Source organism: Polyodon spathula, unplaced genomic scaffold (assembly GCF_017654505.1).
Source record: "Polyodon spathula isolate WHYD16114869_AA unplaced genomic scaffold, ASM1765450v1 scaffolds_825, whole genome shotgun sequence".
Classification (NCBI taxonomy): Eukaryota; Metazoa; Chordata; class Actinopteri; order Acipenseriformes; family Polyodontidae; genus Polyodon; species Polyodon spathula.
The window spans coordinates 139,650-390,723 of NW_024472312.1; the positions used below are offsets into that span (position 1 = coordinate 139,650).

Below are 251,074 nucleotides of genomic sequence, written 5' to 3' on the forward strand. Positions count from 1 at the left end.
GTTTAAAAACCCCATGCCAAACCACTAAGAAAACAAAATTATAGCGCCCCAAGTGGCTTACTTGGTAAAGGCACGGCCACATCGTTTGAAGGGTAAGCCCCTGGAGCCCACGTTCAGGTACTGTTCTGGAGATGGCCACTGAATATAATTGTGTAAAAGGGTTTCACAGCAGGGGCGGACAAACCTGGCCTCTCCAGTCTTGGTATTTGTTTCAACGCTGATCGGAATGGTTTAATTGAAGCAGTTAAACCCAAAAGGAGTTAATGATCTAATTTTTATCTGTTAAGCCTGGAATGGAACGGCCCTCCAGTATGGTGATTGGACAGCCCTGGTTCAAGGTGACATGTAGCATGGGCACTTGTGCCTGTGTTGTGGTGAGAAAGAATTCCCTTGATGTGCAATGATTTTAAAGACCGGTATATGGTAGTCTCATTGGAATACCCACCAGAGGTCTTGTGCAATCCAAGAGGCTTAAGGTTACAGTAATGAAATCTTTCTGGACAGGTTGGTATAAGATATGCAGGAAATGTCATCCGATATCCTTGTGACTAACAGAGGCTTACGTTGCCTATTTGTTGCAACAGCAACACCAATATCAATGCACTTCCTCCTCTTGGGCTCAGTGTAGCTTGTTTTAAAGCCTTTAGTTCAACGTTTCATTCATTCAACTTACACTGCCTGGCCACTTTATTAGGACCCTTCTACCGATGACTGAAGCATGTTTTCCTTGGATAGCCCGGGTCCCTTGATAACTCTCCAGGGCCGGATCAATAGTTTCCTCTAGCATGATTGCGGATCAGCCAATAATGCTGCACCCTGATTGCTTAATTTCAGAAATTGTCAGCACAACCCTCTGCCTGCACCAATTGCGTGAAATATTAACAATACCTCCCCCAACACCTTGTAGAGTCTATGCCATGTGCTTTTATATTGATATTAGGTAGAGGTCCTAATACATTTAAAATAGCAGAAGCATAGCAAAGAGAACATAGTGACAGCATGGCAAAGCATAATTAGCTTTATATAGCACCTTTCATAGTGGACCACCATCACAAGAGCTTTTCAAGACACGAGACTAGGGTGTGTGAACTGTGCATCAGCTGCAGAGTCTCACCCAAAAGACGGAGCACAAGGAGGTAAAGTGATTTGCCTGGGGATGCACAGTGGCTGAGCTGGGATTTGAAACAGGAACCTCTTGGTTACAAGCCCGTTTCTTTAACCACTAGACCACACCTGTCAAACCATGGCCAACACACTGGGGGAAATGGCAAAACGGGCATGCAGATTGACCGCGGTAATCTTTGACAAGGGTAGGTTAAGAATATTTCCCTTTCTTGGGAAACAACAAATACGCAATTGCATTGTGTGCTGAAGGAGCCATCCTCAGTCCTGCCAGGTTCAGAAACCATCTCGTTTATGCGGGATGCAAAACGGTACAACAGAAATTGCGCAAGCTGGATTACTGCTATGCACACCTCCGCATGAATTCGTACAGCATGTTAGCCCACATTAGCAGCTCGGTGATCGGATGTCTGTGTTGGGGGCTGCCGTGTGCTAACAGACAGTAGAAGAGGCCAAGGGGTAACAATAAGCTCTCTGGGGCAGTACTAACCCCCCATCATAACACATGAGAAATAGCGGGGCTTAGAAACCCGGAGGTGAATATGTAAAAAGAGCATCGCACTGAATCTGAGCTCTGCTTCGCCACTTCTACATATATACAGCTTTTTTTTTTTTATGGTCCAGTCTCTTTGTTCAAATACAAATACGCACCTTTTCATAAGTTTACATGTCATTTATTGTTTTAAGGCATCCCTGTGTTAGCTAACGAGTCAAAAAACTTGTGTTAACGCACTATCAGCCCCTAACTTAAAATAGCATGCTGGCTATGTGCCTTAGGCTGGTCTGCTGTGCAATGTACCAAACTGGCATCCCTAGACAGCATATGCACTGCACCCTGTGGCATAATAATGCAATTCCAGAGGGGTACTCGTAAAATAAAAAAATAAAAACAAATACACAGCACAAGCAATGACACAGAAGAGAAATGGGACTATTGATAGTATTCCTATTGCTTGTAAGGGATGTGAAAATGCATTTTAAAAGCCTTGGTTAGCGTTCCTTTTAAAGCACTGGCAATTAGGTGTTTCCGGTACTGAAGCAGACTGCACTGGGCATGTCAGTATATCACATCTGCTGGTTATTTCACTCAGCATGCATTCCATTCGTTTGTCGCTTCCTTTTGCCATTAGAATTTAAAAAGGCCTATTTCACAAGAAGCATACAAAAAAAGGTATGGATTGTTCTGCATTCTGTTTAGGTCATCCACAATTTTTTTTTTTTTTTTTTTTTTTTGAAATAATTGTATTTCTGCGTAATTTACTAGACTGGTAGGTGTTTTGAATGCCCAAATTATTGTTTTGACTTGGTACTGTTATGGCTAGGTGTTACAATAATTTGTATTGCATGCATGTAACTGCAAAAATGTAAACGGTCTCCCTTTTTCGTCTGTGATGTTAAAATGTTGTCATATGCTTTTCAGCAGCTTAAATTAAGAATTGGTTCTGATGTACTTACAAAAACAACAACAAAAAAGCCTCGGGAAAAGGACTACGCAATATTTACCAGAAATGTGCCATTAAATTGAACACATTCCTCTACATCCGCCGCACATTGTGCAATGCTCTCCCCGCAAGCAGCTGGCTGTGGTTCAAAGAGGCGAGCTCTGCGTTGCCAGGCAACGCGAAACTGGGTGCCGAGCTGCCCTCGTTTTTAGCTTTAATTAGAGCGCGTTCAGAGCGCCCTGTTTTGTCTGCAAGGAGCGGACAGAAAAAGTAGGCGAACAGTTTTCTGGGGAGAAGTAAAGAGTATTTCTTTTATCCTTATATTTTGTTTAACTACCTGTGGCAACGAAGCAGAAAGTCCTGTTTTGTTTTTTTTTTTTTTTTTTTTTTTTTCCCCCCAGCATACCACTAGTACTGCGCTAACCAAAATGCATTTGAAGTATAATGTATCGTTAATTAACATTTCTGAAAGCACGGCGTTTAAGATATCAAAATTAATTATCTTAAAATGCATTTGTGATGTCTTTGAATTATTTAGGATACGTCTACTTAAATATTTGTAATATCTAGCGGTAAATTAATGTAACATTGTAAATAAAATGTACCCTAAATCAGTTTTAAGGTGTTTCAATGTAGACCGTTTTATAATAAATCAACGTTAATATGGGATAGCTTAAATGAGTCTCATTAGCAGTGTGGGCCCTATGGCAAGCGAAATAATTTAGAGATATCTCAAATCAATTGAGAGATATCTAAATATTTGAAGATGTCTAAATTTTGAGATGTCAAAAATAGAGATATCTTGAAATGTTTTTTCCTCCCCGAGATCTTAAAATAGATGGATAAATACGATCTCAAATTAAATTTTAAGATGTCTGTAAATCAATTAGAGATATTTAACAATTAAATGAAGATATTGAATGGATTCGCAGATGTCATTAAACATGTAGCCATGGGTAAACCCTGTCAATTTAGCCATAGCCTACAATGATATAGATCTCAAAGCTACACAATGCAAATACAGCAACATGTTTTAAAGATGTCTGTAATGCAATGTAATATATATCTCAAAATGTTTTAAAAGATATATTTACATATCTTACAGTATCAGACTGCATTTTAAAATTTCTCTAAATGATAGTTCGCCTTGCCCTCAGTCAGTGTAGTCCATAGAGTAGTATTGTACTCTACTACCGTTGTAGAGAGTATTTCTATCCAAGGGATTTAAAGCCTGCAAATTCAGTCAGCCTCTGTTGCTAAGGCAACAGCAGACTTTTTTTTTTAAAAGGGAGGCAGGGTGCTAAAGATGATTAGCTGCAGCACTATGGGCAATATAACAAGAATGCCCAATGTAGATCCGCATGTTCGAGCTGGATGGAGATAATATAACCAGGTGTTTGGCCATCTTCCACATATATAGCTTGCTTCGGTGGTGGAGGGTGTGCGAGTGTGATGAGGCTTTTTAATCCACTATGGTACTTCCTAGGCTCTATGCTGATGCATTACCCTGTAAAAACCCAACCGTATCTATTCTGAAGAGCACAGCATCCAGATGTGGTATGCAATTGATGACCAGCAATGTGTATTCTTGGTTCCTATCGCTGCGATTCCTTTGGTTTGTCAAAATAGTCTGTTGCTGCAATATTTCTTTAAATCAGCCTTTACCTGGCTTTCATCTGCTTGGAGCTTGTTTGGGAGTGAACAGCCTCCCAAATTCAGGTAGAGTCAGATTTATAGAAAAATAGCAATAACTCAGTATTTAAAACAGCCCCAAACCGCTCAGATTAATTGCAAACACTAAACTGGTAAGGGAAAAATCAATTGAAATTGGAAGCTTTTTTTTTTTTTTTTTTGCAGCCACTGAAGTGCAGTCTTCATGAAAAAGCTTGGCTTGAGAACAGGTAGAATGATCTGGGTTTTTTTTACGCTTTGCAGTTTTTCCTGACCAGATGCCATAGCAGGGTCTGGTTTACGGCACAGAGGAGGCAGTAACAGTGGTTAAATAAGTCCTCAACCCATGACTGAGTCCCAGGGCTCCCAGCTCTCTCCAATCGTCAGCGACGGCCTCAGTGCTCAGCCCTGCTTTGCCCTCCCTCTGAATTACATTCCCTTCCATTAAACACTCAATACATTTGAAGTACTAAAATAAATGTAATAAACCCGACAACAAACGTTTAAAAATGAGCAAAATCACACACATACCCCTTAAAGAGATTCTTCACACAGGGGTGGTGTTGACATTGCCCAGCGATATAATTACTGGAACCAAAAATCATTTCAACATTCAAGACCTTGAGAAAGACTTCCGGTTGGAACGTTATTTAATCAGGTATCTCAAGCACCATTGCTATTAAGGTGGTCTACCAGAAAAAGTTTTCAAAAAGTGGTAATGGTTTATTTGAATGGGATATTAAATCCTTTACAATGAAGCTCTGGAACCAAAAACAAATCAGTTACATAGACAACACTGAGCACAGAGACGCATCAAATGCATGGGTGAAATACAAATGCGAAGCATTGAAAAACAATTCTAAAAAAGCGTGCAGCAGGTGTTGTGCAAACATTTAAATAGCAATCCTTTTAAATGTCTTCCTCCTGCTGGCACTGGATCCTTGGCACATGCAAGTTTTGTCCCCCCCCCTTTTCCAATCCATGGAAGCAATGCTTTTGTTTCGTTATTTATTTATTTATTTATTGCAGGAACTGTGCAGTAGGCAAGATTCCTTTCATGCGTGGCTGCACATTGCATTTGCAATCGCCGCTGTCCTATCATCTTTCAGCCCCCTCACCCCTGTCTACTCCACTGCTTTGCTATTGCAGATTAGAAATGGATGCGACACTTCGCGCTCGACCCTGCCTCGCTGTCTTGGCTGTGGTGCAAACGATGTTCAGAGATGTTTAATTAGAAGAATGCAATCAATCTGGGATTTAAAAAAAATTGCCTGCCATCCAGGAAAAATGCAGAAACACAGACACACCGCTGCTTGTGTAACTATCAAAGTGGAACGTATTTCTTTCTGTATGAGGTGATGCTTATTTAATTCAGTGCGTTTATTTAACTAGACTGGTAGGTGTTTTGCGATCTCACATAAGACTCAAGCAATTGCTTGAAGTATTTTTCAATATTGGAGCAACCCAGAACCATTGAGTAATTACAAACACCACGAAAAAAACATGGGATACAATTGTGTAAAAACAGCAGCTATAGTCTTCAGCACTCTTGAAAATTGAGACCTTGTTGATGTTTTCATTCTTTCCCATCAATGTGAGATAACAAGTCCCCCCTCCCCAACACACACACTTATGACAAGGATCCATTGTCCACTGAGAGCTCTAGGGATCAGCAGGTTAATTGAAGAAATAGTTATGTTTGGTCAGCGGGACAACAGGACCAGAATCTCTTATCTGCTTGTTATTTTTTTTAAGATTGCACCTTTCTAAGAAAGCCCCTAGGTACAGAAACCAAGTTGCCATAGCAACAGCAAAGTGCTCAGTCTGGAAGTGTCTGTGTGATTCTTAACCCGTCTCCTATAGTTTTTTTTTTTCTTCTTTTTTTGCTGCCGTTACCAGAACCTTGGTGGAAATGTACTCCTGAGCTGTCTCTAATGCAGACACATGCCGTGATGCGTTACAATACCCAAGAATCACGGCACCAGAATTCAAGCAATCGTTTATTACTGCACTGGATTAATGCTAACCTCAACTTCAGCATTGAGTATATAACTAATGGGAAGCCGAGTCATTTAAAGGCGATGACCTTTTGAATTACTCCATTCTTGTTAACAGAAGGTCTCCAATCTGTGCAGGCTGCGGATCTTCGTTGGCAATGCAGCTGCACTGCAATGGCTCTGGTTTCATGGTAGCTACAGTGGCATCATTACTTGGTAAATTTATGTATGCAGTTATTTGGTTTATTATTATTGAATTATTTAGCAGACAGTTTGATCCAAAGCGACTTACAGAAATGAAACAAAATGCACTAAAAGGACCCAAAGAGTAGCCTAGTGAAAGCATGGTAAAGCTTTCTGTAGGTAAGCATTGCAAAGAAGAGCAAGCTATGGTGAGGCATAGTAATAAACATTGCAAAAAAGGGTAAGCTATTGTAAATCCATACTATATACCATGCAAAAATACCTTTTAGAAGGGGGCGTCTTCAACTTCACAAATATATACTGTACGTATTGTTTGAAATGCCTATTGCATTTTATCAGCCTTTATAAGTGAGTTTGGGCAAGGTTCGGGCTGCTCAAACGTTTAGAAATTATGTCCCTTATATGAGACCCCACCCCCCCCATAATATATTAACATGTTATATCACAAATTAAGATGATACTAAGGAATTGCTGTTAAACAGAAAAAAAATAAGTTAATAATTATGCTGTCTGTTCCATGCAGCGGGCGACGTCGATACACTTATGAGCAGTCCGTAGCAGCATCAGTGGTTTATTTCTTATACGTGATTAATACAGGAAACTCAAATAAAGCTGCTATTTCAAAACTGACAGTTAACATTAACAACAAACCAAGCAAACCCTGGACTTTAAGGTTATAACATTAAAAACAAGTCTGAAGGACACTGGTGAGGAGAAGGTCACTATCACAAAGACAAAAGCCTTGAGAGAAAATAAATGACCAGAATTAGCAGAAACCTCTCTGGCACTAATTGAATTTTAGGGGGTAGCGCTAGGTGACATCTGATTCCAGTCTCTTGGTATAAAAAGAACAGGTCCTGCCATGATCTGTATTGCAACCTGTCCCGTCACTTATTAATCAGCTGATGTTAACCCTTTAACCTCCAACCGTTTGACATGCAGACGAGCAAAGAAATAAACAAAGCTAGTGCCACTCCATCTGCCTTCTGTGTAGAGCAGTGGCAGAGTTTGCTGTGTAAAAAGTAAAGTGACATGCTTTTAAAAGTGGGTGTCATAGTGAAGGGTTTCTGCTTCATTGAGGTTCGCTCTCCCGGGACGGTTATTGAGGGAAGGTATTAAGGTTTTATTGATCCTTCTTCCATGGTCTAGCAGGCCTCTCATGTTTGACTGCAACAATAAAAATGTCATCAATCTTGTTAAGTTTTCTGCCATGTTCTGGGTCAGGTTTTGTACGGCATAACAAAGGCATTGCATTAGTTATAGCAGCGTGTTGCGGTGTCCACCTTCTTAGAGAAAATACCTTCACAAGCCATTTTTTTTTTCATCTTTCCTATGCCTTCCTTTGCAGTCATTCAGATTGGTTTGGGGTTTTTTTTTTTTTTTTTTTTTTTTTTTAACTCCAATAATGAGTTGTTAGCATTTGTTCTCTGGCTGTGCATGTATGAAAAACGTGGACTTCTATTCAAATCATGTGACGAAATGGCCATTCAATTGGCTCCGCCCACTCACCTTCTATTGGTTGAGTTAGCAGATTTGAAAGGCTGCATTGTCACACTTGACTGCATTAAGGTTAGAATTCAAACTCAAAAGGCAGGTAAAGACACAAAAGCTTTTTATAAAACATTTTTAAAAAGCTGCGAAATACAAAGTCATAAAATAGTTAATAGTAAACCACAACAAAAAAACTGCCATATTCTTGATGACCACTGATGACGTTTAGCAAATCTGACATTATTTACTTGACAACATTTTGATTTGAATGAAACAAAACAAGAAGACGATGCGTCTCGACACATAGCGTGCCTTCGTCGGGTTTAGCTGTACAACAAGTCCTATCTGATGGTAATAATAACTCTGCATTGGAGCGTCGGTCTCAATGTCTGCACATGGCATACAAAGACTAGGGAAAACGTGGAACAAATATGAAACATTTGAAGCTTTACGCTTTCATGCTTCCAGAAAGAGTTCTCGTTGCAGTTCCGGAGTGTTTCACCAAACAAAAGGGATGTTATTTGCAGATTAAAGATACAAAGACATTAATTAACAGACAAACCTATATTGCAATAAAAATAAATCCTGTTACTACAGCAACACGGCCTCTCAGAGTCTGTTTGTTGTTGTCAGCTTTGAAGCGAGCTCGTCAGGAACAGCAGGGGATATTTTTGCATTTCTGTTTTGGTAAATTTAGTGCTTCTGCACTAGTCTTTCACCTTTGAAAGGCATGGGTTCAAATCCAGCTGTGGTGGTGTATGACACTAGCGCTTCATAAACATTAAAATTCACCTACATTTAGATAAAAAGACAAGACTTCTTCCTGAAAAATAGTTGTTTACATAAGGTTTCTGTAACCATTAAAAACATTTGAGGAGTAAATGACATCTAGACGCATTGGTTTCCATGACAGCGGTAATCAAATATGGCACACCATTAGTGACAGACAACCAAGAGCTACAGACCTAATGGAGCAGAAAGGCAAGTGACATTTAACAATTATTTTTGTCGACAGTGATGAAAAACATTATGCATGCAATATAATAGACATGCTATAAATATATATTATATATACTTTTAATCTTTAAGGGGCAAATCACACACACCAAAACAAACATGTTGAAACACTACTGTACAAATAAATGTCAGATCTATCCTATTCAGCCCATGTATTGTGAGGTATATAAGATCTGTCAATTAAAATACTTTTCAATACATGCTTCATATTGCATTAGCAAGGGTATGGTCTTTAAATACCGAATTGTGTTTTAGAACCCCCCCCCAAAAAAAAGAGATTATACATTCTACACCTGCATTAAGTCATTAATCATGGACCATTCCATTGTGTCACATAGGGGAGTTTTCAGGATGAAGATACCCTCTTCTCATCCAATGCAATATTTCTGTTTGATTTACTGTGCTGCAGCCTGAAAATACCACCAGAGCAGCCAGGCACTAACTCCCAGTCCGCACAGCGACTCAAACATTCTACTAGTGGTTGCCCAGGAAATTAGACAAGAGACAGCGAGATAATTAATTAGGCTGGTAACAAGGTAATGGAGCGCGACGGAATTAAAGCTGACAAACGACATGTTTTGCAGCCTCTCGCTGCGCAAAGGAAACGGCTCGGGGGTCTGGATGCGTTTCGTTTTTGTTAAACCTTTATTAATTTTAAAGTTTTGACACAGATAAAAGAACGCTTAATAAAAGAAGAAATTCAATGTTACTGTTGCCAAACGACAGTGTAAGAACAGAAACAGAGTAATTATGGAAAGTAAGGAAACAGAGTTCAATTTTACGTTAACTAGACTGATAAAACGGTTGGGATATTGACAAAACTACACTTGTTCTGATCTGAAATACGGAAAATGTCTAGTGTTTGTTTTAGGTTTTCGATACCCAGTTAAAACTAAATGGGGGATTAGATAAAGGGGCTTTTTTTTTTTTTTTTTTTTTTTAAAAACAGAACTGGGGGTCTGGAACCAACTCCCCCTGTAATGTTGTTGAAGTCGACACTCTGGGATCCTTCAAGAAGCTGCTTGATGAGATTCTGGGATCAATAAGCTACTAACAACCAAAGGAGCAAGATGGGCCGAATGGCCTTCTCGTTTGTAAACTCATGTTCTTAAATCACTAACACCACACAGCTATGGCCAAACATTTTGCATCACATGGAATTTTAGGATTGAGAAAAAAAAAACGATCCGAACATAATTTAGAAACTTTAACAATGTAATCAAAGAAACTACAAAATTATCATAAAAGTCTACCGGGAGTCAATAGTAGCACAACATTTGAAATGTCACATTTTTCAATTTTTTTGGCAGTTTTATGCAAGTATGTGGAAAACTACAAAGCAGTGTGCACTTCAATATGTTAACGTAACATTATTCAGCAGGTTTCATTCGACTTTATGAAGCAAAATGAGTTCATTCTACAGGATGATGCAGAACTTTTGGCCACAGCTGTATGAATAAAAAGTAGAAAGACAACTGTGCTTTGTGATGGTGGTCCACTATGAAAGGCGCTATATAAAATAACGATTGCTTGATTGATTGAAACAGTTTGCACTTTACATCAGATATTGAAGTTTCTACAGCTGCTATCAGCATGCTTCTCATTACCATAGCATAGTTCAGAATGTTAAATTCAGATTAGCAAAGTGTAAAACAATAACCCAGTTGAAATACCACATTATAAATGTGTAGAGGGGGAGAGCGAGACCAGAGGAGTACAGGAAAGAGAAGCTTGCTGACTGACCACCCAAGAGCAGTGTAGAGTCAAGGGAAGGAAGAGGTTTGAGCTGATTGAGATAGGGTAAGATGGGTTGCCAGGCTGTGTAGAGTTTTCTCAGTGGATCCACACTGGCAGACTGCCTTGCTACAGCTAAAAATGCAGACAGGCTTAATACAGAGTCAGTGACCGCAAACCAGAGACAGGAAGCGGCAGACAAATGAAACAGGAAGCGGGATGGCTCTAAGCAGTGAGGACATTAAAAAGGAGATGCATTGTAACAAACCCAATCCTTAAGCAACATCCAATAACTAGTATTGGACAAAAATACAAAAACTACCCTGAACAATACAAGTCTCTAAAGCAGTAGGATTGCATGACAGAACCAAGAAATTGCAGGGTAAGTTAGGATTGTTACAACAAATAGAACATAGGAAGACAATTAAACCAGAAGACAGAGTTCAAATAACAGATGTTATTGGATATGTGTGGAATATTATACTCAAGACAGATGTATCAAACTGTGGCAGGCTGGCGAGTGGATAGAGGCCCAGAGACAGACTGCAGTTCAAAAAAATAACTATTTTATTATAAATAAACAAAAATAAAGTGCACAAGGGCAAAATAACAGATACTCAAACACAAATAAAGCAAAAACAAAACTCACAAAAATAAAGTTTCCAGGCTGGGCAATGCCTTCACTGGATTTAGAAAATTCAAAAAACCACAAAACACCAACCTGCTTCCTCAGCTCCCTTCTCCCCAAATGAGAAGCAGAGGCCTCCTTTTATATCAGGTGGCTGGGCGCTGATTGATCGTTAATCAACCTAATCAACTAATCAACCCCAGCCACCTGAACATAATAAACCCAGGCAGGTAGGGGAAGTTAACCCCATCCCTGCCAATTTAAAGGGCAGAGCTTTGCTCTGCCACACAAACATTTGGAGTACATGAGTTTTCAACAGACAGCATTTGAAGCATTCACAATGTTTACCACAGTCCATCAGGCAGTCCTTAAAAAAAGTCTATGAAACCACAAATACTTAAAGTTCCAAGATGTCATCCAATCCATATTGCGAATGTAGTTGAAACAGAAAAGTTTAAACAAAACAAAAATGAAACTTCTGTGCTGGGTGCTCATTAATCCCCAATAAATAAAAAGGATAATACTCCAGAAACAGTCAGAACAGCCCAGATAATCCAGCAGAAAAAAAATAAGATTCCTTCCCATTAGGGGATCTCACCCACTTCTTCCTTGGTCCTGTACAGCTTGGAGTTTCCAACCAGGTAAGACGACAAAAAGTGATGATGATAACTGGATTAGTCACTGTTGTTGCTCTTAGGAGCCATATAAACAATTTGAATGATGTGGATAGTTTCAGTGTGGCAGGAGATTAGATAACTGGTTAATTTAAACTGGCAAAATGGCAGATTAGAGAAAATACTGTTTCTAACAACCAACAGATTATTGCTTCCTGATTTCTCCTTTACAGACCAGCAAACTCCCTCTTCAAACACTCTCCATCCAAAAAAGAACCACCCCAGCAGAAGCAACAACAACAACAAAAAAAAAAAAAAAAGGACCCAACCTCCCCACCAGGCAGTAATAGTCCTATTTAAAGAGCCACCAATTAAGATATTTAGACTCAATGATACATCAAGCCCAATAAGACCTTTGCCAAGGCAATTAAGCAAAACACCTGACTCTAAATAGAATGTCCATGAGGCAATTAAAGAAAAGATCCTCAGTTAAAACAAGAGAGAAAGTCCAGTGCAGAGATAAACCCCTACCAAAAGTTAACAGTAAATTGAAATAGCTTCACCTAATCTTACCTTATTGAACCTGAAAGGCCCCCTTTAAAAATGAGAACAAAATTACTTATTTAGCAATTGAACAGAGAATTAAATTAACCTGGCCAGGAATTCTGATACTCATTTAAGAGCAGCAGGCAGCAAATTACTTATGGTGCGTTCATGGAGCTAGTGCTACAGCATTTGCTTTCTCCACAAGGCAATTACGGGATTTTCTATGTGTAGATACTCTTGGAGAAGCGAGTCTTCCCAGAGCCTTCGTCAGACACTTGTAAAGTGCAGAACTTTTAGTCAACTTGTAAAGTGCAAAACTTTTAGGCAAGGCTTTGTCAAACTCGCTCTTAAATGTAATTATTTACTGTATTCTTTATTTTGCTTTTGTTTGATTTTGAGCTTATTTTCCAGTGATGTTAGTGTACCTTATAACTGCTCTTATCTGTAATGTGATGTTTTGTAATGTGATACTTTGAACTGTGGTATTTTGTAACAATTGCAAGACGGCAGCAACAAAATTCATTATGTACAGTAATACATCTTTGTTATCGTGTGAACAGTTTGTTCGGGTCAAATCGACCCAAGTCAGCTCACACTAAAGACAAAATGTGCCAAAGTCACATCGGGTCAGAGTTCATGGTCCTAAATCATACCTTGCTCACTAAATGAGAAGCGCTGTTAAATTGCAGTTAATGAAGGGTGTTTTGGTTTTCATTGCATGAGCTGTGACTGGCAAAGTCAGTATAAGCTCTGCTTACGTTCGATAGTATAATCACATGACGTCATTTACAGTCTGGTTCCTGTTGCCACTGAATTGCATCAACATCTAGAATGGCACACCCAAATGGTTCAGATACACACAACCCATTGATTCTTTTGGCTAAAGGGCGATTGGTAATTACAGGAAATGAAATACCCCTTTTTTTCTTGGCAGACTTCTATATGTGATATGGAATGGAGATAAAATAAATCATCACCATGCTGGCTCTGTTTACAATCTGATAAATCCACTGGATCCTTGAAGTCTCATCTGCCAGAATATACAGCAGTGTGCACATTTAATAGAACACCCCATTGCTTCTGTATTAGAACACCCCATTGCTTCTGTATCAGAGCACCCCATTGCTTCTGTATCAGAACACCCCATTGCTTCTGTATCAGAACACCCCATTGCTTCTGTATCAGAACACCCCATTGCTTCTGTATCAGAACACCCCATTGCTTCTGTATCAGAACACCCCATTGCTTCTGTATCAGAACACCCCATTGCTTCTGTATCAGAACACCCCATTGCTTCTGTATCAGAGCACCCCATTGCTTCTGTATCAGAACACCCCATTGCTTCTGTATCAGAACACCCCATTGCTTCTGTATCAGAACACCCCATTGCTTCTGTATCAGAACACCCCATTGCTTCTGTATCAGAACACCCCATTGCTTCTGTATTGTTGTATTTATTGCTTCATATGATATCAAACCACTGGAACTGAAAATCTTGAAAAATTGTCAAAATAGGCAAATCAGTGATTGTCTAATTTAATGGATGACTTTAATTGGCCACACATGCTATATATATATATATATATGTGTGTGTGTATATATATATATATATATATATATATATATATATATATATATAGCCACAAATGGTAAGAGAAAATGAGCACATAGCCACCAATGGTAAAATGCCAGACTTTTTAGAAGTTGTTTAAGATGCCTAATTAAAGCACAAAGTAGAATAACATTTTCACACACAAGTGCCTGTTGTTTCTCTATCACTGATTACTGAGCGGAAGTTGAATTCTCACACCCAGAGGTTTTCTACAGATAGGTGTATAAAGGATGTAAATGACAAGTCTTGAGGTGTTTTAAACATTTGCACAGTACCGTATAGGCAGAGATCTTCTGATAATTGAGAACAGTGTTGCTTACCAGGTGCTAAACTGTCAATAACTCCCTCTCCACACTCTTTAATGATGCCTCATCAATATGCCATATATAACCACGCGTTGTCCACCCAGTTCATTCCCAGCCCCTTTTCAACACTGTGCATTATTTAGATAGAGTGTGAATAGGGTGTAAGGCAGTAAACCGTGGAACAGTGTGTGAAATGTTTTATGAATCGGGTAACAGATGCTGCTTGTTAAAGCAAGACATGCTCAAGTTTTCTGGACCTGTATACATGGCTGTGCAGTAGCACTGGAGTCAGCACTGTTGCTAATCTTAACCAGTTTTGATAGGGCCCTGTTCAGGTTAGTGGTTTGTTTAAAGGTACTGAAAACTGTACCAAACTAAAAATAGTATTGATTTATTTATTTTACATTGATTTCAGTAACATCCATTCCCTGTCCCGGCTGGCAATTCAAAATGAGTATTATCAGAACGACGAAAAAGTATGAAAAGTGTTATTTAAGATCTAGACGTAATTAGACAAGCAAATGAGCTGTTAATATCACAGTGAAGATTTATAATGACCGATTAACACTATGTGGAAAGACTTGTGTTCTCAGGATAGACCTAAAGAATGTGTGGCATAGCAGCAGATGTAAAGACAGAGAGACGCCTCCATAAATCCTCACAATGTAATACTCATAATAACTTAAATAATATCCCTGGATTGTAACTCTCAGCATACTAAGTGTGGTTTCTACAGCTGCTGCTGTAGCAGCCTGCATGTGATTGCCATAGCCTGGTTCGGATTCTGGGTCAGCTCGGTCCACCGGCGTTTGGATCAATGGCAGTGCAATGCTTGTTGCTTGCAGCACCTTCCATAGAAGCACAGCAGGTGGCACTTCTTTGGCAGGTCCACTGCTTCCCAAAACAGCTGGTCAAAACCAATTGTCGCCCGGTCTTTTATTTTTTCCTGTTTAATAAATACAAGGAAAACGGAAGCTGAGATACGGTTGCCGGCGTAAAGCAAAGCTCTGTTTAGAGGGTTTCCACTTTAAACCTTAAAACCTGTTTGTGCAAACACACTGAAGGCGCCATTTAGACAGATTTGTCTTTACATTGTAAATGCATGTGTTGCATCCTTTTCACAAAAAAAAAAAAAAAAAAAAAAAAAAAAACATTAGCACAGGGTTTACTAAACTTTATTGGCACTCAGTGAATAGAAACTTGAAATGTACTCCCTGCATTTTCAGTCACATCCTTTTGTGGTACAGGGGTGTCCCATACGCCAGGTATCACTGGGGTAATTGCTAATATTGATCGTCTCTCTGTTTTTTTTTTTCAGGAGCGAACTGTCTTTAAACAAAGAGGATTGAATTCAGATCACTTAGCAACAGCACTAAACTAAAACAGAAATCCTGGTATGTAACGGGTTAAACAGAGACAGTCATTATTTTTTAAAAAAATGTTTTAAACCATGCAGGATTACTTGAGTTGACGTGCTGTGTGAGCACAAAACAGACATAGTGCTCTGGGACCCACCGCTGATCAAAGCCAAGCGTACTCGATACAGCCGCGGCGCACATACAGAACAGCTAGCGAGATAGGAAATCTATTTCTGGCAACAGAAAATAAAAAAAAATAATAATAAAATGAGTGATAGTGGCTCGGTCCTTAAAATGAAAGTGACGGGCAGTGTTGATCCGCAGATCCCTCCCACGAATACAGCCTCACCGGGAACTCTAGCATTATACTGCTAGCAAGTCTGATTGTGCCAGAGATTATTAAAAATAAAATAAATAGTATACAGTACGTACTGCGCTAAGAACAAATCCTTTATTGCATGTTGCTGTCTTCAACCACTCCTGGGGGTTGTCTTGTCTTCATTGCTACCCCCCCTGTTGTTCTCGGTACAGGAACATTCTCTGGCGTTTTTGCTTTGCTTAATTTGCGGTACATTGCTTTTTACGTTTTCACAAAACCCAACAGCTACCAAGCCAGAAACACAGCAAAGGGAATAATGACCTTTTAATGATCCAAACAGCCCGAGATCTTCATACTTTCACTGCATTTTTTGTTTTTCAAACACAGGAATGTTAATAAGTGGGTCAGTGAATGGCCAGCAGGATTAATACAAAGTTGATACAGAGCTGCAATTTTAAACCACTCGGGAGATCGTTACAATGAAAATACAGCCTTATTCAATATTTCTTTTAATGTTTTATTTAACAGGGACAATGTACAATTTTTAACATTCATGACAAGTCTCAAGATGCATTGTACCCAGACTTAGCTATAAGCAAATTTACATCAGGAATCCCTGAGCTCATAAGAAACCATATATATATATATATATATATATATATATATATATATATATATATATATATATATATATATATATACACACACACACACTACCAACACATACAAACAGCACTTTAAATTAATCAAGATTGATAGATTAGTTCATGTAAACCAAAATCCCATATACTGTATTATAATTATAGCTATAGCAGCTACCAAATACCAGTACTGTTGTCAGCATAATAAATACAACTAAAATTAATTCCCTTAATAAATACCCACATATATTCAAATTGTTATCTTAGAGATACTAAAACTAATAATTTTCATTACGATGCATAATATATTACAGAGCTGTAAACATTCGACAAGCACCAGCTCTCAAGGCCTTTCACGTGAGCTAACAAGTCTTTCATTGAAAGCCTTGCAGTCCTGTTTTAAATTTAGAAGAGGATTGAGTCATGGTTGTTTACAAGCAATGATCCTACAATTGCGGTGCCTTGAAATGGCTATTGGCTTATGGTGTAACAAAAAGAGTGAGAAGAAAGAATATCAACACAGCCACAGAATAATGCTCTGTCCTAGTTTTCAAACCTTCAATTTACGAACATAAATTGTCATTTGAAATCCATTTAGGATTAAAAATGCATTGGTCTGTGCTCAAGGAGGGGGTGTTTGCATCTAAAATATTTTACTTGGGAACGTTCACCAGCAGAGAGAGAATTCCTCTCATCCTGTACGGTATTCACACTACCTAAACTAATGCCCAATCATCATGTTTTGAAAACGTGACACTGAAAACGAAGTGAATGGCAATCACGCGGTCGCAAGGTGTGTTGATTGCGCGTTATTTTGAAAGTGTGGATGGGGTAAAAGTGTATCCAGATCATACTGCAACAATGCTGATGCTCATAATTGAAATCCTCTTTCTCAACACTTTAATAACAATGTATGCCTGTACAGTATATCCAGCTGCGATAGGGACAGCAGGAGAGAGAGCAAAGTAAAGCGGACCCAAGCATTCAAAAGTTTTGGCCAGTCCGTGATATTTCTGAAGCTATGGAGGCTCTCAGAGCGTTCTCTCTAAGATCCAGCATGACTTAAATAAAAGTGTTACTGTATTTATATTCAGTGTACTGTAGTGAACACGAAAAGGCCAGTTCATAAGAAACCTTTCTTTGTCATCAGGAGCATTAAAAACAGCGCCTGCAGATTCACAGGGTGTCTCTTTAGTGGAGTAGAGTATGAGAGGGTACTAATTGAATACTTGAGATTTGCCACCATTTGCACATGTAGTTTGTTGCATTAGAGTAACAGTTATTAGCAATTCTATTAAAGGTGTTAAGCACCCCTGCGCTATAGGCTGAACACTTCTGACAACCGCAGATGTAATTGAATGACACCATTTTAATGTGCGAGCTGTGAGCCTTCGCTGAAGGACTGGAAGAGAAAGAACAGGCTCTAATTAGTATTTGAACCTGTTTATATCAGCAACGGTTTATTTGTAAGCAAAAAGGTGCCCGGATCTTATAATTAAGGAAGAGGGATAGCATTTTTGTTTCCAGACCTTAATGTGCTGGCATTCAGAGAACCTCATATGCATCCTTCAAGTTTGTGTTTGTGAATAGGGGTTTTGTGTCTTATTGTTGGTGTCCACCTGTGCCTTAGTCAATGGCACACTTAGAATATAACACTATTGTCAAACATGTGCATATTTAATGGAGAATTCAGCGGTGGTGTCTCTGCAGCACAGGGTAGGGTTGTTTAGTCATTACAGTCTTTTTTCATTCATGTATAAACGCTGTGTGCATGTGGTCTCGTCCACACTAGTGTTTAAAGGTATAATAGCGCTCTCTCTAATGGATGGCTTCTTGTCATGGCTTTTGTGATTGTTTGCAAAAATGCACAAATACGTTACTAACTTCTAACCTTAAAGTTTAAAGGTTAAGGAAGTGAAGCATCCCAAAAATCCCTTCTAAAGTATAGTGTAACAGGGTGGAAGCTGCAACCCGGAACACTGCAAGCGAGCGTCTTAACCGCACAAGAGCTGGGCTCGTCTGCATTCGTGGTTCTGGAGCTTTTAACCTCGTCTCATCTCACTGCCGAGGGGGGACAGAATCCGTAACGGCAGAGCAACACTGCCCGCTACAACAGCATAGCTAACATACACAGGCAACTTAACATAATAAAATGATAAACTCAGCGACAGAAGCGGGTGCTATTGAAAGCATAGCTCCACGGCTGCCATGTCTACAGCTAGTTTGTTTGCACCCCCATCTCCTTCCATTGAGACCTCGTAGCCTCTGAGAGTCAAACGGGCGTTCTCCTTACTTGCAGCAGGAGGTTATAAAAGACACTGTAAAGATTAAGCGTTCTGCACAGACAGTCGAGATGGATTCTGATCCCTCCTCTCCTCTGTGTGTTCCTGCAGATCGTCTGAGGACACGGGCTTTCATGCGATGAAGGATTATCCAGCCGCACCGCAGAGCGCATGAGCGATAAGTGAAATCCTCCTCCAGCTGTTTAAATCCTTTCTTCCTAATTATCCTGTGCAAAAAACGTTATGCTCCGAGGAGAGCTTGGCTTTCAAAGGCAGGCCAGAAAGGATTTGAAAGCGTGCAGCTGGATGAAGTGTGATAAGCGCGCTGTTCCAGGTTCGTTTGGAGAAAGTGCAAACATCAGTTTCATTTTAATTAAAATAATGAAATGAATGAATAAATGAATACTTAAATAGTAAGCAAGTAGTGTTAAAGATCAATGACTGTACAAGCTCTTATATATAATATATATGGGCTTCAGAGAGTAATAATTTCATCCAGGGTTTCTGTGATGGCATTAAAAAAAAAGTGTCCTTTGAATTTATTTAATAATGTTATGCTGTATAAATTATTATTATACATGCAGTGCTTTGGTGGAATTATGGATTATGAAGAACAATAAAGCTAGGAGAATGCATTTCAGTAACTCCTTTAAATATATAGTAACCCTTATGGTTTAAAATAATCTATCTATCTATCTATCTATCTATCTATCTATCTATCTATCTATCTATCTATATATATATATATATATATATATATATATATATATATATATATATATATATATATATATATATATATGTGTGTGTGTGTGTGTGTGTGTGTGTGTGTGTGTGTGTGTGTGTGTGTGTGTAGTGTAGATAGATAGATAGATAGATAGATAGATAGATAGATAGATAGATAGATAGATAAAAAAAAACTATATTCTGTGTATTATTCCAATTCAATAAACTGCTTTCTATACTGGAGAATCACAGGGGATGCTATGAACAAAACGTCTGGATATTTCTGGATACCAGTCACAGCTGTGGGCTGTTAACTCTAAATTGTCCCCGTCTCCAAGGACAACGTATTCAAATGGCAGAGAGGCTGGTGGATCGAACCCTAGCCAGAAAGGAAGGCTGTTTGGAGCTCACAATGAGCACGCCATCGCGTCCCTTCCCTTTCCTGGAAGCGGGTACAGCGTCAGAATGGACAAACCCTGCTCTGAAACACACTGTCTAGACAGCCATGCCCAAAAACACATGCATATTGTTCTGGAAAAATAATGGCGTTATTTTTGGTGTTTGACACACAGTAAGCTGGATAACCCCATCTCAAAATAAGTTAAATTACATGGAAACAGCAGAGAATTCAGATACAGGCTGTACATTTTAAATCACAGTGCTGCACCAAAATGTGATGTACACTGTTAGAGATTTCATAATGTCCCTATTTTATGCCATATTTCCATCTCCACCATGAAACCAGTCTGTAAAACTCAGTCTCGTTCCAATATCAAACGTGAAACCAGTCTGTAAAACTCAATCTCGTTCCAATATCAAACATGAAACCACTCTGTAACTCTCGTGCCAATATCAAACATGAAACCAGTCTGTAAAACTCAGTCTCGTTCCAATATCAAACATGAAACCAGTCTAGAAAATGCAATCTCCTTCCAATATCAAACATGAAACCAGTCTGGAAAACGAAAAAGAAAAAGAAAAAGAAACCCTATCCACACAGTACTGATTTTCACGTTTAACATTGTGAAACCTTTCTGATATATTTATGGTGGAGACAGGGAGGCAAAGGATACTGAAGTTAATCAGAAGTAATCTTACTGGTGCAGGACAAAGCCTTTCCTTTCCTAATAAGCTTACTTCCTTGCTGATCTGTCTGATCGAGATCAGTCCCTTCTGATAGCGTTAGGCAGTTACTGTGTTAAGCGGCTGAGAAAGTCAGTCCAGTTACAAGATAATCTTTTGCTATATTCATTATATTGCGCAAATGTTGCAGTTTGAGGATTCCTTAACACTTTTTAAAGCCGAACCCGAGGAAGAAAACGACAGGTTGCAACGTTCCAAATATAAACGAGTTCCGTTCCATTTTACAGAAATAGAACAGCACAGACATTTCGAGGCCAGTTTTATCAAAATCTTTGCACCGAAATGCAACCTGCAGCCTTTTTTTTTTCTCTCTGAAACAAATGTACTGATAGAAAACTAGTAAAATGCAACTTTAAAACTTTACAGTTGCGCAAAGTTGTTTGTTACAAATATGAACAGTTTGATGGTGCAAATTGCATGAGTGTGGAAAAAGCCCTTGATAAACCTGGATCTTCATGCCTGTTAACTACCGTCTTGTACCCAGGACTGTTGCGTTTCAGTACAGTCTGATGGGCAGCTGCTGTCTTTCCAACATAGTGGAGCTTGCTTGCCTCACAGAGGGAGAGTGAGCCTCACAGGGATGACCAGATGGCCCTGGCTTGCCTCAAGGTCACAGCAGATGGCCCGGGTCCAATACAATGTCGTGGGCCAAGGGAGCGCTCCCCGACCCATCCCGTCACTATACAGCATGAAATTCTTCAATTGACATTGTAACTGTTTTCTGTTTTCATATTGCTTACTGTTTATTGATGTTTATGGTGTTGACGTTCGAATATATAAATTATAGAGTGAAGGTATTTAGATTAGCTTAGATAATGTTTTTCATTGAATTGTTTAAAAAGGTTAATAACATCAAATCCTTGAAATTGTCAGCTCTTCCCATGTCAGGTATTAACACATTTTGAGTTACAAGAGGAAAAAAAAGGCAAGCATTCCTGTTCAGCTTGAAGGTGCCAGTGTTATTGAGGCTGACACCCTTAATGGAGTTTATGGGCAAAAGACTGAAATGAAATTTAAAATCATCCTGGTCACTGAAAAAATATATGAAAATAAACATAAAGAGCTTTTTTACTGCATACTACAGGTAGCGAAATAATGGATTTGACTTTGATCTTCCCTTAACTTTCCATTAAGATGTGTGGACGGGAAAGGTCTCCTGAATCCCAGAGGAGGGGAGTTGAGAGTCTGATTGCAGTCGGAAGGCTGCTCCAGCCCTACTGATTCCTCCCTTTATCTGTCAGGGATCGATATCTCTGACGGCTTCTTCTGGATGAGCGGACTGAGCGACAGTCCTAAGAGTTACACTCAAGAAACTGAAGGGAGGCCAAACTGCTGGAGGTACTGCACGGAGGAAACTGGCAACTAATATTCGTTCACGTGGATATTTTAGACATTGAAGCAGCCTGTAAGACACAGGTTAATGTTTTTTTCCAATTTTTTCTTTTTATATAGTTTTTTTGATTTCCATTTATTTCGTTCCCAACAGGGCTATACTGGCAGTACTGGCAATTGAGAATAATTCCTCGGGACTGGAGGAAGCACTCTTTCTCTTAGGGGGTGAGGGAGCAGTTCAGTCTCCATGCCTCAAACCTGCCCTGGACTGGAGGGAGCACCCTTTCTCTTAGGGGGTGAGGGAGCAGTTCAGTCTCCATGCCTCAAACCTGCCCTGGTCTGGAGGGAGCACCCTTTCTCTTAGGGGGTGAGGGAGCAGTTCAGTCGCTATGCCTCAAGCCTGCCCTGGTCTGGAAGGAGCACCCTTTCTCTTAGGGGGTGAGGGAGCAGTTAAGTCTCAGTGCCTCAAGCCTGCCCTGGTCTGGAGGGAGCACCCTTTCTCTTAGGGGGTGAGGGAGCAGTTCAGTCTCAGTGCCTCAAGCCTGCCCTGGACTGGAGGGAGCATCCTTTCTCAGGGAGCAGTTCAGTCTCCATGCCAGTGCCAGTGCCAGTAATACCATATTGTCTTGTGTTCATTCTGTACACTACAGTCCATTGATGGCAAACCTATTTCACCTGTGACCTATAAGCCAGATTCATACCCAGAATTCCAAAGCTGGTGCATTAATCCACTGCAGCACCTGGCCCACTTTCTTTAGTTATTAATAGAAAAAGCTGCACTGAATGCTGGAGTGCTGAAAGCAGCAACTCGTTTTAATTAACATCCCGTAAGGAAGGGGCGGAAGAATGAGGCTGTATTCAATTACATTTTGGAAGATGGGACGCTTATCCCATTATGGCCTCTCTTTCAGAAAATGAAAACCTGCCACTGCCTCAGACTTGATGGCTTCATCTGGGGAACGGACGCGGGTTGCTCTTGCAGGATCAGCGAGAACTAAGATCCTTGAAGCTAATTATCTCTTTAACCTAATTATCATGGCAAAATGTGCTGACTGTGACAGCAGGTTGTGTTCCACAGTGGTTGCTGTAAATGCTTTATAATACCTTGTTCGACTTGGTCCTCAACACTATTCAGATAGATACACTGCCTGGCCACTTTATTAGGAACAACTGGTTTTGCCCCAGCCCTGGTAAAACCAACTTGTTCTCCTGGTAAACCCTGGGTGCCTTGCTTACTCTAGAAGACCAAACAAATGATGTAGTTTAAGCATGGCTGTAGATCGAGTCCACCCAACAATGATGCACTAGTACCTTCAGTATCAAGACAATAATGCACCCGTCTACCTTACCAGATCTTACCAACTCAAACAATGCATTTTTGCTATGACAATGTAAAACTATGGCCAGAACCTTTGCATCACCCTACAGAAGGAACTCATTTTACATCATAAAGTCAACTGAAACCTGCTGAATAATGTTACCTTAACATACTGAATTGCATCCCGCTTTGTAGTTTTCCATATACTTAACATAAAACTGCCAAAAATTGAAAAACGTGACATGAAATAACGTACTACAATCATGGCTTCCGGTAGATTTTTTGCAGTATAATTTTTGTAGTTTCTTTGATTACATGCTGTTAAATAAAATATCTAAATTATGTTAATATAGTTTGGATTTTGTCTCCATCCTAGAATTGTAGGTGATGCAAAACGTTTGTCCAGAGCTGTATACTGGTACATGGATTAATGGAGTAATCTCTGGGGTAGTTTTCCTCATGAATATGAGGGGTACAGGTACCTCTGATGCAGGCTGACAGAACTGCTATACAGGACAATGTGTTCCAACAGGGTCTAGGAGAGGATCGTAGCTAATTTGACAGATTTGCAAAAGCCATGCGGAGTAACTGGGGGCAGCTCTTTCCTGGGGATATTGGCTGGCTTGTCCTAAGTAAGAAACAGCATCCTGTGATCAGAATCTAGAGGAGTCAGCTATCATTAAGGAGGGAGAGCCTCGCATTTTGACTGCAATGATTTGACAGGGGAGGAGCAGGGCTGCCCCTTGTTTGTTTGTTTCTCTTTGAATGCCTTGACAGCTTTGAAAATCCCAGACAAAAGAAACCAGTCGGAACTGGTGTTCCAAACATCTCATTTATTATTGAACTGTATCTGAGGTGTGTGCAATATTACCCCACCCATCAACACTTGGCAATAATTGTTTAATTCTGTCAAGGTCGATCAATCTTTCTTTTTTTTAATTGCAATTCGGATCCCAAGATACATATTTTAAAGTCCATAGAGATACCAATATAATGCCAGTAAATCTTCGCTTATATGTATTGCCGTAAAATCCTAGGTCTCTAATAGAGATCGCTTCTGATCGCTTTTTTTTTAACTGTGTTTTTTTTCAAAGGCGGTTTATCGATTGCTCCTTGCCGATTTCACGGGGTTGTGTGAAGGAAGGCTGCTGTGCTTTTGCATTTTGTTTGGCTGTTTTCCCTTGTCTCTGGGTGCACTGTGGACGAGTAGACAGATTTAACAGTCAACAGAAAAAAAGCCTTTTTTTTTTTGCCTCAGGCTGACCCTTGTATGTCTTCTTGACTGCTTGAAAAAAAACAAAAAAAAACAGCTATTTCCAGTGTTTCCAGTCAATGGATTCAATCAGGGCAAATCAAGCCATGTCTTCTTTTTGTTGTTGTTTTTAAACCATCTCTGATTATCTCCTGTAACTCCCCCCCCCCCCCCCCCCCTTTTTTTTTTCAATTTCACGTTTGCTGCCGAATTTTGTGGTTTACAAAGGTGAAGGGCCAGCAAGACTGATTACGATCAAGCAAGATGGTAAATGCAAGTTTAAAACAATGCAATGTTGATACAAGGGTAAGGAAGGATTTCATGCATGCTTTGCATTAAAAAAAAATGCTACAATAAATGATGCAAGGGATGAATGGATTGCACAAGGAATTTTGGAGGAAGATTAGAGGAACAAAAATGACTGCAATGATTATGCAGGCCTTACAGACTTTTTTGGAAATGCTGTCACTTTAAGATATACTGTTTTATATATATATGTATATAAGTTTACATTTGGAAAAAGGTTGGTTGATCAGATCACCAAGTTCCAATGTACACAATTTATAAGCACCCACTTCTATGGTCTCAGTCTCATTCAATATAACACCCTCTTAAAACCAAAACATAGTTTCAAAAACTTATAGCAATACAACCAATGCATGTAAGATATAACAGTGTTAGTAATATGCTTGCCTCCTATTATAAGGAAAAGCAGCGTGAACAAAGGAATCAGTCTGGTGGAGATCTGCAAGTGATGGACCACTTCAAAGGTCCATCAAAGGTCTTGAATGTGGTACCCCTTTGCGAAAAGTGTGAGTTTTTATAGGATTCGTCTCCATAGGAATACGTGGAGAATCTTTATCAAGTCAAATTCTTATCTCTTTGGCACACAACAGCCTAAAAATTTAGAGCCTTGTGCCAACAATTAATTCAAATATAACACCTGGTCCACACATCCGATCACGATCTCACCAGCTCATCTCTCGACCCCTCCTCTATCTAAAAAGAAAGAAAATAATATTATTGTTGAATATATGAGTGTTGTTTGAAGTATATACAACACTAATGTTATTGTTGAATATATAAGTGTTGTTTGAAATATATACAACACTATTAGTTATGACTATATTTATTATATGTATTAATGTCTAAGTATATATTCCCTCATGCCATTCTATTCTTCAAATTAGTTTTCCTTCTGTCTTTACAGGTGTGTGCTTAACAGATATTATAGGGAACTTATATTTTATGTTTTTCCAATATGGAGTCTCTCTTCATGGATAATGTATTTGTTTTTTATTTAAGTGTAAGATTGTAATGTCTCTGTCCTATGAGTTTCCTAACAGCACGAACTCAGCTGAATTGCGGACAACCTGCTATTTTTTTTTCAGCGGCACACAAACCAGCTAAAACCGGTTTGCTAGCTGAGCACTTAGCTTTCCAATTTCCAGCGATAATTTTTCAAATTTTTCTATGGTGAGAAGACACTCTATAACCTTGACGCTGTTTGATAAGAGAGCTCCGCTCTTCATGTCAACTATCCCTTCACTTTCTGGCACGACTTTAAGACAGGCTCACAGCAAGTTATAAAGTTTTTACTTTCTTAAAACCCATCTTCTATTCTTTTTACTAAAATTACTTTTTATATTTCAAACAACATCTCTTTATTTTGCTTCATCTTTTAACTCAGAGTCAAACTAGACAGTTTATTCACTATGGCACACGATTACTAACTATTTTAAATGAAAACTTATCTTGATGAGAAACGATTTAATATATATTATCATGCATGCGCAGTGAGACGTCCTGATAAATGTAGTCTTTAGCTCTGCGAAATGTAGTCCGAAAAGGACGAGCAAGCACAGTCAGGCGTCCTGGGAAATGTAGTCTTTAACGCTACGAAATGTAGTCCAAAAATGACGAGCAAGCCCAGGGAGACGTCCTGATAAATGCAGTCTTTAACGCTAGAGAATGTAGTTCATAAAATGACGAGCATGCGCAGTGAGTCGTCCTGATAAATGTAGTTTTTAGCGCTAGAGAATGTAGTTCATAAAATGACGAGCATGCGCAGTGAGTCGTCCTGATAAATGTAGTTTTTAGCGCTAGAGAATGTAGTTCGAGCATGCGCAGTAGAGAATGTAGTTTTTAGCATAATAAAATGACGAGCATGCGCAGTGAGTCGTCCTGATAAATGTAGTTTTTAACGCTAGAGAATGTAGTTCATAAAATGACGAGCATGCGCAGTGAGTCGTCCTGATTAATGTAGTTTTTAGCGCTAGAGAATGTAGTCCGTAAAATAACGAGCATGTGTTTGAGTTTACTTTTCAAACTTGACAGAAAACACGTTTGCACAGCGGCGCGTTGAGAGAGAAATTAATGCCGCAAACACTTCTGGGAAACGTAGTCCGATGTAATTCAAACTCAAGAGGACCTCCTCCGTCAAAAAAAAAACTACAGCTCCCAGATCACCCTGACGAGGCACGTCTGCTTCCTGTTTCCTCACAAGATGGTGGCTTTCTAGAAACGCAGCTGCTACGCTAGCTACACGGTTTTGATAGTGTTTAAAAGGTGAGCGGTTTTGTTATTGCGATTGCCTTGATAATTGTTATTGTAATAGACAAGAAAAACGGCATATTGCTGCAATGCATGAGTGTATGTTTAGAATGTATTCAATGTGTATATGGTAACCCTGTAAACACATAACCTCTTCGTACAAGCCTAACATAACCCATGTGTTATTCTCTGCAGTTTATTAGAAAGACACGCGTTTCAAAAACTACAGTACTACTGTCTGTTGAAATGACTGGCATTAGTGAGGAAATACAACGAAACAAGCCCAGCGTTAAAGTGTGCACGCATGTGCCCTGTGTTATTATCAGCTTGATTTTGGTTTGCTTCAATTAAACAAGCCTCTGTTGTTTTGTAAGCATTTTCAAAGCGGGGGTTTGTTTATTGACCGTCCCGTTTGTATTTGGGATTCGCAGTCGCAGTTTGTGTTATTGGTGTTTCTCCTCCTGCAGTTAGGGATTGCATGCTTGTTTGTGTAGTAAAGTTTAATCACTATTTCAGTTCTATTGAAACTGAGTGGGAGGAAGTGGGCTCACAAACTCATACAAAAGTATCTGCTTTTTTTAAAGCTCAAGGCAATGTTTGTCCTCTTATTTGCCTCTCAATTCAGTGGAAATAAGACCTGCTGCATAGCTGTTTGATCCATGTCTGGTTTTACAATAAGTTAATTAAGACACACTTGTGCTGGTTACCTGTACACTGTGGCTTATCAATCTCATGGTAAAACCTGGAATCTGTGAAACTAATAAGCAGTAGGAGTCTTATTTCCACCCCTGTAGTTGTTCAAAATAATGCTAGGATTCCTCGCCGTTGAACTGCACAAACATATTATTTGATTATTCAGCTCAAGCTGTCCACAGGAGAGGGTTATTGGTGTTTACTGGGTTAATTTACCTTTCCAAGTGAAACAACTGAGTTGGAATTGTGGTGATTGCTGTTCCCCATTAAGGAAAGCAGCGATCATCACAAATCCAGGCAGCGGTTTCTTCCCTTGTTTCACTTTGAGTGGTGAATTAGCCCAGTGGACACCAGCGACCCTCACCTGATTGGCAGCACCTGATTTCAGTGGTGAGCTCAAACCTAATCAAATAATCGTTTCGTGCTACACTACCTTTCATCGTGTAGTAATATATTGCTGTTTTATTATTTATTGTTTTAGATGGCCGGGGTTGTTGCAGATAAAAAGGAACGCTCATCCTCCAAAGAGCGTGACAAGGACAAAGAGAAGGAGAAGGACAAGGATAGGAAGAGGTCAAGAACTCGTTCCAGAGAGAGGGAGCGCAAAGCATCACCGTCCAAAGACAGGAAGCACCAACGATCCCGGGAAAGGAAGAGGTCAAAGAGCAAGTCAAAGTCACCTGACAGGTAGGACCTCCTTAACCTGCTTACTTCTGGAAGCACCTGTTTCATGAGCTTCAAGTGAAGTGCCCTTTAAAAAAACGACTGTAAAAGAAGACATGACAACTACTGGGAAACTGAGACTGCTTTAGCATTATAAACTTTAAAGAACTTTTGCATAACTAGTTGAAGGTGATTCTGCACTTGATTTACAATAAAGGAATGTATTGGTTGATGCATATTTTAAGCTTTGTATATTATGATCACCACGGCAGTGAGCCAAAAACTATGCAGAGAGAAAAATGGTAATCAATTATATTTTTGCATTACAGAGTGTATACATATTTTAAATGCAGTTTTTGAAGACTGGGTGGGGGAATTGGATATGATAACTTAAGCATAAGGAAGGTTAAACTCCCCCCCCCCCCCCCCCCGCAGAGATCGTCGACAAAAGGATAAAGAACGAGAGAAGGATGTTAACAAGGAGAGAGAGCGGGACCGGGAAAGAGACAGGGACAGGAGCCGGAGAGATCGTGACAAGGATGGTCATCGCCGTGACAGATGGAAGTCCAGGTTGGTAAAGGGTTATATAATAAAGTAACAGGGTGAGTCAATGACTCTCCAAATCAAAAGCAATATGCATCAAGCGCAGTCAATCCTTCCTACAATGATCACTCAAGAGAAAGGAGACAGCTGCTCTTTGTAAACGTGCCCTTTTTCATTTCCTTTTTAGAACAGTCCGTGTTTAAACGGTGTAGTCGTTGGAGTATGTTTGTTTGTTTTTATTTATATTGTGTTGGAGAGTTGCACAGCCCAACAGCCTGTCTCAATCGTTCTCTTAGAAGCTTGTCTCCAAAAGCCAAGGAAGCCCGGTTAAAAAAAGAGAAGGATGTGAAAAAAGAGGAAGAAAAGAAGATAAAAGAAAAGGTGAGTGTTGAGCAGGTCACTGTTTCAAGGAAGAAACAGCACAGTTCTGAGTGCATTGGCCCCTGTCTTACTACACTTTTACAAATTATCCTAGTAATTAAAGTCATGATATGAGCTTACTGGTTTGTGAAGATATGAAAAATGGTCCAAAACGATCACTATTAGACCACAGCAGTTACAGTTAAGCTTCCTGTCTAACTCTTTTGTTCCTCTGTAAAAAACAACAACAACAAAAAAAAAGACTTGTTAATAAATTCTGCTTTCATCTGGTTTTCGTACAGGTTCAGCCTCTGTCATTGGAGGAGCTGCTGGCTAATAAGAAGGCAGAAGAGGAGGCAGAAGCAAAGGTAAGGAGGCTGTGTCACTGAATCCTTTAATACACAACACACATTCCAGAGATGCTGGACCAGGTGTATCTGTAATGAACTGTATCAGACAAATCCTGTGGCAGGCTGATCTTGGTAAATGCTAATGTGTAACATATTGTTAATGACACCTTCAACAAAGGTATCGCGTGCAGATAAAGGGAGTGATTCAGGACTGATTTCAACTTTCGGACATCAAAGCATCTTGATTTATATTGGCTGTGTGATACGAGGTTAGCCCGTTTTCACTCGCATGTTGAGATTCAGGAGCTGTGGAGATCTGAGGTGCCCGTTTGTGACAGGAGGTGCTTGGATTGAAATGTGTTGACTCGTAGCGCGGGAGGTCCTGTACTTGCCATACTAAAAGTTCCTTCCTCTCTCTGTGTCACACTCAGCCCAAGTTCCTCTCGAAGGCGGAGCGCGAGGCCGAGGCGATGAAAAGGAGAGAGCAGGAGGTGGAGGAGCGGCGGAAGCAGATGGACGAGGAGAGGAAGAGGAGGAGGGCATTCCAGGACATCGGCAGAAAGATGCTTGGTAACAAATACAGGTTTTAGATCAGCGATCCAAGCGGGGGAAAAGAATAGCGATACAAATATTTTATGTGAAGTTATGCAACAGTAATTTGCAGTCCTTCCTCTGCTTCGTAACTCACTAATTTACTAACTTGGCTCATTCATAGTTAGGCTGTGTTGACAGTAAATTGTACAAGTGCTATATTTTACCATACAAGCGACTCTCACTTAACTTTACTAGTTATTTTTGTTATTTAGCAAAGTAAAGCAGGGCCCTTGTCCGTTCTGTTTTTCTTCTTGATTTGCGTAGAGGACCCGCAGGAGAGGGAGAGGCGTGAACGGAGGGAGAGAATGGAGCGAGAGAACAACGGCAACGAGGAGGACGACGGCAGGCAGAAAATCAGGGAAGAGAAAGACAAGGGGAAAGAGCTGCAAGCGATCAAGGTGAAGCACTTCGCTTCTAGAAGCAAAATGAATTCCCTCTGCAGGGTGGTGGAAAGCTTTTGGCCGTAGCTTTAGACCTGTAATTGCTACAGTATTGGACCTGCCATTAGTCTGATATTGTTGACTTCGGACCAGTTTTGTGGAATGGCCCAGCAGCCCTACTTGATGATTGTAACTGCTCTTAGATCTGTTTTGGATCATTGAGACGAGGTAGTTTTGTCCTGACTTCCGCTTTTTCTTTTTTCCAGGAGCGGTACCTCGGGGGCGTCAAGAAGCGAAGGCGGACCCGCCATCTCAACGACAGGAAGTTTGTGTTCGAGTGGGACGCGTCTGAAGACACTTCCATCGATTACAACCCTCTGTAAGCTACCTGAGAGCTCTTCCTTTAAATGACCTTAACAAAGCTATCTTACATTTACCAGACTGGTAGCTGCTTGGGGGGGGGGAGCCATCTCAGATAGACTCCTATTGCATAGCAATTTCGATCATTAAATGGGTAATGCTTATGTTCTGTCAGGTACAAGGAGCGGCACCACGTCCAGCTGTACGGCCGCGGGTTCATCGCAGGGATTGACCTGAAGCAGCAGAAGAGGGAGCAGTCCCAGTTCTACGGGGACCTCATGGAGACCAGGAGGACCCTGGAGGAGAAGGAACAGGAGGAGTGAGTGGATATTTGGAACTGCAGTTTAACTGGGGTTGTGTTGTCCCTGGTGGGTTTTCTGTCAGTAAAACGTTTGCTTTGCCATTTTAAAATGAAACAGTGCAAAATGTGTTTGTACATCTGTGCTGTGCATGATTTATTGAAAAAGAAAATGACAGAAGAAAACAGTTGTGCACAGGTGATTAAAGCCAGGTCTTTACCTTGATCAGTAGTTTGTTAAACCTGCAGCTATGACCAAAAGCTTTGCATTGCCTAGAATTTTAGGATTGAGAGTTAATTTAAATCTATCTATCTATCTCTATTTATCTATCTCTATCGATCTAAAGATATGTATTTTAGATATTTTATTTAATATCATCTAATCAAAGAAACTATAAAATGGTATTGAAAGTGTCTATAGGAAGCCATAGTAGTAGAACAGTATTTAATGTTAGATTTCGAAATGTCAGTTTTTTCATGGTGTGAAAACTACAAAATGGTATGTAATTCAATGTGTTAACATTATCCATCAGGTTTCATTCAGCGTTATGAAGCAAAATTAGTTTGATTTTCATTCCATTTTCCCATTGTGGTGTTCTGTTTAAAATAAGTAATCGGTAAACTAGACTGAGATGTTAGAATAAATAAAGGAAGGAACAGGAAGGCTAATTCTCCTTCGGTTTCAGAGTGAGGCTGAAGAAGGTGCGGAAGAAGGAGGCGAAGCAGAGGTGGGACGACCGTCACTGGTCCCAGAAGAAGCTGGAGGAGATGATTGACAGGGACTGGCGTATCTTCAGGGAGGACTACAGCATCACCACCAAGGGGGGCAAGATCCCCAACCCCATCCGCAACTGGAAGGAGTACCCCCTGCCCCCGCACATCCTGGAGGTCATCGACAAGTGTGGCTACAAGGTGGGTTCCCTCCTAACCCTAACCCCACTGCAGACCCCGAGCCGTGCAGCTGACGTCAGGCGCAGCGAGCGTGTCGAGTCCCACGTAGGCGATGAGAGCCGCTGGATTTGAGTTGAATGTTTGATCAAGAGGTTATGATTGTTTTCTTCATTTCCATTCATTACGGCATTTTGTGGCTGCATTTTTTGTCTGAAAATCGACATAAATTCTGGCACAAACGTTCTCGTTTCTGACCAACAATGTTTCCAGCTCTGCCGGAACGCTTCTGTCTGCCCACAGAGGAGCCCGTGCTTCCCAAGGCTTTTCTGCTCTTCTGACTCACTGCACGCCCTGTTGTTTCTCTTCCTCGGCTGTGCCAGCGGGAAAGTGCTGGCATGCGACAAGAGCTTCAGCTTAATCCTGACTGGAGCACACACACCCCTCTGCGCGTCATTACAGGGCCTCTGAAGCAGGGTGTGTGGGATTGAGTGGTGGTTTTGTAATGAATATACACTGCAGGGCACTAAACTTTAAACAGCCCTGTTGTGGGGCTTAATTGACGTGACACGAGCTATTCGTTGGAAAGCCCTGTTGTAATGTATTGCTGTGTTTTTGGTTCCAATTCTCTTCCATCTCTTACATTTTAGGAACCGACAGCTATCCAGCGACAAGCCATTCCCATCGGCTTACAGAACAGAGACATCATCGGTGTGGCTGAGACTGGTAGCGGGAAAACTGCAGCCTTCCTTATTCCTCTGCTGGTGTGGATTACAACTCTACCCAAAATCGACAGGTAAGGAAAGGCGTAACTGAGATTGGCGTGCAAGCGCATGCTTCATTTTAACCACTGAGCGTTCTGCAATCCAAAAGGCAACCAAGATTTTTTATTAAATTGAACTGCATGAGGAACAGCAGCGGTATAAAGTCAAACAGAAACAGCTACTGCAAAAGAAATACGTTTCTCAACAAGGTATTGCTACTGTGTTCCTACGCTTGATTCTCAGACATGCAGGAATGCAATTTAGTGCAGCTAGTCCTAAAGTTTTTCACTCGGATTAACCCTAATATTGGGTTTTAGTAAAGTAGTCCAAGATTGGTGTTAATCCAGGTCTGTGACACCACCCTATAGACTTTTGCATTAAGCAGCACAATAAAGAGTGTAACACAACAGTTGGGAATGTTACCCCTTCATTATTAAAAGGCTTGTGTATTTGGTTGCGCTGTAGAATCGAGGACTCGGACCAGGGTCCCTATGCTGTCATCCTGGCTCCGACCCGTGAGCTGGCTCAACAGATCGAGGAGGAGACCATCAAGTTTGGGAAGCCGCTGGGAATGCGAACGGTGGCTGTGATCGGAGGAATCTCCCGTGAGGACCAGGGCTTCAAGCTGCGGATGGGCTGTGAGGTGAAGTACCACAGTGATTTGGTGCAGCTTTTCAGTTGTATCTCTGTGCAGAACGTGGCCCTTCTACAGCTGTGGCCAAAACATTTTTGCATCACCTAGAATTTTAGGATTCATTTTAAAACTACATGAACATAATCTAGCTCTTTTATTTAACATCGTGTAGTCGGGGAAACTACAATATGATATCGCAAGTGTCTACCAGAATAGTACTACAGTGTTTTCATGTTGTTTTTCGAAATTTTTCAATTGTCAGTTTTTCCTTGGGTATGCGAAACTACAAAGCCGCATGTAATTCAATACGTTAACGTTTTTCAGCAGGTCTTATTCGACTTTATGCAAAATGATTATGATGCAAAACTTTTGGCTGTAGATCTGTTCTGAAACATAAAACTTGATCACTGACTCTTAACAATTACAAACGTGTTGTTCAGAGCGTCCGATAAGTTCAGATGGTACAGCGGAAGGTGGTGAAATGATGCAACCCCAGCATCCGAGAAAATGAAACCCAACCCCTCTGTGTGTGTGTTTGTTGCTGCCCTGCAGATTGTCATTGCCACTCCGGGTCGTATGATTGACGTGCTGGAGAATCGCTACCTGGTGCTGAGTCGCTGTACCTACGTGGTGCTGGATGAGGCCGACAGGATGATTGACATGGGTTTCGAGCCAGACGTGCAGAAGATCCTGGAGTACATCCCCGTGACCAATCAGAAGCCAGACACGGACGAGGCAGAAGACCCCGAGAAGATGATGATGAACTTTGGCTCTGGGAAACACAAGTACAGACAGGTAGGAAACAGTGTGGGGGTGGTAGGGCTGTCTAGCCTTCAAACAGCAATAGAATTAATTGGGAACAAAAATACAGACCAGATAATCTCTCTCTCTCTCTCAGACGGTCATGTTCACGGCTACGATGCCCCCAGCGGTGGAGAGGCTGGCCAGGAGTTACCTGCGCAGACCGGCTGTGGTCTACATTGGATCTGCAGGCAAGCCCCACGAGAAGGTGGAACAGAGGGTCTTCCTGATGTCCGAAGGAGAGAAGAGGTGAGCCGGCTGCTGCAGTTTTAACTTTTTGTAATTATTGATAAGGGTTAGTAATTAGGTTGTGTGTCAGAACAGACCTGATTTATTCCAGCGCAAGTCCACCGAATTACATATATGGGTTTCCTTCATTTGTGGGTCCTACATAAAACGCAATTTCAAGGCAGTTGAGATGCAGGTGTTTAAAGCCAAGCCTTTAGCCTTGGTCAGTAGTTTGTTAAACCTACAGCTATGGCCAAAAGTTTAGGTTTACAAAATGATATAAGTTTACCGGAAACCCTAATAGTAGTACAGCATTTTATGTTAGATTTTTTTAATGCCCCATGTTTCAATGTGTCCGTTTTTCCTTCTGTGTAATCGTGGTTATACATGCACACACTGTATGGGAGAGCTGAGTTTCTTGTCACTCGTTTTACAGGAAGAAGCTGCTGGATGTCCTGGCGAAGGGCTTCGACCCTCCCATCATCATCTTCGTCAACCAGAAGAAGGGCTGCGACGTGCTGGCGAAATCTCTGGAAAAGATGGGGGTGAGGAGAATCGCAGGGCTGCTCGTCTTGATTAGTGAAGGATGCTGTTCGATAGCAAGAGACCCTACAGACCCTTCAGCGTTGTGAGCCTGAACTCAGTGTTGCTGAGGGAGAGAGACTTCATAACTTTCATAGTCTAGAGAAATTGACGGTATAGAGCAGGTTTCCCAGACCCGAATTGACTCTTTTCAGGAGTACCAATGTTAGCTTGGGTAAGGCAGCTGGAGATCAGTGCTAACCGGGTCTGTGGAACGAGCTGAATCAAGAGTTGGTAGTAGTCTGTGTGAGCTGGTTTTGTGGTTGATGGTGCCCAGCAGCTACAGCCAAAAGTTTAGCATCACCTGGAAGTTTAGGATTGAGACGTGAACAGTATTTCATGTTGGATTTCGAAATCACTTTAATTTGCCAGTTTTTTTCGTGAAGTATATGGAAAACTACAAAGCAGTGTGTAATCCAGTATGTTAACGTAATATTTTTCAGCAGCTTTTATTGGGCTTTATGAAGCAAAATCATCCTGTAGGGTGATGCAAACCTTTTGGCCAGAGCTGTACATGATAAATGGTTTTCCAGAGCTGTTGAGCAAAGCCCAACGTTTTGTGTTTTGCGTTTGTCTCCCCTGCAGTACAACGCTTGTACTTTGCACGGTGGCAAGGGCCAGGAACAGAGAGAGTTTGCCCTGTCGAATCTCAAGGCCGGCGCAAAGGATATCCTGGTAGCCACAGACGTGGCTGGGAGAGGTATCGACATCCACGACGTGTCTATGGTGATCAACTACGACATGGCCAAGAATATTGAAGGTACGTTTGCAGCCTGCCACCTGCTCTCTTTGTTTTCCTTTCTTTATTTTGAAGCAGAATTGGTTCAAGCTCAAATTTAACAGCACCATAATAAATTGCATCAAAGACCAGTAAATGATTAAGATCAGCCACTGTTGTACATCATCTTCATCATCAGAGCCAAATTAGCACTAACCCTGGTTACCTTAAGTGCCATTAGGCAGTCCAAGATTAGTGCTGTGAAACTAGTCTTGTGCATCAAAAAGCTTTTTAATACTGTTTAATTGATGCTGGCAAATGACTTTTGCATGTAGGTATCAAGAACCAAATAATACGGAAAAGGGCTGAACATTTTTCTGTTTCTTCCTTTTCAGACTATATCCATCGCATTGGCCGTACCGGCAGAGCTGGTAAGAGCGGCATTGCTGTCACCTTCCTCACGAAGGAGGACTCCAGCGTGTTCTACGACCTGAAGCAGGCTATCCTGGAGAGCCCAGTGTCGGCCTGCCCTCCGGAGCTGGCAAATCACCCGGAAGCCCAGCACAAACCGGGCACCATCCTGACCAAGAAGAGGCGAGAGGAGACCATCTTCGCTTGAGCACCGCGCCGCCTGCTTTTAAAAAGGACCGCGGTACAGTGTGGTTCTCTGGTGCCAGACCTCTGGATGTGTTTGGGGTGGGTGATAGATTCCAAAGTAGCTGTCAACAGAAACCTTTCACTATTAAAATCAGATTGTTCTTTTCTTGCCACCTTATGAATGTGTTGCAGGATGAAGTACTTTGTAGAAACCAGGCAGAGCACTGGTTAAGGGATTGTAAAAACTGAAGCTACCTGGGTTTTTACAAGCCGCTGCTGTAGAAGGGTGTTGGGCTGTGAGAGACAAACTCGGTGGCACTGATATGCTACGGCCCTCCCCACTGTGCGCTCAGCTACTGCAACAAACCTTTGAAGGCAGGGGTCTGTCATCCCAGTTGAAATTGTTGAAACAACTATATAGTGTTGTGTAGTCCAGAATTAGTGTTTTATTTTTAGCAGTCTTTTTTTCGTGAAGGATTAGCTTTTATTTTGGTATCTGCTCATGTATTATTTTTTATTTCTTTTGAGGTGGTGTAGTAAAAAGGCAGTGAAATGCGGTATTTCTTATGAAGTCAACACAATTTAGTAAATCTGGACCACTCGCTATCTTCACCAATCCAACTCCTGTTGAAGAGCTCTTTTAAAGTCAGCAGGACGCTCATGGGATTTCAATTGTTTTCAGCAGCTTGATTTTTTATTTTTTTTTTTTGATTTTTTTTTTTTTAGATTGATATTTCTATTGTAAATAAATTCAAATTTTGTTTTGGTGAAACGTCATGTTCTGCTTCACCCCCCCCCCTAAAATAAATAAATAAGACAGTATAAACTCCTCTTGAATCTGTGGGAGGTTTATTTTTGGAATCAGATTATAACAGGAATTCACATTTAATCATCTGTATGTCGATTCCTTGTTTTTACCTTCAGCCCAGTGACGTTTGTTGTCGCAAGGCTTTGATAGTAGGTGTCTGGCCAGGTACTTACAGGTGAACATAATCATTGACCTGCAATATTCAGGGGCTACGTCATGTGCAGTAAGAAAGATAGCAAACTTTATAGCAAAATACCAATACTGGAGAGGAAAAAACAGTAAACTTTATTTTAAGTATGGACCTTGAGTTAAGCATTATTATTCTAGTTCTCTGTAGTCCATGTCAATCAGAATTGCCCGGTACGCTGTAATACAGGACAAGTGTTGTCGAACCCTGATCCAGAGACAGGATCCTTGTTCACAAGACCAAGTAAACAGAGCTGGTTCTGTTGGCTGCCACTAGACAGAGACTGTTGCAGGCAGTTGTGCACTGTTGAGGCCCTCGGTGCATCGCTGCTCCAGTACAAAGCATGGCAAAGGGTGGAGGAGGTACTGTACTGTGCTTGAGAAGCTTCCTGGCATGGTTAAGGATTTGTTTTGCTGTGTAATAAGTTTCCCTGGGAAAGGAAAATTAAACCTTTTTGCTATAAAAGTAGCAGCACAAATTTGAGTACTTTAATTGTATCCCACTAACAAATGCTTTCATTTCAGTTTTCTTATTGGCCTTTGTTAACATTGTTACTGGTCCCTATAATTGTGCTGAGAATATTGAAGTGTTTGAGTTCATACAGTATATTCACACAGCCCATAAACTGCAAGAGCCAGTTTAGATCAGGAGTGGCCAATCGCAGTCCTGGAGGGCCATGCCACTCCAGGTTTAACAGGTAAAAGTACATAACTACTAAGATGGAGGTTTAATTGATACAATGAAACAATTTAGAACAAAGTTAGAATCAAGACCTGGAGTGGAATTACCCTGCAGGATTGTGATTGGCCAACCCTGCTTTAGACTAACACAGAAAGTGGAAAGATCCCAGCTCTTCATCTAAAGCAGGAGTGCCCAGTCCTGATCCTGGAGGGCCGATGTACCTCCTGGTTTTTGTTCCAACTGTACACAATTGCTTAATTGGACCAATTAATTAATTTAGGGGACAGTTGGAAAAAAAGCCTGGAGGACACCAGCCCTCCAGGACCAGGATTGGGCTCCTCTGCGCCTAATGAGTTTGAAATATCTGCACATTCACATCAAAGCATCTTCAACACATGATGCTAGTTGCTGACACGGGTTTTAAGAGAGTTGTCAGCTATGCATTAAACATGCTTGGTACCAATTTTGTAACAGCAAGAGTTTCGTTTTACTTTCACTAGAAATGGTTCAACACTTCAGGACAGGTGGAGACCTTGCTGAATCCAATCCCCTGTTGCAATGAATCAATTATTTACATTGCAAAACAAAAAAAGGGTACTACTTGTAACAGGGACCCTTTCAGGGTGAACCAAGTTAATATTTCCAGTGCGACAACATAAAACAGATGTAAAATAACTTGTAATGAAGTCAATATAAAGATGGAGCAAATTATTCCTTTACAGTCTTTTAATGTGTTAAATTGCAGAATGTCAAAATGAAAATACATCTTTTTTTATTAAGTTTTTTTTTTTTTAAATCTCTACTTATAGAAAGGCATTCTATACAGTTTCAGGCAGCAAGTTAAGAGATATTTTATATTTTCTATTCAAAAGTGTTTCTCAGAAATGCATGGTAACGCTAGTGTGCTGTAGGGGTGTTGAGTGCATGGTAACGCTAGTGTGCTGTAGGGGTTTCAAGTGCATTTTACTTTGTGTGCCTACAAAGCCTAAAGTGGACATCAAAACAAGATAGTGCAACTTGTTAACTTTACACAAATAAAGGGGATCTAAAAACACCTAAGGCTTACTTATAGGCTTGTTGCACACAGACTCCTAAACGCTTCACAAAGAATTGTGCTTAAAAATAGACATAACAAATTAACCCCACCCCACCCCCACACACACACACTGTGCATTTGAATTTGTTTTAAAAGAGATTTGTAGACTTGTGTCACTGATATATATATATATATATATATATATATATATATATATATATATATATATATATATATATATATATATATATAATTTGTATATAAAATAGGGAAATTGGTTAACCCAGTAGTCATAATAGTTAAATTCCAGTTGAACAGTATAAACAAACAATCAGGTATCATGCAACACTTGCATAGGGAAAATTCTCTTTCAATCATGCTGTGGTTTTTCTTCCAAAATACTAAACAATTAGAGATTTCTTACACATAGAAACGACTGAGTTTGAGAAGCTGCAGTATATTACAGAAACGTGTTTTTGTGCTCAAACAATAAAGCATCAATCAGAAAGGAAACGGAGGGGGGAGGGGTTACATTAGTTGAAGTTGATGAACCTTGCTTTGTATACCGGCTGTTTAGGGATTAACATGCAGCACAATACAAAATACTGTTCTGGTAAGGAATACAATGTGCAATAATACCCTTTGGCCACCGGAGGGCAGCAATGGCCCATCAAAATGATAGAGCCACAGAACGAGGCTTTGACTGCCTGAGAACCAAGAGATTAATTGCAGAAGTGACAGCCACACTGTGGAGGTAAAAAAAAAAAAAAAAGATGCGATTTGCACAACCTATATTTTTCTGACATGGGCTAGTATAGTTCTATAAAATACATTTATTAAGCCCCTGTAATGTTTGTCTTTGCAGGAAAGGTTCAGAAAAGGTTGGCACCCTGTAGAGAATTACCAATTCGTCCCAAATGTAGCTATTTCTATAGGGTCACAGTACTAGGGTTCAAACCATTTGAATACGCACGAAACAAATCGGAATTGACATCCAAACGCATTTACGTCTGGGAAAAGCGCTTTTTTCCTTTAAATCAGCCTGAACGAAACAAAAAAAGCTTTTTTTTTTTTTTTTTTTGCAACTTGGTCAGGAATTGCTGCTTGTAGTATTTTGTATTTTAAAAACTAGACAAGATGGTATCAGTTTGAATTCATGAGGTCCTATACTAATGGAACGTGCAACTGACCTAATTTACAAATCATTTAAAAAACGTGCCATCCTACTTAAATATACAGAAATAAACAAAACTATGTTGGCATCTGAGCCCATCTGGAGTAAGATTACATTACAGAACAGCTCAAGCAACAGCTCAAGAACAATACACACTACATGCTCTACCCCTGTGCTGTAATCTTAAATATGAGGTGGTGCCTCTTACCGGCAGAAGAAAACAGTCAGGATTCTACACTCAAGGACTATTTGTTGCATTTACAGGACATATTTTAAACAATACATTTGATAAAGTTACAACTAACAAATACTAATACTCTTATTTACTACTGTATTGACTAACTCAGAATATCTCCTATCTAGGATATAATATTTAGCACTATACTATATATACGCATGGCTATCGTTTGTAATTAGGGATAGAAACACTATTTCTAGCACATTAAATGAATCGCTGACAAGTGATCGTAGAGGCGCTGCTGTATGACTTGTGAATAATCAGAAATAAGGCGTTTTGCGCTACTGCAAGCGCTCCTAGCTCCTAGTACTTATTCCTTTAGAGCGATACTGTAGGGAGGTGAAATTATTAAAACGCGTTAAAACCGTGAAACCTCCATTAATAAATCACCGTTATTGAAACTGACTCTTAAGGTTAAAAGGCAGTTGAGTGCTCGAAGGCACGCAAGAGACATTCCCAATGGAATCACTGAAGTGCTGTCTGTGTCGCACGCTTCGGGCTGTCATTACAAACACACCCGTTATGATGAGGTGAAGGCGTTGTGTGTGTTAGTGTTATGTTAGTTTTCAATTTTGCAGATTTGGGATAAATTGGCACTTTGTACAAGCATGCTGCCTCCTTTGGCAAATAAAAAATTGATGCATCTTTCTAGGGCATGATTCTTAAACTTACCCCCATGTTATGGTTTGTGTGGCAGGAGATGGGGTACCAGTCACTCACTACTGTTACAGAATCTCAAATTACTTAATTAATGTTCGTTTATCGGCTCCCATTTGAACCTCAGTTTTTCATGAAGAGCAAAGAAATAAAAAATAAAATGTAAGCCCGTAATACTTTTAAAAAGCACGGTTTTAAAAATCACGTTATGAAATATAATGCAGCTTTCTGAAGGTTTTTTTTTCTTCTCAAAGACGACTTTGCTTTCCCTGTTTTCTTAAAATGTTAATTAGAAACAATCCTAAAATGTGTAAACATTGTAACAGTTTCAACAAGATACAAGTTCATACCGACATAAAAAGCAGGGTCTCTTGATATGTACAAGCTTTCCAGAGAGTCTGCGCGTCGGGCCGTTTCCCGAACCCCTCCAAACACCAACGCCGTACTGGCAGGGGAGCCGTGACGCTGCTTTCGACAGACACACTCACTTTAAAGAGGCAATCTATTAGAAACCCACTTAAAAATGTTTTAATAAGGTCATTGTTGCTATGGCAAATCATCATGCTGCAATAAAAACCATTTGATAAAGCCGCCAAGCGCATTAACGCACAGTTATACGCACCGGTTAACTGCGGATTGTGTATTTTCTGGAAGTCCTTGTTTTGCACGGGTACAGTGGAGTAGCGTATTTTAACTACAGCGCACTCTGTTCAGTTCTCTCATTTTTATCAGACCTGGTTAATCCACTGAACTCACTCAAAGCAAAGCCGCATTTGCAAAGTCACGTGAAATTAATCGCGGTGTACGGGTGAGCCGTTCAGCAGAGACTCTCTCTGTGCAGCAAGGAGATGCTGTGAATGGAGGGGCTCGGGAGACATCCAACTGCGCCTCTGGTAATTAGTACCGTTTCTGTTTTATCTTCCCTCTCAACTCAATGTGCAAATTGTTTCTAAAAGGTTTTATTTTTTTTGTACATGCGATAAACCTAAAACTGGAGTTCTGCCCTGCCCAGCCAGGGACGCGCAAAGGAAAGACGCCGAATCAACGATTGTTTCCGAAAGAGAAAAAAACACATAGAGCAGACTATCCCTCATAAAAGCTTACCACTGTATTTTTGCAGTTTTATAATGCCTTTACCCTGGTTTGCCATGTTTAATAATATGCTTTACGTAAAACACATTTACAATGCTTACTTTACCATGCTTTCACTGTGCTATGCTTTTACTATGGGACGTTTTTAAAAGGATCCCATAGTAACATGTTTTTTTTTTTTTTTAAATAGGCTTTACCATACCTCTCTGTGCTTTGCAATGCATCAATGCGCTTTACACTTTGCTATGCTTTCATGGTAAACTTCTAACACGGGATAAGGCAGACTGCCACATGCGCATGGATTTATCCAAGTGCGGAGAGACAGTCTGCCTCCGGAGCTGCGATATCAGTTCCTTTTTATACCCTGTTTTATAAACGCGAAAATAGCAGCCCCTGCATGTCTTTACACAACAGTAATACTGATACAGGTGAAGAAACTATAACGGATTAGGTATTTAGGAAGGCATATACTGCAATACAATCTATATCATTTAGTATAAAAGGCTGCTACTTTCCGTGAAAAAAAAAAGTTTAAAAACGAAACTTTCGTTTTTTTTTTACTCCTTTGAAAAGACGACGTGTGCAGCAATCCAACAATACAATCAGTCATTCATTAATACTGTATCAAAAATAACCAAGCAAAAATTCATAGCATATGTTTAAAAAAAAAAAAGAAAAAGTTAACGACCCCCTCCCCCTCTGGTTAGCAAAAGAAGCAGGATCTAGCAGGCAAATGTGCATTAAGACCCCCCCCCCCCACACTCCCTACCCCTTATCTAAAGGCAAGCTTTGTTCCATGTAGCAGGCATTTCAACCCCCTCCCCTTTAAAATGTACATCATACAAATGCAAACGTACAGAGAAAAAAGTGAAAAACTAAAAGGTAGCCAAAATCGAGCGTTCACCATCATGATTCTATAGAGGCGCGTTTACACAGTTGGATTCAATCAAAATTATAGCACAGCTATATAACATGGGGGGCTTGGTGCTATGGCTACAGCGGCGCTATCGCTCGTCTTGGCTCCTCCGAAGAGAGAAACTCGGACAGGTCTGAAAGGATTTACAAAAGCCGAAAACAAGCCAAACAGGCTAATCAAAATCCGGGCTGCCGTGATTGGATGACTGTGTAAAAACCAAAGGCATTAAAGGTCCTCAACAAGCAACAATACTCTTCCCAGTCAGAGTGCAAACAGGGCGTGAACTAAACAGACGGACACGGACAATCAGAATGATCTGGTAATCTAATTCATTATACATCTAATCTGGCCTCCTGAACGCTTTAAAAAAAAAAAAAAAAAATGAATGAATGCATTGTAATGCTTTTCATTCAGCTGGGTTTGGTATAGCCCTGTTCGGGCACACTCTGGTTTAGTGGTCATTTCGCTTCGGTAACACTTTTTTCAGGTTGATTTTTCAAATTATTGTTATAATTCTTTTTTCGCTGCAGTGCAGAAATTGGCACCGCATAATCAACTAAAATGCGAAGGATGATCACCGAGGATTGTAGTGGTGCAGTGAAGGGAAGGGAAATCCTCAAACATGTGCTGTGGCGCTCCAGATTAGCACTTCCAAATGTCATTTCACTGGTTACCATGCAACAGCGGGAGCCATCTGCAATTACCCGATTAGCTACCCACTATTTCTTCCGCTCAGAAGTGCTGCTATATACGCCAGCGCTTAACGAAAAACCACGTACTTACTCCGCGGATACCTACAGCACAGGAAGTGGATGAGTGTGCCATTCAAACCGAGATCAAAAAACTACACCAAATAGGAGAGAAGATGTAAACAGCTTCAACATGTTCCACTTTTACTTTTCTGCCCCTTTATGATGTTTATGATCAGTGCTTACTCAATTACTTTATTTTCTGTTAACCTGCTTTAGATTTCTGGAGCTGCTCTTCAGCTCCCGTTGCCTGCTGTAAATACCAGTTTGATCACATCGAGGGTTGTTTTAGAAGCAAGGCCAGAGCGAGCTAGTGATCTGCCACAAGTCTGCTTTAGTTTTGCTAGCAATACACTGCTGTCCACTAGATGGTGCTGGTGCTAATATAAAGCCACTCGCCTACATTGCATCCAAACTAGAACTGAAGACCAGCTCCTGAACTCTGAGCCACCCTGACACGAGAAGCATGGCGAACGACGGCAAACATCGTAAAAATCTAAGGGAACAGAAAAAAAAAACAAAAACAATATGAACACCGCAGAAAAAAAAAAAAAGTGTTACTGTCACCGATTGCAATTCTGTCCCTGTTGCAACCCCCCCGCACCCACCCCAGCCCGCCACCGGGTGGCGCTCAGTAGCTGTCCCGCGGCCAAGCCCGGCTGCGCTGGCGGTTGTTGTGCTCATTGTGGCTCTGCTCAGAGTCGCGCTCTAGCAGCCGGTCCTGGGAGTCGTGCCCGTTGGCACTGCGCAGGCTGGGGGTGGGGTTGCGGTGAGGTTTGTATAGGTCCTGGTAGGCGTCTGAATACTCGTCCGTGTCGAGCTGGAGGGAGCCGCGCTGCGAGGGCGGCTGCCAGGCCCTGCCGCCCCCTCGCGAAGTCTCGCTCGTCTCGTCCGACTGCACCGGGCTGTCCTGCTCCCCTCGCTCCTCCTGCAGCTGCTGCTCCTGAAGCAGGGAGACAGAGAGACAGTCAGCCACTGTTCGACCAAAACCACACCGAACTGAGCTGGCTTTGACTAATAAATAAATAAATAAATAAATAAATAAAAATCTCCGACAAAAGGGAAAACGCTAAACACTAAAACTCCAATAATCAGAACGCCCATGTGGGAAAAAACAAACAATGTCTTTTGCAATATAAGTTTTAAAGTAGGCGGGATTAAGATCAGTAGCTGTTCAGATCATTCAAATAAAACCCTTTGACAATACGCAATTAAAATACCGTTACCGTGCACTGATGCAATGGGGAAGCACAGTATGAAAACACTAGCATGACAGCATATGTGAGTGGATGAGCGGTGTGTTAAAATTGGATTTTAGTGCTGGTTAGCTATTTTTTGATTAGATTCCATGTTCGGGCTGGAGAGAAACAAAAAAAAAAAAAAAAAAAAAAAAAAAAAAAGGGGTCTATTACAATAATTATTCCAGTTACTCACCCTGTTAAATAATCGATCATTCAATTAATTCCCGTGTCTCAGAAAACTGTAAAAATGTGAAGCAGCAGCAAGGGTTAGATGGAATATTGCAGTGGATTGTTTTTATTGAGCAGTGAACGAGCAGCATGGCAGGTGAATCTGAGCAGTCTCTAGCGGGGATCACAGCTCTAGCACAGTCAGGGAAAGCTCTGTGTGTGCAGTGCGTCTGTGGAGATGTGTCGAAGGGTACTATTAATGGCTGGTTTCACACGAACTGTGAAACCAGCCCAAAAAAAAACTGGTGCCTGTGTTAAACTAGAGCACACAGATGACAACAGGTTAAAAAGTCAAATTGAATTTCTTATTTCCCCTCTCCCCCTTCCCTTCTCGTGATGTTTGCAGTCATTCTCAGCGCTTGCTATTGCATGGACTCAAATACTGTGCGACTCTGTGTTCAGGAGCTGTTCTTCAGTTCTAGCGGTCTGTCATGGATATGAGTAACAGACTAGATCAGCCAGAGTCTTTACAGAGGTAAGAGCCAGCACTGTCAAGGGATCTACTTTGGATCGTATTTGCGCAAGAATTTTTTTATACAGCTACATGAATGCAAAGGTTATAAATGGCGTAGAAGATAACTAGCTAGCTAGGTGGAGTTACACTACAGGCTTAAGGGTCGTATCTGTACAAAGTTACAAACTGAAATTTAGGAGCACTTTGGGGTCATTTCTTTGAGCAGTGTAAGTTTTATTTCACTTGGTACAAACTGCATGTTGGTGTAAGATGTTAAAGCATTGAGGCTCAGTTGTACAGATATTGATGTTCTGATAGTAACAGACAAGATAATTAAAAAACACCCACGTTTGCGAGTAGATTTCTAATCCTCTGCAGACCTCCATCCCCTCCTATTAGCCTTTGCTCACTGTTTATTTCTGCACTACCCACACAGAGCCATCCCGGCTCCCCTAACGCAGTTACTGTGCTTCAGCTACAACACAGCTTCACCCGAGTCTGTGTACTGCATGCAATCTGGGACAATCCGGAGCACAACAAGAGCCTTGCTTAATCTGGGGGCCCAATTCAATCTGGGGAAGGGAGTGAGAATATGCAAATGCATGCACTACACAGCTAACCAACACCTCCACATTTGCACAATGCTGTGCAAGAATTTTTACACTTTTATTCAGCCAGATCATTGTTCCAAATCCCAATCTTTACTACAGACTGCATCATGAACAGCCTAGCACTGGGATGGAAATAAGGCACCCACTGCACAGCGGTCTCAGCCATTCCATGCAGGTGGAGTCTTGTTGTCATCCACGGGACAGTAACGCTACATTGACGGGTGAGCTGGACAAGACAAGAGCGAGGGTGCTTTGAAAGCAAGTGCGGACAAAGTCAAGTCGGTTCAAGAAATATTTTTTCCAGCCAAACGATCACCTTGCAAAGCAAATTAACGTCATTGTAAAATAAATACTGAAGCAGAAAAGGGATCCATATTAGAAGCAGTGGGCATTGCTTTCATAGATAAACTCGGTTTGGAGATAAAGTAATAAATGACAAACGTTAAGTTTCTTCTGGTATTTCTAAATTAAGCACAGTTCAGTGTTTCATAGTTATGCATGAGCATCTAAAGCAATTTTTTAGCATCTTATTTCTTTATGTTATTTCATGTTTTTTTTAAACAGTATAGAGCTATGGCCAAAAGTTTTGCATCACCTAGAATTTAGAACCGGAAGCCATAATAGTAGCACAGTATTTCATGTTAGATTGTGAAATGTCACATTTTCTAATGAAGTATATGGAAAACTATAAAGTGGTGTGTGACTCAATGTGTTACCGTAACATTCTCCAGCAGCTTTCTTTCGACTTTATGAAGCAAAAATAGTTAATTCTATAGGGTGATGCAAGACTTTTGGCCACAGCTGTAGATTTAAAGAGAGACTGGTCTTGAGTTGTCTTTGGTAGCTGAAATTGGTGTAAAACAACTGAAGATTAGAAGCATAGAGCAAGACAGACAGACTGTTTTAAATCAATAAACTGTTGCACAAACTGACACAACTGAATAGCATGCCTCTACAATACTGTGATTGCTACAAAGGTGCTTTCATTCTGATGAATTAATTCACTGTATCTGGAGACAGTTTGGTCTCCCTGCTAGTTTACTTTTTATTTATACTGGTTTTAAGTTTAACAAAATATATATATTAGTTGCTGCCTGGCCCCTTAGTGCTTCTTATCAAGGACGGAGTATACTGCCGCCGTGTTGAAGCAATAAAGAGATTGAGATATCTTCCAGCTAAATTTAGATCTGGGGGAAAAGGAGGCGTAAAACGAACCTGGTGCTTTTTAATAAAAGGGATCCGATAATTCAATTAGAAAATGCACTGCCGATATTGAGAGCAGTACAGTGTGAATATCAAGCTTGCTCTGCGCTTACTGTCCACATGAGGGGGCAGCAAGCTAACGCAAGCAACGCTACTGTCAGTAATAGAACACTACTGTAGATGACAGGTCATGGGGTGCTGTGAACCCATTGAGGGGTTCTGATAGAGAAATTAGAAAAGCGAGGAGCATTTTTTGTCCTGTGGTGGAATCGCAGCTTTTAACACAATCTGTCAGGCAGCGACTGCTTGAACGACGGGGCTGAAGTTTCAAATGTGTTGCGTTTAACTGAAGTCGCATTGAGGACTTTCTTTTCGTGCGGTGAAATTCAGTTATAGCTCTCCATACCCTGTAACCCCAAGAGCTAGATCGTTAAAGATCTTTGCTCCACATCGAAATGAATTTTACTGTAACAGAAATGAGCAACCCAGCCATCTAATAGCCAAAGCAGTTTCATATTTCCTTTCACAATTGAAAAAAAAATCTGAATAAAGAAGAAATGCACTAAAGATTTGTTGCAAGAGGAAAAAAAAAAAAAAAAGCTTCTATTTCAAATGCTGTGACCAAAAGGGCTTTTTCAGCGATCTAGTGGTGTATCAGCCAGGCCTGTAGCAAGCTTGACTTAGCTAGCTTCACCCCGGAGCTTTCAATAAAAGGGGGAGGAAGAAGCGGGAACATCTATGCTCAGCAATGCAGGTAGTGCACAGGCAGGCAGGGCTGGGAGTTAGAAGAGGACTTGCTAGGCTTTTTAAAATCAGTTTACCTCTTGTGGGAACCAGGGTCAGCGCTCACCTTATCATGGTCAAGATTAGCAATTTCATGAGACATCTGCTTTTATCATATTCGCCTGCCTACTTATTGGTTTGGTATAGCCACGCACGGCTGACCAGCAGACTTTTTCGAACGCAAACCCTGCCGGTCGGAATTGACCTATAATCCAAACAGCTGCTGTAGAAAGCACAGTTAACTTTCAGAATGCTGTGCTGAAAAACATCCCTAACTTTGCTTAGTGAGAGTCTACTCTACTGAGGCTAACGGAAAGGTAAGACCGCTGATCTTTAAAAAGGTTAGCAAGGATTCCTTCAGCCGCAGTGCAGAGCAATCAAACCAGTTGGCAATCAGAGCGTGAGGAGGCCGGGGCTGGGGGTAAGAGGAGATGCTGCAAGACCAGAGAAGGAGAATAAACTGTAAAGATGGCAAACCTCCTGTGAAAGTAAAAGCAACAACAAAAAAAAAAGGACAGTCAATAAAAGCGTATTATTTAACTTTTAAACATTTTTCAGTTGGAGTGAAAACAGTTTTCTGAGCCTCTGAATGTAATGTAACCCTATAGGACTCACCACACACACACACGCATCTCACCACATGTATTGAAGTGATTTCTGTGAGGGTAGTACAGAGTAATCCGTTTAGGGATGCATGTGTATTTAGCTCCATGTCTTGCTTATTAATGTTGATGGTTTCTCTGTTTGTTTCCGTGTGTGAAATGTCTTGAAGCACAGTCAGATCACTGTGATGCACAGTGCAGATAGTCACAGCCTGGTTTAATAGGGAGCTTCTTAGGCGGCAGGATCTATGATATTGCCCATGATGCCTTACGGGAGACCCTGTGTGTATCTTGCTTCAGTGCCAGCCAGCTGATTCCTGCCCACGGCTGCCTGTACCTGTAAACTGGATATGACGGAGGGCGGCGTCATCAGGTTTTGTTCCAGCAGGGGGTTTACGGGGGTGGAGCCGGGTAGATGTGTCGCACGCCAGTACACCTCCAGGTATTCAGCCAGGTGTTCACAAGCATCCTCCAGCTGGTTCTCATCGAGGATCACGTCGAACATTTCCTGGGGAGCGCAAACAGAGTTTTAACCGATAAAAAACGGAAACATACAAATCTTGTGTTTATTTCACTGAAAAAAAAACACACTGAAAAACACAGGTTAAAAGCACATTGAAGAAAGCAGTTGTTTAGTCTAGTTTTACCTTCCTGACTTCAAATTCTGACTGACGTCATGGATAAGCATTGCTAGATTTGTGATCACGGAGAAAGTTTGCTACGAAGACAGTGATTGTTCTAACCCACAGGGGTCCAAAGCTGGCTCTTCCGCTCCTGGTCTTTGTTCCAACCCTGTTCTAAATTGTTTAATTGAACCAATTAAACCTCCGCCCAGACCCAATTTTTTTAGGTAAACGATTTTAGCAAAATTGTCATGTTTTAATCTCTTTCGCAAGAAACTATAAAATCAGGCTAAATATAACTATACAAATTATTACATATATATATATATATATATATATATATATATATATATATATATATATATATATATATATATATATTTGTGAAGTGACCACAATGGGTCGTCTGGGCATCATTAAGGTGTGTTTGGGTACTTTTAATCAAATCCTTCAGGAACCTTTTAAAAGGCGTATTCCCATGTTTAAATGCACAGTTACTACAGAGGCAGCGGGTATTTCCAAATAACCGGATTGTCTGGCACTTACTGGGGGGCACTGGATGAGTTTATCCCCGGCCATCATCTGCACATTCAGGTGTTTGGTCTGAGACTTTCCCCTCGACTTGATCAGTCTCTGCAGCACCTGAAGAGGAGACAGTCTGTCGTCAAACTCACGATCGCAAGCATTGCTCCTCGTGCTTCACCCAGTGGTTTTGAATGATGAATAAATACATGCACTCCATTCGCAATCAGGTTTTGAAAATGCCTGTGCATTATTTTTGACAGTGTGAGTTGCAATACACAGCAGAAACTGCCATAACCGATTTCACTGCTTCCCGGGTCCATTGGACATGTGAAAATATCTCTGAGGGAGTTGTTCTACTACGCTGTGGTTCTTTTATTAATGTCGGGGCATTGCAAGTTAATGTTAGGTACAACAGTGTGTCTAAAACGGCACAGTACTGCATGTATACTACACAAAGACATCTGTGAAAATGAATACAAAACTAAGCACTGTGATACAGTATTTGGCAAGTTACAAAGCAGCATTCCGAAAACAGTTCTTAACACGCTTTCTCAGTCTGTGCCAACCATGTGCAACTGAAACCAGCCTGTCCTGCTAAGAGCTGAATTTACTGCTCTTGATCCATAATAAAATGTGCATTGATCAGTTTCCATCCGTACCGTCCAGTTGGAAGCAGCGCATGCAAATGGCAAATGTCAGGAGGTCTATCGGTTAACAGAGGGGATCGTATCTTACAGCATCAGATGTGACAGGTTCTACTCAGATTTACAACAGGGAAAATCAATGAATAAGATATGTGGCTGTGTAACTTTAATAGGTCTCTGTTTGTCTTCTGCTTGTGCGGTGATCGTGGCAGGGTTATCGATGCGTTGTTGTGTTTGGTTTTAATTTAAAAAGACGCACAGCCGGTCAGGACCGTACCTTTGGCGAGGACACCTTGACGTAAACAATGATGGGCGCGAGAGAGGTCTTGGCGAGTTGTGCCGGGTTATTGATTGTGTCTGCGTCCAGCACCACCAGCTGCAGAGTCTTAGCCAGCTCAAAGATCCTTTCAATCTCACTCTGCACCTCCGCTGAAAGAGGAGAAGCACATGCGCAGGGATGGACATGAAACTCCTGTTGCACAGCAGTTTCACCCATTCCAGGTTTTACTATGAGCTTAGATTAGCCACAGTGTATAGGTAACAAGCTCAGGTGTGTCGAACTAAACCAAAAACCAGGAATGAATCAAATCATTTTATGTTATTTCAAATACACTGCCTTAGTTAATGCTTCCCCTTTATAAAATAAATGTTATGCAGTTACACTGCGACTCACCTAAACTGGAGCGTGTGTTGGAGCGCTCCATGATGGTTTTCTTGTTGAGGACGGATCGTTTGGCGAGAGAAAGGTCAGCAGTTACCCGGGTGATAGATATTCTGAAAACGCCAGAAGAGTAAAGGTGTCAGACTTTCAAATTGGAACTAAGCAAACTGACAGCCACGGTATTATACCTTGTTTCCATGCAGCGCTCAACCTGGTTTGAAACCCTGCTGCCCCTGATCCTACGTTTCCATGTTGGTTTAGCCGACCCGCACTGGCTGCCAATCTTAGCTGCCCCGGATTTTGTTTTGGACCCTTTCCCAAAAGCGGGATGGGTGGCAGTACGTCACAACACTGACCAATCAAGTGACGAGTGGGCGTAAACATTTAATCCACATCTGGGGTGAGCAGGAAACAGAAAACAAGAAATCTTTAGCGAGCAAGCAGCAAACATGTTTCTCTGTGCTTTAACATCATTTTTTTTTTTTTTTTTTAACTTGTTGGGAAAGAACCGTCAAAAACTCTCCTAGCACAGAAACGGAGTCGGTACATCACTGGGGGTTCAGGAATGTGGGGAGGAGCTCAGTCCATGCTCATGGAAATGAGGTATCAGAGTCCAAGGACAGGCCTCCAGTCCAGGGCAGGCTTGAGGCATGGAGACTGAACTGCTCCCTCACCCCCTAAGAGAAAGGGTGCTCCCTCCAGTCCAGGGCAGGCTTGAGGCATGGAGACTGAACTGCTCCCTCACCCCCTAAGAGAAAGGGTGCTCCCTCCAGTCCAGGGCAGGCTTGAGGCATGGAGACTGAACTGCTCCCTCACCCCCTAAGAGAAAGGGTGCTCTCTCCAGTCCAGGGCTGAGAAAGAGTCATACACCTCAATGGACTGTCTTGCTCCTAGTTGTATCCCATGTTGTATAAAACAGAAGTCGCGGAAGACCGATCGTTAACTCACCTTCCATCAAACCTGTGCTTCAGGAAATCGAACAGTGCCTTCTGCATCATATCAGTCACCTGTGGAGTTAGGGCAGGAGACAGAGGCTTAGCAAGCAGTGTTAATCGAGGCAGGTTATTGATATCAGTTAACCAGTACACTGGCAATGCTACATGGGCATTAGCAGATAAACAGGGATGGCAATAAGACTCCTGTTGAAAAGCATTTACACCCATTCCAGGTTTTACTAAGAGCTTGATTAGCCGCAGTGTGTAGGTAACAAGCTCAGGAAGATGAGAAGACAAACTAATTTTTTTTCATTTTTTTGCAACATTGATGTTAATTTTAGAAAAAAATATTACAAAGTCTTGTAAAATAAATTTAAAAAAAAATTAAACACACCAGAATTGCCATTGAACACGTTTCTGTGGTGCATTTGTGTTTAGGATAAAGTGAAATATTAATGTATTTCAGACAGGAATCCAAAAGTGAATTGGATTTGGTTCTAAGAGCTGCAGCGAGGCTTGTTTTAGCTGGCAGCGTCTGAGCGCCATACGGAGCATGTCTGGAGAGGCTGAAATATCAGATGCCTGCTTTTATGAACCCTCGGGGGGGGGGGGAGTGTGGAATTATTAGATTCTTATTTTAAGCACCATTCTATCTTAACTCTTTCAAGTCTAGGATTGTTATTTCAGATTCTATCTGCAAGCAAATGTATGATTTCATAAGAAAGTAGAATTTGGACATAATAAATAATAATAAAAAAAAATAAATAAAATGTCAGTACACTTTGCAACCATTTTACTACATTTTAGTGCACTTTGCAATGCTTTAAATAGGTTTCAGTAGACTCATTTTAATATATTGTGGCAGACACTCCTGTCATGTCACGATCTTTCAGCACACTCTGTGAAACACTCTTGGTTTCTCTAAGGGTGTGGAAAGAAGGCAGCTGTAGTCTGCAGTGGCTGCTCGACCAGGCCATGATGTTCCAGCTCTTACCTCATATCCCTTCAGCGAGGGACCAACCAGCACCACCGGCCTCATGGAAGGAACCACGTCGTAGGGGGGGATATGCTCTGTCTGGGGACACACAGCACAGGTTAGCACCTTGGGGACCAACGACACCCCCGGAACCTTGCGTTTTAGTATCTCCGAACTGCTTTTTGTGTTGATGGGGAGTCACAGTAAACTTATGGCAATGCTAACAGTTAAGCTGGTTGTCCAAGACTCAAAAAGACCCATCAAAGTGTATGTTGAATTACAATACAGTTAATAACGTCAAGAAGTATTAGAACTAAGAAAAAATATCTAATCCTGTTTAAAAAAAAAAAAGAAATAATGCAATAAATAAATGTCAAGCTTTAAAATGTATTATACATATGTGTGTGTGTGTGTGCGTTCACAATATATCAATCCTACCTGTTTTTGCTTCTGTTTGGCTTTTGAAAACAGAAAAAAAGAAATCAAATATAAACACACACAAAGAAATATGTACTACGTTGCATCGCATAGAAAAAGCACACTCTCACCCACACACACACCTTATAGTACATTACTTGCTATTAGTACATTTAAACCCAATGAATATAAAAATGCATTCAGACAGTGTGTTTAAACACCACTCACACGCCTATTTTTAATATATAAAGCACATTGATGGGGTTCCTCTTTTTTTAATAACTGTTTAATTATTGCAGTTACATGGTGTAATGAGTTTCAATATCTAAAATGTAGATGAAACACAACTGCTAAGCCACTGTATAAAAATGCAGTCTGGTCTATATTAGTCTACAGTCTATATTATGCCTTGTTTCCACTGCCTTTCCCAGGTGTAGCTGAGCTGGCTGGTCTGGGTGAGGAGTAGTTAAAGATGCCTGTCTGTGTGTTCCAGTGTAATTTTCCCAGGTGTAGCTGAGCTGGCTGGTCTGGGCGAGGTGTAGTTAAAGATGCCTGTCTGTGTTCCAGTGTAATTTTGTCAGGTGTAGCTGAGCTGAGGTGTAGTTAAAGATGCCTGTCTGTGTGTTCCAGTGTAATTTTGTCAGGTGTAGCTGAGCTGGCTGGTCTGGGCGAGGTGTAGTTAAAGATGCCTGTCTGTGTGTTCCAGTGTAATTTTGTCAGGTGTAGCTGAGCTGGCTGGTCTGGGCGAGGTGTAGTTAAAGATGTAGTTAAAGAGCTGAGCTGCCTGTCTGTGTGTTCCAGTGTAATTTTGTCAGGTGTAGCTGAGCTGGCTGGTCTGGGCGAGGTGTAGTTAAAGATGCCTGTCTGTGTGTTCCAGTGTAATTTTGTCAGGTGTAGCTGAGCTGGCTGGTCTGGGTGAGGAGTAGTTAAAGATGCTGAGCTGTCTGGGTGTGTAGTTAAAGATGCCTGTCTGTGTGTTCCAGTGTAATTTTGTCAGGTGTAGCTGAGCTGGCTGGTCTGGGTGAGGAGTAGTTAAAGATGCCTGTCTGTGTTCTAGTGTAATTTTGTCAGGTATAGCTGAGCTGGCTGTGTCTGTGTTCTAGTGTAATTTTGTCAGGTATAGCTTGCAGGAAGTAGTTGTCTGCCACTAAAAGGTCACTTTGGATTGTAGGATTGATTGAATATATGTAAATAAGCGAAGACGGACGAAGTTGAACAAACATTTGTGACTATTTCCGGTCTTTACCCAGCTGTCAGTAGTCTTATTAATGAGGTTCCATCACGATCAGCCTCAAATGCACATGCTTTTCAATGACGTCCGTCCGTGCAGCACAGCTTGGCCCCTTTGGGTATGAGATTCAAAACTGTGCTGTCTAAGGTGTAGCCGAGCGTCAGAGGAAACACCCTCCAGCTACACCTCGCCCAGACAACACAGCCCAGCTATACCTGGGGACAGGCAGTGGAGACGACGATCAGTTAGGGTGTTCGGTGCTCTGGTTCTTACCAGTGGAAGGAGGAGTGGATCTCCATCCTCCTGAGACCATATCCCCCAGACTGGCTGACGAGTTCCCCCCAGGCTTCCTGCAGGCCAGGAGACACCCAGACACAATCAAAATCTGCAGCAGCAGCAGCAGCTCCTGCATACAGAACAACTCTGAACACAGTTCCCTCCTTGAAGGCCATGCAAGCTTTCAACACTGCTGAAAGATGAGGGCTTTGTATTGCTTTTCTACTTTATATGCTGCCGTTGTAAAGCAATGTGCGGAGTGTGTGTTACAAGTGGACCAGCAACTGGAGCGAGCGAGTTTTATAGCTCTAAGTGGGATATTCCCTGGTATATTAGCAGCATCCCGGGTATATTAGCGGCTCACCTTGGTTTCTGTTCTTGCTTTAGCCTCATTGCTTCCAACCGGAGCGGGCTCGGGATGAAGGTGATGTCACACCCCTCCTTCACTAGCCTTCCGATCCACCAGTCATTGTTATATTTCTGCAAAGAATTCCACAAGGAGTCACAGGCAGACTGACAGCGGGCTCGCAAAGCCAGCCTCCTTGGGTTCTGCGCTGCCATCGCCCCCCCGCCCCCTGTCGGCACTCACCTCTTTAATGTGTAGAAAGTCTTTGGCTTCAAAGTTGATAGCAGCACCTTGGACTGGGCAGTCCTCATCTAGAGCCCCGCAGTAACTGACATTCGTTTTCACAGCAAACGCGACCGGTTTAGTCTGCAGGACAACGTGCACACAGACACAAACCGGCTTAGGAGGTGGCAAAAATCTTGTTTCAGCTTTTTAAAACAGTACAGTAATTACATGAATCCCTTTGCTTTCTACTTTTGTTTCATTTTATTGAACATGGTTAAACTGGGGAGTTTGTTTTACTTTATGTGAAGTGACAGCATGTCAAAAGTGAAGCTGAATCCCTTCTGTCCTGCTAAGAGCTGAAAGATGTGCATTCAGTTCTGTTCAGTTGGTAGCAGCATGTGCAAATGACACACCGGCGGGCCATCAGTTAATAGAGGGTTTGGAATCTTCCTGGATGGGCTGTGGCAGGCTCTGCTGTGAGTCATGCTGCAGTGCAACAGGCTCAGTGTGGGCTCACCTTGGCTCTCTCGAGCTGTAGCAGGGCCTGGCGCTCGGCTTCACGCCGATACGCCTCGCGGTCCTCCTCCAGGGACAGGTCGGAATCCGATGGTCTGCTCGTGTATGAATCGGCTGAACCCTGAGAGAGAGAGAGAGAGAGAGAGAGAGAGAGAGAGAGGAGAGATATTGTGGTGTAATATATAGTTTCCAGTGAAAATTCCCATTTCTGAAAGAATAGTATAAATATACATATTTTTTATCACCTAAATATAAATACAACAAATGTTAATTGCCTTATTGACACACTACTTACACTGCATTTAGGATCCTAGCAGATGGTTCAGTTTGCTTTCGGTAAATTATTGAACACACTGCATAGAGCTGCACTATTTAAAAAAAAAAAAAAAAAAAAAAAACGCTGTTTTTTGTCTCTATTTTTAGACCGTGAAATAAGCAATTCTTTCCAGTGAAACAAACAGAGCCCTATTCACCATGCACTAAAACTGAAGCCCCTACCCCCCTTCTTTATAATCTCATGAAAGCGGAGCTCCATTGCTGCCAATGTGATAGGCACTGCAGCACAGATTCCCTCATTAACTGCTACTCTACTCCCCAGCCACTAAAGCACAGCAATGAAGAAAGGGCTCTGGTATTGCCATACCCAGCGAGACTATTCACCACTACAGAGGCATGCAGAAACGTGTCACAGCAACGTTGTAGTGGCGCATGGCTTCAGTTCTCGCAGCTGCAGCAGTCCCCTGTCTTGTGCTCTTTTACAGGTTACACACAGTCTACATTATTGTTGCAGTAGGACAGGGCTCAGCCGACAATGAAATATTTCCTATGGCTGTCGTTTCACATGTAATGGAGCTACCACAGGATTACAGTCGGAAATGAGAAATTAACCGAAACGTTCTGTTCATGTGTATCAAATACCATGAAAGCCCATTTGTGCAGGTTTGCTCATTTTAAGCAAACATTCCCATTTTAGGGAAAACACCCATGTTAAAGACCTTTGTCATTTTATATAATAATAATAATAATAATAATAATAATAATAATAATACTGTATTGGAGGGATTCTTATGGTTTTATAGATTTAAAACCCTACACTAGACTATCATTCTAAAACCTTGTTCTTAAATATATTGGCTATACAGTACATGCTCCACAGCGCCCCAGTGACAGCTAAGAGCATGCAAACAGCTTCTGAATGGCTTCTTCAACAGCTGGATAGCCCTGGAAGGAAAGCCACATCTAACCTTTGACACTGCAGCGAGGGTCGCCGCCTTTAACAGGCAGTTTCCTGGGTATTTGATATCTTAAACACAGTGATTCAATAAGCTATCAATGCAACACATGGGGCCCCGACAGAGTACAGACAGGGCGGGTTAGAAAAGCACTAAACCAAATACAATACCATTTACGCCACTGTCTAGAGAGAGCCACTAATGTCATAAGGAGAAAAAAAACAGACTAGCTGACTGGAAAAAAGCAGACTGGCTGACTGCTGCTTTTTAAAAGTGCCTCTAAGTGTTAGTTCATTCCACCCGCTAGGAATTAAGGAGACATGGAATTAACCACTTTGCTTACACTGGAAGGATGAAACCAGACCATATTTCAAATGAACAATGTTTACCATTTATTAGTTTCAATACCCACATTGCATTCTATATTGTATGCTGCACGATGGACCCAGTGTTCTGGTGGTATTGAAATCTTCTCTATCCGTGTGCCTCGATGTCTGGTATTTATACTCTAGCAGGCTCAGAGGCTACAGTGTGTTTCTGTTATCTTGCTAGTGTGATAAAGTGTGCGGCTTTCAAACAGTTTTTGTGATCTTTTCCAGCGTCTTCTAGTGTAAGAATAATCAGACCTTGCAACAGTATATGAAGTTACACAGAACGGGATCTGTGTGTGTATTAACTGTAGCGTCCCTAGTTTTACTGTAAATACAGTATAATCGTAAATCTCAAAAAACTACTCACTTCTAAATCTTTTGTAGTCATTTTTGTATTAATTTAGTATAAATACATGTTAATTTGGATTATATGTTGTTTTTTTCTGACTTTATGTGAACGAAAAGACATACATTTGCCCGTTTTCCCATTGGAAATAGTGATATTTTGAAATATCACTGTCCTGGTCACAAAAGCAAAAGTTTGTGGGGAATAATAGCCATTTTCTATACTTTTGAGGCATAAGCAATTAGGAAATAACACTTACTACCCAGGAACCAAAATTGTGTTACATAGTATTATTAATAACATCTGACTGGAAAAAAAAAAAAACCCGCTAACATTAGCATATTTCATTGTCCTAGGTTATCCACAAGAGTGGTTACACAGCAAGGCTGTAACAATGCCCTTTTCCACTTAAGCACTTTTCTTTTTAAAAACAGCTTTTATGTTTTAATGGTTCACAACCAGGCATCTTGACTGTGGAGACCTGTCATGTATAATACAAGGATGGAAATAACACTCACATTCAATAACAGTATGATCCATTCCTAGTTTTACTATGAGTTTAATAAGACACAACACAGCTTGTTACCTATACAGTACATTGTGGCTAATCAAGCACGTAGTAAAACGTGGAACAGAATTTACAATAGGAGTCTTTTCCCCTCCCTATAATAGGACGGCCATGCGTGATGGTTGCTTTCTTGAAACATACATGCAATACATTGTCACTGTGCAAACCATCTATCAAAATCCAACGTAGTGTTGTTAGAGGTATGGCTTTACCACACACTTCTTTATTACTGCTTGCAAAGGCAGTAAGCGCAGCAATGCTGATGTGACAGAGCGGCAGGCAGGACCATCAACAAGGAGTGCTTTCTTTGTGCACAGAAGACTGGGAGAGAAACAGTAAACAAACACCAGCAATTCCATCAGTCTTCGCTTAAAGCAAATGTTAACAGGTGTGTATATAGAAATAAAACTGGCAGTGTTGTGTGATGCACTGTCGTTATTGATTCTGGCCCCGGTCGGTGAGATGAAATGAGGTTAAAGCTCTACAACCACAAATGCAGAGGAGCCCGGTTCTTTTGTACAGCGGTTAAGGCACTCGCTTGCAGTGCGTGGGATTCGCCAGTTGGTGCCTAGTCTCTGCCCCGTTACATATACAGAAATAAAACTGGCCTGAGCTGTATTGCACACTGGGACAAGAGATCTTCTACAAGACCTTGTTGCTTCTCCGATATTGATCTGAATGATGCACTTATTCTTATTTTATTAAGCTGATATTAGGCGTGTTTTATTGCCTAAGTGAGGCTAACCACTCAGAATTGATTACCGCTCTTACCCACATTGCGTTCTGCAGATTGCTGTGCTCATTAGTTTAGTCTCCTGCCCCTCTGTCGCGTGGTTATAACTAGGTCCGGTGACAATCCCAGAAACCTCTCCTGGACTCTTGTCTGAATCACTCCTTAGGTCAAAGGCACGTCATGTGCAGACCGACAGCTGCTATTTTGTCAGGCCCCTCCCCCCAATAAAATTGTTTGATATACTCCTCCTGTTTCCTTGGCAGATATTCCACATAGCTTTTGAAATCTTAATAAGAATCTCTTCCGGTCTCATAATTCATTATTTATTCTCACTCTCTCTCTATTGTGAGTTTTCAGTTTATCGATTACTTTTCTTCTTCATTATATGTATATACAATATATTTTTATGCTACATAGCAAAACAACCCTTCATTCTAACTTCTCACCATATAATTTTTTTTTTTTTTAATTTTCTTTTTTAGTAAGTGCCACTAAAAGTTTTTAATTTTTATTTTTAAAACACATTAAAGTTTTAGCTCTAGATCCTCTGGTCTGGGTGGTTACTTAACCCTTTCAGTCCTGAATTATTTTTGCCGAGCTGAAGAATAAACTCCTTTATTAAGTATACCATGAGAACAGGTCAACATTTATTTATTTTATTTGCATATATCCCTACACACCCTCAGACTGGGACCTAGGAGACCTGTGAGCTTCCAATGTGACTTCCAATGGCATATATTAACATATGCCACTAGATAAGGACTGAAAGGGTTAACTGCTAATGACGCCTCTTGGCATTAAAATATAATCAAATAACAAGAACAGATAAGAGTTGATTTTTTTTTGTTGCAAATTCACACTGGCTGTCGGGATCAAATTCATTCGCTAATGCGTTAACAGTGGCTGACAAAGGCAATGCAATATGCATGGCCACCACTTAATGTTCACATTCATTCACTGGGATTGAAGTAGACTAATCCCTTCTCCGCTACTCTGCCATGGAAAGAGATAGCTATCCCCCTGAGAGAACAGCTCAATCAGGAGGGCATGTTTCCACCCCCCCCCCCCCATTAGAATCGGATACTGGATCTTCCCATGTGTGTAAGACAATGGTGAATATTTTATTTAGAAATATTGAAAAAAAAATAAGTCAATGATAAATGGATTTGGCTAAAAGTCTTTCTCTTCTCTGTTGATAGGAGTTTTGGTTCACATTTTTATATCCAAGGTTTTGAGAGGTCTGTACGAACCTTATTAACTGATTTTAAGTCAAGCAAAGGGAGTGTGAATCGCGTGACGGCGATTCTATCCACCGAGCATCGTAGCAGGGATGGGATTTGAACCGGTGACCTTCTGGTTACAAGCCCTGGGCTTGAACCACTGGACCACACAGCCTCCTAACATATCAAGACAGTGGACTGAAAGGATTAAAAGAAACTACACTTAGGTAGACAAGCGAGTAAGTATGAAAATGTAATTTACCCTCCTCCTCTGCGTATGGTAGCATTTGGATCACAGAGACATATGCTATGCAAACTGAACTGCCGCTTAGACAGACTGGAGTGCCTGCCATCAACCAGACTTCAGCACTGCACATGACTGCGGGACGCTGCGGCTTTTAAGCTGTGGAACTCAAGCAGGAGCCCTTGGGTACGCCAGCACTGCCTCTCACTCTCTCCCGCTCCTCATCACAGCTCCCCAGGCCCGGCTTGCTGACTGAGTGATGAATCATCAGTCAGAAAGAGCTGCACTGTGCAGAACGAGCTGTACTTAGGAGACTTGTAGCAGCTCTGTATTAAAGTACAGTAACACCAACGCGTTGCAAAACCAAAAACCAAATGAGATTCCATGTTGCAGACATGCACACAGCAGCGTGTTTATTACAACCCCTCAAGGTTTCAAATCCTTTATATACGTACCTGCATGAAAACCTCAGGGTGTGAAGATTTCAATTTTCGGACAGTAATCATTGATACAGAAACAAAAGGCACTCGTGTGGAAATGTTAGACCACTTTGTGCTTTAATTAGGCATCTTAAAACAACTTCTAAAAAGTCTCTTGTATTTCACCATATGTGTTCCTTTTCTCTTAATGTGTTAAATTAATTGCATGTGTGGTCTACAAAAGTCATCAGTTAAATTAGACCATCACTGATTTGCCTATTTTGGCAAATATCTCCCAAGATTTTCAGTTCCAGTGGTTTGATTTCATCCGCACAACAAATCAAAACTACAGAAGCAATGGGGTGTTCTGATACAGAAGCAATGGGGTGTTCTGATACAGAAGCAATGGGGTGCTCTGATACAGAAGCAATGGGGTGTTCTGATACAGAAGCAGTGGGGTGTTCTGATAAAGAAGCAAAGGGGTGCTCTGACACAGAAACAATGTGCATTACAATGCATATTTATATTGGGCCCTATTTTTTTATTGCAATAAAAAGGCATGACTTGTTTAGCTTATTAAATTAAAAAATGATGCTATAATCCCATTTCACACCTTGTGATGAATGATGGCCAATGTGAGCCTCATCTAATACACACTATAGGTTTTATTCAATTGGACAAACAGTGAAAGCTGTTAGCCTTTGTTTAAGGTAATGCCGTTATTTCCGCAAGGTTTCTGTTACCTGCTATGGAAAGGCGCTTGTACGAAAGCCGCTATACACATGCAATTTGCATTGCATTTGCGTAATGCAGTAACAGTAAGAGCTACTGCTTACAGCACTTTTTGATCTGAGCTGCTTGCAAAAGAATGTTGTTTCCTCATCATCCAATTAATTACAACACATGTTTCATCACTCTGCTGTAAACTAAACAGCAGCCAAGTAACTTTCTGGCCACCCTGTAATTAATCCACCTGTCCTGCCCCCTGTTCTGTTTTTAGACCTGCCTATGACTTGTGCCAGCAATCTGAGTCAATCTCAAATAAACCAACCAGTGACGCTACCTCTGGTACAGTCCAGTTCTACTGTTTTGCTATATTTTATACGCAGGAGATTGCTTTATTTGACAAATACATTTCTATACCTCACGGGTGATAAAAAGACAAGATTTCAAGACGAATCAAGTTTTCCACCCACACAAGCACTTAAGATCCTAAAAATAGTCCAACAGCAATGTCTTTCTCCTGCTGTTCCGTTGTTGGATCTCCTAACATGTTGCAGACAGACCCTCTTTTGAAAGATCTTTCTCAATGCCTTGCAATGATTTCCAGAGCTCAGGGATACAACATTCATATCGCTCCTCAACACTCGAAAAAGAAAAGGCAAGATTCGCAATGCGGTCCCCTGCCACTGCTGTAAATACAACACAACTATCACTACAACTGCACACACAGCCATCAAGATTTTTGAAAGCCAATAGCCGTTGCAGCTTATAAAATCGCACAGTACATGAAAAGGAATAGTTTAGAAGAGCTACATTTTTTTTCAAATATGTAAATTATTACAAGTGTAATGTTGTTTGGGGTAGAGTTGAGGCACCAAAACAGCATAAAATGGAAGCACAAAAGTAAGAGTGAGTATACAGCAGTGTACACATGTATCAGAACACCCCATTGCTTCTGTATCAGAACACCCCATTGCTTCTGTATCGGAGCACCCCATTGCTTCTGTATCAGAACACCCCATTGCTTCTGTATCGGAACACCCCATTGCTTCTGTATCAGAACACCCCATTGCTTCTGTATCGGAGCACCCCATTGCTTCTGTATCAGAACACCCCATTGCTTCTGTATCGGAGCACCCCATTGCTTCTGTATCGGAGCACCCCATTGCTTCTGTATCGGAGCACCCCATTGCTTCTGTATCGGAGCACCCCATTGCTTCTGTATTAGGGGGGAGATTGGTGCACAATGAAAGCTGTTCTGATGTTCAAGTGCTTGACCCTAACCAGGCCTCAGGATGATACAGCTGCTAGAGGGGTTACTGCTGGACTAGCTTTCAAGGCTCGCAATTACAATTTCATGAAAACAATATAAAAGAGGATTACTCTAAAGAAAACATTAACATGCTCAGCTTTTCAGTACCTCCGAGTACCGGTGCTTTTGAATATGGAGTACGGCTGTCAGGTAGCGCTCCAGCATAAGAGCCTGCTGTTGACACTTGGTGAATGCTGAGAGGGGAATGAGCAAGGGGGCACAGTTAAAGGTACTTAGAGGTACTTGTGTGTTAAGCACACCATCTGGATTAGTCTCTATTTCTGAAGCACTAGATGCAAAAACAAAGTCAGTTCACGTTCTGTATTTTACATTAAACCAGCATTTCTGTGTTTAACGATACTCTTCCGTGATAGCAGGTTGACCAATGCTTGCTACTTTGTCTTTCTAAAAGCCAAGCAGCCACACCCCTTGTCACTAGTGCAACCAGCAGTAGACGTTCAAACGAACGCATGCCCATACAGGGGGCCCTCATAATCGGGTAACAATTGCTCAGTACCGTAAAGGTAAAAATGATTATAAAATAGAGTGTATCGGATTATAGCCTAACGCAAGCTGGAAGTTATTGCATTGACCGTATAGAACATGACAGACAGATAGACGCACGGACAGACGCACATGATCTGCGTATAAGGGTCCCTTGTAGGATCACAAGGATTTTTCTTGGTTCAACATAAGAAATGTTTTTTTTTTTTTTTTAAGCAGTACCAGGTGGATGCATGAGTTATCCATTACTTTAAACAATCATGTATACAGAAACGGAATAATACCTTTTTGAAAAATGTTGCATACGGTGCATTTACAATCCAACAATCTGGCATGATGGATCAAAAGCACCGCTGCAAACCAAACTTGTTATGGAATGCAGCTGGCAGATATTTTACATGCTATGACATTTTTAAAGAGGTTAAGACAATTCTCAGAAGCAGCCCAGCTTGTAAGCACAGTGCTCTTTTTGCAGGTCTGGGAGATAATGTCATCTTGCTATATTCAGCAGCTGAAATTGCCAGCTCTAATTCTGTCAAAGCAAACAAAGCAGCTACAGCAAACTGCATGGGGGAAAAGAAAAAAAAAATTCTACAATCGTTTATGGGCTAGGTGGAGCAGTGGGTTATCACGCTAGCACTTTCACCTCCAGGGGTCTGGGTTCAAACATAGCTTACATGCCTTCCAGCCCTCACTATCTAAATCTACTTCACATGGTCACCACACAATTTGGCACAGCTGCTGTATACTTGCAAACAGTTTGCAGAAGTGAGGTCAAGATTGGATGGCCAACCCTTATAAAAGTTTATTCTTGCACTGTACTTGTGCAGTTTTATCATGTTTTTCCCTCTGTTATATTATGCATTTACTATAGTTTACCAATTCAGGGCAGGCTTGATGCTGGGGAATCTCACACTCTCACTGCCTGTGCCATCCCTACACTACCCCACCAAAATCCATAAAAAAACACACATGCAACAAAGCTGCAAAAACAGCTCTGAAAACATGCCTTCATTCACTCTTATGTAACAGCCAAGCACTAGAAAACACCAACCTTAATAAGGGCCTGGTGTTCTGTACTATGTAGGCTGTTTATATATGCCATGACTACAATGTACAGAAGCCCGTTCTATTAATATAAAGAGGAAATTAAAATCAATTCAGTTCACAATAACTCCCACTGATTTTCCTCATAACCTGTTCTAATGCTGTTGCTTTTTTTCCCTCTTCTAACACAGCTTATAAGCCATGACACAAACACACACACACACACACCCACACATATACACACAGAACTGACTGTGCTGCGAGACTGCAAGATCTGTGCAAGCTAGCAATGAACTGCTAACGAGAAATTCAAATGCAAAACTAATATCCTCATAAACCAGGTGATCGTTTAAACAACTTACCACCTCCGAGTCTTCAAATCCATGGAGATACAAATCGTCTTGCATAAGGATTTGAGTTTTTGCGCTTGTCTTATTTCACGTCAAAGGAAAGCGTCAATTAGCAAGCTAGGTGGCGAGCTTAAAAAAAACAAAACAAAACAAAAAAAAAAACGGGATTTGCACGGTCCTGTTACAGTGTGTGTGTGTCTACATCCACGAAAAACAAGCAAGAAAAAAAGGATTAAAAATCTACTGTTCTTTAAAAGAGAAAGAGGGGAGGGGAGGAACTCAGGTTAAAATAAAAAAAAAAAAAAAAAAAATAGCCTAGATCCAGCCCTTTTCTCTGTGCTTAATAATGGAACAAAAGCACGCCCCCCCCCCCCCCCTGCATTGAAAGGGTCCTTTATGACAGGGCTGGGAGATGAACTCTGATTGGATGAGCTGGATGCTGATGCAGGGAAGCCAGGGAGCTTACTCCACCTGCCTCACTGGCTTGCAGGCAGCTTGCGCATCTGTATGTGCTGCTCGTATTACCACAGCCGTAACCAAGCCTGTGCTGCAACACATACATGATCTGGAAACGTTACAGCTTCAGCATTCCACCAGAGTCACGGGCGAGTCGAAAATAAGGTTAAGTCCACAGTTCGGAAATCACACCCTATTTCTTATTTGTTCTTGATCGCTGTAGGATGCAAACAGGCATGATCTTGCTGCTACCTGCAGCAGAGGAAGGTTATGGATGCCAACTGCCAGGTCTCCAGCAGCTCTGAGAATCTCCAGCTCAGGTGGACCAGTTACTGGTGAGCTGTTTCCTCAATTTGTGGTTGATTAAATAATTAAGATTAAATATTTGTCTACACGATTTAAATTCTACATCAAGAACAAGAGCTTAAGAAACTAGCCCTTAACATGTTACACAGGTGTAAATAGCCACTGTGGGTGTCTCCTGTAAAACGTTAAAGATCTTCCTAGAACATTAGGATACTGCAGGATATCTATTTACTAACAGCATTTGTATTTGGTTCAGTACTGTAGGATAAGCAGGCTTCAAGGACAGAGAGGAATGTACACAAACTGGACTGTCAACTGCTTTTGGATAAACCTCACAGGTGGCTAACCTACTGTATGGAGGTACGCAGTAACCAGACACCAAGCAGTTCTGTTTTAGTGAAACTCAGCAGGACAAAACAGCTTTTCAAACTCGTTAGACCTTTTCTGAGCTCTCCATTTCCACTTCAAATCAAAGTGCGAGCGGTAATGCAATTCCTGGGCACAGCCTCAACAGCATGGAAGATTGTGCAGCAGAATTGATGACAGGACATTAGTCAGATCTGAGAGTTAATTCTTTTTTTTTTTTCAGGTAATGGGAATATTAGAACATTTTCTCTTCACTGCTTTAATACCGGGATGGGCCGGTCTCGCGTTAATATTAATGAGGCTTTTTCAATTCAATGTAATGCCAAAAAAAATTAAAAAAAAGCTAATGTTAATGGGTCATGTTAAAGAAAAAGAACTAATCAACACCGCTTGTTGTATCAATCAACAATCAATAACAACAACAACAATTGCCAGGCAGTTTTACGGCTTCCAAGCTCAGACCAGTTGGAAATTTTAGTGTCAGCAACAGATCGGTTTCAATTCAAAATACTGCATTAGTTCATTATCTCACGATGCTTTATAACTTTAAACACCATAGTAACCATGACCCTGTCTACACACTGTAAAGAATTACAAGCTAATTTTACATTTAGCCTTAAGGAGAGGTCAAAGGTCACAATCAAGGTAATTTTTGAACAGAGCACATATGGGATCCTAAATGTGTTGTACAGTAACCATAACCCTATAAATAAAGAAAGAAAGAAAGGATAAATAAACAAACTTTACAATAACTGACTTCCCAAGCCAGCTTGGAAGCCTAATAATAATAATACAAACTATATTTTGTTCCCTTTTGCAATTACTGTACAAAGCACAGTTATCTAGCGCAGTAACACTATTCAACCACCAGGTGGGGCTTACACAGCTAAGTTGCTGTCCATGGTGCTGAAACTGCAGTGCCAAAGCTCTCCCAATCAAATTGAGTGGGTGTAGCACGGCAGCACTTTATATATTACAGCACTATTTAAAATGTGTCCTAATGTGTTCATCGTGTGACTCACACACTAAAACAGAAGTCTCTTTACCACGTTTTTTATGAAATCTGCTTTATTAGTACCTTATTGATAATCCAGTTTGTTTATCTACCCACACAGGTAGTTTTAGCTGGAGGGGCACAAGCATTCCTCCCAATTGAAACCTGCTTTCCACTACTTCGTGACCCAATCACAACTGTCAGCAGCAGGAGGTTATGGCTCAATCAAGTTTTGTTATATAACAAAAAGATGGTGTTTTAATCTGAATCTTTGAACGTAAAAAACAGACCAAGTATGAAGCCCTCTGCAGGTTAAGAATGCAACTATATTCACAGCCATTCTTGAGTAGATAAGGTTTTTTACAGGGTTGAGCAGGGTGCTGTTGGCACTGGGTGACTTCAGAATTTTTCATGCATTATTTGCATTATAAAACATAGCTCTATTCCGGCTTCGTCATGAATGGTTGCTCGAGCGCCAGCCCCCGGTGTCTTACTGCCTAAATCACACACAGCCTGGATGCTGTCATGCACTGAGACAAACCCACTATGAATTCCAGGGGTTTCTAATAGAAAAGGAAACTTGTGCTGCAGAGCAGGCTGAGCCATTCTAGGTTTTACTGCAATCTGAGCCTTTATGTCACCTGCACTGCCCACATTACATCTGCCGTGTTACCGCTCAGCAATCAAGTCTGATATTAAATATGAAAAGTCACTGGTCTACAACTATAGCCGAAAGTTCTGCATCACCCTACAGAATGAACTCATTTTGCTTCATAAAGTCGAATGAAACCTGCTGAATAACGTTATGTTAACATAATGAATTACACACCGTTTTGTAGTTTTCCATAAACTTAACGAAAACCTGACTAATTAAAAAATGCGACATTTTGTGACATGAAAAGTACTACTATTATGGCTTCCGGTAGACTTTTGCATTATCATCTTGTAGCTTCTTTAATTACATGATGTTAAATAAAAGATCTAAATTATGTTCATATAGTTTAAAAAAAGTCTCAATCCTAAAATTCTAGGTGATGCAAAACTTTTGGCCATAGCTGTGTGCACAATGCCTAATCAAACATGCAGTAAAACCTGGAACGGGTGAAACTTCTATGCAATGGGAGTCTTGCCTCCATCTCTGCTTAAGTCTAACTAGACTTTTCACAGACCTTGATTTGAACTTGGACTACCAACATAAGTTTAGTTTACTCAAACTATCTGACTGAATAGGAGCAAATACATGAAAAAAAGACATGAGGTTCAGACTGCACCAAGACACAGCTTCAATAGATTTGTACAAAAATTGTGCTGCAATGTGACGATACCACATCTAGCAAAGTTTGCTGGTTGCCCTGCTAGTCTTTCCAAACCTGTTAAGAGCCTTGAATGGGAAACTCCCCCTCTAAATCAAAAGAGCCACACTGTGGAGCTCAGTGAGACATACAGGGCTCCTCTGGGCAGCCCTGCTTTCTATCAACTGAACAGACTCCACTGTCTTTAAACAATTACAAAGTGGGTTAGCCTTACCTTCTCTCAATCCGCTCCTGTGATTTTATTTAAGAGGCTGTCATCTGTTGCCTGCAGCTAGTCGGCTAAGTGAAATCTACCCAGGCAGCCCCGCTCACTGTACCTCACTGAGCAGCAATGTTGCACTGGAGTGAGACATGTGCAGCAGCCCGAACTGGGCGTGTTCCAGCAGGAAGTGCAATCCGTGTGGGTGCTATTTCAAGTCTGGCGGATGGGGCTGTGTGGAGTGTTTTAAGTGCTAGATAATGATGTTAATGCATTGGTGGAAGATGTTTTACTGTAATTTCTGATACATAATTCATGCCCAAACAACAGGGAAATTATCCAGCTAGCTGAGGGACTGGTTTGTTTTCACACTGCATTCAATTTCCACGCAGAAACTTTCTGTCTAAGCATGGATTAACAAATTCATTCTATACTTTGTGTTTGTATATAATTCACAATGGAACCAGAAGGAAATACCTTTCCAATCCAAAAGTGATTAACAACCCACTAAGTGCCATTGCCCTCATGCGAGGACAGATGACTGTGTAATTTTGTGGAACATATTTAACTGTCATTGTAATTTTATCTTTAACTATACTGCTATGATAACTTACTCTGATTTTGTGAACTGCAAAAGTTACATCTAAATGTAATGTATCAAATGACAAATACAGCTTGTGTGCAGATTTTTTCAAAGAAACATTTATTTAGTACTTAATGAGTTAACATATTTTACTGTTTACCTGATTATAAAACTACAAGGAATAACTGAAGGGATATATCAGGGTCATCGCTTTCTTTTTGGACAGAATTTATTTTGGGGAAATTTGGATAAATGCAGTGGGAGGGGTAAAAATCTGGTTATAGCAGTTTAAAAAAATATATATCAGAACCCCTGGCTACAATCCAACAATTCACTTGTGACCCACGTAGATGAATTCAAGTGCAGGACATCAAAAGGAGAAAAGTCTAGTACATTAACCCACAGCAGAAATATAATTGCCACGGTTGATCAGATTTTCTTTATAAAAGTTGGCTTGCTTTGCCTTTAAGGAGTGCACTTAGAGAACACTTTGAGCAACACATTAGCAGGGAGACAAAGAAAGAGAGGGGAGAGAGAGAGAGAGAGAGAGACATGCCAGTCTTTTAAAGCCTGAGGGAATGCGAGTTAAAAGAAATGTTTTCACAGAAAGTGTAGACTAAGTGGCAGGCTCCTGCTAATTTTAGGAAGCTTTCCTTTTATTTCTTTACTGTTGCGCAACCCCTTCATCTAGATACAGCTGATCGCTCCTGACAAGGGGGTTGAACGGTGGTTCTGAATAGGGGGCTGGGGATACTGACAACCTTATTCATACTGCATTGAGAGGTGAGTTTCTTGTTTCCTGTGCAAGTGAACGAGTAATCTTAGACTAGAACAAAAACACTGCTTCCGTACTAGAATAGAGAAACTCAGGTTTGCCAACAGTGCTGAAGAGGTCTTCTATTGATCTTAACACCTCTATGGTCACTGAAATCATTCCTATAAATCTTACAGTAGCGTGCAAATGTATTAGAACATATCAAGATGTGTCATTGATCAGATTAAAAAAAATAACTTTAAATAAATTGTCCCCGTAGGCTTTTACTTGACCTCTGTCATCTTGATAACGAAATACCAAAAAGTCTGTTTCTTTTTCCAGTGCAACTTTGTAGCCCAAGAAGACGTGTGGATTTGCTGGCGCTGGACGGGTAGGAACAGGGAGTCATGAGAGGCATGGCTAATTTCTCTTTCATGGCAGAGCGTCTTGCCGTTTTCTCAAGACCAAAATGGACGTGTGCTGTCTCATCAGATTTAATCAAAGGCTGCATGCAAAAGGAAAGTGCTCCCGAGCCCCTGAACTGGGCTTTTCATGCACAGTCACAGGCAGTGTTTAATTTACCAGGCTCAGTCAATCAAGCAGCTGAAACAGCATGTTGTGCCTTACTGCTAAAAAGAAAAGGAATGTCTACAGGCTTATGTATTTTGCTGCAGGAATAATAATAATAATAATAATAATAATAATAATAATAATAATAATAATAATAATAATAATAAATCTTTTTTTGTTATGCTTCATTTCATCTTAGCCCTTTTAACACTAGCATGCTCTACCCGGGTCAGAACCTGGTATCGTGCGGGTTGGCTGCGTGATTTCACTCTGCTTTTGATAAAGCAGGGCTGATCTGGGTGACAGACGCAAGCACACAATGCTCGTATCAATGCCCCGGAAGCAGCTTGTTACTGACGCTTCCATCCAAGCTTCCCTGGATTGAACCATCGGCCCACATGTTGATCAGAGCAAACGTTTCTTCATCCCTGCTGCAGTCTGGCTCATGCTGTGTCTCAATCAACACAAATATTTTCCTGCTTGATTCTTGTAGATCTCATCAGCATCTACCCATGTGAGTTATTTCAGCCTAAACTTGGTAGAAATACCAAATATTCAAATTTCGCACAAGGTTAATGAGCAGTGGAAGAGTTGTCCCTAAGGTTCTTACAGCAATAGTAACATTCTAGGACTCACAACCCCTACAGGGTAAAGGGTTGGGCTGAAGTTCACATAAAACCCGTCACTTAACCCTCGTCTGGCAACTTGCCAAAGGGAGCGAGGTGCTCCTGGTGTTTTATTTCTCGAAAGCCCTGTTCATTACGACCGAGGTGCTACACACGATGGTGGCCTTGATGTTGAGACCAGGGCGATTTTTTGGGTCAGGATCACAATTTCTCTTTAGGTTGACCTTTGGCAGGTCACAGCTGAAAAGGGGAAATTGAAATTAAATAAATAATAAAAAGATTATCATTTCTGAACTCAGCGGGTCTGAATTTTTCTAGCAAAATCAGAGACGGTCAGGCAACAAAATGCTCCTTTTCTGGTTCACTTGGCCTGGAATGACGCTCCTATAATTATTATTATTATTATTATTATTATTATTATTATTATTATTATTATTATTATTATTATAGGTATTCTCGTTATAGGTTTTCCTGTTATTTTTTATATTTATGCCAAATAATTTGGTCATAAATTGTAAAAATAAATCTAGGAATTAAATGAATGCCTTAAATTTTGAGATTTAAAATATAAGACTTTCCCTGGAAGAATAAAGTCTGAAATTATTGTAATTTTGCATATTTCTCAGAAAGGGTAACAAAACCCCCTTAAAGTTGAGTATTGCTTCAATAACCACTTAAAAACGTTGATAATAGTATTGGGGTACCCATTTAAGAGATTATTTTGCACTAAAATATTAATTAACACTTTCTAGTCTACACTACTGTGCTGAATCATCCTTCAAGAAATGTATGCAGATTTTTTTCCTGAAACATCATTTTAATAATCTATTAAAACCACTATTGATATTTTTATTAATAAGGTAGAAACAAATAGAAGATCAAGCTAAGAAAGTCCCGATATCCTGTCTTCTAAAATCTGAAAAAACAGCATGCACCTGATCTGAATGGTAGCTATAAAACTCAATAGCCGCTTCTATGATGAGCCAGTCCTTCAAAACGTAACGAACCAACACAAGCAGCCCTGCAGAATCTATGGCACATTTCACATCTATGAAAATCGCCACTTCAATAACTCCTCCTAATCAGGAATTACTGTAACAGTCAAGAAACCCTGTGCAAATCACAAGCGACATCCATCACCAAACACATCCCACCGAATTCCTGCGAGACATCCCTGTTCACCCTCGAACCAAAGCAGCACTGATTCGCACGGATTTAAAAACGAGCTTCCCTTTACTCACGTCGCTAGTTTTTACGGTGGCCCCTGCCTCCGAGTCTCCGGTCGCTAGTTGTGCTTGTTCAGCATCCTGCTCTGCTTGCGGTCGCCTGGTACACTGAACCTCTCTCCTAACTACATCCCCAGCACTGCGAGCGCTGCACTGCCTCGTCACATGGGAGTCTGTCCCTACCTCCTTCTCCCCTTCTGTCACATGCAAGGTGTAGCGGCTGTCTCCTTTGCCCACGTCACTAAGGGCATTAAAAAGGTGTTCAGCCACTTTTGTCAGTTCTTGACAGGCGTTATAATAACCAATGCACCTTCCCCTTTACTGTGCTATTTTCCAGGGATGGAAATATTGCATGATAGTTTCACCCATTCCAGATTTTAATAGGAGCTTGATCAGTCACAGACACAATGGATTCTCAAAGCTATCTAAATTGTCTTTACTGCAATTCTTTTTTTTTTTAGAAAAAAAGGTTGTTCTATGTTACAATGCAATCTGTTTCTTCTTGTATCGAGTGGGTCTCGTGATAACGGAGGTAGATCTGCTGTAACTGCCAAAACTCAGCCTGGTTTTACTTTTTAATAAGACACAGCTGAGCTTGTTGCCTGTATACACTGTGGCAAATCAAGCGCGTAGTAAAACCTGGAATGGGTAAAACTGCTGTGCAATAGGAGTCTTATTGCCATCCCTGGGAAATCCATGTTTCTACAGTCAGAAGACATTGAGAAAGGCTTTCAGTCATAACTTGGGGTGTAAATATTAATCGTGCATCGATGAATCGTGATATTTTCTTGACATGATATATTGTGTTGTGCTAGAGGACCATCACATGCATCGTGATACAGATCATACGGCAGCTTGCATATCCTGATACATATCATGACATTAATGTATCGTTACACCCCTAGTGTCACGTTTTCATTTTTACAAACATTCTTATAGCATTTCTAATCAATGTTAATGATTTTCTGCATGCTCAGATTGCTGGGATCATTTTAATAAGAAATCTAAATTAATCTTTAGAAGGTGCAGGGCGGAGCGCATTCGTTCAGGCCTGACGATATTTTCCACTGGCACTCGGATACCGCGAGGTGTATGTGTTTGAGAGAGAGAGAGAGAGAGAGAGAGAGAGCGAGAGAGAGGGAGAGGATAAGAAATGTTTTGGGTTTTGTCAGATGTCTGGCAAGGTCATGCATATCAGATTCGTCCATTTCCAACCCCCAGCGGACACAGGTGCCAACTCTGCGATAGATTGCAAGGTTTGAGTTCCTGGATCTGAGAGGCATCACCTTGTGCCTGTTCAGAACCGACATTGAGGCGATGCCAGCGGCTCTGATTTAACCAGCAAACAGCAATGCAAAACGAAATGCTTACTCATTCAAAGTTAACAGAGCTCGTTAAAAAGACACTAGAAATGCAGATTAACCCTTCAATGTAGCGTTGATGAAACCATTACTTTGGGATTTGTTATTTTTTGTTTTCTCTTTTGTTTGATTTTACTGGTAAGAGTTTTGAGGAGTTCTATTATAATGAAAGGTGCTATATACAAGTTGCATTATTATTATTATTATTATTATTATTATTAAGCATATATCAATTAGTGCATACAGTCATATATGATACCTCTACACTAATACTTTGTATACACTCTTCAGTATACGAAACATAAAACATTATCTTGATATGTAAAAACAGTTTAAATAGAAACCAATTAATAATCCTACCCAACATTAGAAATGTACAGTAAACTCACACGTTTCAGGGTATTCCCACATACAATCTTACAGTACAGAGCTTTTAAACTGCACAGTCAGGATAGCATTGCTGCAGGCAGCATACACAGTAAGGATCAGCACACGAGTATAACAGCATTACTCTGAAGCTTAAAAACTTAATGACCCTTGCACTTTAACTGGTGTACAATGGAAACAAAAAACAACAACAATAATAATAATGAAAACTATTACTGCCTTGGACATCTATCTATCACAATACTGTGTGAACCCCCATATTAATTGTTACAGGGATGTAATTATTTGCCCATAAAACTGCTTTATATTAGCATCCACACTAACTACTGACCACTGTATAGTTTCCAAAACGGATTTGTTTAAAAACTAAACAGACATGTCTGTCTATAGTCGTTAAGCGTATTATGAATTTTTTTTAACAAAACGGGAAACAAAAACAGCAGTCATTATTACAATAGCGGTAACATAAAACGTTATTATTCAACATCACAGACAGCTCCACCACCGCCACGTTATTATCTTCGTAAATAAAACACAAAACAACTAACCTCGTTCAGTAAAAAGACGCTGGAATTGGACAACGACATCCGAGTTATAAAGCAGTCGGCTCGGGGGACACCGGCGCTGGCGCCACTCTGCAACCCGGAGTCACGAAAAGCAAGACTTGCCCCCTTTCTCTCTCCGCCATCAGCGCCGCGTCATGCGATTTATCCGAATCCCCAAACTTCATCAGAGTGAAGGAGCATTGCAGCTGGGGTCAGGCAGACGAGAGCCTCGGCGACAAGGTTATGTGAAGTAGGGATAAGGAGAGCTTTCTCCTCTGATTAATTATTTATCCGGCTCTTTCTCAGCGTCCCGAAGGAGCAGCTTGCTCTGCGCTGCGGAGGCACGCAGTGTGGAACAAGGAACAGATGCGCGCTTCTTAGATGCACAGTAGCCTTTAATGCAAAACCACAGTGTTCCCTCGAAGGAGGATTATCCTGCAAATTTCCTTTAGAACCCTTGAATAAAAAAGCTGAATATCAAATAATAATAATAATACATTCTCAATTATTCGTGTGTCGTTTTAGTCGTTAGAGGCAGGATTCGCTATTTAAGAGATATTTACACATCGGAAATGATACACTGCTGCATAATCCGAACTACAACTAATATTATATGAAAAAATAGACGTGTTGCATTTTTCTGTCTGCCTGTCAACTCATTTAGCGACCCCCTTCTAAAACATCCATTATTTAACACTAATGTGACAAGCAATTGCGCTTTATTTTCAGTCAAAGCCACCTTGTCAATTGTATGCAATGTACTGGCATGCTGTGAATCGACGCTTGCATGTACTGTACCGTGCACAGCATTTACAGGTAGGGATCATCTTTAAACATATCATATTAAACTCGGATTGTTTCTCTTTATATCAATAAATCATACTGTCATTCATGTACTGTCTGTACAGTGAATGCGGTGCTGATTTTAGGGATCATCTGTGAAGTTCCAATACTGAAGAAACATAATTACGCTCTAGAAATGACGTACATTACAGGACGAAGAGACTGGCATTTATGCTTGAAGTTTGAATTAATGCTACACACGTTGCACATTACAAATACGACCAGCACCCAGTAGCTGCAGTCATTTGCAATGTTTGTAAAACATAATGAATTGATGCCTGCTTAGTATACTTTAGTTTACCCTCCTATGCACTCAGCAGACGTTGGCAGTTCAGTTAGTTTACATGATCCCCACACACACAGTTCTTACTGTTGCACCTTAAGAAACCAGCCACACCCTCTTAAAGCTAAACAGGCTATGAACTGCAACCTCCAAGGTCTGATATTTGATTTTATTGGAAGTCTGGTTCTTAACAGTCCAATGGACTAAGTCCTGTTTGCAAAGGGTTTCCAGATCTCCACAGTGAAAAACGGGGAGTGCTTTTTTTTTTTTTTTCAATTCACCGACGCTGTAGCAACTCTGCAGCCATTCAAATAACAGTATATACTAACACACTCATCATTTAAATATTATTTATTTATTGCAGCTCATGGTTTTCTTTCAATTGTCATCTAATCAAAACATGTACAAAACTATTAGAAAAAAACAGAATCAGCTGTTACCATGTAAACACGTGATACACAAATAAATCAGACTATTAGAGAGATAATCCATAAGATTGTTTATTTTATTTTTGAATGGCGCTAACACAAACCAATAAACAAACCTGCTGTTGACTTGCTCAGCACACTGCTAATGTTTTGCACTTAAAAAAATAATAATAATCTGAACACATAGCAAAACTGGGACCACAAATTAAGGCTGAAAACTGGGGCGGTTTTCTTTTACCAGTTGTCCCGGGACGCCTGGTAACGCTGTGTATGCTCACCAAATCCACACAAAACCAAAAGAAGAAACTTAAAGTATGTTCCTAGAGCCTAATAAAAAATTGATCGCAAAAAAGAAAGCGTGTATTATTAAGTGTAAGTGCAATGCAGAGTGAGCTGCTCTGAGAATGCTCAATGAAACCAAACAGAGACAGAAACAGACGCTGCTTGGTGGCCACTTGTGTGTGGGCGTTGTTTTTAGCCCATTCCTGAGGAAATCTCCCTTACATAAAAGGGAAAGCTTAACCAGCCTCTGCCTATAGTTCCAATGCCATGCTTCTGCCTGGGGGGATGCATTGATCCATAGTTGCACCTGTATCACCTAGACTTTTCAAACCAGCTTTAATATGAAGTTGACCTGTTGTGAACTATGCTGTACAAATTCAGCAGATTGAAATAAATAAATTCTACATGAGCTCGTTCATATTCGTCCAAATGAGCACATATTCTGCTGTGACGCACGCCCTCTGTCAGCCGGGATGTGATAATTGAGTTTCTCACGGGGCCCCCGCACAGCTCTAGGTTTTCAGAGGAGTTTTCCACTGCACGCAAATATTTGTCTCACATGTCAGGATCCTCTTGTGCTCAATAGTAAACTAATAAGACCCAGGCACTGCAGGGAATAACAGTCATCAAAGCCTCTTTGCGATATGTTTGAGAAACAAAAAACAGACACAGTGTAGAGTCTACCAGGCAGTATTGTAATAAAAGATAACAAAAACAACAATGCTGATGATAACAACAGTTGGTGTAAATTGTATTGCCCCTGGTTTAATAAAAGCTGATTGAGTTTTAAAGTCCCAGCCAAATATAATAGCCGTCTTGACTTTGACCTTATATGGCTGCCATATTGTGGCCATGTGTCTTTTTGGTTTCAGTACGATAAAGGCTGAATGCTTTTAGATACTGTCTTCACATTCAGCCTGATTACAGGCACCAATTTTGACCACATGTGGTTTAACTTCATCGTTTCAGAAACTAGAACGATATACTGTATACTTCATCTACTTTCACTTTACAACAACACCTCCTTTTTTCTGTAGTTCCTTTTTAATTTTAAAGTTTACAAACCGTTTAATCAATTTGATTCCCCTTGCAATATATCACTGGGGGTTCACAGCCTCCCAACATCCTTCAGACAATTACTAATTCTCAAAGCCAAGAAGTTACATCCGGCAAACCTTTTTCTTTAAATTTGGTTACACTCCACAAAATGCATGCGAGCACTTTGCCCGCTGCCAACTTAGAGAGATGAACAGTGTTTAATGTGTGGTCTACAATGCAATTACAAGACCTGCTGCAAATCATTATGCTTTATTGCACAGGGCTGCAAAAGCTTTGGATGAAGTGCAGACACAGTATCTGGACAACCAGATGAGGACTGCTCTCCGCTAGATACCAGTCTAGAGAGCAAAACGTTTTTCTCAAGGTTGAACCCACACTTTTTAAATCACAAACGGAGATTCCAGTTCAAAGGTACAAGCTCACCTGTTCCTTGCTTTAATCTGGGCTTCTCTTTACTTTGGCTAAATTGTCACATTGTTAATAGAGTCTCTTCAACAAGAACAAGGTCAATGATCTGTGTTGGAACCGGCAGAAATTTTAGCAAAGGCAATGCTACCAAACTTTATAGCTTTTTCTTACTAGTATAATACGTAATCGAGTCCGATTTGATGGACCTATACCACATCTGGACTGTATTTGAGCATTTTACAGTACTGGATATCACTTTGGATTGCATCAACCACATGGCTATCCCGGGATTGCTTTCCTACAAAATATAAATGCACTGAAAAAAAGCGGATCCCTTGGTGATGAGCTCATTTACATTTCTCTGGTTTGCTAGGTACTGTGTAAAATCCAGTAAATAACACACTGCAAAAAAGCACTTCTGTGAATAAGATATTTTCAGTTCACACCCCACTGGCCGCAGTTAGACAAGCAGAAAGTCAGACAGACAGCGATGCAACAATGAATGGATTATATTATTCACCATGGCTTTTATATGGGCTTCGATTACAGGGTCATTAATCATAACGCCCTTGCATAGCTAACTAACCTGAAACACGCAGTTCCCTTGCAGACCTGGGGTCAATTACAATTACAGCAGCATCGTTTGCTGAAATTCAATTACAATTACAATGCTATTCGGTTGACTTGCAATTACAATCACAGTTATGCTGCTGTAATAGCAAATTATAACGACACACTAAAAAGTTACATAAACAGCTACAGACATTAGCCTGCTTACTCTGTTCTACCAAGCAGTAATCCCAGGTCCAAATCCAGAAACACATTCGAGAATTTTTATTTTTCAAACAAATAGGGTCACTAAAAGTTCAGTTTAAAACACAATATGGAACTGCAAAGGATTAAGCTTGGAAACATGCGAGACTGAACTGTAACTGATCGACTATACAGTCTAATTACAAACCCTACAATTACGCGGGTGTGCAGCTCCAATTACAATTACAAATTACACAATTACAATCGGCCCCTGGTCTCTTTCCTCGTGCATTGCTTGACTAAATCTCTTACGTTATTATCAGTTCCGGGATACGAAATGCCTAAAGAAAACAAAAAAACCCTCTTGCTTTTTGATAAAGAAGTTTAATAACGCAATAACGCAGTGCATGCAATGTATACCTAATAACACACAGATGGCTGTTTTCAGTTGTAATATTGAAAGAGTCTATTCTTTTGTCCTCTGTTCTCAAGGCGTGGAGTATTACCTGTACAGCAGGGGATAAGGTAACAGTTTAATTGCTTGTTGCTCCGCTAGCTTTACTGCATGGAAACATCAATGGCATTGCACTGAAGCACAGATCCACAGGGATCAGGGAGAGTAACGGCAAGAGGCCCTCAGTCAGTGACTCGTCCCCTCCTTTCTGTATTTATTAATAAACTATTCAAACTGACTTCTACAAAAATTAATTTGTCAAGGCAGACCGATGACCACGACAACACACGCACAAACCAGTTTCTATAGCAACCGTGCCGCAGCCTGCACTATAAATCCCAATTCGACTTGCAAGGTTAATAACGTTAATCGGTCCTTAGGTTTTTCTCTTTTCTATGAACGCTGATCTTTACAGACAGCCCCTAAATCCGAGTTATTTTTTTGCATCCAGTAATGGTGCTTCTATAAACTCATCAGTTCAGTCAAGCTGCAACCCCCTTAGGGAACATCTCCAAGTACTGGATTACATCTACTCAGGAAGATACAGCTCAGCAGTAGCGCCTATTAGCTGATCTCTTTCAAAAAAGAAATTGCATCACGACGGCTATTCAAAATACAAAGTTATTTATAAATAGTTTTTCAGGGGGCAGGCAAAATCCAGAATTTAAATTAATCAATTTAAATTAAAAAAAAACAAAATCGGAACCAGCTCCTCAGACTGACTGGGTTTGAGTTTTTTCAATTAAATTTAAAGCCAGGACTTTGTACTGTATATTTGCCATTCTATCCTGTCTTCATATTTAACAGTAGTACAGTAGTCTCTGGCTAGGAGAACACCCCTCGGAAAGCAAGAAAAGTGTTCTTATAGCCAAAGTGTTCTCTAAGACGGAGATAGCCACCAGGCACAATATGAATCAATAAATAAATACATGTGTATTACTTGTCATGACGCACGTGCAGTGAACATATGAAATGCACAAGTAAAAGAAAAGCAATAGGCAAGAGTGTGTTAAAGTATAATAAGTAACAGACACACAGACGTTGATAAAAGTAAAGCAAAACAACATGGTCAACAAGTTTAAATCGCTATGGCAGAGGCAAAAATAATGGGCGTTACTTAGGGTTAGGTTAACGTTACTATACCAATTGTCAAACTAAATCAACACAGAGGCAATATACAAGACATGCGCATTGTGCTCGAACAATTTCCAACTCTGTGCAGCAAGTGAAACCACGGCGCGTTTTGCCGTTTGTTTGCGTGCCATTTTGTAGCGATGAGGTGCACTCGTGGAAATCGGAATACAAAACGAGGCAATGACAGGACGACGGTTCTGGAAAGATTTAATAAACCAATCAGTGTCCTTCAATTCACAAATCGCTTTTTTACAAAGCAGTACTGTGTTCGTTGTGAACAAATCGCTATCGGTGCCAATTAGTTTCTTTAGGCACAGCACTTCCAATGGGAAAAATCTGTTTCACCCCCCCCCCCCCCCCCCCCCCCCCCCCCCAAAAAAAAATACTTGTGTTGCATAACGTGGGTGTCAGTCTGATGGCAGATTTTAGGAAGCGGTGTCAGATTCAGAACGCTGGCGTCACTCAGGTATTCAGCCAGCTAGAAAGAACCAGCCCTGGTAAAAAACAGAGTCTACCTTCTGAATCAGTGATTGACTGAATTTGTGATTAGACTCCTGTGCCAGCTGGGATTAGAAGACTCAGGAAAGAAACTCAGAATTCAAACACTTGTGTTTTAAAAAACAAAAGCCCTCAAATGACCCTTTGTGAGAACTTTCCTTCCTCCAAAAAAATGTGTTTCTTCATAACTTGAAAAACACTCCCGGGTTGAATATGTAGTGAAATGACAAATGTTTTGACTACTGTTTTTCTTCTCAATGTTTTAAATTTGTATTTAGAGTACTCATCCCCCACTCCCTGATTTTCTCCCTAATTATTTTTTGCCCTCACCGCAGCGATTCCCCACACAGCTCAGTTGAACTGAAGGGTCAGTGGGCATCCTCAAATCCCACGACCGAGCCAGCTTCCTCTTCTACACCCACGAGAGCGGATGTCAGCGAGCTACCGCCCTCTGGAGGACAAAGGCCAGCCCTGCAGGTGTCCGCCCCAGCTCACTATTATAATTGACCCCAGGTCTGCTTTTGGAGCTACGCCCTTCTGCGTGGCAGCCCTGTGCTCTATCCACCGAGCCCCTCGCTCGCAGTATATCCTTCATGTCTGCTGGTGTCTGTCTATAACTCAAACCCTTGGCTTCAAGTCCCTCCCTAGCTGTGAAAGCCTCAGTCGCTGAGATCAGATTCCTCAACTATTCTAATTTTGGAATCTGCAGATGCTATTCTAGCGGGAGAGGATGTGCCGATTGACCGTCAAACTACCTTCAAAATTACCAGCAGAAAACAAAGCGGTTCGCCCAAGTGGAGTATGCACGTCTGGGTCTATTTTGATGATGTAAACCAGGGATTCCCAAAAAAGGGGCTGGGGACACCTTGGAGGTGGGGCACAAGATGGTTTCAGGGGGCTGTAGCATGTAGAAAAACGTTCTCTCTCAAATGTTCCCCAGACCGGGGAGATCAATTCATTTATACGAACGCTGTTGTTAGGCGCTGGGGTTATTCTGAATGTAACAGCCCACACTAACAGCATGTACCATTACACAACAAAAGGGGTGATGGTAAGGAGAGCATAATAATGCACTTTTTAATTATCACATCGTTCCTTAATATTTCAATAAATATATAAAATAACGAAATGCAGGATTTCGGCCAATGTGTGGTTTTACGGTAGAAGTTCTCGATTATATTTTCTTCCCCCTACATAAATAAAATAAACCAGACCGCTTCCGTTTAACTTTACAGCCAGGCTCATGTCGCACTGGCAGTCAGATGGTGCACAGCTGAGTACAGTTATTATGGAGAGAATTCTATGTCTGAGAAATGACACTGAACACAATGAAAGCAGGAGCATGCCCACCGGTACAAACGAACAACCTCTCTCATTAAGGGGCTCGCAATTTCAGGTGGGGCTCGTGCCTAAAGTCATGACTGGGGGCTACAGCCAAGAAAGTTTGGGAACCCCTGATCCAAACAGCAATGGATCCGAGTCCAGCACCCTGTAACTCTGTATCAATCTCTCTCACCATGTGGGGTGTGAGCTGCAAAGCTCTTCTGTTGATCGCATGGCCAGCACCTGCTCTGGCACCTGTTTCTCAATCCCATGTGGTCTATGAATCATCATCAGCCGCAAATGAAGGAAACTCCTCCCCAGAATTTGGTGCACTTGAAAAGGCATAACCCAATGAAAAAGGACCGCTTTCACGGGCTCATGCGTTATACATTGAATGGCGCACCAAGTGAATGACACATCAGACACGGCAGCTTGAGACATTCAAGGATATTCTAGCTCATTGACAATGCACACACCTTACGCAAACAGCCATAGCAACACATGGGCACATGTAACACAATAAAATAAAAAAGGTCCTTATGTAGCCTTTAAAGTTCATTTGTGCAAACAAACAACACCTTACCAGTGCTTATAGATCCGGTCTACTCTATCTCCTTGTACAATATTCTGGTAGACCCAGATGTGTGCTCCTCACTACTTGCATTCACTTTTTGGGTTATCATGCGTTGAAACTGACACCTTAAATATGTCACAATCCTCTGTATCCGTCATCTTCCCCTATCACCAGATGCCTCAGCATGTTGGCAGATCAGAAGTTTCGATTGTTCACTCTTCCTTTAGAAGCTTGACACAGTGGTGCTTGACTTTCTGATTGCACTTACAGTCTCACGAGCAGCAACAGCTAACTGCTCATGGCCTTATATTATCTACGCTTGATCCCATAACGCAGGACTGGCCAACCCTGGTGCTGGAGAGGGTCTTCTGGTTACTTAATTGAACTAATTCATTTCTTAGGTCAGCACTAACTTTTTTTTTCCCCCCAGGTCTTTAGCGATTGATTATTTAAAGATACTCTGTAAGATTGTAGCTCTCCAGGACCAGACAGCTGACATAACGCGTCTCATGGTTCAGTTCCTTAGCAGAATATGTTGGAGTAAGCGGGAGTTCTTAAAGGAAGGTGCAAGAGCCCTAGTTTCCGTGCCGGAGGTTCTCCCAATAATAATAAAAAACAACAGCACTGAATTAATGCTGAATAAGATGAAAGGGAAAATATACTGCATATGAGGCTCTCAAGTGCTGAATTTAACATGACCCTGCTAATAAAGGTTTGACAAATCCCAGGAGGACTGAGGAAGAGAATGCAGGAAGCAGACCTTTAAAAACACACCCTGGTATGAACCACTTCCAAAAAAACAGCAACTAGCGTTGTTATCTCGTGTTTGAGCTAATACAGACTGAGCCTTCAAGCTACATGGAGCAAAGACGCTTTCTTGGGATGAAATGAAATAAATAATAAGTACAACGGCTGATGGCGTAGCTGATATTACAAAGCAACGAAATCGCCAGAGACGGGGAAAAAAAGGGGGCAGTGCCGTTCTGAAGAGAAATAATTAAAGCAGGGAAGAATGAAAGCCTTAAATGGGTTTGTGAAAAGTTTGGAATCAGCCCCAGAGGGGAAAGCAAGCGTCTCGAGTTTCTGAATAAAGAGAAGGAGCAGGCAGGCTTCTCCTTTTTCACCGATGGGGCACTTAGAGAAGCACATTGCGCCAAAGTCAGCGCTTTTTATAAACAGTAGAACTATTGATCGCTCGTATGGGACACTGGCAATGTCATCTCAAGGACTCGTAGCACACAGTGGCCATGCCTTTAATTTCAAATGCTGTCTTCCTTTATGACTGATATTTTTCTGCTATGAGCCAAAAGGACCACCCACATTAAAGCTCTCACAGCTAACAAAATAATCGCTCACCTGTTGCGATCTTCCTTTACGGAGATTGTGAATGTCTGCAAAGAAACACAGAGCAAAACTCTGATTGATGGCATCTACAATTGTGATTTTGAGGAAACAGGTATTTGTATTTCAATTACTTGTAAAGGACTCTGCTTAGCGGCACTTAGCACTGTACGCATACAAAGTATCTAGAGATGTGCTTTAATCACTGTGCAATAATGGCTCACATATTTGAGATTCTTTATTTAGGGATATTTAGTGAGCAAGCAGTCTGAGTGAAGTCATCCCATCCCCAGCTGTACTGCTTTCCTAGAAAAAGGAGGAACATTTCAGGGGACCATCTAGTTGTGAGATGTCTTGATCACTAAAATATTTAGCATATTTTTAAAGAGAAGACAACGATCTATTCAAAGACATCAGGGTGTTTAGTAAGTAAGGGGTCTGAGTGAGGAAAGATGGGCAATACAATCTCCACCCCTAGCCTTGCTCTAAATCATTTGTTGTTTCCAAACTTTTGATAGGGAAAATATTCACTGAAGGTTTGGATTTAATTATCTTATTGCGACAGTGGCAGTACATCAATGCTAACCTCCAATCTTCATGGGACAACTGTTTTTAACTAAATGCTGGTTCGTTATAAAACTGTTGCATGCAGGCGCCCTCTAGTGATACAGTGAGGTACTGCAGGTCACTGAGGCCCCGTTCCGAGCTCAGATCACCCTCTGGTGGTCACTGGCATGAACAGCAACCACCCCTGCGTTTTGCTGTTGTGTTAACAAGATGCCATCTTTTGCTCCGATTCAACTGTGTTGGTATGTGTGTCAACTAATCTCCATCCTTTCTCAGTAAAATAAATACAGCATCCATGTTCTAAATGTGTGACATGCACTGTTTACATGTCACTGGTTAAATGCTTAAGTCAGCCACTGTGTTAACGGTTAAACACTGTTTAAATGGCGCCATCTAGTGAGTGAGTGAAGTAAGCAAGCAGCTCAACACATCACAAATTGAACTTGGTCCTTTTCAATCCTAACTGGACCTCTACAGGAAAACGAAACAGACCTCAAACCATGCAGTGCTATACCAGTCGCAAAGCAGACCCATCAGATCGCTAACTGGAGTACGATAAGGCTGTTTCACTGGCATTCTGTACTGACTGCTAAATCATATCTAATACCTTAGGAAATCTTAGGGTGACATCACTAAGTTTGCTTGTTACTCAGTGGAAATACTGCACAACATAAAACAGAGGTCAAGCCTCCAGTCATACTGATCCAGGTTAAAAGAAACGCGAGCGCTTTCCTATCACAGTTTAATAAAGATTCTGGAATTGCAATCAAATCACTTTTCCACGGCAGATAAAACTCCCTTTCTGTGCCTGTGCTATTTCACAGCTTGTCTTCACACTGGTAGTCCAGTTTGTTTAGCACGTGTTTTCCATGCACTGTAGCTTATTAATACTTTGTTGCCGGCCCTGGTCGTTCCACGCATGAATAGCTTGTTGATCATCCAGTTTGTTTACACAGCCCACAATCTGTTTTACTGGTAGTACAACAATCACCTCCCCCTTTTAAATCTGCCTATCTCAATGTCACACGCCAAACAGACATGGTACTGTTTTCAGCAGTAGGAAGTTATAAATGACATCGTCAAGCCCCTGTTTCAACCAGGTCCTTAATTACTTAAACAATTAAACACATAGCAGGTGCTAGGCTCTGGGCTGCTCAACTGGATAATTAAGGACATATTTCAAATGAGGTCATGAACTGGAATGGATTAAACAAAACAGAGCTAATATTATTCATCTTGTGCTAAGACAAACTGCAGTATGCGATTTCTTAATACGCCAAAGAGTAATGATTTGCTTAACCCATGACATGCGATTGTCCTCATTTCAGGACGGGCTATTTTGTAATTTTTTGGGATTAATTAACTGGCACCTACCTTTTTTTCTCTTTAACTATATTGTTATGATAACGTACTCTGCTTTTGTTAAGACCAAAGTCTTAAATGTAGCTGTCAATTCTGCAAACACAGCCCTTCAGCTGCTTTTATAACGCCTCAATACATGATAATAAACTGAAGCCTACAATAAGGGCGCCTCTATCCTTAAATCCTCTAACTGTCCTTAAATTTGGGCATTTTACACTTCTAAATGATTGAAAACTTTTAGCAGGTAACATATTGATTTAGAACCTATCAAATTACATCAGTGCAGCTTATGGTCTGTATTTTTCAAAGAAAATTATACTTGGTTGTAAATGGATGAACACAATTTGACACATCCCCCCCCCCACCCCCCCCCCCCCCCCCCCCCCCCCCCCCCCCCCCCCCCCCCCCCCCCCCCCCCAGGGCACATGTTACCTGTCGTTTAATGACGCTGGACGTTGTGTCTGAGGACGTACTGCCGTCAGAACGTTTAAACCGACTTTTCCGTTTGGGCAGCTTCCTCGGAAGCTGTTTGTTTTGGGAAGGAAAAAAACAAACAGACATTCAGTGCTGTTATGATCAAATTCTTATAAATATAGTAAACTGTTGCATTTAACGTCAGCTGTTTTTTTTTTTTTTTTTTTTTTTCTTACTAGGTGTCTATATTGACAAATTGAAGAGCCCTGCCGTAAAATATGGCAATTCAATTTTGAACATAAATAAATAAAGTTTTCAATTGATTATCAATCTGTCTGCCCATTTATTGTACCGTTAATATTGTAATATTTGTTAGTGTCACAAACGTGGCATTATTATGTAATATATTTAAGTACAATAAACATTTATACAAACGATTCATATTTAAAAATACCTATTCTACTACAATTAAAAATATACAATTAAATATAACACTGAGTGTTATGTTACTATTAAACAACTCCAATGACGCAGCTATTACAATCCTGTACGGTATGTGTTTTACATACCGGGGTCTGGTTAAATTATATAGCACAGGATTTATAGGCTACATAGGCCCGGTTTGCGGCAATAAATCAATATTTTAAAAGCCATTTGAATGACATTCACACGCAGGCAATGTAATTAAATGCACCCCCAACGCCCCCCACACTGAACACTGAATGCAATCCACTGTAGCATCCAATCTGAACATTATTAATTCTGCATCACCGGCTCTTCGTTTATTAATACACAAACACGGCGGTTAGTACCACAGAATCGATTTCTCAACGAGTCTTGCTCTCGGTCCGTTCTGCAAACAACAAAACCACAACAGAGAAGAAACAACACCTCACCTGAAAGTAATGAGCCTGGGAGCCCGTTTCAGCAGCAGACGCGTGAGCCGAGGAAGACTTTGACATTTTCAGCTGCACCATGTATTATGAGAGCTCTGGCTAGGTTCTCATGAGCACACCGCACATGAAAAGCAAATACCGTGTGAAAAACAAACATACAAACGAAAACAATAAAAAAAAAAACACAATGGTGTTTGAAAAAAAAAAAAAAAAAAAAAAAAAAAACCGCTAGGAAGCAGTGATATTTTCCTTTATAGAGAGTGGTTCTTTATTAAGTCATGGCTCGGTTTGTGTCCTCTCTCTCTCTCTCTCTCTCTCTGCCTCTCTGCGTATGCTCTCGCTGTAACCAGTAGTGCTGCTGCTTGCAAATGTAAATTAGGACCGTGTCTTGATATTATTACCCCTGTAATACACGAAAGCAGTGCAACAAACACATTGCTGTTTCTGCTAGACGGATAGAGGCTTCTTTCCTGCTATGCAATCCCGGCAGAATTTCATCCTGTGTGGCAGACGCAAATGCCACTATTAACGCATGAAACGATTAGAAGTTGCAGCTTTTATGACAGTTTCAGGATATTGCTGTTCAGACAGAAAGAAAGGGAGTCGTTTAGTCTAGTTTAAGAGCACCCGTTCTCTTTCTCTAAGGAAGCGGTTCAGTCTCCATTCCTCAAGCGGCCAGTCGTCTCCTCCGAGGACCGATCGCCTCTTTACACCCGACAGCTGAAGCGCGGATACGGCGAATTATCGACCTCTGCTGGACAAAGGCCAGCACTGCAGGTGAGCGCACAAGGAGCCTAGCCGGTAGGGTTCGCTGCAGAGCAGCGAGGAGAAAAAATCTCTTCTGATTACATCTCTCTAACCCGAAAGAGCCAATCCGACAACTTCGCACAGACAGGGCGCCAACCTGCGCTCCCCTGACTGTCTGACTCGCCTCACCTCACCTGGTGACCAGCTATTACGGATCACGCTGACCCCGGCAGGTGAGACAATGTAAGGGATATAAGCTTTGCTCCATATCAGTTCGCTAATCAGACTTTATTATCTATTATTTCTACGTATTACAATACATTTCACGAACAGTGGTTCTCGTTTCAGCCCAAAATCACTTCATTCTGGACTAGCAAACCTGAGCCTTAATCCGGCAGGCAACAGAGCTGCACGTTTAACCAGAGGTAATCAATGAAGCGGACGCAATGACAATTAGAGCGGTCCGGGTAGATTAGTGTGAAGTGCCGCTGAAGCGATTCATTTGTCTCAACTGTTAAATATCTTTATTTATAGTTCGATTATGCGATTAAAGCTATTGAGCTATAGCAACCGCAGCATTGAGAAAAATAATTAGACACATAGCTTTATTATTATTATTATTATTATTATTATTATTATTATTATTATTATTATTATTATTCAGTTTTATCACAGTGTATGAAAAAATAAGTTTGAAGCTCATATATTTGATACAGTAAAGTGATGCTATTGCATAACGCATAGTTTGGCTATATTTTATAACCTATGCTACTCTATGCACTCATTCACATAGTATGTATGATAACAGTGGCGAAATGCAGAATTTATGATCAAGGAACTGTTACAATGAATATTTTCTTTGGTGAGATAATAATAATAATAATAATAATATGATAAGTTTTTCAGTGGTGGGGACCCTATCTGTCAGCATGATCGAGCGGAGCACAGACGATGACGGGGGTCCATCTTTCTGGAAAAACATGTTTTCAAAGCCCGCGGTACATGAAGAACATTAATGGAAACGCACACCAGAGGGCGCCAGCGCCTCAATTATAAAGAAAAAGAACGCCAGGCCTGTGCTGGAGCGAGTGCTGACGGGTTAACCCCTTCCTGAGTTCCCAGGCCGCTGCGTTAGCCGACCTGCACCGTGGCAGTGCGGCGTGCAAGCCGTGGTTAACCAGCGGGGAAAAACACAACAGCAAGGGATACGGAGCACAGCAGGTACATTTAGCAGGTGTGTGTGTGTGTGTGTGTGTGTGTGTATATATATATATATATACACACACACACACACACACACACAACAATTTATCACGATATATTAATATTTCTTAATTGAAATATATAGAGGACAAAACTAGTGTGTTTTTGTAGAGTTTATTATTAACAGATACAATGTTTTTTATGTTGTTCTTATATCCATAATAAGCTAAACTTTAACTACATTCCTGCCATGCTTGACTGAGTGAGTTTTGTGGCGGACACAATCAGTGCTGAGGAACGCATGTAGTTACCCAATATGAATAACCAGCGGCTACTGTAAACAGTTTGCAAAACATCTATAGTTTACAGTACACTGGCTCCAGATTTCATTTCAATTAAGAGATAACAGCGTTTCACCTTTCAAGAAAGAGCAGGAATTTACTTACCGGAGTCAATGTTTTGGAAACAGCGGCATGTTCCCAAAATATTAACTGTGTTGTCCTTGATCAAAACTGGATGCAACCCATTGAATGATCCTTTTTTTTTTTTTAATACACCTTTTTAAAAATGGTATTTTAAACGATATCTAGTTATTGCTGATCTAGCAAATCGTTTTCAGTCGCAATGTTATGAGCTGTGAGGACAAGTTGAACAGATTGTCTTGATACTTCGCACCAGTTAGACCAATTAAGTTATCTTGATATTTAGCACAGAGAGCAGGGCTTCAGTGAAAGTGAAGTACATAAAGGTATCACAGTGCACTCTGTTTATAAGAATCACATGCGTCCCGGGTGATTTGATTGCTGTAAGTGGTTGGTTCACACAAGCAGACTGATAGGATTGCAATTCACAAAAGTGTGCCTCCGTGGGTCAGCAATTTAAATACAGCATGCAAATGTCAATGGTGCCCAATCACTGAGGACAATAAATCAGTCAAAACAAGTAGCTAAGCAGCTTGTTATATGATTATGTTTACTGAAAGCCGCAGAATCCTGTTTTACGACAGTGTACTTGAGAAGCGATCGTCTCGTGAGGGTGCCTAGTTTAACTGCTGTGCGATGTTACGTGTAATGGCCTTTGAATTAAAATGACAGCACAGAATTTTGCTGTCACGACTACCAGAGTATTTTAGCATGGTTAGTATAGGAATGGTTTTGTCCCAGTGGTTTTGTTCACTAGATGCGTTGATTCTTACATCGGTGATTCTTATAACCGGGTGCTCTGTCTTACAATAGTAGAGTCTGAAACACTAAACCTAAAAACAAACAATTCTGTCTTATGAAATCAGATGTCGTTCATTCATATACAGATGGTTGGGTTTGTGTGTCAACTGCACATAGTCATGTATGAAAGCGTGTTTGCATGGGTTTATATGGGGGCAGAATATATTACATGAATGCAAATTTACATATTATGCATACATTGGTTTTCCATTGGGTGGCATTGTTTTTGGTAAAACAGCGGCCCCTAGTGTATGATGAGGGATGAAGGCTGCTCTGTAGGACTGCAAGTCCTGGTCTGTCACCCACTAGCCTATCCAGGGTTACAGCAGTTGCTTTTTGTATAATATAGACAGTAGACTGTACATTGAAAATAGATTTGATTAATGATCGCTGTTGTAATCAAAGTGAAACCTAGTACTAGATGCAGCAAAGCAGGAATATCTGTTGTCTCAACATTTTGCCTGGCTACACGGGAATTCCTATACAGGTAATGTAAACAAACTGGCCAGCCTGAACAAATGCAATAAAAAAAAGCCCAAATTCGAGTGCAAAGTATTATTTTTTGGACTGCCATTGTAAAAGTTTCTTGTATGAGTTTATATGAGTGTTTTCTCTAGGCTGAAGCACGCTGTACTCAATCAGTCCGTTATGTGCTTTTTTTTTAGTGTGTAACAGGCTTGAAAAGGTGTATGCTCAAGCTGAGTTATGTATAAGGGAGATTTTATCAGTCCTTCGTTTGTTTGCACGAGCAGGTCTTCAAGGCTGCGGTCCATTTAATCTGCCACACACCACTGCTTGTGGGCTGTGGCCGCCTCACTTTCTTGTCTTGATCAGTCCACAGTAACTCTGATTCTCTGGGGTCTCGGTTTAGAAGAGTCTTTCCCCTGTTTAAACACAACCCAAACGCTGCGTTCCATACAGGCATTTTAAAACCCTGTATAACTCCTATTAGCATTACCACAGCTTTTTAAAAACTTTTAGTACAATGCTACTTCCTGTCTGCCTCAAATGGTCTGATTGCTGCTAGACCTCTTGAGTAGAACTGACCTACAGCACAGGAAACCACAGCACTTTCTACTTTTGTACTGTAGTTGCCAAACGTAGACATGCAAGACTGGCCAAAGCGCCTTTACATTAGTAAGCGCTAGCACCATCTAGTGGAAAGCAGCGTATTGCCAGCAGAACAAAATTAAATTTCAACTGACTCTCTTGCTAATGTAAAGATCTTATTAAACATCATGTAATCAAAGAAACTATAAAATTATGTTGCAAAAGTCTACCGGAAGCCATAAAGTATATGGAAAGCTACAAAGCGGTACGTAATTCAATATGTTAATGTAACATTATTCAGCAGGTTTCATTCGACTTTATTAACAAAATGAGTTCATTCTATAGAGTGCTGCAAAACTTTTGGCCATAGCTGTACACTGCTCCCATAGTCAATAATAGTTTCAAGCAGTTTTCAAGAGTTAAGCATGTCTCACTACAGCTGACTCTTTGGTGGAATGTAAGCAAACAAACTGGAAACAAACTAGCGATCGGAGTAGCATGCCCGGAAAACTGGACGATTTCAATAAACGTTCTTCACTTTCATTTTCTTCCTGCCCTTCACATTTGTACAATGTTTGTAATCACTCTGAGTGGTTTGTATTGCTCAAATATTTGAGGTGCGTTCATCTGAGTTCAGAGGCCGATCTTCGGTTCTTGTTGCCTGTAATAGATGTATCAGACGCCAAGTCAGTCAAAGTGGCTTTTAAAAAAGACTGCTTTGGATTTCCTTTTGTTTCTAAGGCAATCCACTGCTATGCATTAGTTGGTGCCAGTGCAGAAAATATATGCCCCTCCCCGCCCTGAATATTTCCGAATCTTTCCGAAAAGAACCACTTGGAAGAACCTGTTGAATTAGGAAGGTTTTGTTTTTTTTCCTAGCCTTTAGTGGCTGTGGTAGCAACTCTGTTTACACATTCCCTTTATCAGATTGATCAATTGGTGTACACTTTTGCCAGGCAAATTCTATGCTAACCAGCTGCTAACCAGTTCTTCTAAAGTATTTGACACCACTGGAAAAACTTCTCAAGTACCCTTTCTGTTGTTCGTTAAACAGTTTTCTAACATTAATGACCAAAAACAGGTTAAAGAAATAATTAATTTTTTTCTGTAATGTCGCACTTCCTAGGGCGCTTCACCTGGAATGCCCCCATCATTTCAGCAAATTCTTTCCTGCCATTAACTTTATAAAATTTGTTACACTGGCTACAACCAACTTTATGAAATGTGTTACATTGGCTACAACCACTTAAAAGTCTATGCAAATCATGTTGAGTGAGCTCGCCACGCCCCGCTCCCCGGTCGGGTTACCAGACTTGCTTTACAGGGCAGAATACAGAACAAACAGGAGGCTTTAAACCTCAATGTATTATTCATTAGATCACTTCATTAAAAACAGCGCCTTCCCTTGTGTTGGCTAGTACAAATTCGTTTTTCTTTTACTTTTCTAAAAAAACCAAAAAAAAAAAGCAAACCTGAAGTTTCATAAATTGAGCTAAAACAGGATTCCATGTAATGTCCTCAGAAAGGAAGCAATACAAATGTGTGTTTGTATGTGTGTTGGTTAAAGAGACACCAAACATGCAACAGACACACACACACAAACACATAAAGCAGGTAAAGGAGTATACATTGACTATACAGGGCACTAAAGGCTTGGTAAACATACCACTGTTTGCTTAGAGTAGTTGTGAAGCTATAGAAAAATAAAGTCGGGACAATTTTACAAGCCTACCAAGAAATTCAGGATGGATGAGTAAATGAGTTTGAATGGCACTAGCTGTTATATTTTACAATGCCTGTGTTGTGCTGTGAATGGCAGCAATGATCACATATTAAGCTTTATTGATTTTTTTTTTAATGTACAGTGTGTGTGTGTGTGTGATATATGAGCTTGCCCGGTTCCTAGTGTCTGATTGGTCCCAGAACTTTGTCAGGTCTTTAGGGATCCAGCTGATTCAGCAGCGTGGCTTGGTAACCCATTCCAGTTCTCAACACAGCTGTGACCCCCGGTCCTGGTTGCAGTGCTGAATATTTGATCGAGTGAAGTGATTAACCTTCCACCTGATCTAGGCATCGCATTTCAAGGTAAGGACAATGTTGCGAGATGGCAACGTGAGCACCTTTGCACAGCATGAGTATAGACATTTCACTTTTATCTTTACAATATATATATATATATATATATATATATATATATATATATATATATATATATATATATATATATAACCAATATCTTTACAAGAAAAGTAAACCATTGCGTCAAACTATAGATTAAATGACACCCTAACCCTTCACTGTTTGTTTTCAGCTTTTCCTTGACAAAGGGCATGTTAAACAAACGGAAACGTTGAGAAGCTGGCTCCTTCTGAGCAACGTCTTGTGTATATGTGAATATATGATGAAACTACACACAATTAGCTACACAGTTAGGAGAATTTCATGCAAACCGGTCTGGGGCGACTTTGTCAACAAGCTCTTGTTTACCAATACCGGTGCTGCACGGTTCACACAGCGCTCGCTACCGGTGAACAACGTGCTGAACGGATAGCAGTTCGAGGCATTTTAGGGTAAAACGCTCTTAATAGGCGGTACTGTACAGCATTGCCGTTGAATGTTTTAACTTGGTAGGGAAACGGGTGTGATCCATTGAAAAAAAACAAAACAACTTGAAAGAGAGTGTCCAGCAGACCGGACGACAGCAAAACAAAGAGGGCCATTGTTTCTTTAAGAATTGCGACAAAATTGTGAATTATTGTATTCTAGATCCGGGGTAAAGGGCGTTTTCTCGCTGGACAACAGGATAAACCTAATACATGTAGTTACTTTGAGATAGCCAGCTGTGGAGAAACTAATAAATAATAATAATACAAAAAAAAAAAAACGACCTCTAGGGGGAGAGTGAGACAGCTCTGCGAGGGAGTGAGACGGGAGGGAGAGGAGAGAGCAGCTGGTAGGCAGGCAGACAGGGAGGCAAGCAAGCAAGCAAGCAAGCAGGGGAAAATGAATTATAATACACCGGCATGGCTACAGTGTCTCTAACGTGATGCAATGACCGTACTCGCCACTGAACAACGAAAAGAACACACTACAAATTGCGCGACTGTCACGGTTTTGGTAAGTCCGCTTTTTCTTCTGAACAGATTATGTACTGTTTGGTTTTTTTTTTTCTCAACCTTCTCCGTGTTTGCATGTGTAAATGACCGGCAGTGCAGTGTGAAGCGGGCAGCTGCTTGCTTTGATCGCTGCGGTTCTGGATGTAAACGGCATCGCAAGATCATCCGCGTTTCATCGGAATGTTACCCTGTCCTTTCGGGTACAGCGAGAGTCTCCGACTCGCTAACGCAGCCGAGCAGCCTTCGCTTTGACGGGGATGTTAATTAAATGTCATTAAGGTATTTAAAATTGAAACCGTTGACACTATAGGGTTTTTATTTTCCGTCATGCAAAATTTAACTCGGGTGCCAGTAACGCCTCACTACGAACGCGTTTGGGATGTTTCATTACATATATGTTCCATAGTATTATTTTTCTCATTGATATGTTTTATGTATGGATGTGGGCAGATACGAAACCGTTTCAGCAATGCAGATGAGAGACACGGTAACCACTGCCTGAGGGTAAAGAAAAACGCTAGCAAGATTCTGTGTGGGGAAATGTAACGAGAGAGAAAGACATAGTGTTTTGTGTTATTTTTTTAATGAGATTTGTACAACGCCGGCTACAATGACATGTACAGTACAGAACTGGCAATATATTGCACAGCATTGCGTTGGTGTCCGCTGGGTTAGGTTAGAGTCAGAAGGAATGAAAACACTGTCTTGTCGTTTTCAGACGCCTCGTTGGGTTTCTGCGTTTTTCTTTAGGTGGGTCGAACGGCTGTGTTGTTTTGTGTCCGGCTGTATTCTGTAGCCGTGGTTCTGGTTTCGCCGCAAACGATCACTGCCGATGCACGCAGCCTTGAATTTATAAAACAGGGTGAGGGATACGGCAATCCACAACAGATACAGCTATATATATATATATATATATATATATATATATATATATATATATATATATATATATATATATATATATATATTGCAATATTCGAAAACGCGACAATACTTTTGGGCTGTGTAAAACCCTACAACATATATATATATATATATATATATATATATATATATATATATATATATATATGATATATATATATATGATTATTATTATATAATATTATATTATTATATATAATAATATTAATAATAATATAATAATAATAATTAGTTTATCAAAATGGTACAGTGTGTGACAAACAAGTTTGTTCAATCGCACGTTTAAAATTTACCTATATTTGACTACAGTCATTTTAAGCGTTAATTAAAGCGTAGCTTGTCTATATCATAACGTACACTGCTGTATGCACTAATCGACATTGGATATTGCACGCCTACAGGACCCATGTACAGTGAGTATGGAGGGGGCAGAATTTAAAACCTGCGGACTGTTACAACGAATACTTTATTTGTTAATAATAATAATAATAATAATAATAATAATAATAATAATAATAATTATTATTATTATTATTATTATTATTATTATTATTATTATTATTATTATTATTTTTGGAGTAGTGGTGGCGGCGAGGGCTCTGTCTGTCAGCATGTTAGAGTCGTGCTGTTCTTGCCAAGGGAGGAAAGAGGGATCTCGAAAGGAAATCTGTTTTCATAAAGACAACATAACCGGCCGTATTCCCCAAAACCACAGCTGCCTGGCGAGAGCAAGGGAAGTGAACAGAAATTAACAGGTTTTTAAAATATTTTTATTAAGAGCCCTCGAGGCACTCGTATATGTTGAGCAGCAGCGGTTCCCAATGTGAGACAGAACAAGACAAAATGGTTACTCTAAATCTTTTAAGGTTTTGAGCATATATGTTGTGGATATGTTGTAGATCATTTTATAGATGCTTATGTGTATTTTTTTATTTTTTTTTATTGGAGCGATATTAATGCTACATCGAGAAATCGGACACATCTTGATAATTCTGCTTCCACAGATTGAAATACATTAGAACAAATTCTAGAATTGCCACAGTTTACTGACAAGCGTTTATCCAGTAACCTGACGAATCCCGGCTGATGCACTTGGACTGAGTTCGGAAGTCATTCATTTTGAATTCCGCTCTGTTAATCCAGGATTTATTTACCTGCCTTCATTTCATGGTTCTTTGTAAGGAATGATGTCGCTCACATGCATAAGGCATGCATTCATCCCCTCTTACTCTCCCACCAGGGGACTGTGAGAAGTGAATGCACCCGTATACATGTGATCAGCATTGCTCCTTACAAAGGACCATGGAGTGGGGTAATTAAATCCACATGCATTAACAGGGCTGGATTCAAAATGAATTGCTTCGGAACTCATAAGCGCATAAGACATTCCTTTGGTATTCAGCTGGAATTCGTTCGGAATTTGCAGCCATTCTTTTAAAACAGATAAGCCTGTGTTAAAGTGCTTTCACGCAAATTCAGGACCCGATCTTTAGGTCTGGTTGCCTGTTTGTAATGTAGACTAGTGTCATTAAGAGTCAGTCTCACTTACTGATCTGTCACGTTTTGTTTTTACCATTCCACAGCTCTGTATTAGACAGTGAATAATGCCATATTAGTTTTTAATTAACTACTGTAAAACACCCTTTGATCTTGCCTGCATTACATATATCTGCAGCAGTCAATCAGAACTGAAGAGCAGCTCCTGTCCTCGCAGCTCCCTCACTGCCAGTGGCCGCTAAGATAAAAAAAAAAAAGGAATCTGTTCCATTAGGTTCATCAAACAAAAATAAACGTGCGGTTTGAACAATTGCAATGAAAAGCACTCCAAATGATTGCAAGTATCAAGGCGGCTCTGCATGCACGCAGCGTACGAGTTCCCCTTGTGTGTCTAAGAAAAACATTCCAGAAGGTTTTCAGAAGGAGAAACAAAAGCATCATTTTAAATAAATATACCCAATTGCAAATCTCTTTCCCTGCTGTGGCCTTGGTAAATATAGCTGGTGACAGACGGAGGTAGGTACACGGGCATACAAGGAAGCATGCTTCATACAGCTCGCATTGGTTTTGCAAAACAGAAACTCTGACTGCCTGGCCACTTTATTAGGAGCGGTATGTAATATTTGGTTGGGCCACCATTTGCCCTGGGCCACAGCCTTGACAAGACTTGGCATAGACTCTACAAGGTGTTGGAAGGTGTCTAGTGAGGGATGCCAGTCTGTTCAGTCATCAGTGTTTCCCCCAGGTGGCGCAGGAGTCAGCCAGGGGATCGCGGTCATGATTGGTCGTGGAAGACTCTGTCATGCTCTTGGAATTCTGGCGTTCGGGATGGGAGCTTTATCATGAACCTCCTACTCAACTTCATCTGATTGGTTTATGATAGCAGTAATGTCCTCTGCAGCGGTCACTGGTAGTAGATCATTGATTTAGTCTTTCGTTAAACGGCATCTGTTTGGGTTCAGGGCACCAAACTGCCTTCGGGGTCAATTTATATGACAGGTAATGACCGATGCATTGCACATTCATTCTGAATGATGCATCTTCAATTCTGCAAAAACTTGTGAATAGAGAAAAGACATACCAGTAGATCTTGACTACAATAAATACGGTAGCCTAGTTCCTGTAAAAACTGCCAGCTATAACATTTCCACTAAGTATACAGCTATGGCCAAAAGTTTAGCATCACCCTACAAAATGAACTTAATTTTGCTTTGCATGAAACCTGAATAATGTTACATTAACATATTGAATTACACACCACTTTGTAGTTTTCCATATACAAATTAACATTTGAAAATCTGACATGAAAAACTACTATTATGGCTTCTGGTAGACACTTGCGATCTCATTTTGTAGTTTCTTTGATAACTTGATGTTAGATAAAAGTAAATGATGTTCGTATAGTTTTTTTTTTTAATTGTCTCAATCCTCAAGGTCTAGGTGATGCAAAACGTTTGTCCATAGCTGTACTTTCTTGCTACAGTCATGAATGGTAATTCTCTGTGCAACTTCTTTACCACTTCTGACATTTCTCGCTGTCGCTGACTCATAAGACACCAAAAAGGAAAAAAAAAGAATTTTTTTCCCAGAGGAAATTTCTTTGCTGTTTAGAAACACTATCTGTTGGTTATCACGTCCTCATTCTGCGAGCAGTTTAAAAAATGCACACACAGAGAATCTTATATCTGCATTGTACAAAATAACATTCCCACTATTAAAAAAATAAATGATGTAATAATACATATATGTGTAACGATTGTGAATGTTGTGGATATTAATGGTCTGCATTCAATTGTTTTTTGGCAACACTGAATTCCTCTTCTGTTAGTGATTAGAAAGAGGAAACATGTGGAATGCCAAACCCTGAGATATAATATAATATAACATAATATAATATAATATCATTACACACACACACACACAGGGAATCCAAAACCAGCGCACAGCTCTCTATCCCAGGAGAATCAGGATCCAACTCATCAATCATGAGAAACACTTCATGTAGAAGAAAAGTCATTGATAAACTGAAAACTTTTAAACAATTAGCTACACTGTTTAACTATAATATTAGCTAATATTAAATTAGCGAGTTTTCACTTTATCAAATACTTTTCTTCATTTTATATATATATAGAGCAGTTGGCACTTTGAGCTAATATAACTGCAGTGTACAAAATCAACAGCAAAAGAAAAGAGAATATACACAAAAGGTTTAAAAGATTTAAAAAAATCTTATTTTCAGGACGTTCCGGGCAGAAGCCCGTCTTTTTTGAAAAGAAAAGTAAACACAGTGCAGTAAACATGTTGTTATTCGAGGTTTGTCATTATACAAACATTCAGTGGATGATGTCATGAATATTAGAATAGAACGTTCATTCCCAGAGGTTCCAAAGTTCCCAGTTTGAAGATAAACTTTAGTTTCCGAGCAACATTTGTTGCACAGCACTGATTGCTCATGCAGACTGTGATGTCTTCAGCAGTGTGATCATCACTGTTGAAGTGATGGGCTACTGGAAATGCAGTGGGGTTATTGCAAATGCTTCGTGTGTGTGTGTGTATATCTATAATTTGTACATAACATGTATGATTTATAATTTGTAGTTTTAGAAAAATTATGTAATGTACAGAAGAATAAAGGAAAATAGATAAATAGATGCCTGATGGTTTAAATCGAAAGGAATGTTAGATTGTTACATCATTAAGTACATATTCACATTGGTGGATTTAAATAGAAATATGTGAGTGTGGTTACCATGGCACCAAAAGCATAGAAGTACCTCCACAGTGTTTGTTTTGAAGCCCACTTTCCCTTGACAAAGGCACGATAAACATTCCGAAACGCTGGGAAGTCGGTTCTATTGAGCGAAAACGTGTGTATCTCAAACAGGGCTACTTTTTGCAAAATACCAGGCAGTAGTTTTTACCAGAGAACAGCGATCTAGTAAGACCTGTTCGTACCTATAGATCCTTATAGTTTATACCCGGAGAATCGCTTCTCCAATTGAGAGGATTCTTGCAAAATACATTCAAGTTCTGAGTGTGTCTGTCTGCGTGTATGTCTGTATTTTCAATGGAATTCTTTTAAACGTTGTGTGGTACTTCATCAGGAAACCTAAATAGTTCCAGTGAGATTCCAAATTCTACAGCGCTGTTAGTATAGCTGCCATAAACTCTAATATCAATACGTTTTGCCCGGCATGACTAAGTCTTAACATGCAGGACACCTATTGAAGTGCATGCAAGCGTTTGGCAGGTTTGGTTTGTTGATGCTACTTGCTATCTGATCCTGATCTTGTTTTTGTTCTTTTTTCAGGGCCAGTCTTCCTGCAGATAATAATAATAATAATTGCGAGTGGCACAGCAGAGCGTTGCTTGTGAGCAGAGCTGGGACTGCACTCCTGACTCTTGTCCAGTGCTGTGTGTTTTTTTTTTTTTTTTTTTTTCCCCCCCCCCAAGTCACGTGTGGATCAATGCCTTGTCTAACTGAAGGAAGCAGGTTTGGGAGCAGAACTAGAAACCAGACAGGTAGGGTCATGAGGGCTCATCATACTGTGTGGGGCTAAGGCCAAAAGTTTTGCATCGCCCTATAGAAGGAACTCATTTTGCTTCATGAAGTCGAGTGAAAGCTGCTGAATAATGTTAGGTTAACATATTGAATTGCACACCGCTTTGTAGATTTCCATATCCTGAAATTCTAGGTGATGCAAAACTTTTGGTCGTTGCTGTTGATGTCATCCTATGATGTAATTTCACGATTTTGATTACAGATTTAAGTACATAACAAAAAAACATTATTGAATTGGTATTTTCGAATTAATTTGATGCATGATTGCAGTAAGTAACTTTGAATATGAAAGATTAGAGAACAGGGAACCTGTGCTTTTGTTTAAGGGCTTCAAGCAGGGGACCCTGTTCTTTTAAACAGCAGTTTAGTCAAAAACCTTTGCAGGTGTGATTTTTCCACTCTGAAAAATGTCTTCCCCGTTTCCCTTTTTCAATATTTAAGAACTCATTTTATTTAGCATTATTGATGAATAGCTGACTATATCAAGTTTAATTCATTTTTAGTCAAAGACCTTAAGAAATGATTCCCAAAAGGCATTGGTGTGTAGCATGTCTTGTAAGTTTGGGAAATAAAATTCTGAATTTGGTGCCAAATACGGTTATTTCTGTACAAGCTGAAAACGCATGTGTGAGAGTCTCATTCTGAATCTTGCCTTTCTGACATATTGGGTCCTGTCAGGGAACACAGGTGCACAGCTTAGATCTTGTTACATCTGTTCTCTTGGTGACTTTGTATTGAATAAGTCTTATGTTTGAATTCCCTTTTAATTACTGCATACTTCTAAAGTTAAGAAAACAGTTCAATAGCAGTTCAAGTCCAATTTCCATTTTTGTGATTTTTATAACAAGCTATTACATCACATGCAGGGTGTCTCTTATTGTAACAGAAATAATGTTGCACAGTTCAAGCAGCCGGAAACGCTTCACTTTGCATTCTCCCAAGTTGCACGTCCTCTCTTCTACAAATTAGAGATGATCCCTTACCCATGCCATTAACTTATACCAAAACCTCAAATTAGTTTTAGAATTTAACTTGCTTTTTCTTCAGTTGCAAATGCATAACACACAATTTAGTGCATAATTAAGAGCATAGTGTGCTGAAACGTGCTCTGCTAATATTGCCTCCTCTCTGGTGCAGGATGTCATGGTTCAGTGGCGTATTAATGCCCAAAGTGGATGACCGCAAGACGGCTTGGGCCGAGCGCAATGGCAAGAAGCCCAAACGAAAGGGCTCCTCGTCGCTGTGCAACCCCCGCTACATGAGCTGCCTGCGGGACGCCGAGACCATGGAGCCGCCCCCGCCCCCGCCCAACCGCGCCCACCACCACCACCACAACCGCGCCAACGCCGGGGGCAGCTTCGGAGTGCGCTGCGGCTGGCAGGAGGACCACTATGCCAACAAAGGGGTGGGCAAGAAGAGCTCCGGGGGCCACATGGACATGGGACTCAAATCCGTGGACCTGGGCTTCGAAGACGGGGATCTGAAAGCCGGGAAAGCCCTGGAAGATGGAGGCCCGGTCACGGCTGCAGATTGCTGGCTCCGGGTGGTGCGGGTGTTCCAATCCAAGAAGTTCCACTCGACCAAGCTGGAGAGGCTCTACCAGCGCTACTTCTTCAGTATGAACCAGAGCAGCCTCACCATGCTCATGGGGGTCCTGGTGGTTGTGTGCGGGGTCATGCTCGCCTTCCACTGCATCCACGGGGACCAGGACGTGGCCTACATGTCTGTTCTGTCTGTGGCCATGGCGCTCTTCCTGGCCTTCATGGTCGTGTGTAACCGGAACGGGTTCCACCAGGATTACATGTGGATCGTCAGCTACCTGGTCATCACCGTGCTGTTCGTGGTGCAGGTGTTCGGGGTCCTCATGGTGGCCCCCCGCAGTGCCTCGGAAGGGATATGGTGGTCTGTCTTCTTCATCTACATCATCTACACCCTCCTGCCCGTCCGCATGAGGGCAGCGGTCCTCAGTGGGCTTGTGCTGTCCACTATCCATCTAGTGACCTCCTGGAGACTCAATCTGGAGGACCAATTCTTATGGAAGCAGGTAGGACTAGTTTATTTAGTAAGGGTGCCTGACTTCAATGGCTTTGTCAGCCAGCTTTAATTGTAATGCACGACTTAATTAATGATGCTACCGCCATGCTTTCTGAAATTATGCCTGTTGCATGTATTTTCTTATTATGTCATAAAATGGATAATTGCATCATCAGCTGTGGTCATGTTTCTGGTGGTCTACTGCTGTCAAAATGTTTCCTCTCTGTTTTGTGGTCTCTAATATTGGCCAACCTACCTCCCAAACAAAAATAAAATGCATATCTTTCAATTTTCTAAAAATTCAAGTACTTTTTAATGACTTTATTTCAGCCCCCCTTTCTGTGGTGGGAGAGAACAGTGGTGTTTTAAAAAAAAAAGTATGCCTCAAGCCTCAAGCTAAAAGCAGACAAGGAGCGTGCGAGAGAGCAAGGACTACCATACCAACGAGGGAGAAAGTGGCAATTAATAGGCGTTGAAACACGATTTAAGATATTCGGGGGAAAAATTGTGATACTATTTTGCCTACAATTGCTAATTCATATCTGTCAATTTGTATGTTGAATTTGGACAAGTGATTTATTGCGCAAAGGCATTTATCCTGGTGGTTGAGTTTATGGTTAAAAATCTGAAAATGTAATGTAAAAAAACAAGATTAAAATACCTCTATTTCCTGAAGATTCAAGTGCTTCGGGTCTGCTGAGTGTCAAGAAGTAAGTGTCTGGTCTGTTAGGGAACAAAATCAGGTTGATTTGTGTGTTATTGAAACTTTTATTGGCTGGATAGCACTAGCTAGCCTGCAGAGCATCACCTGTCTGTCTGCCAGTCTGAGTACAGACGGCACAATCAGGGCAGGGTTGGAAATGCTTCAGACTCCAGATTTTACTGCATCACTTTGTTCCTATTTAAAGCCCAGGGATGGAAATAAGACCCGTATTGGGTAGCATGTTCCTCCTCCTGTTCCAAGTTTTAATACAAGCTTGATTAGCCACAGTGTATGGGTTACAAGCTCAGGTGTGTCTTATTAAACTCCTAGTAAAACCAGGAATGAATCCAACTGCTATGCAAGAGGAGTCTTCTTTCCATTCCAGGAGCCAAATCATTTACAAACTAGACACTAAATATGAGGAGAAAAAGCAAACTAGAATAAGTACATACCTAGCGTGGTGAAACTGTGCAGTAAAACACAGTGAAAGCATGGTGATGCATAGGCAAGCATTGTAAAGCACATAGAGGTGTGGTAAAGCATATTAAAAAACATACGTGGAAATATGCATAGTATACCTGTAGGAAAAATGGAAAGTGACCATAGTAAATCATTTTAATTTCGGTTTGTTACCATCAGTAGCGAGGCCACCCTACCTTACTGTGGACACATTTTTTTGTTTCTTGATTAGCTGTAAGAGAGGACAGGATTTATAAAACTGTGTCCCAGGGTAGCAGCATTCCCCAGATCTTTGGGTCACACTCCAAACCTTTCCGGAACCAAATAATTCTACCTTTTTATAATTAACAAAAGGCAAAAGTTATAGGCCAGGCTTAACATTTCTGTTTAACTTCGAATCTGATAAGAGGTTCGATTAGCTGTGTAAAAAAGACATTTTTGGGGGGGGTTCCGACGGCTGCTGATGCCGTTCCCATCGGCGCCCAAAAAAAATTACAGCTGGTGAAAAAAAGCAAAAAAACCTATTATTGGAACTGCAGCTGAATTGTAAAGTTGTGTGCCTGGACTGTAGAATATCTGCTCCTGGTTCTGTCTGGGGAATGTGTGCCCTTGTTGTAGGTCAGGCAGTTGAAGAACTTGTAATACTTTGCTGAGAGGCTGTCATTATGCAATGCCACAAAGGAGGTATTGTGCTGTATTCACGAGGGTGGAGTACTGTATGCAGACCTCATTTTTTATTTTCGTTTTGATGAGTTTGTGATGCTCACAAGGGTAACCAGCTACACAGCAGAAAGAAAGAAAGAATAGTCGTCTCTGTTTAGAGGGGGGTGAGGGAGCAGTTCAGTCTCCATGCCTCAAGCCTGCCCTGGACTGGAGGGAGCACCCTTTCTCTTAGGGGGTGAGGGAGCAGTTCAGTCTCCATGCCTCAAGCCTGCCCTGGACTGGAGGGAGCACCCTTTCTCTTAGGGGGTGAGGGAGCAGTTCAGTCTCCATGCCTCAAGCCTGCCCTGGACTGGAGGGAGCACCCTTTCTCTTAGGGGGTGAGGGAGCAGTTCAGTCTCCATGCCTCAAGCCTGCCCTGGACTGGAGGGAACACCCTTTCTCTTAGGGGGTGAGGGAGCAGTTCAGTCTCCAGTCTACTTAGCTACATATATATGCACTTCTGAAATATATTTGAAAACACATGCCAACGATATATTTCAAATTGTGTTTTGTAATGGCTTATTCTAACCTGACACGTGTACCAGTGCTGTATCTCCTCTCTCTCTCTGTCTCTGACACCTGATCCCGCCCCTGTGCCTGGCTGTGTTTGACCTGGGATCAGGAGATCAAATACAGCCAGCTCTGCTTGTACTTTGTTATTGTGGTGGCCTGGCCCACCTCTGTTTCCACTGGTGTCAAAACACAGGCTAGGTAATGCAGCATTGGCTGCTGAGTCACATTGATTGCTTCCCAGAAAACAGTTGTTAGAAACAGTTTTACTTTTCCCCGAATCATTCACTGCATTGTTCCCTGACTGAAGTCCTTGGAAGGTCAGTGTGTGATTTTGCCAGTAGAGATGTCAATGTACACACAGTTCCTAATAAAGACCTTTTAAAAAAAAAAAAAAATTGTTTGAGAGTGGGGGTTGCTTTTAAAAGTTCAGGGTCTTATTTCAGCTGGCTGGAGTGGAGTGTGTTCAGGCTCGATTATTAATCTAGGGGTCAGGCTTGCTTTCGGGCCTAGTTTTAATTTACAAGTAAACGGACCAATATTTTGGTCACCCTAGTTTAAACAGATGGTCTGAGGTTAATTCAGGGTGATATTTGCGGAATATGTTACAAGTACATGCCAACAGTCCTTATAGGGTTGGGACAATCCTGATTGCATAGGAAGAAAGTCCCGATATTTACACATAGAAAAAATTAATTTATTGTGCACAGTAGAGTTAGTGAAACCCACACGCTGTGCTCATCGTGCGGCTGACACATCTGCTTATCAATAACTTACCGGTATACAAAGGGAAGAACGCTTCATTGTGTCTGTGTTTACCGTCATGCTGGTCGGGTGGTGTTGAGGGGATACGTCTATTATTATATGATTGTTGTGTTTTTTGCATATGACCCCTCCCATGTGTATGATACGTATACCCCCCCCCCAGGGTCAACCGTCCCTCTGACAGTTTCCAAATGTTGGTAAGTATGGCTAGATGTCCTTGGGTTGAAAAATGAGTACAATTGAGTTAAATGTAGTTCAACAAGAATAATTAAACAGTAAACCTAATCTTAATATGGCCTAATGTATAACTATCTAATGACATTTCAGATGGCTATATCGCATCAATTTCAGGGTCTGCTGTATATTGCAATCGGGATTATGATGGTAACTTTACCTCAAAATCATAAACCTCTTTGTATTCATTTCAAAACAAAACCAGCTAAAATAAGTGGCAATAAACAGGTATATCTAAAAATAAAACCAAAAGTGAATCCAGTGTTGCCATGTTACATTTATAGCATGTGGAATGACCAACAGGTGCTATAAGCGGATCTGATAAGCCTCTCTATTTGCCTATACAAATATTTGATGTAAACAATTAAATTATATATGAAGGAGTAAGTCGAGAAACAGTGCGAGGGAAAGCTTACTTTCCAGGATTTTAAAAAATATAAGTTTAAAAAATATATATTGGTTCTGTTCTTGTGATTAATGTTGCTGGAAAACAATAATTTTAAAACAATCAATTGAGAAGCAGCTTGGGTGTATTGTTCTATTGCAGTGTTAACTCATTCCTTTCAAGAGCACATGCATGGACTAATTGTATTAATCACCAATTAATTATATGACTGTGTAATTAACTTTCTTGGAGGAAGGCATCTAGTCAAAACGCGTCTGCTGATTTTATATAAAAAAAAAAAATAATAATAATAATTTCAAATTTAGAAATAGTCATTTTTCTACTAAACTATTTTAATATTATCTGTCTTTGCTTTCACAAACAGTCTGTCTTTAAGCTGTCTTCATTGAATGGATAACATGTTTAAATGATTATTTCAATGAAAATGTAATTTTCTTATGTGCATTTCTTTTGTATATATTTTTCAAATTGATTGATTTCTTTCGCATACAGCGTTTAGCTGCAGTGACTTGCAAGACTTCAAGGCACAATAAAGGATGAATGCTTTTGAATGAATAAGAAAATCAGAGATTCACATCAAATAGATGCAATGTTTTTAAAAAATTCTATACGATTAAAATTTTGCAGCCTTTATTGTATAAAATACTGACAACCAATCCTGTAATTTTAAAAAACATTTCAAATGTACGCAGCTTGGCTAACAGCTCATAGTATAATTCAATGTTTCTGTTTTTTTCCCCCATCTTGCAAAATTCTGCTGCGGAGGATGCAAGAGAGACAGTGTCATTGGCCTGTAATTAGCACTAAATATAGTGAGATTCAGATGTTGGATTACTGCAGAGTGCAATTCTCTCTGAAGAGTCCACTTGGGAATTCCACGTCGGCAGGAATTACACTGAATTCAAATTATATATGCATTTAAAAAAAAAAAAAAAGAGAGAGAATGTCGTTTCATTCTTGGCTTAAAAAGCAATGAAATAAAAATGTTACCGGAGCCTCAGCTACACCGCCTGGTTCTAATCCTCTGTGGTCTGGACTGAACTCAAAGCAGTACGGTGCGAAGATGCCTGTGCCTTGCTGTCCTGTGGGGAATGAGGAATATGCTGGTTTTAGTTAAAGGGTAAATATCTTCCAGTGCAACTGATCTGCACATGTCCCTTGATGCTTAACATAGATGTTGGGTCCCTTTGCTCTGCTATTGAGTTAGATTAGTTTTTCTAGATGTGTCTGAACTTGCTTGCATGCATGTTGCATGCATAGGCTTCCAGAGTCCATATTCCATATTACTCCTGCTGGACCCATCTCCTCTGTGCTGAAGAGCAAGGAGGGCCATCAGTGTTTGAAAGGCACAGCAGAGCAACCAAAAGTGTATATAATTTGCTGCTAGTAATTGCTGCAGCTTGTCTGTTTAGTTACAGCTATGGGTTTCTTGGGCAGTGTAGCCAAACCAAAGGGTAGCTTTCAAATGAAAGTACGTGGAATTGAGGATAAAGGAAATGAGATCCAGTCAAACAGACAGTCAACCAGCCTCCATATCCCTACGATAAGTTCTCTTCATCCTGAGGTGGAAGTGACTTGGTTTCATGCAAGATGACTTTGCAAAAATGAATAACTAATTCCTGTAGTGAATTCTAATACATTTGCACAATACTGTGTAATGCAGGACACACCTAGCATTCGTGCAATATGACTGTGGAGTGGTTGTGGAATTTGGGAAATCTTATATAGACTGTTAATGAGTATGAAGAATGATATGCTAAATTGGGCTACAGGATCATTGGGGGGGAAAAAAGACATTGCTTCAGTCATTAACATTATGGGTGACCAATGATGGCTCGGATCAGGTGTGCAATACCCCAGTGACTTTTAATAGGTGTGCCTTTGGGGACCATTGAATCAGCAGGATAGTTAAGCCAGGGGGTTATGTTAACGGGACACTGGGATTGACACGCCAGCTCCCCTTCAAAGGGAGGCCCGGATATCTTTAACGTTCGGCCGGGACCTGCTTAGTTAAGGATCCAGGAACAGATACTGAACAACTTTGTCCGTTACCTGCGTAGGAGGAGACTGGCCGACAGGGGTGTAATAAATTGCCCTCCTAAAAATAACTGTGCTCTGTGTGAAATAGCAGAAGCCTGGTAAATATTTGCTAACCCGAGCCGAAGGGGAGGGGGTTATGCTTTTTTTCACATGTCTATTTTTTTTCCAGTGACCTTTTGCTTCCCTTAACTTCACTGTTGTAGCTGTATATCATAGCTACTCTAATAGACAAATCTGTTATCAAAAAGGATAGTTTGTAGCGCTTTGGTCTGTACAGTAAGTAGCTCTGCCAGTCTTTATTTTGCAACCATTGATCCAAGATAAAGGACGTAGCGCTAACTGCAGTAATGTTTCCTTGTATGTATCGAGGCAATCTGGTATTATTGATGGATTGTGAATGCCTTTTTATTTAAAAGCAAGATGCAAAAATAGTAATACATGCCTTCGAATGCAACAGAAAGATAGTAATATTATAACAAAGTTCACCTTCATGCACGCACGCACGCACACACACACACACACACGTACGTTTAGGCAAGATAATAAGACAGGCACTTGAGTGGCCATCATCGTGCCCAGTGCTACTCCCAGGAATTATGCAATCCTTGCTTGATTTCTGTTTGTAAGTAGCTGCTACATTCTTCTGTCTTATGATAATGTTTAAGCTGTAAGTGTGTATCTTTTGAGTATTGGAATCAATGCAGGAAACATACTAACACATCAATTGGTACTAACACTCATTTATAGACATTGTATTTCCTTACAGGCTGGGTACCAGGGCAATGAATTGATCAACGAAGTTTAAAATCCACAGCGGACAATAATTGATTAATTGTTATGTCTCCGCTAGTGTGCATTTCCATAACCTTGTAAGCATCTTTTTCCAAGCTATTAATGAAGTAAACGTTGCAGATATTTCAATGTTGCATTTGCAACAGGGAGATGCATCTTTTATATAGTACAAAAAAATGTCTGGGGTGCTGTTATTCAATTCAGTGCTTTTTAATTTGAATGAGGTTTTGCTGTGAGTATAATTAGACACTCCAGATCATGCCACCTCTGTGGTTTGTCTAATTATCCCAATCCTCCCGGCTGTATATTACAAATGGGATTTACTGGTATAAAAATAACAGACTGTAATAAATAAATACAACACAGACAGAGTTGTTTTTGTGTACTGACTATGAAGCAATGATGGCTGTGTTTCCTTATTCATTTTAATAGACTACTGACCTTGTTTTATTGCGAAAAGAGAGTACACGGTGGAATCAATTTTAGCGCAATTGCTTTATCATAAGCTTAATGAGCTCAGAATGGACTTGATGGTCTAGGTGGTGCACTGAGTTAATAACCCCCTCGCCCCCTAAGAGAAAGGGTGCTCCCTCCAGTCCAGGGCAGGCTTGAAGCAATTGATCATTACAGAAATGGCCTGCACTTGTTATCAGACATGATCCAGGTAGACTATGGTAACTATCTTATCTACCTACACTTAGTGTGTTTAACTGCCCACAGAGTGACCTGGTGCAATTCATCATTGCTTGACCGCACCTGTGATTGAGTGCAGTCAGGCAAGTTGGAACATGATTACTGATTTACTGGCTGTATGCATTAGTTCCACACTATAGAATCTTGCAACATTGTATCCATGTCTACTAGATCATTTATCAAACGTTGCCAATTTAACTCAAAATGATTTTAGATGCACTGAACCGAAGGGAGACTCTTTCTCTTAGGAGGTGAGGGAGAAATTCAGTCTCCATGCCTCAAGCCTGCCCTGGGCTGGAGGGAGCAGCCTTTCTCTTAGGGGGTGAGGGAGCAATTCAGTCTTCAATCCTAATACCTACTCCTGTTGCAACCCCAATGTAGTCAATATTGTAACTGACGTTTGCTGTCAGAACGAAAATATTTGAATCGAAAGTTATCTAAAGCATCAACCCATATATTCATTTTCCAATAATTAGAAACATTAAAAAGCCATCTGTCTCCCTGTCTGCTGTGACTGGAAATGAATATCTTCGAAAACACACAAGATAATATCGAATAGCATTTAGCATAGGGGGGCTATAAACAAAGCAAGGGGATTCGCATGTTTTAAACTGATCAGGGCTAGCACTGCCACCTGCAGAATGGAGTTAATCAGTCACCAATCAATCTTTATTTCTTATAGCTCCTTTGGGATAATTCTCCTCAAAGTGCTTTACAATTAACAACAAAATAAATATACAAAACAGTTTTCAGACATAGTACAAGCTGATAAAATACCCCTTTTTAAATGATCTGTATTAAAATAAGGATGTCTTTTTTTTTTAAATCTTACTTTAAAAAGCAATGACAAAGTGCACATTTATTTAAAAAAAATTCTGTAATACCCTTTCCCAGCAGTTCAAGCCAACATTTTCATTAGAAACATGCTGCACAGTCACTTCAGCAATGTGTTTTTTTATTGGGCACTAGTTAGTTTCTTTTTGGCAGCAGTTCATTTGAACATGTGTTTTGCATCACCCCCCTGCCCCCCCCCCCATTTTTCTCCTGTGGCCTCAAGGAGGAACCTCTGGGTCTGGAAAATGCAGGCACTGGGAACACATTGGCCTATGGAGCATTGCCATGGCAACCGCAGCTCTGTGTGAGTGAACCTCCTCACGCAGTGGTGAGGCCTGGTCTTTCAGTCCGCATCCTTGAGGTCAGGAAACCTCGCTCACAAAGGGCAGGGCTGAAGGATGGTTTGGAAGTGAGCTCCAGGACGCGGGTTCAAATCCAGTGTTTTTGGAAAGTCTTTTGTTTTCAGTGAGGGCCTGGAATTGCCTTTGGCTCCTGCTCTTTCACTGTAATGCCTGTAAACTGGCCTCCTTTTAACAGAATGCTGCGAATTGCAATTTTGAGCGATGATGTGCTGGAATTGATTAAAAGAGAATGGGAAGTGGAATTGAAATTGAAAAACAGGAATCGATCCCAAACCCAATTACGGTGTAACTGTAGATGGACTTTGGCACGCTCTGTGTAAGTGTTATTGTAATTATACAATAGAATTGATCCATTTTCAGCTCAGTACTTTTGTCGTGCGATCATGATTCTTGTATTTTCAACCACTTTTAGTGGCCCCAAAGTTTATATAGTAGTTTTCTGTATTTGTACCTGTGATTGTGTTGCTTGGCTATTTAGAAAAACTAGACTAAACATGTTAGTAGTTGTAATCACTGCATCTCAATTATAATAGCATTGTAATTGCAGCAAACAGCTCTAGTACAGATGTAATTCAGTCCAGGTCTGCCTTTTAATGCTTCAGCCTCGATTTTCTGCCTGGAGAGAAAGGCATTCAGGCTTCCCATGTCTGTTTCCAGCAGATTTGACGATATCCCTGCTGCCATCTGATGCTGAACATGGCCATCTCCTATGCAGGGACTTGGAATGTGTACAGTCTCTTTGTTCTGACTGCCAAGAGCTACCAAACAAGATCACCGTCAGGATGCCTTTGTTAAAGAGAGGCCCGCTAGCGTTGGGATATTTTTTACTTCCCCTTGCTTATTGGCTTAACAGTGTTAACCCTCCCACCAGTCACTGGATATTGTGCAAAGCAGCCGGATCATTCTGTGAATGGTGTATATAAGACCTAGAGCAGTTAGTTTTCAGCTGGCTTGCTGTAAATGGGTTATAATCAAACCCTGTAAAGTAGTAAGAAAAATGTGGAAAAAGCAATTCAAAGGACATTTGGAGCCGTCAGACCAGGGGCCAATTCAAATTTACAACCGCAGCAGAATTGTTTTGCTGAAAATTGAATTTGCTCAGTTACAGTTGTGTCTCTGATCAAGGTGTAGCCCTTCCTTCGTTTGCTAAATGCAATTAGATTTGATTGGCTTAAGCTGCTTCTAATATCAAGCTAACGATGCTGCTGTAATTGTCTTTCAGCTAAATTGTCCTGATATGCAGGGGATCACATGCTTTATAAAATTTATGAAATTCTGAAAAAAAGTAAGTATTACAAATTGTGTAGTTGAACTGTAATTAATTTCATGGTATAATTACAATTACAATTACACAGGCGTACCAAACAAAGGTTCAACTACAATTACAATAACATTGTAAGGGCAATTAATTAGGAATTACAATTGTTATTGACCGCAAGTGGTCACTGATATTGGGAAGAGGATGGCTGCAGAGACTCGATACTCAACAAACCAAACCTTGCAGGCTCCCAAGTGAAACCGGGTTCACTGTGTACTGTTAACTAACATCCACTCAAGCACTTTGGAACTGTTCCATCAGTCTGTCTGGTCGTGTGAAGTAATGACCTATTAGAAGGCTTGCTTGCGGAGTCTTGTGGCATTTTGCTTTTTCTTTTTCTCCTACAGTTCAAATGTTTAATGCTTCTGAAGTCTGTTCCTAATGCATTGGCAGCTGAATTCAATTAAAAAGTTCGTTTCTGAAGGCCAGTCGCACGTTCCAGGGTGTCTTAAACGCAGCTGGATGCTCAGACCATGGCTCATTAGTGGGGGTTTATATAAGCTGCACAGCCTTTCCTAGGACACAGCGGGACAGGCTAATGAAGCAGGGATCTGGGGCTACTTTGACCGGCAACTGCCAGCTGACTGTCTGCATTGGCTTAAACTAATGGCTTTATTGAGTTGATTTAAGCAGTGGAACTAAACACCACCATTCAAAGCCCATAGAACTCCCAAAATGAATCAGGTAAACTAAATACCCTTCACTTCCTAGGGCCCTGTAACTTCAAAAGATGAAGTCAAGCAGATGGACGTACATTGAAGGCACGAGGCAAAATGTTTGTCTGCTTGATTTCTGTGTTTTAACAGTTTTATGGTAACTGTTTCTTCTTGTATCGGGCTGATCATGTGATGCTGTAGATCAGGGGTGTCCAATCCCGGTCCTGGAGGGCGATTCCACTCCAGGTTTAACAGGTAAAATGATATAATGAACTGCTTCAGGGTCTGGAGGTTTGTTTGGTTCAGTTAAATAATTAGAACAGGGTTGGAACAAAGACCAGGAGTGGAAGTCTCAACTTTGCCCCCCCCCAGATAAATCTCTCATTGATATAAAACACTCAAAACACTAAATATACCTTTATTTAATGTCATCGGTATTGAAATGAGTTTCACCTACTTTGTATTTATAACATTCTGGCAAACATGCATTTGGTTTTTTTTTTTTCGTAGCAGTAAACCAAGGCACACTTAAAGAAACATTTCATTAACAGTAGTGTATTTAAGTATTTCTAAAGAGATTGTTTTTTTTTGAAAGCAACCAGAGTAAGTGCTCAAACTCGTAACCAGTAATCTTTGCTTTTCCTTTGACAAGCCGGGCATTCAACACAGCCTAGTTTATGAGTCACAGGCCACAGCAGAATATGACTCCCTTTTAATACACTGTAACTTTAAACTTTAAACACTGCAGCGTCGAGGATGCCGGGACAATTCCGAGCACTTAGCCCGATTAGCAGCAGACATTGTGTCTTTGTAATGCAAAGGGAGGGCTCGGGAGGACTCACGGTGCTTTGACACTAATTATAAAACGCGCTCTTTTATTCTCTCGCTCTAATGAGTGCACTTAACATTGTTCTGCGTGAAGCTGCAGGCGTTGGGTCTGTGATGACTCAGTGTCTTAGCAGCGCAGAACCCTTTGGCCGCTTCCAGCTTTTACACCCAGCAGGCAGCAGGAATGTGAAACCACAAAGACATCAACCAATTGGAGAACTGTTCCCTCATCTCCTAAGAGAAAGGGTGCTCCCTCCAGTCCAGGGCAGGCTTGAGGCATGGGGACTGAACTGCTCCCTCACCCTCTAAGAGAGAGGGTGCTCCCTCCAGTCCAGGGCAGGCTTGAGGCATGGGGACTGAACTGCTCCCTCACCCTCTAAGAGAGAGGGTGCTCCCTCCAGTCCAGGGCAGGCTTGAGGCATGGAGACTGAACTGCTCCCTCACCCCCTAAGATAAATAATTATCACCTCAGCCCATTCCACAATGGTTGCTATAACACCTCCAGTCTAAAAGGGTTATAACATTGTCGCACCATGCAGTCATGCAGAATTTTTTTTTTCCCAGGCACATTACTGAATTGCTGTTTCTAAAAATAGCCCGGGTATCGGATTTCTAGGAAGTGCTCGACTGTGTTTAGATTTCATATCAGGAGTTGCGTAATTGTTGTCTGCTTGGTCTGTACAGAAACTTCCACGGCACCAGTGCAAGCCAAAAGGTTATCCTCTGTCCTGTCCCCAACAAAGCACAGTGGTTCTGGCTCCCTGCCCAAAGGTTATCCACCAGGCTGACCAGAACTCACTTTGTTGTATTGTGGCAATAAGGTGTCCATGCAGTTTCTAAGTCCTTTGGGCGTGTAGCAGCATCTTTGCCTTCTGTTATATACTTTGAACTGTACCAGATTAGAAATCTTAAGAGACACTCTAAGAGGCCTATTTAAACAACTGCTTTACCAAACGTAGCTCTCAAACAGTTTGGACGACAAGTAAACTGAAGTAAGGAGATTTTAAAATACTTAAGACACACTATTTTCTCTCTGTAATCGACCTGGCATGACAGTCTGAAGGTGAGGGAACACGAAGCTGCTTTTTAAGGCTTGAAACCCGGTTCCAGGAGACCTAGTTTGAGGTTGCTGTGTCAAACCCCAAGTCTCCCCTGGAGAGGCTGAAATCTAGTCTCCTGAAACCAAGTTCCAAACCACAGAATGGCTTCGTGTTCCCTCGGCTTCAGATTCTGTTTTAAACTTAAAATGCATTTCATTGTGTTTGGAATGTGTTGGAGAACCCATAACCAGAAGCAATAGGGTTTAAAATAAACGATTAAGACGGCAGTCCAACACACATTTGTATGTAGAAGAAACTTTGAATAAATGCTGGATATTAAACAGTGTTTCCCATACATATATATATATGGTAACGCTTAGGCACAATTCTAAACATTTAAAATGTCATCCAGTGGATTCATCGTCTGCACTGTCCCACGTGACTGAATGGGGAAAGCAGCCAAGATGTTTACTAAGGGTTTTAATCATGACGTTTTTCTATTGCTTGATTAATCCCACCTGTTTGCTAGTGATATGAAATTGTATTGACGAGTAATACAAAGTATGAACATAATGCTTTTTGCTGCAAATGTTCTGTAATGCCAGCGAATGGTAAACATACATACATTTGCTAACGGGTAATTGGAAGTTAGCCAAGGTCTCTAGACGTACCTGCCACCAAAGATGACCTTTTCATGTTGTTTGATACCGCACTCTGGTAGACCAGATGAATGAATCCATTATTCTTGAATCAATCAAAGGCTCAGGTGTGATTAATCAATGGCTCATTTTAATCGATTAAAACCCTGAGTTTAAACTCTAAACTAATGCTCTGCTTATTATTTAAACACTTGGTATCTCATTTTACCAGATGTGTTTTGTTTTCTTGTTCAGGTCTACTTTTGTATCGTTTTCTGGTCCAGGCATCACATTTGTGGACACTGTTTCAAACTTCAGGATAGATTCAAAGCTAATCTAAACTACACTTCGCAAGTTAAGGCAGGTCAATGTTCAAGAATTAATTTTATAATCGCTGAGTCTGCTTCTGAAAAGACTCCCCTTTACGATGTAGGCAGCTGCAAGTCAGTTATTAGAAAATTCTTACATTGCAGTTACAGAGGTGGGGACAGAAAGGAGTCGTACCCCCCTCTTGGGTCATTTTTGGCCAGCTGTCGAAAAGCGTAATTATGCCTTGAATTGTAAGGATGGGAAAATATGATCTAATCCAGCAGCAGAGAATGACAGAGATCGCAGATAAAAGGATGATAAACAGATAAGAAAATGAGATTGAATAAAGTAAACCCCTTTAATATCCAGTCTCATTCCATGTTAAAGCATAAGCTCTGAGTGCATCCAGTGGATTCATCGTCTGCACTGTCCCACGTGACTGAATGGGGAAAGCAGCCAAGATGTTTGCTGAATTTTTTTTTTATTGAGTATTTATAGCAACGTATGACGCAACACAGCAAGATCAGAACCACACAAGCAGTTATTGCCAGTTTAAAAAGGTTGATGTCGAAGCTGAAGCACGGGCTCAAAACTGCCCCTTCAGGTTGTGATGCCGTTTTCTCTGCTTGCGGGACACCTTTTGATCTTTAAAGAGTTGGGATTTTTGGCACGTCCTCACCAAAAAAACAAAGCCTCTTCCGGGGTAGACTGGAAGCCAGAAACACTGTCACTTTCTGCAGTGATAATAATTTAGACTCAAGAGTGTGCATTCGTTTTATAATACCTGATATTATAGGAAGTTAGTCTGCGTCAAGCAAACCTTGGACAATTACAATTGTAATTGTGTCATTTGTCATCAATTACAATGTAATTGAAGCTGAACCTTGGCGCACCTTTGTAATTCTAATTATAAAATATCATTGTGCGATTACAGTTCAGTTACGCATTTATTTGTCATCCAATCATTACTCTTGTATTTGCAACCACTTTTGGCCATCCCATTTAAAAAAAGTAGCCCGTTGTGTATCCGACAGCGATGGGACCAGAGTAAGGGCGGAGATGTAAAAAGGCAGATAAATGAATCCTGTTTTAAATACCATTATACACAGCTTTAATAATTACAGATTTTATTAGGGAGCTGCCCTAAATCCCTTGTTTAGAAAGATACAGGGTATTAATGCTTGTGACAGAGTAGCCGTGTAGGTGCGTGCATTCGCTGCTGAGTGACAGGCAGGGGATTGAGACTGAGGTTGAAGTTGACACGCCCCCCCCCCCCCCCCCCCCCCCCCCCCCCCCCCCCCCCCCCCCGCGCAGGCGGAAACAAGATTTATTTACATATCAACACACTGAACAGCTCATGTGACACTACCAGCAATGGCAGCGCGCGAAGCACATACAACACAGTGTAGGAAAACTTTAACAGGATCTACAGTCTCTGAACTAATCTTCTCTGTTCAATAATAAACAAACTCCAGCTACTGGCTCGGCTGTCGCTGGTTTCGACTTGCTTACTCGCAAGGTATCCAACCCTGGTTCTGGTTCTCACTCGTCTCACACACACACTCACACTCACACACACACACACACACACACTCACGCCCACACTGTGCTGAAGAGCTTGGTCACGGTGGGTTAACGGTTAGGGTGGATATATGACGGGGGAAATTCACGATGGATTACTGTTATTGTAATTGAGCCCAGGTGTCAAGTTGCTTTCCCCTGAAGTTCACGAATAGTTGCCTGTCACAGGCTCGATCAGCCAAAGACTTTGTAGAAGCAAGAAGCAGTGGCTCTGGAACCATTTTTGAAGCCATTGAACAAAACTGTAACCCCTGTATATGATGGAAGCCATGCCAAGCCAAGGGGGTGTGGCCGCACCCCCAGCACCCCTAGTTCCAGCGCCCTTGGCAACAGGCAGCCCCATCTTGTGATCTGTATCTACATGGGGGTGGAGCTTACTATTATAAAGACATGTGATCTTGCCCACATTGCAGCTGCGTGCGACAGGCAGCGAGAACTGAAGACTAGCTCCTGAGCTCAAAGCCCCTGAACTCGTATGCTAATGCAAACGGACACAATGAAAATGCTAATATTAACGATCTCCTGTGAAGCTGTTTACTCTTTCAATAACCAATACTTGTTTTAAGCAGTCATTAAATAACGATTTGGGTTGAAGCTTTGTGGGGTTTTTTTTTTTTTTTTTTTTTTTTTTTTTTTTTTTTTTTTTTGAGGTCAGGTTTCCGTGGCAACTTGTTTTTTTTTTTTTTTTTTTTTTTTTTTTTTTTTATCCTTCAGTTGCAATTTCTTTCAGTTGAAAAAAGTGCTCACCAGTTATTGTAACGCTTTACAGTAGAACTATCCAGGTAAGATTAAAAAAAAACTGCAAGTGTTTCAGTTATCATTAAGTGCTAAGTATACAAGCAGAGCCCTTTGTAACTCGGCAGTGCTGCAGTCACAGCTAGAACAAGTCTCTGGGGAATGCTAGTTGCGTCAGGCACAACAAAAACTCTTTATTTGATATGCAGACACCAAAACAAATTAGAGAACAACTAAACTAGGAATTATCAGTCACATGCTTAAAGCCCTGAAAAGTGATGCCTTGGGAGTAACTAGCGTTTCTTGAGCTGCCGTTATGAACAGGAGAACGAGATATAGGCATGTATGTTAGTGCTGGGTCCAGCACGGCTTTTTCAAGTTTAAACGAATGTCCTTTTATTTTTGAATTAGCTGGAAAGCACCATATAGGAGGCTTGATGGCCCAGTTGTTAAAGAACAGGGCTTGATACCAGGATGGTTCCCATTTAAAATCTGGGCTCAGCCACCGACTCACTCTGTGTGACCCTCAGCAAACCACTTCACCTCCTTGTGCTCCGTCCTTTGGATGAGACGTAAAACAAACCAGGTCCTATTGGAAGTGACTCTGCAGCGGCAGCAGCAGCTGTTGATGCACAGTTCATCCCCCCTAGTCTCTGTAAGTCGCTTTGGATAAACTGTACAGTAGAATGTGTGGTTTTAATTTTTTATGCATGGTTCTGGCAATTTATAATTTTTTTTGTAGGAGCAAATATGAACATGGTCATTTTTGCAACCAAATTCATTTCAAGTTGTGTTTGTTCCAATATTAAAAAATAAATAAATACATTTCCCAGCACTAATGTATATAATTTGGAAACCATACAAAAGCCTGTGATGCTGTCTGAACCCAAACCTTTAAGCCTCTCAAAAACCAGTAGTTAACAAACAGGTTACAAAGTCAATACATGGGAGATAACATCGTGGCAGCTCCCTTGTTTACATGTTTTTAGTTCAGTGTGCAAATGTCTTATTTGGCTACACAGCGTTGATCTAGAAAGAAGAAAGTTTAACCCTTGGATCACCAGTGTCTATTCTATTCTAGGTTTTGACTGTGCACAGCATTGTGCAAATTATCAGAACACCTCCAAGATTTGCCATTTCTGTCTTTTATATACCTACCCGACCTCAGGGTTTGAGAATTTCAGTTTCCGCTCAGTAGTCGGTGATATAGAAATAATTGGCACTTGTGTGTGAAAATGTTAGACCACTTTGTGCTTTCATTAGGAATCTTAAACAACTTCTGAAAAGTCTCCTGCTTTTTATATGTGTGGCTGTGTGATCCCTTTCTCTTACTATTTTTAATGATTTGCATGTGTGGCCTGTTAAAGACATCAGTTAAATTAGACATTTGCCTATTTTTGAAAGTGTTCATCTATTTTACAGTTCCAGTGGTTCGATTTCATATGCACAGCAAATCAAAACTACAGAAGCAATGGGGTGTTCTAATACAGAAGCAATGGGGTGCTCTGATACAGAAGCAATGGGGTGCTCTAATACAGAAGCAATGGGGTGCTCTGATACAGAAGCAATGGGGTGCTCTGATACAGAAGCAATGGGGTGTTTTGATACAGAAGGAATGGGGTGTTCTGATACAGAAGCAGTGGGGTGCTCTGATACAGAAGCAATGGGGTGTTTTGATACAGAAGCAATGGGGTGTTCTGATACAGAAGCAATGGGGTGCTCTGATACAGAAGCAATGGGGTGTTCTGATACAGAAGCAATGGGGTGTTCTAATACAGAAGCAATGGGGTGCTCTGATACAGAAGCAAAGGGGTGTTATAATACAGAAGCAATGGGATGCTCTAATACATTTGCACCCAGCTGTATGTGTTACATGTGGTGCAAGGAGGGACATTTGCTTTAGGTAGCTACTAGGCAGTTGGCCAGGTTTAAAAAAATTAGGACAAAAATAAGTTATATAACTTGTGTGTGGGTGTTGGTATGTATGAGTTCAGACAATCGCAAAGGGTGTTTGCTCAGAAATCGCTCCAGTATTTATATAAGTGATGTATTAGCGGTGAGCAGTTCAGCACAGTGCCGTTGTACTTTCAGGGGAGGTTACAGCACAGCGCTTCCCAGTGACACATGGTGGTATTACCACCATCTCGGATCATTTTATTCCCAAACCGAGCTCTGCTCATGCCGAAGTTCCCGTTTATATAAATGCAAAAGCAGTTTCTTTGTGAACAGCTGCAATCTGTTTTGTGTTGGCAAGAGGAAAGATAAACTGCTAGGAAAAAAACAAACTTGTTTTTCTCATAATGGATATACACTCCAAAACACATGTATATAATGTAGCCTAATTTCATTGTTCAAACTGTTCATCTTTGGAGGTCTGGGTTCAGATCTGGACCTGTCCTGATAAGAGACCCCACAAGGTGCTGAAAGCAGTCCCGAGGGATATTAATCCAGTGAGTCATTCATATTTCACGCAGTTCGTGCAGAAAGGTAGGCAGAGGGTCGTGAAGACCGATACGTCAGACGAGTGCCTCTTTTTTCTATATCGCTGATTACTGACCGGAAATTGAAATTCTCACACCCAGAGGTTTTGATGCAGGTAGGTCTTGAGATGTTCTAATACATTAGCACAGTGCTGTGTGTACCGTCAGTGGTAAGTTGTCTTTTTATAATGAGGTTTAACTGAACTGGAATTTTATCAGACACTGCAATGAACATTGAATTGTATTATAAACACTGCATTTGTTAGGCGATACTGTAGATGTAGGTCTAGGTGACACACTGTGTAAATCAGGCTCACTTCAAAGTTGAATACATTTCAAGCTTTTTTTAAATTTTATTTTAGGACTGTGTAATGTGACAGGATGGAGGCTGGGCGTGGGACGACCCCGCGCACCGCAAGCAAGCACCTTAACCACTGTGCAAAAGAAATCCTATTGTAGAAAGAAGTTCCTACCTATTGCACTTGCTTACTTAATGTTTTCAATTGATGAAAATAGAGGTGCAGCCCACACCAGCAGATCATAGATCAAATTCTTTACCATATAAAAAGAACAAAGTTAAAAAACGGCGCAACAGTTTCAGCCAAGCTGTGTTGATTTTCTAACTTTGTTCTTTTTAAATAATAAATACCTGGAAATAATTGTATTATAAAGTGGTCAGCGTGTGCTGGTCCGCACTTCACTGAATGGTTTCCCAGTGTAGAGCTTCATCACATGATTTCTAAATGTTGGCTTCTCCTTTCCGTGCCATGAGCTCTGTTGCAGCTCACGTATGATAAATATTTTCCAGTGACTTTGTATTTAACCTTGCCTCGCTGTGCTGCGTTAGGACGATCTTTCTGAGGTCAGTAAATCACCCCAGGGGGTGTGACTGCTAGGGTTACAGTGTTCCAGAACCCCTGCTGAGTCAACAACAAACACACAATATACCTTTCCTGTGTTCTAGGCAGCGGTATATTTTTCAATACAAACCAGATGCTTTTGATACAGCAGCTGGGGGATAAAAACCAAAACTTGGGATGGTTTGACAAAGAACGGATCTGTTTGTTATGGGTGTATCCAGATCATGCTCCCCCGTGCAATGCGTTGTGAATGACATCTGTTTTTAATAGTGCCGGGATCAGGCCTGGGTCCGTTTCCAATTGAAATTGTGCTCTCTGCAGTGCAATTAGAAACGACCCCCAGTTCTGACAGGGACCAACGTGGCGTTTTCATGTTTTGGATATTCCTCAATATTGTTTCATTTGAAATTGGTGGTGTGTTACAGTAAAAACCCTAACCCGATGCCCTGCACTGAAGACCCTTCGGTAGAACGTGTGCTGTGTATTTCACGTCACGCACGCATTCGCTTCCCTCGCATGGTGTCTGTGTTTATCCAGTTGCCCCGAGTACATTTCAAGAGGGTTGTTCAATTATTTAAATTCCCTCCGCTGTAGCTTTTAATGTTTTTAATCGTTTTTGTGACTTGCTGGGAAATGTTATTAGTATTGTCTTAAGCCATTGTCCTTTTGATACTAAAAAAAAGTGAATCCTTAAATACTGGAAAGGAGAGAGCTGTCCAACTTTCACTGAATGGAAAGATCTAATTCTGTTTGTGTTACAGCTGGAGACACAGGACAGACACAGGAACATTAAACGACTTCCTTAAAATGTAGGGCCCATTTTATAAATGAATTACAAAAATAGATCTTGGACATATATTACTATCGGCTGACTGCAGTGACTTTTAAACAACATTGTAACATTTGTTATCCTACTATTTCTGTTAATAATTATCTCTGTGGGGTGTGGGTTTAGATTTATGAATGTTAGTTATGTAGTTGAGAATATGTTTGTATTGTAAGATTGCAGATATGTTCTTAAAAGTGGATAATAATAATATTTATATTTAAAAAAAAAACATGGAATTCTTTGAAGGGAGTCGCGTTAACTATCAGATTTATTTTAAACTTTTACATCGTCCTTCAGCCAAAAGGAGGCCGCATCATTAAGCGCTACTATACACGGTATATTTTTGTAAGGGAAGCCATTTCAAACCCCACAATGAAGGGCCAGTGAGTTTCATGAGGATCTTGTGAATAAATCTCAGTGTGTGCTTTATCAGTCCCGGAGAGAGGTGCAGCGGAAGGCAAAGGGAAAAAGAAAATAATCAAAGTATTAAAAGCTAATGGAGGGAGCACCCTTTCTCTTAGGGGGTGAGGGAGCAGTTCAGTCTCCATGCCTCAAGCCTGCCCTGGACTGGAGGGAGCACCCTTTCTCTTAGGGGGTGAGGGAGCAGTTCAGTCTCCATGCCTCAAGCCTGCCCTGGACTGGAGGGAGCACCCTTTCTCTTAGGGGGTGAGGGAGCAGTTCAGTCTCCATGCCTCAAGCCTGCCCTGGACTGGAGGGAGCACCCTTTCTCTTAGGGGGTGAGGGAGCAGTTCAGTCTCCTCCATGCCTCAAGCCTGCCCTGGACTGGAGGGAGCACCCTTTCTCTTAGGGGGTGAGGGAGCAGTTCAGTCTCCGTGCCTCAAGCCTGCCCTGGACTGAAGGGAGCACCCTTTCTCTTAGGGGGTGAGGGAGCAGTTCAGTCTCCGTGCCTCAAGCCTGCCCTGGACTGGATGGAGCACCCTTTCTCTTAGGGGGTGAGGGACCAGTTCAGTCTGCATGCATCAAGCCTGCCCTGGACTGAAGGGAGCATCCTTTCTCTTAGGGAGTCAGGGAACAGTTCAGTCTGCATGCCTCAAGCCTGCCCTGGACTGGAGGGAGCACCCTTTCTCTTAGGGAGTCAGGGAACAGTTCTGCTACAGCATTTAGCCGCTGTGCCACCGTGCTCCACTAGCCATAGATTCTAGTTTCTAGTTTTGGAGTCATGTAACAAAATAGGTCAGCAAGTCGTGCCCTTGTGTGACAATGCACATGGTGGTGAGCAGTCTGTTGCTTTGTCCATCACTCATCCTAATGTGCGCTCAGGTTTTGTTCAAGCGCTGGGGGCAGATGGCCCAATCAAATCCATCTCGTGTGTTTTTTTCCATTAGGGATGAAATCCTGAACCTGTTTGTCTTTTGTGTTTTTCAGCGCAGGAACGCAGCGTTATTCTTCTGATCAAGTAAAGCTCTAAGCTCTTGTATTCAGCAATACAAAACTGGTGTAAATCACAGTCTTGTTTCCCATGATTGTATATGAGGATTGAAGCAGCACTCTGACAAACCAGGTCACGTTTCGAGAACCTCTTCAGAAGGCAAACTTTAAAGAAAGGTGAGGCAATTATAAGACTTCCTCACCTTCCAAATACTCTTAGAAGTCATACCAGACTAACGACAAGCTTTAGGTTTGTGTGGTGATCCTAATAATCAGAAGTTTGATCCTCAGGCTTGACTTACACAGCTTAACAAGTACAATGTTTTATTCCATTGTACATTTTTGGGAGCGATGCAGTATCTGCCAATGCTAGGTATAGTTCTTCCTTTGTTTGCTAAATGCAATTAGATTTGATTTGCTTTAGCTGCTTCTAATATCAAGCTAACGATGCTGCTGTAATTGTCATTCAGCTAAATAGTGATATGCAGTGGATAAAATTCTGAAAAGTATGACAAATGTGTGATTGAATTGTGCTTGATCAATATAGGGTATTACAATTACATAGGTGTGCCAAGGTTCAACCACAATTACAATTACATTGCAATTGCAATTGAATTACAAATTATACAATTGTAATTGATCCCAAAAAAAGAAATACTAACGCGGACTATGTTTGAACTGTCGTGACCTCGGGAATCGGCCATGCTCTGGCCAGGTCGTTCAAGGCGTGGAAAGGGTGAAGACTTTCCGTTCTCTTCGGACTCAGTGGTTCATGTTGTCCTATGAGAACTTCAGCGCTGGGGTGGACTCTGATGCTTTTCCCGGACTCGGTGAGCTGGAATCTCCAGCTCAGTTGTGTGATTCTGTGACCTTGAGTGAGGGAGGTTAGGCTCAGGTCATTGATCAATACCCTCTCGGCTGGAACATCATTTCGAAGAACTAGGGCATAGTCAATGGATACGAGAACATGTTTCCTCAACTAAATTAATTATCAAAGGGGGAAGACGAGAAACTGAGTTAAGGTAGCAGACGTTTTCAATAAGCGACCCTGTTTATGTCTTGAGGCACAGTTTTTATAAACCCCGATTTGTTTCTGTCTACGTGGTGTACTGAGAACGCGGCCTCTGTGATTTGAAAATGGGCAGGCTGCAGCACTGTTATTTTAATTAACTTCAGGAGAAATGGCAATAAAGGGATCCAATGGAACACAGTGAAAAAAAAACAGGGAAAGAAAGTTAAGCAAATTCATGTGAGCAGAGTGTTGCCAGGAGGAGATTTCCGTTGCTGTGGGCGGGTCAGGTAGTTAGTCTGTGTCTTTGTTGGTTTGTTCCTCTGTGTTTGTTGTGCCCGCTTCTCCCTGCCTCATTAACTGTCCTTCTGCAGGTAAGGAGAGGTCTGATTGCCAGATGCAATCGCACTGTCGGGGTTGTTGTCAAAACTGCCTAGCTGTGTTTACGGTTGAGGAAGTCGTTGTTTTGAGTAACTTTCTGTCAGTTCTCTTTATTTTTATTTTCCCCCTGATATTTCTCCCTAGTTTAACTGTCACCGTAGCGATTCCCCACACAACTCAGGGGAACTGAAGGTTCAGTGGGCGTCCTCCGATCCTCTGAACTCCAGAGCGGGTGTCAGGGAGCTACTGGCCTCTGGAGGACAAAGGCCAGCCCTGTAGGGTCTGCTGTAGCGTGATGAGGAGAAGCAGTCCCTGGAGGTTTTGCCTCCCGAACCCGTGGGAGCGCCAAGGCCAGTATAGACACTCCCTCTGGAGTCCCCAGTGAAGATCGGCGACTTCGCACATCCAAATTTGACTTGGTCACGCGAAGACATTTTTTTACTTAAGTAATCCTTTTATTTCAAAATACAGATATTCAACTGCTATCTTGCCCACTAAGAGAACGTTTGTTGATGTCCAGGGCAGGCTTGAGGCATGGAGACTGAACTGCTCCCTCACCCCCTAAGAGAAAGGGTGCTCCCTCCAGTCCAGGGCAGGCTTGAGGCATGGAGACTGAACTGCTCCTTAATACTCCAACTTCTGCAGATAGACAAATAAGGCTATACTCAATCTCCAGCACTGGCAAGGAAAACAATGGGTTATTTGAGCGAGTTTCGATGGCAGCCATTGTACCCTGGCTTGATGTTTATTAGTTTGTGTTCGTCTGATTGGTGCCAGCCTTTACCAGCTTCATTAAGTCCCTCTAAAGATGATTGGGCTGTCAGACTGCCAGCAGAGAATAAGCCAGGCGTAGAGCAGGACAAACAGTACTGCCAGTATACTGTAAAGTCTAAGTAAGGAATTTGGACCAGGTGGTGCAGTGGGCTAATAGACAAGCATCTGGCCTGTGGCTTTTTTAGCCATTTCCCCAGCCTGGGCTTCATTGTCCAATATTAATTTGTGATGATGATTCACTTCTAATGGCTTTTGTCTATGAAGACCTGGGTTCAAATCTGCTTTAGTTTGAAGTGCACTGAAGGGATGGAATGAAGACTCCCATTGCATAGTAGTTTGATCCATTCATGGTTTTACTGCAAGTTTAATAAGACTTGTAGTAAAACCTGGAATGGGTGAAATTGCTTTGCAATAGGAGTCTTTTTTCCACCCCTGAAGTGAAATGAGTTTACATCAGTATTTTGACCATGTATGTTGTTTTATAGGGCAGCTTCCTTTTCTAAAAAAACAGCACGTCATGAATTGAAAAAAAGAGTTCTACTCGGATTGTTTTTGGTCACAGTAACTTCGCAACGCATTTTAAAATTAGTTCAGCGGTGACAGCGGCCTTAACTTAGCTATCAGAAAACCAGCGCACAATTCAGCATAGTTTGTCAGTCACGATCCCGGAGGGCGATTCCACTCCAGGTTTTGCAGGTAACGTGAAATAACGAACTACTTCAGGGTCTGGATTAATTCAAATAGAACAGGGTTGGAACAAAGACCAGGACTGGAAGGACCAGCCTTGGCCACCTCTGATGTAAATCTTCCCCTTTGCAGGTTTATAATGACGACCGTAAAAGATTATTCGATGCATAGGGCTTCCAGAGGCCTGAACTTTATCTGACTCCAAGCAGTACCTCGCTGGCCCCTTTTCAAGCAATTGAGATGTTGCATTCCTCAAAATAGTTTATAAAACTGCAAAGCCCTTTGGGGCTGTTTCTATATTAATGCATCGTTTTTTTATCCCCTCTCAGATTTATTTTCTTGCTGTAATGCTGCCTTATAAAGTGAAACCTTCTTTCACAAAGCAGTCCTGCATCTGTCAGAGCTGTCATGTATTTGAATCTGTGGAGTTTGTTTGAAGTTGAAGTTTGCGGTCATTCGCCTCGCAAGGTCAGACCACGACGAGCCCAGATTTAAAACAAACACGCTGATAACCTAAATAGCTGCTTTTATCGAGTCCTTGCCGCATTACCTCCCTGTGAAAGAGTTATCATTTTCTTTATCCTTTTAAAATTTTACTGTGGGCCAAATTGTCTCACACGTGATTGGAAAAAAAGCGTGTTGTGTGCTTGCAAAAGAAGCAGCAAATCTACTACCAAGTACTGTTCTTGACATGCTGTATTTATTGCAGGGTTTATTCTCCCTTTTTAGGGTCCTCATTGAAAAAATGCGTCGGTCGTTTCCGTCTATCTGTACGAGTCAAGCGCGATATCTTCCTTGATTCTGTGCCTTCATCAGCCTTGACCAGCTTGGGGAAATTAACAGATTATCTGGTGTAGTGCCTTTTACAGAAAAGAACCGATTAAATGCAAGTCTTTGAAAATAGTTGTGAGCAAGGATCTAAAACAGTGGAAACATTTAAAAAAAGACTAGAGTCTGTGCTTTTAAACGGGTTCCTCACAGTAGGGGAACATGGTGGGCCGAAATGGCCTTTTCTCATTCGCAGTCTTTTCTTATGCTGTAATGATTGGCGGCCTGTGGGTAGGGCCCTGGTTTGGCATGAAATCTCAGCAAGAGGTCCATTCACAGAGAGGTGCCATGTTTGCCAGGCCCATAATGCAACACACACTGACTGCCAGAGCTCCAGCGGTAAAGGAGATCCCCCCCTCCCCTCTCCAGTTGCTAGGTAACTAGGCTCTTGCTATGAACGACCTTACAGTACAGCGAGAGACTGTCAAAAAGTTGTCAAATGTCACATTTTTATTAGCGGCCCACCCCCGTCTTGTAAAAATGTGGAATTTGAACTTTTAGTTTTTTACGGCTTTTTAAAAGTAACACTTGAAAATAAAAATGCAAGAGGGTTTATGTCCTCCAGGGGCCTTGTTTGAAATTGTTGTTGGGTGTAAGCTATGATTTTGAGTGTAACTGAGGCTGCAGGGGTGATACAGACTGGGGCCAGTTACATAAACACCCCTTAGTTTTCCCTGAGTTTCATAGTGTTGCTCAAAGCAGCCTAACACATTTAAGTCAATTCCCCAGTTGAGGGAAAGTGTACCCTTAAGTGTTCTAGTTAAACATAAGACTTAAGGTGTTTTTAACAAACCAGGATATTTTTTTGGCCAGTAAGGTTCAGTCCATTAAACCACATGCTGTTTTAAATCAAACAGTGAGTGACAGTTTGTGTCCCCTGAAAAGTATGTCAAATTTGCCTGTCTATAAAAATGACTGAGAAGAATGCTATAATAATAATAATAATAATTATTATTATAATAATAATAAATCTTTCGATCCTAACGATTAGGTTTAATACAGCATAGTTTATTTGGGGGTTAAAAAAGCACTTACACATAACCTGTACATTAAAAATAACACTTTCCCACTCCTTGAATTGATTGACAAAAGTGTAACATCACGATATGTTTTAGAAAGTTTTTAGAAATTCTTACAACCGCCTAAAACAACTCCAAGAAACTCGTGCTCGTCACAGCAGTGTCATCTCTCCTGCTCATCGGATTAATCGCTCCGTCGCTGGTATTAGTCAAGCCTGAAGATTATGTTAAAACACGGCAAGGCAAAGGTGGGCATGCAGCTCCTGACACCAACAATAAGACACGAAACCAACAAGCAGATTGAGAACCTGAAGCATGTCTGGGAGCTGCTGTAAATCAAGGGCAGTGCATCAGGTCTAGAAACAAAAAATGCTGTCCCTCTTCCTTCATGAGATCCGGCACCTTTGTGCTTACGAATGAACCCCTGCATGTAACTGCTGTGTTACAGTTCGTTTCAGTTTGCAGCTCAGGTGTGGAAAAGAACAGTGAACCGCTGTGTAGTTCAATCACAAAGCTTTTAAGACTTTCTCCGTTGTCCCATTTTCAGGTAAACCTTGCAGATATTTTTTGAAAGCTTGTTGACTTGACCTACATGTTGGTCTAATCAACATTGTAGAAATGCTGGTGCTAGGCTAATCTGGTTCGTGGAGCAGTGCACATTCTCCAGTGGTAGGTGCCCTTTCCAAGCTGCTGTAGAATTCAGAATCGCTCACTGCCATTTGCAGCTTAGTGTGTCAAGCAGCTAATGCAGTCCAGCACAATAGAAAAAAAAAAAAAAACACTGTTATACAAATACTGATCGCTTTCACAAGCCCTTGTCTAGGGATAACAGGTAAGCCCACCTTTCAACACAGCCTGCAGTCAGGGTGGCCTAGATGGAAGAGTCTCTATTTCCCAACTGGGCCAAGTTCATCCCACAGGTGCTCAATTGGATTGAGATCAGGGGCACTGAGATTTAGCTTTAAAAAAGTATTCTTGTTGCGTAGAATAATTCCGGGTAAAAACTCTTATTGACAAAAGAAAAGCAGCTGCTGATCTATCCACAGTATCAAGTGTGTGTGTGTAAAAGAATCAGGTCATTTTCAAAACACACAGACATCAGACAGGCCACAGAAGCAGCGTCAATACTTGTGGTGACGGCTGTAATCGCCTAACTTGCCCCTACTTGTCCAAACTATTGCAGAGAAGTGGGTGTTAGAATATAAACAGGGCTACTGGACAGATGGCCAGCATTGGGATAAGGAATATCCTCCTTCTAGTGAAACAGCAGGAGTGTGAGTCTGGGAGAGAATGTCTTTCTTAAAGGGCTTTCCAGTGAAGTCAGTTAAGTGATGGAAATGCGACTCCAGATGTACAGAAGGTCGAGCTGTTTCGCTGCAGTGTTCTCCCAACACCGGATCATTAGGGAGTACGGGGAGGATGGGACAGGTCAAGTGTGCTCGACATTGTCAAGGCTCACCACAATGGTTATAAACATGTAGAGCTCCGACTCCCAGCGGAATAACAGAAGGGCTCATATAGGCCTTTTAAATGCGCGGGAGCAAATTAAAATCGGTAATACGATGAACGATCACCTCCACGCAGCATTCCTCCTTCCTTCCTTCTTTTTTTAAAACCAGTTTTTTTTTTTTTTTTTTTTTTTTTAAATATTCCAAAACGTACACATGGATCATTTTAAGACTGTTTCGTAGGGGTTGCAGTTTGAATTCCTGACCGATTTGTCATATGGAAACAGTTATTGGGTTTTTGTAATTGCTTTGGGTAATGCTTCAGCGTTCCCTATGATTTCGTGCTGTTTTCCCAGGCCTGGGTCACGTGACCCTGCCCCGGGGAGTAGCTGTGTTAAACAAACAGTGATGTCAAAATAACTAAAGGGGCCTGTTTTTGTTGAAAGTTTACTGCAGGCACTGGAAATACAGGAAGTGTGTTTGTGTGTGTGTGGAGGGGAGAGGGGAAGGGGGGGGGTACAGTTAGGGGAGCTTTAGTGTTCAAGCTCCTCACAGTTCGACCGCGTCTGTCTCCCCTCATTTCTTAGTGATCTGGTGGCTGAAGAAAGGGGCACGTTGTTGTCCTGATTCAGTCCCAGCTCAGCCACTGACTCACTGTGTGTGACCCTCAGCAAGTCACTTAACCTTTTAAGCCACCTTCATAATAGCTGTATTCAGTGTTTATGCCACCATCAGCAGTCCCACACGTGTCAAGCCACTGTTAATAAGATAACCAAATGCGGTTGACTCCCAAACTCTCTGAAAACAGAAATGGGTAATTGTTTCAAGTGTGAGGCTACTAAATTCGTTGAAGAGTTCATGAAAGCTGAAACAGAAGCTTTTGTTTAAATGTAGAAAGCAGAGGTAGGCCCCCCTTTTCCTCTTAAATATTTTATACAGTAAATAAAGTTTGAGCCGTCTTTTTACTGCCCCCTAGCGCCAGGGCTGTGCACTGCACTCTTGTGTAAGAAACTGAGAAGGCATTGTTTTATTTGAAATATAGTTGGTGTTACATACATCAGGGATGGAAATACGACTCCAGTTGCATAGCAGGATTGGTGTCTCCCGCACACATGTCTGATTCAGTCAGTAGTCCCCTATGCAATGAAAAAAGCATTAGCAATTGTTCTCCAATAATTATTCCTTGCCATTTCTTGCATTGTACTGTTCGGTACATGCTGTTTATATAAGTCGCGATCATGAACCGTTTCATCACACTGATATCTCTGAATTTTTACAGCTGTGGCGATGGGAGATGTATGTTACTGTCAGTCTAGTTTGGGTGATTGTATTTGAAAATAATCAGTGATATGAAACGGGGCCAGTAATTGCAGTTAATTATGCCGGCAGCTCTATTAGAAATTCTAGCCTGAAGACAATTGATTTATTTTCCATGCAAACAGTATCCTCTCCGGGTACTGTGTTATATATAAACCATCTCCCTGTTGCAAATCACAATACGAATAGAGGGCTGACAGGAGGTGCTCCTGCATCCAAAAGTCTGTCTGGAGAGTCCCCGAGAGTCTCACCTGGTGTGCAGGGCAAGTCACACAGTCAGGGGAGCGCAGGTTTGCATGTGCAAAGTCACCCGTCTTCACTAGGGTTTCCGAAGGGAGTGTCACATTGTCCTTGTCTCTCTTCATGCTTCAGTGAATAGTGATTTGCAGTTACGATGTAATTGTAGTTGAGCCTTGGTAGTTTCAATTCTACTCTAGCATTGATCAATTACAGTTCAAGAACACAGCTATCCAAGCTTAATCATTGCCAGCTCCATGTTGTGTGCTACGCTGAGCGATCATTGTTCTTGTATTTTCAACCACTTTTAGTGGCCCCATTTGTTTGAAACAATAAGTTCTATAGTGATGTTCTGCATTTGTACCTGTGATTTATTGCTTGGTTATTTAGAATAAGTAGAGTAAACCATGTTAATGCTGGTTGTTGTTTATGATACTTTTTGGTAGATTTGTAATTACTGCAGCATAATTATAACTGTAATTTGAAAATGATCATTGTAGTGTAATTTCAGCAAACAATGCTGCTGTAATTGTGTTATTATATTTATTTAGCAGAGGCCTTTATCCAAGGTGACTTACAGAGGCGTGTGAACTATGCATCAGCAACGTCTCACCTGAAAGTCTCACAAGGAGGTTCAGTGACTTGCTCAGGGTCACACAGTGAGTCAGTGGCTGAGCTGGGATTTGAACCCGGGACCGCCTGGTTACAAGCCCCTTTCTTTAACCAGCGGACCACACAGCCTACTGCTGTAATTGGAACGGACTCCAGGTCGGGCTGAAATGTTTATTTACTTGACTCGGTGTCTATGTTTTACTGTCATTTTGAGATCTTTTTCAGGCACCACACTGCAGCAAGGCATACAACTTCCTTCCTTGTGCTTCCAGTTCACTTCCTTGAGGGTAAAGGTCCATTTCCATGGCCAGCACCTAGGGGCCGTTAGCCTGGCTGACCAGGGTAGACCACACAAGAAGTAACAAGAATTCTATCAGGCCGTGATAAATGTTATTTCAGTGGTAATACTCGGTGCCTTGATATGCTCTTTTGAGAATGGTTAAGCGTTTTGAAACAGGCATTGATGACATCTGAAAAATATGCTTGTGGAAACGTTTCAGTTTTTATTTAGCAACCTCAAGTACCCTGGTCAATTTTAGCATTACCAGCACTGAGGCCTGCTTGGGCCCGCCTTACACTGTGTAAGCCTGGTTTTTCCTGCTGACTAAATGAAGGTACAGTCGCCAGGAGCTTCCATTGATTCCTGTTATCTCAGCACTGCCTGTCTCTCCCAGTGTATGCTTATCACAACCCAGGGAGAAGCAACTGCCTCTGTTTCCACGGCAACTGGCAGTAGCTCTACTCTCGGAGTCCTTGTTAATGGTGAAGGGGAGGGAGTGCGGGGGCAGCCTGGCTCATGAAACCTTTGACCTCGTTCTGTCGCCTGGATCCAGAGCTTCTGAAGGGCAGCTGATCTTGTTGAAAGTTGCGGGGCTGCTGTGAGTTTCTATGGTAAAGTAGACCTCTCTGGTGCTTGCCTTGTTCATTAGAGGGTAAGCCTTATGCTGCAGCTTTAGGAAGGAGACCAGCTGTGGACGAGTAGATAAAAAAAAAAAAAAAAAAAAAAAACTAACGATAATGCTGCTCTAGCTTAACCCCTTGATTGTGTGTGTGTGTGTGTGATGGGAGGGGTACATTTATAGTCAAAAAAGGTAGGTCTGACAAAACCTACCTAATGAGGACAAGTCCCCTATAAAGAGCAAATAGCAAATAGAATCACAGCAAATAGAATCACTTCGGACTGTACAAGAGAGAGCTGAGTTAAGGGTTTGTAACAGACCGGCTCCTGAAACAGCATGACCAGCTGACAAACCACCAGATCAGACCAGCATAGAGGAGGCTGTGTGGTCCAGTGGTTAAAGTCCAGGGCTTGTCACCAGTTCAAATCCCACCTCTGCCACTGACTGACTTGACTCACTGTGACCCTGAGCAAGCCACTTCATCTGCTTGTGCTCCATCCTGCAGATGAGATGTTAAATATTGCAAGTGACTCTGCATATAAAGCACAATTCACAGCCTACCTGTGTAAAGCACTTTGTGATGGAGGTCCACTATGAAAGGCGCTATATAAAAGTAGATATCATTATTATTGAATTTCACCCAGACAACGTATTTCCCACGAGTTGATAAGTCTGACCACAAACGAGGGAGATTTCTTACCTCTCAGTTCTATCAAAACATTTCACAGACCCACTAGTGTAGAAAATACAGGATCTGACTCCGTGCTTGATGCTAAAGGAACATAGTTGAGTTTCCGGGTATTGTGCAGTTCTAATTAAAGGTATGTTGGCTAGGGGTTGTTAAGCCTGGCATGTCAGAATTCCCACGTGTTTTTTGGCACATTGGTCACCAATGTCAGCCTCTGCTTGAGAGAGACCCAGGACTGAATGGGGGTGTGCAGGTCAGGAGTGAGGGGCACGCTCTCACGCCCTTATATCCCCAAGATCTAATACTCTCAGTGACTTGTGATAAATAATGTTAATGGCAGGCTTCATCACAATTTAATAAGCGGTTCTCCAGACGCATGGGAATATCATGAGCGCACGACCGTCTCCACTGTATCCCTGTCACTGGAGGTTTCAGTTCCCTGCAGGGGATCATACATGAGTAATTACAGCTGGAGTCCTTTCACCTTAACAAATGCTAACAGAACAAAAACGTGTTACTCAGAATTATGCCAGTTAATCCTGGATCCTCCGTCTCTCGCTCTCGTCCCCATTCACTCACCCACCTCCTTTCCCTGCTCTAATCCCTTAATAGGGTTTAAGGAATTTCACTGTAATCTTCGATCTCAGCCTGGAGGGAGGGAGGTGGAGAGGGGTGCTCTGAACATCCACCCCTGTGATCGCTTTGATAAAAACTATTGGAGTTTTGATGGAAAACCAGTCCAAGGGGCACTGGCAGAAGCAGTGCATTTATTTCAGTGTGTGTGTGTGTGTGTGTGTGTGTGTGTGTGTGTGTGTGTTTAGCTGTTTTTATTTCATTTTGTATGTGTTAACCAGGACTACCCATTGAGACCCAGGCCTTGTTTACAAGGGGGTCCTGGAAACCAAAAAAAAAAAGACAGCGGCAAAGTATTAAAAATGCAATGTACAAACATCACAATACAGTCAAACTTCATCAGCAGCATACAGAGATCAAACAGTAGAATAAATGAGACATGCATCTGTTTTCTAATGTGGACTGAAGGAGACGCATTGGTAAGAGGTTCGAAGCAATTCCCAAATCTTTAAAAACCAGAGAGAGAAAGATGATCAGATTCCGTCTTCATACTGTAATGGGAACAGCTCCACATCTTCATACTGTGATGGGAACAGCTCCACGTCTTCGGGAGGTGATATGCAAAAGATAATTCTCCTGTACGTGTTTGAACACTTGGAGCAGCCAAATGGACCAGAGAGCGAGCGAACGAACCAGTGCTAGTCCTTTCAAACAGAGCCCTCAAATAAGGAGGTAACAAACCTTTTCTACATTTGAAGGACTGCAGCCAAGCACTTAACTATGCAGTGAAGTTTAAAAGTGCCCAGCCTTTATCAGCAGTTAAATTCATTCAGCACGTTTTTTGTTTGCCAGTTGACTTTAGCCTGGGTTGCCTGCGTAAGAGGCAGCTTTAGCAGTGACAGATTTAATTACAGTCGGGAGTGTTGCTTTTACTCGTCACTGCATGAGCCCGGCCTTGTTTTGTATGTTGATAACTAGTAACTTTAAAAGCGAGAGGTAAAAACAAAGACAGAAGATTCACGACCAACCGTCAGAAAGCTAGATAAATGGGGCGAGCACTTTCCCGATGCCCCTGGCGTGCCTTTTCTTCTCTGTCGGGTACGCAACCAGGCTTTTCTATTTATCACTTTTTTGTTTAAATATTTTAGGCAGTGGTTACCGTGGAAATCTGGAGCTGAGCCCAGCGCCCAACCCATAGCATCTGCCTTGTGTTCGCTCTTTCAAATGCAGCCCCTTTAATCTGGAGCATGGAATTGCAGTTTGTTAAAACGTTTGTAGAAAACAGTCGTATAAATCAGAGAAGGGAGCAAGTATCTTTCATAACAAGAGAGAATCCCTCTGTGAGGGTAGGTTCTCTCTTTAATCTGAAACAGTTCCTTGAATTATATGAGTAGCTTCAAATCAATATGTAGCCCAGGAAGAACCTATATTTGATTATGTCTATTATAATACCTTGTTACCAGGTATAATTGTGCCCAAACTGGGGTTAAGTATAAGTTGAGCGAGGCTGACTTGGGCCTAGGCCTCAGACGGGCATCCTGATTAATCAGTCGTCTCCACGGGGAGCACTCTGGGAGTCAGTGAGGCAGAAAAGTACGCTTCCTGCTGCCCACTTCCTGTTTCTAATTAATCTTGTCATTAGCGCAGAGGATAATCGGAATGTGAACATTTAGGCTTGACAAGAGCTGCCGGTTTGTCTGTGGTGTTTGCTGTCGGCCTGAGTGGTTCTTTGTTGTGCAGTTAGTCAAGTGCTGTGGCTGAGTGTGTGGGGATTTGCTGTGGCTGTGTCCAGGCATTTGCACCTGAGCTCAGGGGCTGCTCTTTGGATGTAGCTGCCTGCCGTAGACCTAGGCGAGATCAGCCTTTCATTACAATAAACCCTGAAAAAAACGTCTATGCATTATAAAATAGATACATAGATAGAAAACATGATACAGGTATACACACAGTGACTGAAGAGGATATGGCAACCAGGTCTATTTTAGAATGATTATAGACATCATCAAAAAACAGGATAGTACTAAAATAAATAAGTTCTAGTTTTGATGGATTCTGACTTTTAGAAAGGATAACACTGCACCAGTTACCAGTCCTGCTGCCTAATTTGCAATGAATCTTTGGGCCATTCTGGAGAGAATGCTTGACAGCAGACACCCCAATCCCTGTTTCCTACTACACCTTGCAGGCTTGGGTTGGCGCACCTATTGACAGTGCTGTGGCAGGTGTTCCTAATTTTTTGTCCAGTAGTAGTATTTTGAACTAAGTGAGAATTCAAACATGACGTCGCGTTCCTCCTACCAGAGTTCCCCTTTGCCTAGCCCACCAGAATAAGATCCCACCCCCAGACTCTTTAGGCTGACAAATCCATGCACTCCCTTTCATAAAACATGACTCGGCTTAATCTTTTATAATGTCCTAACATGGCTTTCCCTGTCCCAGCCCTGATGGTATATAGAGTACAGTACAGAGTGTCCTATAAATAAGGCATAATTCCCGGTATGTTATGTCAATTCTGCTGTTTTAATTAGTCGGCCACACCCTGCTGGCTCTCTGCACTGCACACCAATCAGAACTCGCTCCTCTTCGAAGACATTTCAGATCCAGCCGATATTCTCATTACACCTGCGATGCTTGTGTTACAGGTTAATAATCCTGGCTTCATGAACACAGGCACCCTAACTGTTGCTAGCCTCTAAAATTCCTCCACGATTGATTGAAACAATTGCCGGGGGACCGGGAGACTGAAACACATACCTAGCACACACTTGTGCATAAACAGGCTCAAAACCTCAATTCGTCCTTTCTGACGTGAATTTTGCAATATAGAAAGGAACCTCTTTGAACAGCAAGTGGTCTGTCCTGATTTTTATTTTTTTTTTAAATGTATTAAATATAATCTCTTGTTTTGTTTATGTCTAGAATTGAAACCTGCATGCCTCTTTTTTTTTTTGGACTGTGAAGCAACAATATGGGAAGTGGAATTTGACATTTGCCGGTTGTTAATCATTACCTTTTACTGCGCTGGCTGGCAATGGGAACCGTGTGCAGTTCAACTCTGCACAAGCCATGGCAAATGAGGCTGTTTCCCATAATAGCAAGATTATTTCAGCCACAGCCTGGTAGCACTGACCTTTCTAAACTGTTCCTTTTTCAACTGCATTTATTTTGAGCTTGATTTAATCAGGAACATCCTAGACTATTAATAACATATTTTTAAAAAAATGCATTGTGCCTACTTATGGTACTCACCAGCGCCATCTAGTGCACAGCAGTGTATTGCCAGCAAAACAAAAGGAAACTTGATCAGTAGATGGTGCTGGCTCTTTCTTCTGTAAAGACACTGGGAGATGCAGCCTACTTTAAGGCAACTAGAACTGAAGGGCAGCCCCTGAACTTGGCTCCAAGCACCCTAACACTTCTCAAGCAATTTGCTCTTTAAACAAGTGCTGGGTTCAGCGTCTCAGTAGAGCTCACGTAATCAAGTACCGGTAAGCTGGATGTTTACCACAGTTAATAATTCGACCCAGACCAAACCTTATTTAACCCGGAAAAGCTAATTGAATTAGTGGCCTGAACCATTGCCCTAGGTGTTTACTTAAGTTCAAGATTCCTTTCATTTCTTTTTTGTTGGTTAAAGTTTGTTCTTTTGACGAAGCGCCCGGTTTCCGACGCGGGTCACTCGTTCCAGGTGTGGGTTTCCTGTTGTGGGTTCGTGTTTAGTGTAAGGCAGCTCAGTTACGGCTCTCTGTGCTACATGTTGCTTATTCTGGTTCACCACAGAGGCCGCAACACTAAACCACAGCCTCGCTGGAGAGGGAGCCCAGTCCTCCCCCCACCCCCCCTCCCCCCCGCTCCTGCTAGTGGTTACTAACAGATGTTTCTGTGAAATGGCCAATGCCCCTTTCTGAAAGGGTTGAGTCATGCTCTAGTACAGCCAATTTGATTTTGATAACGAATTCGGGAAATGTATGGGTAGCGTTTAGTCTGTTTGTTACTAATCGGGCATGTTCTGTAGTTGGTGCAGATTCCAGATGCAGCCACAGTGGTGGCATGAGTTGTTGCAGAATCAAACCCGAATTATTTTATTCAAAGAGACTTCTGTGCTACCATAATCAGGGTTAGTTTACTGGCAAAATAAGGATTAAACAGCAAAACAGTAAGGTTAATTAATAAAAGTATCTTTCAGTATGCAGTCAACTGTGCTGTAAATGTACTGTACAATACATGCAATGATCAAAAGCATAAGAAACTGTATCGATGCACACTGCAGTGGCACTGCTTTCTATACTGCGCTATCAGACTGTAGTGTACAACAACTTGCTGCATGTAAAGTGTATGCTTTTATTTATACTGTGGTCTATGATAGAGACTGCGCACTTTGAGATACTGTCTTCATATTTTGCCAGCGCCCGTGAAAATTGCTCTATATAATTAATTTAAAAAAATCACTAAGTGTTTGAATAGGATTCCCAGCTAGCCAACTTGATAACCAACAGCTACGATATCCTAATGGGTTAGGCATGATTAAACGACGACATACCGCAGAATGTTTTGCTTTTTGATAATTACAAATGGAAAAAAAAAAACCCTGCATACAGATAAGCACAGCTGAATAAGATACGAGAGAGAAATAGCCAGCCTCACCCACAGGCTGGTAAAAGTGGGAAAGCTACAGTCAGGGGCAAGAATCTGAAGAACGTACGATTAAAATAAATAAATAAATAAAATAAAATAAATCTTGGACCATGTAAAGCTGCAATCCCATAATCCTGTTCAGTTTAACACTAACATGTAAGTCCTTGACGTCTGTTTGCTACATTCTTCCAGAGTCCCATAGACTCTTAGCAGGCCAGTCCAGTCCAGGCCGTTGACAGTCCAGGTTGTTTACATTGCACTTTTTATATTTTTGCTTTGTTCTACCCTAGAAACGTTATCGGGATAACATCTTCACACAAGACACATTGTAGCTCGTTCTTTCTCAAATTAAAATTGTGTTTAGCGTTTTTTTTTTAGTTTTTTGGTTTTCTTTTTTTGAAAGTTCTAAAAATTCAGAATGCCTGAATACAGTGGGTGGATGTGATTGACAGGTGCCCATGCGTGTGCGTGCGTGCGTGTGTGCGTGTGCGTGCGCGTGTGCGTGTTTGGTCTTGGTGTATTAATACACTAAACAGCACTTCAGCTGTCAATATAATGAAACTCTTCTCATTGAGGAGAGTAATCACTATTTCAACACCTTGCAGACCGGTCACATCCAGTCAGTGCCACCCTGGTTTCCCATGGCGACAGATCTAAAGCATATGTTAATATTTTTTTTTACTGTATTTCCTTATTGAAAATGCAAGGTGTAATTTTTTTACAGTTTCCAATCTACGGCACACTGTGTTCGATGCACGTTCAGTATATTCAGCACCATGCAGTGGCTGCTGTATGCTGCTGGTGTTTTGAGCATGTTTCAGCTTATATAAGCAGAGGGGGCGTGTTGCTGCTCGCACGCTATTGAGGGTGAAATGTCAGGGCCAGACTCCCTTGCCATCCACACACAAACAAGAGCTTTTCAATGCATCAGGCCAATAATAGACACGCAGTCTCCGGGGAATGGAGCCGAGGAAAGAAAAGCCGGGGAGAAAGTGAGTGTGGACGTGGCAGTCATTAAACCTGGTGGTTTGATTTTAATGCAGTGTTTTTTAAAGGAGTTGCTCTTTGATTTGATGGTTCGTGGGAGGTAAGGGACTATGGCACTGGCAACATCAAGCATGGAGATAAGACCCCGGTTGCATAGCAGTTTGATCCATTCCTGGTTTTACTTTGTTTAATCAGACACACCTGAGCTTGTTACCTATACTCTGGGGCTGATCAAGCTTGTACCAAAACCTGGAATGGGTGAAACTGCTATACAAAAGGAGCCTTATCCACCATCCACAATGACTAGCAGACCCTATACCTTGCTGTACTATATACTATATTGTTGTAATGTCCTGTACTTAATATACAGCTGTGGCCAAAAGTTTTGCATCACCCTATAGAATTAACTAATTTTGTTTCATAAAGTTGAATCAAAGCTGCTGAATAATATTACATTAACATATTGAATTACATACCTCTTGGTAGTTTTCCGTATACTCAACGAAAAAGTGACAATTTTCAAAATCTAACATGAAATGCTGTACAGTACTACTGTTATGGCTTCTGATTAGACTTTTTGCAATATCAATTTGTAGTTTCTTTGATTACATGATGTTAAAAAAAGATCTGAATTATGCACTGGACTTGCCTGACCCAAGCACCATGTTCTGAACCCTCACCTAACGCGCTGCCACTGTGTCATTGTAGATGTAACCCTGTACTGCCCTGTAACACCTGTAAGCCGCCTTGGATAAAGGCATCTGCCAAATAAACAAATAATAATAATAATCTCTTCTTATGCATGACTCCACGAGGACTCTCTGGCGGTCGGCATGGCTCTTTTAGTCATTCATTCATTCTTATTGTTTTTAGCAGTTGCTTTTCTTCAAAGTGACTTACAGAGACTAGGGGGTGAACTATGCATCTTCAACTGCTGCTGCAGTCTCACTTAAAACAGGATCTCGGTTTTACGTCTCATCTGAAGGACACAAGGAGGTTAAGTGACTTGCTCAGGGTCCCGCACAGCGAGTCAGTGGCTGAGCTGGGGTTTGAACTGGGAACCTCCTGGTAACAAGCCCCTTTCTTTAACCACTGAACCAGCAAGCCTGTAGTCTTAGCCGCAGCACTGTGGAGCAGGTGCAGGTTTTGACTGTGCCCCTGTCTGTCTGTCTGTCTGTCTTGCAGCTCAGTGCAAACGTGCTCATTTTCCTGTGTACGAACATCATCGGGGTCTGCACGCACTACCCAGCCGAGGTGTCTCAGAGACAGGCCTTCCAGGAGACACGCGGTTACATCCAGGCACGTCTGCACCTGCAGAGGGAGAACCAGCAGCAGGTAAGCGCAGCCGCGGGACCCCTGCGGGGAGCCAGCCTCGCTCACAGGAGCAGGACTGGGAAGGCTACAGTCAGTAGCTGCAGTTCCATCGTCATGCTTAGTTTAACACCTAGCATATAAATCCTTGGCGTCTGTTGGCTGCATTCTTCTAGAGTCCCATAGCTTTCTGTGTATTCTTACCAGGCTCTGTTGACTGTCCAGGTTGTTTACACCCCCCCCACCTATTTTTTTTTTCACTTTCTCCTTTCCACCACAGGGTGGCAAAAATCCATTAGGCTCCAGCAGTTGGAGGTTATAAGATTATAAGTCAGAATAGCAATGGATGTTTTCTGGTGAGCTGATAATGTAACGCAGGACTATTTTAAGGTATGTTGTGTGTCTCTTATTGTATCAGAGATGTCTGCTCAAAATGTCCCAGGTTACAGGGGTCTACTGTTTCGAAAACCACTGCCTCTTTTACTGTGAAATTTGAACCCTAGAGCTAGGTCCTGAATTTCTTACAACAGTGTTCGTTAGTAAAAACATTTCAATATGCAGTCCCAACTACGCTGTCCATGTGCAATGCAATGTCATATTTAGAAAACAAGGTGCTGTAAGCCGGAGTGCTCAAAGTTGGGTTTTCCGCTCCTGGTTTTTGTTTCAGCCCTGTTCTAAATAGTTGAATTGAACCAATTAAACCTCCATCCAGACCCTGAGGCACCTGTTAAACCTGGAGTGGAATATCCCCTCCAGGACCGTGATTGGACAGCCCTGCTGCTGACATACATGCAGCAGTGACACCGCTACAATACAATACATTTCAATACAGCAACTTGCTACCAAGCATCTAGTGTTCTGCAACCCTAGAGACATTGTAGTTATATGTGATAACTGTGTTATAACTAGTTATAACTAGATAGTTATAACTGTGAGTGGAAATCACAGTTCCATTTCATTAACCAAACTGTGATAATACAAACAGAAGCTTGTCCCTGTTGGCTTCCCTTATATTCTGGCCCGGCCATTTCTATGTGGTGTAAATACAGGTAATGTTAAGATGGGTTGACTGTATCTCATATCTGAGAAATAAAACATGCTTGCTATATAATACAGTACCACGATCCACTTTGTAACTAGCCATCACTGCTATGTAATATGGACCAACATTGAAAAAACTGTTAGTTTTGAATGAAAGCTAAATATCTTGGATTGGCATTGTTCAAAGCTTCAGTACAAACCGGAGTCACCCTGATTTTGGCTGTGGCAAAATGAGACACCAAGCGTTTTTATTGGCTGAGGTACTGTGATTCACCATTGTAAACACACAGGTGTAGGTCCTTCACATCAATGGAATAATCTCTGTTATCTGCCTGTTAAGTTTGTAGTTCACACAGTAAATTAACCTTTTCTCGGGGAAATTCACTCCTTTGTTTGCACAGCTATTTTTAAGATAAGGTAACTGAGGAAGCATTTGTGATGACCTGTTGCTGGGCAAGGCATGTTGTCAAATCCGATATTTATTTGTATGAGGTTGTGATATACAGGAGTGTGAGCCCTACGACTCTGTCTGTGGAGACAAAACTCCTTGTCCCCTGAGAGAAAGGGTGCTCCCTCCAGTCCAGGGCAGGCTTGAGGCAAGGAGATTGAACATCTCCCTCACCCCCTAAGAGAAAGGGTGCTCCCTCCAGTCCAGGGCAGGCTTGAGGCATGGAGGCTGAACTGCTCCCTCCCTCACCCCCTAAGAGAAAGGGTGCTCCCTCCAGTCCAGGGAGGCCTACTCACAACATTGGTAACTGCTGGTGCCATGGCTGGTGCTGTACTGCCATCAATACAGCACCTTTCATTAGCAGTAAAAGCCAGAAAAAAAATGAAAATATTTAACAGAGAAAAGAAAACGACCGCTACAGGATGTTTCCTTTTTCCCCTGCAGGAGCGTCTGCTGTTGTCTGTGCTGCCGAGACACGTTGCCATGGAAATGAAGGCAGACATCAACGCCAAGAAGGAAGACATGATGTTTCACAAGATTTACATCCAGAAACACGACAACGTCAGGTACTGTCCTGCACCGATGACTGGAGATTCACCTGCTTTTATTAAATATACTGGGAACCTCTTCCATGTTACTCTGAAATGTCCCATTCTGCCCTAGTTCAGATCTCTGAGCGCACCCTGATCAGAATTCCAGCAATCTGACTCTACAGCTTCCCCCAGGGTACCTTCAACCAGGCTTGCCATTGTGTACGCTTCCCACAGTAAAAACCTAGCAAAGTGAAATCAAAGACAGTGAAAGCATCGTAAAGCAGAGCTAAGCGTTTCTCAGGTCAGTGTACTGCAGTAAGAAAACAGGATTTGATCAAACTTAATGCAAGTTGATTTTAGTTCTCTGCGTGATTTGATCATGCTGTAGGTATTTGGAGCACACCTTACTGAGCTTCATATGAACACCCTTATTAAAGTTTCCCATAGTAAAAGCATAGCAACGTGTAATAAAGCATAGCAAAAGCATCGTAAAGCGTAGATAAGCATTGTCAACAATAGCGAGGCATGCTAGAGCATATTAATAAACATGACAAAGCAGGGCAAACTGTGGTAAATGTTTAGGAAAAGCCTGAGAAAACTGCAAAAACACTGTGGGAAACCTTTATAAGGGAATAACCATGCTTTAACAACTACTGTGCACCCAGCAGCAAGGGGTTATAATGATAAACACTGGCCGGCCACTTTATTAGTATCTGTCTGCCCATGTAAGGCCTGTTCTCCTGGTGTACCCTGGGTCCATTGATTACTCTGGAAGACTGAATGAATGCCCTGGTTTGAAATGTCTCAATGTCATTGCCGAGTCAATGCCACTTACTGCCAAGGCTGTGATCAGGGCAGACGGTGGCCCAACCTGTTATTAGATACAGCAGGGTTTCCCAGACTGGGGTCAGCGGGATGATTTGTGTTCTCTCCCAAATGACCCTGACAAAGCACTGTTCCCCCAGACCGGGGGATCAGTTCATTAACGAGAACGCTGCGGTTAGACGCTTGGAGTTGTTCTGAATGTAACCTTGTTGTCAGCTCGTACCATTGTACAACAAAATGGGGGTGATCTGTCAGGAGAACAAAACATGAATGCACTTTATAATTAAACATCCTGTATTTATTTATTAAAATCAATAAGTAATAAATAAATTTGGTATTTCTGCCAACGTGTGGTTTTACAGTAGAGGTTCTTGATATATTTTCTTCCCTCTACTTAATAAAATAACCCAAACCACCCCTGCTTACCTTTACAGAGGGTTATGTTGCATTTGCAGTCAGATAGACAGTTATTAAGTAGTGGTTTCTAAAGTGTCTTAAAGGGCAGCAGCACTTCAGTCAGGGTGCCTAAAGTCATGGGGGGGCGGGGGCAGAGGGTGGGGAGGGGCTCAAGCCAAGAAAGTTTGGGAACCCTGATCTGCAGGTCCCACTAAAATGGCCAGGAAGTGAATGTGAGGTTTCTACATGTTCTTCATACCGATAACTTTTTACAGGAAACCTCTAGAGAACTTTTTTCAATGTGGGCCCATAGATAACAACCCTCTTTTTTATTTTTAGCAGGACGCTACAAATTTGAAACGTGTGTTACGTTATCTTGTAGCAGCTAATTAAATTGCAATTTGCGTAACTGTTTAATGCTGACGCGCCGCACAAAATAGCAAAAACCGTTTTCTTTCCGTTCCGTTAGCGACACGGGTCTCAAATGTGCAGTGTTGAAAGACGCACGCAAATCAGTCAATCAATCAAATTATGTTTCTATAACGGTCTGCATGGCAAAGCCGTCTCCAAAGAGCTTTGCAGTCAAAAAAACTATAAATGGCCTGTAAAACAAGAAAAATAAAATGAAACAAAACATAAAATGTGTTCACACTCCAAAAGGCAAGAGAGAATTGACAAACCTCTGGAGGCTGGTAGCTCGCTAACATCCACTGTCGAGTTTGTGGGATCGGAGGACGCCCGCTGAACCTTCAGTTCCCCTGAGCTGTGTGGAGAATTGCTGCGGTGCGGGGGAAAACATATAATTACACTTTCTAAATTGAGGAGCGAATCTAAATAATTGGGACACGCTACATTTAAAAAATATATAATAATACAAGAATATTAAAAAGTCAAATTTTTTTCCCATGTCCATGTTTCGTTGTTCTCCTCTGTCCCGGCAGTGTTGGGAGGAAGTGTTCTGAACAGCCCACTTCAGCGTCGCGCGCCTCTCCTTTCAAGTCCAGATACTCGCGTAACAAAGGGAGCCTGATAGTGAGGGCCCTGGGAGACCTGAAGAGGTTTTAATGGAGAGAGCCTAATTAACATCATAGAAGGCATAGTTAATTAATTGCAGCTATAATTAACCCACAAGGACCTGAAGCTTGCCAAGTTTTATTTAAAGCAACAAATAGATGGATTGACGATGCCGTCATTAGCTGGCATACTGCAGTATTATTTTGTACTGGATGTTGCCTTCTTTTTTTTTTTTTTTTTCCTCTGTTAAGGTCACTGAGTTCAGGAGCTGCTCTTCAGTTCTAGTTGCCTGCCATAGATACATGTAATGTAAGCTAGATCAGCAAAATGTCATGTATATTAAGCACCAGCGCCATGTAATGCACAGCGGTGTAGTGCCAGGCAAACTAGATCAGCTCCTGAAATGTGTTAAACACACCAACCCATGTCTTAATACTGCTTATCAATCTTATATTATTCCCTTTCACAATTAGAATATAAATATAAGTATCGGCTGTTATTAATTGCTAACCCACCCTCTGCCTTTTCACACCTAAGCATATTAGTAATAAAAAAAGAGGGAAGGAAACAGCGACCCCTGCTGGCTGTCTGTGATCTGTGTTTGAGGTGGGTCTGGGCTGCCATTAAATCCCTGGGTAGCACGAATCTGGAAAAACAGACTGCTTTATTTGTACATGCCGCCTAGAGAGATACTGGGAAAACGCTGGTAAAAAGCAATTAGCCCAGGTATGTGACATGAGACCGGCACAAACAATCCCTGCGTGCCTTTTAAAAGGGCTCGCTGCACACAGGGAAAGCACAGCTGCTGTCGTTTTATTGGGGGCGGTTTTACCCTCTGTTCTTCTTTAAGACATCTATTCAGTTCATCTGCAGTGTGGCGGATCTAATTCAGATACCATTTAAATGAATACGATAAAACCCTCCATAGTGTTTTTTTTTTAAATTTTTTTACAAGGGTTTGAACAATAATCAGTGAGTGTGATTATTAATGTTTGTTTGTCTTGATTATTAGCAGTTATTTGTCTGTAAAGAAATCCTGGAGGTTGGGGGTGTTATGACATGTAATTTTAACAGATTAATTTTGTATTTATTTTTTTAATTCAACTCCCTCTCTGTTGTGGGAGCGAATAGTGGAATGACTTTAAAAAAACAGCTGGAGAACAACAGTAAAAAAAGAAGATGCAAGAAAGCCTGCTAGCTAGGGAGAAAGTCGCAAATAGAGGGAGTTAAAACATGATGTGGACCATCGTGATAGGTGATAAACGATAGTACATACCTTAAATAACGATCAGCAGAAACTAGAAACTTTGATCTGACCCTGAGTGTGGGGAGATCAGATTGGGAAATTTCCCCGCCTCCACTGTGTTCAATGCTTGGCCTCTGCTGTTGTGTTTTCCAGTATCCTGTTTGCTGACATCGAGGGCTTCACTAGCCTGGCGTCGCAGTGCACTGCCCAGGAACTCGTCATGACCCTGAATGAACTCTTCGCCCGATTCGACAAACTGGCATCCGTGAGTACAGCCTGGCGGAGACCGTGAGCTGCAGCCGTGGCCGAAAGTGTTGCTTCACCCTATGGAATGAACACATTCTGCTTCATGAAGTCGAACGAACCCTGCTGAATAATGTCACGTTAACATATTGAATTGCATACCGCTTTGTAGTTTTCCAGATATTTAAAGAAAAACTGACACATTGAAAAATGTGGCATTTCGAAAATCTTACATGGCTTCTGGTAGACACTTGCGATATAATTTTGTAGTTTCTTTGATTACAGGATGTTAAATAAAAGATCTAAATTATGTTCATATATATATTTTTTTTAATGATGTCTCAATCCTAAAATTCTAGGCGATGCTAAACTTTTTGTGTAGTTGCTGCAGATTGTGATCAACAGTCAAACGTTTCCCAAAGAATCTTGTTCCTTTTACACCAAACACACCAGAATTGGAATGACACACTGCAAAAACTGAACTGTCAAAGGTGCTGGTGGTTGGTTTCACAGATCCTGATTAGAACTAAATGAACATTATTCTAAGTCCTAGGTTAGTGCTAATCATGGTCTGTCCTTTTTAGCAAAAATGCATATATGTCTCCTCTCTGGGTTACTAGATAACGCTTGAATCGCCCCCTGGTCACTGTGTGTTGCTGTGAATGTGATGGAGATTTCCGGGTCTCTCTCTCTCCTCAGGAAAACCACTGTTTGAGAATCAAGATCCTGGGAGATTGTTATTACTGTGTGTCGGGGCTGCCAGAGCCCAGGGCTGACCACGCCCACTGCTGCGTGGAGATGGGCGTCGACATGATAGAGGCCATCTCGTAAGGATCATTTTCTGTCTTTGTTAATGTACTGCAATATGAATTTGGCTGTGATCTGCAGCACGGCGGGGGAGGAGCCTGTCTTTGACCCCGTGCGCTGGGCGTGTCTTCCAGGCTGGTGCGGGAGGTCATGGGGGTCAACGTGAACATGCGCGTGGGGATCCACAGCGGGCGTGTGCACTGCGGGGTCCTGGGGCTGCGCAAGTGGCAGTTTGACGTGTGGTCCAACGACGTCACTCTGGCCAATCAGATGGAGGCTGGGGGCAAGGCGGGGTAAGAGGCAGAATAGTAACTCTTTCGTGCGTGAAATAAAATAGCTGAATAAAAGTGGATTTGGACATATAATAAATATATTTTTCATTAAAAAAAAAAAAATAAATAATTATATGCAGAAAAAAATGACTTTGCATCTTCCATACGGTAGTGTGTGCATTTATTAGAACACCTCATGATTCGTCATTTGTATCCTTCCTATACCGACCTGCATGAAAACCTCAGGGTGTGAGAATTTTAATTTCCGCTCAGTAATCTGTGAAGAAACAAAAGGCACTAATGTGTGAAAATGTTAGACCACTTTTTGCTTTAATTGGACATCTTAAACAACTTCTAAAGTCTTGCATTTAGCCAATGTGACCCTCCTATCAGGGTCCCCAGCAAAGCTTGGCTTCTTTGCACGGCCTGGATGTGAACCGGCGCTGTCCGAGCTGTGTGACTCATCCTGCTGTCCCAGCGGCAGCGCTGTAACTGGATGAGCTACTCAGGGACCCCACTGATCCCTGACAACTTTCCAAGCTCTTCAGTTACAGAGGTTTGATGTTATATGAACAACAAATCAATAAGGTGTTCTAATACAGTTTGCTCACTACTGTGTATTTACACGCGACCTCAGCCTGGGACCTAGGTTCCCGTGAGGTTCCAACGTGATTTCCGACAGCACTTGTTAACATGCAGCGCTACGGTAAGGCCGTACCTTGAGGCCAGGAAAGAAAAGGGTTAAACTACAATAGAGACCGTCAACCCAGTGCAGGCTGCAGCATTCGATTTGAAATCCAGAAGCGAAGCCGATCGCTAATAATCCCTGGTGCCTGCTGCCTGGTTTTGAAGCTGTCTGTCTTTGCCCAGACGTATCCACATCACCAAGGCCACTCTGAAGTATCTGAATGGGGATTATGAGGTGGACCCTGGCTTTGGGGGAGAGAGGAACGCTTACCTGAAAGAGCAGAACATCGAGACCTTCCTCATCGTGGGCTGCAGCCAGAAACGAGTTAGTTTTCTCGACACTTTACTGTCACTTAATTAGAAGCAATGGTATCCAGTATCTGCCACTGCTGCTGGGTTAGTCACTGCAGCAACTGTGAAACGTCAAAGGCAAAGGCACTCAATGACAGTTACCCAATGGGAAATCAGCATGAACGAAAGCATTGCATAGCTTGGTTATGTACAGTAGCAGTGGAGCCAATGTGAAGTTTAAAAAAGTAATGCAAGAATAGAAATAGACTCCCAGTTTGATCCATTCCTGGTTTTACTAAGAGTTGAATATGACACCCCTGTGCTTGTTACCTGTATACTGAATCAAGCTTGCAGTAAAACGTGGAATGGGTGAAACTGCTATGCAATAGGGGTCTTATTTCCATCCCTGTAAAATTCTAAAAAAAATGTTTTTCATTGAATGTTGATGTTTTTTGTGGAGCTGAAGGATGTACTGTTTGTATTATACAACTTAACCATTGTGTATGTTTAAACAGGCATTTTAGAAGGCTTGCAGTGCCTTCCCTTTGGGCTGGATTGAAACTTCATTCTCATGTAATGGCTCTCTGGTGTCTCGATGTCTGTCTCTGATAGGGATTTAAACGTACGCTAGACATGGGTTGTGCAACAGATCACACATTCAGCTGGAACACAGTGGGGAAGTTTCCCTCGGCGATATTGGGAGACATTGATGTCAAAGTGCAACAAACGCAAGATATTCTCAGAATGCCATTTGACGCGATTCTCTCTCTTCCTCTGCAATTCAGAAAGACGAAAAAGCCATGATGGCGAAGATGCAGCAGGCACGTGCCAACTCCAACGAGGGTCTGGTGCCACGCTGGGTGCCCGAGCGCTCCTTCCCCAGGACCAAGGACTCCAAGGTCTTCAGGCAGATGGTGAGTGCCAGCCCTGGGGGGCATGGGTTTGTGTTCAGGTTGCAAGGGTTACCGTGCTGCCCAGCGCGGGCCGTCTACTGTACTGTAACATTTAGTTATGGCTGCGATATTTCAAACCGACTCCGATGAATAATCATGTTGGAGGTTGTGTGTGAAGCTCTTAGGCAGCGTGTGAATTAGTAACCCACACCAGTGGGATCACCAGCCTCTTGCTCGTTTGAGTGTCGAGATTGGAAACAGGCCTTTCGAATTCCCCGCTGTGGGCCGCAGGGACGGCTCTGCGATTCCTGCTTGTTTTAATTAAAATATCAAGTCTCTGTGCTCTACCTTCCCAGAGACTCTGATTACAAGCCCTGCTGGGGGAGGAAAAGTCAGGTGCTGTTGTTCAAGCAGCTCCCTGAGACGCTTCAGATGGTCATCGCTTTTGAAGACGATGCTGTCTTAAAATAGAAATACAAATTAATTAAACGACATACCTAGCATGCCTAATAAATTCAGTGAAGGCTTGTAGTTGAACTTTTCATCAGTGAATTTATTACATTTCATTTGGCACAACTGCATGTTTAACCCCATCAGGTACACAAGGAATTGAGCTGTTGTTCTAACGGTTTCTTGTTGAAACACATTTGAGAGCGGGCCAGTTATCACGAGGAGGACGACCAGATCCAACCTGTCAGTAAATGTTGTTCCGTGCACCTCATTGCAAAAATAAGAAAGTTAGCATCATTTTATTTGTGGGGCACGCATGTATGTCCCTTGTACCTTAAAGGATTATGGATGTGCTCAAGAAGAGAAGAACACTGCTAACCTGCATGCTGCTGTGTTCAGTATTTTGTGCAGCTAATATGTGTCGGAGCATTTCAGTGCTTTACAGCAACTTCCTCCCATGTAACCTTCTAAGATGCATGCTTTTATGTCCCCTCGTGGTGCTCAGTTATATGATTGAAAGTTAAGCTCTAAACAAAGTGATATTACCTGGAGCTTGTTCCCATCGCCTCCCATAATATTCTGGCTGCGACAGTACAATTCAACGGTGATACTAACAGGAGTAAGAAATCTTGACTAATATTTACTTATATGTCTTTTATTTTACAGGGAATTGATGAAACTACAAGCAAAGACAAGTAAGCATATTATTATTATTATTATTATTATTATTATTATTATGGATGGTGATTATTATTATTATTATTATTATTATTATGGTGAATGGTAATATTCCTGTAATCTTCAGTGTTTGTTTGTTTTTGTTTATAAACACCAGGTTTTCAGTGAACTAACAGTAAGGAAATAATATCACACTAGCACTAATTTTCACTGTTGTCACTGATGAGCTTGTCTTAATGAGAAGTGTGTGTGTGTGTGTGTGTGTGTGTGTGTGTGTGTGTGTATATATATATATATACATACTGATGCACAAAAGAAACTTAACACTCGGGTCTAATGAATTTAATCAAATATTTTAAACATAGATATCAAACAAAATCATAGAAAATGTGAACAAAAATACAGATCAAAGAACAATGATAAGTTTTCAGTATGAAACGTGACACACTGTCCAAATGAAAACATTGCAAAGCTAGTATTGGATCTGACCTCCCTGAGCATGAACACAATCCTGGCAGACACATAGACCTGAGCAGCCTCTGGACAGACTGCTGTGGGATGTTCCACCGCTCTTCCTGTGCAGCTGCAGCCGGCTGGCGACAGCTGGCTGGTCGCGGTTGTCTCCTGTGGTTGGCACTGGCCGTTTGGTCCCACAGATGTTTTATTGGACTTGGGTCAGGAGCAAAAGCTGGCCACGGCAGGACCTCGACATTTTTTTCCTAGCACTGCGTGTTCTTGCATTGTCCTGCTGGAATATCGACACTTCCGGATTGGCTTGCAGGAACGGAAAAACTGTTGCCTCAAGGACATGGTCAGTGTATCGCTGAGCAGTATTGGCTATTTACATAGATTCTTAATCATCTCATTTTGGCAATTTTTAACTCAACTCAAATACCAAACACTGAGCACCTGGTGTTTTTATGAAATCACATGTCTTGAGCTCAGTATTTTGTTATCCCAAGGAACAATACTACTCAAACAATCAACAAACCTATCAGCTCACTATTTAAAATGTAAATAACATTATGTATATGCCCAATGAGCTATTGATGTAAAACCTAGACTGTTGCGTTTTCATTGTGCATCATTGTGTGTGTGTGTGTGTGTGTGTGTGTGTATATACACACACACACACACACACACACTGAGCATCAAAAGAAACTTATCAATTATATTTGAGCATCAAAAGAAACGTATCACTTATATTTGGATAAAATTCACTGGATGTGATTGAAAAATGACAAACTGTTTTAGAACTGGTGCAGTGACTTTTTATTGTGCTGATTAACAATTGATGTCACGAAGGTGGTGCAAAATGATCTGTCGATCTCGGGCAGGTGTTGTGACTCTTGGTCTCCCAGTTGGTGGCCTGTCATTGACAGAGTGTGTCTGGTTATACCATCTCGCCAGGTTTCGCTGTGAGCACCCAAGACGGCGAGCCACAGCACACCTTATTATTTTTCAAAAATCAATGTGTTGTAATAGTGATAAGTTTCTTTTGGTGCTTGGTTTAGTAGCATTTGTTGGACCAGCAGGGTTGACTGCATTGTTACTGCACATGGTTTGAATGGAATGAGAAAGGCTGTACAGTTGCCAGGCAATTAAAACTCTCCAGACAAGCTCAAAGCCAGGTAAAGACTTAGACAGTGAGGAATGCTCATAGCTCAACGCTGGCCAGGATGTAGTTTGAACAGCTTTGCTGTTTCCCATTGCTAGCCGCTGTACCCAGGAGGCTCTGAACCCAGAGGACGAGGTGGATGAGTTCCTGGGCCGCGCGATTGATGCCAGGAGCATTGACCAGCTCCGCAAGGACCACGTCAAGAAATTCCTGCTGACATTCCAGACTCCTGACCTGGAGAAGAAGGTACAGTCTGGGAGGTGGCTGTACAAGACTTCATTTCTGTCTGTGCATCACACTTACATAAGAACATAAGAAAGGTTTGAGAAAGAGAAAAGGCTGTTAATCCCATGAGGGCTCGTCTGCTGTTAGCACACCATTCGCGTACCTTCGGTTCGAAATGTATTTTTACTCGGCGTCCCTTCATGTCCTCTTATTCTTCTCTCTGTGCTAAATTTGAAGCAGTGTCTTGGGTTAACTTTATCTAGACCATATCTAGAAAATGGATTCATTGCAGACTTGATGAGGACGTTCTTTAGCACAGTACATAATACTTGTCAAAGAATCTGGTGGTATGGAGGTTGTCTGTTTTCTTTTTTTCTGTATGTTTTTCAAGAGCGCCGCTTATTCAATTGGGATGAATCTTGATTAGGACATACTTTAGCACAGGTCTGTCTTTATCCACTCTCTGTAGGTCACGCACACATTTGGTGGGTGTTTTATAGGATTATTTAGCACAAAACTAAACACACTTCTTAGTCTGGTAGACAGATGTTTCGCCATGCATCTTTTTCAGCGTCTCGTCTTTGCAGTCACTGTATCAGAAACTCCTCTTCGGAGTGCAGTGAAATCAAGGGAAGTGTCGCTGGCGAGTTCAGAATATCGCTAATGATTTCGCTGTTCATCCGTCTGTTGCTTTTTGGTAGAACAGCGTAGAAAACGCTCTGCAAAGTCTCCTCTGCAATCTTTTGTAGATAAAAAATATATTTCCAACGATGTTGACTTCCTTTTTAGGTAGGCCTTCCCACAGGTTTGGTAACTTGACATTTTACAACGATTACAGCAGAATATTTCCATTACTCTGCCAAGATATTTATGTGGCAGGGGTAGGGGAGTGGTCTGGCAAGCATGTTCAGATTTGGGGCAGCGTAGAAATGGGGGAATGACATTTACAGAATTACAGAGTGGGGTTCCAATTAAGCTCATTGTTGGCATTGCTGCAGTGAATCCTGCCAGCATTGAAGTTTGATTGAACGGCGTCCCAGAACAGGATGTTAAAGCTGTGTGCTTTTGATTGAATTCTCCTCTTGCTGGGTCTGTGGCCTGATTTGCATTGTATTGTTTTGCTGTGTCTGTCTGCAGTATTCGAAGAAGGTGGACGATCGCTTTGGGGGCTATGTGGCCTGCACTCTCCTTGTCTTCTGCTTCATCTGCTTCATTCAGATCGTTATATTTCCACAGTGAGTATGAAGAGTAGTATAGAGAGGTGAGAGAGCACTTCAGTCTTCATGCCTCAAGCCTGCCCTGGACTGGAGGGAGCATCCTTTCTCTTAGGGGGTGAGGGAGCAGTTCAGTCTCCATGCCTCAAGCCTGCCCTGGACTGGAGGGAACACCCTTTCTCTTATTTCTCTTGATTTCTGCTTGGTCAGATTTCAAAGCGGTCCTCTAGAGATGTAAGGCTAGTGCATTCAACAGCAGTCCATGTGTCTTCTTCTCCACAAATGTTTTCTTTTGTTTTCCCTGCAGTTCCCCTCTGATGCTGGGCATCTACATCAGCATCTTTGTGATTCTCGCCAATATTCTCTTTGTGTGTGCAATTTACTCCTGTATAAAGGTAAGAGGCTGGGCTTGTGATAATTACCTATCAGGAGTAACACAGGCATTAGCAGTCCTATCAGTGGTCCCCACTGGTATTTACTTTAAGTCAGGATGTGCAGGGACCCAGCTGTTTCTTCCTGGTATTTATTCAAATCCTGGGCAGAGCTCACATGGCCGGATTGCAGCTAAACCATTGGATAGAAAAGCAGCTGCGATGCAGGAGGTGATTTGGTACCAAGTTACAGTCGTAACAATCTATGTGATTCAAACCCAGTTATCACTAAAATCTGCATCTATAAACATGTTTTAATCAAGACTTTTCAAATACAGTTTCTGACCTCAGTTGCTTTAGGTTATTTTTGCTTTAGATTATTCTGTGCTGGTTGCTCTGTTTGGATCAGGGGGTAGTGAATGGGTAGAGGTGTAATGCCCGTTGTTGTGTGGATGAATGGGGGTCGTGTGATTGATGAGCCCTTGTGTACAGGGCTGCACTGACTCCATGTCCCCTCTGTGTTGCAGGTATTTCCTGCAGCCATGCAGACAGTCTCGAAGAAGATCGTTCACTCCCGGACTAACAGCACCCTGGTGGGGGTCTTTACCCTTGTCCTCGTTTTCATCTCTGCCTTTGTCAACATGGTGCGTGTCTTGGGCTGGGCTGGGGTAAATTAAGCTGCCTCTGTTTGGGGGTTGAAAATCTGCGACAGATCCCCAGTCCATTCTTGACGATTCCTATAATTAATTTACATGCAGGGGTTGTGCCAATTCACAACGGATCCTTGATCCGGTACCTCAGACTGCCTTGATAGGAGAGAATTATAGAGTTTGCAAATTTTGAACTGTATGGGGGAAATATATGTATGTTTTACTAGCAAAAAAGAACTTGCCCAGAATAACAGAATAATGATCATCTTATCCTCGTCCTTCAGTGCCCCAACGTTAGAGATCTTTTGGGCGATCTTTGTCAAGAAGTGGTCTCTTATCTTGGTATATTTTGAGCAGTAGAGAAGGAAATGTTCCTCGTCTTCGATTCGTGTCACGCTGGCCACGGGTTACCTGCTCGGTTGGTGTCGGCCTGCTTCTGTTTCCAGGTTGTGGTCGCTGACTCGGTATTTGGTCGTTGCTTTGCCTGTGTGTTCAGCTTTTGACCTTTCTAAATAGCCTGCGATTATAGAATGTCTACACAGTGCCCTGTAGCATTTTCATGTGCTGTGTTTGTTGACCTGTGTAATCCAGTGTGCTGTGAATCGATTCTTAGACTCCTTGCTGATAGCACTGAGCAACCTCTTTTGGGGGTTTCTCTCTCTCTCGTTTTGTATTTTTTGTGATTTACATGATGTTAAATAACATATATAAATGTTATGCTTGTTATGACGCATAGTAAAAGCTTAGGTAAGCATTGTAAAGCACAGAGAGGAGCGGTAAAGCATATTAAATAAACAAACCCTTATAAAAGTGTCCCATAGTAAAAGCATAGCAAAGTGTAATTAAACATCGTAAAAGCATGATAAAGCATAGGCAAGCATTGTAAAGAATAGTGAGGTATGCTAAAGCATACGACTACACGTGGCAAGCCAAGGTACACTAAGGTAAATGCGTTGTAGAACCAGAGGAAAAAAAACGACAAAAATACCATGCAAAACTTTTATATAAGGGGCACGGTATTGTTCTTGTTGCCTTTCACTTTGCTTGTGTGAGAACTGTAGCAGTATCTGTGTTTTGTCCTTGTAAAAAAAAATAAAATAAAAATGCTGCCACCTGGAGGACAACACTGGAACAGTTTCCCTTAAAATGAATGGCTATTGCCATGCTGTCAATACCAAGTGTGCATGAAGCAAGAACGAAAGAAGCATTTGCAATATGATATACAAAACTAGTTTACACCCAGCCAGTTTGACAGTTTCCTGGGCCTCTCTTCAGGTGTAAAGTTATGACATATTCAGGAGCTTTATGAAGATAAATAAAAGCTTTACCATTCTGGTGTGCCTCGAACCTGAGAAAAACAACGGGATTGTTTAAAAAAAAAAAACATGTTAATTTAATTTACTCGAGTTCTTTCACCTTGGAATGGTGGAAGCCAAACACACTTTTCTAACCAACTGGATGAAAGCGCCCTTCTGTTTTTTTAAACAGCAGGCACTGCCAGCTACAGCAGTATGTATACAATTAAAAACAATTAGCTGTGCATCTAGAAGTAAGGCAGGTCTTCAGGCCGATTCCACCCCCACTTCCCAGATAAGGTCGTCCTGTGAAAATAGAACACTCCGAACTGTTCTGATTTAATTGGGCGGCCTGATGGCCAGGTCATGGTGTTTCTTTTAGCTGCATTGCTTCGAGATAAGAACGGGCCGCTGTTAACAATACAGACGTCAGCACCAGACCTGCCCTTACCTCTCCACTACAGAGCTGGCTCTTCAGTTGAGTGGGAAAGCGTTAGTCTATGAAATGTATGGTTGGCGTCCAGCCCTTGCATTCCATTGTATTCAATAGGCTGAGCTGCAAGGTCATTACGTTACACAATCGAGTGCAGTGTATAATGCCTACTCTTAGCTGCTGAGTTCTGTTGCTGTTAGACTCTGATTCTGTGTGTTCATTGTGTTCTTGTGTTCTTGTTGACAGTTTGCCTGTAACACTGAAGCACTCCAGGACTGTATCTCGCGTGTGTTTAACATCACACCAGACCAGGTGAACCTCTGTCACATCAAGAACCACAGCGTCTCTCTAGGGGATGAACTGGGGCTGTGCGGAGAAGACAGCCTGGCCTGCAGCTTCCCAGAGGTACCCCACACGCACGCACACGCATACACGCACACGCACATACACACATTATTCGTTTTTGTGTTTCAGATTATCTGTATATAAAGATTGCTTGCCTTGCCTTGCCTTCCAGGACATATGTACTGTGGGGTCAAAGTCTCTCACTGGCTGCCAAGTCTGTAATTAGTGGAAGCAGCTGGGAAGCTACAGACAGGAAAGAGTGCCCTGAAGGGGTGTGCACAGCTTCACTGTACTGAGGGTCTGAATGAAGATACTAAACATGTTCACTGAAACAAAGGTTTCTTTGAAAACTACACATCTGTAGAGTGAATAAATTCGCACGGTGATGGTAATTATTTTGTTAGCGTCAGTAAGTGTCAGCCTCCTTATTTGCTCAAAAGCAGCGCAGTGCATTTCTTGATCAGGTTTAGATAGCCGTTGTTTTAGAAGTGGCTTTCCGGTTTACATGTCTCCCTCCCTCTCTCCCCCTCTCTCTCCTCCCTCTCTCAGTACTTCAACTACAGTGTGCTGCTCACCCTGCTGGCGTGCTCGGTGTTCCTGCAGATCAGCAGTATAGGGAAGCTGGCCCTCATGCTGGGGATCCAGTTGGTTTACATCGTCATCGTGGAGTGGCCCGAGGTCACGCTGTTTGACAACTATGACCTGTTCGTCTCGGCCAATGACCTGTAAGCCGCTCGTCGCTCCTGCCTCTGTTTTATTAAACTCAGACCCTGTAGTAAACTCAGGGAGGTTTGTCTTAGTGATGTGAAAAAGGTTAACTCTGTAAGGTACAAGGGACTTGTGTCCCACAAATAAAATGATGCCAAATATATATTTTTTTTCTTTGGCAACGAGGTGCAAGAAACAGGGTTTAAAATGTACAGGCAGGTTGGATCCGGTCATCTGAATCGTCAGTTTCCTCCTCGTGATGCTTGAGTCGCTCTCAAATGTATTTTATGAAGAAACTGTTTGAACAAGGGCTCAATTCCTTGAGTACCTTAAAGGGTTAAACCACCACCTTTAACATCCTGTCAACCATAAGCAAATCTACCAGGTTCTGAGTGCCAGCACTACAGTGGACAGCCGTTAGGGGGCGCCAGATCCCAAGATAAAAACCTATTGGCGTCAGATCAGTTTAACAATGAGCTAACAGCACTCATGTTGACTTCTTTTCTTTTTCTAGATCTACTTTCAATGAAACATGGACCTGGTGAGTCAATTTATTTTTATCCTGTCTTCAGCGTCTTTGTGTCGGATGGCTTTGTGTCAAAAATGACGTCACATTAAATTGTACATCACATGTATTGTACATCTTCCATATACCATACAGTCGCTGCTGCCTCACCAGGATACTGAAACTCTGGGACACAGCTCTGGGAGACGGTTCTTTCCAATGCTGTGTTGTTTAGTTGGGACGTCACTTTGTTTAATGGGGATACGGTATTTTCAAAAGGTGAACGGAGATCGCTGTTCAGAGCAAGACAGGTTCGCGCAGTGCAGTGAATTGCGTAAACCGCTTTGAACTCTTGAAGGAGTCTCCTGTGGTTTCTCAGGGTGCTGTGGCAAGGTTGGTGTGCCAACGTCACAGGTGCCTCGCTTTCTGATAAGATGGGATTTCATTCTTTTTCATTGCATGTAAAAAAAAAACAAAAAAAAACAGCGATTTAATTTTGTTTAGGAATAAAATGATGTATTTAACGTCAAATCATAATGTGATGTGATTTCATTCTTCTCCGGGGTGTTTTTACTTCTCCCGAAGCGTCCTGGAAAAGCACAGACTGTATTTTATATATAAAATATCTCCTGAGATTATAGAGTGGCACATGCGGTGTGTTATTTACTGACGTTGCTTGTTATTTGTGTTTAGGCCCGCTGTCAATGGCACAATAAGTTGGTAAGTACATACAGGCACTTTTCTGTTTTGATTATTCTATGGAGTTGTTATAATGTCTCTTGTTGTCGATCTCACCAATTCAAAGTGCACTAAAACTGACTCTTAATGTATATAACATTATTCTTCCTTCACTTTAAACACGGCTTCTTTTCCTGTTTCTTAACTGGCAAAACACTGGGCGAGTGACTTCACTTTTTTTTTTTTAACAATGTGTACATTTAGATTTATTTTGTTGTCCGTTTCAACTCCTTCAGTGAAACCGCAATGTGTTTATTTCTAAGACCTTTAACATGTTTCTATTATGTTGAGTAAAAAAAAAACAACAACTTTGAAACACGTTCAAAATGCAGTTTTGCCGAGCTGAAGCATAAACTCCTTTGCTGAATCTACATGAGAACAGGACAATATGTTTGTCTTTCTACGCTGCCTCAGTCCCGCGAGGTTCGAACGTGATTTCCAACACTGACATACGGAGCTAAGATAAGGTGGGACTGAAAGAACAGCCGTTGCTACACCTTGTGGAGCGGCACCATTGGCTGTGGCGACACTAACGTGTCCCGAGGGAATCATAATTAAGAAAATGATTTAAGATTAAAATACAAAATGACTCGGCTGATTAGAAAAAGCTTGCTTCTCTCATTCTGTCAGGTGATCACAAGATGGAGAAAGGCACTTTGTTGAAATACTGTTATATGTGCCACTAGAAGTTCAGCATACAAATAAAAGAGGATTATGTATAATAATTCTTGTTTTAAGAAAATCTCTATTTTAGCTCCAGCACTGCCGGAGTATCCAGGTATAATGTATGTGGGGTGGTGCTGACGGCTCGCTGTGGGTCTCTGTGTCTCAGTCAGGTGGCTGGTACCAAGGTGGCTCTGAAGTTCATGACCCCAGTGGTTCTGACTGTATTCGTCCTGGCGCTGTATCTACACGCCCAGCAGGTGGAGTCCACCGCACGCCTGGACTTCCTGTGGAAACTGCAGGTACGCCACTGAGGGGGTGACACTGACCGATACATACACTGCTGTGCTGGTCTAACTATCAGTTCAGTTCTCTGGTAAGCTATTTAGTATACACGTTTCTCAAGCTAGTGTAAAAGGATTTGATGAAACGTATTGCAAGTTGTTAGTTCTCTGCTTGATTTGATCCTGCTGTAGGTATTTGGAGCACACCTTACTGAGCTTCATATGAACACCCTTATTAAAGTTTCCCATAGTAAAAGCATAGCAACGTGTAATACAGCATAGCGAAAGCATCGTAGCGCATAGAAAGGTAAAGAATAGCGAGGTATGGGAAAGCATATTAATAAACATGGCAAAACAGGGTAACTGTGGTAAATGCACAGTATAGCCACGGCAAAAGCTGCAAATACACTGTGCGAAAATACAGCTGTAACATTTATAAGGGTAACTCGGAATGACCACATAACTAGCACTATCGATGAGGGGACTTGGTGAACGTTGTTTTCTTTCTTTTTAAACAAATGTAGCACAGTAGTTTTCAAAGCTGTTGGGCACATTGTAGAATTAAGCATTGACGTTCGACACGTCGGTCATTACCTGCTAGATAATTGACCTTAGACACAGTTAAACCAAAGACAAGGGCACTTAATGAAAAACAATGCATAATAATAATAATAATAATAGTAATAATAATGATGATGATGATGATAATCTCTTATTGCTAGGCGACGGAGGAGAAGGAGGAGATGGAGGAGCTGCAGGCCTATAACCGCCGTCTGCTGCACAACATCCTGCCCAAGGACGTGGCCGCCCACTTCCTGGCCCGCGAGCGGCGCAACGACGAGCTGTACTACCAGTCCTGCGAGTGCGTGGCCGTCATGTTCGCCTCCATCAGCAACTTCTCCGAGTTCTACGTGGAGCTGGAGGCCAACAACGAGGGCGTGGAGTGCCTGCGGCTGCTGAACGAGATCATCGCTGACTTCGACGAGGTAACCAGAGTTAGAGGCCAGCACTGCCCCCTGGTGGAGCTGCGGAAAAGTCGCATCTGCATTCCAGTCGCCGGAGCGTTCTAATACCAGTCTGACAAGCAGATAGTAAGGGTGTTAATCCTTTCAGAGTGTAAATGGAGGGAAAAGCTTCAAACGAAAAGGTAGCGCTGTTGAATTGAACAGAACAGTTTTTGGGAATGCTATATTTCTTTTTAATTCATAAAAAAAAATTATAAAAAAAACATGCATTACTCATTTTGTTGGTATCTGTCTTGGCATGATGCACGGCGATTGCCAAAAGTTTTGCATCAGCTAGAGACATAATTTAAACAAGAAACAAACAAAAACAAAAAAAAACGACATGAACATAATTTAGATCTTTTATTTAACATCATGAAATCAAATAAACTACAACGTGATATTGCAAAAGTCTGCCGGAAGCCATAATACCAGTGCAGTAATTCATGATAGATTCCTGAATGTCAGATTTTCGTTAAGTACGTGGAAAACTACAAAGCGATGTGTAATTCAGTATGTTAACATTATTCAGTGGGTTTCATTTGACTTTCTGAAGCACAATTTGTTAATCCTATAGAGTGAAGCAAAACCTTTGGCTAGAGCAGTAGCCCCCTCCATTGTAGCATTGTTGCTGTTTAATGTTCTAATCTGATCCTGCCAGTGATTGGTTGAGTCATATCGCTGGTTTCACTCCCCCCCCCAGATCATCAGTGAGGAGAAATACCGTCAGCTGGAAAAAATCAAGACCATCGGCAGCACATACATGGCAGCCTCGGGACTCAACGACTCGACGTACGACAAAGAGGGCAAGTCCCACATCGTTGCTCTGGCCGACTATGCCATGAGACTCATGGAGCAAATGAAGTACATCAACGAGCATTCCTTCAACAACTTCCAGATGAAGATTGGTATGAGCCTCTCACAGGCTGTGTCACATCCTTCATTCACATGGATGGACTCCCGTTGCATAGCAGTTTGATCCATTCCTGGTTTTAGACACAATCCGGAGCTTGTTATCTATACACACTGTGGCTAATCAAGCTCATAGTAAAACCTGGAATGGGTGAAACTGCTGTGCAATAGGAGTCTTATTTCCATCCCTGTTGTTACATAGAGTTATTGCCACACTATACAGTAATAAACATATCTTAGACATGAAACTACTCATTCTCTTCGCAAACGCGTTTCCAAAACAGCCAAACTGTTTGTAGTTAATTAAAACCCATTATATATTTCTTATACACAGTGACATGTGATTAAATTTTAAGATATTTAACAAAAATACTGTTACAACAGCACTGATACAACTGTGGCGCTACATTCATACAGTACATACACCCACACATGTCCATACACATAGCATAGATATCCTGCAGCAGAAGCTGGGATAGGTGCTGGCTTCACGGAGGCCTTCATTTGTTCATTTAAAAGTGAAATAATCAAGAAGCGGGGCCTGGTTATTTCAGGGGATCAGTTTTCACTTGGCAAGCCTGGGGTTTGTGTGTAAATCTCCGCCTGGTAACCAAACCCCCCCTGCCCCCAGTGAAGTGTTTCTTTCTGTTGCTAGGGTTGAACATTGGGCCTGTGGTTGCCGGGGTGATTGGAGCCAAGAAGCCCCAGTATGATATATGGGGGAACACTGTGAATGTGGCCAGTCGAATGGACAGCACTGGAGTCCCAGATCGCATTCAGGTACTGTCCTCTAACTGGGAACCTTACAAGGAGTGGAGTTGCCAGCTTCAGGATAATTTTTCCCAGTTAAGAATTGCTGTTGAGTCGCTTGAACAACGAGACAAACTGCCTCTGTTCGGTCTTCAAGCTGAGTTTATTAACCAATTGAAAGGGTGTACAGCGCTCTTTCCTAGTTGTCTTGTGAGAACTTACAGCGAGTGTGCATACAGGCGTAAGTAACTGACAAACTGACAGGCATAGGTGAAGGCTTTAACCAGACTTAATAAAACTGTCTTCAAAAATAAAATAAGCTCTCTCATGCTACCCGGGTTACCGAGCCTAGAGACAAGGGGTGGAGCTCCCGAGGGGAGTGTCTAGAGAAGGGGTGGAGCTCCCGAGGGGAGTGTCTAGAGAAGGGGTGGAGCTCCCTAGGGGAGTGGCTGGAGAAGGGGTGGAGCTCCCTAGGGGAGTACCTAGAGAAGGGGCTGGGCTCCCTAGGGGAGTGGCTTTGTACAGTATAATACAATGCCTGTTGGTTGGAGGTATAGCGGTTCTTTGCACACTGTAGGCTGCTTTTTGTTTGTGTTGAGCACTGTATAAAAGAATAAAACAATACCAGCCTAAATCTGAAAATCTCCCTTGATAAGATTAACTCTACTGGTGGGCGGAGTGTCTTGCCAGTTTTTTCTATTCACGAAAGGCAATGCAAGTGCTGGATATTTTAAAACTTGCAGAAAGCAGAAAACCTAGACCTTGTGTTTTTAAACTGAAGGCAGTTTGACACGGCAGCTTGAATATCGCACTGTGTGTGTTTTTTTTTTGTTGTGCATGCAGCTTGTTCTAAATCCCTGGAGGAAGTGTGAACTGCAGTCTGCAGCACTAAAGCTTGGATCTCACATGATCCCTTTATATAAGAGACAAAATTGCCTGTTGTGTTTCAGTGACGAGGCAGGAGTACCATCTGCTGACTGGAAGCTGCCACTGCGCCTGAATTTGGCTGCAGCTTTGAGAATGGTGGTGCCATTTCTTAGACGATGGTGTCACATCTTTTTCAGGGGCATGCAGAAACTCGTTACTTACACTCGCTATTGTATTTAAGAAGTATTGATCAGCAGGTATTCAGTAAAACCCATTAATTAATGTGCTGATTTCAAAACAAGTTGTCCTTTCCTCACCTTTGCATTCGAGTACCAATCAATGGCAATTGGCTTCCTCACTGGGGTGTTTTAAAAGATGACTGGAAGATTTTTTTTCCGCTCTGATAAAAATATCAGCACCCCGGAAACACTAAGTGTGGAAGGGAATGATCAGTGGATAGAGGGTCTAAAGCAGAAAGCACTACTGTCATCTCAGACTGTTCATGGTGCCTCAGATGTAGAGCTCGCTCAGTTAGCGAAGTGGAGAGTGACAGACAGAAATCCCTGCTGTGGGGGGACTAATCCTCCAGCATGACTCTAACAGAACAGGACTAGTGTGTGATAGTCCCATAAATCCTGTTACCTGTTGGATCTATCGAAGGATAATAACTGCTGTGCTCGTCATGAAGAGACCCTTCGGGTTTATAATAAGGGATAACTTGTTAACAAGGCAGTGGGTCCTTTAACACCTCCGTTTACTAGCGGTCTGTGTGTGGAGAATACTGGCTTGTTTAACATTGTCTTGTGCCCACAGGTGACGACAGATTTGTATCAGGTCCTGGCTAGCAAAGGCTACCAGCTGGAGTGCCGGGGAGTGGTAAAGGTCAAAGGCAAAGGAGAAATGATGACCTATTTCCTGAACGATGGGCCTCAGAGCAGTTAGCAGCGACCCGAGGGCAGGAGCAGGCAGCCATGGAGGTGAAGAAACTCACAGATCACACGGATAAAGGCCTCGTCGAACCTCAAACTGAATTTCCAGAGAACAAAAGCAAACACATTTGTTGATGATGATGTTGTTGTGTTTTTTTTTTTTTTTTTAAAACAAGATGAAGGCTTTGGTAAACCGGTTTCTGTTATTTGAAGGAAGTAAGTACGAAAGGCCCTGTTGGGTCGCTGTAAGGAGCTTTTGTGAAACGGTTAAGCTACAGTTCAGAAGAAAATCAAACACAGGTACTTAGTCTTCGCTTTCCTTCTCGTCAACATGGATTATTTATTTTCTCTGTAGTGTGCGGGGAAAAAACCCTCTTTGAAACCATTGACCAAAGAACAAGAAAAACCAAGCCTGGTTATTTTTTTTGTCAAGTACATGGGCACCTGGTGGTAATTTTAACCCTTCAGTGGTTTGCTATGTGTGGGTTCCTCAGCTGTTTTCCTTCTACTGCAGTACATTTCTGAAGCTACTGGTGACCGACAGTAGTTAGCTCTCCTATTTTAGGGCTCATTTCTTCATTCAGAAGCGGAGGAGATCAAATGAGTCATCAATCTGTTCTTTCTGATTGTCTTGGAAGTCAAAGACACAAAACAAGCCAATACTTTTAACTTTGCCTTTAAACTAACTGCAAAGCCAGTGTGGCCTGCTAGGCCCAAATGAAAGCCTGGGGCTCCATTTCTTTTGTTTTTGTTCGGCACGCCCAAGGCCTAAAACGACACTGTCTTCGGGATTATATACGCGCAAGTAAACAAAATTGGAGACCGTATTGTGTGTTTATATGTACAGTAATGACATTTCTTCTCTTTAAAAGAAGTATTTTTGGTACAAAATAAATAAATAAATAAATAACCTTCAGAAATGAAGACACAAAGGCATTCTTAATGTTTCCATGGTACCAGACAGTATATAACCTTCTAATTGTTATAGAAATACTTTTTTTTAAAGAAAACTATAATTATAATATATATATATAATGACTGAATACTGTGCTTTATAATCTACAAGGGGCGAAATTATTTTCACTGTGAAGTTTATATGATACAACGAACTGCTCTCTTGCCAACTCTAAAGCATGACACTTTAAAAAAAAAAAAAAAAAAAAAAAAAAAAAAAAAAAAAAAATTGCCTCATTTTGGTTTTTATTATTTTTTTGTGTGCGTGCGTTGTCATTTTTGTTTTTTGTTTTTTTTTCCCCAAATCCTGAATTGAACTTTTCCCACTTCTGTTACAAAGTGCCAGAGTAAACAAACACTAAAACTGCGGTCCCGGTTTGTGTTTAATTGTATAAAGTCTGTACATTTTAGGAAGTGCCTGGCTTCAGTGTATAAAATCAATTTGTAAATCTTTTATCAGATGAATCCATTGGGGGGGGGGGGGTGTTCCCACAAAACTAAAACCACAAAGCTGAGCGAGACACTGGGGTTATATACAAACTGTCCAGCTACAGCAGTGCTAGCAATGCTTTTGAAATCTATTCTTATCTATTCTTATCTTTTATTAGCTTTAACAGACATCTTAATAAAAGGCCCCCTTTCTATTATGCCGGATATCTTTTAGTTTTTAATGTCGATTCTGTCTGTGCAAATACTGTACACTCCTCACAGTAGGAGTGATTACAGATCTCTAGTCCACTGGGTTGAATCTGAACTACAACACAAAGACACCAGGTACTGGGTAGCAGTGGCGATACTTGCCTATTCCAAATCATTATAAATACAAGTATCAAAACACATTCAACAGAAACAGAACTGGCGGTAATATTGCTCATGCTAATAAGAGGTAAGAACATTATAAAGCCTGGGTTAGCATGGGTTTTTACACAGTAAAGATTGGGAAGATTTATTTAATATTTTTATGAACGCAATGTAACTTAAGAGAATACGATTCCAGTGACATCTTAAAATGAGAATGCAGAAAAATGATTCCACAAGTATTACCTATTTGAATGCTTTTCTTAGGCACATCAGTGAGGGTATTCTTTAAAGAGATGATTTCCACATCTCAGCCAGAATACCTTTTGAACGTGAGGTTGAGAAATTGAGAGTATTATCTAATACTATATATATATATATATATATATATATATATATATATATATATATATATATATATATATATATATATAATATTTTATTTATTAATACTCTGTTTTAAGAAAGTACTGTAACATTGTACCCCTTTATAATGAAGGCATTCGTTTGTGTATCTTTCTTAAGCAGCCTGTTTTATCGTTGTAGTTTTGTTAAACAAAAACGAATCTGATGTACGTTTTTACGTAGGTCATTTTTACCTTTGATCAGGTAAACAAAATTATAATAATCATTTGTGGCTGTAGAAAAGAATTCTATAGCAAAATGGCCACCTAGTGTTTTATCATTTCAAAGACAAACTACAACATTAAAATAGGCTGCATCTGCAATTGCTGTATAGTGGACATACTGGGCAACAGGACGAACAAGGTTAGGCTAATTCCATGCTGCAGTTTTTGCAATAGCTTTGCAGTTTTAGGCTGCACACTGGTGTGCACTAAGGTGTGAGCAGCAGTAGTAGGTGTTGAGTGTCGTTGGTCACACTGGATTCTTTGCACACTGATTCAACACTTTGCTTTTTATCAGAATGGTCCTTCAGGCTTCAAGTGCAGATCCATCACTTCTTGTAAGTATTATCAATTTGATTGCCTTTCTGCTGGAAAAAAGAAGCCATTTGTTTTTTTTTGATGGAGTTTTAAGTTCATCATACAATCTTTTTTTTTTTTTTAAGCGTAGGAAAACCATAACCATGTTCCTATATATGTCCACATAAACAGTAAAGAACGTGTTACAAGTAGGAAATGTTCTAGCTGAATAATGGATTATTCTTGTTGTTTAGAATCACTTTGTATATAAGTGACTTTTGAGAAAGCTTAAAGCATTACTGTGGTTTCAATGGAGCTCTCAAACATATCTCAAAGTTCAGCTGGTACACCAGAGTGTAACCAGTAACCTGTCCCCCCCACTGCAACCCTGCCCCCAGAGGATGTAGGAATAAACACATTTGTTATATGTAGGGTTTCATAGTGTTGCAGGAGGGACAGGTTAGTGGTTACCCTCTGGTGTACTCAGAGAGCAGGCATACTAGAGAGCTCCACGACGGCTCTACTGTTAAACCTTCGGGATGTGATAAGGTTATGGAACAAAGTGATTCTAAGCTGATCAGATAACTGATATTTCACCTGTTCTTAATGTGGCCTTTTTAAAATCTTTTAAGTTTGTTCCCTTTCCCCCTTCCTCAATATGGTTGTATCATCTTCTTTGTAATCTGTTTTGAATTATTTAATCCCAAGATCACCTCTGATTCTTTGATGGTTTTGTGCATTTTGTCCCATCACTGTTTACTGTATTTTAGTGCCAAATCTGAAACATTGTAACTGAAGATAAACTCACAATGATCTACAGAGCTGGTTCTCAGCCTATTCATCCCAGTTTGTGTGTGTGTGTGTGTCCCAGACAGTGTTAATCCCTGCATTGCTATTTTAACACAGCACTGTGGGTCTATTTTATTGATCCTAACAGTGGCAGATCTAAATAGCGCCTTAACACTGTAATAGCTCATTAAGTACCACATATTTTTCTTTTCAACTGTATTTATATACTTTGATACATTCTGAATACGCTACCATTCTGAAAGTGTTCAAAAAATGATTTACAACATAAACTCCCAGCGTCCTATTTTGAGGACAGTCAAGCTAGAAGCGCCCGCAGTCAGCAGTGAAATTTCACACCGACTACAAAGCTTCTTCATCACTGAAGATTGAAGAGTCATAAAAGCATCTGAAGAGGTATAGTTGTAGAATGAACAGTTAGAGGTAGACTTAACTTTTGCGGTCAACAAAATGAGAGCAAGTTATCATAACAATATAGTTAAAGAGACAGTTAAAATAACGGGGAGGTAGCCAGTTAAAAATGCTCCAAAAAAATGTAAGTACCTGCTTTTTAACTAAAAGTACTGCTTACAGCAGGAGTGGCCCAAGTTGGGAAACCACTCCTGGTCTTTGTTCCAACCCTGTCCTAAATCGGTTAATTAAAACTCCATCCAGACCCTGAAGAAGTCCATTATCTCATTTTACCTGTTAAACCTGGAGTGGAATGATGGCCCTCCAGGATCAGGATTGGACACCCCTGGCTTGCAGTAATATTCAGCCCACAATTACTCTATACAACTGGGGAGCTACAAATGTGTTAAATACCCAAAGAACTGATAGATGTTTAAGTGCAGTGCCTTCTAAATCACAGTGGCTACCAGCTTGGCAGTGTATAACACTGTGCCGTCCCCATGAGAAGGCGATTACAAACTCTGGGCCTGCGTTTGCTAGCTCAGCAACCCCTTATAAAATAAAATGGAAAGCAATTGTTTTGCCTTTAAATTTGAAAGTACAGCTAAATAGATGGTAGTCAAACTAATGTAGGAATCTTAATGGAATGGCAGCTATTCCCAAGGCATGTGTGTTACTGGAATTCATTGGGAATTTGTGGATAATGTAATATTTTGTCACATCATTTGAGTGGAGTGAGGAAAGCTGATCAGTCAGGCATTAAAGATTATCTAGACAAGCTCAAAGCCAGGGAAAGGCAAACTGGGTAACGGAACGAATGTCAGACTGTATATTCACTATCTGTGTGACTTTTTAATGTATGAAATATTTAATTGCAAGCCCTTTTTCTGTAGTTTATATTTATACTTTTCAAAACCTCACCCCCTTCCCTCCTCACAGTCCGGGCTGGAAACTAGTGAAATAGACTAAACCATGCTTGAATATTGTATTTAGTAAACAAAAAACAAACAAACAAAGAAAAAAAAAACACTATTTAATTAAGACTTCTACTGCAGTGGTATGATGACTTGTAAATATTCTGCAAAATGCTTTTGCTTTTTGTAATTTTGCCAATTTGTAATAATAATAATAACAATGAACACTTATGATCTGCAAAACGCTATATTTTGTACATTTACTATTTGTGAATATAAATCGTATTCAATGCTGAAATGGTTGTATTTACTTGAAGAACGCATCTGTGTTTTTACCATTGCTTTCACACTGGGTAACACTGGTGTGCTCTTGTCTTGGAAGTAGCCCTCAGGATACAAGTGCAGGACTGTTGCGTGGTTACGCTGTGATTCTGAACTATGCTAGCTATACAATGCTGCATGGATCACGTCACTGAATCAACCTCTTTGCCATCTCTAATTCAGGACCATGCCAAATCCAATGATGCAGACAGGTCCTAATTAAGTAGTCAGGCAGTGCATCTTATATAGCTTTTAATGGGATTCAGCTGGGTTATGAAGCATTGATTCTTCCGTACCCAACTGTCTGTCCTGTAAACTCTGCACGTTCAGAAACACATTCAGAATCGACGGCACTCGGATGGATTTCCTTGTGCATGAAGCCTGTTGTTGGGCACAGGTATAACAGAACATGTGCTTCTTTTCGAGCAGGAAACTGTGACAATTACTAAACAAATGATCACACACACACTACACAGGCCAGCTTTACAGTGCTGCTTAAGACCAAATCTCTAGGGATTCCACTGTCGTTATGACGATTGAGATTTAAAATGTATTAAATAATGACACACCTAAAGTAGTACCAGATATCCTGTTATAAAAATGAATGTGTTTCTTTCAAAACTGCACGTTTTAGTAGCTAATACAAGCGATCCACTTACGGAGTTATTACTTTAACTAGCCTTCAGTCCCTCCCACCTGGAATGTAAAGAAAAAAGCAGCTGTGTATGTTTGTGAAAGATTTTATTTACAAAAGGATTTTCAAAAGCTATTTTTTTTTTTTTGGAGAGATGGCCTAGCGGTTGAATAACGGCACTTGATTTCAAGGTTTTCAATGGTCTTTAATTTAGTTGGATCACGTCTGTTTATGTATGGCGAGGCACTGACCGCTGCACAAAGCTTAGTCTTTATCAAAGACTGTTCAGAATAAGCTGAATTCTCGGCTCGTCAACGTCATTTGGTCCACAAACCTGTCAAAAGAAAGACAATGACGTGTAATCTGATCACAGCTGAATCGCTGCTTGTTACCTGCACCAGGTATTGCATGAAACTGCACTGCATTAGATTATACTATACAGTTAATACTCACTGGTAATTAATCTATGCAGTGGCTAAGAGAGGCATACTTGACTTCAAACATGACTATACAGCGATGAAAAGTTAGGAAACTTCATAAACGTGGACCAAACTGTTGTGAAAATGTAGTTTTGTTTTCAGATACAAAACTTTGGTGAAACTTATCAAGCAGCTAGTTTGTGGGGGGCATTTTTCAGCAGCAACGTTGAGTGAAAGAAAGGTCTTTTTTTTGGTCTGATTTTATTTGACCTTGGTTAAAAATGTTACAATCAGCTTGTTGCTTCAGCAGTAATGGTTGCTATATAAATGGGGAAGCATGGTAGTGTGACATCACTGGTATCAAGCGTGAATTGTGACATCACAATGGGATGAGCATTCTAAAGATGTGGGACATTCCTATATCCCCATCAAAGTATGGCTCGATTAACATACTCGAACCTGGTTTAGTTCCACTGAAGCTGAAGCAACCTTCATAGTTAATATTACATTCATGGGCGTCAATAATAGACCCTTGTCCTTAAAACCCCAATGCACCCTTGAAGCGATACAGGACTGGGAAGGGCAGTGCAGTCTGTACTCTACCTGGTCATCTCGCTGTTTAGCCTGGGCTGCCGTGTGATCTGTGTCCAGGGCTCGGTCTTCTCTATGGCAGTCTGGTTTGCTCTAGGCATCCACCAGCCGTACTGCTGGCCACTGGTCAGGGGCACTCGATAAATCTGATTGGGAGCTGTGAAGAGGAACGTTTCTGTTTCGAAGGCTTTTCCTTTGTGGCGCTTTCTTTTCAATGAGAGTCAAGTTTACTGCTTTCTCTACAAGCTCTCTGCCTCCTGATCCTCGGTCCTCTTTGTTCATCTATGAGATCCAGGGATTGTTTGCCTGAAGCCTGCGTCATGCTCCTCAAACCACAGGTGCACAATTCGGTGTATGGGTCTCGAAATGAGCCACGACCGTCAGGGTGCAAGTGCAGCATTGCTGTGTGGGCTTGACCTGCAGCCTGATATAGCACGCGTGGAGAGTGCTCAAGGGACATACCAGGGAACAGTTTTTCAAAATGTGTACTCTGAATAACAGAGATCCAGACTTTGTAAAATGGATTTGCAACCGTAATTATTTGTAATCTGGATCCATGTAATCCAGCGGTGATATTTTCTGAAAAATCAGATCAAAAAACAATCTCGATCACAAAATATAGGATTACAAAATCCACATCACTGTTACCCGGGATTACAGGCTCTGAAAAGCCGGCCCCCTGGAGAACACACTCCACAGCAAGCGGCTAGACGGGTTCTAATAAAGTGGCCAGGCAGTGTATATAAAACCTAGATCAGTCCTATAAAGTTCATTGTACTTACAGTTCGGCATGTGGACTCGTTTGACCATCTCATTGTATTGTTTCTGGCTTCCTTTGTGCAGTGCTGCGCTGCTTGTCCTGTGGATCGGAGGCAGTTTGGAATCTGAACCTTCCCCTTTCTCATCACCTTGAAATAAACGTGAAAAGAAGAGCCAAATTAGATATGAGACAGTGTGGGCCCACCCCGATTCATATTGTAAGATTAGCAAGAAAAGGGGCTTCGTTTGTTTTGCTACCTTAATTCAGGGCATTTCAAATGCAACTGGGCAGATAGACTGACGCCTCCTGGTACCTTTGCTATAGGGTACACGGGTACAGCAGGAGTCACCGGAAGAGCTGTTTGTCTGACATGCCAGAATTATTCTCTCTCTCTCTGTGTGTGTGTGAGTATCAGGTACAACAAAAACCGTTTTCCTGTTCTCTAGAAGAAAGTGGACTGCTCAACGACATATTTTAAAATCCGGAATATATGTAAATTTTCATGTTTTTAAACACCACACGACAAAGAAATTTGTGGTTAAAAAAAAAACTGTCAAAAAGAAAAAACGGGAGCGCATTTCTATATTATATATATATATAATATATATATATTATATATATATATATATTATACTATATATACCTATGAAGACATTCTGTAAAAGTTCACGGTTCAAGGTTTTTACGATCTATAAAACAAAAATGCTATCCATAAATGTTTACTTGTGGACCAAAGTGCCTTGTATTGTGTGCCACCTGGTTTCAACCAGAACACACGGAGGGATCAGGTTACGAGGAAGCAGCGCAAAGTTTCGTCTTCAGCCTCTCGGTCGATGCCAGAAACGTGAAACTTGAAACTTTGTGTTCGTTTCTTAGCTTCAGAAGTGGAGAAGAAAGTGGACTGCGGGTATTGCTCGTTTTAACAGCTGTGCATGGACCACAGACAAGCAGCAAGAAAGCGGGGGCTGTGTTAACTACGCTGAAACACACAGTATGTCATTTCTATCCAGCAACGGTAGTGTATGGTGAAATCGGGGGAAAAATGACCGTGGTGAAGGTTTTACTTGTAGCCTCCTGTTTTTAATAGATATCTTACCTTAATAACTTTTTACAGCCTCCCTTTAAAAATAACACGCAACTGCGTCTCAAACAGTAACAGTTTCCTTTTCCTAGAACATTTTTAAGCATAAACGCGATTGTAATCTGTACATATTTCTGGATATTTCCTCTAGGATTTGCGGTACTGCAATGCAGCGTGTGTGTGTGTGTAACAGTAACTCGAAATCGCACAGAATCGGCTCTTTAAAGCGATAATCGCTGCAGATCTTGACGGCTAATCTGTTTTCGTGTTACCTCTGTAAGGCACTCCTCCCCACGATTGTAAAATCCTGGATTTGAAAGGGTCCTGGTAGCCCAAACACGTGATTCCGAAAAAGGACATTGTTGTTGATACCAGGAGGAAAAAAAAAAATAATAAAAATTACAAATATAACGACCAGTTCGGTGCTAATGCCTCATTCAGAGACTGGGCCGGGATTTCGGCGAGGGGCGTTTTTAGTTTACATCGTTACCCAGACAACAGAAGCCATTTGACTGACGTCTTCGCCGACCAATCTCATTGCTCGATCGCTTCTCAGTTTCAGAATATGTTCAGGGATCAATATTTTTAATGCATATTAAATTATTATTACTATTATTATTATTATTATTATTATTATTATTATTATTATTATCTGGCTCAAAAAGAGCAGAACTATAAAGCAACAACAAGAATAATGATATCTCTGTTAATAGCACTGTTATCTGGCCCATAGCTGAATCGATGTATACAAACCCGTCTGGTTGCTCATGACGTACAGTAAGTACATTGAATATAATTGTGAAAAACTGAATTTTAAAAAATAAGAAATCTGTCATGTTAACACTGGCCAGCAGGTGGCAGCAAAAAAGCTTTTTTTTCGGCGCTATAATATTTACTGCAGTGTTGTAGTAGCGCTGCAGCCAAACGTTTTGCATCCCATACAGAATTAATCAATGCTGCTTCCAATTAACAGACTAAATAATATTACGTTAACATATTGAATTACATACCGCTCTGTGTAATTTTCCATAGTCTTACTGTTTGTCTTTAATTCTTAAATATGTGCTGTTATTTTATTAAATGTTTGTCAAATGAAGACAAAAGCAACTCGCCAATTTTTTTTTTTCACTCCGCCCATCCCTCAACTCTTTCAACAATAGCATATCTCAAAGGTAAACATCTGTGTGCATTCGTTGTTTGAGGCATAGAGACTGAACTGCTCCCTCGCCCCCTGAAAGAAAGGGTGCTCCCTCTAGTCAGGCAGGCTTCAGGCATGGAGACTGAACTGCTCCCTCACCCCCTAAGAGAAAGGGTGCTCCCTCCAGTCCAGGGCAAGCTTGAGGCATAGAGACTGAACTGCTCCCTCACCCCCTAAGAGAAAGGGTGCTCCCTCCAGTCCAGGGCAGGCTTGAGGCATGGAGACTGAACTGCTCCCTCACCCCCTAAGAGAAAGGGTGCTCCCTCTAGTCAGGCAGGCTTGAGGCATAGAGACTGAACTGCTCCCTCACCCCCTAAGAGAAAGGGTGCTCCCTCCAGTCCAGGGCAAGCTTGAGGCATAGAGACTGAACTGCTCCCTCACCCCCTAAGAGAAAGGGTGCTCCCTCCAGTCCAGGGCAGGCTTGAGGCATGGAGACTGAACTGCTCCCTCACCCCCCTAAGAGAAAGGGTGCTCCCTCCAGTCCAGGGCAAGCTTGAGGCATAGAGACTGAACTGTTTCCTCACCCCCTGAGAGAAAGGGTGCTCCCTCTAGTCAGGCAGGCTTCAGGCATGGAGACTGAACTGCTCCCTCACCCCCTAAGAGAAAGGGTGCTCCCTCCAGTCCAGGGCAAGCTTGAGGCATAGAGACTGAACTGTTTCCTCACCCCCTGAGAGAAAGGGTGCTCCCTCTAGTCAGGCAGGCTTCAGGCTGCACTGTACGCCTGTATGAGGTGAGACAACCAATACGGGATCTCGAACGAGCATTGTATTAAAAATGCATGCGTATCCAGGTAATGCGAGTATAATAGAGTCTGACTGACCTTTAATTAATTAGCCGCTAGAACGCCACTAAAATTTTCTTAAACAATAATTATTATACGAGTTAACATTTTATTTGTAAACTGCACTTTCTGTAACATATATAACAGGTAAAATATGTATCTAATTTCTACAAGTGTTTCCACACAGTGTCTTTCTCCGTCTTGTCATCCATTATCGAACAGCGTTGCACAATAAATCCAAAAACATTTCAAGGCAGCAGATAATTAATTTGGGGAAAAAATATGCCATATACCCTTAACCATAATGAATACTATATATATATATATATATATAGCCAAGCAGTCCTATAAATTCTGCTAGTTATAGCTTGAAACCTGACCTCGGTGGAAGGACAGCTCTAGATATGATCCAGGCTGACCCACTGCTGTGGTGTACTATTACACACAAACTGTATACAAATTGCCTATTTGTACTTTGCCTATCCAAATGTCCCTTTGCCACATTATGCAAAGACGACGACAGGATAATTCGCATTTGTATTTGTTCCCCTCGCCTATCGAAACTCCCTTGCCCATTATATTAGCCTGTGTGATTTTCCTATTGATGCGTTTGTGATATGGATGGGAGGTAGTTTTAAACACAATGCACGCGTTTACAATGCGGCGGTATTTGCAGTCAAACTCTTTGGTGCTGATATGGGTCGGGCAATAGGACCCGGGGGAATTCGTAAACCTCGCGATTGTAAAGTGCAAAGTCCGCTGATAATAAAGGGGATTGGGCTTGTTTTAAAATTTGCATACAGTATTCTTCTGTGAGAAATCTTGCAACCCTGAATGGGAAGCACCTGTTTGTTTCGAATGAAGTCTGTCGAGATGAGCCTCTTTTTTGAACAGTGATCTACCTGTCGTTTGTCGAGAGCTTGTAACATATTGCAACCCATGCGCCCTCCTCTCTTCAGATAAGGTATACTCGCTTACGGGGATTTACAACTCTGGGAGGAAATGTAAATGATGTTGTCGTGTTTTACACGAATGCATTGTGATTAACAATGTCGACTGTAATAGTTCTTCTGAAGTGAACGGTTTAGCTTCATGGACGTCGATCGATCTTCTTCCGCTTTATTTACGAGAAGCTGGGTGATCATTTCTTCTCCACACCGGCCAACGCGAAGGTACTGTGTTCACTTTATATTAATTGATGTGTGTGTATATATATATATATGTGTATCTGTAGCGACCAGTGTTTGTATCCCATTCAGGCGCGGTGCAGCTATAAAGTACAACTAATAGCGGTGGGATACATTCAATAAACGAAAATGCTGCTAACTCGCCTATGCGTGATACAGCATTTGGGAAAGCGTAGTTAAAAATAATATGAAATTATATTGCCATCCTGTTAATGGTCTGTTTGTAAGACATTGATTTGTGTGTGTGTGTGTGTGTGTGTGTGTATGTATATATATATATATATATATATATATATAGAGAGAGAGAGAGAGAGAGAGAGAGAGAGAGAGAGAGAGAGAGAGAGACTGACTGACTGACTAATGTCTGATTCGTTTGAAGTAAGACTGGCCGAAGCAGGACACGTTCTCCAACTAAAATAAGCGCCAGGGGCTTCAGCTGGTATAGTGATTCACAGGTCCATCAGTTTTGAGATGTATACCCCGGTGGTTGCAATTCAAACTGATCAACTGGGCGGTTTATGAAATGTAAAAATATGCGGGTTGTACAAGTGAGTAAGGAAGCAGGCTTCAGTGAAACGCGGGTACACCTTTAACTGATGCAAGCCGCGCTCGTTTGAGTTGATGTTCAGTGATACGTCGTGCTGACACTCCCTAGGCATCGCTATCAGTGTGCAATTCATCGCTCGCACAGTACTGTATTTATTCTGCGTTCATTTGCTTGCAAGTATAAATGCCGCATTGTTGTAAACCTAGAGAGAACCTGTTTTACAAGTCTAATCCATTCAATTAATTAATTTTTTTAACATCTCTCTTTCAAGTTCTGCTCTACAAGTTCTGTTTGGTCGAAACTGCTGATGAGTGTTCCAAAAAACACACTTCTAACTTGGCTGGTTATAGTTTTTATAATATTAGCACTGCAACGTATGTGAGTAAAGACCCTATGCGTCTATACCCTGTGTGTGTGTGTGTGTGTGTGTATATATATATATATATATATATATATATATATATATATATATATATATATATATATATATATATTCCAAGCAAAGAGATACCGTCCATGCACTACAATGCTTAATTTTAACAGAGGTGCCTACCACTATAAGGCAATGTCAATAATTAAGAAACTGTCTTAGTTGAATGTTGGTCACAAGCATTCATTTTGTGCAGTTGGACAAACCTGATTTTTCTTGTTGATTTGCTGCGACCGACCTGCCAGCTTCGAGACACACTTGGTCGAACACTCTTGTCAATTTCTGGATCAAATATATTTACCTGAACAAACAAGAACCACAACGCGTTTCGACACAGTGTGTCTTGTGTCGAAACACGTTGTGTTTTTTGTTTTGTTTGTTCAGAAAAAAAGGTTTGTTCAGTAAAATATATTTTATTCAGAAATTGACAAAGTGTGTGACCAAGTTTATCTATCTATCTGTCTGTCTGTCTCTAGCTATCTATCTGTGTGTGTGCAACTATTCTGCAACCGTGCCTGGGACCAGGAATTTCCTCTGTTGAATCTGATTGGATCTTCCCTTCCTCACAACAGCAGTGAAACAGGCTGTGAGCAGATTAAGTCTCTCTTTATAGGAATATCTGATATTCCTGATTATCTAGATTTATGCTAAGTTTCTTTTGAGATTCTGAAATCATACATTTCTAGTACCAAATTGTTTCACAAAGATGGTCTGAAATAGTTATCCTGAAACTGGGCCCACGGTTCTCAGAGAACAGGATCCAGCCTGCTGTTTTGTAATGTGGAATTTTTCACTATCAAAAAATGTAGAAGCTAAAGACTAGAGATAACACGCCTTTGGATGTGATTAACAACCTCCGACTCAATGAATGTCACGTCAGGTGAAGGTACAGTAATCTGCAAAGCATTTTCACAAGCATCTGAAATCTAAAGCAAACGGCTGACAGTTTGTGGCACACCTTGTGGCTGTTCTTCCCTGTTCTGCTGTTAATCATTAAACTGGAGGGATTGGCCAAGAACCACAAGCTCCATTCTCTTTCGCATGATCTGATGCCGGAGTGTTTGGTTACAGTAGAGATATCATTGTACTTGCGTCTTTATTGCATACTTGTGTGACTGCATGTATCGTTACAACTATGTGACCTTTTTGTGACCGCAAAGATTCATGGGAAAGAAAAATGAAACTGGTACAGTTGGTGCCGCTTTATCGGGACGCCTCGGGAGAAGGAAAAATATCCCGAACAAGCAGCTGTCCCAATTAAATAAGAGGCAGTTGAGTCAACCTTAGTCACATTAATAGCATTGGGAAGAACCGTCTCCCAGAGTTATATCCTATTTAAGCAACAATCCTGATTTTTCAGGATCCCGATTAGGAGGCCTGACTGCAGCCTGTAAATCTACCTAATTTACCAATTTGATTTACAAGATGTATTTCTTATACCGGCTGGGGGCAGTGTTGCAGGAGGGACCGCTTAATGGTTACACTCTGGTGTTCCAGCGGTACTTGGATAGCAGATTATGTTTAAGATTCTTTTGCGCCCCCAGGGCTTTACACACAGGATCCAACGAATATATCGTGACACGTTCCCACGTGCTGCTGTTTCAATAATGCACCCGTCATTTTTCTTTTTACTTTTAACATCCTGACAACATTTGACACTTATAACTCGGGTCTGTTTCAAAGCTCTATTAAAAATGTCTGCTCTAGTGCCCTGGGATCTGTCCTCCTAAATCACTGCAGGAGGAGTGATTTTAAAAAAGGGCTCCGGCTTTTCTGTTCCGTACCACATCCTGGATCGTTGACAGTTGTAGCGACACATGGGGACGTGGAACACTATATTTTTTGGAACCTCGCCAGTAACTCTTTAAACATTAGCATTTCAATGAAGTGACTCATTTCATAATTGCAGTGTCTCCTATTGAAAAGTTACTATATGTGTGCAGTAGGCTACATGCACCCGGTAGACTGAACTCAAATGAGCTGTTTTCTTTACTAGGTGGAATTAGGTTTACCTTACAAAGATAACCATATCATAAACATGATGGATTAGATGTCATAGATGATAACGTACTGTATGAATATTCTATTTTTACACATAGGTGTGTCCCATGGAGTCTTCAACAGCTTTCAGCCTTCTCTGCTGAAGTCAACTCCGGCCCTTCTTTGTAAAAACACTTGCTGCTAGCATGAGGTTGTTTCCACGGCGACGCTTCAGCCCCCTGAAACTGGCCTTGCTGGGGGTGGTCGTCTTCTTCCTCGTCATCTTCTTTATGCAGCAGGACGTGGGGGAAGGGACATCCGACAGGAAGGCACGTGTGATCGACGTGATGATGGACGCTATGAACAACATCCGAGACTCCATGCCCAAGTTTCAGATCCAGGCCCCAGAGCCCCGGGAGGAGCCTGAGGAGCGGGTACCACAGTGCCCCCCGGGTGATTACTCCCCGGCTGAGCTCAAACCAGTCATGGAAAGGCCCATCCAAGACCCCCAGGCACCCGGCGCAGACGGCCAGGCCTTCAAAGAGGGCAAGCTGTCTGAGGAGGAACAGAAGGAGAAGGACCGCGGCATGCAGAAGCAGTGCTTCAACCAATTTGCCAGCGACCGTATCTCTCTGCACCGGAGCTTAGGAGCCGACACCAGGCCTCCAGAGTGAGTATAATCCAGGGCTTGTCACACGGCTCGCAAAGCTTGACCAGCGGTCCCCGGGAAATTCTGGGACCTCCTTATCTGTGAACATAAGTATTTAACAGACATTTAGAAACGCTTAAAGAAACTTTGATACAGTATCCAATGACTAGTAGTCTTTCTTAAGTCACGTTGTCATGGATCAATAAACGCTACACCAGCACTAGCTCTTGTTTTCTCTTAATTGCTCACACCTTATAACATAAACACAAGGAAAATTAGGAGCATGGGTGGACCAGACGGCCTATCAATGCTCATCCAGGTGAGAATAAAGACTTGTACTTTTGACTTTCATTTCTTGTTTCTACATTTAGAATAGTGTTGCATACGTTTTGTGGGGAGGTGCTTTTTAGTGGTTGATGATGAATAAACCACATTCAGTGTAAGAGTTTCAGGGCGGGCGTTGTGTACATGCAAAAGAAAAATTAAGTCTTTAAAATCCTACTAGGAAAATGTTAAACTTAATTAACACTTTAAGCTCAGCACAGAAACCAGGACGGTTGGAAATCCGACTCATAACCGAAGGTGGCAGACACTTCTTGACAAGGTGGCGAGGGGGTGGAATGGGTTACCTAGCCTCGTTGTTGCTGCTGAATCTTTGGGACTCTTTTAAGAGCCGACGAGGCATTGCTGGGCCTCTCGTTCGCAGTCCTGGTCTTCATGCATTAAGAGATCGTTGCTTCCATTGCTTCCCTCCCCCCGAAGGTGTATTGATCAGAAGTTCAAACGCTGCCCCCCGCTGCCCACGACGAGCGTGATCATTGTGTTTCACAACGAGGCCTGGTCCACCCTGCTGAGGACGGTGTACAGCGTGCTCCACACCTCCCCTGCCATCCTGCTGAAGGAGATCATACTGGTGGACGACGCCAGCACTGACGGTATGGACACCTTGCTTCGTTGATTTCAGCTTGTTTAACCCGTAACAAGGGTTCTTGCAGTGGTTTAAAATTTACTGATGGGTTGGATCTGGTCATCCAAATTGTCAGTTTCCTCCTGGTTGTAAGGGTTATAAAGCCTAAACTAGCAGGTCAGGGTCTCTCCTACCTCGAAGCATTCTAGGAAGGCTGATACGAAATGGATCGCTTCTCTACCAGTTTCCAACACTCTAAGCTGTAGTTGTGATGGACTGGTTTGTGTCGTCAGCTGTTCAGTGTATTACTTTCTTGAAAATGACATAGCTTTATCTGAAAACTGTATTGTAAGAAATAATTGGTTGCAGTGGAAGGTGCAGAGACCTGTATTTCATGAAACGGGGTATTTACCCAATGAGCGTCATTTTCCAAGGGGATCCTGAGCTGTAAAAAAAAAGCAGGTATTTCTTTCTTTTTCATTCAGAACAACTCTCACAATTTTAAAACGTTAGACGTGTCATTCTCAACGTACATAATTGCTTGTTTGTCACTCAGCCTTGGCTTTTGAGGCACTTGGAGCAAAACCCAGCAAAAGGGAGGTGGAGGAGGAGGACGTGAACACAAAGCACGGCACAGTCAACTGTGCTTTCTTTTTTCTTTCTCAAACTCTGTCTCTCTCTTCTCAAGGATGTTTACATCCTGGAGGCGTTGCCCTGGGCTTCACCGCAAGACTAACCACACAGAGAGCAGTTAACAGCCAAAGCCAACAGCAGAGAGCAGGGTTAGGCTCTGTATTCATAAAGCATTAGTGTGTCAGAAAAAGCCACTGACTTGGCAAGCTTTAGGTTTAGGAACGAATAGCGGGGCCACGTCGGCTCAAATTGAGTCATCCATTGCGTTTCACAGGCACCCTGCAACACTATTTAGCTATTTGTCATTATTAAAAAGCAGAAGAGCTATGTAGATAATGCAGTAATCAAAATACGCTCTGTAAAGCTATTATAATAAGAGGCATATCCGGGATGGAAATAAGACTCCTATTGCTCAGCAGTTTGATCCTCTCCAGGTTTTACTGTGACACACCTGAGCATGTTACCGAGACACTGTGGCTAAGCAAGCTTGCAGTAAAACCTGGACTGGGTGAAACTGCTATGCAATAATCTTATTGCCATCCCTGCGTATATCAGGCACGGAAATAAGACTCCTAGTAAAACCAGGAATGGCTCACACTGCTGTGCAATGGGAGTCATATTCCCATCCTGTGTGTACATAGTCGGTATTATAGCATTGGGCTGTATGTTCTGGTAATGATATTGGACAATCCATAGGCAAATGCTTGGATGCATTACATAATTGTAAAGCACTTTGTGATGGTGGTCCACTTTGAAAGGCTCAAAGATAGTTATAAAATCACCCAAAAGGAAGGACTAATTCTATTTCAATACCACTTTCAGCCACCTGCCCTGACCACACTTGCCTTTATATTTATCATGCTTATGGGCAGACCTCTTTTACCATCTTTTGTATCCCACGTGGTCATCTCTCTTAGCCTGTCTGATTGTCCTGTCTAGAAAGATCCGGTGCTGTGCTCATGATAAATAAAGAATTCAGTCTAGCCGAGCTTGATAACGGTCTGTTCTAAAACGGAAACAAACACTCTGTCGGGTTTTGACGAGTTAAGTGCGGTTGTCTTTTTTTCGCACAGAAAACCACACTTATTTTTCTGTTTCCATCAGCACAGCCCTCGAGTCATAACGCAGTCCTTCGGTTTCGGATAGTTCTTTAGTTATCGGTATTGTTTTTAGTGTTTGTCAGGGTGTACGAGTTTGGAACAAGCCTTGTCTTGTTTTTCCAGTGATATTACCAACACAGGTGTGACATTTGCATCATTTTTTAATCAGACCCTGCTTTCTTTATCTTTCGGTTATATACAAGCTACAGTATGTATTTCCTGCAGTCAGAATATTCTCAGCTCCCATATTGTTAACAATCCCTCTGGTAATTATATCTTTTTTAAGCTACAAAAGACTTGAGAGACCCTGAATTGAAATGTAAGGTTTAAACATTTAAACAGCAATCTAATAAAATGCCTTAACTGCATAGTGTTTTACTAAACCATTTCTTACAGCAAAATCATTTTCTTATATAAGTTTATTCATCAGTGTTAATCTAACACACTACCAACTCTTCAATCTATTACCATGATTGCCTTGATCAACACACAAACAACAAATCTCTTCCCACATACTCATAATTAGGTGTCTCTAAGGAGACACAGCGATTGGATAAGGACAATGTGTATTTGCTGATATTGTCTGTTGCAACATTCCCCCCCCCCCCCCCCCCCCCCCCCCCCCCATGTGTGTGGAATGGCCGTTTGTGCAGTTCTGCTGTCTTTAAGGTCTGATGGTGTTGCAGTCTCAGTTTGAACCCTGTCCCTTCCAGAGCATTTGCGGACGCAGCTGGAGGAATACGTGAAGCAGCTGCAGATTGTGAGGGTGGTCAGGCAGCTGGAGAGGAAGGGGTTAATCACAGCCAGGCTGCTAGGAGCCAAGGAGGCCACAGGAGAGGTGCTGACCTTCCTGGACTCGCATTGTAAGTGCTGCAAACATCATGGGGAAAGTCCACTGCACTGTACACGGATCTAACAAATCATACCTAATACAGTATGTGTTACCATCACTTCATACGTCTTGCATATTGTTATGTGAAAGATGCACACATTGTTAAACATGTGTGATCTTTATTGTATGTTGTGTGTGTGTGTATGTGTGTATATATATATATATATATATATATATATATATATATATAAAAATGGGTAATTAGGTTTATGCAAATGAAAGAATTACAAGAGCCAATCAAATCACGTGCAATTCGCCAAAAGGCTTCTACATTCACTGTGTTAAAGTCAAAGCACAGTGTCTGCAGACATGTTTGCTCTTGGTTGGGGCTCATCAGTGCAGCGTAGGTGAAAAGCTCAGGAGAGTAAGTAAAAACAAGTAGGAGAAAGCAGCGACTATCGAATTACAGGTAATCAGGATTATCTATCTCATTTCTCAAGAATGATTGACATTTTTATTATTAAACTTGTTTTGCTGCAGATTTAAGTGGTGATTGTAGAGGGATTATATTACCTGCTGAATGGGAGCGTTTTAAAGGGCTCAATTCAAAGTGAAAATAAAGTCTAGTGCAGAAATGTGTTTTGTAATGAGGTAACCAGAACTTTAAAAACACTTAACAATTGCTTTAAAGTCATATTGGCTCTGTTCAGATTACTGTACCCCCTCTTATCCTTTAGCTGAATGTTACAGAAGTATAAAACAGAATATTGCAGAATTGGAGGACCTGTTGCTAATATTGCTAGAGCTAATTAAAGGGAAGAACGTGGCTGGTCAAACCCGAGTGAGCGCTCAGTGCTGTGTATGAGTGGGGTGATGTAAAGGGGGTTTGAATTTCCCAGGCGAATGCTTCTATGGCTGGTTGGAGCCCTTGCTGGCTCGCATCGCGGAGGACCGCACGGCCGTGGTGAGCCCGGACATCCCCAGCATCAACCTCGACACCTTCGAGTTCTCCAAACCAGCGCGCCACCCCCAGCAACACAACCGTGGCAACTTCGACTGGAGCCTGTCCTTCGGCTGGGAGGCCGTGCCACAGCACGCGAAGGAACGACGCAAAGACGAGACCGACCCCATCAAGTGAGTCCCACAGGCGGTGGCATGAAAGCCAGCAAGTTTTTTTTTTAAAACAGCAAGAACACATTCATGATTAGTTTAATGTTTGATGCCCGCACTCACTCTTTAAAGATGCTCCTTCTACCCAATTTACAGCCACAGCTATAAAATATGGGGTCTCTTGCCATTAACATTAATTGGAACTGTAGGTTTGTGACATGCATTCCCTGCTAAATTGAATGACTAAGACAGTAATTGTTGTGCAGTTTGTCTTTCCATAACTTTGGTCCCTCCCCATCGCAGGACTGCGTATTTTGAAGTATTATAAGCTGTGGTCTTTAAGATCCTGATGTTTTCTTGCCCCTCGTGGTATTTTCCCCCGTGGTTTCCAGGACCCCCACATTTGCCGGAGGTCTGTTTTCCATCTCCAAGTCGTACTTCGAACACATCGGGAGCTATGATGACCAGATGGAGATCTGGGGCGGAGAGAACGTTGAAATGTCTTTCAGGGTGAGGGCTTTGAATTCAGTTCAGGGCAGGCTGGGATCTCAGAGGGTCACCTGTTTCAGTTTGAGATTTCATAATTGCTGCTTGCTGTGTTTTTATTTCTTTATTCTTTTTGATCGACTGTTTATTTTTTCTATGATGCAGGATAAAATCTACATTGCTATGTTTAAGGTCTGGTTTCATAGACTGTTTAGCACTGTCTGATGGTACTTTTGGGTTGGCCAAGAACAGTGCTGTTTGAGCGTTGTGAAAACAAGGCTGTAAAAACCCTAAATCAAATCTTTTTTTTCTTCAAAAAAGGTTATAGTTTGTAGTATCTTGATGCATCATAAACCACTGTAAAATAATTTATTTTTCATTGCAGGGGTTTAATGTTTATGACTGGTATCGCAAAACTATCTTACTTATGTTAACAATTAGTTGTCTAACTGGGGAGGGGCTGGTCTGTGAAACCAGTAGTTAATTTCTTAAGCCCCATGTGAATCCAAACAAGCAGTATACCAGATGGTTCTTGGATAAGTGTGATTTGTCCATATTTAATCATTATTTTTATTACACATCATACTCATCTCACATGGGGACCTGCATATTATGCTGCGCCAGCTCTTAAGAATTTCAGTGTATTGTCGTAGCCCTGCTGCACACGACTTCATCTCCATTGTCTTCGGTAAGTAATGTGTGCGTTAAAATGATCCTGTAATACGGTCTGTCTCTGTCTGCAGGTGTGGCAGTGCGGGGGTCAGCTGGAGATCATTCCCTGCTCTGTGGTGGGACATGTCTTCAGAACCAGGAGCCCCCACAGCTTCCCCAAGGGCACCCAGGTGATCACCAGGAACCAGGTGCGGCTGGCCGAGGTGTGGATGGACGGCTACAAGGAGGTCTTCTATCGACGGAACCAGAATGCAGCCGCCATGGCCAGAGAGGTGAGAGAGAGAGAGACTACCATAGGAGAACTAGGCATGTCGTTTCCAGTGTCAAAAAATCTCTCCTGCAGGGAGAATGTTCTTGGCTATATCTTGTTAAGAAATAGTTTCTCTGCGTTACTACTAGCTTGATTAGCCCCAGTCTGTTGATAACAAGCTCAGGTGTGTCTTATTAAACCGATAAACAAGCAATGACTCAAACTGCTGTGCAACGGGAGTCTTATTTCCATCCCTGCAGTGTAATGCCTTTTACGCCACCATGCCCTATTTCCAAAGGCGTGACATGCTAACGCATGCTGCCTTGTACCTGCAAATTCAACTGCACTGCAGCAGATGTCAGGACCCTTCTGTATTTCCTGCACAGAATATACAGGGTGTGCCATGAGCCTCTTCTCTGCACCACGCCTCAAACGATATTTCACATCTGCAAGTAACAGGCAGACGATTAACAGTTATGCAAAGGCTGCTACCATTTACATTGCCTGTGGTTATTTCTGCTTCCTCTCCCACAGCACACGTACGGAGATATCTCCGCGCGACTGAGGCTAAGGGAGGACTTGAAGTGCAAGAACTTCACCTGGTACCTGGAGAACGTTTACCCAGAGGCCTTCGTCCCCGACCTCACTCCAGTGCTGTATGGAGCGGTAAGGCAAACTTGTTTTTTTGCTTTCCTGTTACAAAGGGTTTGCAGGATTGGTATTTGGAAATGGGCAGATTGAAAATTCCCGTGGTTCACTGTGTGCAGGTGAAGGTAATGCAGCAGTGATTAATAAAGACAGACAGTGGTAATCCAGATGCAATTTAATGGTTTTTAAATCCAATGGCCTGTTGGCAAAACAACAGTAAATTTAACAATGTTAATGAAGCAATACAGTGCCGTGTATTGAGTATTTGTAATCCGTGGGTTGGCCCAGAAATAACAGTCCCGTCCTGCTTTTAGTTAACCCACACAACACAAACCCAAACTCCAGTCCACAGTGCGTGCTCTAGTGCATGTAGTGAATACAGTTCTTTAGTGCAAATGAAGTGCAGTGTTGTTGGTCCGGATTTAGTGCTGGCCTTTGGCGACAGTTCTGGATCACGTTAGCCGTCCAAATAATCACAAACAGTATTATTAAACGACAAACAAAACACTCACGTTTCAAAGCACAGGTTCTCCTTCTGGTTATTTAAGTTAACCATTCACAAAGGAACAGATCACATCACTACATCCCCTTTTTATAACGTCACCCATGACCCCTTGGTCCAATCCGCGGATGCCACGCCGTTTCCCGTTCGGGTCATTGTTTTTGTGTGCTGTAGCTCCGCCCCCTTTCTAGATGGCCGACTTTCACCTAACCCTGGGAATAAACTGTCATGCTATTTAGTCCAGGGTATTCTGTTCCCTTTACACAGTGCCCTCGCAGGTAGGGAGGGATATCCAACACCAAGAATCATTCAATCTGTCACAATCCCCTTAAACCACAGCTTAAAAAAAAAAAAAAAAGTTTCATTACCTCGCATTGTTTTTCCCCACACCCCTGACACTCCCTGTGTACCAGGTATTTAGGACTCCACACCCTGACACTCCCACACTGTAGATTCAGCTTGGGATACTGCATGCAGAATAGTTTCTGAAATGTAACCTTCACACCCTCACTCTCTCCGCAGCTTAAAAACAAGGGGATGGAAAAGTGCCTGGATGTTGGAGAGAGCAACCAGGGAGGGAAGCCACTGATCATGTACCCCTGCCATGGAATGGGAGGAAACCAGGTCATTCTTACAGTCTCTACATTACAGGGTTGTGCTTGAGATGCTTTAGAAGTAGATGCAATAGTAATAAATAAATAAACTATTTCACTAGCTATTATTTTTTTTTTTTTTACCTCTGAAGGCCTGGGTTTGAAGCAGGTGAAATTAGTCTTAACCTCTTATTCCCTCCAGTCCAGGGCAGGCTTGATGCTCGGAGAGATGAACTGGGCTTTCTCTTTGAACCATGGCTCGCAAGAATCAGTTAAAGACTGCGGTGCCAAGTATTGATCTCTGCTTCCTTTGACTTGTGCAGTACTTTGAATACACCTCTCACAAGGAGCTGCGTCACAACATTGGGAAGCAGCTGTGCCTGCATGGCACCAGGGGGCCGGTGAAGATCGAAGAGTGCAGGCTGAAAGGAAGGGGCACCAGCGTGGTGGGCGAGCAGATCTGGGAGTTCACGAGCGTAAGTAACCCTGCAGAGCCCAGAGCGGGTCTTTCTGGGGGAGGGGGAGCGCTTCTGAAACATTCTATTTGGGGGACCACCTTTAACATGACTTGCTCTGGTTATTTACTTATAAACCGGTACAAATACATACATTTTTATTGTATGAACATGAATAATAAAAGTGTAGTATTCTTAAAAAAGGGTTCATTTGTATTTTATTGTATTAAACTGCAAGGTCTGCTTTTGTGTGTGTATAAATGATCTGCTGCAATGCTCTGCAGTCACTCAGAGTGGTGTTAACTTACTGCTACCTCCAGTCCAGGGCAGGGCAGGCTTGAGGCATGGAGGCAGAGCCGCTCCTTCACCCTTTTAAAGAGTGCTTGTGATGTGGTCGTTTTGCGATCTTATCCGAACCCTGGTTTGAGAACCACGTTTTTATTGGAAGCATTTTGAAACAAGCTACAAAATGAAAAATGCACACTCGAGGTTGGCCCTGCTTATTTGCGAAATCCGGCACGCCCTTAAGAAATAGCCTTCCGAAAATGAATGCATGTCTGCTTGTTCTTTTACCTGCTGTGCTTCGTTTTGAAATGTCCTTCTCGATCCTCAGGATAATCTCTTAAAGAATCCGACGTCAGGAACGTGCTTGACTGCTAAGGACGGGAAACCCGCTCTGGGCTCGTGTGACCCAGCAGACCCACTCCAGAACTGGTCTTTCAGCTGAGAATCCTGCAGGAGCGACCCAACAAGACTGGGGACGAACTGGCCTGAAGAGGTCAGAGGGGTGAGCCCCTAGTTTTCAGGACTCTGCATTGGAGAGCTACTGCCAGCGAGCGACACCAGGGCGGACAATGGTCGTCGTGGATACAAATGAAAGATTGCCCTGTTTTGCACTGGGCCATAGTGATTTACAGTGTATCGTCCTGCTGGTCCTCAGCAAATTATCTGCAAAACTTCGACTGGATTGTGCCTTTAGGCCATCAACTGTTTCAATTGCCTTTTCTTTAAGACTTTCTGCAAGGACCTTGCAATCTGGCTTTCTGGTGCCTGGGTGTCTAATGCTTTTAACTCCTTCATCTCGGCTGTGAATCGGAAACGGTCCTGTGGAACACAACACACACTGGTTTCTCAACAACAGCCAAGACTTCTATCCTTCATTTAAAAAAAAAGCTGCAAGAGGTTTTGAAGACATTGTATTGCAGTTTGATTTTTGGGACAGATAGTTGTAGGTTAGCGTGTCCCCCCCCCCCAAAGGTCTCTGATCCTGTGTGTCTCCATCTAATCAAAAAAAGATTGAATGAATGAGGTATTTATAATAAATGACTGCAATCGATTTTTTGGTGATGTCTGTTCTGCTTCTGCTCTAAAATATTTTATATATAGTCAAACCATCTGAATACCAGTCCTGTTAATGTTACTCTCCTCTCATCACATTGACATGCCCAGCCTGAATAATGTCAATGGGGACAAGCCCCTGACAGAATCACATTGGTTATTAGAACACTACTACACCTGATTTCCCACCCACTTATCACCACATTGGACAGCAGAATTAAATCCCTGTACTGAAATGCAAAGTAGAGTAGCATATTATAGCAAGCACCACACTACCACCTTTAACTGTACAATAGTGTAGTAGACTGGTGCATTGAAAAGAAATGCAATTAAAAGAACGCTGCTGTACTTGATACGAAAGTGTTTTTGTGTTCATAGGAACAGTAGTTTGTTTGAACATTTTAATTTTGAGGATTGGTTTGCACAGCTGTACCTGCACTCTTATTACAGGGGTAGAGCAGCAGTAGTAATTGTGTACAGCCGGTAGTTATGTAAGCAATAACCCACGATGGGGTGTGCGGTAAGACAAGTCTTACCGCATGCCCTGGGTGCGTTGTGAGGCACGAGGCTGCGGGCAGGAAGTGCGGTAAGAATTGTCTTTTGGCGCACACGCTGGAGTGGGTTATTTTTTATAAAATGGCAAAAATAATTTAAAAATAAATTCAAAAATTACACAAACAGTTTAAGGAAAAAAAAAAACTTATGTATCCTTCCACTGAGAGAAAATAGTCCCCGAAGACTGTTTGATTGTGACATATTTTGTACTTTTTAAATTTGCCATAAACATTACATTGAACATCGCCATTTACAGTAACGTTTTTCAAGATGAAATGACATCTGTGAATTGAAAGCAGATTGATTTCAACGAATCTCCATCTAAAGACACTCGAGCGACTCTCGCGTTACAATCCGCTCCTCCAGGGGAGAAGCACAAGATTCACAGACACCGTCGCACTCGCATGTCTGCTGTGGTGTTTTAAGAAGCGAGTTACTTTAAAACATCCTTCCAAGTGTTAAATACCCTGACAAGTATTCAACTAATTGTGTGTGACAGTTTGCAACTTAACAGCAATATTACCTGTAACTTCAGCCATTAATGTTTGCTGTATTAACCATAGGGGAGATGAAACATGTACAATAACGTACAGAATTAAAAAAAAAAAAAACCTACCTGTTGTATTTAATCTTCAGTCACACTTGCGTAAGTGCTGGAGGTAAAGCGAAGCTTGGCAAGAACTGTAGAAGAGGTAGGGTTAGATTGAACTGGCTTGAATGGTACTGGCAGCTTCCTGTTTAGTCCAAGGTCTTGGTGAACAAGTACACAATTACCAATTATCAAAAATGATGCAAATAAGAGACTCGAAGCAATACAGCGGTCATGAAACAGCTTTATTGTGGCTTGCACACAGAGCGAGAGTGCATTACTAACACACTACAAAGTGTTTAACAAACAAAAGCACAGGTACTTCCTTTTGATCACAGATTATCAGTTCATAGTGGTTTGATGTTGCCCCCTTCCAGTGGTGGTCAATGTTATAATGATTTATTCCTAGCAAATACATTTAACAGGCTCTCATCTCCGATCTGGTTCAGTGCTGCATTTCCACATCTACAGCCCAAAGTTTAGCATCACCTAGATCCATTATCATTTGTTATATACACTGTACATTTGTATGCGTTTTCTCGTAAGAGCGCGTTAGCAATTTGATGTGTGTGTTTTTTTTAAACAGTTTACAAAATACTGTAATAGATCAGTGTAAAAATGCCAATTTTAAACATTTTCTTAGGATTATTTCTACAAATCAGTACTGGCTACAAGCTAGACTGTCTGCCCCATCCTTGCTCCATAGACTTTGGCAACAATATATATATATATATATATATATATATATATATATATATATATATATATATATATATATATATATATATATATATATATATATATATATCATATATATATATATATATATATCAAAATACATCTGTTCTGTAACAAACTGCGAAATGTTTAAACCAAACATATGGTGAAATATGTTTGCCAGGAATGGAAATGCCAGCTCCAAAAACTCAGAACATTACTGTTTAAGAACAAGAGAGTCTGGAGGACATTTAAAAGCCCTAAAGAGATGTTTGTTGATGTTGGTGGTGGGGTGTCAGTTTCTGCTAAACTTGACATGCTATGGCTATGACCATGATCAATAAAGTAAAAAATGAAATATTCCAGTTTACAATAACTATTATGGATTACTACTCACCATTTATAATATTTATATACACACACAATGTTTAGCTTAAAATTATGTTTTTCAATTTTTTTTTTTTTTTTTTTTTTTTTTTTAAATGTGCACCGTCTTGCCCAGAATACAGCTAGATTCTGTGTTTGTTTGTATGTATGGTTATTATAATGGAGTTTAATTGTGTGCAAATCTTTTTTTGATACATGTGTATGTGCATACCAGTATGCACTACTCTGTTTAAAAGTACCGACAATTCCTATGTTTTCCTACGCTTGTCTTTTTAGAATGGAATTATTTGACATGCTGTTTGAGGTCGTTGCATCTGGAATCCAGGCTTCTTGCCTAGGATTCCTCGCTTGCAGGTAGTGGCGTATAAGAGTTGTTTAGAAGTAGGTCAATTTCAATAGTACTGTTCTTAAAACTCGGTAAATCAATAATCACCCAGAACTTCAAAACACTCAATTACAATTCTACGTTACAACGAAAATATATATTTTTCATATAGTTTTACCTTAAATACTAGGGAGGGAAGAGATTATACAAAAGAGGACTGGGTGATGACCTCCACTTGATTTCAAATTATTTATACAAGTTGCCACATTTGAAAGGATCCAAAGTTACTTCAAACCACAATCCTGTCTCGTGCAAGTAGTAATTCTGGGCAACTGCTAAAAAAGGTCATTACTACCAAAATGATCAAATGCATTTTCACCATTATCCAATATTCACATTACAAACAGAATCCTACGTGTGATTTTTAAAAGAAATTGTTTAGCGATTGTTAAGGATTGTTAAGGCTCCTGTCGCAGAAAATGAAGCAGAATCGAGCTACTGTGAGATTTAGGAAGTGCAAGCAGGAGAGGGGTTTTATTTTTTAAAGCAGTAAAGAATTTTAAAACAGGGCAAACCCCAGTCATTACATTAGATTCAGTTCCAAACTTTCTTTTTCAGCTACGCTGAATGACAGCTTGTGTTAATTTATACAACATTGAGCCGGTAACTGTGCTCTAGCGGTCCAAGAACTGATCTTTAAACTAACATGCAGACGTACAGGTTTTTCACAGCAACCTCGCTACTTTGAATACGTTTGTATTTAAATCAAAACCTACTGTAGTGGTTAGAATTTATTTATTTTAAAAATAGTTTATACTTGCATATCATGCTAATTCATGATATGCAAGTACTGTATTTAAAATACAACTGCCTACTCCAGTTTCCTTTGCTGTAGGTCACGTGGGCTAATTGCAGCTAGACTGCATCTGCTACAACACATTGTAGCATGGTTTTAGACACACGCATTATATAGGTTTTACAGCCCATTTCAGTTCTACGGTTTCCTGGAAAATATTTCCTGCTGTTACAAGTTTGCACTAACTTATTTTATTTTTGAATGCACTTTTATTTGAGATTTCGTTGACGTTTCATTGTAGTTTAACATCGTTATTATTTGTAGTATTTTAGATTGCAGGGTTGTGGGGTTTTAAACGGTAATCTTACATGACTGCTAGAAATCAGGATTTATAAAACCACAGAATAGGGAAGTCACAATAGTCATGTTCAATACTGGGGAATGGGAATTTTAGCAAACATGCCTACATGTGCATGTTTGTAGCAGATTAGAATTCTAACCAAGTGTTTTGATCTTCTACAGAAGTGATATTGCAAATATAAGAACATTTAATAAAAAAAAAAAAACATCCCTTTAAAGAAAAGTGATAACCACCCTCTTTCAATATGTAAAAGCTTTGATCGTACAACTTTGGTTTTAAAGTGCTTTGAGCTTAATAACAATAAAAAACATACAATGTCCCTGTGTTAAATCAGGTCGAGTGTATAATTTGGTATCCACTAATATGTTAAACAGTCCTCTGAGGGTGCCGAAATGTGTTAGACGTCCAGCAGGTGGCGTTGATATACATGCGTCAACTTTTATAAAACAGTTTAAGACAGTAGGCACAAAACTGAGGTTTCGTGAACAGTAACATTATTTATGGAACTTTAAAAAATGGTATACTCTTTTACAGTCACAGCTTTAAACAATGTGTTTTTCATGGTTTCTGAAATGGATGATAAAATGGTACAAAATTGCCTAGATGGCTACTTGAGTAAATCCTGCTTTACACCAAGAACTAACCCTAGGTATACTCCCCACTGTCACCTACTGGACACTTAAAACATAACTCAGTGGAATAAATAAATACGGATAGATATTTATGTTCAGATTCAATTAACTGGGAATACAAGGACGGCTCTGGATTTAATGGGAATTCCATCACCTTACAAACGCAATGGAATATGAGTGGGTCAGCCAAGAGAACAGGGGATACGCTGGTCCTCAGCACAGGGACCTTTCATCACTGAAATTCAAATAAGTTCCCTATTAAAGAAACAGCTGAAAACATCCAGCGTGCTGCAAATGGCCAAACTAGATCCGTAGAGTAAAAGGTTACTGAAAACAAGCAGATGGGCTAGAGAGACACTTAACGCCAGTTATATACTGTAATACAGGGTTAATGCACAGTTTTAGTGAAGTACCGTCTATGGAACTCCACATTAAAAGTGTAGCAACCGTGACGGCTGGTCATGGCTGACACCACTGAAGTGTGTTGGCGTTGTGGCTGTGGTTACTGGCGTGAGAAGGGGGTTGGAACAGAAAAATTCAGAGGTGAAAGGATGGTCCTCTATTGAACAACTGTCATTCACCGTTGAGTAAACTGAATTGTCATCATCCAAAGCCTGGAGGGAGAAGTCTATGTTGCACAGGTCAGTGTCGCCTTGCGGTAATTCAACGCTCATCCAGGGATCATTCAGCAGCTCATCGGAGAGGGTCAGCAGCTCATCGGAGGCTACAGTTACTGAAATGAAAACAATCATTAAGGATCTTCTTTTACCCGTCTGCATTTCAACCTTTAAATCCAAGCGGTTCTTGTTGGAATTACTCAAATACTGTTTTTTTTTTTTTTAAATCATAATAAGTCTGTGTTAAGGTTTGACTAGGAGTTCAGAAGCTGCTCTTCAGTTCTAGTTACCTGCCATGGAATATGTATTATAGGCTAGATCTGCAGTGTCTTTGTATTAAGCGCCAGCGCCATCTAGTGCAGAGCAGTGTACTGCCAGCAAAGAAAAAGGGTATCCAAAGCAGCAGATCATATTGTGGCTGTTCTATGTATTTCATATATCTATAGCAGGTATCTACAACTCGAAGAGTCAAAACACCTTAACGCAGAGTTATATTACAGCAGTGTGCAAACTACCTGCACGAAAACCTCAGCGTGTGAGAATTTCAATTCTCGGTCCATAAATCAGTGATACAGAAACAACAGACTCTCGTGTGTGAAAATATCAGACCACTCTGTGCTGTAACTGGGCATGCATTTTACCATTTGTGGCTTTGTGTCATCAATTAAAAATTAGACAAATCACTCATTTGTCTATTTTAACAATTTTTCATATGCACAACAAATCAAAACAGAAGCAATGGGGTGTTCTAATAAATCTGCACACTGCTGTATATACACAGGATACTGAATGATCGTTCATGGTATACGGTTTTTACTCACTGCAGGAGGATGTCCCAGTGAATCACGAGCCCCGACAAGAGGAGTGGTGTATGTAAAGGACATTCCTCTAAGGGGAATAAAAACCGTACACCACGAATGATCATTCAGTATTCCGTTTATACCACAAGGATATATTTACAATAAACACAGTAACCCGTCGCATATGCGACTGCGGTGATATCAGGGGAAGGGTGGGTATGTAAAAAGCTGGATAAATGAATCTTATTGTAAAATACCATTATACACAGCTGGAGCAATTACTATATTTTCACACAATTCTTGTTTTGAGATGCATCTTTTATTAGGGAGCTGCCCTAATTGCCTTGTTTAGAAAGATACAGCGTATTAATGCTTGTGACAGAGTGGCTGTCTGCCGTGTGGGTGCGTGCATTCGCTGGTAGGAGAGCGATCGAGACGCCCCCCCGCAGGCGAACAGGATTTATTTACATATCAACACACTGAACAGCTCACAAGACACTACCAGCAATGGCAGTGCGCGAAGCACATACACAGTGTAGGAAAACTTTGGTGGGATCTACAATCTCTGAACTAATCTTCTCTGTTCAATAATAAACTAACACTGCTGAAGAGCTTGATCGCAGCGGATAAAGGGTTAAGGTGGATATGTGACGGGCGGACACACGACTATAGCAATAGAATGTGTACGTGTTTTAATATTAAAATCAATTGAGGGATTATTTTACCTGGCAGATCTGTACTTTCATTGTCAGCAGACAGTGCTTCTACGCGGATTAATTTCAAACCCTGTTTATGGTCTCGTTGCAACCGTCTTTAGATGGAACCTTGAGCTCAGTCTGTCCAGTTCTATACTCTGGTTCGTGCCTTTATCGGTTTTAATGAAGGGGCTACAGGCTGCTCAGATAAGTCAAAATGCAGTCAGATTGGTAACTGCCATTTCTTGACTAAACTTGTTCAAGGAAAGAGCGGTAGTCCAATTCAAAGCAACACAAACGTGAAATTATTTCAGACGTTTTAAAAGTGGTTATAAAACACGTATAGGTGGAGGTGTACACGCAGCTCCATCCTGAATTTCAACTGCACAGCACTGGACTGGAACGGAAACACTCAAAAAAAATAACTCGACGAATTGCTAGCGCCACTCGGAAGTATTGCAAACTTCATAAAAAGGGATCTAACCTCCAGTGTCACCCGCATGCAAAGCTAACACTCACCAGGAGGCACTTCTTCGTTTTGTGGTGCGTAGGTAATGCCCTGAGGCACAGCATCCCCTGGACAGTCGCGAGTGCCCACAGGGCTGTTCATAGTATCCACAGACTGAGCTGACCGAATGTCGTTTGGTTTGCTAAAGGAAGCAACACAGAATCATTTGAACAGTTGCACCAAGCACAATTCTTCAGTTTGATTTATCACCTCTAGTGCCTATAGTAACCATTCACCCCCTTGGACGTTTTCAGTTTGTTGTTTGTGTTACAACCTGAAATCTTGATGCTTTTAAAATGGGATTTTTTTCCTTTGATTTACACAACCTACTCAATACTTTGAAGAGACAAGAGATTTTTTATTGTGAAACATAAAAAAAAAAAAACCTGAAATGTCTTGGTTAGAGAAGTATTCACCCCACCGAGTCAATACTTGGTAGAACCACCTTTGGCAGCAATTACAGCTGTGAGTCTTTTGGGGCAAGTCTCTACCAGGTTTGCACATCTGGATCGTGCAATATCTGCCCATTCTTCCTGGCAAAGTTGTTCAAGCTCTGTCAAGTTGGATGGGGATTGTTGGAGGACAGCAATCTTCAAGTCTTGCCACAGATTCTCAATCGGATTCAAGTCCAGGCTTTGACTGGGCCACTCTGGGACATTCGCCTTCGTTTTTAAGCCACTCCAGTGTCGCTTTGTCCGTGTACTTGGGGTCATTGTCCTGCTGACAGGTTAATCTCTGTCCCAGTCTTTGGTCTTTTGCAGACTGAAGAAGGTTTTCCTCAAGGATTTGCCTGTATTTATCTCCATCCATTTTGCCCTCTACCCTGACAAGCCTCCCAGTAAGGAATGGTGTTACCTGGGTGATGTACTGCGATATGCTCGCTCGCTCTCTCTCCACACACACACACACACACACACACACAGTGCTCACTCGTTATAATCTATAGAGAGTGATAACTAGTAAACTTGCTACTTTTTTCTTTCTGTTTTTTAGAACTCATTATTCCAGTGTTGCGGGCGATGGTAGAATTTATTTTCCTGGCTCAAGTCACCAGTCCTGAGCAGAGATGGCTCACAGATGCCTAGTGCTTCCCAGAACAGAACACATGCCCATGGGGAGCTTGGGATTTCTCCTGGGGGTAGTGGTGCACAGCGGGTTAACTTTGGGAATAGTTGACAAGGACAATAAGTAGAAAAAAAATGTTTTTCACATATTTTTACAGACATTGTAGGTCCACACTGGTTCATACAAGGGTAGATTAAACCAGAGAGGGAGCTACAGGACTGGGGGAAACATACTTACTCTGTGAAGATGACAATCAGTTTAGTTTTGATGTATTCTTTGTAAGGATTTTCTCCATCTGTAAAAAAAAAAAAAAAAAAAAAAAAAATACAGCAAGACTTTTTACTTCTTTCTGCATTTAAAAGAACTCATATATAAAATCACCTCTAAATCAAACTTAAGCAAATGCTGTTACCAAGTTACAGCGCCTTGGAGGGCCCAGTCTGGGAAGTCTCCACCTGACCAGCAAGGGTCGCTGTAACACAATGAGATGAGGCATCCACACTCTGCTGCCCTGCAAAGTAAATCGTCCTCCATACCTGCGTTCTTCTCTGCATAGTACTTCCACAGCGCATCGTCTTTGGGGATGTTGGGGTACAGGAATTTCAGAGGGTTCTCTGGAATGTTCTCGTCTACAAGGATTTGGAAATTCCGGAGGATTTCCACGAAGGGGATTTGGGAGAGGTCGTTCTTAGTGAAGGGCTGCACAGAGCGCACATTGCTCTTCCCTACGACACACAGACAAACCCCCATCAGAGATCAGTTTTAATTAAAAAATTTAGAGTAATCAATTATTTAACCCCCATTTCCTCCCCAATTTTGAATGTCCAATTACTTGTTCCTGTCACCGCAGCAATTGCCCAAACAACTCAGGGGAACTGAAGGTTCAGTAGGCGTCCTCCGATCCCACGAACTCGACAGTGGATGTCGGCGAGCTACTGGCCTCCGGAGGACAAAGGCCAGCCCTGCAGGTGTCTGGGGGAGCTCACTGGGGGGGGGGGGGTCTGCTGTAGTGAAAGGAGAAGAAACATTCCCTTCCGGTTTTGCTTTTCAACCCGCGGGAGCGCCAAGGCCAAGCTCCCTCTGGAATACCCAGCGAAGGCTGGCGACTTCAGAGCCAGGACACAAACCTGCACTCTCCTGGCTGTATGACTGACTCTGCAGACCACATGATAATAAAACCCTGAGATGAAAACAGATAAAGGATTTGACAAAATGTCTCGGTCTTTCGTTCAACATCATATCCCTGTTTGATCGTTGCCCGACTTCTGTTCTTTTAGAAGTGGGAATATTTGATAAAACTCTAAATGTCTACACTGACTGCTGGTAAACAACTGATATGACCTGGGTTACTGGATTATTTTATACTGCATTTGTTCTGAAATTTGCAGCCTTGCTGTAAACAAGACCCTGATCCTAGTAAGAAAGATTTGTGTGCACTTTGAAAGTGACTGGTAAGTGAGAAGATTAAGAGCCGCACACACAATAGTAATTATAAAATGGCATTTGAAAAAGTATTTCAGGAGAGATCCAGTGTGATATTGTCTCTTCACCATTGGAGAAGTGGTCGACCCAGGAGAAGGTGATAGCCCCATCTTTGCAGCTCTCACTGAAGCGAAGCAGGAAAGTGCCGTGCTGTTGTTTCTTGAGCAGAGACTTCTCTTTCCCTTTGCTCACAAACCCCATGATGTACCTGCACACAAAAACAACAGCAATAGTCGTTGTGTACCCCTGCCCCCTTGTGGAAGTTCTCAGTAGTTGTTTCCAGAGCACTCACCCTTCATTCCACAGGTCTTCCAGGTAGCTCTTGACCAGTGTCAGTATCCCATCAATCCAGGCCCAGAATGAGAAGTTGTTGTTTTGAAAGTTCTCCTGGAAGATACAAAAGCTGCTGAATATTCATCTGTTACCTTTGTGTTTTAAAAAGAGGATTTTCAGTTCCATATATATGAGCCTGCGAACACTGCGTTAAAGGGTACGTAAGAACCTTTCTATTTTATTGTGTTGCATGTTCCCATGTGTTGCTACAACTTAACGTAAGGTGTGTGCATTGTTTTAATATTTATTTTTTTCACATTTTGACCACTTTAAACTTTTAAATTGCATTCCCTGCCTCAAAATGGCTTCCCATGTACCCGCAAGGGCCTCTCTCAGAACTACATTTCCCATCATCCTCCTGCTCACTGGTAAATCCATCTCATTTACATATGCGAGCAGGAGGATGATGGGAAACGTAGTTCTGAGAAAGGTCCATGCGGCTACATGGGAAGCCACCTTGAGGCAGGTAATGCAATTTAAAAAAAGTGGTCAAAATGTAAAAAATAATAACAAAAACAAACTTTACGTTAACAGTTGTAGCAACACATGGGAACATGCAATGCAATAAAATAAAAAGGTTCTTATGTACCCTTTAAAGGGGCATCAAACTGTGTACATACCTTGGAAAATCTTGCCCAGGAAAGACGGCAGTTTTCGTAGCTCAGCTGGCGACCTGTACGACATCAACAGTAAGAATACATCAAACCAAAATCGGGGGAATTCAAAGCACAGCTAGGGCCAAATGTTTTGCATCAGCCTATAGCAGGGGTGGCCAACCCTGGTCCTGAAGAGCCAATCGAGCAGGTTTTATATGCAACCCGCAATCAATTTCTAAAGACTTGAAACTATTTCATTTGTGACTAATTAAGCTGGTAATTTATTCAATTAAAGTAATTTAGTGATCAAGTGGAACACAAACCTGAACACCCTGCAGTTCTCCTGGACCAGAGCCAACCACTCCTGATTCAACTGAACAAATTAACTTGCTAAACTGATCAATAACTGGCATTCTTCAGAAATGAACGATTAAGAGCTACCTATAAAACCTGCTGGACACTGGCTCTCCAGGACCAGGGTTGGCCACCCCTGCCCTATAGCAACTCGTTTTGCTTCATAAAGTGGAACGAAACCTGCTGGATAATGTTACTTTAACATATGGAATTACACACCGCTTTGCAGTTTTCCATATACTTAACGAAAAACTGACAACTTCAAGAATGTTACATTTAGAAATGATCATGAAACATTGTAGTGTACTAGTATTATGGCTTCCGGTAGACATTTGAGATATCATTTTGTAGTTTTTTTCATTACCAATAAATATTATATATATATAAAAATTATATTAGATATGTATATATATATATATATATATATATATATATATATATATATATATATAAAATAAATAAATCATGTCTCCAAATCCTAAAATTGTAGATGATGCAAAACATTTGGCCATAGCTGTGCATCTTATCATGGGTATATCCTGTGCTAGGAACATTTCTAGCAAGTCTCTTATAAGACAGAACCTCGCCCAAACTACACAATAAAAAGACACAACATAGTAACATATAAAAAATACAAATACGTTTGACTTCAACATTCCTAACAGGGTTGGATCTCAATGCTGTGTAATGAGGCGAGGATGTGGAGGTAACCCTAAGCATGCAACGCATCTATTAACACAATCAAAACGATTCGCACCGAAGAGTTTTTCAGCCAGCATGCGCAGCTGCTCCTCATTCAGGCCTCTCTTGGTGAGGGAGAGAAACTGCCAGCTCAACATCTCCGAGAGCTGAGGCCAGGTAGCGACGGGAGAGCTGGCGAAGAAAGACAGGGCCTGCAGAGACATGCGGTGCAAATCAACAAGGTCGTTCCCAACTATGCCTGGACCCAAAGCTTCCTTCTGATTTCCATATTAATCCTGTTGTTGTCACAACAGCTCGTCTTAAACCATTTAAACTCTCCAAACTCAGAAGACTTCAGCTTATTCGAAACGCAGCTACCAGGCTGCTTTCTGATACTCGTCAGTCTCAATACATGACTCCAGTGCTTGGGTCCTTACCATCGGTTACCAAACGGATTTTAAAAGTTGCTGTCATAACTTAAGGTCCTTCATGGGATTAGGGCCATCCTGTCTTTGAGAACTACTAACTCTGTATATTCCTAGTTGGTGTTTGAAATCAGAAAATGCAGTATTTTAACTTGTTCCAAAAAGTCGTCTTAAAACAACTGCAGCCTGGGCTTTTTGCTGTTGTGCTTTGTTTGTGAAACTTAGGCAGGCTTAAAACACTGGATCCTTTTCAATCTAAAATTGAAAACATATCTTTAATGTGCTTTAAATAATTGGTTGTAACTGCAGAGTACACATGAGCTATTCTGTTTTGCTTTTAGCTTTGTACAGCGCTCTAGGATACCAGTGTGTGACGGGCGCTATATGGAAATGAATCTGTATTGCACTCTCACAGCTGCCAACTCCCGATCAGCATTCAGCAAACAGGCACACGATAAAGCTACTAAGCCAGAAGTAATCCACTTTTATTTTGGAGGATTCCAAGTGCTCTTCAGTTGTTTCTTATTGGCTTTAGAATTGATGTTTTTTCTTTTTAGATAAGAATTGGGCGAACGACGATTTGGAGCAAACTAATCTGGCTGCCAGGTTCCTAAAATGTGAGAGGTAGCTGCGTCAGTAAAGCTAACATTCGCTGTACTTACTATTTATTTAAATGCTAAAATGAATATACATAGGTACACTAATCTTACAGACATTCACAAGGAGCTACATATTTCATGGAAATAATGAAATCTGTGATAACCATGAAAATAAATGCAGCCTTAAATAATTACAAAGCCTCCAGTGGCCAGCAGGTGAACCTGTCCTGTCTCTTACCTTGGGGTCAGTGCACAGCATGTTGAACCACAGCACTGAGGCCCATGCACTCTGCTGCTGGCTGGTGTTGGAGATAATGACCACTGGCAAAGTGGAGGCCTGCGTGGAAAAACAGATGATTTCTGTGTGTTGGTTTGTACAGTATAAAGAGGCATCACGCCATGCTGTGCTACTGCGGCGCTCATTTAAAATTACCCTGGGACTATATAGGTTACATATAATTTAGGGTACAGTTGGAACAAAAACCAGGAGGGGCATCAGCCCTCCAGGATCAGAATTGGAGACCCCTGCTTTAAGTTGCAAGGATTACCAATAAAATGATGCTAGCTTTCTCATTTTTGAGGGGCAAGAAACAGGGCTTAACATTTACTGACAAGCTGGATCAGGTCATCAAAACTGTCAGTTTCCTCCTCATGATACTTGAGTCATTGATACTTGAGTGTAACTTTGGCCAGCCCTGATATGTCATTAATTAAATCCCCAGGGACTACCCAGTGCTGTAAAATGCTCTAAGAACCCAGGTTTAGTTTATCAGGGTAAGGGTGCTGTACACACAGGAGGTACTTCTGGACAGCATGACAAGAAAATAAACTGGCCGTTGGGCCAAATAACCACCGAGTGTTCTGGAACTGACAATTAAGGCTATGAAACTCCCCTTTAAATCTGAGAGATGTATATAGGTTATTAAGAGTATACTGTGAGGGAGAGGCCCCTGTCTTTTGTGATCAGCAGCTGGGTATATAAGCTGGGAGTTTCGCAGTCTTTGTTTGAGACGCCTTTAACCACAGAGATTCTACATGCTAAACCGGAGGGCCTCCTCTTACTGCTTTGTGAGTTTAACACAAAGTCAGTTGTCAGTTTGACTCCTGGGCTTCCAAGAATCTAAATTTAAAAGAGAGTTTTTCACTCAACAAAAAAATAAATAAATATCCCCTTTACCCTGGACTAGAAAACACATCTTAAAAATACCTGGAGTTTCACAGAAAGACCGTGACGTTCAAACAAAGCTTCAAAACTAATGATATGAAGCTCCTCTGTCACACTCAGTGCCCCCTGCAAAGATAAGAAGAGAATTGAACTCAAATTAGTGTTATACAATAGGGAGGCGCGGACACTTAATCGTTATAGTATTTAAAAAAAAAAAAAAGCCAGGTATTAAATACATCCATTCATTAATGATTGATTTCACAACAAGGCTGTCCTTTCCTCCTTTACAATCCACAGTGGTAGGAGTCAGACACTTACATCATTACTGCCTTTGCCTCCACTGCCTGCCTTTTGTTCTTTGAGTGTCTGGAACGCATAAACAGAAAAAGGAGAAAACTGGGTGAGGAGTAAGCACCACTTCAGAGCCAGTGGTACGGCACTTTGAGTCGATGCAATTCAAAAGGTCTACTGGCATTACGAGTCATACAAGCATCGTCCAAGCTAGTGCAGCAAAAAAAAAAAAAAAAAAAAAAAGTGAAGAAATTTCAAATAAGCAAGATGTATGGGAATGTCTTTATTGAATGGGGTGGCTGCACGCTGCAATCTACTGTGAAGGATCGTTCTACCCGTTTCCAGCAACACCTCACATGAAGTGCCTGTAATTACATAACACTTACAAAATTACAATGTTCCACTCAATGCGGAAATCTTTTTGCACAATATAAACCCAAGCCTTTTCTGATACGATTGCGTTCTTACATTTTACACACTCAGTACATAACACCATGCAAAATAACATTGTCATCATGTGTAAGCACACGTTTGTATCAAGTAACTACCATGTAAATACACAGTGATTACAGACCATGTAAAGTGTTTCCCTGTTTCCTTTCTTCATACCCTTTCATCACTGTGTAGTTGGGAATTTTGCTTCCAGTATACTCTTTTAGACAGAGAGGATCCGCCCTCAGGATTAGTTCACTAAAGTATGATGAACTCTTACTTATGCAACACCAAGGCTAAGAGCGAACAAGTCAAATCAACGTTTTGTGGACGAAGGGCATGGCTCTGAAAAGTTGATTTCACTTCACTTTTTTTTTTTTTTTTTTTTTGTACATACAGAAGTTAAACATTTTGTTGAACTAATCCTGAGTTTGGATATCGTCTGTTGCGCATATATACATATATATAAATAATTTTATCCAGCACCGGGTTCTAGCAAGTGGCAACTTGACTTTCCAGTGTATTATCATTTTAAAAACTCTCTACAGGAGCAGATACCTTCTCCATGTTGGTCTGCAAATATTCCAGTCCCTCCCCGGGTATATTGTATGGACAGATTCTCTTGGTTAGACCGTCAAGTTCCTTACCAGATGTCTAAACTCAGCTACCATACCCCCGCTGGTGCTCTCTGCCATGTTCAGAGCTTTGCTGTTCGTTCCCAGGATGTTGAATCTCCGATACCTTGAAGGAAATATTTCAGTACTGCTTTAGACTACAGTCCTATAATTCCATTGTAATAACCAAGTAGCCCCTGCTACTGCATGGCAACTACAATAAGAACATGAGTGTGGGAATGAGAAAACGGCATTCAGCCCATCAAGGCTGATCCCTTGTTAGCACACCAAATCCAGGAGGAACCAGCTTAAAAGCACATAATCTTTTTTAAAATGTTCCCAGTGTTTTAGATTCTACTACGTCAGCTGGCAGGCTATTCCAAAGATTTATAACAAAGTGCTTCCTGCCTTCTGTGCTAAATCTGAAGTAGAGTCTTGGGTTCACTGAATCTGTAGCACTTAGGATTTTAAAAGACTTCAATAAAGTCCCCCCCCCCTCTTCCCTTGTTTTTTCTGGGCTGAACAGATTCAATTATTTAGTCTTTATAGCTCATGCAAACTAATGACATTTTTATTGCACGTTTTGTACACTAGCAGCACAGTACATAGCAGAAAAACAAACCACAATACATTTGTATAGCATATTACACTTGTACTCTGTGCATTCCACACAGTATTCTTGCATCTACCCTGTGAACAACAGTGTTAACTGATGCAAGAAACAGCACATTACTGCACTAGTTACTGTGCAATAACAGGGCATGGTGGTAGTTATTACTGTTTTATTACACTCATGTATGCCCTGTGCAACTGCAAACAGGACCTGTTGCAGCCTCTCTACTAAATCAAGAATGAAAAGCAATTTGAAGAACCTACAAAAACACACACTTACCCCTTTACTTGCTGAATATCCCTGAAAATAAAAAAGACACATGACAGTCAGGGACAGGCTAAGATGTTTCTGACACATGCTTTGGTAAGAGGGTGGTAGTACTTGCCACTCACTTGTCGATCATGGCTGTAACTTTCATTAAGTGGTTCATTTCCGGGATTTTCACCAAAAGTCTAAAAATAAAATAAAATAAAAAACAATACAATTAAAATCAATACATAAATAAAACTAGCCCAAGCTCACTAGGAGCCTGGCTGTTGGGTTCCTTTCTGGTTTGCCTTCCTAGCCCGCAGAAGCACCAAGGCCAATGTGATGCTCCCTCTGGAACCCCCAGTGAATATCGGTGACAGGCACAGCCAGGACAGCCAGGACGGGACCCTGCGTCCCCCTGAGAGTGTGACTCACCCTGCACACAGCGTGGCCGTGCATCTACCAGACGAGTCACTCGGGGGGGGGACCCCCATACATTACACGACTTGTGTTAAAGTAGGTCCTTAGCAAGTTTCATTACAAGTGAACAAACGTTTCTGTAGATACTGTATATGCAGAACCCTGAGATCACTAACGACATCAGAGCTTGTCAAGACGTGACATGCAGATAAGCAGCCCAGGTATATATCCGTACCTCAGTACATGTATTAGTTTGTAGGTTGGTTTGTAATTAGTAATCTGTGGACTTTGGATTTCAATAGCAAATCGCATGGTGTTCTTTGTAAAAGAAAACCTTTAATTTGGCAGTTTTTTCTTCGATTGTGGCTCGTCTGGACAGCATTTATTGCTGGGTTGTACCTTGTACCTGCACGGTTGCTATAACGCTGGATACAATATATGGCTCAAGTGAACGCTGCTGGGAAGAGTTCCCCCCTCACCTGGTTTTCACAGAGAACTGCACGTTGGTTCTCAAGGCTAGTGGTCCCTTCCCTTGAGGAATGGTAGGCTGGCTCTCCACCACAAAGGCACTGAAACAGGAACACACCCAGTGAAGTTACTAAACCAGAAACGAATGGCTCAGAGCCCACTCTAGAGTTCGATGTGGTGACCTGATGTTTCGCAGTGTCATTTACGTTGTTTTTCAAAGGTATGGTGGTCAAGAGCAGGGTTAGGGGTCAATTCTGTTTCTTCAATTAGTATCCAATTCCTTTTATATTCCCAATTTCCATTCCCTTTTAATCAATTCCAATCCCATTTCAGTCCATCCCAATTCCCTCAAAGGACTTGGAATTGGTATGGATTAAAAGGGAACGGGAATTGGAATTTGGAATTGATTTTTCAAATGAACTGACCCAACCCCCTGGTCCAGCCCAGGAATCCGGATCAGGTGGAAAGGTACCTCTGGAGCAGATCAGTGAGAAGCTGGTCCAATCTCTTCTGCAGGGCCGGCCGCTCCATCTTGAAAGGGTCTCCTTCGTAGGTCAACTTCCCACACAGCTCCTCCAGCTTCTTCAGGATCTTCTTGAGATGAAACAAACACTCTGCATTCACAGTGAACCTGGGAAACGAACACAGCAGCCTTCAAACTATATGCTGAACACCAAACGCCTTCAACCACTCAATACACGAAAGAAACAGACACCCTGATCACTCAACATACAAACACAGGAGCCTTCAAATCACGCTGAACAACAAACACCTTGAAACCCCTTAACATACAGCTGCCGCTACCTCATCGGGATCCTGAGGACACAGATTTCTGCTTAAATGGGACACAGCTCTGGGAGATGGTTCTTCCCAGTGCTGTTTAATTGGGACGTGACTTTGTTTAATTGGGATACAAGTATTTTCAAGTGATGAACGGGTATGTGATGGGGACCTGCCTGCCTGCGATGGATGTGATGCATCTCATTGATTCCGAAAGGGCTCGTTTTGTATTTCCAGTGGTGTCGGGGGATGTATGTTCCTGATGTACTTGTTCTGTAGTGTAGCGAGCGATCGCTTGCCTGTGTTTGTAGTGCATTGTGTGTTTAAGGGTTAGTGTAATAGCTTCATTGTACCTGTTTGTATACTGAGTTGTCAGGGGTGTGCGTTTTCTATAGTGAGTAATGTGATTGTATGTGTTTTTGTATACTGAGTAATCAAGAGTGTGTGTGTTTGCTGTGTATTGTTTGCTTGAGGGTGTGTGTGTGTCTCTCTAGTTTATTAGTAGTCTTATGAGGTACAGTTTTTTTGTTGTGATTTTTATAAGTTGCATCCTTTATTATAACAGAAATCACTGCTACACAAACCAATTATGTTCAATTACAATTAGTTAATTATGATGAATTGTAATAATTACAAATTATACTAAAAAAAAGTTACTTAAACTTCTCTAGACACCAATATGTTTAATCTTCTGCCAAGCAGTAATCACAGGTACAAACACACAAACATACTACAGAATGTTATTTCAAACCAACCTGGGTCACTAAGAGTGGTTAAAAATACAAGAATTGTACTTGATTGATTACAACTGTAATTGACCCCCGGTCTGGCCTGCCTCGCTGTTCTGTAAACTGGGCAGTGCGGCCACACGATAAAGCCCCTCAGAAGCACAGCCCTGTCAGCTGCACTCCAGCACGGAGTCTGTACCATTGTTCGAGCCGGTTGAGGCACACGTTCTCCGGGGCTCCGATGCAGGCCTTCTGCTGCCGCCTCCTCCAGTCCACCAGCTCCTCCTTCACCAGCGAGACCAGCAAGGAGTCTGCGATCCCCAGGATATTCCTTATGCTCACCAGGAGGTTCTGTCCGGGTACAAACGGTACTGTAATTGTGCTTTGCCGACAATGCAATGCTGTGCACTAGATGGCGCTGCCACTTCATATAAAAGACACTGATCTAGCCAACATTAAAATGTGTCTCTGGTAGGTAACTAGAACCGAAGAACAGCTCCTGACCTCAGTCAAAAGCACCTTCACACAATACAAATAAATGCAATAAGTGATTGCAAGAAGAACCCTCGGAACGATGCGCTAACGTCCGTACTCTTTAATTCTATTACCTTCCTGGACTCATTCAGTTTATTCAGCAGGTCCTGGAGTACCTTCATCTCCTCCCTCTTCTCCTGCTCAGTGTGTCCTGAAAAACGTCAAGACAATTCTCAACCTGGTACTGGCAGGCAGTCCGGTCCCACAACGGAAATGCGGGACTGGAACAACTCAACAGGGAAACGAGGACACTGGTGGCAAGTTTCAAGGAACAGAGCAATTTAATTCAACTGTTTGCCATCAAGGGGGCAAAAAAAACAATTGAGTATGCTTCAAAATGTCATTTTAATTGACTTTTTACATTCCCCTGACATCACTGCATGGTGTTTGCAATATATAGTTATCATTTGTCTAAATCTACCTGGTTTTGAACTTGCTTCCACAGGTTCAAGCAAAATCTCCAGCCAACTCTTGCAAGAAATCCATGTCTTTGTTTCCAGCGACACACCGTGCGCTAAACTGCACCCCCTCTGCCACGTTTCCAAACCCCAGGGTTCCTACCTTCTAAATTGTGGGTCTTGAACTTGAAATCAAATTCATCTTGCTGCTCCTCCAGGGAGTTCACATGATGTTCCATATCCTGCACACACACAAGAGGAAAACAGCGATACTTAAAAAAGCGATTCCAGAAATCGTGCAAGGCATGCTCTTGCTATACAGTCACATGGTCATGCATGTGCAGTTTTGAAAGGAGCGTGAAAATATTTTTATTTGAGAAAAGATCTGGTCAAAAAAAGGGAGGACACTGGATGTGCAAGCTTTACTCCAGTATTACCTGCATTATTTATTCTTTTTTAAGTGTACATTTTAAATGATTGTGTTGAGTGCCTGATTATTTGAACCTCGTTTTTCTAAATTTGCTGTTCAATTATGTTCCGAGTCCAGCAATCCCAACAACACTAATAACTCAGGAGAACGGGAGCAGCAGGGGTCTTCCGATCTATAAGCCAATCAGCTCTTTATATACAGGAACTTGAAAGCCGACATCAGGGAGAGACTAGGCCAGCCCTAGAGGGGTTTGCTTGAGCTTACTGGGAGCCTGTCCAGTAGGGTCCTCTGTAGTGAAGACCAGTGACTTTGTACAGAACTAACCTGCATTCCCTTGACTATCGCTCACCCTGCACACCACGGCAGCAGCTTTAACCAGGAGAGCCACACACCAGCTCACAATTCACTTACCAGCACCTTGCTTTTCAGCTCCAGCATCTTCTTCTGAATATCCTGCTGACTCTCAGTCTCCATGGGGTTCTGTTGAACCTGCAACATCTGAACCTGAGGGGGAAGCAAGACAGTTTGCATTGAAAGGTTTTGTTTAAGGAGATGCACCCTTTACATATGACCAAAGCTGTACACTCTTCACGGATTTCATGATTTTAGTGATATGTAGTGCCCGGTGGAATTTCCCATTTGTGAAAGACTAGTGTAAATATACACATTTATCACTGACAGGGTAGCGTCACGGCCAAGCTGTTACCAAGTGCTAATGCACACTATTTCACAAATACAAAACACTATACAAACAAAAACACATTAACACAAAACAAACGGCACATCGGCCAAGACAAAAAGTCTACCTAAACTTGCACACATAAACAGGACAGGAAAGGATGGCAAAGTAACACCCCTTCACCTTCTAACACCTCCTGTGATTAGCCTTTTATACACCTATGGTTGTAGCCTAATTGATCATTAACTCAAGTTTCAGCTCCAGCCACATTCCCACGTGTTTTCACAGGGAGGATTTTAACCCCTTCCCTGCCAACCCAATATCCCCCACCCCGCCCCCCAGCCCCCCACATTTAAACAAAACAGTACATCCAATACCGTGGTTTCAGGCTGAGCCGCGCCTTGCAGTGAAACACAGCTTCGTAAAACTGCCCCCAAACACCAATGATAATTCTCTACTTTTAAATTCCACAACACCAAACACGAACCTCCACCTCTACATCACCCTACCACAATCACTTACACAAACACTGCAAACGCTTGCCTTACTGACGCACCTGTTACACTGCATTTAGGAACTTGGCAGTCGGCTTAGTTTGCTTCTAGTAAAATGAGAGAGCTGCACGATTTCTTAAAATGTCTTCAACCAAAAAAAGGCACCAGCTGCATCAAAGACCAGAAACATTTCAGCTAAAGATCACTCTGTCCAGTACAAGACGGGGACATCTCACGTGTCTTACTTTTACATCTATTTTGTTTGATAATTGACCGATTGTGGACATAAATATTCTACAATTTCAGCATTTAAAATATTTAGGAACGTTTTAGAGAATTATAATGTTGAATGTGACAATGCCATTTTTTCTGCTTCAATACAGTGTTTAAAATCATGAAATATCTTGCTATTTTTAAACCGTGAAATAAGCCACTTTCTACAGAGACAAAAATACAGCCCTCTATCTATCTATCACAGAATCTATCACAGGTAATATGCAACAGTAATCAATGCAACGAGAACACTATTCCAAAGAATGGAGGAAAAAAATGAGTACTCTTCAAATACAAATGAAAACATGCATGTGCAAATTGTTCATAGTAATACAACACAAATGCTTTTATCCCCAGGGTTATCCATCAATACAACGCTGAGGCTTGCAAAATAAAAAGCCATGGAGATTTACACTTCATTGCATACCGATCAAACAGGAGTCTTCGTCTGAAAAGGGACTGTGTTAAGTTTAAAGCTGGGTTATCTTGATAAAACTTCCAGTTCCCTTTTACCTCTCTCTTATCCAGCAGATGTCATTATTCTAACCTGTCCTCGCAGCTCACTGGGTCCTGAGATTAGCCTGGTTGCCCTTCTCTGCACTAACCAAGCTGTGTTTCTGTCTGCACAAGAATAGACTGAAAAAATTACCTGCTGAGCAAGCAGCACAGCGTTTAATATGTTATTTTCTTCCATGAGAAGTCTTCTGATAATAATGGCCATTTCACGTGGATTGTCCTGGTAAGTTGCCTGAATACACACAACAAAGACAACAGATTCATTAGAGGAGCCAAGCTCATTGTTTCCATGTTAGCAGACCAGCGTTCACCCTCTAGGCTGTCAGGGACAGGTCCCTAATTGGGACAGCCTCAATCCATAAGGGAAGCAAACTCACTATAGGGTCGAGCCAGGGGTTCATTTGTGCCCCAGATCCTGTAACCCTGTATCGTTTTGTGGGACAGGGGAGAATGAATGAACGCAATAAATTCAAAACAAGTAGGGAGATATGCAAATAAAGCATTACAATTACATACAACAGTGTTGTCGCTCCTGTTCATCAGATTAGTAGGTCCACCGCTGGTATTGGTCGAACCTGAAGATTGTTAAAACACAGCTCAGCAAAAGGTCCACATAAAACTACCAACAGTAAGGCATGAAACCCCAATCCACAAGCAGAGAACCTGAAGCATGTCTGGGAGCTGCTGTAAATCAAGGGCAGTGCATCAGGTCTAGAAACAAAAAATGCTGTCCCTCTTCCTTCATGAGATCCGGCACCTTTGTGCTTACGAACGAACCCCTGGGATGAGCCAAGCTTCAGTTACCTCAAGTATGTACACCTGGTTTGGGGCGGTATAACTCTTTAAAAGGTTGTAAATACATGCCTTGAGTGTCGTAGACGTGCATAAGTTATTCTAACCTGTGAATGAGGGTGTGTGCGTGCGCGCAGTAGTGCGTTTGTGCATTGTTTATTAAAAAGACACACGTTACGCTCAGCTTACAACCTGCAGCAGAGGTGTGGAGTTACAGGCACCTGAGTGAGGATGTAAGCACCGTGTTTACAAAGCCTCGGTCTGCAGCACGTGACAGTGTGCATGTGAACAAGCTAGCTGGACTGTGCCTTATCTACTGGCATGCCTTTTTACACAAATACATTACATTGTGGATAAGACTCTACAATCTGTTCATGATTAGTTCATGTGTGTTAAGAGAAATGTTATGAAAAGTCATGAACTCATGCTTGCGACACTTGAATTCAACAGGAATTTGAAATCAGTAGGAAATCATGTGTTTGTTACATTGGAATTACAGACCTGTATTTTGAAGTGTTACCATACTGTGTATCGCATAAGCTTTATGTATTTATTTTTGTTTTATTTTATAAATTACAGCGCAGAACCTCCAGCGTAACTGCACCCAAAAGAATAACATCCTCCCTCCCCCACAGCAGCTCTGTCACATGAGAGGGGGAACACAGTAGCAGAGCCTGACGAACAAGCAGCTCAGCCTGAATGTGCTCTTGCAGTACCCGTGGCACTCAGCTGCACACAGGCAGCACGAACACACTTTGTATCTCCCCACCCCACCCTGTTTTTGCCACTTCTGTAAACCCGTTCACAATTTCATTGTTTTTAGCTCAATCTTGTCAATTTATACCCAAAGTTAATTTCATGTTGAAGTTTCATTCAGCGGCCTCAGATTTTAGCCAGCAATTCTAGAATCCAGAGGGGATAACTACCTCTGAGATTGTTGTGTGAAAGCTGTTTGTACACTTTCATTTGCGGTAAGATACTTGCATGTCAGCCCTACGGTCAAGCAGTTGTAGGCACTGAAAACAGTAGAAACATGGGGAAACTGGCCTGGAGCTTAAGAGTTAAAAACCTAGCAATAGTAGCCAACAAAATATCCACAAACCTTAACTGATTTGCTGTTCTATTAGCTAAATTAGTCTCAAAATTGAGTTTTTAAACCAACACACGTTAGACCTAGCATGTATTTTCATTTAAAAACCATCAGGTACTACAGAAAGTTCTCAGTTTCCATGCCATACTCTGTTCCACTCCCTAGGTCACCTCAGCAGGGTCTGCTGGGTCACGTTACTGGCCGAGAGCATGTCATTCTACTGGGGAAGCAGCTGGTTGGCTAAAAGACAGGAAATAAGCCAGAAAGGGGTGGGGACAATTTCACCCTCCAGGTGACCAAGGAAGTATAACACTATCTGAAAGCATGGCTTGAAAATCAGAGATTTTATATTTCAACATATAACACGTTTACTAAAAACGTGTTTCCTTCAACGCTGTAGATCTGTGACCTTTACAAAATGAATGGACGTGCACAACAGGAAAGACCTGGGAATTATTTTGTTCACTACAGTAAGTTCACATTACTTCCCTATTCTGGAGTCTAGAGAGAAGAGGGGCACGCATTCTACAACAAAAACAACTAACAATAGCACAGATTACAAGGATTATTTACAGTAATATGCCACCTGCTTCCTCCAATAGCTCCCTCAAAGTTATCAAGCGGTCTACTTCTGCTTTCATAAAGGCCTCTCTCGAACTCACTGCCGATCTAGAATTTTGGTTTTGGCGCGAGGAATAGCGTCTAGTCACATAGACATAACAGTATTAATAGAACTGAATTCTGAACTGTAGTAACTTCTTATGTCTTTGAATGCAATTACAATCCATTTTCTTACATCTCATAGGTTCTCCTTTAACTGCCACCTTGCGCATAAAATACAAAGCGTGACTCTACAGCATTATGTTTAATGGAAGCTGAGGTGTACAATCTTCATTTTTGTGGTCAGTAAGAGATGTCACGTGCACAGTCACAGCAACTTGGACTCCCAAAGAGGCGACATCTCTTGCTCGTTTAATCAAGCTGAGAGTGCATTTCTCTTGCCGTGCCAGGTCTGTCATACACAAGAGCGCAAAAGAAAATACACTCTCAAGTTGATTTGAGGTAGCCACGAACACTAAATATAATATCACTGAATCTAAACAGAAAACAGACGAAATAGGATACATGATCCGTTTTAATAGACCGCTTTGTGGTTTTAAACGTTTGGAATACTTTCCCATTGGCATTCTGAGTGTGAGATCTGCACCCTCAGTGAAATTTCAAGTGTAGCTGCTGCTGCTAATAGGCTTCAAGGGGGCACACACAACAAGAGACGCCCTGCATGCAATGTATTAACTTAAAATATAAAATACAAGCAAATGAGTTAAAAGAAAGGGGAGGCAGTAGTAATATTGCTAGTGCTAATAATACATAAGGCAATGGATTTTAAAAGCTTGGTTCGTACTCCTTTTAAGGAGGGGGCCGGTGGTAATAAGAGGGAAAGGGGTGGGTTTGAAAACGGTTACCTGGAAGTTCTGCTTGAAGCTGCGGAAGTTGTGCTGCAGCAGAAAGGCTTCGCTCTCCTGGCCGAAGCGGCTGTACTGGATATCCAGGTTCTCCAGCAGGTTCTGGAACAGGATGCTCGCTACCGACACATCCCGGGAAGCTTTCTCCCTGAGCCAGGGAAAAAAAACAAAAAACACGGGTTAGGAACAGGGGTGCAAGGAAAGAGTTAATGAAAAGAATACAATTACAAATCTATGACTGCGATGCAGCTGTGCAGCCGGTATGCGGAAAGTGTGTGCTGCTATCAGGGAAATCGTGTTTTACTGCCTGGGGAAAAAAGGCTATAAAATGAACAGAACTGATCGCACCTGACCAGGTTCAAGTAAAAATGGTCTGGTCAAAATGTTTCCAAGCTTTGCAGGTGTAGAGACTGTATAAAACAGCAACGTTGAAGCAATACGTGTGTAACGTTTGATTACTGGAATCAATGAAAGGAAGCTTGTTATATTATTCTTCTTGAGTGCATTCCCCTCAGACACACACACACAAATAATTTTGTTTCCTTACAGAGGGAAGAATATTTAAAACACTTAGAATTTTCTACTTTTCAATCCCGGTCCTGGAGGGCCATTACTCCACTCCAGGTTTAACAGGTAAAATGATATAATGAACTACTTCAGGGTCTGGTTGGAGGTTTAAATTACACAATTTAGCACAGGGCTGGAACAAAGACCAGACGTGGAAGGTCTCGCTTTACTTTGGCCAATTGACTTCATATTCCATAGTTCTTCAGTCTTTTTTTATACACAATTAAATATGTTAAATATGTAGAGGCTGACGGATAAAGCAGCTATAGAACGTCCTTACCAAGTTCCACACTTAGATAAGTGCATCTCTAGATACAAGTAAAAAAATGTGATAATGTTAAGACATAAGCCCTTAAAATAGATCTACAGATTCTGACTCTCAGAACTAAATGATGTCCTGTTCAAGCAAGTATCACAGGGATGGGAAAAAGACTCCTACTGCATAGCAGTTTCACCCATTCCAGGTTTTACTAGGAGTTTCTTTGCCACAGTGTATAGGCAACAAGCTAAGGTGCGTCAAACTAATAAAACCAGGAATGGATCAAGCCGCTATGCAACAGTAGTCTTACTTCCACCTCTGTATTATCACAGTTGAAAAAGCAGATCTCTAGTCATGTGTAAATTTATTAGAACACCCCACTGCTTCTGTTTTAATTTATTGTGCACATGAAATCAAAGCATAACTGAAAATTGTTAAAATAGGCAAATGAGTGATTGTCTAATTTAATTGATGGCTTGCAATTAATTAAAAAGTAGAAAGAGAAAATGAACACATAACCACCAATGGTAAAACACATGAGACTTTTTAAAAGTTGTTAAAGTTGCCTAATTAAGCACAAAGTGGTCTAACATTTTCGCAGGAGTGCCTGTTGTTTCTATATCACCGATTACTGAGCGGAAACTGAAATTCTCACGCTCTGAGGTTTTCATGCAGGTAGGCATATAAAAAGGACAGGGCATTTGCACACTACTGTATATATCTTAAGCACCTGTACAAAATACCTCAAACGCACCATGTTAGCCTGAAGGTGCTGAAGGTTGAGCAGAACAACACAATCAAGAATGTGTACCTTAGTGTATCACTGTCCCTGTCTTGAGGCTGGATCATCGTGCACAAACTGCTCACTCCCAAATACTTTTAGTAAATTAGTTTTAGAAGCACGTACAATATGACTCACCTGGCCCTACTACCATACCTTGTTCAGCAAGTTTATTCCGACTAACAGTACCATATGCACTATTTACCTTTTAAAAGTATTGTCTGTGTAATCAGGTGTGTTTTTAGCAGTGTTTGCAAGTGTCCCATCCTAGCAAGCCAAGCAGTACGCTTAAAAGTTGCTGAGTGATTCTTAACAGAAATAAATCAGTCTAGCTCTGGCAGCTATGAAAAACCACAGGTCCAACGCAGGTAGCTGGCAGGAAGTCTTATATATTTTAAATGCATTTGGTTTTGCAGCTACGTCTCGCTGATGGGAATCTGTTCAGATTTATTCCTAATCTTGCACATTACCCGTAAGTAGTCAAGTTGAAACATGTTTGGGGAGCGGTTTCCTCAGTGTGCACAGAAGAAAGCACGATCTGAAGCGTTTGTTTACTGGGCTTATTTTCTTGCACGTTGTACTTAAGAATCTTTCACATTAAACAGGAGTGCTAATCAAGGATTTAAAAACTTCTTAGCACTCGCAATATGATCACCGACTCCCCCCTTTTGTTCTGCTGGAGATCTTTCAGGTTATTTGCTTGTATTTTGTAATTTGGAATATGCATATATTACAGCAGTGTGGACATTTATTAGAGCATCCTATTGCTTCTGTATCAGAACACCCCATTGTTTCTGTTTTGTACCCGGGTTGGCAGTGACCCACCTCAGGATGTGGGTCGACCCATTTTAACCCGAGTTGAAAAAGACAATATGCACAATGGGCGCTTGTAAGCAGAGGAAGTAAACAGCCAACCCTGCGTGAAGGTTTCACTTCTGCAAGGAACTTGCCAGCCATTTCTGTTTGAGACACACCCTGAGCCCAATCACTGCAGGGATGGTGTGGAGAAATGAAGAAACGTTTATTCTAATCAACATCGGGGCAAACAATTCAATCCAGAGAAGCTTGGCTGGAAGGGTCCGTAACAAGCACGTAAATTGTTTGGAAGACAAGAGGTTGGTTTAAAGCTGGATTTCACAGGACGCCAGTCCAGTGCAGAGACAGATTACAAACGAAGTGTGGACATGTGAACTCCGATGCTTCCAGGGCACTGCGTACATGCATGACGTATTTGCTTCCGTCACCCAGGTCGAAAAGCAGCATGAAAACACTGGCCGACCGTGCCGGTGTGAAAAGGGCTTAAGAGAAAAGTGGCACATAGCCACAAATGGGAAGAAGTTATTCATGATGCCTAATTAAAGCAAAAAGTGGTCTAACACTTTCACACATGGGGGTCTTGTTTCTATATCATGCATTACTGACCGGAAGTTGAATTCTCACCCCCTGAGGTTTTCATTCAGGTAGGTATATAAAGGATATCAAAACGACACATCTTGAGGTGTTCTGATAGATAATAAACAATGCTGTAAAGGAAAGAGAGCCGCGGTTTCCTGGAACCCGATCAATCTGCAATCACTGTCTAGAGCAAAGGGAACAGGATGTTGCAGCTCGTCTACTGTATTTGAAATATTTGCTAATCCTGAAATTAAAAAAAAAAAAAAGATAAAAGCTGACTTAAAAACATGAACAGAGGTAATCGGAGGTACAAAGATGATTTTAAATGGTTTGCAATTCTTTAAGTGGCGACAGCTCAGTACCTTGAATGACTGACACACATTCCTAGCATCCTGGTTGATGTTTTGATCTTATTTATGAGCTGGACTGAAAGATAAACTAGAAGAATGTAGCAAAAAGGCAACGAAAAAGGACCGAGACTCACACAAGCCCTGCATCCAGTCCTAGGTTTCAGCACTACCTTTAGCTAAGCATATTATTTCAGTGATCAGGAGCCAGGAGTGTTGTGTTAAACTGTCCCTCTCTTACTGGTGCATGAATAACTGCTATTTGTAAATACACAGACTCAAGTTTGACTGTCTCTGTACTGTGCTGTGATTAGACGTGCAATCAGACAATTCAAAGCAGATTACCTGGGGCTGAATACGACCGTAGCTGGCCCTCCACTAAATGTTCTGGGGACGGTTTTTCAAAACTTTGTTGCAATTAAGTTTTTCAGAATTTAAAAAATCAGGATTACTTTGAAACAAAATACCGGGATTATTGTGATCCTCCTGCGGGAGGTGGATGCAGCTTTTAAATGATCACAGAACGTCGATATTTGGTTTGAATTGTCATAGCAAACACATGCTTTATGTCCAAATAGAGTGTTAGAATATAATATTTACATATGTAAGTTTTGTATCCATGCAAGCAAAAAGATTTTTCGTATTTAGTGGTGTAGCTTTAATCAAAAAGCACACTGCTTCACACACACACCGCCTTAAAGCTCGTCCGAGACGCTGGACTCCCGGCCGACGAGGAAGACGATGAAGAGGTCTAAAGACACATATCCTTTTTAAAAAGGATTATTTTTATTCAATTTAAATTTAGTTATTTAATTTCTGCTAAGTAGACATAAATAAAATAACAATTATTTGCATGTGTTATATGTGCACTAACATTAAAAGTGATTTACATTTTGTTAAATACAAAACAAAATAACGTTCTGTATTAAATCACTATTATCACAATTTCTTTTGTTAGATTAGGTTATATCATAAATACGGCCTCAAAAAGACTACCCTACTTCAGAAAACTGGATTTCATAAATTAGGATTATAAATGTAATCCAGCTGTGACATTTTTTGAAAAAACGGACCAAAATGATGCTGATAAAAGTAATCTCCATCACAAAATCCAGATCACTTCGATTCAGATTAACAGTTTTGAAAAACCAGCCCGTGGAGTGAACGGAACAGACCGCTGTTTTCAACCTTTTCATCTCAAGCACCAGCGTTTCCAGCAGGGACCAGCAGGGCTGCCAGTAACTAAATGCAATCTTATACAGTTGTTATAAAACCGAGATCTACCCCAGAATAACCGGCTTTCTTTTTTTTTTTTAAAAATCACTGAACACGTGACGGCATCAACTGATTTGACAAGCGTTCACCACAAACACAGAGCGGCTGCTTTGGTTCCCCATCAGTAAATGAAAGTCCACGAATTCTCATTTCTCTGATTCAGTGGTACAAACAGATTGATGCTTTACGATTAAGGGAGCACCGTGGGTCAGGAATCATATTGTCACCAAGAACAGCCACCAGCCTGTACCAGTTGCCAGCCCATCAGGTACCAGTACCGGCACACGTAGCACAGGTTGAAAACCACTAGAACAGACTAATGGAATAGATAGCAAGCGTGCACTGTACCAGTCCTGGCTCTCGATCCAGGGAGACAGGTAGTGCCTCACAGCCATGGGGAAGTCCTCTCCAATATACAGCTCGTCCACTTTCTGGAGGTACGCCGAGTCCAGCTGCTGCAGGCTATGCCACTGGGCCATCCTGGGGTCAAGAGATGAGGAAACAAGCAAGAAAAACAACCGCGTCAGGGTCAATTCCAACTCCTTTTTAAAATGCATTCCAGCAATCCATCAAAACTGTAGCTGGCAGTGTTCTGTTAAAATGAGTGTCTCGGTGGCAACAAACTACTTCAAAAAACGGTCAGTCGCTTCAAACAAAAGCAGTTTAGCAATCACAGACAGTTATGATGTCTCTAAAAACATCAATTCCAATATCAATTGATTTTAAAAAGGAAATTGGAATTGAAAAAACAGGAATTGACCCCAGCTCTGAATAGCATCAAGCCTATGGGGTGAAGCAATTCAATATTATTGACTCATGGGGGACAGCATTAATCCTCAGTTTCTGTATTGGTAAGAGCGTACAATGGTAAGGTATGAATGGTTAAAGAGACGTTGCTGCGTCATGCAAAGGGTGTCTCATTGCTCACTGATACAGGCAAGACCAGCTTGGGACATGCCCATTAGAAAACAATTAAAATCGAAACAAGATCCACAATATGACCTTTTTCTCTGTCTTCTATAGATATAGCTTAAGGCTGCTGCACACCAGACAAAGGAATGAATAGATCAAAATGAACAGATCCTATACTTTTGAGAAGTATCTTTCACACGACAGGCAATGCAGGGGCGACACAAAATAAACAGACCTGAATCGTATTTTTTTTTTTTTTTGCTATTTCTTCGCGACAACTAGGGAATGGAGCAATCAGAAAACAGCTACAACGCTTTTGTGGTCCGCCAGGGTGAAGCAGTATCCAAAATGACGGAGGAAATAAGTTATACTTGACGTGGAAAAATATCAAAGCGCATTAGGACAAAGGTCAGCGCAATAATGAAGATAGAGAGATGAAAGATAATATATGCAAGTCCATTTCGAAGGAACTGGGCAAGCCTGGTGTGTAGGACTCAACACGCATGGCAATAAAAATACCGTCATTATTTATAGATCATGTCGTTGAATTTGTACCAGTGTTGGTTATAGTTTTGTCAAAAGCAATTTTAATAGTTTTACAGACCTGATAGTTTTCAAATCTGTCGCTTCAGTGTGGTTTTAGATTTGTATGGCCATGTCGCTGCGAAGGTATCTTGTCGCCCGATGAAAAACCTTTACAGACTTGTCCTTTTTAACATCACCATTAGTAGCCAGTTGAGAGAGAATTATTTCTAATGGGTTTTATTTCAGAGTAAACATACAAGGTTGTTTATCTGGTCCCCTGTGGTCAACTTGAACAATAAAAGGTGTGGTTTTGTTTGGTTTTTTTTCCCCCCTCATCTGTATTTGCCAGTCATACAGGCTCTCAATAAAAAATGAATGTTTCCAGGATCTGGAAAAGACTCTGCCAACAACAGCTAGAGGCGTGTTTGTCTTGCTGGCATATAATCAAAGCACGGTTGTCCTTACATCACAGTTATGGGAAAACAAATCATACACAAAGTCCTCAGAAATTAAAACAAGGGAGTACAGGTAACTGTGGATCACGTCTTATAGAGCGAGCAAATCTAAAGTAGGAGAGGGACTGAAACTAGCCAAGAGGGGGTTTGTTCAGCTGTGAAAGCAGCAGGAAAAAAAAACAGGCCTACCTCTTTTGGAATTAATTTGCGAATCCAAATGGAATATTTAATTATTTAATTACAATTATACTAAAAAGTAACAAATCACACATGACTTCAAACATACCATTTAACTTGTATTGGGGTCTCTAAAAGTGGTTGAAAATACAGTGCAATAGTCACGCTAGTAACGCAAAACAGGGAAATGCGAATGATTTAACTTTGAAAAGTTGTATAATTGAACTGTAATCATGTGGCATAATTACAACTACAATTAGACAGGTGTGCTAAGGTTCAACTACAACTAATTTCAAATTACACAATTACAACTGTAATTGAGGCCAGGTCTGCTAAATACTGCCACCAACTATAAAGACTTGGTTTCCCCAAAAATCAGACTTTTTGGCAAAAACTGCTGCAAAGCAGGAGGGCAGAGATGTCAAAATTGTTACTTTTTTTTGGCACCGGGCGTTCAGCAATTCAAAACAGGATAAGATACACCCGCACAATAGGCCACAGTCACAGTTAACTAAAAAGACGATCCAAGACGTCGAACAGGCATCAAGGTGGCCGACTTCAGCACAATTATTAACAGAACTACCAACTCCCCTCTCCTCTACACCCAAGATAAATTCAATAAAAACCATTTCTCCAGCTCTGATGTTGAACAACATGGTCTGGTAATATGGAACCCTAAAACGCCCGCTGCCAGTAGATTTTTTAATTTCTCTGGCTCTTGTTTTTATATTGCCCTGGCAACCGCAGGGTCTGCCTACCTCGTCATGCAGCAATAAGGGCTTGTTTATGACTAATAGTTCATGACCACTGCAAAATATGTTAAACAAACTGTAGGTGTTGCAATTCCTTCGAAGGAAATTTTCAGAGAGATAATTGTTCAGCTGCTTTCATTTGAAGCCACTCTAAATTGACTAAAAGTGGCTTCAATGTTAGTAATTTGTTGCCATGGTGAGAAGCTCATTTTAACAGAATACTGCTAATTTCAATTTTGATCAATGGTGTGTTGGAATGGATTAAAAAGGGATTGGGAATTGATTTTAAAAAAGGACTTGGAATGCAAAAACAGGAACTGACCCCTGACATGATGCCACTACAGCATACAACTGTAATCTATGGTATACTAACTACAGTACCGCTAGAATCACTGCAGAATGCAAACACAACATGCATGTCAATTCAATAGCTTGTCAAAACTGCTTGGAACAAAACTTTTTTTTTTAATAATTACCACTGATGGCCTTAGGATTAGTTCACTTTCAATGCTGGATCTAAGTTTCCGTTTTTATTTGGCAGCTATTAGTGGGTTTTAAAAAAACACAAAACAAACAAAAAAACCAAACAAAAAAAAATGCAGTTAAACAATACGAGACAAGCTGCAAATACTATATCATTACTTAAAACCTGGGTCCCATTTATAAATGAATCACAAAAAGACATGCGATACTACTGTCTAAATTACAAAGTATCATGTGTTCCTCTAACGCAATAATTACCACTGAACGCGTGGTATCGGCTTGGGGTTTCCATTTATACCTGCATAACTGTTAAAAAGTCATATTTGAGAATATGTTTGTATGATAAGATTGCACGGGCGTTATTTAAAAGTTTAAAACACTTCATGTATTTGTTTTAAAACGTGTATGCATGTATTCATGCACTGTAAGTACCGAATACGCACACCCCCATTACTGTCGCTTCATATCCCCCTCCCCCCCCTCATTTTAGAGTTTAACAATAACATGAATAGAAATGAACGACAGCGACCTGTATTACTAACTCGTGTACGCAAACTGAGCAAAAACACAAACATACATACATTGCGTTGATCAAATGGCAGTGCAAAATGACTGTGCATTCTGTAAATAAACAATATTTGTAATAGTTGACATACGTAATAACACTTATGTTTAATCATTGTTTTAATGCAATCTGGAATATTGATAGAATATAACTCAAGCTGTGACCATGCTTTTAATATTTATAAATTAAAATGGAACGCTCGGGAAATACGACGCTATGTTTACAAACCAATTTGTATTAAAAAAAACAACGTTACATTATCAACAGATAGTCAATCTATTTACCTGTTCTGGGCGGGTGGTATATCCTCCTCCAATTACAACAAGGTTGAATTATTAAACGAGAAATGACTTTTATTGTTCTAGTAAGTTCCTCTTCGGGCAAAAACCTGGAAATTTTGAACTTTGCTTTTTTTTCACGTTATGTGAAGGGGGGGAAAAATAAAAAAATAAAGTCATTCCTATCAACCCCCTCTGTAAAATACAGCTGGAGCACCGCCTTTGGAGGCGTTTGCAACCTGCATTGGCTAATAAAAGCACACATTAAATAAGGGACAAGCAAGCTTTACATGTTAATTTCCGGCGCAGTGTTAGAAGGTCTTATAAGAAAGAAAAAAACAAAAAAAACGCGACTCTGCCTTTCAAAACAAGCCCAATTCAGAGGGAGGGGCTTGGGGTGTTTATACAAATTCCCTATTTTTTTTTTTTTTTTTTTTTACTAGTTCTATTTTTTTAAGTTGAACTGGAGTGGGAACATGATTCTAAAATTATAACGACGTGCTTATATAGATGGTGCATATATATATATATATATATACACCAGTCAAACACGCAACCCGCGACCCGCGCAAAATTTAAAGCGACTTCGTGGTCGAATGAACACGACTCCATGGCGGCTCTACGCGGAGTCTCTATACGCCCCGTTCAGCAACCGAGCGGCTGAGGGGGGGATTATCCCACCCACTCCCACCCCTGAAGAAACCTTAGTGGGATCTTTCACCGAGCGACTGACTTACTCAACGCGGCCGCTTTGTTAAACTGCTCCCAATTTGAAGCCGAAATGGCGGAGGAAGCGTGCAGTTTCGCATTAGAAGGGCAGAGGGGGCGTGTAACAACAGCGGAACAGCGCCTGCAAAAAGTATCGTGCTGAACCGCTGATTTCCCAGAAATGACGTGTGGTGCAGAAAGGAGTGACAGAGTTTCGGATTTGTACAATAGTGCAGTCAGGTGGCACAGTGGATCTACGTGTTTAAATAAAGAGCAAGACGAAAGCTTAGTTCTGTATATTTAAAATAAGTGTTTTAATTGTAATTGCAAAATTAAAATCGATTTAAAAAGTGTTTTCTAACAGATATAAAAAACATATTATTATTTATTTAGGGTATTGTTTTATGCTGTTAACAGGTACACGCTAAGCGTTGCGTGGTCCTTATTCCTGACCAGAGAACGATTTTCTGCTGAGTTGCGATGCAGAAGGAAGGTTATCCAATTTGGAACGAGTGGGTTTAGATTCGAGCTGCAGCTTGCTAGATACTGTGGTCGGTATGGACTACAGAGGACAGAACCAATAATAGACTGCAGGATAGTTTATATTGCAACGAATCTATCGCTCCTAGAAAGACTCTGTAAAGCATGTTATTAAGTTAGTCTAGTTATTTTCAAACTTTTTCAACTGTACCCTTTCTGTCTGGAGGTTTCAGCTCAAGCGCCCCTCCGTTTTCACTCTACTGAATGGTACCACAGTTGCAATAATCTGATAAACACATTACATTTATTTTCCTGTTTTATTTAATATATCATTTATGTCAGAACAGTTTGGGCCCAACAAAGGTTTAGGACAAAATACCAAACAATAATTGTTCAAACTAAAAACCTGCGATCCTTACGCTGTTATAATAGTTGGTTTGCTGTAGACTGCCCTACTCAAATATTTTACTAATATACACATTATTGCAATCAAAGATGCTTCATGTACCACCAGCTTCCACCAATGCAGATTCCAAAACTCAAACCGATTAACCAAAACAAAACAAATTAATGACATTGTTATCTTGCATGGTTGCATTGTACCTAGTGTACATCTTTTTGCATGATGTAACGCTAACCCAATCCCTAACTCTAACCCATTCTGATACAACTGTCTACTTGCATATACTGTGCAAAAACGCTGACCCGCTAAACACATTGTAACTGTGCATAATAACGTTGTGATTGTGTGTAAGAGCACATGTATGCTAAGTATTATTTAGAGGCTCAATGTAAAGCGTCTCCACTTTGTCCTTGTTAAAGGTGCAGTCCCTAAAGGTTTGAAACTCTTTCTTGGCTTGCTTGTGCCATTTTTGCTTGTTGTTAAGGCCTGCCTTGCCAATGCTTTGAAAAAAGAGGAAGCGCTGAATGTGTCGGACCAAAACTGAGACTGACGAAAGAAATTAAACTGAAGCTAATAAAAGAGCAGGAAAATGGATCGCTCCATTACTAAAATTATATATATATGTCAGTAGGTTATTCATGTGCCTTGTTATGCCTTGAACCATTTATGTCTGGAATACTGCTTATTAAATGGTGATGAAACTTGCTTTTAACACGATTAAGCGCGCGCTATTAAGACTGTTACCTTGTGGGGATGCTTGGATGTGTCTCTCTGTAAATCTGTCTGTCTGTATCCCGCCTGCAGTCAATCAGTCATTTTAATATACCGTGCCATGATACTAACACCTCATTGCTTAGTTAGTGACTTGTAGGTCTCCTGTACCACTTATCACATGTTCAGTCAGCTGGCCTTATTTAGTTCTAAACCATTCCGTATTGTAGATGTACGCCCTGATCACTGAGTCGTTTAACTTTAATATACCGTGCGTGCAATTCATTTAAAATAGTAAGAGAAAAGAAACCCAAAGCCACACATGGTAAAGTGCAGGAGACTTTTTAGAAGTTGTTTGAGATGCCTAATTAAAGCACAAAGTGGTCTAACATTTCCACACACCAGTGCCTATTGTTTGTATATCACTGATTGCTGAGCATAGATTCAAATTTTGCAGGTTTTCATGCAGGTAGGTACAGAAAGGATATAAATGACACATCTTGAGGTGTTCTGATGAATGTGCGCACTACTGTACATAGTAAATATTAATAACCGGCTTCCAAAATATACAAACAAAAGCATATTTCTGAGAGTATCACACATGTTTGTTAAAATTCCAATTGTCTGATCATGTATATAGATGCCGTCCCATGCATAGAACACACAGAAACACCTTTTATGTTTAATTTCATAATTGCATTGTAATGTTAAGTGGGTGTTCCACATATTGCTGGGTGCAAGAACACATATGTAGCTGTACAGCATGTAAGATGAATCAGACCACCTTCAAAGTATCGTTTACACATTTAGGAATGTTAAGTTACAAGTCCATTTAAAACCTAAGTTGATTGGAGTTCTCTTTATAATGTAATCTGACCAAAGCATTTTGCAGCTACAAAGCCAAGTCAGGAAAAAAAGATTGAGTCAAAGGATTACAGAACACCTTGCAATGGTTACACAGTACCCTTTGCTGTATCCTGCTGGGTTTCGATTCACTTATTGCACGTCAAAAAATAGCAGGAAAGTACATTTCGCAACACTTGCTTGGGTGCGTTTGCCAGGAGAAAGAGCATTTAAATGAGGGGTGTTGCTCTGCTCCCACAGTAGACCAGTCACCGCAGTGTGTGCAGGAGGGAGCAGGAATTGCATTATGGTGGTCAGAAATGAAATGCTATCTCCTGGACGAACGCCTCTGAGTAAAAGCTGAGAAATGTATTTCTAAGGGGATTTCTTTTGTGCAGTAGTGTGCAAATGTCTCCCAGTACCCTGTTATATTACAACACCCCATCGGTATTACGTGCTTCTGTATCAGAGCACCCCACTTCTGCCTCAGTTGCTAAAGTCTGTATCAGAACTGGATGACATGTGGGGCACCCCATTGCTTCTGTATCAGAACATATTTGCACCCCATTGCTTTTGCCATTTGTATCTCTTAGACATTTAATCTCCTCTTTGAATGTTCTTCTGTAATATTGGAAAAACATTTTGGAATTGGTTTTAGCTCCCTTAGCAATGTTCATTTCCCATTGGCCTTTCTAACTTCCTTTTTGACTTGCATTTGCAGATCTGTGTACTCTTGCTGGTACCCCATTGCTTCTGTATCAGAACACCCCATTGCTTCTGTATCAGAGCACCCCATTGCTTCTGTATCAGAGCACCCCATTGCTTCTGTATCAGAACACCCCATTGCTTCTGTATCAGAACACCCCATTGCTTCTGTATCAGAACACCCCATTGCTTCTGTATCAGAACACCCCATTGCTTCTGTATCAGAACACCCCATTGCTTCTGTATCAGAACACCCCATTGCTTCTGTATCAGAACACCCCATTGCTTCTGTATCAGAACACCCCATTGCTTCTGTATCAGAACACCCCATTGCTTCTGTATCAGAACACCCCATTGCTTCTGTATCAGAACACCCCATTGCTTCTGTATCAGAACACCCCATTGCTTCTGTATCAGAACACCCCATTGCTTCTGTATCAGAACACCCCATTGCTTCTGTATCAGAGCACCCCATTGCTTCTGTATCAGAACACCCCATTGCTTCTGTATCAGAGCACCCCATTGCTTCTGTAGTTTTTGTTTGTTGTGCATATGAAATCAAACCACTGCAACTGAAAAATGTCAAAATAGGCAAATTAGTGATTGTCTAATTTAATTGATGACTATAGTTTGTCACGAGTGCAATTAATTTAAAACAGTAAGAGAAAATGAACACAGCCACACCTGATAAAATGCATGAGACTTTTTAGAAGTTGTTTAATGTGCCTAATTAAAGCACAAAAGTGGTCTAACTTTTTTACACATGGGTGCCTGTTGTTTCTATATCACTGATTACTGAGCGGAAATTGTGCAGGTAGGTATATAAGGGATATAAATGACAAATCTTGCAGTGTTACAATACATGCGCACAATACTGTGTGAATAAAAATATCGAAAAGAATCAGGATTATGTTTGGGGGGGAAAAAAATATTACAGTGACACAGACAACATGGTTATAACAAAAGTAAAATAGTCTAACACTGAGGGGGATTCTGAAACGCTTAGCAGGTATCCACAAAAAAGACTTACAAGAAATCTCATAAAGATGTCACGTCACCCTGAATTGTGTCTTGTTTAACTATTTGGAGACATAAAATGCTGTGTTAACGTCTGTGTTATTTTGCATCAGTTCCTTTTAAACCGATTTTCGTCATAAACTTTTGCCTAGAAGTGAAATAATAATAATAATAAGATCTAGATTTTTAGCAACTCATTCAGCTGGTTACTCCACAGTCATGGTGCCGTTTGTCCAGTTATCCTGATTGAAGACGATATCTTGCTCTTTCTTCATTTTTCTAAGCAGGTATTTTATGCCGGCTTTCACTCCGGTTTTCAAACCAGCCCCCGCGACGTATCCTGCAATCCCTGCTGTGCCGCCGGTAGCTGCCATCAACGCATCTGTTCCCAGGTCCACGGCGGTGAGAATGGCCCTCTCCTTGGCCACTTCAGTGCAATTTATGGTGGCGTAGTAAACCGCTGTGCCCAGATTGTAGAGTGTGCTGACCGCCGGGATCCAGTCCACCACACTGTACACCTTCTGCTCCATCTTATCGTCACAATCCTTCTGAAGGCTCCGTCTTGCAATGCGGTGGTAGAGCGTTCCAAGGTGGACCTCTTCGCATTCTTGAATCCAGGACTCTGCGTCAATCTGGGGAAGGATGTGGCTGCCTTTCCTTCGGATGACACTGAAAGTCTCTCTGCCGCTGACCCCTGAGCAGAGGTACCCCAAGCCTTCGCACTCCTCGATAGCATCTCTCAGTTCCGTGTGCACCTTCATGGCGTCTCCCATGAGCAACGTGCTGTTGACCTTCACCCATCTCTTGCACTTCTTGGCTTCTGCGTTTTCCTTTATCTTGTTGCTCTCTTCTGGGCTCTGGAACTGGGATGCAATCTGGTCGATGTTAAACAGCAAAGCCTGAAGATGATGCTCCCCATCGGATGCCAGATTGGCTTGAGGGGCCGCTAGGGTCCTGCTTGGGTTTTTCTGGATGATGTCCTTGAATTCCAAAAGCATTTCGTTTGCGTCCAGGACCCCCAAATCTTCATACAGCTGCAGAACCAGCTTTTCTGCTTCTTGACGGCAGCCGAAGCCAGCAAGGAGGGGCACCAGCGCAATGGCCACTAGGTCTTTCGCAAAGAGTGGCCATCGAGTGTCATCTCCAAGGGATGCCTCGACCAGCTCACTGCAAGTGACGTTCTCGATAATTGACGGTACCTTGATTTTGGATCCCAGCAGCTGGGATACAGTGTCCACTACCTTTCTTGCAGACTCCACGGTTGAGTCTTTATCTCCCTCTGCTTCATGTGGATCACGAGCTGAGATTTGGGATGGGGGAGTTGTCTTCGGAGCCAGGGCATGCAGAGATTGGCAGGGGAGAAGGTCACACAGCAACAGCTGGCAGATGAAGAGCCACTTGAGCTTCGCATTCATTGTGAGGGCAAAGTCTGTCCAGGGAAAAAGAGATATTACATTGAGTGGACTGCTATGCACCTTTTATAAAAGTTTATCAAGGTCCATTTGTATGGTTTGCAGTTTCCACATGGTTTTCCACAGTTATGCTATGCATTTACCATAGTTTACCATAAAAATTTGCTTTACATTAGTACAGCCACCCTATGTAAATATTACATTGGACAGCATTGTATACTTACCGTCATTCATGAATGCAGTAAGCGATGTACACATGACTCCTAATGATTCCACTAAAGAATTCCTATATCTTCAGGACTAATTCACTTTACTGAGAAAGTATTCGGGGACAGTTTGAGTCTTACACTGAAAAACAATTTGGTATATTGGATTAGTTGCCACTTTGGTCTGAGTGGAGTTATCTTTCCTCTGCTGCTCTAGCAGTCTGCTATTTTTAGTAGTGTTATCTTGCCTAGCACCACGCAGTGCTGAAATAATGTGCTGGGTTTTTTTTTTTTTGGTTTATATTTTTTATTTACTATATTGTTTATTTTAGTCTGCAAAATTGTCAGTGTTACAAACCTGTTATACAACTTTAAAGGCTAAATAACTTTTGAGAACGGTGCATGTAAATGTAGTATGTCTCTTAACTAAGGGCTTCACCTATAGTCTGTCAGGATAAACCACAGATGATTTTTTTAGAGCATTTTACAGCACTGGCCAGAATGAGCCTTACAAATAAGTTGTGTATACAATCCTGGGTTATTCCCTGGCACTGATAAAATGCCTCGATTTAATCAGCCTTCTAAATTTCTTATAGATCTGATCCTTTTACCACTTGCCTGCAAATCACTGACTTTTTGAATCGCAAACTGTTTTTTTTTTGTGTTTCAGAAATAAACCGTGCACTCTTTAAAAAATCCTTTAAATAGTTCAAGAAAAGGTTGATCGCTACTCACCGGTACGCTCCCAGAGCGAAGTTCATTTGGTTCTCCAGCTCTTCTAATAAGTAACAGATTCCCCAAATACAAACACCCCATCTGCCTATCTCCTGGGCACCAATGGAAATGTTCTTTCTGCGTGCTTGCTTGTGTGCTGGCTCAGTCATGAGGCCGGGGGTAGCATATTGATTAACTTGGAGGGGAAGCTTTTCTAAAGCTTTTTGTTCACGCTCTTCTTTCTGTCGACTGGGATGGGACCAGGCTTTGTATTTGACCCAGTTTTGTGGGTGCCATGTCGCTTTTCTAGCACCAAGCGCTGGCAGACAAGGCAGGAGATGAAATGCGCAATGCCCGCATCCGTATTCTATTTTCTGCTAAACTGTGATGTCATGATTGCATACCCGTCTGTGTCACGCCCCTTCAGAGGAACAGCAGACCTTGTTGGCTCTCTAGTTGGTTTACTTTGTCTAAATGTAGTTCAGGGGCTGTATTACAGAACAGTTTCCTAACTTGCTGTCCTACCTTAGCTTTCATGGCTAGTATAGGTTAAATATGAAAAGTACTGTGATGTCCGTGCCTCTGGAGTGAAAGAGAGTGCTTAATATAATTGCCTACATAAAGAGTCCAAACTTTTCTTGTTACATTACATATATGAGCCTTTGGTTATAGTTCAGTGGCACTGTGTAATACAATAGCACGCCAGAATCAACACAGCGTACTTCATATCTTATTCCTCAGTAAAGTTGCAAATATCAATGATCATAATCACGGACAGTAACTTGTGAGTGGATCTAACTCCATGCTGTCCTGTAGATAACACAAGCACCCAGCTTCTCTCACAGGATGTGGGGCTGGATCCAGGCATTGCACGTACAGGGCTGTAGCCAGCCACGCAAAATCACACAGGCACTTGCCCATGCAACCCCACCTGTGTGGTGTCGCTGTAGCCTGCAATGACAGTAAAAGTGTAAAAGAGCCTAAAGAAATCATTATTGGTATGATTTTAACGTAGACCCTTGGGTCGCTCATAGCTGGGGCTATAACCTTGACATAGCTTACTGCTAAAGTACATATCCCAAAATATACTAACGGATCATTATGGTTCACTATAGGATATGCTGTATATAATAAGACCTACATGCCCAGAAATATTCGTGCAATACAACAATTAAAATCTAAAGCATGTTCTTTTTTAGTTTCTTGCATGGTTTGTTCAGATCTCTCAAACTAACAGTTTTCTTTTCCTGACCGACAGATAGGAAACGTTCCCCCAAGTCCTACATGTTAGGAATGAAACTCGGGAAGTGACCAAGTTAGAAATGATCTGTAATATGCTATTTCCTATTTGAAATGAAGATAGGAAAATAAGTTAGGAGAGCATTTTCTGTAATGTCAACTTTCCTAAACTAGGCAAACACCCGTAATATTGAGCAGAACAGATTTGTACATTCAATGGAATATATAAAAATGACACAATTATATTGCAGTTTTGGCCTTTTGCCTGCTAAGTGAGACAACAACCTGATAAATATTTTTGGGCGATCGGAGACCGCCGCGTATATGTCCAGGATCAGCTGTAAAGGCAGAGTTGACGTAGGTTTAGGAAGGTGATGTAGCGATGGTGCCCCCTCTCCTCCCAAACTTCCAGCTGCCATCTCACGAGCTGCATCCATCCTAGACAACACGGACTTTCTGAAATGAAGAGGTCCCTTTGCTTCTGCAAGCAGCAAACCATTATGAATGCCATCTGCAGCCCTGCTTTAGCCCTGCATAGGGGAAATATCTAAAAGAGAATAGATTTGTAGGGGGCTGGATAAGAGTAATGGTAACTGGGATTGATACAAGTGCAGTGTATTCTGATAGAGAGTTGGTGGTGGACTTACAAGCTTAACCCAACGGAGAATAACCACAGCAAGATTTTATTAGAGCATTTTGCAGTATCAAAGAAACCCTGCTGGATTGCATGAACCAGTTTTGGTGCAATCCAGGGCGACCCCCCCCCCCCCCGTGCTGTAAAATGCTCTAAAGAAACCCAGCTTTGGCAGACCCTAAAGAGGATGCAGTACAGATATGGCCAAAGGTTTTGTATCATCTAGAGCATGGCTTCTCAATCTCGGTCCTGGGGACCCCCTGTGGCTGCTGGTTTTCATTCCAACCCAGCTCTCAATTACTTAACTAGACCCTTAATTGAACTGATAATTTGCTTAATTAGACCATTTTACTCGTTTTCAGCTCTTGAACAGTTGCAGTTCGAGTTACTTATAAATTGTTATAGCTAACTTGAAATTTGCAACTGTTCAAGAGCTGAAAATAAGTAAAAAGCAACTTTAATAACTTTAATTTAAAGCTTTAATTAAGCAACTTATCAGTTCAATTAAGGGTCTAGTTAAGTAATTGAGAGCTGGGTTGGAATGAAAACCAGCAGACACAGGACCGAGTTTGAGAAGCCCTGATCTAGAATTTTAAGATTGAGACATTTATTGAACATCATGTAATCAACCAAAAATTACATTGCAAAAGTCTACCGGAAGCCATAATAGTAGCACAGTATTTCATGTTAGATTTTGAAATGCCACATTTTTCAATTTTTAGTTCTTAGCAAAATATATGGGGGAAAACTACAAAGCGGGTTGTAATTCCATATGATAACCTAACATTGTTCAGCACGTTTCATTCGGCTTTATGAAACAGAATTTGTTGAGGCAACATTTTTGGCCATATCTACAGGCTGATCAAATCAACCAGGTAGAACAGGTAGATGTGTATTGAGTTATATACCACTAGAGGTCACTGTTAACCTTTTTAATCGCTCTGCAATGCTCAGTGCTTAGCACACACAGACAGAACGGGAAATACAAGAATATTCAGTCAGAACAGCAGTTTTGGTTCATGGTACAGGGAATGCCAGGATGTAGCTGAGTTGTAGCGGGTAGAGGGTAAATTCCCAGACGTCAATAGGCAAAAGTAGCTAAAAGACCCCCAAAAAGGTCTTAAAGGGTCCCAACAATTCAACATCAACAGTGTGGCTCAGTAACCAATCCCTTACCTGTGCTACTGTCATTAGTAAAGTTCCATGATCTTCCATCTGGAAAAGCATTTCTTTACTGCTAGCATCCCAGATACCGGCATTCTGTTCCAGGATGAGAACCCCTTGACGTAGACTGCCTTGGAAGATTACAGTAGATCATTGGTGACCCGGAGTTTCTGTCACTGGCAAATAACAAAAATACCCCAGAAAACATAATCATTCCAGCTGATGAAACTCGGGACCTATCTGGTCTGATGATGATGTTCATTACTACCTTTGAAAAAAAAAAAATCAAATGCAAAAACATGTCTATGTACACTTTTATCAAAATAAATGTGAGATCTATGAAATGACGACAATGCATCCTGGGTAAGATTTACAAGAACGATTCTGTTAGATCTTCTTTGTTGTGTGGACTACCCATCCCATCATTAGATTTATAAATTATAAATCAAGCTTTTAATTATAAGAACAAGCACCAGGGTGACTTCCCACACATTGATTTAATAATACTACTTGTGTATTAGGAAGTAGAATTTAATCGCATTTATTAATAATTTACAACAGAATTTGCAAGGAAATCCAGATGCTGTTTAGGAAATATCACAGTTTCCAGCATGTGGGCAGACAGGGATGATTCCTGTGTTAATCTGATTTGTTGTAAGGTGAATGTTTGTTATATAACACATGGAAATGTTCTCTGAAATGAACGTAGACGGTATTGTGCATTAAGTACATAGAGCATTTGAGGAAGATTTACTCAATCAATGCATTCGCTTGTTCAAAAATACTTCACAGGAAAACGAGAAGTCAGTATGAACTTCTATGGATCACGCCAGAAACTAGTCCCCACTGGGACTAGTATGAGCAATCTCCCCTAAAATACCCCCTCAGGACCGCTACACTATATACAGTGTGCAAACAGATGAAGAGCAGCTCACAAGGGGTAACTCTGTCAGAACTGTTTGAATATTTAGATGGGTTTATTTGAAGGTACTACACTTGATAAAATAAATCTCTGTTTGCAAGCCATGCTTTCTGATTGCTCTTGGTAATCTCTTTTGGAGGGCGAGATTACCCTTTCAATGGCTTCTTTAATCTCTTTAACCAAGCGGCTCTTTACTCTTTCCTCCAGAGCCTTGATTGTTGGGATAATAAGGCATAGAAACTGTGAACTTTCTTTAATCTAAAGTAATACCAGATTTCACATTTCAAACCAAAATGACATACCAAACCGAGTTGGGATCTGAACCCAGGATCTCCCCAGTTTGCACAGATTTCATTAAATGGTTTTAACGAATCATTAAAACGTTGAGTTACCTGTTTATCAAGGACTCTTCAACATCCAGGGACTGAGCATTGAGTTGGATCTGGATTCTCTTTGGCTACAGTGCTGTTTTTGAATGCTCATGGCTCCAATGTGTCCCACAAAACAGTTTTCACCACTAGAAGCTATTCCTGACTTGCTCATTCATTGCTTTTTAATAAAAGATGTTCCATCTGCAGGCCAGCACGGCACGATCTCCCTGGATACGGTACTGATGCTAACTGGTTTTTAGTGCAGCCTGACGCTTGTATGGAGTTCTGGGTTATGAGAAAGAATCTATCTTATGATCAGAGCCTGCAGGCTTATGAGCTTGGATGTCCCTCAATAGATTACCCTTCATAACTGTGTGTTCCTTTTCCCTTATTGACTGAAAAACTGAAAAAAGCCTGACTACTATAAACTTCTCGATCCTATCCTACCAATGTCTTTCCTTCTGGTTTCCACGTTCATTTGTTAGGGGGTATGCTGATGCTCATAATTGCCTTTCAGAGGTATTTATCAGCAGCTACTAAATAAATCCATTCATTAAATTCACTTCCGGTCGGCTTTTACAACGCTCTCAGGGTGATTTTTTTCAAAGCTCCAGAGCAAAAATCCGCTCCCCGTTTTCTGAAAGCAATTGCTAAAGTTTTAAGATGAAAATCTACCAAGAGACAATGTAGATATGGAAAAGAGAAACTAAATTAATCTTTTTAAATTTTTTTATTTAAACTTTTTGGAAAATTAGCTGGAGTTGGAAAAAAGGCGAAGCACATTTTGCACTGGAGCAAAACATTTTTTAAAGACTGTTTTAACTGGGAAGTTAATTGTCATGGAGTGGTACTGTATTGTAAAAGTGAGGGAAGGGCAGTTTTTCTTGTTTTGAAATCCACATATTTATTTAATACCTGCTGATAAATACTTCTTAAAGGCAAGTACGAGTTTCTGCCCCCCCCCCCCCCATTTATAATAATAATATTACTGATTATTAACTGCATCTTTCAGCATCCATTGTCACAGTAGTGGGGTGGAAAAACAATTTTCAAATGCCATTCAAAAGCAAGAAAGCTAATACTAGTGTTAGAATTACCTCTTGGTCTTTCCACGTGAGGGTGTGTTACTTTTAAAAATCTACTGAAATGTGCTCTGAGTGTGAAAAAAGACCTAGATTGGGATGATTTATTACCAGGTTTTGTAGACTTCTTCATGAAAGAGGTTTTAAAAAGGGGCAACCCCTTGGTTGTGCCAGTATAATTACCCTATGCCAAAACTATCACACTGAGAAGAAGATAATTGATACACATGATATATAAATATATATATATATATATATTATATATATATATATATATATATATATATATATATATATATATATATATATATATATATATATATATATATATATCCTATACATCCTTGTGGAAGTACAGCGACAGTGGAGCTGTAAATATGACTGCCTTTATTCTCTTAACTGACCCGTTGACATTTAACAGCAGAATCTGTCTTTTTTCACCCCATTGGAAGGTCAATACCACCATTCACGTTGAAGGCATTCCCCTTGACAGCTGTGCAATAACTGGAAGATTACATCCAGACTGTTTACATGCTGCTGACGGATGTGCCAGATCCTACTTGCTGGACATCAATAACCCTGGCCTGTATAACCCCCTTGACCCCACACCAGTGTGTAAATGCACAGCCTTGCTTTTCTGTCCAGGCTGGCTTCATTGGGTGCCCGCGTGTTGATGCATCACTTCATCTGCCGCAGTGGCAAAACATTTCAGTAATGAAATGACCTGATTCATACTAGCATTGGCTGAGGGCTTGACAACAACTGGCAGTTTGATTTCTTTAAATTGTAGAGGGCAGTAGGGCTGTAGTGGTTTACTGTGGACTGGGAGGAGTCTCCCGAGCTAGAGGCCCATTAAACCAACATCAAAAGATCAAGGACCTGAGCTATCATTTACAGTCATGCGTAACTTCAAACCACTTTGGAAAGTAAAGCAAAACATATATAACACAGCCAAGTAGAGGTGTTATTGCCTCTGCAGTGTCAACGCTGATATCAGTAATGCACAGTACACTGGTTTGCTTCCTCGCTGCCTGCATTCAGTGTTTGGGTTGATTCGATTGTCGGCAGATGCAATGAAAAACTTAGACAAAAGAAGAATTGGGAACCCAATAGCGTGAATGAGACGTCGATGAGGCTTCATAGTTACCTTTAAATAACCTTGGTTCACAAAGATCTTTATTTTAATGAGCTAAAAACAGAGGGGTCCAATCCCGGTCCTGGAGGGCCATTACTCCACTCCAGGTTTAACAGGTAAAATGATATAATGAACTACTTCAGGGTCTGGACGGAGATTGAATTGGTTCAATTAAACAATTTAGAACAGGGTTGGACCAAAGACACGGAGCGGAAGACTCTGGACAGTCCTAATTTAAACATGTGGCAGTGTTTAGACCCTGCTGTGCATTAGGAAAGCATTAAAATAGATGTGTGGAAATAGACTGGAACTCTGTAATCCACACTTCCTTCTGAGTTCAAGGCAATGCAGATACAGCACTTGCTATAACCCTCCTGTGAGCAGATACCTCTTTTTATTGCATTCATCTTATGCTGTGTCACGACAATGTTCAATGATTGGGAACTCATATCATGTCTGTTTTCCTACAGAAAACAGGACGATGAGGATAAAGATTGCACTCCATGCTGGTGTGTCTCTCTGTGTCCTCCAGCTTGGGGAAATCCCATAATGCACCTGTTGCAGACCCTGTCTAGGCTGATTGCGTTCTGCATTGACCAATCCGGCATTCGGTCGATTACCGTACACGCTGTGTGGCCCTCAGCTCACGAGTGTGGTTTTCATTCTTTGAAGCCAGTTGCTTGTAAGACCTCTGTGGTACATTGATTGCTTGAGCAGCCCACCCCCTGACAGGTTATATTTCCAAATCTGTGACTGACAGTTTCCCAAAGACACTGGCACCTATGGCTATGATAAGTCTCTATAACTCAGTACACCTCCAGACTGCTTAGTTGGTCATAATCATCTTGAGTCTTTTTTCTAACCCCCCCCCCCCCCCCCCCCCCCCCCAGTTTCTTATAGAGTGTTCTTGACTAAGCACATTGTCCTGTTCTCTTCACCTCAAGCAAGCTGCTGTCGATACAGCCTGGAGCCATTTATATAGTCATGCCTTTTTCTCTCTTTTTCTTTTTTTTTTTTTGTATATTTTTCACTGCATTCATGTTATGAAGGTAATTGTATAATAAGAGCCGCTCTTATCTTCGCGTTCGCATTGCCCGCCTGCTTCTTGGTTTTCATCTGTATTGTGCAGAAGGATTTCACAGTAAAATACTCGTTATTGCTAGCGTTGGCAATCATCCTGGATTTATAAATAAAAAAAACAAAACCTGAAATTAAATAAACTGCAATCGAAAGGGGGGTAGGCCTGCACTGTAACGAATCCCAATATGAATTTGGATTTGGGCTTGCCTCTAATACACTGACAAAACTAACTACTAAACAGAGGGTAGGACTGAAGATATTAAACCCTCATTTCCTGTATTGTTCTGGACAGACAAGTGTATAATGTAAAGGAATACACAGAGTTTTTGTGTCTACTTTAAAAAAGGACATTTCATTACCTGGAGGTGTGTGTACTGTCATAACTTATTTAAAATAATAAAACAAAATATTTAAAAAGATCTACAAAATTCTTACCAGTCCTGACTTGTGGAACTTCATGGAAATCACCAAGTAATTAGATTACTTGTATTAATAATTGCTTTCAATTATTTGGGTGGACACAATCTTTTAGTGTTCAATTCAAATTATTCTTTTAAGTAATCTTGAGTGATGTGGCTTGGCAGAACCGAAATGCTGAAAGCACACACTAACCATGCCTTCATTACACTGTGGGCAAACACACACCCATGCATCAGTGTAGTGTATATTTACACAGTGTCTCACCTTTGAGTGCCTCAATCAATGTCCGAGGCTTAAGAAAGGGATCGCTCGTGATTCTCATTTCCATGTGTAAACACTGGGATAAAAATGGCCAGTTTGCTTTTTGATAAGGGACAGAAGCCTTGAGTGAGAGATCTAATGCATATGTATATATTTAAGTACATTCTATTATGGATTGCCACTTTTTAGAGGGAGATTTTGAGCACTCGACAATTGCAGTGGCAGGACAGTATGTGTTATCTGGAGCGATGGCCAAAAGTTTTGCCTAAGAATCACCCTATAGAATTAACTAATTGCACTTCATAAAGTTGAATAGTGTGGTCCTATATCTGAAAGTACCGGAACTGTACTGAAATATTGATTTTCTAAATAAGAATTATAATACGAAGCTGGGAAATAGTGTGTTACCTCATTTGTTGCGTGATGACCTCATAGGAAGATGTTTTCCCATATAAAACCAATGGAAAATAATTGAACAACATGTTTCTATGCAGAACATGCATCCAAAACGACTTCAAATGTTTATTTTTTTTTTTAGTTATTTTCAGTAATTCATACATGAAAAAGGGTTGCAAGTGAACAGAGACACTAGTTAAGTCTCGTAAGTAGAGAAAGATAGAGAAATCAGGATATTAAACATAGAAGAAATCCAACATTCAGAAAATGTAGCTGGTTTCAAGTACTCTTAAGAACATTCAATCTAGATTGTGCACACAGAAATACACCGTGTTCCTACAATTGCGTTTCTGTAGACTTCTGAGAGACGTGAACCTTGCAGCCCACGCTCCATTCAGTGTGCCCACGTGATGCCAGCTTGCTGCTCCTTGCAGCTTCAGAACGAGAGACAAAGAACATCCTTCACGCCATCATCCGATAGAGACCATCTGCTGCTGCCTCTCACTGAACACCTGGGAACAGCGGATCAGCAAGTCAGGAGAGAGAAAAGAAGGAGATTAGCTTACAGGGAAATTATTTCACAGCACTGCCGAGGGCCAGGGGAATTGGCTTGTCAATAGGCTTTAATTGTGCTCTGGGTCCTGTTTTACAACTATAAGTGTACACAATTCTTTCTCTTTCGTTCAACACTTGACACCTCATCGCTGTGAACTAATTAGGGGATGCTGCCCTGGACTAATTGAGTGCAGGGCACAAGGGATTCACGTGGAGAAAGTAATTCCAAAAATCACACTCTTTTAATGCCATTTCTTACATAGATCTCGACTGTGCCGTTTTGAAAGAAACACGTGTTCTAGGAATATTTGTAACATAAAACATGACACGTAGGTTCACAGGACCTTCCTTAAGATCATTTTGGACAATGATTAATCTGACCTAAATTATTCAAATTGCGTTTTGAATCAATGAAAGAAAACAGCAACACTGGTTCATTTAAAATTCTACCATTTGCAACTTGAATTAAGAACCCATCACTGAACGGAGTGCACGTGCAATCACACTCCGATCATGACAAACTGTTGTGAGATAATCCCTTTTGTGAGATAATCCCTTTTGGCACCAAAGTCAGTGTCTCTCCACCATAAAACCCCACGCTATTTCAGTATCATTGTCCAAATTTCAAAAATAAGACAGGAGGGAAGGAGCATGGGATATACAGCAGTGGATATGTATTAGAGTACCCCATTGCTTCTGTATTAGAACACCCCATTGCTTCTGTATCAGAACACCCCATTGCTTCTGTATCAGAACACCCCATTGCTTCTGTATCAGAACACCCCATTGCTTCTGTATCAGAACACCCCATTGCTTCTGTATCAGAACACCCCATTGCTTCTGTATCAGAACACCCCATTGCTTCTGTATTAGAACACCCCATTGCTTCTGTATCAGAGCACTCCATTGCTTCTGTATCAGAACACCCCATTGCTTCTGTATTAGAGCACCCCATTGCTTCTGTAGTTTTGGTTTGTTATGCATATGAAATGAAACCACTGCAACTGACAATAGGCAAATTAGTGATTGTCTAATTTAACTGATGACTTCAATGCAATTCATTTAAACTAATAAGAGAAAAGGAACACAAAGCCACAAATGATAAAATGCACAAGGGGTTGTTAAAGATACCTGATTAAAGCACAAAGCGGTCTAACATTTTCACACATTTGTTTCTATATTGCTGATGACTGACCACAAACTGAAATTCTCACACCCGGTTTTCATGCAAGGGTATAAATGACAAATCTTGAAGTGTTCTAATACATTTGCACACTGCTGAAGGTGTGTGGAGTTCATTATCCTACAAAGAAACCATATTACATGCAATCTTGGTGTTTCTTTAAGTTACTGTAGTACCAGATATCAGGTTTTATATAAAACGCATGTTTAATTTAACATGTCAAACCTGCACATATGAGGACGGAAGCGCACAACACGTCAGCTGCATGGAATTGTTTCGTTTGCATTTACCAAGGATAGAAATGAACAGAGGTACCCAGTCTTGGATTTCAAAAGCAATCACACCCCTGTGAATGACATTTTCCCTCTCCTCTTCTCCGTAGTACAGAGCAAGTAGCCATAGCAACAGGCAATGTAACTTATTTATTTATTTCGATGTTTCTTATAGCTGTGGCCCTTCACGCTGAAGTATGACTTGTTTGTACAGTAATAAAAGGACGCAATGTGAAAGTGATTTGTTTGATTTCCCTTGTATTTCAGTGCTAGATGTGCATGTTTACAATGTTTAGTGGAGACTTGCCCCTGTTATTGTTGCCTTTAAAGATGTACAGAGTCTTTAATTAGCTCTATTCTTCATGCTGTGGTCGATTAAAAACCTCTAACCCTGCTTTTCGTTAGTAAAACTAACTGTGGTCTTTACGTGGGTTCGGTGAGTCAGTTGTCTTTTAGGTTTCGCAATTAAGTAGCTGGATGGCACACATGAGCTTTAGAGGTGCTGTGTGTTACAATAACTCAACACGTGAGTAGCGAACATATATTATAAGTCCATTAGTTCCTTCAAGTATTTTCTGTTCTTGTTAGTCTTTTGGGATCAAGGCATACACTTAAAGCACAGAAATCAAAATCATATATAATTCTAATGCTGGGTGCCTACTGTACTAAACTAACGCATGAGCTTAAAAGATAAAGTCCTCTTCTTCTCGGTTTGAGTATTATCTGTGGGTCTGCTTGACGGGGTTCAATGAGGACCATTCCAGTTCTCGCTTGTTTTATCTGGATATGAAAACCTTTGATTGAGACCAAATTGAGTTGACTAACAGCCCTCATGTTGTCAGCCTCAAGGAAAGTGTTCCTTTTTTTAAAATTAATTTCTTGATAAAAGGACAAAAGCGATTACTGCAGCCTTGTGCTGGGGGGCGTCTTCATTATTGGCCTGCCTCTTAACATTTCCTCTATCCTGAAATTAGTCTTGAGGATTGCTCCCAAAGGCCTGTTTCTGAGCTGAGCTGCTTGCTTTTCCTCTCTCGTTTCTCGTGTTGTTTATTGATTACCGTCCCAGATCTATTGGCTTGGTTCTCTGTGACTTGATTTAATATTTTTTGGTTTTTGTTTACACGTGTGTGTGTGTGTGTTTGTGTGTGTGTGTGTGTGTGTGTGTGTCAAAGTCCTCTGTTACAATTACATTAATAAATAGAGCCATCCTGATGCAGTGAGTAAAAGAAACAAAGAAAAATGCCGAATCGTGAATGTATTTTTAATGACCATCTACAGAATTCATTATTTAACTTATTATTATTAATAATAAACCTATTATTAATAATAAACTCAGTTTAAAAAAGTAGCAATACGTATATAACACAATACGGAAAGTTCAACTAATTAGTCACAGATTATACATCTGGGAGTGTACTGAAATTAGCAAGCTGCTTAAAATGATAATACTGAGAGGACGGCTATTTGAATAACCATTAGTGTAGCCTGTATTTAAATGGTTTAATTTGTCTTATCAATAATTTAACTATGTGTCCCGGTTTTGAGCTTTGAAAATCTGGTCACCCTAACCATTAGCCATAGTCCTTTTTTAAAATGTGACAAAAAAAAAGGTGACTACTGTAACGACCAATGAAGGTTAAAGAAATATCATGAGCACACTTGAGAACACTGTGCTCAGAGGAACAAGGAGCTGATCGAGCGGGGTACATTTTACCCTGAGAAGAACACGTGTGTGCCCTGTGCCTGGAACAACCTTGTGACTCACGCCATGAAACTGACAGTGTTTAGAAATTGTTAGAAAAGCAGAGTTTCAGCAGAGGTCAGAAAGCTCAGCTTCACACACACAGTTAGGCCAGATATATAAGACATTAGTGCGAGACAAGCTACCTGAATCCTCTCCTGACAGACCATCTCCGTACCTGAGCTTTCTCCCAGAACATCATGATCGATAGATTTCTATAACCAGGTGCTGCATTGCTGTGTCTAGCGATAATGTCTGAGCTTGCATCTTTTGGCAATCAATAAATGGAAACTTGCTAGCATAGCAATTGGTTATAGTGTGCACTCATTTGCAGCGAAATGAGTTTTCTTTTGTTATTGCCAAGGCAGTTCACGTTCCAGTCTGTACAAGTCGAGTCTTGGCATAAGTCTAAGAAATTCACTGGCAAAGGAAATTGCTTTTGAATTTAAAAAAAAAGTAAGATATTACATTAAAAAAAAAAAAAAAAAAAATAGAAAATACAATGAGTTTATCTTTGGTCAAATCGACATTCAATGAGACACCCATAACTAATATGAATATTAAAAGGGAAATCATTTTTAACCACGTATATCTCCCCCATGTATTGTATTTGTGATATAAACACTCTAAGAGCCTTCATGAAGCGCTGTGGCTGTTTCTCTCATGCTGTAAGCCACTGTAGCCATCCTATTGAATGAAACATCTGAGACCCAGGTAGTCACATGCAAAACACGCCTATTGCTTTCCCGGCATTGAGAGGAAACTCTTGTTTGAGCGGGGAGAGCAAACGCCTTTCAGCTCATTCAGACACAGATGGTTGCTCATTGAGAATGGAGAAACAAACAGGATGTTGAGGATAAAAAGAAAATGATTCACTTTTTGTTTTTTGAATTTGTGATTGATGTTGTTATAAGAATGTGTGGGCATGGAAACTGAACCTCCTGAGAGAAAGGGTGCTCCCTCCAGTCCAGGGCAGGCTCGAGGCATGGGGACTGAACTGCTCCCTCACCCCTTAAGAGAAAGGGTGCTCCCTCCAGTCCAGGGCAGGCTCGAGGCATGGGGACTGAACTGCTCCCTCACCACCTAAGAGAAAGGGTGCTCCCTCCAGTCCAGGGCAGGCTTGAGACATGGAGACTGAACTGCTCCCTCACCCCCTAAGAGAAAGGGTGCTCCCTCCAGTCCAGGGCAGGCTTGAGGCATGGAGACTGAACTGCTCCCTCAACCCCTAAGAGAAAGGGTGCTCCCTCCAGTCCAGGGCAGGCTCGAGGCATAGGGACTGAACTGCTCCCTCACCCCCTAAGAGAAGGGGTGCTCCCTCCAGTCCAGGGCAGGCTCGAGGCATGGAGACTGAACTGCTCCCTCACCCCTTAAGAGAAAGGGTGCTTCAATATGCAAAGGATGAATACAGGCGCCAGGGAAAGTGTTCATTTTTTAATCGCACTTTTCAGTATTAAAGTCTGAAAACCCTGGATCAGTTGATAGAAGTCATGACCTGTGATGCTTGACGCTTGTCAAAGTCCTATTACGATTCTCCAGGCAGTGTGTGATAAATGCAGGGAGGTATTGTAATAGAAAATGTAATAATATCAAATTGAGTCAGAAGTGCCTGGTCTTACAAAACAGTCCTATATTTCCTTACTAACTTTAGCTAGCTTCTGTTAGAACTTCAATCTCTTGTGTAATTTTTTGTAATGGTTTTACAGAAAGCACAAATCTTATTGGCTGGAAACTCACACTAGCACCGGGTTTCAAAACAGCCTGCAGTTAAGTACAGTAAAACCTGTACAATGGTACCTGATTGGAAAAATGAATTACAGTTACAAAAAAACTAAAGAAATATCTCTGTACCTACATCAAGCCCTTTTCTTCAGCCACTGGACCACCAATAATGCCTCAGCTAACTTTAAACACAGCAATGCCTCAACAAAATGCATACCTGTTATTAGTATGAGTTTAAACCATTCCTATAGAAAGACGTTCCCTTGTTCGCACTGTAGATTCTCTGTCTGAAATGGTTTTGCCTTGGAATTTTGAATTTTTTCACTTAGCTCTTTTGTGTTGGTTTTGGTAAATGTTCAGAAGTTTTGAAAAGTGCACATTTTCTTTTAAGAGCTCGCTCGCTGTGGGGATGTTTAGATGTTTATCTGCTACTACAGTACAATTCAGAATGGCGCTGGTGGAACATGTGACTGTGTACGCAATGTCTTACTTCTGCTTTAGTTTTGTTTATACTAGTTTTAAACATGGAAAAGAAAAATCACATGAACAGGTGCCAGATTGCACAGTCAGATTTACATTGATGTCAGGCAGAAGAGACATCTGGATTCCAGAATAGACAGGTTCCGGATTGCTGAGGGGGTCACCCCATTCATACCATGGATTCCAGAATAGGCAGGTTCCGGATTGTTGAGGGGGTCACCCCATTCATACCATGGATTCCAGAATAGACAGGTTCAGGATTGTAAAGGGGGTCACCCCATTCATTTCAACAGGGATTTTGTCGGGACCCAAAAATCATGCTGAATTACACAGAAGGGAAGTATGTAGAGGAGCTGGATTAGACTGGTTTTACTGTGTGTATTATACAAAGGATCAAAAGCCAGGCGTTTGATGTGTGACTCATTCAAGCTCTGATAAGTGTGAACAATCAGGCCCCTTGCAGTTGTGTTCTGAACTGATCAAACTCAGCTGGTCATTTTCTATAAATTTACCTAAGCAAGCTAAATTCTGAACCCCAACACTGGCTGCAGGGAGATTGCAAGTTTCAAGCCCTGAGTGCATCATTCCGAAGGCGCGTGTGTAGCGGGCAGTGTTGTGCCATTGTGGATTCTGTTCTCCCGGCGGTCAGATAAGATGAGGTTGAAAGCTCTAAAACCACAAAGGCAGATGAGCAACTATAGGTTTGACAATGATCACGGCTCTCATCATGTGTCTGAGAATCTGAGGAGTGATTGACATGACAGGTATCGTTTTCTCTGAGCTGCTCCCGCAGTTTAATGAAACCCATCAGTCGCTTGGCTTTGCTGAACACCTTCACATGGGCTTCTACTGGAGGTCGCGACCCTGCGTGTCGCCGGCAGCTCTCATCCTCGATCCCCACCCCAGCTTGATTGCAGCCCAGCCTCCTAATCTCTCGTCTGATTGGAAGGTTCTCAGACAACCACCAGCTGATCTCTCTTTCCAGAGCACGCACTCCCGTTTGCAGAAGTCATTTGCAGACCGACACATTACATGGGATTCATTTCTCCCCCACCGATCGTCCTGTCACAACGTGTTTGACTTGATTCTGTTTATCTCATTATCTTGGTTCAATCTGTCCCTCCCTCTCTCTCTCTCTCTCTCTCTCTCTCTCTCTCTCTCTCTCTCTCTCTCTCTGCCACACAGTGAATTTACTGAACACTGAAGTACAGCAACAGAAGGCTTCATTCTTCACTGCTTTTTCAGCAATGGGCAGCAGTGGTCCATCCTGGTCAAAGCTGGTAGATTGCTGGTTTTCAACTGGTGTCGTGCTGGTTCAAGAGACTCATGTAAAATTATCCATCACATTTTTTAAATACCCTACAAAAATGTACATTACTGAGATAGAGAATTTTATGAGAATGTCAGAACTCTGTATCGTGCTTCTCATGCAGGATGAAAATGTATTAGAAACATCAGAGTAAAATGTATGGATACTGTTAAACCAGTTTAATGGAGGTGACTTTCGGCACACGTAGAGTAACTTAGGTTTTAAATGACTGGAGAGATAAAGCCTGTGCAAACATATCTGGAGTGAAATATAGTAAGCAATTAACCACGGTAACATTATAAAAGAGATTTAAAGGGCTCAGTTCAATTAACAATTACTAAGATAACTAAAACAGACTGTAGTCACGTGTGTCCTGAGCCCATATGGTATAAATACCGGGAATGGAGGCGACACAGACAGAGAAGCCTCTAATACCTCCAGGATCATCGTGGGCCATCGGTGAATCAGTCTGAGGCCTCTCTCCAGGGAATGAGAGCCAACCAATTGCCTATCTCTCTTAATACTAGTGGCACGCATTGTATCTAAACGATAACGTTCAATGTTGAATGAAATGTGGGCATTTAAAAAGTATAAACGGTAAACACTGTTCAATTGGAAACATGGTCTGGTCTCATCCTTATAGCTTAACAAAGTAGTTCATTCCATGTTTATCTCAATTTGCAAACCTTACACTTAAACAATTCAGTTGTGGCACAGTGGAGCTGCATTAGTGTCTTTTTAAATAGTCTTTGTCATCAGGGTTGCTGGTGGACTGGATCCACAACAATGGCTTTATTCAAGTAATCAAGAGACCCAGGGTATACCAGGAGAACACGCCCCACACCAGGGTATACCAGGAGAACACGCCCCACACCAGGGTATACCAGGAGAACACGCCCCACACCAGGGTATACCAGGAGAACACGCCCCACACCAGGGTATACCAGGAGAACACGCCCCACACCAGGGTATACCAGGAGAACACACCCCACACCAGGGTATACCAGGAGAACACGCCCCACACCAGGGTATACCAGGAGAACACGCCCCACACCAGGGTATACCAGGAGAACACGCCCCACACCAGGGTATACCAGGAGAACACACACCCACACCAGGGTATACCAGGAGAACACGCCCCACACCAGGGTATACCAGGAGAACACGCCCCACACCAGGGTATACCAGGAGAACACGCCCCACACCAGGGTATACCAGGAGAACACGCCCCACACCAGGGTATACCAGGAGAACACGCCCCACACCAGGGTATACCAGGAGAACACGCCCCACACCAGGGTATACCAGGAGAACACGCCCCACACCAGGGTATACCAGGAGAACACACCAGGGTATACCCCACACCAGGGTATACCAGGAGAACACGCCCCACACCAGGGTAGACCAGGAGAACACGCCCCACACCAGGGTAGACCAGGAGAGCACGCCCCACACCAGGGTATACCAGGAGAACACGCCCCACACCAGGGTACACCAGGAGGACCTGTCCCACTCCAGGGGACATGAACATAATTTAGATCTACAAAATGATACTGCAAGAGTTTACCGGAAGCCATAATGGTATTACAGTATTTCATGTTAGATGCAGCATTTTTCTATCTTTGCCAGCTTTTCGATAAGCAAATGGAAAACTGCAAAGGGGTGTGTAATTCAGTATGTTAACGTAACATTATTCAGCAGATTACATTCGACTTCACGAAGCAAAATACCTGTACCTGCCAGGTGTTCGACAGAACACATACCTTTTCCAGTCCAGCTTTCTTTTTCATCAGTGGACACAGACTGCAGTAAACATATCAAACATGAGCCTTCTGCTTAACACACAGATATACACAGAAATGAACCTGGCATGACTCCCCAAATTACATTGCATGGATCAGAGAAGACAGTTTGAATTACAAAGGAAGAGCAAACTGGTATTATTAACACCTACAGCACTTATCCTCTTTCATCCTTTACTATAGATTAGTGTGGGAGGAATACATGGTGTCTATTAACCCATCAATACTGTCCTCTCCTCCCTGTACTGCAAATCTATGGGAAGCTGAATCTCTGAGCTTTGCTACATTCATCTTCCCGCTAAAGGGTAGCTGTGACAATTCAAAACTATGATTCCTTGGATCCTCTGTCCTGAACAGGGTTATTGCTTTTGGCTTTCATTGGCCTGTTTGCAGTGATGTTGGTCACAATCTTGATTAATGTTTCTCTAAATCTACCGTTACCTGTATGCAAGGTTGTCTGGAAAACTGTCTAGGACTTTAAATCATGTGACAAAATGACCTTTCAACCTGACCCACCTACTCACCCCTCTATATTGTCACATGATTTGAATAGAAGGGGGAAGTCAGCTCAGTGCAGGGCAGTTAGAATTCTCCAGACAAGCTCAAAGTAAGATGGAAGCCAGGGGCCAGGGCAAGACAGATATCGAAACACATGATCTCTCAATACTGGAGCAACAGAACCCAGGACCTCTCTCAACGATTGCAGACAAGATAAGGGAAGGGAGGGACAAATAATTATTAAAAAAAAAAAAAATTAACATGAGACCAGATTAAAATATAGGCATGATCTCTACTGTGATATATAATTTATATATATATATATATATATATATATATATATATATATATATATATATATATATATATATATATATATATACTTTTTTATTATTGTCCCCAATTAAATATCAACGTTAAACACATCTATATATTTTTTCTTTTTCTCAGTATTGAACGCGCACATCATTTCACACCATCAGCTTTTACAGGAGACACAGTTTCTTTAGATGTGACCGGATTCTGCCGTCTCAGATCTATAACATCACATTAGTAGAAGTTTGTAATGACGTTTTACCATCAAGCTGCAAGTTCAGATGTCTCAAATTACATTTAACTGAAGCTTGGTGGTAAAGAGATTGGATTTTCTACTGAAGTACGGCAGTAAATGAGAGATTATGAAGTGTGCTGAATGCTAAGTGCTGGTGCACGATATCTTCAAGTGCGTTCTCTGAAACGACTTGAGAACAGGAAGATAGCAACTTCAAGAATAGTCTGACTTCAGAATTACACACTCCAGATTGGTGTTTATCATTATAATAAACCAGCACGTTCACAACACCAAACACTCATTGGGATGCAATCTTCCTGGGTCACCCACACGTACTTATTTGGGAATTTTGAATGAATTTAAAAGCCAAGAAGAGGGTTATATTCTTATCAGCTTCATTATCTTATAGAGCAATGGAAGCTAGTTTAGAACAGAAGGCAGGAAGGACATAATTAATTCAATCACTTTAGCCTAGAAAAAAGGAAAAAAGAGGGGACTTGATTAAAGTTTATATATATATATATATATATATATATACTGAGCATCAAAAGAAACGTATCAGTTATGTTTGGATAAATTCACTAGATGTGGTCGACAAATGTCCAGCCTCCTCTCTTGACGGACGTGGCAGATTGTTTTCTTTTTCTGTGATTTTCTTTATTGCTTTTATTCAAGCTTGCAATTCAACTGCTGAAATCACTCCATATCCAGTGTCCAATCAACTGTCTCGCTAATTAGGTGATTTAAGTGCATGTGCTTCAGTCATAAGTCACTCAAGCGTGTCATGGTCAATGATGAATGATCAAATGATTAAAAACAAACCAAAAACATTTGGTCTATGACCATCATTTACATACCTTATGTTTTCAAAAATAAATGTGTTATAATAGTGATAAGTTTTTGATGCTTGGTATATATATAGATATACATATATATATATATATATATATATATATATATATACATATATATATGAACAACTATTTCTGAGCTATACATATTAACATATATTTGACTTGGT

General features: G+C 41.3%; 7 protein-coding genes across 19 annotated transcripts; 3 read left to right on the plus strand and 4 right to left on the minus strand.

Moving 5' to 3' along the window:
* Positions 1–27,231: 27,231 nt before the first annotated feature.
* On the plus strand, positions 27,232–38,230 carry ddx23 (DEAD (Asp-Glu-Ala-Asp) box polypeptide 23). Its single transcript, XM_041241850.1, has 17 exons — positions 27,232–27,322; positions 28,482–28,687; positions 29,099–29,233; positions 29,503–29,587; positions 29,869–29,934; positions 30,348–30,486; positions 30,775–30,908; positions 31,157–31,269; positions 31,426–31,569; positions 32,235–32,460; positions 33,087–33,232; positions 33,666–33,843; positions 34,387–34,629; positions 34,733–34,884; positions 35,300–35,408; positions 36,031–36,205; positions 36,559–38,230. Exons 2-17 carry the CDS (start codon positions 28,482–28,484, stop codon positions 36,780–36,782), a joined length of 2,475 nt encoding a protein of 824 aa, XP_041097784.1. The 5' UTR covers positions 27,232–27,322; the 3' UTR covers positions 36,783–38,230.
* Positions 38,231–39,731: 1,501 nt separating this feature from the next.
* Positions 39,732–88,305, minus strand: cacnb3a (calcium channel, voltage-dependent, beta 3a). 2 transcript variants are annotated; one of them, XM_041241863.1, is made up of 14 exons: positions 88,170–88,305; positions 87,292–87,384; positions 56,797–56,916; positions 56,298–56,420; positions 56,073–56,188; positions 55,706–55,782; positions 54,223–54,242; positions 53,803–53,883; positions 52,822–52,880; positions 51,886–51,986; positions 51,490–51,641; positions 50,590–50,685; positions 49,758–49,928; positions 39,732–45,241 (listed from the first exon to the last, which is right to left on the minus strand). In XM_041241863.1, exons 1-14 carry the CDS (start codon positions 88,248–88,250, stop codon positions 44,930–44,932), a joined length of 1,602 nt encoding a protein of 533 aa, XP_041097797.1. In that variant the 5' UTR covers positions 88,251–88,305; the 3' UTR covers positions 39,732–44,929. The 2 variants fall into 2 exon arrangements, with proteins under 2 accessions (XP_041097797.1, XP_041097798.1); XM_041241864.1 differs by lacking the exons at positions 87,292–87,384; positions 88,170–88,305 and adding an exon at positions 75,554–75,876.
* A 6,089-nt stretch (positions 88,306–94,394) lies between these two features.
* On the plus strand, positions 94,395–166,919 carry adcy6a (adenylate cyclase 6a). 6 transcript variants are annotated; one of them, XM_041241845.1, is made up of 24 exons: positions 94,395–94,477; positions 101,243–101,454; positions 102,632–103,538; positions 141,971–142,120; positions 144,030–144,151; positions 147,753–147,864; positions 148,542–148,669; positions 148,784–148,942; positions 149,792–149,933; positions 150,685–150,813; positions 151,909–151,937; positions 153,637–153,784; positions 154,901–154,998; positions 155,285–155,372; positions 155,876–155,992; positions 157,973–158,131; positions 158,621–158,796; positions 159,294–159,320; positions 159,978–160,004; positions 160,855–160,987; positions 161,692–161,955; positions 162,677–162,881; positions 163,541–163,665; positions 165,316–166,919. In XM_041241845.1, the coding sequence occupies exons 3-24, from the start codon at positions 102,633–102,635 to the stop codon at positions 165,442–165,444; spliced, it is 3,573 nt and encodes a 1,190-aa protein (XP_041097779.1). In that variant the 5' UTR covers positions 94,395–94,477; positions 101,243–101,454; position 102,632; the 3' UTR covers positions 165,445–166,919. The 6 variants fall into 6 exon arrangements, with proteins under 6 accessions (XP_041097779.1, XP_041097780.1, XP_041097777.1 ...); XM_041241843.1 differs by lacking the exon at positions 94,395–94,477 and adding an exon at positions 94,919–95,509; XM_041241844.1 differs by lacking the exon at positions 94,395–94,477 and adding an exon at positions 95,578–95,787.
* Positions 166,920–171,360: 4,441 nt separating this feature from the next.
* On the minus strand, positions 171,361–174,510 carry LOC121309012 (testis-expressed protein 49-like). Its single transcript, XM_041241849.1, has 4 exons — positions 174,296–174,510; positions 172,965–173,090; positions 172,195–172,339; positions 171,361–171,506 (listed from the first exon to the last, which is right to left on the minus strand). The coding sequence occupies exons 1-4, from the start codon at positions 174,381–174,383 to the stop codon at positions 171,458–171,460; spliced, it is 408 nt and encodes a 135-aa protein (XP_041097783.1). The 5' UTR covers positions 174,384–174,510; the 3' UTR covers positions 171,361–171,457.
* Positions 174,511–176,789: 2,279 nt separating this feature from the next.
* Positions 176,790–190,812, plus strand: LOC121309018 (polypeptide N-acetylgalactosaminyltransferase 6-like). 3 transcript variants are annotated; one of them, XM_041241861.1, is made up of 11 exons: positions 176,790–176,966; positions 180,266–180,816; positions 181,558–181,730; positions 184,149–184,298; positions 185,167–185,401; positions 185,770–185,887; positions 186,607–186,807; positions 187,320–187,451; positions 188,458–188,559; positions 188,852–189,004; positions 189,597–190,812. In XM_041241861.1, exons 2-11 carry the CDS (start codon positions 180,353–180,355, stop codon positions 189,708–189,710), a joined length of 1,842 nt encoding a protein of 613 aa, XP_041097795.1. In that variant the 5' UTR covers positions 176,790–176,966; positions 180,266–180,352; the 3' UTR covers positions 189,711–190,812. The 3 variants fall into 3 exon arrangements, with proteins under 3 accessions (XP_041097795.1, XP_041097794.1, XP_041097796.1); XM_041241860.1 differs by lacking the exon at positions 176,790–176,966 and adding an exon at positions 176,973–177,174; XM_041241862.1 differs by lacking the exon at positions 176,790–176,966 and adding an exon at positions 178,679–178,752.
* Positions 190,813–194,270: 3,458 nt separating this feature from the next.
* Positions 194,271–224,314, minus strand: stat2 (signal transducer and activator of transcription 2). 4 transcript variants are annotated; one of them, XM_041241865.1, is made up of 24 exons: positions 224,048–224,274; positions 220,243–220,374; positions 215,271–215,418; positions 212,056–212,154; positions 210,372–210,464; positions 209,694–209,772; positions 209,207–209,283; positions 208,798–208,949; positions 207,563–207,721; positions 207,102–207,191; positions 206,346–206,405; positions 206,233–206,253; positions 205,374–205,467; positions 204,322–204,369; positions 204,046–204,129; positions 203,077–203,175; positions 201,891–202,026; positions 200,804–200,856; positions 200,143–200,237; positions 199,919–200,058; positions 198,905–199,093; positions 198,606–198,663; positions 197,315–197,445; positions 194,271–195,416 (listed from the first exon to the last, which is right to left on the minus strand). In XM_041241865.1, exons 2-24 carry the CDS (start codon positions 220,371–220,373, stop codon positions 195,115–195,117), a joined length of 2,538 nt encoding a protein of 845 aa, XP_041097799.1. In that variant the 5' UTR covers position 220,374; positions 224,048–224,274; the 3' UTR covers positions 194,271–195,114. The 4 variants fall into 4 exon arrangements, 3 of the variants coding, with proteins under 3 accessions (XP_041097799.1, XP_041097800.1, XP_041097801.1); XM_041241866.1 differs by lacking the exon at positions 212,056–212,154; XM_041241867.1 differs by lacking the exon at positions 220,243–220,374 and having other exon boundaries at positions 224,048–224,265.
* Positions 224,315–228,591: 4,277 nt separating this feature from the next.
* On the minus strand, positions 228,592–231,567 carry apof (apolipoprotein F). Of its 2 annotated transcripts, none has more exons than XM_041241789.1 (2): positions 231,262–231,567; positions 228,592–230,337 (listed from the first exon to the last, which is right to left on the minus strand). In XM_041241789.1, exon 2 carries the CDS (start codon positions 230,321–230,323, stop codon positions 229,115–229,117), a length of 1,209 nt encoding a protein of 402 aa, XP_041097723.1. In that variant the 5' UTR covers positions 230,324–230,337; positions 231,262–231,567; the 3' UTR covers positions 228,592–229,114. The 2 variants fall into 2 exon arrangements, with proteins under 2 accessions (XP_041097723.1, XP_041097722.1); XM_041241788.1 differs by lacking the exon at positions 231,262–231,567 and adding an exon at positions 230,545–230,676.
* Between the last annotated feature and the right edge of the window lie 19,507 nt (positions 231,568–251,074).

Excerpts from the sequence above, each read along its gene's own strand:
- LOC121309012 (XM_041241849.1), bottom strand. The coding sequence starts at position 174,383 with ATGTCCTTTTTCGGAATCACGTGTTTGGGCTACCAGGACCCTTTCAAA. Across the intron at positions 173,091-174,295 it reads GGGAGGAGTGCCTTACAGAG|GTGATGAGAAAGGGGAAGGT; the intron begins GTAACACGAAAA and ends GTTTATTTCAAG. Across the intron at positions 172,340-172,964 it reads ACGAGTCCACATGCCGAACT|CTCCCAATCAGATTTATCGA; the intron begins GTAAGTACAATG and ends TCCTCTTCACAG.
- LOC121309018 (XM_041241861.1), top strand. The coding sequence starts at position 180,353 with ATGAGGTTGTTTCCACGGCGACGCTTCAGCCCCCTGAAACTGGCCTTG. Across the intron at positions 186,808-187,319 it reads CAGCCGCCATGGCCAGAGAG|CACACGTACGGAGATATCTC; the intron begins GTGAGAGAGAGA and ends CCTCTCCCACAG. Across the intron at positions 189,005-189,596 it reads AGATCTGGGAGTTCACGAGC|GATAATCTCTTAAAGAATCC; the intron begins GTAAGTAACCCT and ends CTCGATCCTCAG.
- adcy6a (XM_041241845.1), top strand. The coding sequence starts at position 102,633 with ATGTCATGGTTCAGTGGCGTATTAATGCCCAAAGTGGATGACCGCAAG. Across the intron at positions 144,152-147,752 it reads CAGAAACACGACAACGTCAG|TATCCTGTTTGCTGACATCG; the intron begins GTACTGTCCTGC and ends TGTGTTTTCCAG. Across the intron at positions 149,934-150,684 it reads TGGGCTGCAGCCAGAAACGA|AAAGACGAAAAAGCCATGAT; the intron begins GTTAGTTTTCTC and ends TCTGCAATTCAG.
- apof (XM_041241788.1), bottom strand. The coding sequence starts at position 230,578 with ATGTGTACATCGCTTACTGCATTCATGAATGACG. Across the intron at positions 230,338-230,544 it reads TACTGCATTCATGAATGACG|ACTTTGCCCTCACAATGAAT; the intron begins GTAAGTATACAA and ends TTCCCTGGACAG.
- cacnb3a (XM_041241863.1), bottom strand. The coding sequence starts at position 88,250 with ATGGTGCAGCTGAAAATGTCAAAGTCTTCCTCGGCTCACGCGTCTGCT. Across the intron at positions 53,884-54,222 it reads CCAAACAGAAGCAAAAACAG|ACAGAGCATATCCCCCCCTA; the intron begins GTAGGATTGATA and ends GTGTGTCCCCAG. Across the intron at positions 49,929-50,589 it reads AACTCATCCAGTGCCCCCCA|GAAATGTTCGACGTGATCCT; the intron begins GTAAGTGCCAGA and ends TGCGCTCCCCAG.
- stat2 (XM_041241865.1), bottom strand. The coding sequence starts at position 220,373 with ATGGCCCAGTGGCATAGCCTGCAGCAGCTGGACTCGGCGTACCTCCAG. Across the intron at positions 209,284-209,693 it reads CAAGACCCACAATTTAGAAG|GACACACTGAGCAGGAGAAG; the intron begins GTAGGAACCCTG and ends GACGTTTTTCAG. Across the intron at positions 207,722-208,797 it reads CTCAACCGGCTCGAACAATG|GTTCACTGTGAATGCAGAGT; the intron begins GTACAGACTCCG and ends TTCGTTTCCCAG.
- ddx23 (XM_041241850.1), top strand. The coding sequence starts at position 28,482 with ATGGCCGGGGTTGTTGCAGATAAAAAGGAACGCTCATCCTCCAAAGAG. Across the intron at positions 29,234-29,502 it reads CGTGACAGATGGAAGTCCAG|AAGCTTGTCTCCAAAAGCCA; the intron begins GTTGGTAAAGGG and ends TCGTTCTCTTAG. Across the intron at positions 30,909-31,156 it reads AAGAGCTGCAAGCGATCAAG|GAGCGGTACCTCGGGGGCGT; the intron begins GTGAAGCACTTC and ends TCTTTTTTCCAG.